The 217,779-nt window shown below is 50.8% G+C and overlaps 7 protein-coding genes across 7 annotated transcripts in view; 4 read left to right on the top strand and 3 right to left on the bottom strand.

The window, feature by feature from the left end:
• The first annotated feature begins 13,246 nt into the window (after positions 1–13,246).
• Positions 13,247–14,993, top strand: LOC105702346. Its single transcript, XM_012429844.1, has 3 exons — positions 13,247–13,547; positions 14,212–14,427; positions 14,489–14,993. The coding sequence occupies exons 1-3, from the start codon at positions 13,341–13,343 to the stop codon at positions 14,660–14,662; spliced, it is 597 nt and encodes a 198-aa protein (XP_012285267.1). The 5' UTR covers positions 13,247–13,340; the 3' UTR covers positions 14,663–14,993.
• Positions 14,994–18,706: 3,713 nt separating this feature from the next.
• On the bottom strand, positions 18,707–206,119 carry LOC105702433 (nephrin). The gene is made up of 14 exons (XM_012429999.2): positions 206,041–206,119; positions 131,753–131,882; positions 71,281–71,492; positions 58,510–58,620; positions 54,285–54,375; positions 54,035–54,147; positions 52,123–52,286; positions 46,358–46,502; positions 44,046–44,176; positions 35,817–35,976; positions 33,209–33,505; positions 30,782–31,102; positions 21,781–22,011; positions 18,707–21,236 (listed from the first exon to the last, which is right to left on the bottom strand). The coding sequence occupies exons 1-14, from the start codon at positions 206,117–206,119 to the stop codon at positions 20,944–20,946; spliced, it is 2,478 nt and encodes an 825-aa protein (XP_012285422.1). The 3' UTR covers positions 18,707–20,943.
• On the top strand, positions 149,957–161,309 carry LOC105702434 (glucose dehydrogenase [FAD, quinone]-like). Its single transcript, XM_012430001.2, has 9 exons — positions 149,957–150,162; positions 152,852–153,070; positions 158,545–158,673; positions 158,762–158,958; positions 159,046–159,405; positions 159,476–159,941; positions 160,099–160,469; positions 160,553–160,647; positions 160,757–161,309. The coding sequence occupies exons 2-9, from the start codon at positions 152,863–152,865 to the stop codon at positions 160,836–160,838; spliced, it is 1,908 nt and encodes a 635-aa protein (XP_012285424.1). The 5' UTR covers positions 149,957–150,162; positions 152,852–152,862; the 3' UTR covers positions 160,839–161,309.
• On the top strand, positions 161,754–164,703 carry LOC105702435 (glucose dehydrogenase [FAD, quinone]). The gene is made up of 9 exons (XM_012430002.1): positions 161,754–161,872; positions 161,973–162,204; positions 162,290–162,418; positions 162,515–162,711; positions 162,857–162,951; positions 163,029–163,293; positions 163,459–163,927; positions 164,008–164,378; positions 164,448–164,703. Exons 1-9 carry the CDS (start codon positions 161,870–161,872, stop codon positions 164,559–164,561), a joined length of 1,875 nt encoding a protein of 624 aa, XP_012285425.1. The 5' UTR covers positions 161,754–161,869; the 3' UTR covers positions 164,562–164,703.
• Positions 206,120–208,312: 2,193 nt separating the features above from the next.
• Positions 208,313–212,410, bottom strand: LOC105702459 (protein NPC2 homolog). Its single transcript, XM_012430046.2, has 3 exons — positions 212,236–212,410; positions 209,033–209,337; positions 208,313–208,590 (listed from the first exon to the last, which is right to left on the bottom strand). The coding sequence occupies exons 1-3, from the start codon at positions 212,312–212,314 to the stop codon at positions 208,510–208,512; spliced, it is 465 nt and encodes a 154-aa protein (XP_012285469.1). The 5' UTR covers positions 212,315–212,410; the 3' UTR covers positions 208,313–208,509.
• A 2,161-nt stretch (positions 212,411–214,571) lies between these two features.
• Positions 214,572–215,980, top strand: LOC105702462 (RNA transcription, translation and transport factor protein). Its single transcript, XM_012430050.2, has 4 exons — positions 214,572–214,872; positions 214,951–215,172; positions 215,254–215,349; positions 215,422–215,980. Exons 1-4 carry the CDS (start codon positions 214,812–214,814, stop codon positions 215,784–215,786), a joined length of 744 nt encoding a protein of 247 aa, XP_012285473.1. The 5' UTR covers positions 214,572–214,811; the 3' UTR covers positions 215,787–215,980.
• LOC105702463 (AN1-type zinc finger protein 2A) overlaps positions 215,829–217,779 on the bottom strand; it is a 2,268-nt gene continuing 317 nt past the window's right edge. The window contains exons 1-2 of the mRNA XM_012430051.1: positions 217,700–217,779; positions 215,829–217,439 (exon numbers count right to left, since the gene is read on the bottom strand). The exon at positions 217,700–217,779 is cut by the window's right edge and continues 317 nt beyond it. Coding sequence (XP_012285474.1) covers positions 216,772–217,416 — 645 coding nt within the window. The 5' untranslated portion in view covers positions 217,417–217,439; positions 217,700–217,779 and the 3' untranslated portion in view covers positions 215,829–216,771. The remainder of the gene's footprint in view (positions 217,440–217,699) is intronic.

The following is a 217,779-nucleotide window of genomic DNA, read 5'->3' as shown; positions in this document are numbered from 1 at the left end:
TCATTTATAACCGGTAAAAGGCCGAGGGGAGAAAAATAAAGGGGCCGGTCGGGTAAAGGCGGCTCCAAGAGAAACGAGCGACTCGCCCTCTCGCCCTGCTCCTCGACATTAGTAACCTCGGACCTCCTTGAGCCGGGTCGAACTATTCGAGCACTTCGAGCCTCATTTACACGTCCATTGCTCGCCGCTAAACGCCCCACCTTTTAACCAACTTTCGTCCCGACCAATTGCCCCGAACTTTCGCCACGAAGAACGGCCACGGTTAAGCTCACCGGAGTATCGGAGGACGGAACCGATCCAAATGTTAGGACGACACACAGAGGCACGGTAACGCGTGCTAATGGAACCTGGTAATACCGTACCTCGTCCTGCAAATCCAAAGCAATGGATGATAATTACGTTAATTCCCCTTCTTGTCCCGGTAAGTATTTTAGCGGTGCAATTCCAGAAGCGAGTCAGAAAAGGGACTGGATCAGGACGTTCGTGGGGGATATTTCGTTGTCTCCGAGGAAAGGGAATCGACTAGGTCGGTTGTTACTTTCAGATAAGATCGAAGAGTAGGAAGATAAACGTCCGGAGGTTAGGGGTGCCAGGGGATTAAGTTAAATGAAAGTAAGCGGCGAAACTGCGGGACCGTGGGATTCGGGTCCAGGGGACGAAGTAAAACCGGAGATCGGGGGTTTCCGATAAGGGGGGTGTATTGAACTTTTTGTCGGGGGCACTATACTTTTATCAAGTAAGACCTTTTCCCCATTTGCGGTTAAGGGCCCGCCAGGAGTTCACGGGTCCACCCTCGGCTTTTTACGGCCGCGTCGTAACTCGCCGCGAGGCCGCCAGATAGCGGGCTCGTCGCGACAATAGCGGACCCGGTGAGGGCCTCACCTCGCGATTTTACTCGGCTTTTTCGCCGAGCCCGATGGCCCGACCTCGATAACGGCCATTCGGTCGGCAAGGCGGAGATGGCAAGAATTTATCGGCGCGGGATCGGTTCGAAATCACGACGGCAAACGGCCTGTACCGGCTCGCGGAAGGCTCATCTTAATCACCGATTCATCACCCGCCATTGCCCCGCGAGGCAATCGCGCGTGAACTTAACCAGATAGTCGATACAGCGTTACGTGTGGGACACGCAAGCTGGTCATTCGGCAAGGTAGTTCCCGGGTCTGTCGGTATTACGAATCCCGCCGGTTATTATCGGCTGACTTTTGGTATCAAGGGCCGGCGAGAGGGAGGGACGCGCCTACGGGGCGAATTGATACGGACGTTCCCGCTGACGTGGACGCTCCAGCCCGCAGCTCCGGTTACCGATAACGACCCTTAAATCATGCCTAATCGAGGTCCGCGGTCCTGCGTCATGCCAACGATGAATCACTCGATCAACCCGACTTGTCGCCCGGTATTCCTTTCCTCCCCTTTTCTATTCCTCCTTCGGCGCCTCGAGGAACTTTGGGAACCTCTCCTCCAACTCATCCAGCTATTAGGTGGAAGGGAAAAGTATTGTCGTCCTTCTCAACACGCACGCATCTAGAAAAAAGTGACAAAACTTTCCCTTCCACCTGATACGTCCTAACTAGCGCCCTCGCGGATTTCCCGCATGGGAGACCGCGCCCACTTATCAGTCCGTAAGTCTTTATCAGCGGACGATGGCAATCGATCCGGAGGGTTGTATCAACCCTTATCGCCTCCTCCAGGAGTAGTGCTCGTCGGCGCATCGAGGCGAGTCTTGCAGTCCTCGGCCCCGGAGACGCGAACGGGGGTGATGGACGACCTCGCCAGGGGGTATGCCCACGGACCATCCCCTAATGCCATCGTATGGAATGCCAGAAGCGCAAACGAGCCCCTCTTGTTAAGCGACGAGAGGAGAGGTTTACAATGCCGGATTCGATTCGAAATTGGGGTTGGTCCCGGCACGCCGCCGCACCCCCGACGGGGTGAGAAACTTCCTCTTTTCCGCGGAGGGATGCGTTGGCCCGTGAACCACCGATAACGCAGAATTATAGTCCGGCCACTGCCAACCCCTGCGACCACCCCCGCCGGGGGTGGTTCTGACGTGGCCGAGGTTTGCAGGGTGGTTACAGACCGAGTCGCACGCACGTCTTGCGAATTTCACCCTTCGCTGAAAATTTCACTTTTCCCCCTGGCTATCGTCTAGAAACCTGCGTTTCTACGTACCGTTCCTCGATTTTTTAACGGCGCGGGCTAGACTCGGAATTTTCATCGAAAACCCGAAATTTTCCCGGGGATTCAATCGTACCTTTGTTATAATAACGAGCGGGTGGGATTTCCAGGTAATTAAAAAATTTGGGGTTTTGAGGGGTCCGATGCTCAGTCGGTGCCCCACGAGAAACGCACCCAAATATGGGTTTAGTGTGTCCGTAATGAAATTTTTCGGAGATTTCTATCCTCCGGGGATTTTTTACGCACCTTGTAATTAGGGCTCCCGGATATATAGTTCAGGGTATTTTCTGTCGGTTTTCCTACACTTTCCGGGGAGTCGAAGCCCGCGGAGAAGATATTTTCGTTGAAAGTATGTACGGTATTCATATTAAACCGGCCGCAATGTTGTTCCGCGTTTTATGGAATTTGGGGTGAAATTAACTCCTGGGAGATCAGTTCATTAATGGTATTAAAAAAAAAATGGCGGGAGGGAGGCTGTACTTGGCCAATAATTTGATATTGATAAAACTGCCGAGGGAAATTTCATCTATGCGCCGGAATTATTGAAATAGGCTGAAATTGATTAAAAAGTTTAATAAAGAAAGTGGGCTACGGGTTTATTGGCAAAAGTTGCATCCTTCCTGGGGTAGAGGGGAATTTTCCCGACATGCGAGAAAACTCCTCCTGGAAAAGTTAGATCGAGCTTAAGCCGTGCGCTAAATCCACGCCATCGATCCGAGGCGACGATCGGTCAAATTGAAATTTAATCTTGGTTCTAATTTCGAGGGAGCAACCGGTGTATTATCGGCCGCGGGGAGACTTCCACTCGATGATTAAGTACGATCGATGGGTCGAGGCTGACTATTCTTATTTCATCGATGCGAGATACCCGGACAGGCCATTACCGAAGGGGGTTTCCAGCCCCGGTAATGCCTTCTACTTCGAAATCGGGTTAGCAGCCACCGATTTGATTTTTCCCGGATAACCTTAATGCCTGAATCATGCCTATCGATGCCCTGAAAAACTCCGGTACTTTAGTTGAATTTTCCCGCGTGTCGAGGACCGCAAGGAAGACCTGCCGTCTCGTGTCATAATTTATCAACGAATCCTTTCCCTCGCGTTGAAACCCTAGAGGCATGGAATAATTTCTAAATAATTGTAATCCTTGTCAAAATATCTTAAGCGACAGATTTGTTAGGATGTCTCGTGGATTTCACTTGAAGGTATAAAATAAATACCGATATTCCTACACGTAAATGATTAGGAATGATGGAAAGGGAAATTAAATAGTCGCGTCGATAAGAGGGTAAGAGAATACCGCGCATCGTTGCTGAAACGATTTCGTCGGGTCGTGAAGGGTTGGAAGGGACGTTTCCACCCCCTTTTCCCGGATTCGCCCGTTCCCCCAAACTCTTCCCTATTTCGATCGTCTCGGTCTAGTAACTCGATCGTTTCTCAGGCCTCTCCAATCTCGATCGACTTATGGAGCGCATCGGTCTCGAGTTTACGAGGGATCGGGGATGGCGAACGAGGGGTTCGAGATTCGAGGGCACTTAAGGTGTCTCGAGGGGCCAACTAGTGACCGACGTCCGGTGAACCACCGGTCCCCTTCGGGGACCGTCCTTATCATGCGGCGTCGCGGACCCGGGTTATTGCCATACCGTGTCGAACCAAGCTCGACGACACTTTGTCCCGATCCATCTCCGAGCGTGTCCGGAACACGACACGCTCGCCAACTTCCGGTAACCGAGAAACCCGCTGCTAACGCCGTTTGCCCGCGACCGGCAAAACCAGTGGCGGTACACCGGTACCTTTTTTTCCGATGGTAACAATGGTAAATGAATGAGAGTTACATTGTTATTTGGCAGAAAGCTCGGTGCCGGCGCCGGTTTTCTCGGTACCCGTGCAAACGTTCCGACGCAGCCAAAGCTCCCGAAAGGGATCACGGTATCCTTTTTTCGGTAAAAACGGCTCCTAAAAATGACCTCTTGAAACCCCGGGAAGAGTAATCCTGCGTCCTGTCGGCCCTTTCCGCGGGGGTCCTTGACAGCGCCGTCACTGGCAGGGGCGCGTTTACGTATGAAATCCTATCGCAACTATGAAATTCCTTCGGGATTATTCCCGGCGGTTCGGAGGGTCGAGAATCCCGCGAAAAATGGCCCTCCGTTTATTTTGCCGAGCCCCCGTCCTAACGTCGCGGCGCCGCCCGTCTTTTGCCCCTTTTGTGGAGGAAATTAAAATGTCGCGCTCCATTTGCCGGAGTCTACGTGCATTTACGTGCCTCGGATCGGTTTAGTGTACGCCGAAGGGACGGAGGAGGAGGTGCTTTACCCGCGTAGCTTTCGCCCGGGGGGTGGTGGGCGGTGGGTGGCGGTGGGTGGCGGGCGGCCCGCCTGAAAGGCCGAGTGTCGCTTTGATCATCGCTTACGTTTCGCGCGCGCATTCAAATGCGCGAGCGCATGCGCACCCTCGCATCCGCGTTAGTCTCTCCGGGGCCGTCGCTTTACGAGGACGACACTCCGCGTAGCGCACTCCAGCGCGCGTCATCGCGCGCACTCGCCCCCGCATTTTAATGCCTCCACTTGGAGCGCAGCAGAAGGATCCGCGGTGTTTTTATGCATCCCCCCGGGTAACTGCATAAAAATTGAAATCATTCCGCCGAGTGATGTCCCACACGTAGGGTAAAAGGCTTTCCCGTCAAGTGAACGGCGAGGCGCACCCCCGATTACCCGTTCCGCCCGAAAGGGGTGGAAAACCAGGTTCTCATTTTCGACCAAGCATTAATCGTCAGGTGCGCGCCTTTGAATATTAATTTTACAAATTTTAATTTTCGTCCCTTTAGAGGTCCCTTTAGGAGGCGGCGCAAAGGCAGTCGTCGTTTCGCCCCCGATACGCCCTATCAAGAGAGAAGAACGAAACGACGTGATAACGCGATCTCGCCGTCGATAAACCCATCCCTTCGCGAAATCCGATTGCCTCCGATTACGGGGTTATAACCAAGAGGCCCGCCGCTTTTGCGAGGCTCTTCCTCCTCCTCCCCCCGCACCCCTCCCCCCGTCCCGCCGATAAAGGGAAGTTGTCAGCGAGGATATCGAATAAATGTGGTCTTACCTACCCCTTTGTGTCGCGTCGCGGTGGAGCGCCGTTGGGCTTTGCTCTTGGCGTCGACTCGATTTCACGGTGGTAATTGCGTAACGTAAACGAATTTCCCTTAGGCGGATATCCCGGGAAGATGACACCGACAGTCGCATCGGCCCCGTGGACCGCCAAGACCACGGGTGCCGGTAAAATTGCTTTAATCGGGACGCAATTGTTCGCTTATCCACTTACAGAGATACAGGGGGCTGTCGGTGACGCCTTTTCTCCCGGCGTAATTTCATTGAGGTCTCCGAGCACCCCGGAAAATGCGATAACAGGGCGGGGGGCAGTTTTTAGGATCAGTACGTGGCACCGATTGCGTCGACTCCAATTGTCGCACGTCCTTTATACGTCAATTGTACTTACTACTAAAGAAAAAGCTCGCCACCGAAATCATTTCTTCTTAGGGGTCTGATGCCATAGACGCCACGTAACAATTTTAGAAAACCACCCCTGGGGAAAGGTATTGCTCACTTTTGTTTGCTACCGTAATTGAAAGGAAGTCATTTCGGCAAAAGTCTTCGAGGTCGAAAATGTTTCCCTGTGACTTTGAAAATCCGGTACCAGGTGCGAGAGTCGTGGAACGATCCGCCCTGTTCTCTGAACTTTCCCCCGCACCTGGGGGATAGTTTTAAATTATTCCATCCCCGGCGACGCGGCGATCTCGTTGTCGATATTTCACGTAGCCCCGGAAAAGCCATCCTGATCCCTGCCCCTCGAAAGGAAGAGATACTTCCACGGGGAATAATTTTCCACGCACTAGTATGGCGAGGTGTCTTCGTCTTAACGCGGGTAATATCGTTGAACCGATGAAAGGGGGTACATCGTGCGAAGCGTGAGAGGTTCTCAAGAGGAAACTTATTTAATTATTTCACCCTCTCACCTTGGCGCACCAAAGGGGTAGATAACCTAGGATGCTCAAAGAAGATTTTATCTCGCGTCTCCACTTAGATGCGTAAATAAGATCGGCCATTTGTGCACCTTAAAGGCCCGACTGCATACAGAGCGATTTTGTAAATCGGCGAAATCAACCCCTTTGATAAGACCTATCCTTACCGCAGGGGGGGAAACAGGCGAAGAATCGAAATACCCGGTAATCGCCGGTGGCTCATCCTGGATGAATCTTTTTTAATTGATTATCGACAGGAAATAAATATTCGGATACACGTGCTCACGGGGGTGCGGAGAGCGCAGGTGTCAGGGGTGGTTTAGCGATAGGATAGTTGGGATTTAGCGCGATTTCGCTTTCCCGCCTGGGTAATAATCCGAGGCCGCGGCGAAAGGGTAGTCTACCAGGGAGAGGATCGGGAGGGTGTCAATTAATACAAATAAAAGCCACCCCTTCGCTTCCGATCCTGCTAATATTATTTATCGACGATAGGGGGGCCCTCTCCTAGCGGCAGAAAATGGAAAGCTTAGCGGGAGCCCGCTATAATGAAATTAACAAATTACCCTGTTAACCACCCCTCCGGTGGATATAACCGAGCCAACCCTACCTCGCTTAATTCGCCGGAAATCGACTCCTCTTTTGTGTCACCCCCTCGAATATAATGTACGTCAGGAACAGCGAGCAAGGCAAGAGAAACGACCCCCGGGACAGAGGGTCCGATGTCCACCTACGTGTCGGCCCCCCAGAATTTCATTTCCGAGCATTTCATTCCAATAATTTGCGATCGCGAACATCCCGCTCCATTTAGCACTCCTGTTCCGCTCGCGGTTTTCTATTTGCCGTACTCTGCGTTCCGGGATTTTTCCCACGGGTATAACATGTAGAAATATACGACGAGCAAGAATGGAAATGGACCCAAATCGAAAAATGAGGTGTAAAGTAACACGTGTCCTATCAATGGGGCTTATGACTAGTGACAGGGTGAAAATAGTCCTTTGTAATATATACTGACGTGATAAATAATTATATTAACCCATGGAAGTATCGAGTCTCCATAAATATCATTTAACATCTGCTTTAAGGAGTCTTTGCAACATTTTCCCGTAAAGTTCCAGCCCCATCAATGGCGCAGCCAATTTAGCGTGCACTTATGCACGCTGCACCCCAACCCTGCGCCGGGGTGCGACCGTCGCGAGAGGGGCCGGGAGGGGTGAGCAATTAATTTTGGCGAAATTTTTGCGGATATACGAAATTTTCAATTATGAGCGTTTTGGCTGGCACCGGCGCGTTGGCCCACGCGGGGCGAGTCGGTCGGCGGGGGCGGGGGGTGGTTTTCAGGGCGCGGGACACAGGAGAGACAATGGTAGGCGGACAAAAGCATGATATACGGCGATCCCGGAGCAGTGGTATTAAAATCATATTTTTAACCCCCTCGACCCCTTCGGCTCGAGCACCCTCCACCCCGCGACGCACCGCAACCTCCGCCACCCCCGGGGGCACCCAACCACGCGCGACCCCCGCGACCCCCCGCGAATCGCCATAGCGAAACGGCAGGCCGGCTATGAATGTCTCCGCGCTTCCGATGGTGGCCGCGTTTAATTGGATTCGTTAGGGGTAATTTATACCGGCCCTACGGAAATCGGGGGTGCCGCCGCGGTAATTTACGGAAACCCCGAGAAATTTACGAAACGCGAGTTCTACCGAGGAAAAACTCACCCTCTATCGCCGCCGCGATTCTTTTTACCACCCCCCGAGGCGCCTACTTGGATATTCCACCCTCTTGGACTTTACCCCAATGAAAGATGGATTTTGCGAGCGCATAGATAACACTCATACGGTAATCGCAATAATCGGTGATTCTTTTAAGAATTTCTCAAGCCGAGGTGCGGGTGGTCGGGGTGTAATGGCTCGTTATTGGGGGTTGATCGATCGACGCCGATCCGATCTGCTGTGATCGTTCGAGCCTATGGGGTGTGGACGAGGGGGATGGTCTCGAGCCGGGCAACCCTCCGTTTAGACTTGATCGGAATAGATGGTAGGCCGACGATTCTTTCCCGAGGGGGTGGAAAAAATGAAGACGACCTTATCTTCCACCCCGTTCTGGCTCGTACCTTCTGCGAGGCTTCCGGGGATGGATGCGTGTCGCGAGGGGTTGTTCCGGCTAAGCGATATCAAAACATCGTTTATCTCGTCTCGGTAAAAGAGATCGATGGCGCCCACCAGGGGGAGAAACAGAGAAAAAGGGGTTGGGAGATGTGATGTGGAGGGAAAGGGGTAGTTCTCGGTCCGAGGTGCGCGTTGGTTTGGAATTCCGGGGAAAGTCGCCCCTCCGGAAACTTCTTGGGAGAAAATACGAACGTCGGTGACGTAGGTATTTAGAATAATCCTTCATACCGACGTCGAACTAATTTTTCTAGGTCTTTCACTTCACCTTAAATTCATAGATAGTTAAGTGTTTGCAAGTGCGCCCCGTACGCTATAGGATCCCTCGATCGCCCCGAGTCTTCATCCCCTCGGCTATCGAGCTATCCAGGGTTGTTATCCCGTCGCATCTCCTCGATCCAATCGAGCAGATACTGGACCGAAGATCCTTTTTACGAGGGTCCGCTTTCTCACCCCCCGGAACAAAAATTTCTTACGGGATAGCGTTAGGGGATGGAGCTCTGCCGAAGCGGCGGATCGAATAAAGAGTACTCGAATTACCCCTTTACCCCAGCCCCTGGGCCGGCGGGGGGTACTCTTGGAAAGAGCCACAAAAATCCTTCGTCTCTTCATCCCCATTTGTGCCTCCATTTCGATAGGTCGACAGACTTTACGATACGAGCCGGAATGGAGTTTCTTAGATACCGGGGAAAGAGAGGGACGAGGATGGGACGCTGGACCCACGAGAGGAAAGATTAACAGTGGACCTCCCTCCTCCTCAATTTCCCTATCTCACTACTCGGTCACGATAGTGCCCACCCTCGGAATTTTTATTCCGACGATTTACCTACGCCATTCGCGTTTTACTCTTCCCCCGAGCGTTATCACCGCGATCCACCAAGAAGGGTAGGAAGGGGTGGCTGATATCAACGAACCATCCCAGATTGTCGCAGTCGTCGCGGCTTAATTCAAAGGCTCGCAGGCTATTACGGGGTCGGCTGATAAAAGATTAACCGACCGATCGCGGCGTCGTCGAAGGGGCTAATCGCGGCATGAATAATGTGTCGCCCAATCGATCTCCGGTCCGGAGTTGGCAGAGTACATGTGGACGGCCAACAGGAGTTCTCCTCCCCCTGGGAGTGGCTCGGAGGAAATTCTAATCGGTCCTGCGGACTGCTCGGAAGCCGAGGACTTAATAACTCGGCGGGCCAGTCAGCCGCAGACGCGACTCGGACTTAGGCCGGGAGTTCAACTTAGATTACCGGGGCCCGCGGACCGATCGAAATTGTCGACTAATCCTAATTTACGGGAGCCCGACAAGTCATATCGATTGGAATTGCCTCGCGCTACCCCGACCGAGGTGATCGATCGAGTAATGACCGAACCCAGGGGATGCGCCGATATCGGGCTGGGAAAAATCCAAGGAAATAGAAGAAAAATTGATACGCGCCCTGCCTTCAAACCTTCCTCTTCGCCTTTAATTTTATACGTCAATAATTAACCGAGAGAAGTACTCACTGACTTCGAGGAAATTACTCAAGCAAATTATCGCAATATTAAGGCGATAGGAAAATTAATTTCCTATTCGTCCTTTTGTCAAAAGTCAATTACCATTAACACAGTTCGATGCTCATGAAAGTTTCAAATTATTCGGTTCGCCCTGTTAGGAGAAAAGTTTAATGAATATTTTGACGTTTCATATACAAATGTACATATACGGAATAACATGAAATTATTTGAAATCTAAGAAGGCCCCTTTCATGACACGCGAACTTACCCTAGGAGTAGTCTTACTTGAAAAAAAGGATATTCAAGGGAATTATCGCGTCATTATCGCGAATGCGCAATCGGCCTGATGACGCCTCGCAAAGTGGGGCGGAAAGGCATCATCGTTAAGGTCCTCCACCTCGACCTTATCGTTGCATATGGAATGGGCTGCGTGAGAGCCGTGATTACGGTGCGTTATAATCGACTCGTAGGTTGTAATCGTCGCGTCGATGATTATCTGGATCCTGATCGGGATTCCGGAGCGATTACCCGTTTCCTCGTGTACCGTCGAGCGGTGTATCGACAAATCGGTCAAGTAACGCGTTGAATTTCCCATCCGCCCCCTTATCACTCCGAGAATCATTAATTGTGCAATCATTAATTTCCTTCGCCGACTGGCGAGCTCTTTCCGGGCGGCTGCGCTAATCGAGTTATAATCGAAAGAATAATTATTTGATAATTAAGAGCGACTCTCTGGAAGGACCCAATCCTCGTCACTTTCCTCCACCCGGGGGAGAGATTTGAGAACCTCGTCAGCTTTCCTCGAGGAAGAGCAAGGGAAATTAATGATTCGACGGAAAGGGCGGCAGGGAGGCCGACGTTCTTTGCGTTACTCCGACTCGTAAGATTAGAGATCCGAGGTAAAGAGTGGACAGTAAAATTTCAACAAAGGAAATAACGCCTGCTGCCTTGGAAATCCAGAGTCCATGACTCGATAAAGGGTTAGGACGTAACGCCGGGTGGTATCGGAGAAAATCCCCCGCTCGGAAATTTCGATTTCTCGGGGCCTTATCCAAAGCGCCGGCTTCGAAATATCGGAATTGCAAATTTGAACAATCCAGGAGAATGGCTCCGGATTAATGCCGCGTTAGTCTACTTTGTTTGAACATCTCCAGGGTTCCTGGATCGATCTCTAGGTCCTGCAAGGATCCAAGGAAGCACCAGATCCTTTGATACAGTTCGCTAAAGGCGCCATATTTAGAAGCTCTTATAAAAACGACGACCTCTCTTCCCTCTTTCCCTTCGCTTTACCCCCTTTGAAGGCGTTTCTCCGAATGTGGGGCCGTTCTGGAAAAGGAGGAAGTTGGTTTTCCAGGGGGTGTTAAGCGAGAATAGGAATGGACGTTAAGGAGTGTACTGGGAGGAAATGCCGGCCTGGATAGGAGACCCGAGAAAGGGAGCGAGAAACCCGCGAAGATGGCCGAACGGAAACTAATTTTCACGATATTGGTTTTGCGAAATTGGTTATTGATGTTCTTTCGCAGCACTGCGCAAAGCCAGTAATGGCGCCGGAAGACGATTATTCGCCAGAGGCCGGCCTTTGGATATCCTTCGGGGGTGTCTGCAGGATATCCGGAAACCCCGCGGACCGACCGAACGGGAAATAATCAGCCTCGTATTTCGGATTCCCTAAACTCCTTTAAATTGGAGCCCTACAAATGCCCTATAAATTAAAATACACCATTTCGACCCTTGTTCCTAAAATATCAGAACTACATGGGTCATTGAGATTTTCAACAGATATTTTGGACATCTTCAAATGAAATCCACGGGACATCCTAAAAGAATCTATCGATTGAGACATCTACCCAGGATTACGGAAAAATGTTTAGAAATTATTCTGTCCTAGGTGCGTAATTATGTGCGATCGATCCAATTCGTTCGAGCCCGGGCGAGAGTCCATCCTCCACGGATTCGGTACGAATGGGCTCGCGACACGATTGACAAATATTTCGCCGTATCCCCGTTTATTTCCCCCTTTCCGCCTTTTTAGTCTCACCGGGGATGCTTTCCATCCCTGGAATAGTTGGCCTCCTGGACCCGGTCCAAAAATCCCCGCCGGGCGAGGGACGCTCGCGGCTGCGGGGATTTTTCCCCAGGAAGAATCGGTCATTTCTAGGGAGTCCTGCTTTCCGCATAAGGTTGGACGCACCCGCCGTAGAGAAAGGCTCCGTTTATTGCTCATGAAAGGGACGCGGCCATTATCCCGGGGTTTTTCGAGTCCTTCGACCCTCCCAAAGAGATTGGAAAAAATGAAAGCTCTTCGGCCATCCGTTCCTCGATGGGGAATGAAAATGCCGGCATCGATCTCGGACTCGACCGGTGGAGTTCCCGGTGTCGAGATTTTCGTCTCCTCCTAGAGGAACGAATCCTTTCCGGATATCCGATTAGCGCGCGTCTTTTCCACCTCTACGTCTCGGAATACTCCGGGCCTCGGCCTTTTTCCGGGTATAATTTAAGAATTTTCGCATTTGAGAGATCGGACGGACCTCGACCTCTCCATCCCTCCGGAGGTGTTGGGTGTCCATTAATAAGCATATACATCGACCCGGTGGTTCCTTGCGATAAAAGTGATGTATGTCCTTGGGGTGGATTTTCGTTCGCTACCAGTGACGGCTTGAAACCGTTTTAAAGTTCAAACCACAATTGTGATTTTTCTGACAACGTGACAAGCCGCGTACCTCCTAATTTAAGATTTTTTTTCGGAGGCACGTTTCTTGTTTCCATAAATTTGACGGGAATTTTTTCTGGAAAAGTTATGTCAAATCATTAGTCAAGGTTCGGCTTGTTCACGCTCGACGTGTATTCGCATACGTCACTTTGACCGAAGGAATCCCCGACTTGGGTATGGTGGAACTGATGCGGCGGACGAGGAGTTTTCACTATGAGAAATGTACGGACGTGCTGGATGCAAATTTTCCGAGTTTTTCCAATGGCGTTGATGAATAAGAAATCCGGGACCGGGGAAGCTGAGGTTCATCAAGTTCCCTCATTGCGTAATCTCACGTTCTTCATATAAAGCTGCTTTCGCGAACGAGCGTAGCGAAAAGAAGGTTCAAGATCATAAAAAAGAATATTACTGCACGTAAAATCACGTATAAAAATACCGGTAGCACTGACCTATATACTAACCGGATTACCTAATACCCTACAAAATGGCGTGTTTATTCTTATACTACTCGTGTTCGAATCCATGATACACATATCAGTGTGCGTACAATGAGACGGCAACGAAAGCCATGGAGCTCTCTTAAAAAAAAAAAAAAACGAAAGTTGGAAAAAAAAACAAAAACCGAACGAGACTTTTGACAGTCAGGAGTGAAATTTGCAGGGAGCACCGTTTCTAAATATGTGGCAATGACTTATTAAATTTTCAATTTTCAAATTTTCGGTTTCAATCCAGGGTCCATGCACAACATGACATTAGAGAGTTACACTTTTTATCCGTCAAGTCTAGTCAGAGACGATGAAGAGGGTAAATACTATAGCGCAGACGATTAATCTGTCAAAACCGAAAACTTGCATAAGGCCTGGTCAGGTTCAAAAGTTGGTTAGTACCGAAATCAAGGAACCGTGTCCACGTCCAAAAGAAGGAAAAGCCTACGAGCCTCCTAAACCAGTGACGATAAAACTCTGCACTCGCAAAGAGCTCCAGGGAACTTGCGCACCGAAGGTCAGTGCTAATTAAATAATAGTAAAATTGTCCTACCACAAATTCAAGATAAATATTTCTCCGAAGTGTCGGGGCTAATTAATATTCAGCCAGGAGGATTTGATATTGGCCAGCAAACACTTATCATAGATAACCGATGGTAGACATTACGTTCAGGTCGCGTCGCGTTCTTTATGAAGTACCTTTTGATCGATCGAGACGAAACATCGATTTTGGGGTCTTTTAATAGGGTGCCCTTTAAAGACAGTTTTGTCACGTTTTGGGTCCTTTGAGTACCTTCCGTGATCGAGCACTGTCAGCGAACGCGATCGTTTCAATCAGTCGGGAATTCAAATCAATGGAGGTCCTCACATTTGGCTGCAAATTGGCCGGGCAGACATCAAGCAGATGCAGCATGTATGACCCGAGTGCATGGGAGGGCGAGCTAATGGATCAGAGTCCTTCAAGTCCCTCGTAGACATTAGGGCCACGTTCTCACATAGCTCGCACTCCACCTGGAGTGCATTCTATAACACTTAAACCGGGTAGAAACGACATTACACGAAATACCTCGAGGAAGATTAACGCGTTACCGACAACCGCAGAGGGTGGAGGGAGGTCCCATTGGATGATCGATCGCTCGCAATGACGTTATGATTTTCTGAATGTGATTTTCCTCCTACAGCTCTGCGACTGCCCACAGAAACCGCCGCCGGAGACCAAATTACAGAAACTCTGTCGATGGTTGAATTTCGGACTGAAGTGCTCCGTTACCGGCGGCCTCGTTAATTGGACCTATTCCATAGGGTTATGGGGGAGCAGCGAGAAAACGGAGGACATATACAGGGGGATGATATCGGAATTACAGTCCATTAAGAAGCCTCCCGTCGAAACCGAGGAAGTAAGTGCTCCGAGGTGTGAAATTCAGTCAGGAGGGCCTATCGACGTATCCCTATCCACAGGATATGCCGAAACTGGACGGCATCATGAGAGGAATCTTCACAGGGTACAACCGAGTCGTCATGGGCGTCATTGGTCTGATGGTCGGAGTGCCGATGAAGATTCATGAGAAAATCTCGGACGTACTTTTCCCCTGCGACATGACGGAGAATATGGAGTACAAGGGAAAGCCTTGAAGAGATCCGTCCATCCTCTGGTCGAGGTTGAAAAATTACTTCAGAAGGAGTTAACCCATAAACTTTATCGTTAGCCAATCGCAAGCGGCCCCGTAAAGCTCGCAGCTTGTCGCTCCGCACAGGATCTGATTCTTCCAACGGCGGACATTAATTTCCCTCCTCCTGGGAGTGGAGGAAAGAATCCTGGAGCTTGTTCCTCTTCTCCGTGGGTCTCTCGCAAAATGCGAACAAATACTCACCTCGTCTATTTCTTTCAACACCCCAGGACCACCTTGAAATATCGCCCCACGGGTTTTATCCGCGAGTGGGGGCGCGAGTCAACTATTATTAATGCCGCCATGCATCAGGTTCCATGTTAATTTGTCAGTGTAAAATGGAACCTTCAACCGTGTCTCTCCTCGTGAAATACATGTCCTCGTTGCGGTACAATTTTATACTTGACAATGGAGAGAAGGAAATAATTAGGGACGTTGAATTACTTCCTTCGGGTCTTTGGGGGTACCGCGGCCATTTTGAAGAGGCTAAATAGGGCTAAATGGGGACGTTTGACTGACCGAGCTTGCACGACGAAGCGAATCAGTCCGGAATATTAATTAATGTTCGCAGTTGTCGGACGATCGCTCCTGAAAGGACGCGCCACTTTTTCCCTTGCTCTTTCGCGGGAGTTCGAAAGGATCGCCTCGTTCGGACTCGACAAATAATTCTCTCGGGTTGAGATGTACTTCTCTTCTGCTCTTTTAAATCCCGTCCCTTTGTTAACTTCTGCAAAACTGCTCGTTAAAGAAGCTGTCGAGATGGAGTGTTTCCTGCAGCTCGTAAACGGTGGGTTTACAAGGAGTCGCAGGTGTCTACCGTATTTTTTAATGTGGACTGTTTGTTTTCGGTATTCCGGATTTTTTTTTTCGAGGAGCATTGTTTAAAAAGGACGAACGCGTCGGGCTGGATGGGACGTGTCGGGGAGGGTGCTGTTCAAAATTCCGGGAGGGTTCCGTACATCCTTTTTTCCATGTAGCCAAAGGACTCTCCCGGGATGCCCACGGAGGTGCATCTTAAACAATTTTTACGACACTCTACCTAGGTATGGCCCACCAAAGAATTGTGTAGCTAGAATTTCATGTCGGCACGCTCGTCCTTTTTTATTTCCCTCCCCATGAATGTTGCATTTTTTGCCGAGGGAAAACCCGGCTAAGAGGGACGTTTTCATCAAAGAAATTGAACACTTTATGCCAGAAGTGCATCGTTTAAAGTCCGCGATAGGACAGGTGGAAAAAGCTAGCGTGGATAGGAATTCCTTTGTATTTTTCCCTCACCATTCGAGGGAAATCGACTTTTCCCTCCCCTGACCGCGAGTGGGGTTGATCTTTTCATCCCCCAAATCCCGGATCAGTTGTAGCGTCATACTTCGTTTCCCGGACTACCATTGGATTAGAAATTAGACGAAGACCGATCGGTTTTGGCTTTGGCCTCGATCGCGCATTTATTCGGTCGTGTCCGAAGGGGGTTCAAAAAAAAAGCTCCGGATTTTTGTCGCTCCTGCGCCGGAGGGAAATCGCGTGCCCGGCGAGCTTGCGATCCCCAATAAATCCTCGGATTACTCCTAACGACCCTGTAATGGTTTTCTCGCGGAGGGCTGCACCCTGAAGAGTAACCCTCGCCACTCGACTTGTATTTCCAGCCGAGCTTATTGGCGCGTAAAATTCGATCTTGCCCTAGGGAGTATAGGGCCAGAGCTTTCGAATCTGTCGCGATATTACCGATCGACCCCCGCGAACCTGGGGAAGCACTTACCTCTAATGAGGGAATGCACCGAGCCCTCCGAATTGTCTTTGACTTCAATTCATGGGTCGATTTCGGCTCCCACCCCTGACTCGCAAGTTCGTCAGACCTGAACACGCCTTTGACGGAGTTTGTCATGAGCCAAAATTTGCATATCAAATTAAAAATGATTATCAGTGCAGGATTTTATGATTTTCTGGGTATTTCTCTCCTCGCTGAGCGGAGCGGAAATCCCTGAGAGGGAAAATGAAAATCATACTCCCTCGCTGGAAAATGTGGGACAAGCGTTTTCTTCTTCTCCTCGATCCTCGGCGTGCTATGCAGGTTATTATTTATATTTCAGATTATGCCCTCGCGAGCACAAGGGTACCCTCACCCGAGGTTTTCGCGCTCGAGCTTAAATGACACCGAGCTCGAGGTGGAGCGCAGCTTTCCGGGGGTATTTAGAACTAATTAATCTCGATTCACGAGATGCTTCCGATTAATTAGCAGAAGCTCCTTTGAGGGTTCATTTGCTCTCAGGGGTGGAGGAAGACTCGCGGCAAGCGCCGAGTTCCCGGAGCTTTTTCATATTGTGCCCCGAAGAAGTTGGAGTCTGTGTTAAGGACTGGCTAAAAGAAGCCAGCGGTACTTAGGTTAGGAAATTCTCGGTAACTGGCAACTTAATATGCCTCCTTGAGTATCTTGTTAAAAAGGGCGAGTTGAATCGGAGGCAAGAGGGATCCTCGACTACTCCTCTCACTTGGCTTTCAATTAAAATTTCTATTAACTTTCATCTTCCGTCCCCTCAATTAAAGATGCCTCTCGGTGAGGTTTCAGTGTCCGTCCACCGAGCCAGTACCCACGCGGTCGTCATTTTCTTTTTTTTAACAACTTGTCCTTACGTTTCATAAGGCAATCCTCAGGACGCGGAGCATCTTTAGCGTCATGCACTTGTTCTTGTCAGAAATGGAGAAATTCCTATTTCTTCGAAAGTTCGTTATGTCCGTTTCTCCATCTTGGGAATTGCGTCCTTTGCGCAGTCAACAATGCGTTTCCGGCGATTATTAATCGACGTCTCGGGGTGCCGTAGTGGATCTTAGGAAGGCGAAAAGCTTTTTACGCGTTAACGGAACGGCCAGGGGCGTTTCATCAGGGCCGAGCTCGAATTCATTTGCGCGCTGACAAAGTAAAGGAAGAATGCCTTGAATTATTTCCGAGTTACTCGGAAGGCGAGAGCAGGGCGGGTTAATAGAGACGTGTCGGCGATGGACTTTTCGCGTTTCCGGAATTCGTTGCCCTCCGACGACCTCTTTACGGCCGAGATTCCTCGGGAAATTCACGGGGAAGATTAAAGTCTCGTAAATCGGCGGAGCGGGATGGAAGAGGCCAGATTTATTTCGGAGTCCAAGTACCAATTAATCCGGGCCCTTCGGAATCCATCCGGAGCCGGTGGTCCGGCTCTCCCGGGGCTCCATCGAGAATTCCGTCGATACAATTTCCTGTATCCGATGGCTCTACCCTGCACCCCGGAATCCAGATACCGAAGAGCTCCTCCCGATTGTTTTCCAAGTTCCCCTGGACCTGGGGAAGGAACGAGGCAGGAACTTCGACAAAGAGCGCGCTCTTCGGGGTGGCGGGGAACGCAGGCGCTCGGAAACTTTTCACAATGAACCTCGTTGCGCGATCTTACGGATATTTCCCTCTTTTTTCCTCTGACCGACCTCGCGAGAACCTCTCTCCCTGTCTCTCTCTCTCTCGCCGCCTTGGAAAAATCTCATCAAAAGGCCTCGTTAAGTAAGGGCTGAATTTTTCCGCAACCTTCCCTCCCTTTCCCGCGCCTCGAGAGAAGCACCCTTGACGCGTCCGTATCCCAAGGGAGGTACCGACGACAATTACAATCCCGACGAACCGTGTACACTTTGTACCGAGAACGGATCGTCCTTATTAATTTCCATCGCGTACTGGGGGAAAATGTAAGGAAATTTTTATCAGCGACACGAGACGCAAGTCTCTCCCCCAAGAGACGAATAGGGCTGATAAGACACCTCGAGGTATATCGTTAGAATGCATTATTACACTGTTAATAAAATAATTTTCCTCAGAGACTTACCCGAAGAAGAAACTCCGTACCGAGTCCTAAATCTGAAAACTGGATAGGTATCGAGTCCATTTAGGCACTTTGCATTTTCTTTCATTTTTCTTTCTTGGTCGCATAATACTTGGTGGAAGACAGTTAAACGATTTATTTAGATCGAAACTTTATATATTATATACATACGAGTCTGGGAATACGATATGGAGTTGAGATATGAAGGCGCCTATACAATGAGCTTAAGGTACGATGTCAATTGAATTTACACGGAATGTGCGTTGCACCAGATATGTACAAACATGTCGCCCCGTAGCCCCTCAACTCGCGAGGATGGAGTTTTTCGTTTTGGAAACATTTATTGGGGGGAAAAAAAAATTAAAAAAAAAGAAAATCATCTCCTCGAGGAGGAAGCGAGTGATCTTGATTTTCGGAATTTTCGCGAGCCTCTCTTAGAATAATCGCAGTACGCATCGCACGACTCATTTCTATCGATTGATTTCTTACGACAAGGTCTGATACGCTCGAAGGAAAGTCCGATACGGATATGTATGTACAGTGACACGACGACATAACTAACGGGCAACGAATTTCTTTTTACACCGAGATTTCGAGTCGATCCAGCACCTCCCGAATTTCCAAAAGCGATGTCATCGCGCGCTAATTAGACGTCCCCGGGCTTCGTCACCGAATTATTTATATTACACAATTAAACAGTCCGTCTAATCGTGCCTCCTCATTCTTAGGAATAGTGATTAGGTTCCTTCTCCCGAACCAAATTCCTCCAGTCCTACGAGAACACCGGAAGTCACTTATGATCTAGACGAGTAAGTGCCGGACGTTAGAAACAACTCGAGGGCAGATTTCCAAGCCGGAGGAATTCAATTACAGGGGACGACGACACTCTTGTAAAACGTGTATAAAAATCGACCCTCGTAATGGAAAGTGCTCGATTCGAAAATATAGATAGGGAAATTATTCCTTAGAATTTTTCACCTTATTTTCTTATATCGTCATTTTCGATTCTGCAAGATATTGGGTTTCGGGCTTTAGAACTCTAACGTTTCCTTCAGGCTCACGAGTAGACTTCGATATGATTAATTTTAATGGTCGTTCTTTCAAACAAAGCTGAGACGAAGGAGTGTTTCGACCTAAGAGAAATGTTTCGCGACTCCCCTCGGGTTCGATAAATCTGAATTTCGCTTAGCATCGAATTTAACTTTTTCATGATTTTCTCGATTTTTACCCAGGCCTTCGGGCAGAAATCCCATTTATTTTTTCCTTTGCGGCTCGTCCACCTATTATCAAGACTCGATAGCGGATGAGACATTTATGTACAGTTTCCATCTAGGACCTCACATATATATCTCTCATTGCTCGACCGTTTTTGAAATACGTTCAACCACGGTCGGATATACGATTGGCCTTCGTTTCTATATTTATAAATATTGTCTGGTACTTATCAACGCAGTAAAAAGTATAGAGATCCACCTCGCACTCTCGGCATCTGGAATTTCGTTAGTTTTCTTTCTAGTCACTTTCCCTGGAAGTACATTTCACCGTCTTTTGCGTAATTTCATAGAAACGTGGTTACCTGCTGCCTAAAGCGAAGAGATAGCGTCTCCCGCTGTTAAAAAAAAATCAGCCAAGATGGAGAACAACGGATTGCATTTTTTTTCATTGGCTCATCGACGGGACTGGCAGGAATTCGGAAGAAGGGAAACATCGAATCGGGTCTCGACCACGGCACGTAAAATTGCTCAATTCCTGAACTCCCCTCGAGATTACACGCGCAATGACTTCCGAGGTATGTGTAAAATCCCTTACCCTCGCGGCGATGTTTACAGAGGAGAAACTGGCAGGAAGTTCTCGACACGATTCCGGAAACATGAACGCGATACACAACTTGCCCAAGTATCATCCTCGGCACTACCTAAACACTCTATGGAAACTACGCGTACCGTGCGGCTTCAAGAGGCAGACCTCCCGGAGGTAGAAACTTCTCGTCATAAAGTTACAACAGGTCCCTAAAAATTAAAAAAAAAGGAAAAAAAAAGAGCCCAGCGGTTTCAATTCTTCCGAGCGTGCCCCGACCTCTTTGGATGTCCAGCCTCTGACAAATTCGAGGGTTCCTCTATCAGCCCCTTTCGATATGGATTTTCTCCCCTGCTCCCTCAAAATAAACACTGTCGAAATATTATAACAATTAGTGGCAGAAAATGGCCGCAGGTGAATTTCGACCAGATCTCGCGTGAACAGGTGGACCTCTTCGCTTTGCGCAGCAGTGGGATTTGAATATCGTGAAATTTCCCGTATCTTTCTTCTTCCTTTTCGGGAGGGATCGACTCCTGGGGGTCGAAGGGACCGCGGAAGTGCGCGAGGTTCGCGCGCGTCACTTCCGGAAGAATATCAGGAACTTCGGGAGAAGGGTCCTCTAGACGCAACTTTCCGGAAGCCTGTTGGCCATCAGACGCCGTTTGATAGCTTCACCGTCCAAGCACTCCCCTCCGACTATGACCGCCTGACCGCCGCCAACGACTACCCCTGTCACGGTGACACTTGGCAGCGAGGGGATGGTACTCCTCGAGGGTAGCCTCAGTTCCGTGGGTCTGCCCGTGAACTTGTGGCACAACTCGTCTATACTTGGGGTAGGTCCAGGGGTGACCCAGTGCGCCGGAGGGTACCCCCCGGGGTAGCTCGGGGGGCTGACCTCCACCATGTTTCCCTCTGGAAAAGAAAGCCAATAATTAATGCCCCACCACATTCCCGGCTCAACAGCCAAGGGTGTTTGTGGTTTAATTAATCAGCGTTACATGGATTGTATCCTCCTTAAAACGTGAAATAAAACCACCCCCTAAGGAAAAACATTTCATGTGGAATTTCATTCCCTTTCAAGCCTACCGACTAAATCGCACTTTGCAACCCACCACACCTCGTAACGGAAATTCCATTTAATCGGCTAATTTATTGGATTCATTAATCGACCTCCCACTGTCACGACTTACGCCCCGAAGTTCCTTTCTTCCCCTGAAAAGCGAAAATGTCGGATCGCCTGGTATACGTATCCGCAGGAGGAAGGCGCGGTTAGCCGCTATGAATCCTCTCGTGCTTTATGAGACTGGCGGTCCGAACTCCTGGGTTACGAGCTCGTTTTATGGCCGGTAATACCGTGTAAACTTACTGCCACTATATGGGAGTGAACGTTTAATAATCTACAAACTAGCAGCTGGAAGTGGTGAAATGATAAAGGCGCCTCGCCCGCGTTACCCACCGAATTTGTTCGGAATAACGTCCGGATCAATTTCCACGGTTTGTTGCGTGTTTTGCAAAGGATATTGTTGAGTCGGCAGTTCGCTGAGTTCGGCAGGCTTCTCGTGTCGTGGCTTCGAGGTCCGTTCCCTGCGTGCCCTGACGACTACCACCAGGACGATAAGAATCAGCGTTATCAAGGCGCCCACCACCACTCCGATAAGAGGAGAAAGAACGATTCCGGCATCCTGACCTATAAGTAAAAACCACTAGATAATCCCGAACGTAAACAGTATTGTCGAGGAACGTCACGGTTCACGAAGTACGATGATAAGGAATAGGGTTATCAGGGCACCGACGACAATTTCGATCGACGGAGAGGGGACGATTTGGACCGCGATGCTGTCGATTGAAATGTACAATAGTCTTTCGAATTCATATTTTCCCGTGATTCTCCCTATTTTATGGAGTACCCTTGGAGAAATGTCTAGGTACACGAAACATTAATCAGTGATAAAAGGGCGCCTCGCAGCAAAGATTGCAGTAAAGTAAGTCGACGAAAAAGCGGCGGCGCGCTTCCTTGGCTCCCATGTTAAGCCGGGCCGGAAAGCCGGGAGGACGTAAACACAATGCAGTACGCGTAAACCCGAAATATACCGAAATTCAAAGAAACCTTTCGACGCCTTTCTTCATAGCCGTCCATCTCCAGCATTATGGCGGTAATAATCAGCCCTAAAAAAGGGGCCTTTTTAGCCGGTCCCGGTGGCGCACCGCATTAACCGCGGCAGACCGGCAACAAAAAGCGCGGCTGTTTCCCACCCCCGCATCCCATGTGCCGGGGATGTAAATACATATTTTCTCCTCGGTTCCGCACCCCTAACCTAGCGGAAAAGAAACGCGGTGCATCCTTCAGCCGCGGGATTACCGGGGGGTTTATTTTTCGCGGCCGGCCGGGGGTGGTTCCGCATCTGGGGGTGGTTCTGGGTCGGCCGCAGGGTAAAGGGGCAGGATGGGGGGGGTGGAAGAGAGATGAACAAGTGTAAGGGATGATAGTGCGCGAGCGTGGGACTTGGCCTGCTGTTTTTGTCGGATAATTAACAAAACTGTTGTCTCGCAACGACCGTGCACCCCCTCGCGCCCCCGCGTCCTTTCCCGCCCCCTGGTCATGTGGCCCGGTGCACTGCACGGGTATGTGCACATAGGGTGTATAACAATGCTTGTATATATGCATGGGTATAGATGCTTCGGGGAATGTGCGTACAGAAGTACTTAGGGGTGCGCGGTGATCCGCAGGGGCGGGTAATGCTCGTAAAACCCGGGTTTAATCAGCCAACCCTCGCGCGACATCCCGTACTTGTTCCCTGTGTAACTGCGGAACCGGCTTTGGGATATTATGTATCGCCGAGGGTAAACCGGGCTCCCGTGTCACGTTTCGCTAAACGTATTTCGGTTTTTCTTCCCGACATTTTGCTCTTTCGACGGAAGGGGTGGGTTTTCAAAAGTCCCCGGCTTTGCAGCGGCCTAGCGTGATCCGCATCCCTATAGCGGGGCTGCGTCTCATTGCGATCGTAATGAAATTACTTGTTTGGGAATGTTTAGTGGGTCCTCAATTATCGAGGCGCCTGCCTCGACGGAATACGAATGTCCCCCGAGAGGGGTGCAAGGGGGTACGTACGTATGCATCCCCTGCGCCCCCTTGTCTCGACCGAAGTCGGGAGACCGGAAATTTTGGGGCAAAGTGGGCCAAGAAATGTGGGAGTTTCCCCGGCACCGTCGACGGAGACAGTCGATGCCTTAGGACCCCTAGGTACACGTAAGTGCACGTAAAGTACATAAGACGTCATCGGTCTTAGGGGTTGGTCCGGAATCGCGAAGCCTGGAACGCACTGCCCCGTAAAAGTTGGAATGGAACTTTAATCGAGTTCCACGAGGAGAAACGTCTGCTATAGGGTAGTAAAGGTAAATCGGATCCTTCTCGTTCTACCGATCGAGAGCACCCCTCGTGGCGTTAAAAGAGGGTGCAGGCGCCTTGCAGTCCTCTTCCGGAGTCTCTTCCCCGAGGAAGCTTTCTGGGCCAGCCGGTTAATTACTGAGTGTTCTGAATCGACGTCTTCTGGAAGGGTTTGTGGAGTGGGCGGCAAGGGGGCGGACGCCGGGGGTGGTTTACAGGTGGAGACTCGATTTACAAGTTAAAAGGGCCGAGACTACCCCGTCGATTGAATTTCCACCCTGCACACACAGGGATTTTAATAAATAAACGAATAAACTCTACCTCGTCGACGAGGGGTGGTTCGCGGGCTCAGGCGGCTCGGGGTGGAAAGGGTTCGGGGAGAGGAGGTGGAGGGCCTTGATTTAGATTCAGGAAACGCGTTTCGGGTCTTCCTTGATTGTAACGCAAGATAAATATCTTAGTTAATTCAGGCTTTCTTCGCTTCTCATCCTCTGCTACCCCTTCCGAGGGGTGGGGCGACGCCGGAGGAAATAGAATTTCTCGTCAAATATCTTCAGGCCGGTCGTTGTCGGTAAAATGGATCGCAGACAGGCACGGATTTACCGCGATGTAACATTGTTACGAAGTTTCGAAACGGCCCCTAAAAGCCAAGTACGGGGCTTTCCAAAATTTCACCCCGCCACTCTCCTTGAAGGCCGTTCATTTATCAATTATCAAATTTTTTGACATTTCGACGCGACGGGACATTTTTCCAATTAAAGTTGCGAACGACTACGTTGAAAGTGGTAGCAAGGGAACCAGAAAAAAAAATCAGGGTAGTCAAGATAATTATTTCAATCAAGAGGGAAACTGAAACGCTTTCGGCCGGACTCGTCGAACCGCGAGGAGATTTTTCCAGAGATTCCACCCTCTCACGGTGATGGATCGCTTCCAGCCTCCGATGGACTATTCGAAGACGCAAACGGCTATCCGAATATTCCGAAGTAGTCCTCCTTAGGTCAGCCATTAAGTCTAGATGGGAATACCTCCAGGGTGGAGGGAAGTCGGGTCCCAAGGGGTGCGCTTTTGGCGGTCGCTAAGTGACCCCAAGCTCGGCTCGGCGTCGTCGTAGAAGGGCAACTTCTCCTCACCTGGACTAATTCCAAACTAGTCCGAGCCATACCCGACTTAGGCTAACCAAGTTAGAACTACCCCTTTTCAATTAATCAATCGCCGAACCCCGGCCCGGACTCCCCTCCTCCGGTCGGTCGAACCATTCCTTTACAGGCCATTCCTATCCAAACTACCCTTCCAGGGCGAACTACCCTGGTGACCTTGTGGCGAGCTCGGCAAACATTTCCACCCCTCTCGGTAGTCGGGCAAAAAACGACTCAGCGAAATTTAATTCCGGCATGGGGCATCAAAGATGGCGGCCCGCCGACGGGGTGCTTTGTCGGAAATCGGGGGATGTTTTCCGATTTCAGAGGGCGGTCGGTGTATCGAGTACCACGCTAGTTATCTCCGGACTTCTGGGAAGTGAAGCAAACGATGAAGGTCCAGGGTGCGGGGGTGAAGCCGGGGGTGGTTCCACGGGGGATTGCTTAATTGCGGGCCGAGTGGCATCCATTGGGACGAGGTCCGACCGAGGACACAGTTTCGCGAGTTCGTCATCGATTGGCCTGGGGGGGGGGATCGAATCGAGGAGCAATTACCGCCGCAATCTCGACGTGTTGGGTCAGGGGTGCCGGGGGCGCGGGGACGGACGCCCCCGCCCCCGCGGGGTGGGGATTAACCGCGGATCTTAAGATTCTTGTCCATAATAACCGCTTATCAGAAATTGGCCGATTGTCGGACCGAAGGGACGAGGGAGGCTTAGAAGGGATGGCCTCTATCTCCATTACACCCCTTCAACTCCGGCACCTACGGGCCGGGCTCGGTCGTTATCATCCCCTTGTTATCTTCGCCCCCTACACGACGTCACTTCCCCTAATTTGCATTTCCGCGGGGCATGGTTATTCCCGAATTATCAGGGTGCTCTTATTGGCCGGGGGCTGGTCGGGGAAAAAAGCTGGACAAATTTTTGTTTTGAAAGTTCGATCGTGAGCCTATCAATGCCAAGCTTTTATCTTGGTTGGACTCGACGTGAATTCGGGCCGGGAATTTGAATTTCCCGCCACGTCCCGAGCACCTGCCCCCCGAGGAGAGGGAAATTCGGAAAGGCCAAGAAGGAACGGACGGGACTCGGGGGCAATTTGTTAGGTTGCCGGAAAGTCTCCGAGACTTCGGGTCCAATTTGTCCGAGGACAATCGCGCTCCCTCTTCGACCTCTTCCCTCGGCCCCGCGGGACCTCCTCGTCGGGGTGTATGCAAGACTGGCCGAGTGCCGAGAATTCCCCGATAGCCGGCAAAATGTCGCTGCTGCGGGGGCGGAAAGAACTGGAGAAATTCCCGGCAGCCCCGTCCAGGGGATGCCGGCGACATCGACGGGCCGCCATTTCGGATGAATTTCCCGCAATTAATCCGCAAGTTCGCCGGAATGTTTCGCGAAAGAGCGGATTCAATTTGCGCGCGGCGGCGCAATTACGTCGCGGAATTATACCGCGCGCAGGGAGTTTTTGCGCGAGAAGGGGGATTGGCCGAGTGCCGAGGGCTTCGATCGTCGGCGGCCCCCGCACCCCCGCAGGGCGAAGAGCGTTCGGGAAACTCCCTCATTATGCTCGGCCGCGTCCAGGGGTGGAAAAGAAAAGCGAAAGAAATCGAGAGGACCCCCTAAGGAAAGCGCGCCTCGCGCGCTTAAAAGCGTGCAAATCTGGAAATAACCGCGGCCGCTCGCGGGAATTTCCGCCCCCTCCCTCGGGGGTGGGTTTAACCGCTCCTCGGGGGGTGCAATTACTCCGTAATTACGCACCGCGGGCTCCGCACGCGCGGATGTGCGCGTAAGATTGGCCGCCTGCCCGGGGCGGCCGCGTCGATGGCGTTCCATCCTCGGGGAGGGTGTAACCCGCGAAACCCTCGGTCGCTCCTGATTAAGGGCGAACGACTGGGGGGAGGTTCGAGGAGGGAAGAGGGAAAAAGGGAAAACGGGGGGAAAGGAAAACAGAGGAGGCTAGATGTAGATTATGCTCGTATCGTTTGTCGAGCCGAGCGCGGCGGTGCAGTTTCGGGGGTTGAAGTCGCCCCCAACCCCTGTCCGGAGATTCCCACCCCGGCGGCTCCGTGCGCCTGGCAAGCACTCGTGATAAAAATGCAAGGGCGTTCTGTTTTGACAGAATTTCAAATGCAACCACTGTCAGTCGAGCTTTCGCCCACCCCGTCCCACAATCTGCGGGGGGTGGGACGTTTCGCAGACACGCGACACGGCCCGACGAGGGGGTCTCGGAGGGCCGGAGTTATTCCCGATTCCCGGGGTCGGGGTGGCTTTTTTGCAATTCAACGTCGCCAACCCTCTCCCCCGGGATCTCCGATTTATCGTTCCGTCACCCTTCGAGGCATCCTTTGACCCTGAAGAGTTAAAAGCAACGGGCGGTTTCAGCCCTCGAGCGACCCCCCCGGCGCGCGCCAGGGGGTGGTAAGAAAAATGAGGGGAGATTCCGGGAATCAAGGGAAATGTCCACCGTGGACCACCCCAACGGGGGGTGATACGCGCGTTAAGAGGACGTATCGTCGACATCCCTCATACAAAAGGGTTGTTTCTCGCGGCTCAGCTGGACCTCTCTTTTACGACTCTCCTCCAAGAGGGGGAATCCTTGCTAACGCGGTGGACCTTACTTTCCCTTTTACCTCGTGGCGTTATCCGCCACCTTGGGGGAAGGAAGTATGATCTCTCGACTCGGCCTCCCCGAGGAATCAATTCTCCTAAATCCGGGTCGTTTTCCCAGGAAGTATCACGGGCCATTTCGCGGGGATTAGCGTAAGACGCCGAGCATAAGGGAATCGACCTATCATTCGCTCCTCTAAGGCCGCGCCAGGATACGAGGCTTCCCATTGGCCGGATCCCTATTGCTCCCGCGGATCCGACTTTGCGGAAATGCCTTTAACGACTTGCCCCAGAGTTAGTTAATTGATGGCATCTATCTCTCCGCGAACCCCGGTATGGCCGCCGCTTAATTATTTCGGGTTAACTGACGTCATCGCCCCTCGGGGTCTTGATAACCCGCTATTGGTCAGGTGGGCGGTTAAGCCCAACGAGATTAAAACTCTACGCGTACCATAAGTTTCGCTTAAAAAGGTCTAAGAATCAGGGAAGAATTTTGACAATTTTCAAAATCCCGAGGTTACGATCGACGAGGGGTGTTCGATCGTATCCACGGGCATCTTTTCAGAGGCTTGTCGGAAGTTAGGGCGAGTTAAAAGATGGCGACTGATAGCAAGGTCGTGCGAATCGGGGAGGCTGTCTCGTTCGGGAGCGATCGGCGATGCTTTATCGAGCCGTGAGATATCTTTCCGTTTCGGTCCAACAGGGAGCACTACTGCTGATTGAACCGCCCCCGCCATCTCGGCCCGAAAAGAGTCTGAGCTCTCGTTCGTCGATCTCCGAGTAGAGCGGACCCGGCGACACGTAGTCCTGGGGAGAAGAAACGGCGAGGCCATGTCACGTTTGCCTCGGGGTCACGATCGAGCCCGGCTGGGGGGGTGGAGGGTGGTTTCATCGGTATCGCCCGATGGAAACGAGGCCTCTATCTCGGCTCGATATCTCGGATTATCGATCCCGGCCGCTCGATATGGGGCGGCCCGAAATCGGAAGCGATATGCCTGGTTTCCGCCGATTAATGGACTCCCGACTTCCGGGGCATTTCCACCCTTTTCCAGGGCTCGGCCACCCTGGGGTGGGCCGACTTACTGGAAATCGTTGACCCCAGGAAACCCTCCGAGGCATTAGAACTCTACGATTCGATCAGTCATTTCTGATCCTAAACTCGCAAAATAATAAATAATTACTTATTGGGACTGATATGGGTAGTGTCAACCCCCTTGATAGGTACGAGCCCCCTTAATGGCATTTCCGTATTCTTAGGAGATTGAAGGGGTGAGAAACTTGGGATTTAGTTGGGGTCCCTTTTTTCATGGGGAGGGCGTCCGGGGGTGTCTACCAATGGAGGAAGACATGGCAGATCAGCTGTCATATCGATGTAAACCATGGTTAAGGGCACAATAGAGCGTCGGTTATCTGCGACTCTGACGTACAACCCCGTTTCCCTGCCCGCTATAATATACCCTCTAAAGCGGCGTATTATTCCGACGGTTGGTTCTACCGGGGGATATTTATATTTATTTTTTTTTTCGCGAGCCTCTACGGGGGAGGTTGAGCCGGGGATCGCTGAAATACCGACCGGGGGAAATATCGATACCTCGAGGGGGTAGTTCCCAGAGAGGGCCCCGGGGGTGGAATCGAGGGCCGTGGGTCTAGTCGAGGCTTCACGACATTTCGCCCCGGGCTGGCCTGATAATATTGATAATAATAACAGCCAGCCGGATGAAAAAAGCCGCGCATGATAAAGGGCGCATTTTTGGAGACCGGGACCGGGGGTTGCGGAAAAATCGACACTCGTAATTAATGAATCCTCGGAGCCCCCCGAAGGGCGAACTAAGGCTAATGGCCGAGGCAAAAAGGGGTCCTTGATCCTGTCCTGGTGCCATCCTCGTCGTCCCGGTATCGGTCGACGACTGATGGATGGATCGCGTAACGATGATCGAGCACGGTGACGTCACGTGCGTAGATGCGATCGGAAAATCGTCTCGCTTATCGCGACGCTTATCACCGATTTCGATATCCGGTAATCCACTTGTTCGTGCCCGGGAATAGTTTTCGGTAATCAGCAGCCATTACTAAGCGGCTTATCTTGGGGATACATGGCAAGGGGTGTTCGGGTGCGTAATGAGCATGGTACCTTCGTCTCGAGGTATTGTCTTGGGAGGTGGTGATCCGTCTTGCTTACCACCTATCCCGTTGACACCACCCACGGCGTCGACCACCCCCTCGCTTCTTCGGGGGTGGCCGAGCTCTGCACCCGATTCGCAAGTGCTTTGCTTCCTCAACCAATAGGTCTTATCTCCAAGTGTCAACATTCATGAAGTTTAAGGTTAAATGAAACACCTGGAGAAATTTGATCGCCGTAGAAGTCCCATTGATTCGTGATTTTTTATCCCCTAATTGGCTGCAGAGACACCCTGCGCCATCTGTCATTTCAGTGCCAACTATATTTTTCTCCCCGAATCGACTTATTTGACGGAGGTTAGAGCTGAACTGACAAACACGATTCGAAGGTTCGGAAACAACTTGACGTCGAGTTTATTTAATCGACAAATTGATCATCCCCATCCCTGGCGTGTCCTCCCGTTTCTGATCACACGCTGTAACGTGTACACAAGGGGGATGATTTTCAATAGCGCGGGGTAACGATAATTACCTTAATTACCCAAATTACTGGGGAATTATTTCGCGCGAGGTTAGCATTGAACGAGTTATCATCGGCGATCGTTCCGTTTCTCGCTACAAATGGATTTCGAGTGGGAGACCCTTGATAAATAATTAACCGCGCGGTAGTCATCGAACCCGCCCCTATCGGATAATAACGATAAATAATTAAATGCAAACTGTATATTTCATATTAATCCCAACGTAATTGAGGTTTTACCGCAGACCCTAATGTGTTAACACATTGTCGGATGATCGTTTTTTTTTTATAACGTTACATGAGAATCCCCTCTGAATTTGTCATATCAGGAATGATTTAAATAGATCACTTCCGCGTGCGGATTTTTGCGGAAAATATTGCGTTTCGGCGGCAAGTGACCAGCGGGGAGATATCCTCTTATGAAATAGTAGGGAAGCCAGGTATTGCGAGGATTTAATTACCCCTCGATAAACAGCGAGTACTGCGCGGAATTCGACGACGCCGTTAAAGTATCATCCACGCGAGCGGTATCAGTGTCCGTAATTAATAAATGAACTCTCGTTAAAATATGCACCGTGCATACCGTGGAAATTGATAGGGGAAAAGAATGTCCCTTATCGAGAGTGCGGAAACCCGCACACGTCCGCGGTGGTTTTCCGCCGCGGCGGACGGGGATGGAAATTGACTGGTGCTCTCACCGGTTCGCTTTTCCGCGTCGCGGAAAGTGACTTCCCCGAGGATGACTTTGGAGCTCCGGCCTTTGGCATTGACGGCATACACGGCGACGTGCACCCCGGCGTCGACGGAGGCCTCCAGCCCGGAAAGGGCGAAAACGGGCTCGTCCTGTGACGTCACGTTGTAAAGAGGTTCGATGTCCGGGAGGAAATCCAAATCCCCGTGGTAGACCTCCAGGACGAACTTCTGGGGCAGCCCTCCATCGTACCCTGCCACGCACTTCACCTCCACGCTCGTGTACGTCTGATTGGCCAGGGTGCAATTGCGCACCGGGAATGGAGTTCCTGGAGGAAAAGTAATCCCAGAATGTAACGACCCCAAATCCCCGTAGGAACCCCGATTTCGATTACACGGTACCAAAAGCCTATCATTGTAGGCCTTAAATTCCGATTAAGAGTACAGGAGGATCATTAGAGAGCTTTGCTTACGAGGATCCAAAGCGGGGCTAAAGGTTTACTCGATATCTTTTCTCCTTCTTTTTTTTAAACAAAATTCGAAAACCACTTTTCAATCGATTTAACTCGTTAATGGATGGAAAGCGAGGGAGACGGCTGCAGGATGCGCGGATTCGAGGAAGAGGATATACCATCCGGGGAAATTGTATCCATTTTCGGGAATCGCGCGGCGTAACTCCATCACCGCCACCCCCGAGTTTGCGCGACCCGACGTTACACGTCACGTCGAGTATTAGCGATGGGAACAATTTTGCCAAATAATCTCAGCAGACCGTTCGGGCCGGCCATGGCTGGGGCGAGTTCGGGGAGAGGAGGGAAAATCTAGGGAAACGAGGGAAATTGTGAAACCCTAGAGCCGGGTCCGGGAAGCGAGATGAGATTTTCTGTTTTGATTCGTTCGTCGAGGTCGATATACGAGGAGAATGGACGCAGAGGAGGACGAGGGGACAGGTCGGGAAGAGGGAACCAGGAACCGGGAAGAGGGTGAGCTGCAAAACCGTGGCTTCGAGTCAACGTCGGGCCCGGAAAAACGCGTTTCCGACCGGCTGCGGAATTAACGCGGAATTAGCGAGGTGCCCTCGACGTTAGTTCCTCGCCGGGAAATTGTCCGGCTTTTTCCGCCGCCTCGCGTTTATATTCCGCCGCTTATTTACACGGCCGAGCGCGGCCGTCCTTTTATGCAAATAAATAAATTTATGCCCATCTACATATCCGACCGGCGCGTTTGCGCCGCGGATCCGGCTAATCCAATTAATCGAAGGATCGCCTTGCGGGAAAGTCCTTCGCGAAGGAGATCCTCGATTCCGAGGAGGATCCTGAGAAACTCCGAGACGGTTATCGAACCCCCGGTTGCTGCTCTTTCCGTTCCGCCGCGGATATTCCTGTTTATTCTGCTCGCCCGCTTATCCGTATCCGTCTCCTCGCGAGGTCCAGGATAAAATCCTTTACAATAATTCCGGAATATTTTGGGGAAGTTCTCCCCGTCTCTCCGGGAATCGGAGAGAGGAGAACCTCGAGGCTACTCGCTTTTGCACCTTTGGAGGGGTCTTTACCCATTTGCGTTTCATCGCTTCCCGACGATAAGCTTATCTTGCCATCCCATTTCCAAAGTGCCCATTCCGCGCTTTCCCCGATATCAAAGAAACCCCTTATCCCTACAGGACCTTATGTTTCTACGGTTTCCTCCATTCGATCCTGTATTTTGTATGGGTAATTGTTCGCGGTACCGTAATTGCTTTAGGTGTCGGATTCCTCTAATGGCAGCCCCGCCGAGTAACGAAATTCTCTCGCCGATCCGGGATCCCCTTCTTTCGATTGATTCTTCACCGCGGATCCAGATGGGGAGCAACTCCGGTCCAATTAGAAGTTTCCCATCGGCTTCGATCGACCGGGGGCGTGTAATACAGCCGCGTCTTATTTCCCCGACGACGTCGAGCATCGCTTCGGGGTACGCTCCCCGGGGGGTGAGACACTTCGAAAGGGGGTGGTTTTGAAACGAGGGGCGGCAAAGTTCTCGTTGTAATTTCGGCGCTGCCGTGGAGTCTGCCAGATCAAATGTTTGACTCGCCCGCGAAACGGAACGGAAGAGGAGGAGGGAACCCGAAGTACCGACTCGGAACACTCGGAACAGGAACGGAACCGGTCCGACGGATTTCCTCGACTAACCTCGGAGTTTCTCCGCTCCTCTGTCCGCTCTTCCTCCTGACGCTACTTCTCTTCCTTTCGCCTGGAAAATTCCGCGTCCCCTCAACTCGAGTCGATTATCATAAAATACATATCTGGAGGGATGCTTGTCACAACGGACCTTTAAAAAAAACTCGGTTTCTAATCTGGAATCATTTATTTCTCTAATCATTTTGATGCATCTGAGAGGGGAAATTCAAGGCAGATTGGGGAGCTAGTATTTAGTAAGAAGTAGTTATTGAAATTTCTTACTGGCTGCGACGAGCTGGAACATACACGGCCTCGTCTGGGTCCCCACGGCATTGTCCGCCCAGCAGGACAACGTCCCATAGTCCAATTCCGTACTCGGCGTGTACTTCAGGACACTGATACCTTCCGACGTAATCGAGAACCTCGAAGGTGCGACTTCCGAAGTTTCCCCGCTGTTATTGAATTTCCACCGAAAGGAAGAAGCCGGAGGATCGGCCTCGACTCTGCACTCGATGTCCAAGGACTCGCCTCTTGACGCCCCCACGACCACGATGCGATCGTCCTTGCAGACCGGAGCAACTGCAACGAGATAGGATCGTTAGTTAGCAACTAGATATTCAATTCCTTAAGAAAATGCCCTCATTCCTCGATTAACTTATCTCCCAGTCCTCCGGGAGGCGGACAACTTGGCGGAGCCTCATTGAAAGGAGTCCCTCCGCGAGATGGGAGAGGAACTTCCTGGTTCCTTTTCTTCCAGGATTCCTGCCCGACGAGCTTCTCGTTTTGCCGCGACCTCCTGAGATGCCGCATTTATTTATCCATTAGTGGCCAGGACTTGACGGGGAATTTCTTAGGGCAGTCCGGGAATAAGTCGTCCTCGCCGTCCCGAAGGATTCCATTAACCGGGCCGGATGTTTCGCGGTCTCCAGGGGATGTAACTTAACCGAGCTTCTGTCAGTTACGGTAGTTGAGGTAACTTCTGCAACTGGCTTAGCAGCCAATTCCACGACGATTGGCAGAGTGTAACAGGTGAATCCTCCGGTCGAGATTCTTCGAGGTACTCGCGATTGCATTACCGGGTCTCCAGGGTGTACCGAGGGAGACGGAGGAGGTGAGGGGCTCCTCTTTCGTCCTTGCTTCGACGTCCAATCGCGGTAAATATCGAGGCGACGGTGTCGACGTCGATATCGGCCCCGCCGTCTCGACGATGATATCGATGTCGGTCCGACCGCCCCGACGATTTGCCGCTACGGAAATTCTAATTGGACGTTACGACGTCGAGGAACTTCCTCTTTGTCTCTAAGGGGTGAAACCTTCCTCTTGCGGTTACGACGTAACGCCATTCGTTAGTCCCCGGGAACTCGATCCGTAGGGAAACTTTCGAGCTCCGAGACTTTTGGGACCGAATTAAGCGAAATCCAACCCCCCCTCGAAGCTTATGGGAAGAGCTTCCCTCAACTTTATTAATAATTTCATCAAACGACGTCAACCTCGTACGTGCAGGTAGAGCCCTCGAAATTCCGTTTTTCCCGTAGAAGCCTTTCTTTGACTTAAGTTTTGAGAAAGACTCGAGAAATACGTAATCACGATTTCTCGCAACATTATTTATTTCATAACCCTGTCGGGATAACTTTACGTTTCAATGTTAATTTTGCATAATGAGGTTTTATTGTTACCCTGGGATCGTCCCTTTCTGCTTGGTCGGTTCTCTTTCTGCACCGGAAATTCCCGTGAATTTACGATCGCGACTCCTGGTCGTCCTGTTAGTCCTAAGGGGCTCGGTCCGGATGCGCAGTAAATATTTCGTCCTTTCTTTTTTTCCCTTTTCCCGAAGATTGCACTCGGGCCACCGGGCGGATCGATTCCGGAGTAACGTTCGCATCGTATTCACACGGGGACATAAAAGCTCCTCGGGTGGAAGCCAATCGGGATTGGTAACATTCCTGTAAGAGCTGACCAAGTGTCGAGGGAAAGAACCGAAGAGAGTCCCCGGGCCTTTCCTTTCCAGGACACGTTTGCGTATTTTGTCGCGTCCACCATCTTCGATCAGCATCCTTGCCCCGCGTGACTTCACCGTGCAGATAGACAATGCCATTGAATCCGTGGTCGTTTTTCATCTTGCTAAATAAAAAGGTGGAGGGAATTGTCCTCAATTGAGGACAAGAGTAACGGAGCCTCTGCTTTAAAATCTACAAGAAGGTATCTCGACGAGGTGTTAAAATCGGAAAATCGTAAGGAAATTATTTCCCTGGCGTGCACGATAATTACCGTAAGGGGAGCTCAATATCGGGGTTACCTTCCCGAGACTGCGAACCTCTTTCGAGATGAATTCCCCGGAATGTGGGGGTTCCATTTTCAAATTTACGAGCCGAGCCGTCGGGCGAGCGGGGGCGTAGTATTTCAAAAATTGAGGGGAAGCACGACGGAGGACTGCGAAATGCGCGAAATAAAAAATTTCCGAGTATTCCCCAAGCCCCGAGAATTCGGATCGTAAAGACGCAGGATTCGGAAGAAGTTGTACTCCTTGAATATATCGAGGTGGAAGTGCTTTGTCTCTCCCTCTCGCCCTCTCCTTTTATTTGTCATCCCGCCCCGCGAATCGAGATTACGCTTGGGCCCCATAACTGGAAATTGAGTATAAAAGATGTAAGGGAGACTAAGTCCGCGTAAAATATTCAAAGAGCGAGTTATCCGCGAGGTTTTGCACGCGACTCCGCCGAGGAGATTGTCCTCTCAAAGGATCTCCTGGTACTCCTTCCTCCCCGGATTGTCTTTCCTTGCCTCTCGCGTCCGCCCGAATTTCCCTCCCGCTTCATTCGAGTCCCTTAAATTGGAATATTTTTTCCGCCGAAGGGGCAGGGTTTAACTTTCCCCAGGACGCGATACTCACATTTGACACGAAGAGGAAGCGGTTTGCTCCTGGTCTCGTTAAGGGGGTTCGTCACTGTACAAACGTAGAGACCGGCGCTGGTCCTGGTCACGCGTTGTAGGACGAGGCTTTGGTTCGACCAGATGATCTTCGCCGCGGTGTTGTGGGTCAGTACTTCGTCCTGCAACATAGAGCGAGAACGCTCCTTTAGTTTAATTATAAAATAGGATTTTGTACGAAATTTAAAGACCAGGAAGAGCCTGCTTGACAGCTGTACAAAGTGCAACATGTATATAGTGTCAGAGGCGATGCATGAATTTTATGAATTTTTTTAACACTGCATTTTTATAATGGACATACGTATGGGGTATCTTTTAAATGCACCGGATTATGCAGGGAAATTGAAAAGTACGTCTTTAGGCGGACCGGGTGGAGGAGCCGGATTTTGGTTGGGCAAGGGCGCGAGTAGTGCAGGGCGATCAGCCGCAGGGGCTGACCGTGCCGCAGACAAGGGGTAGTTTAATCAGACGGTAGACAGAAACGTCCGTCTATTCTTTGTCTTCGACAGACATTTCTCCGGGCGTTTTTTAAGCCCCTTCCCAGCATTTTCGCCTCGCGGAATTTCCCTCTTTCTCCGATTTCAGTATCTCGCCCCCTCTTTGTCGGCCCTTTATCTGGCTCCCCTCTTCGGCGTTATAGGAGCAGACCCACCCCATCGCTACTCTCGGCACCAACCTAACTTCCAAGGAATCTACCGGCTGATGCGCGAAGACAGCTCGAGGTCGATCCGAGAAATGAAATGGAACCATTCGGAATCTCGAGAAAGGGAAACCGCTCCATTGAACATTTTCCCCTCGGTTAGCTCGACCTCAGCCCAGCGTTTATGTACTCCCGCGATTCCGGGCTCCTAAATTGATAAGGGGGTAAATATTTCACCGATTGCCGACCGTTTCGAGAGTTCCTCTTCCTTCTCGAGATTCGAATCTCCGTCGTTCGTGTATTTAAGGTGAAGTGAAACCCCCCTCAAATCGGAATCGATTCGAGTAAGACACCTTTTTTTGAGGGTATTGGATCAGCGGATCATAATCCACGAATCAAGGAAATTTCACTTCGATTTCTATATAATTATTGCATGGAAAGGTGGAGAAAATCCGTTCGGAGAGGAGCACGTGTAATGGTAGAGTCAATTGATATAATTGTACACGTCTCATTTCGAAAGTAAAAGATGATGGATCGGTGGTCGGAAATGGTGAAGGAGAAGGCTCGATTTTTTGGAACAATAAGTCGAAGGCTATGTAGAGGAGAGACGGGATTTTCAAATCGGCGAAAAGGGGTGGAAAAATAAGAGGAGATGGCAGTGCCATCCCATGTTTCCGGCAATTAACGGTCTAACTCAATTAAACCAGATTGTAATCTATGTACCGTGTGGCCGAGTCGGGTGAGGCGGGTTAACGCGCTTAGCATAGGTTAAGCCCCGGTTAAATCCCGGGTTTACCTTCGATTACCTTGCGGTAAGAGGTAGGACTTGGGAAAGGCCAGGTTACACCCTGCGCAGCCCGCAGAGCTCACCTTCGACCCTCTAGGGTTCTTTCACCCCCCGTGGAAAATCTTTTTAGTTTTACGGTCCTCGCAAATCCGACTTTCGCCGGCTGGATAAATATCGACGTTACAGCTTGACCCTTTCGCCCCGGGGACTTTTGCCCCCCTGGGAGCACTTTCTTAACCTGGGAAACCATTTTGGGTTTACAACCCTAGGGAAGGTTCTTTACGATTCGTCACCCGCCTTTTTTATTACTCGTGTCATTATATTCCTGAGCTCGTGTCGCGGGGAGGAAAAAGCCATGCTTCGGATCCAGATGCTGACGTGGCTCCATGAAAAGGAACCCGATGACCGTATCCATCGCCTTTACTCAGAAAAAGGACGAAAAAGGAAAAGGAATTAGCTTTTTTACGGCGCCTCGAATTAGCTTCTTCTCGCTCCTCCTGGCTACTCCACGACGCTGGACGAGTAGAAGTTGCTGATTGCTCGGGCGAAGATCGGCATTTTCAGATTAGGAGCAGTTTTTGGGGGTAATTCTTGCGAAGGGAGGATTAATATATGTAGATTACTAAAGTTTTCTATTTACCCCCTTGCTTTTACCCCGGGGTAGGGCTGATTTCCGATGGATAACATCTCGCCCTCTTTCTCCCTTCTGTCCATCCAGCGTCTCGTCCCTTCGATTTATCTTCTTTATCCGTCCTTTATCCAATCTACTCTTCCACCTGCTGCACGCAACGATGTTCCGTCAGGTAGAAAATTCGTAACGCGCCCTGGTGCTGCAGTTTAAGCAGTTTCCGTTGTTTTATCGAGCGAACTTCCTCTTCCGTACGTGCAGACGCGCAAACACCGATGCTCCGTCTCTCTCTCTCTGTTCTGCCCGACTCGGCCCTACTTTCTCACTTTCTGTGTACCCGAGGTACATACGATACGGCCTTAAGGTGTCGGAGGTATCCTCATAAAATCAAATTTCTCTTTTAGAGCTCCTCGTCGAACCATCTCGGGAGGAATTGAGAATTTCACCCCGCGAAAGGAGTCCGCCATCCTTCGGACAAAATTCTCTCCTTCATCTAGGATAATCGAATTACCGGCTCCCTTTCCATTTTACCGCTTTATACAGCCGGTGTGTACAAGGTATCGCTTTAAGACGTGCGGAGTGCCCTCGTAAAATCAAGTCCCCTTTTCGCAGCTTTTTCGCGAGCGGTCCTTGGGAGAATTTCACCTCCTTCCTTGAGAAGCAGCTCGCCGTCATCGAAGGACGCCCCTTAAATATAGAGCCACGCTTGGAATAATTAATTTTATTGCCTGTTTAGGATCCATTTCCCTTTTTTCATTTTCTGGAGTACACACGGAGCCGCCTTAAAGCGACGAAAGTGTCCTCGTAAAATTGAGCCTCTCGTTTACACGGCTCCTGGAACGATCCTTGTAAGCCGTCTTGTAAAACTTGTCCCTGGAACCTGGAAATGTCGCCCTAAGAGAGGCTCCCGCATTTTTCTTTAATTTTTTAACGCTTTTATTTAGAAGGAATAGTTTGACTCTCCTGGACATTTTTTTCACGGTCTTATAAACGAAGAAAAATCCGAATTGGAACGTTGCCTTGGCTCAAAATGGCGATATAGGTATTCATTATCCTTCGTCCAGGATCAGGGATTTTGGTGGAAAGGGGTTTTGATATTAATCGTCCTTGGTGGGAAATTTCTATGCAACTTCAAGGCCTTACATGAAATAGGAGTTAACCATCGCGTCGGAACCATTGACTTGTCAAAGAAATCGTACGACGAAGCCTATGGCTCGATTCTAGATTTACGACGGGTCCAATGTTCGATTTCCCCGAAGTGCTGCAAAAGCTCATTTCTCCGTCCTTGGTTGAACACGCGGCTCAATAATTTCAAGGTGGGGATTTACGGCGATGAAAGACAAATGTGTTATCGATATTTCATTTACGCCTTCCGCAGTTTCTCTTCGGTCAAAAGCCTTCCGCTTTAATCGTCCTTCGACAAAGGGCTATCCTCGTGATTTTGACGACCCAATGCAGGATACCAGAATCCCTACGGTTCTCTGCGACATTTTTCTATATCTCTCATTTGACCTCTTCTCATTTTCGAACAAGTGTTTCGCCGGAGTATTGCACATTATTCGAGCCACGCGCGCGCTATCTCGATTTATCGCTGCACTCTTTTTCCCAGGAGTACTTTACCCGAGTTTTTCGATATTAACGGCGGGTTTCGTTAGAAGAAGGTGCTCACTCTTCCGGACTTTCCGGGCTTTACAAAAATTCCGGCGTATAGACAATCTTTTCAGGAGGTACGCCATTTTCTGGATGAATTGCCAGGAAGCTCTCATTACTGTACCATCTTAATTTAGCCGAAAAAAAAAAAAATGTGCGAAACCGTCCTTGTTTTTTTTATTAAGACAACTGCGTATGAAAAGCTCCGCCAAATTGTAAGCTCCGGATTCCGTAAAGCAAAAAGCTCCATTTGTTGGTAGGGATTTCAAGCATCGACCGTCCGAGACCCCGAGCAACAAATTAGGTGGCTCCGTGCATTCGATCGATCGATTATCCCATCCCTGTCGAGGTTTCCCATCGAACACATCCCCGCTTATTCGTCTTTCCCTCTCCTATCCAATCATCCGCTGGCCACGTCCATCGATCATCTAATCAAAACTGTTCCACTACGGATTCGAACATCCTCTGATCTTTCCCCGGAGATATCGTTATCAAATTCCGGGTATCGTAGTTATCACCGGTCTGGATACTGGATATTACCGAATAAAAAAATCATATTCCCGTGCATATCTCGATAAGAAATAATTCATCGCATTTAAAACTTCGATCGACTGCGATGCGCGATAAGGGGTTGAAATTCATCGATTCTGGAGCGTCGACTGATGATACGAAAATCGGAGAGGATCACCCTTTCATGCATAATAGGGCCAATATTTTGACGTGGGGAGTTCCTCAATTTTGAGACGAGAGGATCCGTCATAGATCCCTCCCTGATAAAGCTCTTCCGATGAAAAAAAAAAAAGCTCTGGCCGACGAAAGCACGAGGAGGTCTCGTTTCCGCGGGAGAGGCCGCGTGCCTTCTGTAGGGCCTCTCCGAAGAAAAGCAGCCCTTTCTGCAGGGGGTTTCCTCGCTGCCACCCTCCGGCGCAACCCTGAAGAGGTCCCAGGAACGCCGCGGATCTCGAGACCCGGAGGCAGCCTCCAGCTCAACGGGTAGCCGACCAAAAACGTCGAGGACGTCGAAGACCAAGGCGACCTCGCTCTTCAGACTTAAAAGAAGAACTTGAAACCGAGGCGCCGTTAAAGCCGACTCCCCCCGTCGACCTCTTCACCCCCTGGCCACTCCGGGACTTCTTTTCCACCCCCTGGGTGTGTCGTCGACGGGCCTCGGCCACTAGAGGAAGCCTACGCGATTTATCGCGGCATTTGTCCACGAAGCGTCGCGATGCCCACCACGAGGTCCTCTTTGGAAAATAATTCCAACCGGAAGACGGTGAAACATTATCCCACTTCCTGCAGGATGATCGACAAGGGGTGCGCCGACAAATTCTAAATTCCAAAAATTTTTCCTGGGTCTCATGGCGACGTCCAACCCCGAAGACGTCGTTGCCCATCAGTCCTGGTGAACGGCGCATCGCCTCCCTTTCGTTATCCCATATTTTGTAAAATATTCATAATCCTTGCTTTTTCCATGTTTCTCGTTGGCCTCGATCTGACCAGTTCGCTTGTTGTTTTTTTTTTTTTTTTAACGATTGCGGCGCTGGGGCAAAACGACCCATCGCGAACGCGGCAGAAATAAAAGGACCTGGGGTTGTCTTTTAACGTCACCGGCAGATCGTGCGGCGGTGAATTTACAGTGGCCGGTATTAAAGCGGGGCGTGGGGGCGAATAAAAAAGTCATATATGCAGGGAGGGAAGTTAGGTCTCCACATGTCAGCTATTAGATGGAATTTCCCGTCGGGCCTGGCGCTGCCGCGTGATCTTGCGGCAGGCGCGGCCGTGCCTCTGCGGAACGGCCGCGAACGTATCCGGAACAGTTATCACGGCGATAAAGTACGTGTTTGCGATATACAGTCATCTGGGCGCACCGGAAATAAAGAAGGATTTACGGAGCCACTTTTAGTGCGTTTACGGTAGGGCGGGCCTTTCCGGTAACGCTTTACGAGAATAACCCCGTCGACTGGTTGTTTTTTGAGAGATTAGAATAGAATGCGCCTCTCTAACTCGAAATTCGGATCATATTTATAAATTCCACTAGTAGGCCTTAAATGAGCTTTGAGACAATACACTTTCATATGTTGGAGGTATATAAATATATTTTCCTTTTTTTATATTTCTAGGACTGTCACTTCGAAATTGCACATCAAAAGTGGTGAGAAATTAGGACACTCTAGGCTTCGGAAAATTCGAACGGGAGATCGCGCGGAACTCCTTCCGCCGGCGGGGAAACTCTAAAAGTTTGCGGTCCGCCGGCGCGGGGTTCTCGGCCGAAAATTAAAGGGCGAATCTCTCGGGCGGCGGTTTTCGGGATAACGGGGGAAGGCTGTTTCCCTTTCCCCGTTGAAAAAGGGAAAACAGAAAAGAAGAAATTAACGCCTCCGAGGAAGCTCGAGTGCTTTCCCGGCGGAGCCTCGGCGAGCTCTCCCGGGGGGAAAGTTCGACGGCTCGTCGCTCGCAGACGAGTTCGCCGTTTTATGAAAATTTCGGTAAGGCCGGCCTCGGCTCGGAGGGAAATGGGAAACTTGGGGAAATTCGAGCCGTGTCTACGCTGGTCGGGGCGATGCGTCCATTCTTATTTTCGCTGCAGGAGGCGCTCCGTTGCACATGCAGCTGCTATGCGTCAACCCGCAACGTCTCGGCAGTCGCGGTTTCCTTTCAGGACTCTCGGTGCCTCCGGGTAATTTCCAGGCCTGCCCAAAAAAACCCAAGTGTGGGTTCCCCGGTGGAAGGTTTATTAAGAAATTTCCTCGGGAAACCTCCTTCCAGATTTTCCGCTCGACGATTTCTTCCGCCGCCCCGTTCCTCTAAATAAGAAAAAGGATAAGTAAAATGGCGCAGAGCCGTCACGGCGTGAAAATCAAACTTTTAGGTCAAAGACGAATTATTATTAGTCATTGTTCTCGGTTATTAGAAGAGGCGAAAGAGAGGTTCCTAGCATAAGGACGAAGAGAAGGGTGGGAAAAGTAAAATCCGCCCAGAAATCGTGGCTCTTTGTGAACGGGTTTAATTAATGAAATTGCTTAGGACGGCGAAAAGGACATACGTCCTCGAGGGAGGAAGGGGTCGCGATGGAGCCGAAGAGGGATATAGAGAGAGATAATATTCCAAGATGCATGGAAGGTCAGGAATTCCCTGGTAAGCGTCCCCGTGCAGGATATAGCCCGAGCCGGACGTTTAAAATTAAATCTAGGAGAGAAATAGAGCTCGGCGGTGGAATCTATCGCCAGCTCCGAAGGGGATGCTCAGAGGGGATGCTGCGATGCCGGAACGCGCGTTGGCTCCCTCCTGCCGAGGATAAAGTGGTTTCCTAACGCCGGCTAAATCTCCAGGGTGGAGGGTAAAGACGCACGAGAGGTCCGGACGGCGAGAGGTCCGCGGAATGAAGTCGGATCATATTTTTGAGATGCAATTTCGTCGGAAATTTCTTACGCGGCGGCAGCTGCTACCTATCCGCCGAGTCTGCAACATCCCTGCGGAGGTGCACCCCCGGAAGACACCCGGAGATGCAGGGTCTTGGAAAGAGAAACTGAAGTGCCCGAGGAGGGGGACCGAGGGATCGCAGGGGCCAAGGGGGTCATGGGGGGCCATGGGGAGGTTAATATACCGAGAACCCGAGAGCTTCCGGACGATGAAGAGCGCCGAAGTAAACGGCTAATGGCGAGACGGGGTCGTCTTGAGATTACGAAGGTACTCGGGGGATGATCCCCCCGAGAGAGGGGAGTCCTTCAATCGGCTCCGGCTCTGATCAGAGGAGATCATCCCAACTTCCTCGGGTACGGTGACAGAAATTAAATCCGAAACCGTCCGGGGGGTGCCAACCGTGCACCATCAAGCTCGCGGTGAAAAATTCCACCCCCGAGCCGAAATTTCTTGAAAATTTACCAACTCGGAAGAGAAGTCTTCCGTAGTAGAAATCAAAGATATCGATTGAGCTTTGAAATTTGACGGCAAGAGCTTTTTTTATTATTCAACATTTTTTTTCGAGAGATTGGACTCTTTATGTAGAGTGCGCTTTCGAGCGGGGAGGGCTTTAGAAAGGATCCACTAGAGAATCGTTTCCTTTGTCTTTGCTAGAACTCTTCGAAGACTTCGGAGTTCCAAGCAGATTGGGGATGGAACTTTTTGGAGCAGGGTGGATTTACGTGCACCCTTGTCAATTTAAACGAAGTAGAGATCGACGGCGGGGACGCGTTTGTATCACCGGGGATGGTAGAGTGCTCTGCTTCTCTTTTCGGTGTTTGGTCAACTTTACTTAAGAAGTATCGTAATCTTCTCTTCACCTTTGAAACTTTGTTGCTGAAAAACGGTCGGATATAGGAACGCACCGTGTAATAAATTTCTGTTGGGCCCAAAAATGTTATGGTACAAAATTTCGGCCAGAGTATATTAATTCAATAATCCGCTAGCTGGAAAAAGGTTGAGATAGAAGTAACGTCCATTTTGTGAACCTCTAATGAAGGCAGACAATACGGGAGAGAGAACTTACATTGTGAATCCAGACGAGCTTTGTCCAACGCGGATTAGATTGGATGTGACACTCAAAGTAAACGTCATCACCCTCTTTGATGTCTTCTGGACTCAAAGTTGATCCCAGTTTCAAAGACACTATTGGAGCATCTGCAAAGAAAAGAAGGCCGATCAACGGAGCGTCAATGATACGCTAAAGCGTAAAGAAAATAAAAAAAGCAAAAAGCATGCCTCTCAAGTCCGCATGAATAAATGTAGCCTCTTCATAGGTACCCGATTTATGACAAAAGCCTGTGCTCGGAACGACGTCAGAACACGACATACTTAAAGAAAATTCCCTGGGAATGGTATGATCTTTCCTATTTCAAAGAATCAAAGAAAATCATCTACCTCGAGCCTAAGTGGCACCAATTTCCATTCCAAGTTCCTATTTCATTTCTAAGTACCTAGTGTCTTCGTCCGTCCATTTCGAGCCATTACCCCGTTACCCCCAGCCTAATAGAAACCACCGGAAACTCGATATTTCCAATCAGACAAATCCCGGGAATTTCAGCAACGTCCGAGAACATCTATTTCCCATGATCGGCTGAATCATTCACTAGGGACTCGAAGCGGGTTCGAATGCTTGGTATCCAGATCGGTGATCGCATCCCCGACGAGCATATCCTCCCAAAATTGGTATCGGCCCCTCTCGGATCAAAAGTCCAAAGAGATCTCCGTTCCTTGGGACAACCGGCAGCCCTACGTCATGGTTTCCGTCGTCCTCTGGGGGGAAGACAACTCGTCTCATCCCTTTATTTTTCCTCGTTGGACCTGAGGGATGAAGGGTTTAGATACGGTTTATCGCCGAGCTCGTATCACCCCTCGTAGAATTTCATCAGGGTGATACCGGCTTAAGGCACGTCTGCCGGCCTCATCCCGCAGGACCATCGTGTCCTTTGCCGATGATGCAAGTATCCCGATCCCTTTTACTCCTCGTCCCGCCTCTCCCCTCATATCTCGCCTCGTTCACGTTCCCTGGACACGGAGCCGTCCATTTATGTCTTTGTCTCACTCCTCTCGGCTCCCTAGGACCATTCTTTCCCTTTCTCAGGCTCTTAGACGCTCCTCGTACCTCGTCCGTCCGAGGTCCTTCGGCCTCCGAGAGGACCCCGACTTTGAAGGTGGTGTAATTTCGAGGATCTGCGCTCGTCGGATCCCGACGTAATTGAATACGTGCCGTGACGTCATTTCCCGTATTCTGCACTTTTACCCTTTCGCTGCCAGAGGGGTGCCCTACGGGAAGGATGCTTCCTGGAAGTCGAGACTCTCGCGTCCACGAAGTGCTCCTCGGGTTAGGAAGGTCCTTCTCTTTTCCCTGGTTAGTTATTTTTGTGATAAAAAATACAGAACACATTCGTTCAGGCGCCTCGACATTTCCGGAGACTTCGATGCCGCGAGAGTTACGGGGGAAAATCGGTGCATCCGCAGTGTCCCCCCTGGGGATATTTTTTTTCCCTCGGTAAAGGGCTTTGGATTCCGGAGATTAAACGTCGTCGTGAAAACGGACTCTTTCTGGTCCTAAGCCGGCCGAGAGAAAGGTACAGTCGTAACATCCTCTGGAGTCAGGAGTGTAAACTTTACGAGGCCAGAATGAACGAGATTTCTGGATGAATTGCCGCTCTCCACTTCCTTCCTTCTTTTTTTCGCGGGAGTTCCTACGCCAGTTTCCGACGTGTGCACTTGAGTGCGTGTGCAGGTTCTATGTAAAAAAGGGAGGGAAAGGGGAAAAAAAACTGGCCGGAAGACTATTTAGGTTGAGTCTCCGTCCTTCCACGGAGCGAGATAGACATATGCGATTTCAGGATTAATCTCCGTATTTTCCCAGGGGTTCGGATGTCGTTTTCTCGGTCCCTCCAAAATGCCGCATATCCCCGGGAAAGCGTTTTGCCGCCCTATGCGTGGCAATAAATAAAGCAGCGCGAGGAAATGAATAAAAAATCGTCGTAAAAGGCCGACCGCTCGGGTGCGTCAACGCGAAGTTAAGCGGAGCCGCGTCCTCCATAAATACATAAAAAATTCGGAGAAAGAGCGCCGGGGGAGGTATGCAATCCGGAGAGGAGAGCCCTCCGGATTTGCTCTTTGCCTCGGTCCTTTCCTCCCTTTTCGGCGGCCGGTTGACATTTTTTATTGTCCCACTTTATGGCGAGCAGAAGGACCCACTCTCGATCCGAGCCGTTTATGTCCGCCGTCCTGTGTGTCCCTCGAAAAGGGAATGGAAAAAGGGCGGCCGCTCGTAAAAAAAGAAACCCCCGGAAAGGAGTGAAATACCTCCGTGGAAAAGTTACTCACATACGACGTCTATTATCCAGGACGTCTCTAAAGGGAGCCCCGGGAACACGGGATTTTCCGCCCTGCAGATCACCTTTTTACCGTCGTCCTCCACCGTGGGCAAGAACTTGGCTTTGCTTATGGTTCGATTGTCGGCCTTCTGCTCCTGGAACGGAAAAATGACCAATTACTAATCTCTCCTGTACTTCTCTTCGATATTCGATTCTGGCACGGCGGATATCTAAACTCCGGACGACATTGCTATCACCGTTCCAAGAGGCAGAGCCTCTTCCGACCTCTTAACAGGGAACTTTTCTCGTATTCCCTTTTAGAGGAATATAAGGTTATCGCGTCTAGATGACCACCTTCGTTTCGTTCCTTTTATCTCTTTTCTATATTCTGCTAGGGGCGAGGAATCGTAAATTCCCCGGAAAAATTTTATCCACCTCCGAATGTGCTTGCCACACATAAAAATTCCCGACTTAAGGGATGGGAGCCATAAAACAATTTTTAGTACATTCATTCACTTCGTAATTGGACTCTGATGTGAACGTTTCCTATCGAGACACCGCGATATATTCTTTTCGGAGGTATCTTCCTTTTTTTCCAAATTGTTTCTCTAATCCTTTTAAGGATTGCAATTCCCGCTCTTCGTCAAAGAGAAAATATGAAAGAACTACTGCAGCGTGCGACTCGAATTTACACGACGTGTCCGTAAATCGTTTTCCCTTAATTTGTGGAAATGCATCCAGTTTATGCTTTCTGTCATTTACCTGGCTCGCCAAATGTGCATAATCTCCCTTAAGGCGGTTCCCGTCTGCCATGTAAATGAAAACTGTATTTAAATGCAGCAGCCTGGGGAACGAGGTAAAGGCAATCTAAAGTTGCTCAGAATTGACTATTCATTTTAGTTTCGTCAAACAATATTCCATCGTAGTTGCATTTTCCCAGTTCACTGCACATTTAAAGCACGCCACGCCGACTTAAATGAAAGTTAAATGCCCGTAATTGATTTCGAAAAGGGATGAACTGACATTAACGTTCCTCTTTTATCTGTTAATATTTTTTATAAATTTATGCATTTCTCTTTTAGTTCATCTGAGCACTGTTTTCAACTTTCTATGGCATACTCGACACGCTGGATGCGAATAAACACCATTAGATTGTTTTTGTTGTCTCTTGTGTAAATGCAAATCGCGTATTCAAATAGTGTGGTTGGGGGCTGGAATATAACCGAGGCTGTGTGTGTCGTTTCACTCAACCGGAAGTTCCGGTTGTCACCTGGAATATCTTGTTAGGAACTTGGGAACCCATTTCCGAACAAGTGCGAAACAATTCGACAAAATGAATCATTTCCAATAAATGAAACGTCAATTTAACTGCATCGCGACCCGACTTCGTTCTACTGAACAAAAATATATCACGAGACGCCACGTGCGTGGTTAATCACAGAAAAAATTTATTTACAATCATTTTTTAACGTTTTCTCCTTAAGCAAAGTCATGACACTTCCGAGCGCGCTATTGAGGTTTGCTCGGTTAACTGCAAACAATGGTACGCGGGGTGTGAGGAAAGCTGCATTTCTTGAAGATCCTTAGAGAGGGCCGAGTCCTGAAAATAGCCCATAGAATACATCCCTTAGAGATAAGAGAAAATAAGGCTAGGTTATAATAACGAGCGACGTAAGGATCTGGCGAGTGTACAAGCTGTGGCGTAGGCGGGAGTTTCCTCCCTTTTCCCGGTTGCCCTCTATTTTAGCGGTTTTTCTTTCTCTTTCTCCCTTTCTCCTGGGAAACATTCGGAAGATAGGGGGCTGCAAGAGCGGAGGAAATTGCGAGAAAAACAAATTTCACTTCCAGCCCGGAGCCGACACGTTAAGTGATCGAAGGTGTTTACGCGACAGCTGGTGCACGTCTACGTCTTCGAGTCCTGAGACGGCTTTTATAAATCTCCGTCGTGCTTAAAGGGATGAAGACAAAGCAATGAAGAAAAATCCCCGGGATGTAAAGATGAGATCTCCCCACTATAGATATATCAACGAGGCACGGATTTCCTCCAACAGTTCAAAGAGCGACTTTACTCAAATTATCGTAAATTCGGTTTAATTATGTCTCTATCTTAAGTTCCGAGAGAAGCCGCGATTCTCGTTTCCTCCGGGTTTCCTCCGTAATCGGAAAGCTCCTTATCATTGATCAATCATCCCGGGGGCCGTAACAATTTCCACGTACGATCATCCGACCTTTGTCATTTACGAGGAAAAGGCATATTACGGGTGCACAGAGAGGACGTCTTATACACGGAGAAGGAAAATGGCGGAGGAGCGTCGAGGGAGATGAGATAGGGACGAGAATAGAACGGCGCTGGGGATGCAAAAGTAGTTCCCTCGAACCTGGGTGGATGGATATGGGATAATCAGGATGGTAATGCGGTAGAAATATTCTACGTGATCCTTCGGCTACAGGATCTGCTTATGTTAATATCTGTCCTCGCCCTATCAGCCTTTAACCCCGAAGTCTCACCTCCGGCCCGACCGAGGTTTCTTCGGCCTCCTCCACCTGCGAAAGTGCCGAGGGCGAGCGTCTCCGGCTAATATTTTATTATCTCGTACTTAAGAGATACTCCGACGGAATTTTAAAGAGGACCCTTCCCTCCACTATTTCGTGATAAGAGGAAAGCTCGTTCTCACCTCGAGTGGCGATAACGCGAGCGCGTGATTCCTGGAGGCTGAAGTGTAATATGGTTCCTCTTCCGTCTTCATTAAGGAGTTCCTCCATTGAGGAGGTATTTCCTATCTATTCGAGTTCTTAAAAAACATCCATGTAGCGAAATTCACGTTTGGACTTATAGAGAGAAAAAAAAAAGGAAAGAATCTAAGGAGCTGTTTCAAGAGAGGGAATTACGGATAAGTGGACGGGAAACGACGCAGGGGAAAGGAGAGATTTTCAAAGAAGGCAGACACGAGAGAGGAATGGGAAGCCGGGATGCTTTGAGCATAACTGCGCCCGGAAGTTGCAGCTATGATTCTGGATTATCGATAATGCGCACCCCTCAGGGCGGAGAAACCCCTAACTATCGCGACTCACGTCTGAACAGCGTTGGGTTATACCACTGCAGGGTAACTAGTGGAAGCTGCGAGCACCTAGCGAGACCGATCAAATGTTCCGAGCTACTTTGACTACCGTGAAAAATCATTTCATTTATTTCGATGTATCACCGCGACTTCGACTTAAAGGTATGAAACAAACTCCACGTGGTCCCACGGTGCCCTCTTACTACATATTAATATACATTCTACTCATGTATATATCACTTGACATCTCGATCAATGCAGTAAATTTGATGACAAGTAAATCTCAGTTTTAAATACATGATAAATACAAGGACGTAATTACCATTGACCACGTGGATACTTGTACAAAATGTTGAAATCACAAAAAAAAAAATCCTGTAAAAATGTGCAAATGATACTTAACGCATCGAAATGAATCTTTAATTGAATTGGACGATTATTTTCAGCAACGAAACACGGACGATTGATTTCGTCTGACATGAACAGGTCACAGGAAACCTGGTTTGGAACTAGTTCAAATATGTCCCTAGAGGAGGGGTCCACGTCCCAGAGAACGGTAATCCTAATGTGCTGTTAGGGTACATACATTACCGGGAATATCGAATATTCCCGCGGGGTTGCAATTGCGATTTTCGGGAGAAATCCCGTCGCGAGGCACGTTACATGTAAATCGACCTCTACATACAGCTAGTCAATGTTGACCAGAATCACGGTTTATTCGTAAAAATGTGTATTCATATTCCTGGCCGCGATTAAACACTCAAAATCGGCCGTAATCCGTAATTCAGCCGCGTCTCGTTAATCACGTCGAGTGCGTTTACCGGAATGGCGACGAAACAACTCGAGCCGGCGAATTAAGCGAACGAGGGGGCGATTAAGTGTAATGTCGCGTAAAACAAAGCGTGGAGAACATTTATTATATCGGGCGATCCGGAGAGGCCGGTATCGAGTGCAATACGGTGCATACGCTCGACTCGGTCGGATTTGATTGAAAACCATATAATGCGTTGAAATTCGAGGAAACCTGAACAAGCAGTGCGCGGCTCCCCGGCAGCTCGATAATTTCATTGAATCCCGTACCCCACCTCGAATCCACCCCGGGAGCCGATTTCCGTTAATTTTTCATTTACCCCCCAGGAAACCCGTCGATTCGTTCCTCCCCTTAGTCCATAGACGTGCGAGGACCTCGCCGAACAAATTGCGACGAATTACGGCTTGGAAATGACTTCTGCCCGAAATGTGAGAAACCTTGCACGTAAGGATGCACCCCAGGATTTCTATGCATCGCGGGGAAACTTGGCGGGAATTTCGAAAGCTTTCCCCGGGGTGGTTTTTCGCCTCCCCTCGTTTTCGGTTCAAGATGGCGCGCGTCTTCTGTTTAAGTCGGCTCCTTGTGCATTTAAGTCGACGGTAAAATTGGCGCGACGCGCGCTCTCAAAGGGGCGGCTCGGGGGTGGAAAATGGTGGATGGGGGCAATCCGAGAAATCGGATATTAAACCGCGTTGTCTAATTGGTAATTAGCGTGCCGCCCATGAAACATCTGCGGCCGACAGGTGGAATTACTTCGATTCAATTGCTCTCATTTCCACCCCCTCCCCAAGTTTTTCCGCGTATTCCGGTATTTTCCCCGGGCTGTCACCTCGTTGACGTTCCCCAGGGAGACGGTGCCTCCCCTTGAGAAAGCGAAAGGTATTTCATCCGCTTCTCTAAATTTATTTTTCACCCCCTCCCCCAGTTAGGCCGATGTGGCTTCCTCCTCCGTGTTTCCTTACGTTTATGTCATCCCCAATTTCGTAGGCGTCGAGGGTTCTCGTTACGACGCAAAGGGTGGAAAGTCAGGGAATAAGGGAAATTTACCGAGGCTTCCGGCCGTGGCGTTTAATTGGTAATCAGCATATCGTCGATAAAGATACCTGCGGACGACTGGTGCCATTATCATAATTCAATCGGCCTCATTTCCGCCCCTTGTTTTGCACTTAACCGCGGTACTCTCCTCACCCCCGTAGCACTCGTTGACGCAACGACCGGAACGGGGCGGCTAGTCTCCAATCATCCCCTACAGCTCTCCCCCAGGAATCGAAGGGCGGCACTCGAGCATTCCTAAAGCCTCCCTGGAGGAAAATCGGGGACGTCGGTAGTTACGGGTCCCTAGGGAGTTTCCCCCGTGTCCTATCGAACTTTCCTACGGAATATCGACGGTAGAAAGGGTTCGCCTCTCTCACCTATAATACTCCTCAGGGTTGCGCCGAATACGCCATCAGGATTTGGGCAGTGATGGAGTAATAAGAGAAATTCCCTCCAGGGTTCCGGAAATCGGGATTGCCCTTCGTGGTAGCTCCATCCAAAGGATGTAGTTCGAGGAACAGGAAAAAGTTTCGACTTCCTACCTCGACTTTACTCCTGGGAGCATTGAGAAACTCCCCGCCTTTCATACCGACATGTCTGTCAATGGATCCTTCATCCCTTATTCTCTTTGGAAAATATCCAGAAGGGGTAATAAATTTTCCCCGCCATGTGGTAAGACCTCAAGGGGAGGAATAATTTTTTCTCTCATTTTATACGTAATCGGGAATTTATGTTCCTTCATTCCTGGCAGATTGAGGAAAGTCTCTTAATGTGGCGGTGTAAATCTTCAATTAAGTCCTCCGCTGGTTGTTAACTTATTTTACCGGTTTTTAATTATATGTCTAAGGATGTCCACCCGGGTGTACTTACCTCTGTATGCATCATCGCCCTGTGTCCTTTGTACCATGTAATGACAGCAGAAGGTCTTGAACCCGTCGTCTCGCATTCGACGGTGTAATGTTTGCCAGCCAATAGAGACTTGCCGCCAAAACCCTGACCCTCAGGAGTCTTCATGGTGACGGTTAGGGGCCTCACTATAGCAGGAAAAAATCCCATAAATTTTATATTCAATCAATTCCTTCTGCACGGGAATCTAATTAGAAGTCTGGAAAGGAATAGAACACATCTCGATCAGAAAAGCCGAGTATTCCCGTAAATCTAAGTGAATAATGTCCTACCGCGTTCAGAATGTTAAGTTACGTTTCTCAGGATGTATCTTCATTAGACTAGAGAGCCATAAATCTAGCGGAAGCTTAGAGAAAGAAATCACACCCGTTTAATCCCGTAATCTCATCAATACATTGGCCCGCGCGGATAAAGTTTAAAGCTGAACATACTGCTCGGGCGTATTTAAGGTTAGGTGCCCCCAAGACCCGCGCTATATACTTCTAAACTTTTACTTTGCATAGTTCTACTCGGAACAACCGTAAAGTCTAAGGTCGAAAGTGTGCTCGAGTAGTCAGAAGTTTAGAGGCGAAGGAATCGTCCGACTGAACTTTAATTCCGAGTTCAAAGAATAACTGAAATATTTCATAGAAAATGAAGAAAAAAAAGAAAAGAAGGAACAATTCACGAGTAACCTTATTTATGGATAAGATGTATCCAGCGAGGGGACTTTCTTTCTCGGACAATCTTTCTGACGGTCGAAAGAAAAGAGCTTATACGCGTGAAAATAAAAAAGGCAGCCCGACATCGCCATCAATATTCGCCGGGGGATTTCGGGGCCGGAGCTTCCATTAACGATGATTTCCCCATTCCCTCCCAGTTCGGGATTCGATCCCGTCTAGTTTTTTCCCGATGCAACCCCGGGAAGCTTGTGTGCACTGGTCCAAAGTCGCGAGATGATCCCGTAATCAAAGGTCCGGGCGGCGGCCATGTTGGCGGCATTGCCGCTTCACGCACCCGCGGCCTTGGCGGTGGCTCCCCTGGCGGCCGCCGCGGCAACCCTAATAACAGCCGCCCTTCAATTTCGATGCGCTCCACGCGGAAAAATTGGCGGTGCGCACTAAAGTGCCAATATGGTGCGGGGGTAATGGAAGGATTTTTCGGCAAGGGATTCTCCATCCCGGGAGCCCGGTGGAATAAAAAATACAAAAATACCTTTCACGGTATACGCGTCGGAGTTTCTCCCCAACTGTGGCGCGGGCACATCGAGGTGGTTTTAATTCTCATGCGAGGCCTTTCTTTTTCCCTCCACCCTGTCCTTTTAATTTCCGCATCTTTTTTAATATTATCGCTTTTAATTATGCCTTTTCCCTGGTCACGAAAGATCTCCGTGAGGTCGAGTCGGACGTTCTCGATGGGGAGAGATTTTGACCTCCTCCCTTCTAGAAAAGTAGCTTAACTCGGCTGGGTAGATCGGGGAGTCGTATTAATTTCGGGGTCGGGTTAATTCGATGTAGATGCCGGGGATAGAGAGAAGGAGACGGGTCTAACGTGTTTCTTCCCCTTATCTTTCTTTAAGGGCGGTTTCCACGTTCACGGGGAGGTCGGTATACTTTGCTGGCTGTGGTGTTTCAGCGATTTTATCGCTAATGACGGGCGATAGGCTCGTCAGCCCTGATTTGTTAAGGTCTTGATAAGGGCTCGATATTACCCTTCCGTTGCAACCCTCGAGATGGCATCATAAGTCTACACTGGAATTTCCTCCCCCAGCTGCCTCCACGCTTCAATATGCAATCCTAACTCTCCATCCTCGTCATTATTACATATAATTCCGAGAAATCTCGCGAAAAAATGGCAAAAGGTAGAAAATCATTAGTCGAGATTGACTGTCACTTACAGTTAAGGTCCAGGAATAAGGATGTCTCCTTAGGGGCCACTAGATTCGTGTTCAGGGCCTGGCAAGTGACGTTGGATCCGAAGTCTGCTCGACTGATCGACTGCAGAGTCAATCTACAAAGAGAGTACCCATGAAAAAGGCGAACGGTTTTCGAATTTTCAATCTGCAGGGCGGCTAAGCCAAATTGAAAGCTCCGGAGCTTGCGAGAACGATGGTAAATCCCGGGAAAGCTTCGTTTCGGTCGCCTCACCTGTTTTCGATGACATCTCCCATGTTGTGCTCGGAATCCTGGTCCATGATCCTGCCGTTGATCAGCCATCTCACAATGGGCTCCGGATTTCCTGTGAAAACATATAAAACAATCATATTTTACGCCGATATTAATTTCCTGGTAAATCTTTCTAAAAGTCGCCCCGGAGGACGCCAGCGCGACTCCATTAGATAGGTATCCATCACGCGTAATCAGGCCTGCCTGGGTGATAACAGCGATAATGAGAAACAGTCATGAGATGAATGGGCTCGATTAATTAATCGATTAACCGAAGTCGGAAACGTAACGCGTACAGGGTCGCATTAAACTTTCAGCCCCTCGGCGAGGAAGTAGCTTTTGGACCCGAACGTTCAATGGCAGGTTGAAAGGTGGACATACATGTACCCTTCGTGCCATTAATTGGCCGTTGAAGGTATTTTCCAGCAGGAACTCGATCAAAGGACGCACGCATACAAAGGACCCTGCCATGTCCTATATGGCATGCCATGCCGTGCATAAGGAGGAAGTTAAAGATTGAGCGTTGATTAGGTCCAGAGCAATTTCCACTACCGTAGTTAATATTAATAAATACCCCTAGAAGAGGGCACTTGATAACTGAAATCGGTACTTAAGTACAGTAACAATTGATCCGATTGGCTCGACGGAGACTACAGGTGTCATCGCTTCTCCTGGCATAATCGTATTCCCACTTTTACCCAGATTGCAGAAAAAACGTATGGACTGATAATCCGCGGATATTCGGGGTCCGGCGGAATGGTCAGTGGGAAAATAAACGAAAGGAGCAAGGAAAACTAACGAGTTTGGCTTTCAGCAGGATTCGCTATTTTTCTATCTCTTTCTCTCTCTCCTTTTACGGAGGCGGTAGTTAGCAAAGGGCAGAGCGAGTAAACTGCGCCGGCAAAAGGGAACGAATGCAAGCTCCGCCGTCAATTCCCTCGTCCATTTTTGCCCCGGACTCGCGGTATTTTTCGAGGCTCCTATTATCCGCAGGAAGGCAAATTTGCCACAGCGGCGCATCGTCGGATTCTGAATAATGAACGGCGCGCCGGTTCGGATCGGCCGGGGAAAAAAATGGGAGGCGATAGAAATCGTTAAACAAAGTTGAACGGGGAGTGCCGCGCACGGCGTGCTCATAAATGAAGCCTGCGGGGAATTTTTGTCCGCGCATTCAAAGCGGCCGAGCCATCGGCTCTCTTCGATCCCGCCGAACAGAGAGAGGGAGGAAACCGGGACACGTGCGCAGGGATCTTCAATAATTCGTATTATGAAATTAGCCCAAAATCGGGAAGCGCGACCCGCCTGCAAACGGACTCTAACGAGCTCGAGTCTTCACGGCCTGGAAACGCTGGGATTTCCTTTAAACCTTTCCGTGCTGGATAACCCAGACAGTCTGATAAGCGTCTTCTCTAAACGGCACAGAGAAATGGAAAAATGATATCCCAGGGGATCTGAGTTCTCCTGCTATCAATTTGACCATTTGACACATTCAATGCCACGTGGCGGCCTACCCGCGATGAATATTTTTAAAGTACGCTTAACATGCAATTGCTTATATTTGTAAGGGTATTATCCTTCTTACGGCGTTATGACAGGGTAATAAACAAAATGGTAGACAATGTAATATTTATATTTGTAATGATTTTAAGAATGATCACATAGGTATTTTACCGAGGCTTGCGAGGATAATTTTCCGAACGAAAAAATGGTTACCTCATTTCGATGAGATATTAGCGATTCAATTTTCGGATCGACAGTTTTAATCCCGGTTTATTTCAAATTGTCAAAGGTTTCAGATGCCGAGGATCTGCGGAATTAAGTGGCGGTGGATGTTTCTATTTTCGCCGGCTTCTTTATTTCGCCTCGAAGCTTGTTAGACGTCTTCCGGAGGCGGTCGGGAAGATTTGTGCCCGGGACGGAAGTCCGCCTCTCCATGGCGGATTCTTCATTGCGTTTCATTGTTATTCACCGTGGTAGCCGCGGCGGAATCGCAATTTAATTTCCCGGATACACGGTTGCGACACTTAAAATTGCACGGCGATCTCCTCGAGAGGCGGAAGCGAGTGCGGCAGGTTCCCTTGGTTTAGGAAGACTTCCATTCGTTGTTATTCACGATGCTTCCCGGCCCAGATTGCATTTTAACCGGCGGGACCTTAATGTCAGCTTTTCCGCTTCTTACGCGAGACGGAAATTTTAAACGAGAAATCCAATACGACGGAGATCCCTCGGATTCGAACTTAATGAGATGATCTTACCTTCGGAGTCACCACTTTGACAAGTATTGCAGGAAAAGGAATACCTGCAAGGATATTTTTCCCTTCCTCCTCTCGAAGTATGCCAACACATAATTGTACTCTTCATCAACGGATGTAATTGCATTTGTTGGGACCAACAACGCCGATCGATTACGAAGGGACAACGCGAAGAGTACAAGGGAAATTGGGTAGAAGGGCGACTAGTCCGCGATAAAGTCGCTGACCTGAAGAAGAATGGGATTACGAGAGGATTAGACGAATAGAAGGAACGGACGGTTGACGGAAATCTAATAGTCCTGCGTCCGATCAAAAGACCCCGGAAAGGACGCTGGTTATCCTGGGGTAAGAATTAGCCTTAGGAGGAAGGACAAGTCGGAGCTAAGTTCGACTGGTGGTAGGAAGGAGCCCTTCTCAATCCCGGAAGATATCGCCGCTATCCGCGGATTAAAATCTGCACTTTAGTGTCGCAGATAGTGGAGGCCATTAGGCAGGGAGAGGTCCTGCGAGGAGTTGGAGCCGAGTAGTTAAAGTCAACGCCGGGAGCAGACCAAACCCTAAGTAGTAACGTAAACGAACGGTCGGGCTTGCGGATTGTGCAGTCCCCGCCGACTTTGTGAGCTTCGGACCTCTCGCTGGAGCCTAGGACGACTTGAATTTTGGAGTCCTCTCTAAACTGAGCCTTGTTAATGACTTTAGGGTCGGAATCGCGGGACGGAGGGTCCCCGAGGAAAAGCGGTTTGGGGTTAAAGCGAGTCCCGACCGAAAGCTGTGAACTTCGCCGGGGTGCTTTGGTACCAGGGGGAGGGTCGTCTTTTAATAAGTTTAATTTGATTTTTTAAACCAAATCGAGGATCCGGATTTTCTGGCATAACGTGCAGCGATCCCTCGCCGACGACTTTGTCGGAAAATCGAATTTCGGATTATCCCTGGCGCGCGTGGCGGTGCATCAGCAAGAATTCGGGATTCTACCCGGAGGAGCTTGCAAATGAGGAGAGTTTCCCGGTAGTTATAAACAGAAATTTGGATTAAGTTGCGGGAGTAAACGCCGAAACTACTCTGGCCCTTTTTGATGGCCTTCCCTCCGGATGTGGCCCTAATCTCGAAATCTCGAAAACCGGAGGAACCTTCCCGAGGACGCTCGTATCGAACCACTATGTCTGGTCGACCGCGGAACTTTTTACTTAGGCCGAGGCTTCCGATAAAAAGTTGTCTGATCTAATAACTGGCATCACCACTGGCGCCCAGCTTCTCATCCGAGTCGTAACTTTCTTCAATTTCGGAGGGAGCAGGAGGGCCGCATCCATGGGAGCACTTCGGGAAAATGGCGAAACCGCCGATTTCCTTGCTCCAGTTTTTACCGGGCATTCGCGAACTCCCAGCTCGGTGAAAATAAAATGTCCGGATATGAAGGCGACCGCGGAAGGGTCTTGATCTCCAGTAATGTTTTATTGCTCGTGAGAAATACCGCGTTTGCTAATAATTAGAAGCCCTAAAAACATTTCCACATAATTTATCTTAACGGGGAAACGAAGAAAGAAATGAATGCGCATGAGCTCTCCTTGTAATTAAATTAGGTGTACGGATTAATTGACCCTCTAGCCGTAATTTTGCCCCCGATTTAACCAACGACGGAGGCGAATTCCGGGCATTAAATCCCCAAAGTGAGAACACCCAACAAATTTGCGATTTTCTTCCACCTCCCGAGAATATTCATGAGGTCTTTCGCGGCCAACAAGGTCTCCCATGTAAATCTTGAAGAACTCGTCGCCTCGAAGTTGGTCGAGGCTCGCTTTAAGGTATTACAGGATACTTAGTGTTAACAACCAAAGATCACTTTTCTCCGCAAGTCGAGTGGAAACTCGCCGCTTGCCTTCGCGATCTCCCCAAAGTTGGAGGGCCGGTATTTCCTCGGTGACGATGATAATTTCCTAAATTAAAAAATCGGAACTTACCTCCCGTGACTCTGCACTTCAGGCTGAGGCTTTCGCCCTCCTTGTAGGGACCCGCGGTGCCGTTCAAGATGCCGCCCCAGTTGTCCAGGATGACGGGCTGCTCGGGAGGCACTGCAAGAAAGGAGGATAGGTGCTCGATTATACGGAAAAATTGCCGACTATCAAGCGATAAGGTTCCGAGCTCCCGGTCAATCGAGTCGCGGAATTGCGGGAAAATGTCACCTTCTTTCGAAACCGATTTAACCCCTCTCCACCCCGTCGCACCCCCGTCCAGGGTGCCGCCGCGTCGCGGAACTCTCGCTCGCGATCAAAGCCGAGGTCGGTGGACTTTTTTCCCCAGCTCGAGGAGAGCCGCCTTCAAAGTGCCGCGAACGTTTCGAGCTTGCGCCAACTGCGGGAAGGTTGGGGGATGAAAAAGCTCGGGCTTCCCTCCTCGACGTTCGAGCTTTTCGCGCCTCCGCATTGATTTACATATCTCCGCGCGGCGGTCCCGGGATTCCTTTGCCCCTCCTTTAGCCGGATCAAAGTACCGGAGCTTTTTTTACCGCGATCGCGAGTATGTTTCCTCGCATCCCGAGGAAAGGCCCAAAACGTCCAGTGCGGCCAATTTGCAGCGGCAGCCGAAAATTCGGCTTCAAAGCGGCGGCGCCGGAACGAGATCGATTTTTCATTGATGCTCGCCCGGCTTTATCGGGGCGCCTGAAAACGGTCGGTTCTTTCAAATCGGGCTGTCCAGTCTGCAGGTTTTGGCTCGATGGTCCAAATGAAATTCCAGGAATTGTCCTCTTTCTCTTTCGCTCCCCTCGTTTCCCCGTGGCGCGGCATTCATGTCGGAATTTTGGTCGTTTTGACGCCGAGTGGCGTCGAATGTCGTAATCGGTCGGGCAGCTTAATTAATAGGATCGTATCGAATTAACCTAGCGATCGGACGCAGTTTGCAGGAACGTTGCAAACAGCCCGTGGAAGCCCTCGAATGCCGATTCGTGCCGTTTCGACGGAAACCGAAATGCCACCTGGGATTTGCCTGGATTTTGGATCGACGATTCCATCTAACAGAAGCTGCCCGTTTAACCTCCCCCGTACGTCGACTCACGGTCGGTTCTTACCCAAATTCGATACCAGCCAGTGATCATCTTTCATTAATAATCCCATAGAATTTGAAGGAATAAAAATACCCATAATAGTCTAAGGGCAGAATTTCCCCCTAAGGAACTCGGTACGAGCGCGTATTTGGTGCGAAAGTTTGCGGCTGAAAATCCGGCTATGTGGAACCACCGAAAACAGAGAGTAAACTGGGGCAAAGAGAGGAAGAGCGGCGAGGTGCAGGTGTAATGGCAATTAGCACTCGTAATCAATGGGCCTCGCCCAGACCGCGGGGATAATTTCAGGGCCGAAATTTACGGGGATGCGATGGAGAGGCTTTTCGAAACGAGCCGGGCCAATTTTGATCGAGTTAATTTCAAGCCGCGCTTCCGGCTGCGAATCCGAGAACGGAAGGAGAGCGCTCGCGCCTCGATTGGTGGAGTTCGAGAGGGTTGGATCGATCGCGGATCAATCAGGGGATCCTATCGGGAAGGTCCGAGGGCGCGAGGCGCACATCAGGCGGACCGCTCCATCGGCGGGGAGAAAAGCGAAATGCTTCGCGATTAATTAATTCCCCGCATAATTCCTGCCTCGACCTATTTCGACAGTTCCGCGGCGGTAATTACAGGGCCAGAGTTCCGGGATAAAAATTTTTAATTGAGCCCCCCCGTTACTCCGGGCTGACGGAATTTGGGCTTACGTCGGGCGGCGGGTTTTTTGTTCGCCCCGCGTCCGCGGCGCATTCGGAAACGCGAATTACGAGCGTCGGGCGGTGTTACAAAATGAATTTAGCGAGGTTTAAAAAAAAATTCCCCCCGGCCCAGGGAAAGTTGTCCGCTGACGTCAGGAGCCGCGGCGCTTTGACGTCGCTTTCATGGAAACACTTTTAGCACGACACGTGGCACAGATTCCCGTTGAAAGCCTGAGAAAATGTACACGGGCTCTGAGGCGCGGACTGAATGCCGGAGCCTTCCCATTGGATAATGGCAAGCATTTCCAGCCGGGGCTGCATCCAATGACAATTTTGGAGAACGCCTCGCCGCCCCTCCATTGATTGGACCGAATCGGAGGAATCGACTTTGGGATTGAAAACTGTCCCAAGAACCCGACCGGCGAGGAGAAGGGCTCTAAAATTCCCCCTAGAGTACCCGGCACCTTTTCCAAATAGCCCCGGAGTCCCTCTTCCATTCCGGCCGCGGCCGAGCGTTTTCCGCAATTGGTCCCGATTAAAACAGATTCCAGTCGCGTCTATGTGAACCTGGAATCCAGTTCGAGGCATAAACCAAATTTCTGGAATTTTTTCATACTAAAGTCAGAGCGGTTTAAAGAGATCGTGGAAATTCGGATTTCTCGACTCCAATGGGATATCCGGTGTGAGGGGAATTTATTCGGTCGCGACCGAAAGCGCGCCGACGATTCCGCGGATTCGTCAAGCCTCCTCGCCCTTCTCGAAATTCCCTATGCCGCAAGAAGGGGAAAGGTGAGACAAATGGAAAATGGTCTGCCAGGGCGCGCGTTGATGCAGTCGCGGTGCAAGTAGTAGCGCGCGAACGAGGTCAGACAGGGAGAGGTGCATTATCGCGAGGGGTAAGTTACTCCCTCCAGGGCCGACAGTGCTTTACGATGCACTGGAATAGGAACCGAAATCGGAGGCACCGCAGTATACACCGAGTTTGCCCTGTACCTAATTGAGTTCCTTTGCAAACGACGTATCTCTGATCTCGGTACCCGGACTTACTTGGTTACCGAGCTCAAGGCAAAACGTGGCGCTTCGCGTGTTCCGGTACAGCTCATAATGCGTTTACACGACGGCCCGTTATCCCGAGGACGAGGAAAACATTTTCCAACACGGGGGGTACGTTCTAAACGTTCGTTTCCCGACATCCCCAGGATTTCGGGCTTCCCTGGCCAACAGGGAAATTTCCCCTCCCCTCTATCGCTACATCCTGGTGTATGCGCAGGGGATTTCAATAACCAGGTCGACGGATCTATGAGAGGGATGGAACTCGAAATAAAGCGCTTGTCCAAAGCGGTCGAGCTTAGGTCGCAGCCATATTGGATTTCCCTCGCGAGCTTCTTCGCCTTCCTCGACGACTTTCGTCGAGTACTTGTCCCACTAGGTGATTCAGTGAGCTTGCGATTGGGAACCACTGGGTGCAGTTTACAAGCTCACCGCATCGGATCGCGTCGGCTCCTCATCCCTGGGCGAGCATCCCGGCGTCGCGACGGCCGCACAGCCCGCGGGTAAAACGGTAATTGTTACCGGCGGAGTATCGCCCTGAAAGGGAGCGGCATTTTGAAAGCCGCACAGCGCCGAAGCTTGCAACAATTGGCACACTTCCTGGTGCACGCTCGCGGTACACGCGTCTGCAAGCTCCGCGTATAATGCCCGGAGACGTCGTCGGGACGCGGCCGCCGTCCCGCGGGAGAGGAAGCCCAGCTCCCAGGGGAGGGCCGAGAACAATCCTCCGCGAATGCGCCCCGAGAAAGCTTCGAAAGCTTTAATGAGCGGCTCTCCGGGGAAGTTCCGAGTTCGTCGCCGCGTAATTCACCGGGACTGAATTGATTATGTTTAAGGTAGACCTTCATTACGCATTCAAATGGGATTACGAGGCCCGGCGACCGAGTCAAGGGGTGCGTTCCGCCGCCCGGAGGGGACCGGGAAACTACGGAATCTCCTCCTCGAGGGATCTTTTTTTAAGCTTTCCTTGAAACGTAGCTGGATTGACATTGTGGATCGCTGGGATTATCCTACCGGAAGCGGTTTTTTTTTAAGTAGTCTTCCGGGTCGAACGACGGCACCACGTTGCGGAGCAGGGATCGAATTGTTCCGATTAAGCAACCCTTTCGCCTCTACGTACCCTCTTACTTCAACCCCTCTTAGGGGTCCTAGAGGCTTGTTCGCTTCCTGGGGCACGACGGAGAGGAAACGAGGGTAGAAGTTAACACGGCTTGTACGATTAATTATTCGGGTTAAGGGATACATTCATGAGGTTCAAGGGTTACAGGGTGAGACAGAGATCTAATCGATTACACGTATCAGGGTTACGCGTAGACGTTTAAGCTGTGATTAAAGTGAAACTTCTTATGGGTACGAAGGAAAGTGAAACTCTTTTTCACAGTACATCACTATTCACCTTCAGTTTTGTATTTCAGTACGAACAGAATTTTCGGGAATTTGTTTTATGTGAAAAATAGCCGGTACCTTTTTTTTCTTTAGAACACGTACATGTAGTTAATGTTTATCGGCGAATCGTCGCGATCGTGCCAAGGGAAGTTAAAACCAATTCCAGGAGATGCGCAAAAGTTAAACGTATAAACCGAACTTTCCACTTCGGTGCACCGTCACTGTCAATTTGCCAGGATCTGCAATTTATGGGAATGCTTTTTCGGAAGACCCTGGCGTGGAACTTTCAGCTCGAACTTTCAAATTGGCTAATGGAGAAGATAACGAGTGGAAATGAGTTCTCACGGAGAAAGTCGGGATTCCTGCACGACTGTTTATTCTTTAAATTTTCCCCTGAAAAGTAACTGACGATAACGTTCCTGAAAGAGGCCGACGCGATGTTAAAGCACATCTTTGGTACTCCTCGAAGTGCAAGTTCTTGACTTGTAAACCTCTCGAGAATAACGAAGAGCACCGGTTAAAGCAACGCGGATTCGTGCTTTTCTATCAAGGGACGATTTTCCACTCCGCTACCCTATTACAATTGTTAAAGGGAAATTATTGCACAATTCGCAATTGAAATTCCGGGCTTTCATCCGTCGCTGCAGTTCACGCCGTTGAGCTCTGTACAGTCTGAACTGGTATTCCATGCTCGGATGACGTCGATAAAATATCTTTTTAAAAATCCCGACTCACGTTTTTTGCCTTCTACGTAATCGTATAATTACACAATTTTCAATTGAAATTTCGAGCACTGGTACGTCGTTACATTCCATACCATTGAACTCTGCTGTCTGGACTTGTACTCACCTCTTGAGTGATGCCGATGCCACCAAAGTCATAACCTTATCATTTTTCACGTTCTTTCTAAGTAATGTACTTTGAGAGACTTTTGTCAGGCAATTTCCCATGCGACAGTAAATCTGGAGCAGTAAGTAGGCTCCGGGAACATGTAGCGCAGCGTAGCTTCAGTCAGCCAGCCCTACGATCGCGTAGCTAGCTACTTTGGTGCATTTCCTCCAGGTTTCTGCTCCGTATACGTGCATTCTCCTCGGTATAAGGAACAGCCCTGCTCTAGGGATGATTTGAATAAACCACCCCCCCACCTGCAGTCCTGCCTGTCCTCTGGAAGCTCCGAAAAGCTCCCTCGACATTTGCGGAGCACCACTTCGCGCGCTTCCGCAACGCGGAAAGCGTCGAAAGCGCTCCGAGACCTTCGCCTTCGAGACATCTCGTGTCTTCGACTCTAATCCCTCGGCTCGGGTACAGATTCTCCCGAAATCAAGGAATATTCATCCCACGGTAATGGCTCGATATTAATTCAAACGGAGTTATCGATTAACCCTGCCAGGTCCGGATATGAAGATGGACAGTCGCGTTGCGAAATGTAAAATTGCGTTTGATCGATTGGAATCAACGTCAAACGTGGAGTGGCATGTGATTTCGCGAAACCCCTACACATTTAACGTAGATTCGCCTCGCGGAGAAGAAAAGTCTGTAAAACGTATAGATTTTATCTGATAAAATAGGGACGGCTGATTTGATAAAGGTAGAAGGCAAAATTAATTACCGATATACATATTCGTAACGTGTCACGTTATTAAAATGTTAATATTAGAGTCTCCCTAAGTTCCTAAATAGTTCCTTTAATGGCGTATTCGTTTACATGCATGACGGAAGAAAAATTGAAAACTCCTTTGCAATCGAGGATGAATCATATTTATTATTTCCTATAGTTATCCTCGGTGCCGTGTCGACACATTCGTCCGTGGAAATAAATGATTCAGGATAACGATGACTCCAAGAGCGGTAGCCAAAACCGATAGTTCGGGAGAGTGACACGGAAGCCGAAGAAGAGTCGTATCAGGGGGAATCCGATAATCTTTTAGAGAAACGAGCAGAGCAGGTCCCTCCATTTCGTCGATTGCTCGGCAGGGCAGCTGCTTGTTAAATTTTTACGGTCATCAATTTTTCGCCCTCCCGGTCGGGTGCCACAAAGGCCCGGAAGACGTTTTGTCGGGGCTGGTTTGATGGGCTTCCGGTTTTTTTTTTGGCGGCCCTTCCTCCCTCGGCGGATGCTCGACGGTTTCTTTTCTCCTGTAGAGCCTCTCGTTCCCTTCGAGGTCTCTCGCTCGAAAAGTAAAATCTGTGCCGACCCCGTTCGCCTCGAAAATGTCCCCCAGGATGTCGTTAGTCCTCAATCAAGAACGTTATTGCGATACTCCTAGAAGGATCGCTCCAAAAGAAGGTATAGTATTCCAGATTCCCCATGCTACCTGGACGAGCTTCGGTAAGGAAGCTACATTTGCGACTACACGCCGAGACGAGAGGACGGATGAGTCCTCGATTCCGAATAGGAGGATAAATCCGAGAATTCGGATGAAAAACTGGCGGCGATCTCAATAAAGTGATCTTAAGGGAGAACGGCGGGGGGACGCAAAAGTTCCCCGTCATGAGATATGGATATAAATATTAAAATCTGCTCCAGAGGTAGACAGGCCCGGAATGGATCGCGAGACAGCGATTCTCAGTCTCTGAATTTACCCCAGACGATATCAATTTAAACTCTAAAAATAATTCCAGATTAATTAAACGAACTTCTAGGAATTGTTTCTGTTTTTCTTTTTTTTTTTTAATTCCCGGGGAAACATGGATTCTTCCGGGAGAGGGGATTCGAAGATTCCGAATGTAGGGCAGTGAGTTGAATGGACGCAGATAATGCGGAGACTGAGAATCGCTGAGGAAGAGTCGCAGCTAGGAGGTTGGGTCAACGAATGGCGCGGCAGTTTCGCAAGTAGGAAGGAACTTGTTAGATCAGACATATTAGAAAAATTGGATATATATTGAGGCACCAGGGCGTCGCGAAGGTTGGGAATTGATTGCGGCCTCGAGAACGCTGGCTGGGGTTGAATTTCTTCGATCTCGAGACCACAGGGGAAGTCTCGGCGGAAATGGATCGCGAAATCGCGGAAGGTCGTGTCGATATTTTATTTTGATCAATTATTCTCACGTTACTTCAGAAATTAATCGCCAATGCATATCCGGGGAGAGAGCCCTCACCGAGGCCGATTTCCTCTCCCGATTTCGATTAATCCGACCCGCGGCAAGCGGCGCCTCCACTATTTCTCATTGTTGACAATAACTTGGAGAACTTAAAGTCCCGGGCGAGATTATCATTCTTAAACTTGGACTATCCAGCCTTTATGCGGGGCTTCTTCCGAGTTTCGTCCGCCTCCTATCCCCAGCCTGGGTTGCGATTTTCCAAAGCTCTCTGTTTGTCCGCAATCGCAACTTTTCAACGAGTTGAAGTGGTACGCGTGGATGAGAGGATAATCTCTGTTGACATCTAGGATTTCCTGGAGAACCTCTCGGAACTGCTCCACTCATGGGTAACGCGACTTCCGGTGCACGAGCCGCGATAGAGGACGGATGCGGGGATGTTCGGATCTTTAGTTTCTCTCGGCATTGTTCGCGAGCTTCCCGCTGCAGTTTTCAATGGGGAGAGAGCCTAAGCCAACGTGGCAGGGATACCAAACTTTACGGCACCCTGTTGCCGCAGGACGGACACGCGTTATCACGCGATAACCCTCTAGGCCCTTCGAGAATGCTCAGCATTTTGAAGGGTTTTCGGGAGTCCCTCGCAAACGAGAATCGCGAGAGAAATTTTCCGCTGGAAAATCGCAAAGGGGATTACATCGCGCGGTGTCGGTCGTTTCGACCTGAATTCGTTGCCGAATTTCCAGGTCGGGGGCCTTTTCGTTTACTCGAGTCAACCCTAGATTTGGGGGTAAAAGGAGGGAATTATCCGCCATACGATGGATAGGGACGCGTCCCGGGGACAATCGAATGAATGCGCGTAGAATGGCCGGCAAGTGGGCCAGCGACAATTACGGTAAACACAATGTGCAGGCGTATAAAGCTCCGTGGACTACTCATAAGCGCGGAGGCAGGGTCCCCTCGAGAGGCAGGAGTTATTCGGGGATAAAGGCCGGGGATTTTTCAGGGCCATTTATGAAATCCGCTCTCCATTTTTCTCGGAGGGGGCTCTCTTTCAGGAGCGTCGCTGGAGGGGCCCTCCACCCGAGTCAGGGACGTCCTCGACCTCGTAGCTTCTCGGCGCCGGCGCGTCACATTTAGCCCGTCGTCGCGAAACAATTTATGAGAAGGTATACCGGGGGCGGCGATCGCGGCCGCGGAATTCTCGCGGTTTCCCTCGCGGTTTCCTCCCCAGGGTCGGCGGCGAGGCTTGAAACGGGCCCCTCGGAAAATCCTATCCCGGGCCTCCCGAGATCTCGAATTTATGTGCCCATAAATTCATAGGATTCTCCGGAGCGTTTTTCCGAACCGGCCGACCCGCCCCCGCGGCCCTTCCTCCCGCCTTTTTCCTCACGGTCAGTTTGCTACTTACATTAGCTCCCCGGCGGTCCCAGGCTGGATAAGTCCTGTCCGCCGCGCCGAAGGCCGCGCCGGGACGGGCCCGGTCAATTCCTTCCCCGCTCCCAGTCGCCGGCCGCGTGACGAGTCGACCGCGATGCGAAAGGGGAAACGAGGCTACGGTTTGTTGGCCAATGAGAACACGCCTTTTTACTCTCACCGGCCCCTCCCGACTTCCGCGTGGACCCGGGTCGACGACCTGCCCATTGTGACCTCGAGAGCCAAGGGGCGAAGACGGCGACCTCGAGCCTCCCGGCCCCGAACCGCGTCCTACGTTTTTTAACCCTCGCCGCGGCTTTCGCGCCTGTCCGGAAGAGCCAACCCGTGCGCGACTTCCGAGGGAAATATCTCCGCCCGAGATCGCGACCGGTCTCCTTTCCCGGCGCCGCCAAGTGGTACAAATGGCTTCGTTATTTCGCTACGGGCAAGCGTGGCCGTGTGCGATTCCTTTTTCCGGTGTGTTTAATTCACGCCCTCTTAGCCAGGAAAAAGAGTCATTTTCCTTCCCAGAGTAGCGTCCTCCGCTCCCAGAGAAGCCGAACGAGGTAATTGTCCGCGACCTCGCACGAGAGCGAATGCGCGCCTCCACCCTCCCCGCTTCCGAAGTTTCTCATCGGGGGTAACGCGAAAACTTGGCCGCGGTTTTCTTCAAATTCTTATTTCCTTTCTCGGCCGCGCGTTCCTTCCGCCGCGGCCCCGCGGGTGCGATCGGGAATTCCCTCACGTGCGTGGGCGACGGAGGGGGCCCTTTCGGGCCGTGGAAGAGAGAAAAATTAAGGCGGTACTGTGGGGCCACCGGGAAGACAATGTGCGCACATTTATGGACGAACACATAGACGCGGAACTAATTGCGCTGTATTTAATTAAGCCGCGGATTATTTCCTTAACGAGGGCAGACCTCCATTCTTCCTTCCTCCACTTGGCTTGGCTTGGGTTCGCTTCCATCTTTTCCGATTTTTCTTTTCTTTCCTTTCACCCCTTTCCCTCCCCCGGCGTGCTCTTCCCCCTTTGGGGCTTATTGCGAGTGGGAGAGAAATAGAGGGGAGGAAACTCGCAGCTGCAGCTGCGAGAGGAAGCTCTTATCCGCGCGGCCGTTGCGCGCGAGGTAAATTTATATCATGTCGATATTAATTCCCTCGGTGTTTTGGGATTATGAAAAAAAGAATTATTGCGTGTGTCGAATGAAACGGTACATAGGCGAGTTGGAAATGCCAGACGGGATATCTTTTCTTCTTGGACTGCCGGGAAGAAAATTCGTAGGTTATTTTTCTTGGATTTTTCCTTAAGTCCCTTCGTGGACGGAAGCTTTTTGGGGCAGGTCATGTCAGATCGCGAGGGCCGATATTCTTCAGGTTTTCCCGTCGCACGTATGAAAATTAGACGAGCCCCCCAGGAAGGGGGCCTTCCTCGACCTGGTGCATCTCCATCGATCTCCCCGAAGGAGAGTGCACGCGTGACTCCACCACCCGGAGGTTGCCTTTCTTTTAACTTCCCACGACGTCCCCGTTTTCATTTAAGACCGACGCCGGCGTCGCTTATCCCGAAAACAAGACGCGAGCGAGGGAACGCTTTTCCCCCAGATCCAATCCCGCGGTTTTCTGTGTACCGAGGATCTGGACCACGTACATCCACCCCAGGATGCGTCTGGTGTGCACGTACTCCTACCTATGCGTTCATGCTCCATGACAATATCACCGTGCCCGCGATTTCCCGAAATCCTACGACTTCTAGGGAATGGGGATGCGTGAGATTGCCTTGAAAGGAAAATCATGAAATTGCCGGAGGTAAAGGGTAGATTGGGACCTCGAACTCGGGTCAAACGCGTCTCTCTCTAGTTTTCGAAGTTCCAAACTTTCGGTGCATCGCCGAATACGCAGGTTACTCCTCTCGAGATCGCGCGATGTAACCTCTAGGTACGTTCTTTGCTATGCGGAAGGTATGATGAGGTTACAAGGAAAGACGTCCCGTTTCCCTGGAGGGTTCGCGATTCCATCGTTTTCCACGTACCCGAAAGTCTTCCATACGAGACATACCTATCTCTGGTCTGTAAAAATATTCTTACCTCTGCGATTCGGAGGAATCGTGCGATTCCTTAGAAAATGCCGTACGTGAGGTTGCCGAGGGGGGAATAAATCCGGAAGTCGTTCAGGCTGCGAAATAAAAATGGGATTTCGAATTTCGACGAAGGTCGAGATAAATGGATAGAAAATTCTCATTACTGGGAAATTAGGAGGAGTTAATCTCGGGTTAAGGTGAGTCATTGGGCGAGGTCGGTGGTGGAATCTTCGGGGATTTTTCGAATTTTAGGGGAAGGTAAGACCTCCTGCCGAGAGTGCACGCAATCTCTGGGTAAGGGTTGCGCGAAGTCAGCTAAGACGTTAAGGGCAAACGAGAAGTCGCGGCAAGGAAACTGTGTCGGAAAAGCAGCCGGAGAGGGATGTAATCTAGAAACTCTAGGAAACCAATCTCCCCTGATGAAAATACCGTCCTCATTCGGAGGCCCGCTACAGCCAATCTCTGGCTCCTTTTGGCGAGGCCGCAAATGCGTTTATCCCCCTCCACCACCAATTTCCTCTCGACGTCTCGCTCGTGCCCAAATCTGACGTGTCTTTGACGATAAGATTGGATCGGCATACTCTATGACCGGGGACACGTCCAGGACCACGTGGTTTCAAATTCATTTTTACTCGACCGTACCTGTACCCAGCTGCTCCCCACGATTAAAAATAATTAAGAAATAATTTCCTTTAACTTAGAAGTTCGATATCTAAGGCGCGGTGGAGGCGCGACTTTGACTCCAGGGCACCGATAACGAGACGCGAAGCGAAAAGCCGCCGAGAACGAGAGCTGGCCCAGGTGGCGGAAGATGGATTTCGGTATCGAGGATCGAAGGGAGGATTTCCGTCGGAATTCCAAGAGCGAATCTCATTCCCTGATCCCGGGGAAGGATTTCGATATCCCAGGCCCAGACACGTACGCGCGACTTCGCAAAGGCTTGTCCCGCAACGAATCCTGATTCGGAGATTCCTCTTCCGGGAAACGCATTGTCAATCGCTGCCAGAAATACACCCCTGATTATCCCTATCACCTAACGCGACGAACCTGGCGCGTTTCCTTCGCCCTCGTCCACCCCCCGGAAGATTTCATCGAAGATCCTCGTTCCCGTAAATCGGATTCCTACATTTTGAATTTCCAAGAAAAATCGGGAAAAACCACCCGACTCGCGCGTTAAATCCTGGAAATGGGCGAAACCACGGCAAAAATCGTCCCTCGCGGATTCCATTTGCATTAGATGTAAATCCCGCGATGGGTCCCTTTCCTCCGCGCTCGAGTCAAAGAGAGCGGATTACGCCGGTTAGAGGCAAAAAGCCTCTTCCTTGGGCTTTGAAAATTAAAGGTAATTCTGCTGCGAGCCTCGCGATATATGGGGTAGTGCACTCCCCTAGACGCGAGCAGTGGGCTTCTGGGCCACCCTCGCGAAAGGGCACTCTTATGGGAGGGGGGCCCACCAACCATGGCGGCACGTCTGCGATTGGCTCATGCATTTTTCAACGGTCCCCATTTGTTTGATCATACTGCTCTTCCCATGACGCGAGACCGCCGTTTCGACTTCCGGTCCGCTCTTGCACCCTGCATCTCGCGAGCCGTCCGAATGCATCGAATCCTCGATACCACGTATGCCCCGCGGAAGTGCAAGGATATTCAACAATTCGCTTCCTTTTCTTCGAGGTCCGACCTCGATTGCGACTGTTCGGACCTCACGATGCACCCGGGGTGCATCTTCCCTCGACGGAACTCCACCCTTGTCGAACAAATTGCACCCCTTTCTCGGGAGACGCTCGTTTCGTCTTCCGCATCCCTCGAAATTCTAGATCTCTACTTTCAAAGAATGTAAAGCGAGTTTTGGGGGAAAATTCCAAAGCTTCGTTTCTCCGTTGTCCGGTGATCCGTGAATCCCGACCTACGGTAAGGGTTCCCCAAGCGATAGAACTTTGATTGGTGGTAGTTGTCGCATTTGTTCTTCAAGTGTCAGGGTCATGTGGTATTATTCTCTAGTAATGCTTCGCAATTTATCATCATTTACTTACCGATCACTGTTAGGTTGTATTTGAAGCTACGGGTCTGCCCTTGCTTGAAATCCACCCTGCACCTGTAAATGGCGGCATCGTGCCTCCTGATGTCCTCCAGGACCAAGACCGCAGGCAAGTGGACGGTCGTCCTGAAGTAAGCTCTCCTTCCGAAAACCGAGGAATCGGACGAGTGAACCGCTTCGGAGAGTGGTCTGCCCCTAACGTCGATTCTGAAACGAAATATGAAACGGTCGATCAAATTTACCCCTCAGTGGGCATTAAAAAATGAATTTCGGGGAAATTCGCCGGGGCGGTCTCGATTGTTCGTTTTCCGGCTCATTGGTCCTGCGGAACGTCAATGAAAACATTCCACCGGTAATGAAACTGCGGGGCCGATTTGTAACCGGAGAATCGGCTGAAATTTACGGTTGAAATTTAACGTCGGATCAAAGGGTTGTTCGAGTTTCATATCCGTTCGCCGAAAGGGGGAGGCGACCCGGAAGCCGAAATGTCATTAACGACATAGGTACACGGTAAATATAATTATTATGCTACGTGATTGCGATTATTAATTGATTTATACGGCTTCGCGTGGGCAATATTTGGTTGATGCCCTCTCGCTTCAAATGCACAGCTCGCTTTAATGAGGACTCGAGGGCCTATTGAATTAGTTCACCGAGGCGGTAATTGGCGCCCGCTAATATTATCGGGTGTACTCCTGAATGATTATTTCAGGACTTTCAGGCCACGCACTTTCCAGGGAAGATGGCATCGGCGCCTGCATTGTTAACCCCGACCACATTGTTTAACAAGAACCACTTTTTTTCCTACCAACGATACTCTTTTAATATTCCACACTTTTGTGAAAATATTGACGGTAACTTCGGTCGATAACGTATATCAAGAACGGCAACATTTAGAGCAGTCGACGGTGTCAATTTCAATTGTGCAATTGAATCGTTTATTAACGTGTTCCGTTCGATTTGACTGTAATCTATTTCCCGGAAGCGACATTTGCGTTCTGTAAACCAGCCGATGTAATTACTTACGTAACGGGTATGTAATTCGGGGTATGACGTATGACATTCGTGATGTCGATAGAATCGATATGCGAAAGTAACGCGGAAACGATTCGCTATGCACGGGCCTGCAATTACTCGGAAAGTGATTCGACTCGAGAGGAAAGAAGAGAGGAATGGAAGGAAGAAGGAGAAGGCGAGAGAGGAAGAGCGAGACAGAGGGAAGTTAAAAGTTGGAAAAAGGGAGCCGGTTGACATAAATTCCCTCCAGGAAAGAGCTACCGAGTTGAAACGTTAAATATTCATAATTGGGAGAATCGCCCCCACGGGAGGAACTATTAAAGAGTATAAAGATGGAGGTTGTTCCAGATAAATGATAGGGCGAGAAAGCGAGAGAGACGGAGTAGACGAGTACAGGTGATCGCTTACGTTTCCGAATGTTCCCAATCCCGCGAGATGAAATTAAATTTAAAGCGATCCATAAGAGAGAATTAAACGAGTCGCTGAAAATGCCTAAAGAGAGGGAAGGGGTTGGAGAAAGAGAGCGACATATTTCTCGGCGGGGAGAAAGAGAGAGAAAGGAAGGGACTAAAGCTAACTTATTGTTGGATGAATCCAGCGGAATGGCGGGGAAGGAAAAAAAGGAAGGGAAACCGGAGCGAAGACGCAAGAAGAGGAAAACGCAGAGAAAGATGGATGGGACGAGGTGCGACGTCTCGGGGGCTGGGGGGGTGAAAAAAGAACATCGGAAAACTGAAATACCGTACCGAGTGTCTCGACAACTCGAGGAAACCTTCTCACGTGCAATTACCCGCCTCTCTTCCGGTCCCGGTAACTTGGAGCCTTCCGTTCCGCGAAATTCCGAGTTTGACGTAAACCAATGTAGAAAGAGCGAGCGAACCGCTTCCATGAATCGAACGCCAATCAGGTGGAGTACATACGAGTTTATTCAGTGGGCCGGCTATTTCTCGTATTAAAAAGTAAATGCAGGCCCACTGAATGCAATTCCCAAGGGTACGGCTCCATTATGCGTGTACAAATAATAGCCTAATGGCTTCCGGACTGATTACAACTATCTGGTAATTGATAACCCGGTTTTATTTATGATTTTTACCGGGCGGCGCCGTCGGGCGGCATCGGAGCTTTTATTGGTCTATAATAATTATTGGTAATGTCCATTGTTATCGCGCTCGTAAAACTCGGCTTTCCGATGCACCGCCGGAACGAGGGGACCGAAAATATTCGGCAGGGAGGAGGGGGGTAGGTACACGTACGCGGGAAATAATGGAAATACTTTGAGCTTTTCATGCGGCTCCTTTCCCGCGCATTTCCCTGCGTAATACTTCCTCATAGTGTCGGGGCACAATGGCGGCTGGCAATAAGGAAATACATCTCGCTCGATCGGCATTCCCAAGGATCCAGGATCCTCGGCCGTATAACCCTGGGGGTTCCGCGGGAAGGGTGCGCCTCCCGGGGGGAGAAGAAAGGGTAATATGGAATCGATGTCTGTTTTATGAAACGTTTTATCTCCCTCTGTAGTTCGCTTCCCAATATTTCACGCGATTCCCACCCTTCTCAATCTACATCGTAAAAATGATACACGCCCCGGGCGAAAGGGTGAATAACAGCCGAATAAATGTCTACCCTCATCTCGCGCTATGCGCCGAAAGCGCACTTACCCCTGAGTGCCGCTTTTCAGCCCCCTCCCCCTCGGCGGGCGGCGCAGTCTCCATTTTTATTGCCCACCTGAAATTATGGATCAATCGCGAGTCCAGGCCGGGCCCTTCGAAAACCCTCGACGACCATCCCTGCTCCCCTCTGGTTTCCGCCAAGGGGTCCGAGCCGACTAGCTCGCTTTTTCCGAAATTTCTCGCGAAGCGGATATTTAGGTCCGGGCATAAATGCGGGGTTTATTAAGGGAGGGTGGAGGCGCGACTTTGGCTTCGATGAATATTTCCTGGCCGGCGGGGCGGCGGCTATAGCTCAGCGGCTTTCGGTAGAAATAACGACATACAGTCAGACATATCGGGCCCGTGCACGTAGTCCTGGCTGACGCTATCATGACGTACTACTGCGGTCTGACTGCACGCGGAGCCGCGCCACTATTCCTCCTCCTCGACGTTCGGCTCCTCCACCCGAGCCCCCTTTTCTCCCATTGGCGCTCCTTGCCCTTCCGCCGATCCCTCGGAATTCCGAAATACGGGCAAGTGCGCAATACGCGACGAGGATATTAAATTAAAGTCCGTCCGTCGCCCCGGAAAATTGCCGGCAGCAAATTCAATCGAAAACCCCTCGACGGAAAAAAGGAACCACCCCGATGCAACCGGGACGCCGCCGAGGGGAGGGGTCTCGAGGAATCGGGAAATCAATTTTTCAAATTTTCATCACGCGAGGGTAGAGTTAACTGTCCTTGCGGGGATTTCCCACGAAGTATTTTCGGAGAATAATGAGAACCTGGTTATGGACGGAACTTCGGAAGGACTCCTCCGGGTGGAGGCTGAGCGAGATGCGGAGGGCCGGTATCGAATCGGGGCTCGATGTGCTTTAAAGGGTTCTCGAGGACGGTTATTCCGGGCAATTCCGATGTAAGAGATATTCCAGATTAAAGATTCTTCCGTGGGGTGCTATCCGGGGAACGAGATGATGCGAGGGGTTGTCCACTCAGGGAATCATGGATTTTAACTCTCGAAATCGCGCGGAACACAATTTCATGTCACTTTTTGCCGAAACGCATTGTCGTTCGTCGCGTGAAATTAAGAGGAATCGATTCACAAGAAAGGAAATCGTCTTCCACGAGTTTCGAGTGAACAGCCCCGCAGGGGTGACGTCTTCGGAAATTCAAAATGACCCGCGAGCTTTCGAGCTCGTACTTCCATTCCGAGGTAAATTAAAGCAGGCTTTCAAAGCGAAAGCCCGCCGGTCGGTTTTTCGAATTCGAGCCGCGCGTTCGGCTTTGAAAGCAAATTCCGGATTGGAGGATTGTCTTCGTCCGCGGCTACGCTCCAAAGGCATTAAACTCGTCCACGAGTTGCGCAACCTTTTTAAAGCAAATTTGAACGACCGAACCTCGGGCCCGAAGTCTCCGCAGCCTCAAAGAGGGGAGCTTAAATTACATGCATTTTTTAAAATTGAGTTCGTCGAACTTCTTCGCGTCCTACTTCCTCGGGAAGGTTTCGGCGGGCCGTCTACGTGGAGGCACTCGGCGCTTTACGGCTTTTTAATGGACTTCCGCGTCGCCCTCCACCCCGGACGTACGCGGGAACGCACTCGGTAATTCGGCGTCGATAGGAAAATTCAATATTTTCCGCGTAATAGACCCTAATGCCCGCGTAATTCGTTCCTCGAGGCAACGCTCGAATTTAGGGTTACTGCCCGCGAGCACGCCAGCTGCAGCACGCGTTACGTGCTAAAGCTCGGCGGGCGGAGCTTTTTTTCCCTCCTTTTTTCCGCACACACCGCAGGGCCGCGTTCGAAACCTCGGGGTGAAAGAGTCGTAAGCACTGAAACGGGACACATGTCGCGTGTCCCGGGAACTTTTGCGACTTTCTTCCCTTCTCGGAGGCCGCGAGAAAGCCAGCCCCGCTCGGAATTAAAGCGCAAGCTCGAAGACGAAGTAACCCAAATTCTCCCCCGGTGCTTTCGCGAGGACCTTAATGAGCGATCTCACTGCAATAATGCAGTCATTGTGGGAGAAATTCCCATTACCTCTCCATGGGCATCCGAATGCCCTGAGAAAAATCGGAGTAAATTCATAAAGAGACTACAATGTAACAAATGACTTTGCTCCAAATCTAAGTTCAATCAACTCGCTTATCAAGTTCGCCATATTTAACGTGGACAATGAGATGAATTTCCTCCCCTTTTTTGTCAGGGTGAGAAGTGACCGTGGTCGATGTTTTTAACCCCCGCGTTTCTCCAGAATAATTTCGCGGATAAAGTAGCGTCGAGGAAAAAAAAAAAAATTTGATAATTCGGAAGTAAAGCACCCTTTCGCCTTGGGGTTTCATTAAAATTTCGCTTTTTCGCGTTCGCCTCGAGTTTATGCCGGTGAATAAAGGGGCCATTAATAAGATCGGGCAGAAGTCCAAGTTTTTTTCAATTTCGGCTCGCACCCCCCGCGATCCTGCTTATCTCTCCTCTCCTTCCATTATCCCGCGGGTGGCGGCTCCTTTTCTCTCGTTTTTCGTTAATTTTTCTTTCGCGGCTTCCTCTCGCGGCACTGCTGGAGCATTGTTTTCACGGTTAAACATTGTTATGCAGATGGGACAGACGGCATTGTTGTTGGGATGTCAGCCAGCAACCCCCGGTCCCAGCCTCACCCCTCAGGGGTGCTCCCCTGATAATAGGATATTCTCATGATAATATTTGGCGATTATCTTCTTCCCTTTCGAAAATTCTACCCCGGAGATTCCCCTGCACGGAGACGGGGGGAACTTAACGAGTGGCGGTAATTAATCGTTTCCAATATGGCGGAAGCGTCGGGACATTACGCCACCACATTGCGAAGACATTTTTTTCAATTAAAAGAAATCCTCAGGGTTGAATCTTCCCCAGAACAGCAAAATAAAAAGACGCGGTATTTTTTAGCCCGCGAAGAAAAATACGAAATGATGCGATCGAAGCGCGAAATGAAGTACCACGACAGTAATGGTTGGCTTAGTTCGCGAGGAAAGTACCCGCGGCAGTTCCAGACTTTCAGGAACCAATAAAGGCAGCGGTATATCATCACCTGCGGTGTTTTATGCACATTACGGGCGTACGTATATCCGCATTTGCGGGTATAGCTTCCGGAAGTGGAGGGAAACGCCTTCTTACTGACTTTCAGGATATCTTCCTCGTCCGTTTCGCCCGGCGTGGTTAAACGCTCGAAATTACTCCCAGGATACAGAATGTAGCATAATTCCGCATAGGGAATGTCCTCGGAGTATATTAAAACCTACTTAAGCGAAAAGGCCCCTTTCGTTCCCGTTCCCATTTCCAGCATTCGCCCTGAGAGTTCCCTCGAATTCGACGAGTTACAAGCCGCCCCTTTTAGAGATGCTTAGGGTGAGCCGTCAAATGGGTAGCGGCAAAATCCAACATTAAGCTTAAAGCGCCGGATGAGGTTTGTAAAACGACTCTTCCACCCCTTCCGGAAATAGCTCTCGAGAAGAGCCGATTAATTCCTCTAAAAACAAGGAAAAATGTGGAAATTGGACGGATTTTCGGGGGGCCGATCTCAATTAGCCGGAAAAGTTGGAGCTACGCGGGAAGATCGCACTCCCGGTGGGTATTCACGAAGGGTCGCGATTTATCCCCTAGGAGATTAAGTTCGCACTAGTCGGAGCTTCAAAACACCCCGCGCACCTCAGGGAGAGCAATAGGTGAGAAAAGAGGGGGGAAAAAAAAACGGAAGGGGTAGCTGGCGCGAACGAGCGTTTGAATTCGGAGAAGGGAAAGCGCGAGGGTGAAAAGCGCCGTCGAGCTCCCAGGGGTGAAGTCCTAACAGCCCTTAAAAGCTCTGTTCGCCGCGCCGGGGCGAGAGGCGTTCCCGCGAGAAATTTACGCATAAGGGGTTAATCGAATCGGGCGAAGGGTAAAAAGGTCCGTATCCAAAAGGACGATATCCGTGTAAATCGTCCCCGGGGGTGGTTGACTGACCGGGGTGTTAAAATTCCGGCTGATGGAGAAATCTCGGCGGATCAGCCGGCAGGATGTAGTCCGTTTGTTCCCCGGGCTTTAAAGGACCGGCCGGCTCGCAAAATCGGATTCTCCGAAATTGCTGGCCGCTCCGGAAGAGGATCCGCTTCCGGAACCGAGCCCGAACAAATTCGTTTCCATGAGATTCAACTGCGGCCCCGAAACGAGATCGCCTTCGGGGATGCCCGCGAGGGCGGCAGAGGGGATGGCGCCACGCGGAGAGCAATTCCGCGGAGAGGCCGCGTCCTTTTCCGGTCCAGGAGCCGACCTTATTATGCCTCGAACAGGTGAATCCGAACCCCTCGGTCTGCCTGATGATGATCCCGCGGCCAGGACGCCTAATCGAGTCGACCTTACGGTCGTTATGGCAACCGAATATCCCTAGCCGGTCCAGCCTCGACGTCCTGCGCCTCCACCTGGACACCCCCCGGCCCCGACCTGGCCTCGTCATTGCCCGACACTCCAGCTGCAATATGCATCCGATGCACTCCGCACCCACCCGACCCTCCGAGCCCTGATTTAGGTCGAAGCCAAGCCGCTAACTGATTGAGACTGATTGACGCCCTGCCCGAATACCGGACAACCCTGGAGCCATTATTTACTGGACTCCCGGACAACGTTATAATCGCGGCCTGCCATTTCCCGGGACAAATACCGCGGGCCTAATCGACGAGCGACGATCGATCTGGACCGATCGAGGGAACCCGCAAAGATTCTTCACCCAACCATCGACCCAGGAAACGCCGACGGAGGACCGGCGACAAGGAACAAGGGGGATTTTTCGTAAATTCTTCTCGGTCAGGGCGTTACACCTCGGTATGCAAATCCGTCCATTTTTCCCGGCGGGAAGGGTTGGCAGCGGTCCTGCTTAAAAAATCGGTTTCATTTCCCCAACAAGGAGGGAAACGAGAACCGGGGTGGCCGTACGTTTTCCCGGCCTCCTGGCTCCTGGTAGAACCCGTTCCAAGGAGCCGCAGGAGGTCCTGCCGAATGGATCCGACCTCGAAGACGTCGATGTCGGTCGTCGTTTCGGCATCTTCAGCAACTAGTGGCCCGAATTTCTTGCCGTGTCTCGCGACCCGGGTCTTCGGGTCCACGAGGATACGACAGGGACGCTTCGTCCTGGCCGGGAGATCCGGCGTTCCGGTTGCAGGATCACGTCCCTATCGCCCTGTATCATCTTAATCCTGCGGCCAGCTATGCCCTTTCGCCGGGGCTTGGCCTTCCTCGTTTTCTCTCGGCCCAGGGTATACTTCCACTTCCGGGGCGAAGAGCCCCTTCTCCGGGGAAGCGGATCGACCGGGGACTTTATCCCCTTGAATTACGAGAGGACACGTTCTCACCCTTCCCCGGCCTCGCTGCCTCATCTTCCACCTTCGTGGTCTCGGTCGAGGTCCCGGTCGAGGTCCCGGTCGTGGTCCGCTCCTGGGAAGACCGCTGGACATGATCCAGCTCGCGGGGAAAGACCGGCCCGATGCTTCGGATAGTATTAAAACCCGCCGGACGTGAGCTTAGACTTTACTGACACCTCCACGCTTAAGAGCGCGCCTGGAGAGGACGGTCCTGGCATTCTGGATGGGAGGGATAAATTCCCAGGAGTCTGCAGGACCTGCTCTGATGAACGGACCGAGGCCAGCCAGGACCTCCGCCGCACGTACGCCGGGGAAGGTTTTCCTCCTTCTTCGACCTCTCGTCACTTCGCCTCCGGCATCGTCAGGGTTGGTCCCACGACGTCTTCGAGACTTCATGATCTTGACGGAAGGACGAATTAAACGATCTTTTCCTCCGACCATCCGAACGAACCTCTCTAAGGGAACGATTTTCGCTCGCAATTCGGAGACAATCGACGATCGCTCTATATCCCAGTTAAAACATCTTGGAAACAATTAGGTAAGCAGGAAATTAATTCCAGCCGGGGTGGGATCCATCCGCGGAGTGCAGGGACGAAGTACAAAGTACCGGCGCGGATCCCTAGGGGATTCATTAGATTCCCCGAGTTAACACCTTGTCAGTGGGGTGTCGACTGCGCTAGGTGACGTCACGTACGGGAGAGATGGCGGCGCAATCAGGCCGGGTAGTTCAGTCAGCCGGTAAAGCATTCCTCGCACAACTATCGGCCCGATTCGCAGGCTCCAGGGCTTCCCGAGGAGCCAATAGTAAATCGAGCCCGAGGAGCACGCTCCCGACGTCGTCGGCCACGGAGGAAGGTGCGGATTTAGTGTCCGCTGGCCTATAGGGTCGGTCCTGCTCGTTCTTTTCCAGGAGCCGGCCGGTCCCCACCCCCGACTCCCAGTTTTCCAACTTCGGATCCCTTCCGCACCCGCGACCCCGAGTCTCTCTCTCTGGATCTCGATTAAACGCCCCAGAAGCGTTCGACCTCCGACCCCTGGACGCGACACCCCCTAGACGCTGGCAGGACCGGAAATGGACCTTCCCCGCAGAAGTTGAAATTATAAAACCCTCTGGAAGGGCGACCCTTCGGGGGAGTCGAGATATCGACCGACTTCGAACTCCTGGGAAGGACCTCCGACCTCGGATCGAGTCACCCCGAGGCGATTGCCCCGCAGAAGTCCAAGCTGTAAAACTGGTCGATCGGCGGACTCTTGGTGGAAGTCGAAGTTCCTACAGGTTTCGAGTTCCCCGGGACAACCGGGAGACGCGATTAAGACGACTCGTTGAGCTCGTGCCGCCTCGTTAGGGCGAAGGATCAGAGGGGCGTCTTCAAAGGGCGGCGCCTCCCCTGGCGGTGACGGCGGTTTACCGGAATCATGAAATCGACGCCAGTGTCTGCCCTGGCCTATGGGGATGCGTCGTCGTTATTCGAGAACTAAGTTTACCCTCGACTACGTTAACTTGGTCCTTCGGTCACACACCGTCTCTCTTGTTGATCCTTTCCACCCCCGGGCGCGGCCCGTCTCGATGTATCTTTGGCGAAGTAATGGATCCCTGCGGGAGTTCACGCTAGCCCGGCTAGCGTGTTGATCAAAAGCGCCCCCAGGAACCCGGAAGAACTCTTCCCTTTGCAGAAAATCCCTTACAAAAAGGACATAAACTCGTTAGAGGCCGCGTTTCTAAATTAATGGGCACTCCTATTTAATCCATCAAAGCCGGCGGCGAAACGCGATGAGAATACCCCGCGAGGGGAAATTTATTCCCGAAGCTCGGCAGTCCATCCGCGGAGCTTAGTTAGGAGATTAAGGGAGAGAGCCCGGTGATAATTTTCATGGTGGCGAGTATTGCGCCAACTCGGCGAGGCCGAACTCTCGGGGACCACCCGGAATCTCTGTCGCCGACGAGACCCGGTGCATATTCATCGGGGGAATTTCAAGGAAAGGGAGGATAAGGGGCAGGTCAGCCGGCATAAGCAGACCGTAAAGCTCCGGCCGAGCTTCGCGCACTTGCGTTTACGTCTCCCGTAAACCACCGGGACGGATTCGGACGTGCAAACACATTCTCCGGGTTTACACCCCCGCTGGAGACAAGGCCGCTCCTGACGTTGCGTTTTCGCGCGAGATTCCCATCCGAATCCGTTCATCGCCAGTCTTTGACGTGGCGTTATCGCGTTAAAGCCTCGTCCCAGGATCCACTGGAGTGACACCCACGTACAGCTTTCAACGATCTACCTACCGCTCCTCTACAATGTACCTCGCACAATGTCGCTAACGCGTCCCGTTTATTCCCAGGCTTGGTCCGTCTCCGCGCAATTCTCATAAGTATGTAGTTTACCTTGTCCCCAAAGTCTCGTCATCCTCCGTCCCCTCCAATGTCTTGAATTGCGCAGGCAAAAAGACGGAGAAGACGTTTAGACAAAATTACACGTCCTTAGGGTCTCAAGAGGAGCGCGGTTATTTCCTGAAAATGAAAAAGTGTCGAGAGCGAGTCTTTTCAGTTATTTCAAAAAGTCGGCGCTGAAGTCGTCGAAACGCAGCTCGGGGAAAATGTCGGCAATTAAATGGCATTTAGGGTGTTACTCGTAAAGTTGATTAGCTTAGAAAAGAGTGGCGGCGAGTCTTACGGCGGAGCTTTAAAAGCGCCAAGGTGCGGGGGTGGGCAGAGCTCGGAGCGGAAAGCCAAACGATTCGAAATGCCGGGTGTCTGGTTTCGTCGGCTTTTCACCGCGAGCTTAATTCGCTTTCGGGCTTTCATTTCTTGGCGGAGACACGCGATACTTCGGGAAAGTTTAACATCGGTCGGCCGAGCTTTTCCCGGGTGCGGCTCCTTTTTCTCACGAACGAAAGCCACCGTCGAGGCTCGGCGCTCCTCCGGGAGCTGGGTAACCCGAGCTTAATTAGTTCGACGGTGCGAGTCCAACCTCGCGGGAATCTTAAAAGTAGGGCCGGAGGCTCGAGAGCTTGCGGGAGCTTTCTCGAGGCCGCGACTGCCTCACGTCTCGATGACTCGTCATCGTCGCGGCGGATCGTTAATTTGCATCCCGCCGTCGCGTTCCTTTCCTTCGGGTTTTATATTTTACCCCCGTCTGTGGGAATGACACCCTTAATCCAGAACAACTCCCCCCCGAAGGCAAAGCTTTCGTCATGAAATATTATTTCGGGGAAATTGGCAGCCTCGCGGGAACTTCTTATCCTCCTCTCTCCGGGGTACCTCAAACTTTGCTTAAACAAAACGAGCGAGAAGGGGGAAAAACAATTTACAAAGCTGCTCCACTTCCCGGGAAGTGCGTACAAGCCGCACTTTCCCTTAGTTTCGAGCTAAACCGCTAATTTCTTCCCTGAAATCGCCGTTTCCGACCCCGACCATCGCGCCTCTCTTTCTGCCAACTAGAGCTTCCAAGAAAGCTCATTAAGCTCCTGGTCGAAGATTTACTCCTTCTCCAGGGCCTTTCTCCCTCTCCGAGTCTCCCCTCGCGGGTTCGTACGCACGTCCGGAAGCTCGTTTGCGCTCCCACCCGCGAGCGCTTGCCACCCACCACCCACCGCCCACCGCCCGCCACCTTGCGAGCTTTTGCGGCCGCTCCCGGGTACGCGTATCGGTGCATAACAGGCGCTCGAGTTATACGTGCCCGATGCGGTAACGCGATCGGAACACAACGCCCTTGTTACCGTGCACCTCCGGTTTGCGTTAACAGCTTTGGTAAGGGTGGCGGTGATGCAGGGCGATCGCGGGAGGTAGTGGGCGGCGGTGGGTGGCAGTGGGTGGCGGCGGGCGCCGGTGAGTGGGGGCTCTCGCAGATCCAGGGGTGGGCAGCACTTTCGCGAAATTACGTAAGCGCTCCAGGAACCAATTTCGAGTGTCCCCTCGCTGTCGAAGCCCCGTAGAAAGTTCACGGTGGAGTGGGACCGGGGGTGGCAGGAGGCGGAAAAGAGAGGAAAATAGAGAAAGTAAGAAAGAAAAAGGCTCGGCGGGCGAGCTAAAGTCGTCGAAAGTGTCCATCTACCGGAGGACATGGCCACAATTTCTCTCTTTCTCCCCTTCTTCCTCCCCCCCTCTCTCTCAGTCACTCAATTTGTTCCACTCGCACATTTCTCTTCTTTCTTGCTCTATCTCGCGAGGGCGTGCGCAAGGCGAGGATTCCTTTTGGTCGCTTTTCGACAAAGTCGATAGTCGGATACGATAATGGTTATACGGGTCGGCTCGATGCTTACTTTCGATTACCCCTTTCGGCGATCCACCCCCTGTGACCGAGGAGCCGCGATTACGGCTTTGTTCGATCGTGCTCCCTGTTTCAACCTTTATTTCCCCGGTTTATTCCTTTACGTCCCCCGTAAGCAGACTCTCGACAAAGGGACGACCTCGAATCCGTGCTTTGACTTTCCCATCGGTTCTCCGTCTCTCGGGAGTTTTCGGATCGAAATCATTTCCTCGATCCGCTTCAGGGAAACTTTTCTCTCGAGGACATGGATTGAAAGAATACCGCGACTTACGCGTTGTATACTTTTTTTACGATTAAGTTTCCCCGATCTTTGGGATATGGGGAGGGGCAACAGGGAGGGAAATACAGTCCCGACGTTTCGCTGGAGCTTTTTGCCGAAAAGCTCCTATCAACGATGGGCGGTATTAATTTTCGAGAACCCGGTAACGGATAACGATTACCTATTATCTATCGTTGTTCCCATTCACACTTTTAATGACGTCCCTCCGGGACTCCCGTTCGACCAATTTATTCCGGGAATATTTCGACTCCTCCTCGCGCTGTTCCCTCCGCTATTGATCTCGCCGTGGTATTAATTTACGCCAACAAAACGGCGCGTCGCTGTGCTTTAGCGTTACTTTGATCCAAAAAATTCCTGACTATCAACCGCGTTCGCGTTTCCACTCGCCGGTACCTTCCTTCCGGGCTTTATTTTTCTTTTCGGCTTTTTGTCGAGCTCTTTGATTTTTCCAGTAATTAGTGGACCGCCGGTAGGTGTTTGTACAACCTGTCCTACATCCGCCGAATCGGCGGATCTCTACGTGTCAGTTATCAATTGCGGACCCCGTCCTTTTTCGATATCGCAACGCTCCTTTCCGATGGACCTTTTTCACCGCCTAAATCCCCTGAATGTGGCGGTCTCGAAACGTTATTTAGTTTTCCTTTTCATTTGGAAAACCACGTCGAGACAGTAGATGCTTCCCGTTGATAAAATTGAAATACAGTATTAAAATACCAAAATTTGACATTCAGGTAGACAGGTAGTTCTGTCTAGCTTTTTAGTCATTTTCGCCTCTGAGCTGGTGGGTGGGTGGGTGGGTGGTGAACCGTTGCGGGTGGACGAAGCGAGCTCGAGGAAATCGCGCCTCGTCCGGCACTTCGCCGCGCCGTGAGGAAGGTAAGAATGCATAATTCAGGTAATTCCCCGGGATCTTGCCGAAGCGGGTGGGTTCTGGATATTCCCTCAGGGAGTAGGGAATTCTTCCCGGGAGTATTTTGCTTCCTCTTGCTTGCTTTGCTCCGCACGTCTCGGCGGACAGCAAGCGGTGACCAGAGGTCCTCGGTGCGCGGGACCGAGGAAGACGGGAGGGGCAAAAAGAGGGACGAAAGAGCAGCCGGAGAGGCCGAGGAAGGAAGATGGACGCGAGGCAGAAATAAAGGAGATCCACTAGGTGGAAACACCAAGAGGAAAATGTCGGACGAGTCGACGATGCGCTCGGAAACCAGACGGACCCTGGACCCAGGACGTGCAATGCTGCACTGGACACTCGTCCCGCTCCTGCAAAAAGGAGCAGGGACCTCTCCGGAAGGAAGATGGATCGCCAAGGGCCCCCTCCCCCGGAGGAATTCGAGAGAAGATGAAACGAACTAACCGGAAAGAAAGAGGGTGGAAAATCAATTTGCAAGTTCCCGCCCCCCTCGTGCCGCTCATAAGCTGGCAACTTCGGAGACGTCAGGGAAAAAAGGAGAAACAAGGACGCGAGGGAACCTCGTTACAAACTTGGATTCCACCCCAGCCCCATCGATCTTAAAAGCAATAAAGTGCCTAAATAATATCGCGCGCTTTAATAGAGGCCGCCCCCCCTCGATTGGGCAAAAATGAGCGGCATGTCGGTAATCGTTCCAAAGTTACGATACGAGTAACTCGATTTAAAGGAAACTACGTGGCTCGGACCTAACGCGATCGTCGAGGGAGGTGCGTTGATCCAATTCAGCCTTCCAGGGTTCGATCGTTGCAACTAAACTGGAGCGATTCTTTCGACGAAGCATCGAGCGAGAAGTTCACTCCCTTTGCTGGAGAAGTGCTAACGATTCCTGCTGGTGGAACCACTCTTCGATCTAAAGACAATTATCCTCCCGCGTCCTGCCGCCCCCGTATAATTCATTTGGAACGAGTTATTCCAACTGAAGGGGTTATAAAATTGAAACTACCCCCGGAAGTAGCGGAAGGAAGTATCCCCTCGCCTTTGGGCGAGTGGGCAAGGGCGGGAGCAATGGACCTAACGATAGCAATAGTAATACCAATAATACTAAATAGTAGCAATTGGGGCAAAACAAGTCGAGAGGAACCGAGGTGGGTGATTCTCCAAAGGGTGAATCCGGCGGCGTTTAGTTTCGCGCGGGGTGGAAGAACGGGGTGGAGGGTCGGGGTGGGACGGGAGGTTGTAGAGCAGAATACAGGGAGTTGTAGTTAAGGGCACTGACGTAACTACTGCGGCTAATGAGGCATAAACAACGGGGGTGCGACTCGGTCGACCCCAACCCGCAACAACCCACAGCTGCCTCGACCACCCCCGCCCCATTCTAGCCGTCGACTATGGCCTGGTCACTGTTCCCCGTAAACTAATAATATCGGTAGCGCCCCGACGGGAAGCTCGGTCCTTTCGGGGTGGTCGGTACCCCCGGCGAATTTATTGGCACCTCCGGTGAACCGCTCCGACGCGCGCATCACCGGCTTATCACCGGCTGCAGCCACTCGGAAGAAGGGCTGCGTTTCGGGGTGCACCGGGGGCTCGACTGATAACCCGTCCAGCATTTAGGATCAGCCTCCCGCGACAAATAAGAAACCGCAAAGTCTTAAAATCGCCTTTATTCGTAAATACATTGTATCATCAACAGTCGAGCCATGGTCCATTTAGGTCTTCCGACAACTTCCGCCAAAGCGATTTGTCGATCCAAGCCATGTAATGAAAAATCACATTAAAGTACGTAATATGGCCTCGCATGTTCCGGGTTTACCTACCGGAGCTTACCGGGGAGGGAGACGGCACAGAGCGGCGCCCACGTCTTACCTGGTCGAGGGAGCTGCACCGACTGCGGGCGCGAAGCGCTTCTCCCGCTTGAGCGCGCGAGCGGGATTTCGCGAAAGCTCCTCTCCGCGAGCTTGGTAAGGATTCGACGGGGGCGGGATACGTAGTATCGGGATTCAACTCGGTATAATAGAGGTGCATGCCTTTGAGCACCCTCAAAGAAACGTCGAACGCCCCCCTCCGTTTCTCAGTCACCTAGTCCGAGGCGTTTAACGAAATTACTTTGAAAGGCGAAGAAGTAAGCTCGAGCACGCCCTCCGCGAGCTTTTGCCGCCCTCCCTCGGGCCCCTCTCGGAGCTCGCCCTCTTATTTCTGGATTCTCCCCTCCTGGCCCACTTCCGCCCCCGCTTTATCTGGCTCTATTTCTCGTTCAGCCCCGACTATTATCGCGGTCTCGGTGGCGTTAAAAACAACTCCCTTAAGCTCGTTAGGATTATATCTTCCTCGGCGGTCTCTTCTCGGCTTCGCGACAGGGATAAACAAAGTTCGTCTAATATGAATGCCCCATAATTATCCCACCCCCTGCCTCGGAGAGGGCTATCTCCGGAGTTGCGTTTACTTAGCGCCGTAAAAGGGCGCCGCTCCCGAGCGCCGAATAAAGTTCCGGCCGAGAGAGCTTGCGCGACATTTCCGCGCGAGATCTTAGCTGGGAGCTTGAATGAATTTCCTCGCCCCCCGCGTCGTTCGCGCCTTTCGGCCTCCCAAGGGGGAGGTAAGGGAAAGGGGGAGAGATCGGCAGGGATCTTATGCATGCACCTTCGCGGAAGCGCCTCGAAAGTGTCATGGGAATTTGCATGATGTCCTATCTTCCGCGGAAAACAATCCTGGTGGTGGTCCCGGTCTCTTCCAGGTCCCCGAAAAATTCCGAGGCGCGTAGACATTTTCTGCCTGAAATGGCCGGAAAAACACCCCGAGAATCGCGGTGGATGCCCAGGAGAGACTCGGGGGTTGTCGGAAGGGGTGCATACGTTAATCGCACCGGGACGACGTCATTGGGCGGCGTTATATCGACGCCGTGCGATATTGCCGCCATAACTGTATCGCAAACATTTCGTACAGTTCCCGGAGATATATTGCACCATTAGCACCTTGCTAGTCCGTTCGGATTATAACGTGCAATTACATGTGCGCGGCGATTACACCTAACCTAATGTCTCCGTGTCCAGAGAACCGGCCGTAAATTATCGAGCCCTAACCTCGAACGTGGATGCCGATTAATGACTCTTACAAAATTAATCCGAGGTCCCTGCATTAAATTTTTGAAATCGTTAGGTAGACTCTAATTGGAGAGGAAGTTTAATAAATATCTGGACTTCTCGATACGCGTTTGCGACACTTTCCTATCACCTTAACGAGCACTAGTCCGCATAGGATTGACATCTAGCACGGTGGGCATAAATTATGACTCCATGTAAATGTCGTCGTTTATATAGGGCCCTCGCGGCCGATCTGGCCGGGCCTATAAACGTCCCCGTGGAATTTCATTGGTCGTTAGAACGACGGTTACGAGGAGCTACCCCTCTAGACGCGAACCAATCGCGAGACCGCCTTAACGGCGCCGCGAGCGCCGCGACGCTTCGCGCGGCCGTGCGGATTCCGTCTTTATCGGAGCTCGAGACCGCGATTCTTCGTTACCGACCTGGAGACGAACCTGAGGGGGCGACGCCGGTTTTACCGACTCGAGTGGGGCCGGTCGACGTCCCGTAGGATGTCCTCCCCGGATGAATGGCTCGCTTCACCCCCGGCGGGGTGAAATTGTCCTCGATAATGGCGATAATTCGCTTTATCGAGGCTTACGAGGCTCCTCTTCCGCCTCGTTCGCGGTCTGATGACGCGGACGCTTTCGCCTCGTTTCACGAGGGGATGATCCTTTGGCTTTAAGGGATGCCGGCGCGGGGTTAATGCGCCCTCGGGGCTTCTCGTTCTGCCAGAAATTTCGGGGGTGTCGAGAGAACCTCCTTAGGCCAGGACGAGTTCCCGGGATAGGCGCCGGGATTTTCCGTATAGACACTCCCGGAGTTGGGAAATTATTAATCGACCTGGAATCGATATTTAGATGGCCCGTGATCGATGGGTTGTATGAATCGGGTTAGCGAGTATCGACGGACGCGGTGTCGGCAACTGGGATAAGGTGGAGGACGATTTGTCATCATTTTACCGAACCGTTCGTATTAAGTAAAATCCTGATTATTGATTGGTGGAAATTATTTAACACGTACATGATAATCTATGTTCCGGTTGTTGAGTCGGGTCGTTGTTGCGGCCTGGATGCGTCTTTCGGTTGTTTTTTTATAAGGTAGTCGTGTTTTACGGCGCAGCCGTAGGACGTCGGCGAGCCGTTGCGGAGTTAAAAAGCCGCGCAACGGCACTTATATCGTCATAAATTTCCGTCAGATATGTGTGCGCCCGTGTCAGACAACTCATTAGCGAGGTGACTCCATCTGCATAATGTAGGTGCAGTTATGTAACTGGATCTGACCCCCTTTTTCTTTCCAGACCTTGCCGTGCCGCCTTTACCTAGTTTGTACTCTTTCACTCCCGCATACATTAAACGACCGAACGCAAACTAAGTCGTTATCGGTCTTACGCGTCCTCGGCTCATAAGCCACGAGGTCTTAAATCATTTCTCACCGAGAACGCGGGTATTACCGAGATAATGTAAAATTGACACGTTCGATCACACCTCCCCGTACACATACTGCTCGAAATCAAAGTTGCGCACATCCGATTACCACATACATGGTTTATCATATCGCGACCATGTCTCGATAATGACAAGGTACTTTTAAACCAACCTCGAGCCACGACCTTATCACTCGGTATTCTAAACAATGCTAGCCTCTGAACTGCACGACTCTTTATCATTACCTTGGGATTTTGTTAACGAGGAAACTTTGATAAAAGCAGAAATTTCAAGATAAAAGGTCGCACTCAGATATAGGAGGTCCCATTGCACGAACGCCCCCTCCACCCTTCAAAAGTTTTACTTTAACAACCCTTCTAACCTTTCCCGCGGCTAAATGCAGTGATTACTTAAATTCCTCGTTCCACCAGCCATTCGAGTCATTAGATGCGCCTTTATTTCCGGCCTAATCGGAGAACTCTTTGGGCGGCGAACAAACTGGGGAGCGCGCCCACCCTTACCCCCTGGGGGTGCCGATCGCATCCTCGGGGGTGCGAACTTGGGCACCCTCTTCGGTCTCATTCGGGCTCCACGTCGATCCAGCCTCGACCTCGCCCCCAGGCCGGCACTTTCGTGCGACTAATCAGTAACTGAATGGAAATTAATTGCACTCCATTCGGTCTCTCATCGAGCCCTAATTCCATCTCTGTTGGTGCAGGCTCGGCAAACTTTCCCCGCGAGGGCTCTCTCGCCTTAATATCGATCCTGCAGGATCCAGGACGTCACGTGCCGCTGTACTGCCTCGTAAGGTAGGAGGACGACGGTGGAACGACGTGGCACGATTACGTGCGACTGCAATGGATGCTGAGTTTATTCCGCGACTTGGTTCTCCTCTTTCCCCCCCCGGTTCCGATTCCCCTCGACCGAGACATCCTTGATACGGAGGCGCGGGATTTTTCCCATTTTTTTCTCCCTTCCCTTTTGTCCTTTTGGGCTTATCAAAGAGCGCGACTTCGGCCTCTCCCGCGTGGAGAAAAAAGCTTCGTAAAATGTACCGATGTTATTATATTAATTAGGGACTGCTGATTATACTAACGTCACGGTGTATATTTTCTTACTCAAATCCGTAATGATTACAGGTTAATATTTATAACCATTCTGTAATGGTTACCCTTATACCTTAGTAAGGGGTGCGTACTGCAGCGTATGTAGGGTAGATAGGAGACAGTGATTTTTGGAAGGACTCGCAGTATATTCCTGTGCTTGGAAATGATTTCTCGCTTGGGATCCTTTACCGAAAAAATTCCCCCTCGTGAGTCTCCTTAATTGCAGAAGTCGGATGACTATGAACCATCTCTTCTACTCGACGGTGTTGTATTCTCTTTGGAGGCTGTCAGATTTCATTCCGCGGAATGAAACACGGCGGCGGCTTTGGACGCTCCAACCGGAGGAATACTCAAAGATTAGCGGGTAGAAATTAAAAGCGAAATACTGGGAGATAACTCCGGCGCTAAACTAGTCCGGGATCAGAGGTTTTATTACGACGTCGCGAGGTGAAAAATTACAAGTCTTTACTCCGGCCTGTAAAAGAAAATGGAGTAGCAGGGGAGGGTACTTCGAATGGAGGAGTTGGGCCCAAAGGGCGAAAAGAATAACGAGTCTACCTCGGTAATTAGAGAGAAATATTGCCGGGACGTGGCGTGTCGCATTTTCCGCACCTTTTCCGGGAGTTTTCGCGACGTCGCGAATTAGTCCGCCGCTTCAATCGGACCGCCTCGCAATTACTGACGGAATTCATCGACTTTAGCGCATTAATCTCGTTAGGACGCGGCCGGAAGAGGTAAGGACAGCGAAACACGAGCCGAGATAAAATCATAAGGACGAAGAGAGCGAACTGCCTTGAAGTACGGAATAGAGAGAGAAGAAACACCAACGCCGGTTTGTCGGGCTCATTTTCCCTCGGTAATGCACCTTTCGTAGGTAATTGCAAGGAAGCGACGTCAATGAACGGCAGAAGACACTCGTTTAAGAGAGGGCTTGAAATTATTAATATTCATAGATTTAATTGCCACGGCTAATACGTATTATTAGGAATATCTTGTGTTTCTCGTGAGATACTTGAAACATTGATCGTGTTTTTCTGCATAAAATCATTCCCACGCACGAAAGATGGCTAATCCCGTCTCGGGGGTGAACCAGAATTCGCAATTAACGAGGCCTTCGCCACATGGAAATTAATTATATCGGTAGCGATGAGAGGATTTCCCGATAATCCGGACTGTTTGAAAGAACAATGGAGTCTAGTGACATCTAACGAGTGCCCTCCACCGGGAACGAAGACCTCGATATTTTCAGTAGTCGCCCTGGCCGGGTCCAGAAGAGGGACCGCCACGTAAGAGCGTACTTGGCGCCCTATCTAGGTGGTGGAGTCGCCAAGAAAACCGGGCTTTACGTGGAAACGATAACTTATCGTTAAGTGGTATTGCAGGGACCTCGGTAGCGGGGCAGGGGGAGTCCTGGGGGCAGCGGGACCGAAGTACCGAAAAAGAGCGAGTCGTGCCAGGGGGTCGCGCTAAAACGGTCCTTTCGGCCAGCCAATGGCGAACGCATCGCTTTATTACCCGGGAGGGGGTGGTGGTCGTAAAGGAAAACAGATTTTTTCTTCCACCCCTCTCCGAAAAGCGGTCTCGAGGAGGACGATCCGCGAGAGGGTGGGAACCTCCTCGGGCGCAACCTCGTGGAAATTCTCGGGGGTGGATGAGGTTTGCCTTGGACCCGGGGCTGCTCCCCGGGCGCGGGGGTGGAATCTCCTTCGGCTTTCATTCGGCTTCCATCGTGAAAACGCCGCCGGAGGTGCAGGTTCGAGTGGTGCTCGTGGCCCAGAGGAGGAGGCCTCCGAAGGATCTTTCGATTCTGGAGGACCCGGGGCAAAGGGGGCAAAGGGGCTCCGAGGAGGCGACGAAAAGCTCCCGGGATCGTCGTCGGGGGTCTCGTTTCCGGGGGCGGCTTCCTGGGTGGAAACTCGAGCTTTTCGCGGCGTCTCCCCTAGACGAGTGCCGAACTTCGGGCGGAATAGAGAAACCTCGAAGGCTGCGATGGGTGCCACCCATCTGGTTAAGTTTCGAACGATTCCGCGCATCCAGCTCGAAGGAAGGTTTATAAATAATTTCACGCCACCATTTTATGTAAGCTTAAAGCTTCCTTCTCCTTTGAATAATTGTACAATAGCAATTTCGTCCGACTCGCGGCAGACCTCGCAAAATTCTTCCCTGGATCTCTACTCAGACCTCGAAAGCTTCTACGGGCATTTCTAGGAGTGGAGCCCGGGACCAGCGGTTTCGTCTCTTAAATTCATTTCACGCGTTATATTCTTTAATTAACGGCGATTTTTCCGCGGGCACATAATGCGGAGTCGTTAGACGATGCCGAGGGTAGATCCCGGTGGGGCGAGTCGACGTGCTCGTTTTGCGAAACGCTTAAACGAGGCACGTCGTTAAAAATTACGAGGAAAGGTAACCCCCTCTTGGCTGGTCTCGCATCTCGCTCCCTTGTCCGACATCCACCTTCCAGGGGTGCGGCACTCTTCTTTCGAGTGGGGCATGCGAGTGCCACCCCGTCACGGCGCGTTTCCAACGAGTCCGGCGAAGCACCCCGAAAGAGACCGCCAGGGAGGAAAAATCAGAAAAATGGAGCTACCCTCTGTCCTTGACATTTTCCTGCCCCCGAATCGATTCTCCCCCGGAAAAATGTCTTTTCGTAGGTATATAAAGCACAAATCTAGTGGCGGGCGAGAACCAGAATTACACGCATAAATCTCGCGTCTTAATCGAAAAATATCGATCTGAGACTTTGGGATGATGATCCTGGGAGGTTGGGGCGCAAGATAGTGGAGAGGGTGTCAGATTTATTGGGCTCCGGGTTGTTCGACCTCTATTAATATTAACGAGGCGCGTAATTCCCGACAAGAATTATCAAAGAGGAAGTGATCCTTCGGGGGTTGCGTTTCCATTACCCTTGATGGACGTTTGCGTGGGGTAAGTACGGGGTGGGGTAATGGTTAAGACAGAGGAAAAATTGATTATTCGGGACATATTACCCCCGCGGTCTGTTATCGTGAAAAAAAGGATAAATAAATTGCTTTCGCGTGACATTCACCACTCGCGAGGCCTCGGGGGGCTTGGCAACCCCCAATTTTACGCGAATCTCGCGACCTGACCGTTTCCATCGGTGATCCCAGGATTTGGGGAAATGTCGGGCACGAAGGGGTGGTTTCCTCTGGTTTGGGCCATTACTTGATCGCCGGGGCCGGATAAGGGAGCCAGGCCGATACGCGCCGGAAGGGTTGTTATTTCCTCTCAAATAAAAGCCGAGGGGGTCCTCCGACATTTAATTGCGTCCCGTTACGAAGGAACCCCCCGTGAAACGGACTCAAGGGGAAGGAACGACGAGCGGTCCTCCCTAGGTAGCTAGGGGATGAAAACCCAAGGAAAGTGGCCGAGATAGAGCGTGCAGTCGTTAAAAAAGGCAGTAAAACTTGGGCGATGTTAAACTAAGATAGACCACCCTTAGGTCTCCCAAAAGCCGGAACATGTCGATATTTATCGTGACACGGATTCCCTAGTCCCTTAAAAACGTCGACCAACCCTCGTCCGGGGGTCGCGAATCGACGCGACGGGGGATGACAAACGTTTCCGCATTCGATCTCCTTTGCCTCTATTTATTTTTAATTCCATCATACTTAGGGGCGAAAAATTCTGATAAATTCCAAGATGGGGTTTCAGGGAAAGAAATGCATTCCCCGATAATGGGGGTTGACCTCTCCCCTCGTTTCCGAGCACCCCTCGTTTACGGTTTTCCAGTACATTTCACCGAGCACATCCGTCAGGGATTTGATTTACGATTCGGACGCCCCTTGTGCTTCCACCCCTTCGAGCCACGAGGGTTTTACCTTTTCTCAAAACAGAGGGCGAGGTTTAAGATCCACGGGGTGAAACACCACTCCGAGGTTCGGGGAGACAAAATGACGAAGCGTGGAAAAATTTTCCGCACGGCCATGGCCGTAACGAAGCCTTAATTACCAGATCCGGGGATAAGGGTGGCGGGACAGGGTTCGGTCGGTAACGCGACATATAATCAGGGGATGTAATAACCCCGGGCTTCAAAGGGGATGGGCTGTCAACTGGCCTTAATAACCAGACGTTGAAAAGTAACAAGTCGGGTGGAAGCGTGTCATATCGGATGCGAGGATGTATTTCCACCCCCGTCGGTTTCCACCCCTCTGTGTCATTTCCTTCCGAGGGATGCATCTGGGTGTGCCGTTTGCGGCATGCAAATTACCGCGACACCTTTTTATCGGCCCAGGATGATTTTCTTCATTTATTTCCACGTATCGCGCAAATTTAATGAAATTTCCGAACGGGGGAGGCTTCGGTTATCCCTTGAACGCGTAATTCTCCGTTCCTTCAATGACCCACTACGTGCGTCACCCCTGACTCCTGTCAGCCCCGAGCTTTGCTCGACTTGAAATCCGAGATCGATTCCGGGTAAAAGTTTGGCAAAAACTTTCCGTAATTACCCCCAGGCACGAGTTTCTGAACACATTTATCTGGCACAGCGGTATTGAATTTGCTCGGGTTCAGGGGAGTTCATTTTTAAAGTACACGGGACACATCGAACGGGGCGAGTCCTTAAACAAATCCAGACAAAATTCCTTGGTTAATAACCTTTTGGTACATTATACCAAGTATTGCGGTAGAGTACCTCAAACGTTAAATTCGATACGTATACTAAAATATTCGGTATACTCGGTGAAATATTTTTTAACTTTATCGAAACGATTTAATCACGCACTTGGGTTGATCGAGGTATAAGCGAGGTTCGATCAAGCGAGCGTACTCAACGGAGACGGTATCAGAGGCGACCCAATCAACCGATTTTGTCCAATGAACTAAATTTATTTCCCTCGTGTGTGTGCCCACCAGAGACCGCAAAAAGCACACGTAACTCCGTAACTCCTCTCACATTTCGATTCCACGTCAGATCACCCACTGACCCGCCAGTGGAAGTTTGCCTCCCGTAGGTTCTTTTTCAAACTCCACCCCCACCGGGGAGTAAGCACCCACCCTAATGAAGCATAAAAGCTGGCCGCGAAAGCTCGGAGGGATCGAAAGACGTAATCTTATTTCGGAGGGAACTCTGCCGGGCTGTAGATCTCGGGGTTGGCATAATTGGATTTGAATTTGAGTTATACCCGATCCTCCCTCCACCACCCCCGCTGACCACTGGGGGCACGTTCACCCCCTGCCAGAACATAGACGCGTGGGGGTGCATATGTGCCTACACGGAGCGCACGTGATGCACGAGGGATGCACTCGAGGGTGCAGGGGGGTGTACACAGGGTGCAGACGGAACGCACGCGTGTGTGGGAAAACACGCACACAAGCACCTAAGGGTACACCCTATGGGTGGAGGCGGAGATCCGGGCGTTCGGGGGTGTACGTGCGTACAGAGACGTACACCCTGCCCACGTGGGGGCATACGCGTGGAAGCGTACTCGCGACCGCGGTACGTACACGCCCGTTAACTTTACAGCGCAATGCGGATCGTACCTCACACGTAATTCGTACCCCATACGTAATTCGCCGCGCTCGTATAAACGGTGTCCGCACACGAGCTCACGTAGACGCAATCGGTGCAAGTATTCCGCAAACGCGGAATACCCCTCGTATATACCGTCGCGTCGGCCGCAACGCGGAGAGATAAACGCGAGCGGAGATACGCCGATTCCGTTGCCGACGATCGTCGAACTATTTCATACTTAAGCTTCAGTGATTTCCTGAGTGATTAACTCTCCCCTCGGTCTCTCCCTCTTTCTCTCTCGAGTTTTCGTGCGCTTTGTCGGCATATGGGGGAGTCGCGGGGGGAACAAAAGCTGGCTGCTCTTATTGTTCGACACATATCGCGAGCTTGCACCGCGGCACGGGAGGTTTGATAAATCCGCAGATTGGCTGCAATTTTGGTTCTGTCCGCGGTATTACCATTCGCAGGGGTGGTTCGATTTCGAGAGGGGCGAGGGTGGCTCTCAAGAGTCCTCGGGGGCAGGTGTTTCGCAGTGTGGAGCTTAACGCATCGCTAATTAAACCCGATCGCTTTATGCGTTATCCTTCATTATTTTAAGCTGATTTTCGGGGAGAGAGGTATTCTTTAGAAGGGAGGATTGGATATCGAAATCCTCCAATTTGGGATTAGCCGCTTATTTTTTTTCCTCCTCGTTCCTGGGAATGCTCTCGGTCAGGTGCATTATGCAGGTGTAATGCTCCTTGCGGAGGCGACGAGATTTTTAATGCGGAGGTGCCGCAGGAAGCGAGATAAAGGGGAAAGGGGAAACCTCCCGGAAAGTGCGGGGGTGTTAAATCGGCAGTTGAGTCGGACGCGGGGGATGAAAAATGATTTTCTTCCCTCGGAAAGTGGATCGCTAAGGTCGCTACAAGGTTCCCCATTATAAGGGCCTTCGGTTCAAGCCCGGGTAGGATTGCTCCCTTTTAGTGATTTCTGGGAGAATTCGAAAGCCGCTTTACGGCCCAGAGGCCGGCCTCGATGGGGGGTCTCATCGGCGACTGTTTTCAGCCGCCTCTCTTTGATCTGGACGTTGCCATAAATTCCCATCCCGTCCGATGAAATATTCGGAAAGTGGACGGTAACTCGGGAGTGGGCGTCGATGTCCCGCAGGACGTCGGCGCGTCCTGTCGGCCCTCTCCTCCTCGAGTCCGGGACTCCGGATAATTCTATTTGCAGTCGCGAGGCGGATCTGGCCGAATTAATCAGCGATATTAAATTTCTCTTTAATTAGTTCCGGGCATCAAGTCTCGTCTCCGCAGGGCCGTAACTTCATCCTCGGCCTCCGGTCGAGAAGGCTCCGACGTATCCTGAATTTCAGCCACCTTAACGAGGCTTTTCATCTACTTGTCACCGAGCCTTCTCGAGGGTACGGGGGTGGCCGGGTGGCGGTAAGGATGACATTTCGCGAAAGCTCCGCTCTTAATTGCTCGTTCCCTCCTCCGGGAGAGCATCCCCCGAGTCCCGGGGGGGAATTTCGAATTCCCTGGCCCTTCGGGGCAGGACCCGCCCTCGCGGCTCCAAAGGTTCGGCTTTCAAAAGGGTGGCGCTCGAAAATGCCAGGGTTCCTTTCAACCAACGGGGGCCGAAATTCGACCTACATGCCCGTCGAAAGAGACGTCCGACTACGTGTTCACTCGAAACGGATAAAAAGAAATACCTTCTCGACCCCCCGAGGAAACATTTAGGAATTCTCGATCGCGTCGGGACTTCCTAAAAAAAAATTAACGTGCGTTATTCATCCTTGGCCCAGTTCACGGCTCCCCTCGCTGTCCCGAAAATATGAGAAAATATTTCCATAACCGCGGTCACGAGATGATAGCAAAGCATTCCTCCCGCGCATTCTTAGCGAGGCGACCGATATCCTCCACACGTCGCACTTTGCAGCTCGGGTGCACCCACGTCCGTACCTCGGTATCCTCTCCCCGAGGATCCCCAGGAAGCCTGGCTGTCTCTATCTCGGTCCTCGTCGTCTCATACATTTTCCAGAGAGTTCGCGCGGGTTTCCAGCTCCCCGACCGGGCGAGATGCCGAAATTTTCACGGCTTTTCCGCCCTCTCTTTCCGAACCGTGCAGTCGTACGACTTGAGGAAGAGACGGCGCCGGGCGTCGCGCGGAGGCGAACAAGATCCTGAATTATTTAAGGGAGTCGCGAGGTTACCGCTCGCTGGAGGACCGACTCGAAGAGACAAAGTGTGCCGTCGTAATGGCTTTGCGTAGTTTCGCTGCGGTAGTCGGACCTAAGTAGTGGGGTAACTTTAAGTAGGGTGTGCCCGGCATGGTCGGACGAGCCTCGAACCTCGAAGACGGGATACGCGATTCCGCACAGAGAAGACGGACAGGACTATCGAATGCATCATACATCGCACGCGTCTTCGCGGCAACCCCTAACGACCTCCCACCGAGGGGAGGCCCTCCCACTCTGTTATCTTTCCGGATGAATTTCCGAAAGTACATCATCTTATCAGTCCGGGATCCGGTGGAATAAAAATTCTCTCTGTACTTCGGTGAAATATGGAAAGTGTTTCTTCGCCCCTAGGCTTAAGGTGGGCACCCTGATATTTTTCCGGGGAGGGAAATTAATGTTCCAGGGTACCGATATGATGATGTCCTCGGGGTGGAGGGGCGAAGCGCTGCATTGCGAGCAACCCTCGAGGGAGGAAGACAGGATTCTCGTGTAGCGTCGCCAGGAGACCAAGGAAGCGTGGTTCGGGTTCGGAAGGACGGGGAAGGTGCAAAAGGTAGGATAGGGTGGAAAGTCCTGGTCGTAGGGGTAGAATGCGAGGTTAGACTAGGCCGACGACGAGCCTGAGTCTTTCGTTGGGGTAACGCACCGGTAACGCTAAATAGTATGTATCCAGATACGGTCGGACAGGGCTTCAAGGCGGAAGCCGTGATTACGGAGGTTCTCATACATCCTGGCCCCAAGATTGAGAAGTGCTGATTCGCGATAAGAGTTGACGCAGGCGAGAGGGTGGAAGGCGTAGATTTGCGGTAACGAAGAAGTAGGGACGAGGCAAAATATGTCGAGATTGGGGAGGTATGAATATGCATATCCCTGGGTATAGTGATACCGATATAATTATTCTTGCTTAAGGCGAAGTGAAACGCGTCGCGAAGTTTCACCGACGACGGTGTAAGAGACTCTTGGAAATACCTAGGTTATTTTCTTTTCCATTTTTTAATATAGTTTACCTTCCCGATATCGTTAGGGGACCGAGGATCCCTGTTTCACGCGGGACTGACGGAGGAAGGAAACTAGGGGGCGAAAAGTTAAAGAGGAGGTGCGCGTAGGTCAGGGAAGCGGATCGAGGGTTGAGGTAGGTCAGCGAGCGTCCGTCGAGGTCGGCCGGAGTTCTCGTCCCCGGCGTTTTTCCGGGAGCAAGCGCGAGATGGTAACTCGGGGACCTTCCTCGGGATTAACGTAGCGCGGGTGCCGAATAACTTTATCAGCGGGAAAACTCGCCGACGAGGGCGAAAGTGGCAGGGGAGCTCGGCCGGCCCCGGGCGTCGAGTCAGCTGACCGGACATTCCGGGACATTTCCCGCGGAATCTATTTTCATAACGAGAGGTCATTTTATCGCCGGGCCCCCGTTAACCCTCAACGACAAGGCAATTAAAGGGCAAACCCGGGGCGGCAAATACATCCACCCCGACGGCGAATTATGTCCCGATTTCCCGCAAAAGCCGGAACCACCGCTTGGTCGCCACATTTCGGTTAACGGGCCGAACTTCGCAAGGGTAGTTTTCAATTGCGCGGTTTTATCCCCACGTCGGAAATAAATTGGCACGCGGCGGGCAGGCTCGGGGGTGTATATCCCGCTTCATCCGCGAAATTAGGAGGCTGGAGTTTGGGTACGTTTGTTAAAATTAGTTAGGGAAGTTCGGCCGATAATGTGGCGATGAATGACGCCCCCGTGCAAGGAAGGAGGGCGCCGAGCACGGCCGGCAGGGCTGCAACGTAGGTGATAATATTCCGAGGCGAGGCTGCCAACTTGACGCGAAAATACGCGGCGGGCCCGCCTTTCCGCGGCAAGTTTCCTGATTAAAGCGTTAATTTGTAATTAAAGAGAGTAGACACGCCGCCGCCTCGCGGCGCCGCTCGAGCGTCTCGACGAGAGGAACGTCGGCGAGCCTTTCGCCCTTCGTCTGGAGTCTGCGTCAAAGTGGCGGATCTTAAAAAGCGATCAAGTCATTCCCAAAGTCAAACTGCAAAATCGAGACTCAATCGCGGTCTGCACTTAAACGTTGCTTCGCAACGACACGTAACACAACGTCGCTTGAACTTTTCGTCCCCATTTCAGAGTCGAAAGTCAGCTTCTTTCAGACTGGAAAATTTCCCCTAACGAGACCTGCTTCGAGGAACGTCGGACATGATGGATTCGCCACCCTTACGTAAGGTCGAGTCGAGTTTGCGCGTATCACGCGTTGGACATAAATCAAAGGCGGGCCAAAATCGACCGAAGAGAAGACCACGAAGAATGTATAAATTAGACTCTATGCGAGCACGTGCTAGACTCGATCTATGAGAAACTGGAAGACGAAACGATGGCGATTCCGATTTCTTTCGGCAGTTTGTCCCCACCACCGGGCCGACCCAGATCGCCGATTTATCGAGCGAAGTAGAAATTCATGACTACGAGGTCGCTTTATTTACTATTATTTCCCCTCGCCCCAACGAGAGGGGTGCAAGGCTTAAAAGGATTTTTCCTTATTTATTTCGCGTTTAAGGAAATTAATGATACCTTCTCTCCGAGGGAAAGGAATAAAGGTCGTCAGCTGGGGGGTATTATTTTGACGGAGGCCGTTTCCACCCTAGCGGGTCCGCGGAGGGTGAGGCTCGAGAATGGGGAAGAAACCCCAAACCGACGGCGAGGGTCGGGGGTGGTGTCTTCTAAAATTTAAGAAGCGCTTTGCAAAATGCAGCACCGCGTCGACGGGAAAGGGGACTTGCAAACGGGAGAGGGTGCAAGGAATGGGAGGTCCACGCACGAGGGGTGGAAAATGAAAGGGGCGAGGGTGGCCAAGATGGCGGTGCTCGGTCTCAGGGCGGGGAATGCCTGTAAACACGAGCCTGAATGCTCGGAAGACAGAGAGAGAGATTGATATGGAGAGAAAGGGAGAGAACGAAAGAGACAGGCTCCTCCACTAAATAGGTGCCGGTTTGTGCAAGTGCCTCCCTCCACCCCCATCCACCCCCTCTCGCGCTCCTCAGCATACAGCAAGATAGACCGAAACGGAACGAGACTAACAGGTCGGAATGTTTGTCTCCTACACATGCTTCAACGTGGAGTAATTGGGGAGAGCCAACGAGTGCGTCATCTCCCCCGTGTCGTTGCTCCATTCGTTGTACAAAAAAAGGGCTAACTCTACGGAATACGAAGCCGATAGGAATCCAATTACTTCCATTAGATTAGATCGCAATTTATACCAGTCGAATGATTAGGCCTTTTTCATTATTTACAACTAACGGGGGAGCGAAATCGGAACGAATGGGTAACTGGTTGTCGGCAGGGAAGACGTTGGCCCGAGGGGTGGTTTTTCTCGGGGCACTGAGGGAGCAACAAAAATGCAGTGGTTTCAATTTCCAGGGAGTTCGCTTGAACAAATATTCTTAGATAAAGAGACGGCGAGAGGGCACCAGGGGGAGGAGGAAGGGAAAAGGGGGAGGATTCAGTCAAGAATGGCTGCCGGTGGTGGAGTGCCGTAGGCACCGCAAGACGCGCTCGTATGGGTGGCCCAGGGAGGCAAAAATCCAATATTAAACCTACGGCCCTCCCTCCCTCGGCGAGTGCGCCAAGGAGCTAGACGGAGGACCACCTGGGAAATTATGCCTATCGCATTTCCCGAATTACGAGATTCAGGATAGTGTCTCCTGCACCCTCTCGCGCCGCTCTGAGACCCCGAACGAAGTCGCCTCCCGCGAAAGCAGAAAAATGTACGTACTCCGTAAATTTCGGATCCCACGGATACCTCTCGGAAAATCTCCACGAAATTTCGCCACGGGGGAGGAGAGGAAAAGAGTTACCGCCCTACGTTTCAGGCATCGACAACAAAACCTGCCCCCGATTCGGATGCACGAGCCAGCTCCCCCGGAGACCGGGTGGAAAGGGGAAATTACCAAATATTGAATAAAAAAACCCCTTTCCGATGCCTCTTCGAGTACACTTCGGTCTTGACTCGCCATCAGGGTGCTCAAAGAGGGATCCGGAAACTCGGGAAACCCGCGATTTGCGAAAGGAGAGCGGTGCGTGCACCTCGGCTCGCAAAGGGGGAGGAAATGACCGATCTCAGTACACGTCGACGTAACCTCGGGAGGAACTCGACGATCGTCGGGGGGTGGTGAGGGGGCGAGAGAAAGGGGGAGGGCTCCTTTCGAGGAGGAGCTTTTCAATTTCGCGGAAAGTCGAATCTCCTAGCACGGCGGCTTATCGGCGCTCGAATGCGAGGGGGTTGGTTTGATACCTCGATATACTTCCTTCGAGAGGGAGGGTGGCGTTCGATGAGGTCGCGCGAACCCTTTCCTTAATTCTTTCCGTTCAGCCCTGGTACGTCCTCGCTTTTTTAATTCCGTGCGTATCGGGACTCGAATCGAGTCCCGCCGACTTAATCCGGGATTAAACTCCCGGTTTAGGCGTCATTAAACCGGGACTAAAGGGCACTCGAATCTGCCACCGGGTTGACACGGGCGTCCTATATCGATTCACCCTTAAGCCCCGAGGGCGAGAGTCCCTGACTCCTCTTGTCCCATTCCAAGTACGGCTCCGGCCGGGCCTGACTAAACGCGGGCTTTACTACTGCCGCCGGTATCAGCCCCGAATATATCCCATCCCCCGAATATCCCGTTCGCCCGAACTTCCGGGGTATATTCCTCCAATTTCAAGAGTACCCGATCCCTCGGCGAACCTTGCCCGTGGCCGTGCCATTTCGCCCGAGGAAATTTTAAACCTTGCGTTCGACTGCGTATGTAGTCTTTGTTATATTAAGTCCCTTTATTATTAATCGCGTTAATCGTCAACTACGGCGCGTTTTCAGTACCCTCGTCCGTAATTTATTTTCGGAGATTCGTGCCTAAAGGCTCCGGCCAAACTTTGAATTACCTCTCGCCTCCCCGGAGGTGCCGAGCGGCAAGATAATTAATCAATCAAATTTGAACGTCAGGTGGAATTCTTCAATTAAGTCCCCCATACACCTCGTCTCGCAGACGAGCGAGCTTTAATTTCGAGCTTGCGATTTAATTTCGACGAATGGAGGGCGCGAGGAAGTTCCCTACCGAAGTTCCGCCGCCATCTCGGCACTTCACTCCGGATGAACACGGCGGAAGTACGTCGTACTTCGCGGTGGCACACCTCACGAAACGAAGCACGACACGAGTCGCGTCAGCCAGCACCTGCACTACTTCAACTTGGTTTACGAGCCAGCTACCGTGTTAATATTCGCCCCTGTCTTAATCTCTTTCATTTCCTCTTTCCTCCGCTCTCGCCTTTCTTTTCCCTTGCAATTAGAAATTACCGCCTAGATTAAACCGATTCCTTTGTCTTTCATTTTGCACACTTCATTCCATCAGCCGGCATTAAGTATTCGGAACGGGTAAGAGGACTCATCGTTAGAATAGCAAACGGCATTTCTGATCATCATCTAGAATATGATGTTCGGAGTGAATATAATTAAGCTCGACGTGTGGCGGCATGGGAAACGTTTCTGGTAAATCGCTGCTAAATCCCAATGGGGCCTTCGGTCACGATCGAGTGATTCGAATTCCTTGGAAATGGTTAAAAAATAAGGGAAAAAAAAAGGGGGAAAAGAATTGCCCGCAGGATCCCACCAGACGCACTTTACCGCTTTCGGGTCGCTTTTTCCGATTCATCGACGCCCTTCTTTGTCATCCCTCCCTGAGCAGCTCTTTTCACCCCTAAGAACGCTCTTTTTCCGGGCCCTCGGCGTCACTTGGCGTGGGAGGAAATGAAAGTCAAGCGACAATTGTCCGTTCGATCAAAACGGCCGTGGCAAAGTGGATCCATCTCGTTCCGACGTTCCAGAGCCGTTTCCAAAAGTTCCTCTGATCATTTATCATCGATTCCCGCCGGTCCCAATTTAGCTTTTAATCTCGGAAACAATTCCCGATGCTTTGTCGGGTGTTCGCAGGTTTTACGAAAGAAGTCGAAGGGGGATGTTCCGAAGGATTCGAGGACTCGAAGTTCGACCGCCGATTCCGTTCGATCGAAGAATCGGCCTTTAATTGGAAATATTAATTACCCCCCGATTCCGGGGAAATACCCAGGGAATTCTCCTCGGATTTCGATTATCGCCCGGCCGTGTCGCGATTCACCGAAGCACGAGGGGTAGTCGAAGTGCAAATGGATTTTTAAGGGGACGATCTGAAAGTTTCCCCACCCGCCCTGGGAGGGAGTTTCCTTCCCCTGGGAAAGGGGCTTCCGTTGTGGAAAGTCTACCGTGAATGGAAGTAATCGAAAGTAATCGAAAGGACGTACCAAATTAGGTTAGACCGAAGTTGGAGACCTTTCACGGAATCGCCGCTCTTTTTCCTCCTCCTTCCTCCTCGACACCTTTCACCTTCTCCGGAGTTTACAATTTAAAGCAATTTCGAAACCGAGGGAAAAGTCAACTACCTAAACCTCTTCTCCTTCCGGGCGTTTCGCGTGGCTGAAAAATGCCGGGAGTGAATCCATTTCAGTTTCTTTATTCTTCCTTCTTCCATCGACGACTTTACGCGCACTCCGGGATTTAAGAAGTTACCTCTCGGAGACGTAGGAATTTCATGGCGAGATGAACTTAATAGCCCGCGATATATGTCTCTAGGGTACAAGAAATAGTGCAAAGAATTAAGTGAACGAGTAATTTGGGGATAGCGGGAGGGGAAGCAATTGTTGCAGAGCGGAATAGAGGAGGAGGAGAAACTGCAGAAATAATCGATCGAGCCCTCGTCGGTGATTGAAGGTTTCGCGGAGCCAGGGAAAAGGCGATTCCTATCTATTGTCTTATCCTTCCGAATTTCCGGCCCGCGGTGCTACATCCGATACATAATGCATGGCGGCGCGATATTATTTCTCCTTCGACCGTATATATCACGCAAGGAAATTACAGGGACGGTTCAATAAGTAATAAATAACGCGTCGAACAAAATGGCGGGCACGGGGTTGCGAGGTCGTCCCGTAACCTGGACAGGAACGCCACCCTCTCCTTCGAAGGATCATCCCCTCTTATTGTTACGGAGATGATACATTGTATTCGCCTATATTCGCCCCTAACCTTCGGTCCCCAACCCTCGATGTCACCCCTCGTCGCCATTTCGTGGGGCTCCTTATCTCTGGCAATTTTCCCGAATTATGAAGAGAACGTCTTAATAAAGCCCACCAAAGAGGGAGCCAAAGAAATATATATATATATTTCTTTCCTTCGTAAGGGCAAAATAATTAGTTCATATCGAGACACTGGGTTCGTTAGGAATATCCCGGCTAGGCTTCTCTGCAGAAAAAGAAAAAAAAATTGATAACAAAAATTTTCGAATGAGACGGTGCGGGGGAGATGCACGGGGAATACGATCGCCTCGCTATAATGGGGTGTTGCATCTATATGACTTGTGATAACAGTCCAGGAGTTACTTTAGAGGCGAGCAGGAAATTTCGGTCGGCCGCAATTCGGTTATCGAGCTCGGAAAATCCTGAGCGTCTCTCCGTCCGTCCCCATCTCGGTACTCTGGCGTAGTTAATCCTAGATCCTCGTTGTAACAGTAATGATCGGTAAATACTTGGCGATTACGTAGTTGCACGCGCAATTACGCGATCGTATCGGCGAGACGCGTAAGTAAATAATAATCGCCCGCGGCGAAGCGTTCCGCCGGAATGCGAAAGTCTCTCGGGCGCGTTTCAAGCCCTCGAGTTGCTTTGCCTTAACGATTTTCCACAATTAAAGGTACATGCATATCGGAGTGCGGGAGGGAGTGCTAGAGCCGCACGTGGGAGTGCCGGTGATAAAGACCCACCTACACGGAGCCGAACCAGAGGCGGACAGCGATAATGGCACCCTGGCCTAGTTGTCCCATGGAGAAGGCGATACTCTTCCTCGGGGGAAGGAAAGGCCATAATCGGAGAAGAGGGTCGACGTAGACGGAGAACCCGGAAATTTCGGCGGCTGGGGTGGTAAATGCAAGATTGGACGACACCGGGAAGAAAAGTTCCCGCCAACCCTGCTCACCTGACATTTGCGACTCCGGTCGATAGTCCCGACAAGCCGCGGGTTCACGGGGAGGAAAATGGGAAACTCGAGGGCAAGCATTGGGGAAAATCTTGAACCGTACCCTCGGAGAGATTTGCGACGTTGGAGTAACATTACGCATACTTATATTGTTTCTTGTATATAACACACTTCACGTACTCCAGGCCACAGGTTGCACCCCTCTGTGTCAGATCAATGACGAATGCAGAATCCATTCGCGTCCCGATGTCCAACGAGACGTCATTGGACTCGGTTAGCGTCACCCCCAGTCCAGGATTCTCTGATTTAGTTCCCGGCAATTATCTACTTGACGTTGTCAAATTACACATCTCGGACTCGTACCCAATTCCTGAGTCTCGGAAACCCTTCTCGACCCTTAGGAGACGGGGTCTCGGGTGGCGTTTCGGATTCAATCCCCAGGAACGGCCAATTCACCTCGCAGGACCTTGCCCTAGCTCAGGGGCGTTTCCCGAGGGTCACGTAAATGGTTTAATTTAAACATGGGCTTGCAGGGTCGAAAATCGAGGCTTGAAAAATGATCCAGTCGGCAGGGCGACGAGGTAACGAGTTCACAGTCGAGCCACCCTCTATCCCCGATGCAACGTTCGATCACCGGCTTCTACCCCGTTTCTCCCCTGGTCTGCCCTGGTCCTTCCTGGACCTGGCTCGGTGCAACCCCTAATCTCACCGAGGACAAATCGCGCCCCGTAAATCTCGGCCGCGTTTACGGAATGCGGATTAAGCCTCCCGTTCGCCTCGAGAGCTCGGATCGGAGTTCGGCGTTAGTCAACTAGGTGAAAAATATCTGCAAAAGAGCCCTTGGTACCGTGCCACACGGCAGATAAGGGTGGAGGTCGGAAAACGAGAGATTGGACGCACCACTCGTAAGGGATGATCCATGAATCTCGCGTAAGGGTTTATTTTCGACTTCAAAATGGAACAATGGACGTTAACGCGTAAGGAAGGAACTCCACCCCTTCGCGTTGTCCTCTATCCCAGGGGGTGGATTTTTACGACCCCCGCGTTGAATTAGCTGCAGAGCAGCTTTGCGACGCGCCGGGGAAATTGAATAATTATCGCAAGGGGATCGTGTTATAAACAAAAAAGGAGTCCCCGGATGCGGAAAAGGGGCGGAAAGAAACGAGGGGGTTTCGGCACCGGAGGGGGCGGGAGACCTCATTTCCGGCGGCGTCGCGGCGTTTACGCTTTGCCGGATTTGGAACGCGCGTCTCGCATTGTGCGGAAGGCGCCTTATAAAAAGCGCTCTGCGTAATACCTCGTGCGGATACAATGGCCGGTATGGGGTGGACGCGCGCGTTACATTCATCCCTCGTTCGTTGCCTTTCCACTTTGTTAATTGGACCGCCACCCCTCGATACCACCCGATGCCGGAGATACTTGAGATGGGATGACGAGAATCTTCGTTATCGTGCAATGTCGCGGGCAATATCGCACGCAATATTCCAGCAAGTTATCGATGGCCCAGAGAATCGGAGTCTGGAAAATTTCATATTCGGGAAAATTGGGCAGAACTTATAATTATAATTACACGTGCAGTAATTGTCGTTATGCTTCCAAAAGCAGTTTTACCCGCGACATGTGCAACGGCTACAGCAATATTTCCCTGCGGTATGTTGGGGAGCCGAAAAATCCGTATTTAAAAATTCCAGATTGGATGACAGGTGCGGCGAAGAGGAGTAAAAGGGTAGGTCAGGGACTCGTGGTTCGTCAAATCGGGACGATTCCGCGGTATCGTCTTATCGGGGCGATTTCGGGTGCAGTCAATAGAGACGAGAGGAGTTCGTCTCGCTCGCGAGGCCAGGTCGATGCGGAATCGCGACGGAATCGCGGCGGAATCGGGCACAAAATGCCGCGGCTCTCTCTCGCTAATGAACCACGAAACGGCGGAACGTTCATAGAAAAGCTCTGAAAGCGGACTTTGGCTTTCCAGGCCGGCGGCCTCCCTCTCTTTCTCTCTCTCCGACATTTTGTGTCTCGCTTATTTATATATCGCCGGAAGAAGCCAGTGTGCGTATCGTGCCCATGTACAAGCACGTACACCCCCGCACACAGACTCGCTAGCTCCTATCCGCCCGCGGGAACTCGATCGAGTTCGCCTTGGAAGGGAGAAGGAGGGAAGACCGGACCGGAGGAAGGCGAAGAGAGAAAGGAACAATGCCGGACAAAACGTAGGAAAAAGCTCGCCGCCACTATCCGGCCCCGAGAATCGCCCCAATGGAAAGCATTCACGGGGACTCGGAGAGCTTTCTCGAGCGATGAATCGATATGTCGCGGTGGACACGCGATCCGGGAAAGATGTCCCCCCCGGCCATCTCCAAATTATCCGACCGAGGAAAGCTCCCATCCCGGCATTCCGCGGCCTCGATTTCTCGGGAAACGTTAGAAGCCGCGCTCCTGTTGCTCGACGTCTCGGGACTTTCCGGGAGGGTGGATATCCCGGACTCGCCCCCCTGATAAACTGCGAAACCTCGCCGCGGCCAACTCATCTAGGAAATTGAGCGCGCCCGGAATTGAATGCACCCGATGGGAAATTATTATCGCGAGCATAAATAGGGCAGCGCCAGGAGAGACGCCGCGGCTCGGCCGCATCGGGCATCCCCTCCGCAAGGGACGAGGCGCCCTTAATCGTTCCATCGCTATTACGATTCTCCGTTCGCTCGATTTCCCAGAGCCGTTTAAGTGCCCTTCTCCACTTTGCCCATTTTCATTTCGACCGGGATTTTGCTGGATCGACGCCGTCGGGGAGAATCGCTCGGCTGTCCTGTGGGAGGATTTTTCAGGGGGTGGAGGGTCGTCGCCCGGGTGGAATAAACGAGTCCTGGCCGAGTCGCGGACAACTACGTTCGACGTTTCCTCACCGAAGATTGCGAGCTCTCGTCGGGGGGTGTAAACACCTTGGGGCGACGTTTACAACGACGAGAGGGGAGTTCGTCAATTTCGGGGAGTGACGAGGCGGACGCGCGCATTCTCCCGACCCATGAATATGTAAACGAATTCTATACAGGGTTTCCCGTGGCTCGAAACGTCACGCGGCTTGCGGGCTCTCCGTTATTAGCCGACGAAAACGGAGCATGGAGACTGTCCTTAATTACTGGCGTATTTGCAGCCAACCCTCTTATGACGTCTCATCAATTAACCTTTCCGAGTGCGGCCCGATGAAGGGTGAAATTGACTCCGGAGCGAACTCCACTCCATTCGGTCGATCGAGATCGTCACCACTCGTTCCGGCTTGTACCCCGGTCGATTTTAATCGGATCGAATCGCGGAATCAGCGGTAAAGTGCGATTAAATGTGATAAAACGTGATAAAATGCGGGGAAACAGATTCCCAGCCGAAAATGGCCAGGGCTTCATCGCGCACTCGATTAGCGTCTTCCTCCGTATTCTGAGGAACACGCCCCGCCACCTTTGCAAAGTTAATATCAGGAGTGTTATTAAAAATTTAGCCATTCCGGCATCGTCCGTGCAATAAGCACGTCCACCTTCCAAAAAGAGGGCGCGACGAGGAACTCCGCATTAATGAAATTCCCCCTTGCGATTACGCGATCGTTAATTCGAGCTCGGAGAGCGCGTTAAGCTCCGGGATGCTTTTCTCGAAAGCGGCATCTTAAATCGGGGGTATCTCAAGTAAAGGATTCCGTGGAAGATTTTGGGGTCTCGAGAGAGAGAGAACGGTTTCTCCCCGGCCGTTTTCGAAATTCTACGTTTCGACGTTTTCCTCGCGGACTTTTTTCGACGAGTCACCGGTTTCCTTTTCCTCGGGACCCCATCCATTTCGGATGCGAAGAGGGGGTGGCTTACGAGAATCCCACCTAAGAGCTTTCGAATGCCTGAGAAAGGATGAACTACTTCCAGCGGACTCCTGGGACGGCCTGGGAGAAGATGTGGATTTTCATATTTGGCCCTGGTGGAAAGTTACCACATAAATTTCCCCCGGCATTGTCTGGAAGGTGCACGGGGAAATCTGGATTCCGAACTTTTTTCGCCCTCGATCGACCAAAAAAGCTCCGACTGCGAGGACACGGATTCGCTTGGTCAGTTCTTTCTCTTTTTTTTTTTTTTTCAAAAAACCCTCATCAGGAACAATTTTTCGCGAACAAGTAAGCAGCGATCATAACCTAGGGTTGAAAATTGATAACTTACAGTCGTGGTTAACCCTCTATGCCTTTTTTGTAATATCTCCTTCTGTTGGATATCAATTTCTAGTTGGACTTAATTCCCCGAATCGGGAGCTGCAATCTCGGCGAATGCAAATCTCGGTGCATATTGTACCTACTCATCCGCTTCCCGCCTTCTGCTTCATTCTTTTATTCCTCCCTCTAACTAAGTTATAAGCACTTGCCGCCTCCAAGTTTCCGCGCTTAATTAATACAACTTTTCTTTCCACTGTTCCCCTTGAGCGGTAGATCCAACGTGCGCTCCCGAGAAGCCGAGGTCCTCTACCGGACTAAACACCCGTTCCTTTCAACAAGTACGAATTGCAAGTTGCAAAGGAAATTGCAACTTTAAATAAATAAACCCTTAGGGGTTGCCCACTAATTCCGCGAAGTCTCGGCCAGACGGTTTATCGCGTCTTCGTTCTTTCCCGGTTCCTTCTATACCGTTGAAACTATCGGGAGGAAATTTATAGCTTTTTGGAAATTCTATCTGGTCGTCGAAACCGAAAATTCTGTCAAAAAGGGGGTTGTCGCGGGTCGCCGACGACACGTATATCCCGGGGAGTGAAAATTCGATGTAAAAAGGAAATAATTCATTCGGCGGGCTCGCATATCTGCATGGACACCGACAAGAGGAATTGCGGAAACTTTTGCGGACAGACAATGCGATGCAAAACGGGGATGGAACTTGGAACAATGGCGACCAAGGTGTGTCCGAGCCTTTTGATCCATGGCAGGGCGAAACTATACATTACAGGGACGGAATAGGGCTGTGCACGCGCGTGTATAGCGCACCCTAAGGTTGAGGGATGTTCCACGGATGTTGGAGATGTTAAGGCTAACTGCAGATTAGAGCTTGCGATCCCTTCTACCCCCTCGCGGGGAGGCTTTTTGACCTGGGTGCATTATTTCCATGCGGCTTCATCCTAACATCCAGCTAACCAAAGCCTGTAATTAGTCAGGACCGAAGATGATCAAAGCATCGATTAGAGCCTTTGCCTCCGCTCCGAGGAAGGATCGATTAGTCCCGAGACTGTTCCGCCAAACTCCCCGATAACTTAAACTCCGGTTAAAAGTAACCATTTCCAAACGCATCGGCCTTTTGAAGATGGGACCTCTCCGAGGTCTCTAAACAATGAAAAGTGCGTTTATTACCGCGATTCGGGTCTTGCTAACTATCGGGGCTATTTATTTTCCGGAGTGGACAACGATCAAACACTTTTCGAATGAAATACACGTGCTTTGGCTGCGCTTTTTGAGAATAAACTCCCTCGGCCAACGTACCAGTCATAATGCGTGTCCGAATGTTTGCCAACTGACGGTGGCAAACATTTCGTCGCGATGGCAGGGTAAATATTTCACTTGAAAAACGTTTTAACGAGTGATTGTCCCCTGCCGTTTGGGGGCGCGAGAAATTCCCGGAGCTTTTCGGGACCGTGCGGAGCTGCGTGACTTCCTCGGTAGTTTCCATTGTCTCCCCTGACAACAGGGCGATTAATTACTCCTTATTCTTCATTACCGACTCGGGATAATAAGAGCGAGGGTGTTACAGTTGGCGCGAGTGGGTTTCCGCTCGGCGAGGGAAATGGAGTTGCTCCTCTATTATGAACATTCTGTACAATTGGATGTAGTACTTCGCATTATTAAACACCTCGTTCAATTTAATCATTTACGATGCGTGTCGCGATATTGCGCCCCGTTGACAGTTTTGGACGTCACGGAGCGTCGGGGTAGGGGGGGCATCGACCACGTGGCCATTTGGACGCCAAGCGTCTCGAATGGCGCCGAACTCAAGAAGAGACGTCGATATTTCGGAAGCGTCCCCAGGTTAGGGGCTCAAAAAAATTAGTTTTCATGTAGCAATAAAGGAAAATGACGCGCTGGAAGGTAAAACACTTTTAGTCCTTTAACGTATTTTTGTCTGAATTAATAATTCACTTGTGTTAATCGGGATCCCCGATAGCCAGAAGCACGAGGACTTATTTAATTCTCAGCCGACCTCACCCTGAATTTATTAAAAGTTCCAGATCATGCTGCCGGAACAGACCAGCGGAAGGAAGACAAATAAAAAGATGCCTGGAATTAATATACATCGAGCGTCTTGTTAAAAGGCAAGGATAAAACAGTATCCCCCCCGCGAAGTCGCAGCGCGAAGGATTCAATGGGCTCCGATTTCAAGCCGTTCCCGTCGTATTATTAAAGTCTCATAAAGCTCATTCTCAAATAGCCAGTTTTAATTTCCGACCGGCGCGTGTTTTTTCCCCTTAAATATGATTTCGCTCCTCCGCGCTCTCTTCTCCTCGCTTTTTTCCATCCCCTTCCGCGATCTGATATTCGCGACCCTTTTTTGCGCCGTACCGCGTCGCCGGCGACGGCGTCGCGACGTCGAATGCAACTCCCGGCCTCTGGATTCCCTTTTTGCCCCCTATTTTCATTAAAAACAACGCTCGCTCGGCGTCCTTGCTTTCATTCGGCGTTACAGAGCTCACTCCGTGGATTGGCGCCAAAGAGCATAGACAATTAAATAAAGTGTTCCTTTGTCGTTCGCCGATATCAATTTAAGATGATCCTCCCCCGGATATATAATATCCAATCTCGCGGCATGGCGATGATTCCGGTCAACGGGTAGGCAAGCGAAAGCAAGAAAAAAGCCGCAGCTTCAGGCCGCATTATACCCTCGCATTTTTCACAGCCCAATTCATATTTTTAAAGAGCATATTTTATATCTTCCGGCTCGAGCAACACACGCGCGGTCGAACTTCGCTCTCGGGGCGCCCTATAAATAATTCTCGGCCCGATCGTTTTTTCTTTTTTTTTTCCCCCCGGCTCCGTCGAGTTAATTGTGTCATAAAATATTTCTTATCACTTATCGCACGCCGCGGTAAACATTGCACCGCGCCCGTGGCTCGGAATTAAACAATAAAATTGAAATTAAACCATTCACGGCGCAAGCCGCATTTTTGCCGCGCCGCGGTGGAAGTGACGCACCCCTCCGGCATCGGTCACCACGAAACGCCTTTTTTTCACAATAAGTCGGTACCGAGCCGGATTGAAAATAAAAAATTAACCATGGATTCGGTGCTCGATTCGAGTCCCATCGACTGTACTACCGCGGCGTTCATTGCGCGGGATTTCATACATTCTGGATCCACCCCACCCAGGGGGAGGGCAATAAGGTTCCTTGTGCCCTTTTTACGCACCGCGGGGTGAAGTACTCATCTCGTAAGTTAACGAGAGAGAGAGACCGGCAAGTTCGCATAACGCAGATGCACCTCCAGATCCGGGGGCGTAATACGCGCCCCGGCAGCAAATCAGAAAATAAAAGCACCGCGCAATGAAATGCATTATCCATAAAGTAGCGAGAAAGTGCGCGGCAGGGGCTGAGCTATTGCCTGTTTTGAATACGGCACCTTGCGGAGCTGCCACCCCCGCGAGGGGGTGGCGTCGCGCTAGTCGTACGCGCACGAGAGGGTGACTTTTTGCCGTACAGAGTTTGCGTTACGGGGAGGCGCCAAAGGAATATGCAATAAAATAGAGTCCTGACACCAGCGGCCATGAGCAGGCCGGGCTGTGGTGCAACTTTGCCCGATAGAGGAACCAGGCCCTCTCGCAACCCTCCGATCGATAATGCACCCTTCCCCGAGGCGCGATAAATTTGGGCCCCGGAATTTTTCGGGCGCGATATCGACGCGAGGGTATCTCCCTAAATCTTCCTCCGCGGAACTGAATTCGACGCCGAGAAATCCGAAGAATTTCCAAGGTACAACCCAGAGAATGTCGATAACGAGTGGTTGCGATGTTTAGCCCTAGAACTACCGGCGGATTTATTTTTTACCGTGGAATCAGTCATTTCGACTGTTCCGTAGTTCTAGGGTTGAAGAGCTAAAAAATTTCAGTGATCGATTAAACAGATTAATAATTGTTCTTAAGTGCGGCGTGCACGTCTCGGTGCGGTAAGAAGATCCACAAGAGCAACGTGACACGAAGAGGGGTTGGAAAGAGCCCGCGAAATGGAGAAGTCGGGGTGGGTCGGGATTTCCCTACTTAGGGTTGACCCACTCGCATTCACCCTACTCACGGGACTGCAACCTCCCCGGGGGGTGTGACAGGTTTTGGGGGGTGGTTCGCCAGGGGACGAGGATCGGATTATATCCGGACCAATTCTACTGAAACATACATGTCGGTTCGGCATCGCCGGGAAGTTGTGCTCGCGGCGGGGGCGGTTTAAAGTTTAACAATCCGAGCGGTGGTCTCATGAATATTTCAGGGTGTTCCGATACAGGAAATAGGAACACCCGACGAGGGGATGCGCGAGGACGAGCGCAGGAGGGTGGCTTTGGATAAGCGTCGGCGATCCTGCAGCCAATTCGGGCACACCCGTCCTCGCCGTGAGCAATGGCCACTGAAAGGGTTGTACTGAATTTTTTACCCCCACTAAATGTCATCAGTCCGGATTTCCTGGGGATCGAGTTAACGCGACGTTCGACGATCTCCTTTAAACGCGTTAGGAGAGAACGAGGGAGGAAACAATTGAAAGATTAATTACTCCTAGATGATTGTACGTTTCATTTCGCGGCGGAGCGAAATCGTATCATTTTTATCTGCCGTAGCGAGATTAACCTTTGTTACAATCGCGCGTACATCGTTTTTGCGGCTCGTGTAGTATCGATTTTCCCGGGCCGAGTGTATTATTCGACCCGTGGAGACAAAATGCGGTAATTAATGTAAATCGGTGAATATACGGTCAGAGGAGCGCGTAATGGAAATTAAGCAACTTTTTATCGCCAGTGATTTTGTTTTATTCCATTCCTATGGGGGGTTGCAATTATGGTGAATGCCTCGGTGCTCTCTTCAATTACGTCACGCTCGCTCGAGGTTTCCCTCGTGAAAATCATTTCGCGTTTAAACATGGAAGGCGAAAAAATTGCCGGATAAATCCCGATGGAATGAGTGTTCCGGGAAATAACAGGATTTGAAATACATGAATTGGGAGTCGGGAAACGAAGTCGAAAGCTGTCCTTTGAATCGACCGCGCATCGAGAGGGGGGTACAGTGGGTGGCGTTGAACAATAACGAAATGCCGGCCTTTTCGAGAAGTCCCAACCGCGCTTTCAAGTCCGGTGGTTTAAAAGCTCCTAAAAGTTTCTCCTAACCACGGGATTAAACGTTTCGGCAACAAAGAATAATGACTTTTTGAAAATGTCGGGCCAGTACTTTTTCCTCAACCCCCGTGCCTGCGTTTTACGCAGAAACGACGCGTCGCGTTACACCAATTTCGGCGTCGGCGTAAAAAACCTCAATGGCGTTACCCGCGTGCTTGCGCGATCCGCGGCCGAGGGGGCATAAACGTCGGTACTCGTTTCAAAGCGCGCACCTCCCCTCGGCGGCGTCCTCCGGTTTCGCATCCTATGCATATGCACGAGTCGTAGCATCAAAAGGCTTTATACTACCCGAAACGCAATTATCGATTAACCGTCAGTGCGGCATCGCTCGCGAGAGACATCTTCCGGAGTTGGAATCGGATTTTGAAGTTGGCCGACTTCGCGGGACGCCCGATTGCATCGCAGTCGTGCTCGAGAGGAACATCCGGGGAGATTCGCCAAACTACGGCCCTCTCCCCCTTACAAAGAGACCCCCGAGCAATAAACATAAACAATGGGTGCGTGATAATACGGCCGGCCGTTAACGCGAATACAGAGAGGAATTTCCAGGGCGAAACGCTCCGCGGAGGAAAGCTCGAAAGCTCGTAATAGCCGGTGGCAGTCGCGGCTCTCTTTCGCCGCGGAAGTGCGGTACAGGGGTGCAGGTGGAGGGAGGAATGGGGATGAAGAAGGGCGGGAGGGGGCACTGGGTAGGCGGTGGGGGAAGAATCGGGCACAGGGTGGTGCGGAGCGCCGGAGGACCGGCAAGGAGCGAGCACCACCGACATAATGGAGGCACCCTTACGCGCGAACACCGAGGAGGACACCCCCACGGCGGACACCGGGGGCTCGGCGGGGCGGCATTTATGCAAATTCGTGCATGTGCTAACCGGAAGTTCCTAATTCAATTCGGTACTGCGTATACGCGGGCTACTTAACAGGGCCGCACTGTCGCTTTGTACAATTTTCCCCGCCTCCCCCTTTCGCGGCTCGCACCCTAGGCCGGGATTTCTCTCCCTTGCGGCTTTTCCACGCATCCTTTTCATCCCTCTCCTTGAAGCGTATTTCACGGGATACCTTCTCCTCCGGGGCACTCCCGTCTGCTCGTTTTTCTTCCTCTATCTCCCTCCCGTTCGCCTCTCGCCCTCTCTTTCCGCCCTTCTTGGGTTTTGAGTTCCGGGTTTATTTTCACCCCCCTCGCGCCCTCGTCCTGCGAGGGATGTATTCCTCCGCTTCCTCCCCGAGTCCCCTGGAGTTCGGTCGCCCCGTCTCTGTCTCCTTCTCTCTTTGTCTCCCGTTTCTGCCGGACCGGGTCGACGCGACTCCTCCTCTCCTCGGCTTCTCCCCCGACATCCCGGAGAGCGCCCCTTTTTTGCTCCCCCTAGAATTAGGTTCCTCGGGGCGTTTTGCGTTTGTTTAAAGGATTTGCGCGGCCGAGATATAATTGCGCGAGGTAAATAGCTGGGCCGGGGTAAAAGTGGACTGCAGGTGCCGCGTAATTCGCGTAATGTTCGCCCTCGTCCGAGTCCCCGAAGAGGGCTTGTATTTTTATTATTAACATCTTTTTTTCCACCCGGAGAGGAGACTACTACGGCGCGGGAATTCCCCGGGATTACCCTGTGCTCCACCTATGGGGTCGTGTCCTGGACGAAGTATTCACCGCCGACGTTTCGCCGCTGCGGAGGGAATTTTGTTCGGAAGAGGCCGCTCAAAATTCCGCAAATTGCGCGAATTGCGGATTCGGGAGACTTATCGTGCGCGTCGAGTTTGCAAAGCCATTAGAGTTTTCCTTTTAATCACCTCGGTGGTAGTTTTTGTCAAATTAACCCCCCTTCGGGGAGAGGGAGGACTGGAAGGGCCTCCGCGGAGGCTGATCCACTTTGCAGCCGAAAACATGAACGTTTTACCGGGCGTAAGATGAATTCTGGAGAATTAATGCTCGAAGAGGGCTGCGCGGATCGCGGGCTCGAGGACCTTAATGCGCACCCCTTGTAATAAGGATAATACCGGGGATGGGGGCGGCTTTACGATTAGCAGACTCCGGAGCACAGTCTGGACCACTCTTCTTCATCTCGTTTCCACCTCCGTGCCCGACCCCCTCTTTCTTTCCCTCTCTCCTGCTAATATCTTTTGCAGATTTTCCGTCTCCACCCGTCCTCGCCCTTGCATCCCACCATCTTCCCTCCTAGTTCTTTCCCCTTTCCTTTTCTCGCCTCCCTCGGTCCGTCCAATTTTTCTTTTTCCCTCCAAATTCTCCTCTTCCGTCCTCGCGCGCCCCTCCCCCTGTGCCCCCTTTCTCCTCATTTGCGCCTCTTAATTTCCACCATTCCGCTCTAATCTAATGCCTTCTTCTTTTCCTTTTCTTTTACCCTCCCGGTATAACTCTCACCCCCCCCCTTCTTCCACTTTATGCGTCTCTGCCCGTTCCCCCGATTCGTATTTCTTCTCCACTCCCGTAAGCATCGAAGGGTGGGAGAACAAATCGCAGGCGACTGATCGCTCGTCCGTCATCGCGTCCTAGGGAGAAATGTTTTCCTCCCCCTCCCCGCGGGGTGGATCCCACCCCCGCTCTTTCTTTTTTGCAAACCACCCTCAACGCATCTATAATACTTTTATATTGGAACCTATATGGTCGCCCTATAAATCTATCAATTCCCTTTCAGCGCTTTCGTCCAAAGGGGATGTTTTGTCCGGCGCGACGGGGTGGCCGTTTCTCCCGCGAGATCCGCTCGGCCGAAATCAATTTTTTTCACCGGCCACCCCGCTGGACGAGCAATCCATCTCGGTGGCGCTTCGTCCATTTTCGAGTCGATCCGCACTCTGACTAATGGGATTAGTTTCGTGGACCGGCTCGCGAATGTTCTGGCGGTGCTTAAAATCAGTGCCGAATGACCTCCCTGTGCGCCGGTCATCCCAAATTTCCATTCACCCCGTTAACGCCACCCCTGCTGTGCGCGGACGCGATCGCGATACTCCGCATCGATCCGGCTTCGATCCGGCTTCGCGACGGATTTGCGAGAATTTCATTGAATGAATTTCATAATGTCGTACTGAATCTTCGACCTGTACATGATGGTGGGGATTCCTTTTTCGAGGGATTTGCGTTCACGGTATTCCTTTTGAAGAGCCCCAGTTTTATCGGGGACGGGAATACTACGTGGGTATATGTTCATACATGTTTTTTTTTTTACGACAGGGACGTTCATACGTTATCGTTTTACGAATGCGGCGCCCGAAGTCGCGCGGGAAATCGCGCGTGAATTTCCCCGCCCTGTACGGATTCGATTATTCTATACAGTGTTTTCGATACACGGGTAATGGTAGGATATGAATATGATACTTTCGCCTCCGTTTTCCAATTTTTCCCTCGATTTAGCTGCGCTTTACGTTATTCCGGCCAATTGCACTTGCCCCGATGCGGTCGGGTGACAGCAGTTGCCTCACCGAAATTGTTAGTCGCGCAGCTTTCAGCTGCGTGACAAAAAAAAAAAGAGAGAAAATAGTGCGATTCGGAAACATCCCCCAAATTTCACCCCTATCTCCTCTTTGGGTTTGACGTTCCTGTAACTACATCGGGATTAGCCAAATACTGTTCCATTTGTTACTTTACATGGAGACGAATGTAGAGCATGGTTCACTGGACGTTAACAATTATTTACAGGTAGGACTTTCTCGTCTGAAATTTTCCTTCCCTCTGGCTTAGAGGAGCTCGACGAGGGAGATGGCCACGTAGGAGGTCCAATCTCAGCCTCCACTCGCCACGGTAGCGACGTCGGTTTCCTGAGGTGCATGGCTCAAAAAGACCCTCGTCCGAGGAAATTAAGATCAAAGCGAGTGCCCTGACTGGGAGGTAAAGGGTTAGGCGACTCTTCTGGGCGGTCGAGAAGGGACGAGAAAGGGGTAGTTCCATTCTGCACGCATTGCTCCCGGGGAACTTTCGGGACCCTAGGAAGTGGCGTGAAAGGGTTAAATCTTGTTTGCCAGCCAGACTTAACGATGCGCGTACCCTGAAGTAGTCCCTATCGGGAATCTTAGGACCTTAGAAGCAAATTTCCATGATTTCGGAGTTTGTTATATTTTTTTGAACTGTTTCTTTAAATACTCTCTCATGGAATGGTATCATCAATCCATTGCATAGTACTCGGTTGGGCAATATTTTAATCGGGAGAAAACGAGGAGGAGGTTTTCGAGGGAAAGACGGAGTCAATTTGTCGGGAGCTTCGTAAAATTCGAAAGCGGTAACGTTAGCTCGCCATATTGGTTAGTTTATGAAGGAAGGAGGAAGGAAGGGATAGACGTTATCGGAGAATGAGCACCGTTGCCGGACGAACGGAGCGCTCTCGGGATATCCTGCAATAAAACTGAATGAGCTTATACGCGAGGGGAGCCGCAAGGTGGAGAAAGAGCAAGCTAGAGATATAGGGAAAGGCTCCAGAGGAAAGAAGAAACTAGGTTAGAGAGGGCGACATTGGAAATAATAACCGCAGGGACGACGCCACGAATCAACGCGAGGGTGATGACTTTAACACAGCCTGGATCAGCTGATCAGTCTTTCTGACGTCAAAGTAGTACTAATCTCCAAAGACAGGACGGAGCAAAATAAAGCTTGATTAAAATATTAACGGGGCAATTGCCCGCTGTCAATAAGATAAAATCATCCGTAGATCGAATAACTTGACGTAGAAATAAATGTCGATTTCTCATAGGAGCACATTGTAAAAGGAGGGGTGCGGTCGGGCACTTCCGGAAACAGGGAGTGAATTTATTATCAGCAACGAAACGGGATTTTTTTTCTTGTCTCCCCGCCGGTGATGCATCGGCGCGGAAGATCGAATGAAATTCCCTTCCTTTTTTCGATTTTCGGGCCGATGTATCGTAGGCGAATCGAATTCCTGTTAATTGCGGAAACGGAAACCTAACCCCAGACCGAGCCGTTCTTTCGGGGCGAAATAAGCAATGCCGGCGGAGCTTGGAATGGATGCGTCGGTCCGGTAATTCTTTGCATTAAGTGCAGGCGATTAATCGGGCCGAATCCTTCACGAACGGGCGCCCCCAATAACGGGCCAAATTGTTATTTACTCGGCGAATGTGCGGCTTGAAATATTCCCCCTATAAAGCATCAGGGCTGACCGGTCGAAAAGTAAACGTCCCCCGATACGTTTGCCTTCGTAAATACGGGCGAATGCCTGCACCCCGTGCACTCTGTGCACCTGCATAAACGTGAGCCCGTCCATGCCGCAGGTGCGACCTGCGCAACCGTATCTCAACATCGGCGACAATTGCGTACTTGCGAGATCGGCTGCGAATGGGTGCAAAGCGAGGAGGCGAACGAGGGATCAAAGAAGAGGTGCAAAACGAAAAGGTGCGACCTAGTCGGCTGAATTTTTTTTTTCCCTTCCCTTTCATTTCATTCGGATGAATGCTTTTCGATTCTTCGGCGTTTCGAGGGAAGGTACGAAGGGACGAGAGCCGGGGACGAAATATCAAAGGGGTCGAGGAAGTCGATCGGAAGACAAAGATTTCCCGAAGGGTCGCTTTTTGCGCCTGGAGGGCCCGAGTGGCCCGCGAAGAGAAGGACGATAATGCAGGAATGATTGTAGGAAAAAAGGAAGTCAAGGGAGTCGAGGCATCGGGTATCGATCGGTCATCCCTCGGTCGAGGGGGTCGAAAAAAAGATCGGGCCCGGACAAAGGGTCGTCGGGACTCGAGGGTGCATCCTCTCCCTTGCACTTTCTTTATTCTCGAGCGGTATCCGGGAAGGGCCCGATCGGTAATATGGAGGGTCCTCTTTTTTCCTCCGCCATTTCTCGTCCACCCTTTCGAACAAAAGAAGTCGAGCGGCTCGATTTAAATGGAGATGGACGGCAGCGATTTCGCTCCAACCCCTCGGACGTTCCACCCTCTTCGCAGTGTTTATTCCCCAGCACTATAAACGTTCTTTTACTGCGACTCGTAGAACAGCGGTCGTGCAACAAATCCCGTTCCTCAAAAGACAGTTATTTTCCATAGGTACGACCGAGGCAGTTGCATGGCGCGTGAAAAAATGCTTTGTACTTATTGCCGTGAAAAACGTTTACGCGGCCCGGCCCGAAGGGCGTACGAACGGGGAGGCAACGGAGGACTGCGGAAAGTGGGCGTTCGAGCATTTGGGATTTATTTACACCCGCGAACACGGCTCTGAATTTTCCCGAGCCATTGACCGTTCAAGTTTCCATCCCACAAAAAGTAGACACCTTCGCACCTGCCCGGCAAACCGGCGGGATCGGAATTTCAACGTGTTTTCAGATTTTTCAATTACTCCAGTCTACTCCATTTTCCGGGGACTTTTACTTTTATTTCTATTAAAATCCAATAACTGCTACAATGCCCTGGTGGCCGCCGCTCAGGCGGACTCGGAACTTCCGGATGTGCTTTCACGAAAATCTACGAATATCCCCTCCTCCGGATGGCGGAAAAAAAAAAAAGGTTTTTTAATGAAATCTTCGCGGACCAAATAGAGGACCGCGGAATTTTATGTCACGTAGAAATAGCTCCTATCGCAATTATAGTCGTCGCCGGATTTGCTTTACATGGGGTACACGAAACGTGGCAAATCGCCTCGTGGGAATGACGAAAATGATGACGCGTGGAATTTAATGATCTGAGGGGGACGGATTTAATTCCGTACTGCGAGTTTACTCGTGTTTCCTGTAATAAGCGAGCCGCAGAGCTGATACGCGGTATCAGGCCGAGAGGTGCCGCGCGGCGCGAGAAAGCATCCGTCGTATTAGCGGAAACGGCGGGCAACCTCGGGAAACTTGCACGTTAACATCGGTTCCCGTTCCCGTGACAAATGCAACGCACCACCGCAGAGCTGTCAACCCCTTAATTAATTCTGGCCCGGGGAGATACGTAAGTGCGGTCGCGATTCCACCCCTAAGATCACCGCAGTCCAATTTTCCCCGCGTCTGCTCGCGATGTCCTGCCCTCCCGGGGATGACGAGAAGCCGGAGGTGCTCCGGCTAACGCGCATCCCCTCCGAAGGAGCTTTCGTCGGAGGATCCGTCGCTCATTAATTAAGGGTAACCACCCTCGGCGACGTCTGGAGGCGACCGGACGGCCGCGCGAGCTTTCGAGTTAAGCGAACCGCGAGGGAGATTTTCCGCGGACAGGACCCCCTGACGCGGAATTTTCCAAATAAGGAAACCGCGATAGTTACTTTGAGCCGCTAACGAACCCGACTGATATCTCTGGCTAAAATATCATCCAGTCGATCCGAGACGGAAGAGAGAATCCGATAAGTCAGGACTAAACATCTCGAACGTCTTCGACCCGAGATTACCTAACCGCAGATTAAAGTAAACATCCAAGTTGACCCCGGGTTAAAAACTTAAATGTTAACGATCCTTAATAAAAGTCATTAAGGATTAATATCAAATTGGATGCCATTGGAGTGAATTTCTAATCAGTGCCTGATCAAAGCGTCTATTCGAAGACCGCTTCGACTTTCGGCGATGTCAGGCCAGTTTTCAGCATTTTTCCACGCGGGATAAGATAGATAAGGTCGGTGGGAGCGAGGTCGAGGTCGATACTACCTTCGGTGGTATCTAGGTGGTTTGTTGCAAGAATGATCGATCGAACCATTGTGTCGGGCAAGTGGCGTTCATATTCGAGATTAAGGAGGCTGTTTCGAATTACGTTATCTTCGGGGTTGTTCCTTGAAGGGAGCGCGCTCGGGGTCGTAAGTTCCGCCGCAGTGGGGTGTACGTGCAGGGTATCGCGGGTGCACTCTCGTCAATTTGTTCCCTCCCAGGACTGGGTTAATGTGCGGCACGCCTCGCGTAATCTAGGATCATCACCCTAGATATTTTCGACACGTCGAAGGTTTACCGTACGCGAGGCGATCTAAGACCCTGGATCGAGGCCAAAGGGATCCACGAATCTAGGTATGTCTAGTGCAACGCATCCGTTGTAATTATTAATTATATTATTATTATAATATTTCATTTGAGCTCGTACTCGTTTCTGGGCTTAGTGAACAAACTGTAGCAGAGCAATGAGATTTGCTCACGAGATGCAGATCGGTTCGGTCGTTCGAGGGTGGACACGATCATGGGGTATCAGGGATCGTGATCGATCCGTAAAGGGTACGGACCGATCGGTGGAGGGGTGCGTCGCCCTATGGGCGTCGGGGTGCATAATCGGCCGCGTCCCGCTTCCGGAAGGGGCGGTGCGTCCGCGAACGAGTCGGTAGTCGCGATTGCGTACACGCGGGTACACCCGGGGTCGCGACAATTATTTATGGCGTACACGGTACGGAGAGCGCGGCGGGAAAGCACCCTCGAATCGATGGTGGTACACGTGTAGGCGTGTACGCCGTGTCGAGCCACTTCACCGCGACAGGGATGGAAATAGGGGTGGAACACCGACCAATCCCGGGGAAACGTCAGAAAGTATTTATGGGGATACACGGGGGCACCCTTTGACCGAGGGCAGGCATTCTGCAGAGAGTCGGCATTCCCTGAATTTTCCGCACGTTACGTGCGTCCGAGTCGGCGGTACTGGTCACGCGACCAAAGGAATGGACCCCTGCAACGACAACCTTTCACGTTAAGTGGACGAACTACACTAACGCTCTGTAATTACCATTTGTTATCTAATTTATTCCCCACCGGTTCGCGAGATCCGCGAGTTAATACGCCCCCGAGCACCAGGAAACGAACGAGCACGAATCGAGCCCTGGAACTTTTGACAAATCCATAGCTGTCGGGATTCTCATGCGCGCCCCAGAAGTCCAGGACTCTCAGGGGGTTCTACTTGAAGTCAATGCGAGATATTAATTAATAAGGGGGCGTATTGGATCGGCAGGCTGGTGTCTGGATTGAAGTTTATCGTGAACGGGACGTTTGGGGGCCCGAGACCCGGGTGCAAGGGGATGCATCGACATCCTCGAGGGTTCCGGGGTACCGTATACGTGGCCACTCGCACTTACCACCCCCGGGTGTCATTCCGCGTGACTTTGGCAACGCGTTCGGCGTTATGCTCCGGGCTTTTGGGTTTGTTGGAGAGGTCGGCCGACCCCTCTTTAAGCTCTCCGGAAAGTTTCGGGTGGACCTCCCGGGACGCACGGGTGAAAGGTGCATAAATTCCCCCGACCTGACACACGGCCAACTACGTCGCCTGAATATCCCTCTGATGTCGGTGGATCGAGTTACGTCGTCGCTCGTCCATTTTCTCCTTTCGCTCATTAGCCGAGACGTGGCGGAGGAGGACCTTGCATCTTCGGCTCTCCTCGGGTATATTTTACCCGCTGATGCAGAGGTCCCACCCTAGTCTCAATTATGAACACCTTTCGCGTGCAGATTTTCGGAAACGTATTTATTTTTCGGGTATCATATCAGTCTCGACGTTTATCTCCGTTTTTAAGATTTCGGCTACCTTCCGGTCCAACACGGGACATTTTCCTCCCTTTTTTACGACTTTCCTTGGCCACGGTAAGCTAATTTCCTTCAAAATGTCGCTCAGAAAATTCTGCACAACTTAATTTCAACAAGTGTTGAAAATGTCCACCTTTTGGTCATACCCGAGCCTTCAAGCGTTTTAAGAGCAAACTTTGTATGGGAACTTCTTCCCCCGGTAATAACCCTTTTATGTTTCGACGCTAAGAAGTTTCGCCATCTCGATAGGATGTAAGCGGTACAGAGCTTTATCTTTAATTAGGGGTTTCATTAAAACATATGGGGTACCGATTAACGATTTCGGATCCGAAAGTGCATCGCCTCTGGAGAAGATTCATGGCTCCCCGGAGGGTGAAGAATTTCCGGAAGTATGCATTTAAAAAGAGGTGAGCAAGATGGCGACCTCGCGTGGGAAACGCAAGGCGAGGATTCCCGGGTCCCTCGGGACCGGGGTTCCGGGATGCACCTAACTCCTTCCGGGAGCTCGACCTGGTGCGGCGTTCGAGGCGAACCTCTCTTGCGATTCGCGTTTCGAAATAACGACGTCGGCCGCCAGCCGCGAGTGGAGGAGGTTAGACTTTAGGTCGTGTAGGTACAGAAAGGGCGCCCGGAAGAAGGTCGTACCCTGAAGAGAATTGCGCATGCACCTCCGACGGTTACCGGTCGCAACGGCGAGGGAACGAGCTTTTTCGAAGCCCTGTGCAAGGAACGCAGTAAAACCTTTACGACCGACCTACAAACCGTTCCGCCGGCGAACCTACCGCCACCTTACGATCGTGCTCGCCGCCGCCATGACACCTCTCCGCGTCCTGCAACACGCGGATTCCGCAGACGCGGGGCGGAGCTTTACGTCAAGGGTACACCGGGGGATGGACCGATTTCGAGACCGACATTTCTCATGGGAGGAAAAGTAACGATAATCGCCCGCCACTCCACCGGGTCGATCGATCCTGCCCGCGGTATAGCACCAAAGATAATGCAAAACTAGGAATTTATTTCGATTTTGGAGAGACGAAATGTACATTGGGATGTGAAATATACGCTCGTAATTCCTGGTAATTGCTTAGGAGTGGATAATTATCGATGGAAATGAGTTAGAATCTCCCATTACGTTTAAGGGGTGCGTTGGCCGATGAAGATCCTCAGAGCGATCGATGAAGTTCGATCGCGAGGGTTCGAAGAAAATCCGATTTTTATTCAGGGAGTCCTCCGGAAGCTTTCGAAGCCGGGAAGCAGCGGCGCCCGGAAGTGCATCGGGCGATCGGAATTGCGGAATAATTCTATAATCTTTTCCGGCCGAGACGGCCGTCGGGGGTGGTTTTCATGGGTGGAGGGCCCGGAGTCCAGGAATTCGCACGCCACGGTTACCAACCCCCAATGGCCACCCCCTGCTTGATTATGGATGGGGGTTAGCCGTAGTTACCGCTTATTTACCATGTAATGCAAAGGGTTTCCTACGTCAGGACTGCCGCGGGAAAGCGAACGCCGCTGATTTATGAGAGTTACAATGGAGATGAGGATTCCCCGAGATGCGTGGACTTGCAATTCCCACGTTCTACGTCTAAATTCGTTTACGTTCGTGCCTCTTCTATCTGGAAATTTGTGAGGACGATCGTCCAATTCGTTTCGACAAAATTTCCTAGTCAAGAAAGAAAGACGCCGATGAAGGGGTGACCGACAAATGATCACCCCCACTTTTCCCATTCCATCCAATTTCGCGGTAAAATGTTCGACCGTAAGTTACCATTTTCATTTTCCCTTGAATTCAAATGAAGGGAGATCTCCGAGGGATTAGGGGAAATATAACCGGTGTAAAACTAAGTTGGGGTAAGTTTCCACGGTACTCATCGTTAGGGGTGACAGTTTTGGTTCGTGCTCCGATCGCGTGCCTCGGGGGAGGGTTTTCGGAGACAAATAAAAGCAAAGCCATACATCACGTGGTGCCAACCCCGAGTCCGAGATCAACCCCGAGGGCATGCAAGGGAGTTAACCCCGCGGCTTCCGGGGCCCCTGGGACAATTTCACCCCGTAATCCAGCCCTGACCTCGACAATCCCCGAAGAGGCCACCCTGCCGGCCGGCGCGGTTTTCTCCGTCCTCCCTCGGGAGAAAGCCACCCCTGGGGGAACTCTTCCGTCGTTTGCCGACCTCTTCGCCTCGTTGCACTTCGCCTCTTCCGGCAAGAGCGTGCAAACGCTCATCTTGCCATTTTTTTCCCCGATCCTCCAGAAAAGTAGCGACCGTCTCAATTTTCTCATTCTAATGACGAATCATTCAAAAGATATCCCGGAAGACATCGACGCGACGTTAGAAGTGAAACTTCCGAGTCGAAGAGAAATACTAAATATTGTCCGTTATTTCTTATTATTCTTCATGCAAAATGCCCTTACGCGTTTGGTACTGCTTATTTTTCTCATACACTGAAATGGAGAAACGTTGCAATGATTTCAGACGTCGTTTCATATAAGATATTGTAAAAGGGAAGAGAGATAAAGGTAAAGATCGAGTGGCAAATTTCGTTATCGCGTTCCGACTCCTCCACCAAACCGCAGGCCTAACTGGAATTTCCGCAGTTAAATAAAATCCCTAACCCGCTCCCTTTTAGTCCCAGGACTCCGAGTTTATCGCGCGTCGTCCTTATTACGGCTTTGCTCGGCGTCGGGACGCTGGGTGAGGGGCAGGGGCCAAGAAAGGAAGCGTCTAAAAGAGCGCCGTCAAATTTATGGGATCGTTCGATTATATTTCATGCGGATTCGCCAGTCAGCCTTGGTAATGTCATGTCGGTGTTATCGCAAACCTGCCAACGACGGCGTTCCTCCTGGATCCGGGCGTCGCGACGAAGGCGTCGGCCCGAAGAAACGACGGGGGGATCCGCGGAACCCCGCGACCCCATCAACTCCCTTTATTGTCCATAAAACGAAGAAAAAAAGGAGTAAACTTGGAAATTATCGCCGCGCCCATCCGCAACGTGGCACGACGAGAGACAAAAGCCACCACGTGGGTAATTAAAGAAAATGATAAAAAATGAAATTTAAAGAAAAATCGTCGATTCCTTAGTTCCTCCACATGGTGGAGTTTATGGGAAATTAATAACACATTGGATTCGGTTTCCGCCTCTTGGGGATCATTTTCCTCGGAAAAATGGAGGACCGCGACTTCTGGTCTAAGAGCGTCGTAAAACTCCAGTTAAAGTAATAAACGTAAAATATTAACGTTACCACCATATCCCCGTATGTCGCGCATAAAATTGAAGGCTCTAAAAGGGGGAAAATTCGTCCACCCTTATCTTCAGGAGTTTTCCACGGAATGGAGCCAAATGAGTAATCCGACGAAACAATATCCGTAATCACGAAGGACCGGCGACCAGTTTCCCAATTAACGTTAGATTGTAAACATTTCATTTTATGGCAATTTGGTCTGTAGCGTTAAATAATTATGCAAGATATCGTAACAACGGATTCGCCTCCGATACGATCGGCTCTTTCGAAATCCATACCCGGCTTTGAGTGATTTACCACGCGGAGTAATCTCGTTTTCAAATGACCTGTAAAATTCGGCCTTGTAATTGTTATCGAGTTTCCGTGTCCCCGTGTCATGTAGGGAGCACTCGGGTGTAAAATTGCACGCAATTACATGCGTGCACCCCTTCTGCCCGGACGGCGGCGTGTTTAGGGCACTCGAGCGAGCCGGGGGTACACGCGCGTGCATGCGTGTGCGAAGATCGCGCGTTGCACGCCGTGGTATAAATGTTTGATAACACGAGACGATAGAATGCGATGTGTCGGTGTAGGGAGTAGAAGAGGCGGGTTTCGTGGCATAGCCAGGGTGCCCCTTCCTTCGCATGGTATGTTATAATTAGGGATCCTTCTCCTGCACGCAACACCTTCACGTGTTCCCCGTATTCGGATATTTCCCCGGCTAATGAGACCGCCGAGGTGTCGAAGTTGGGGGAATACCCGCCGGAGTGGAATTACGCGAAACCCTTTCTCGGGATAAATATATTTCATTGAACTCCCGTCGGGGGTTCGAACCTTCGCAAAAGGGCCCTTCTGCGAAAGATTCGCCAGTTCTTGTTTAAGATCTTTCTCCGATATACATGTATAAGTGATCGTCGAGGGAGTGGAGTACTTCCCGAGAAGTTCCCCGTCCGAGGGAGACGTGCGGGATGATTGGACAAACTTTCCGCAGGGGGCCCGTTCGAATATAAAATGGTAATAAGGGATCCGGCAGAAATGGCGGCGGCTCAAAGGGAGGAAGGGCTGAAATTGATATCGATTAAAATTCGTCTGCAATCGAGAGCCGTGGTAAGTTCATTATCCGGAAGGAGGTGCGAGAGAGAGAGAGGTGCGGGGAAAAAGCGGAGGACGATCGGGCGAACACCTTTAATTATTTCCTTTAATAAAGCGGGAATATTCAGCATGGACGACAGTTTCCCAGGAGACTACCTTCGCCGGCCGAGACACTCCTCGTCGATAATGCGGCAAGGCAGGCTCGCCGAGCGGTTATCAATTATCCCCCGATAAAGCTGGCTCCGCGAATCTCGGAAACATCGAGCGGACGCCCGATTGAAATTTATTGACACGCCATAATTACATGCCACATGCCTGTTCGTAGCTCAGCCTCGGGCTCCATTTGACGCCCGAGGGTGCGAGAATCTGCCCACTCGGATTTTTCATTCACCTCGTCGAAACGTCATCGTTGTCGTCGGGATGCATTTCCCTCGGGGAAAAAAAACAAAAAAAAAAGAAACCGCTGCTCCCTTTCGCACCCTTTATTTTTAACTTCCCACGAGCATATTTTCACGTACGCACATTACAGTAATAGTAACGTAAATTGTACCTACATGTGGAACCTATGTTGCGTTACGCTTTGCAAAGCCACGAGCAATGGTTACATCGTAACCGTGGACTGTGTTGCTTGGGAAATTTCTGCCCTACGTTTGGGACCTTATTTTCTCGCTGGGGGTGTTATCGACAGAGAGGAAAGAAAGGGACTGGCAAAACGGAGTAATTGAATTCGAAAGATTCCAGAGTCGTAACGTCGCCTCGCGCGTGTTGGTGCTTTATCGCCCCGCTTCTCTCTCTCTGCGGTTTTCGTGCGTGTAAACCCGTAAAAAAGCGAACGAGTCGGCGAACAAAAGCCGCTCGTACGCGCGACCCGAGTGTTTCGCGATTTTCCCGATTTTCCCGATTTTCGCCCCGGGAAAACTACCGAACAACCCTCGAACGCGACACCCCTCTGCCCCACCTGGACCTCCACCAGCGACACCTCCGGTATCGCTCGGAAGCTCTGCCGTCGGCCCGGAAGTTTAATTGCGAAAGTTCGCCGATTGCAAATTACAGTGGGAAGACGGAAAGGGACCAGGCACACGAAGCGATATCGAGGGAGGAGAAAAAAAAAACAAAAAAATTGGAAAATATCGCAAAGACGCGCCCACCATTGCGGGAAATCCTTCCATCGCGTCGCAGCGATCGATGCGGTAATGAAAGAGTCGCCGGCATTATCGATTACAAATCGAGATCCGATACCGGAGATATGACTCTTTCGTTAACCCACGTTGTTCGTTATCAATTATCTTGCATCATTAATGGCGGCCCGAACTCATTACCTTGCTGATATCAATGTATCGGTACTTCGAGCACTATCGCGAACAAAGTCGGGAACAGCGGCACTCGATATGCAAACCAGGCAAATGTATTCTGGGACTAGAACACCATTTCCACGCGCGAATTCGTGTAAAAATATTCAAATCTATGAATAAAACAGCTAGATGAAAAATAAATGCATGTCTTCATTATCTATTTACGCTTGAAAGAAATTACAGTAATTAAATCGATTAATTAATTCTCTTCCGAGCGGTGTATGGATGTCCGATTAAAAGGACCTCGAATGAAGGGTTGATTATCGCTTCTCCTTGACGCTTGCAAATTAATTGTTTAAGCTCAACGGGAATGAAACGTTGAATTAGCTCGGCGGGCAATTAATTAAATCCAGAGAATGCCGACAAACGGTTACCGACTTCCGAATTCGTTCGGCGCCGACCGGACGTGGCGATAGAATTTCGCATCTCGCCTCGGCCGCTTCCGGTTCCGGTCCCGGTGACAAGACCCACAGGGGTGGAATGCATAAAGGAATTTCATGGCGGAAGTGCAAGTAGCGACGAGAGCACGCGGTGACGTTTAATATCGTCCAGTTCCTGGTCCCCAGTTTCTCCCGACGGGGGACAAACGGCTTTTTGGGAGTTACCGATGGATTTTACCGTGCATCACGGTGCAACCCCGAGGATTCCAGGAGGCACTAGCCGCCTCTCCCATCCTCTCCGAGAGCGAAACTCGAAACACCGAGCGCTAATTATTTGGCAACCCTCCGCCGGCAGTAATTCGGGAAAAACGAACGCGTAACGGGCTATGAGATACCCCGGAATTAAATGACCGCCTCGAGCGGGTATCTCGTTAAGAAGCATACATATCGAGTCTAAATTTGAATTTAAGAAACGTTTACCGGCTCTCATTTAACTTGCAGAGCGCCGCGCCAGCCATTAGTACGAACGGATCGTTTAATTCGTTAATTACTTTTCAGGGTAACGCTGGAACGAGTGTCTCTTTATTCCGCGGAATATCGTTTCTTCCCCCGTGGAGATTATATACCCGGGGCATAATTGGAGGATTGAAATTTGATTGAAATCATGAATTTTAAATAGGGCACCTGTCTTGGGCGAAGGACTCTTCGGGATACAAGGGTAGGTCTTCGGTGGACGTGCGGAAGGGTTAACGTTACGGGGCTGTAAAGCCTCTATTGTTCGTTCTACTAATTTCTCTTCCCAGGGGGGTTTAATCCTTGAAAGACGGTGTGTATCGATGGGTAGTTGAAGAAAAGTGGGCTTACGTGTAGAGCGATGCACCCGCCTCGTCCTTGAACCAGAAAACCATGGAGAGCGTGTCGTTCCTACCCGAGGAGATGTCACAGGGTAGTTCGACGGTTGCGCCCTCCACCGCGCTGACGTTGACCAATGGAACTGGAAGAGAAAGGATGATCGTTAAAAGCTGCTTCAATGGTTATCCAGCTAGTCTAGAAGCTTTTAATATGGACACTTGATAAGAGCGAGATCGGAGTGCCGTCATGTATAGATCGAGATGGCTCCGGAAGGAAGCGAAACGAGGGGAAGTCTCCGGAGCTGAACGAGAAAGTCCAATTCCTTGGCGGATCCCTAGGCGAGCCATTTCGAGAAAACGAAATTCCCTTCAATCGCTTCCACTACTTCCTCCAGGATTCGAAAGAAGCTCCGAGTCGCGGGATGACCGGACCCTGGTTTGCACCCTTGCGTAACGCCCCGCGTCATTGGACGGATATCCGGCGAATGTCTCTCGGAGACAGAAAGGAAGGAAATCCCGACGGGTTTCCAGGACCCATGAATCCGGCGAAGGATCTCCGGAAAGTTCTCCTCTTTAAGGGGACGATTCCTTTCGCGGAAAGGTCTGCGAAGTAGAAGCAGCGCTTCGGAGGAACTCCATCGGTTGATTCCTTTTATTTTTTTCCTCTTTGGTTTCCTCTTTTTGTTTTTGCGACAAAGGACTCTTTGTCGCAAAAACGTCAGATCTAATGGGCACTCGTTTGGATTCCGTTTTTTCCCCTGGCGTAATGGTCCCGTACCTCGGCATGCAACAAGCATCGGCGTCGCGACGCTCAAACTTTCATGACGCGCGGCCCGCTGCACTTTTCGCGCGGCGACAGGAAAGCTCAAAAAGGAACGCAAGAAAGCGGAAAACAAAGTTAACCGCCGGAGGGAGTTGTGCTCCTCGACGCTCCGAATTATATCCGAGGTTACGCGGCGGGTTTTCGCGTACCTACATAAAACCATTAGCGTGTGTACTGCGCGACAAGCGTACCGGTGCCATGGGTAATGAACTCGGAAATCCGGAACGCCGTGTTGCGCGGATCCATGGTTAAGTTTCTTGCATCCGGAGGGCTAGAGATACATCTCAGTGATCCGTTCATAGAGTGACGCTCTTTGAGACACGAAAGGAAAATCTCTATCGGTGCAGTTTCAGACACATGGTTCGGTGCAATCTGAATCGAGGTACCTTCACGTGCAAGTGCGTACCGTATTGCAAGGAAAGGCACCGTAGTGGATTGACGAAAATGACGAGAGAAAACTGGTTAAAATGATTTTCCAGCTTGATTGTCTAATCGTTCCATTAGGAACTTCTCTACCGGGTAATTATTGCTTTCAGATGGTTGGACAATTAAAACCCAATAGTGGTATTCCAGCGCCCCGGTTACGGTGTTTCGAGGCAAACTTTCGCCTTTGAGAATATTTCTGTTTGGCCACACCCGCTATTCCTCGAGGTTAATTTACATGAAATTCGGTGTGGCGATTAAAGCTTTACCCGCAAGCGACGAGGATGAATTAACCCCTAGGAGTTGCACGCTATTAAGTGCGGCCAGGTGGATAGTTGCTTCATTATTTAAGGCCGGTTAAGTGGACTTTACTCTGGTCTCGATCGACCCTTCTCCGGAAACATCGTCCCGGCATCGAACAGTTTGTCAAACGCGTACCACCCTTACCGATATTTCCCAGAAATTACGGAAATTTTATTAACCTCCAGTGGGAGTCCGCACCCGATTTACAGGACCAATTTCCGAGCAACACAGCGCAACACATATCGTTGCGGTACCTCTTCAATCGCGAAGCTTTTACCTTTCACCCTCGACTTGGGGGTCGGAAATAGAAAATTGTTAAGTGCCCTCGGTAGATGTGCCACCTGGACGGTTCGAGGTTCGTAAACTTCCGGATTTGGAGACCCCCTCGTGGGCGCGTTAGGCGGGCCCAAATTTCCTCCTATGCAAATCCAAAGGACTAGCGCAGGATCTTGAACGGCATTTTCAGCGGCGTAAAATCCCCGGCCTCGTCTTAGGGGTTAAACGAAGCCGAGGGACTTTATTGCGTATTTACATATTTCCCGGAGACGGTGCCCGAGACTCAGCGGCTTTGAGCGTCTCATATAAAGACGTCTCCCGGGTGAGCAAGGCAGGCGACATTTCTACCGCCTCCAGCGACACTTTGTACTTGTCGCCATATTCTGCGAGCCCGCCTTTGAGTTTTCATAATAAAGATTCTGAGCCGATCCCGCGTCTGGTCGGGCAGAAACTAAGTCGCCTTGCTCTTCGGGTCCTTCCCTTGGGCTGACTTTGATATATAATAAATAAACGCGGGGTCGACTGCCCCTTCTATGACGCGGAAGAGGATCTATCAATTTTTTTTTGTCGTCGTTTGCATCCTGGGAGTATAAACCAGGAAGGTAAAAAACGTAAGAAATGAATGTTGGGAAAGAGGCTCTACCCCTAAAATCGCAGTGGTCGATAGAGATCGATTACCTCGACGCCTCTTATCATCCGCATGCGCAAAAGTGTAATTCGCCCGATTTCAACATAACCATTCCAGGGAAACGGGGAGTAGATAAAGAACAACCCGGACGGAAGTGGCAGGATCCTTCGCGGGGGGGCCAAAGGGGAAGACATTGGATTTGGGGCCCCATTATTGTCCAGGGCAGCGTCAGGGCGTTTGGGCTGGAAACGGTCTCGGGGGTGTGGGGGATGTAAGGGGTGTAACACAGAATGTATTGTGTACCGGTCGCGTGACAGTGAGTTACGGCCAACCGGAAGGGAGGACGCGACCACTTCCTGTTGTAATATAGTTTGCGTACAATGGTACCGACAATGGCCGAAGGGCGACGCGGCTCCTTTGACGACGCAGGACGTCGCGACGTTGCCTTCGGCCCCCAGATCAAAGTGCCGTCTAAACGGTCCAGGGCGCCCGGCTCGAGCCGTCTCCGACCGTTAACTCGACATGTGGGATTGTAGGTCGACGATTCCGCCATTTTGGCCCACCCTCGAGGCGACCTCCTCCGTTTCCCTCGATGTATCCACGGCTGACACTTTTCCTACTCGAATGGAGGAAAGTGGGAAAAACGCGCCGGTCGTGGAAAGTGCACGGACCGCGTCCAAGTGTAACGTGTTAATGTAAAGAAACGTTGATGGAGGTCTTACGATTTTTTTCTCCCCCTTCTTTCCCTCGTCCGACGCTTTTTACCGGCAGCCCCAGAACGACCTTTTTAGCACCCTCGTAAGGAAAGAAATGTTACGCGGTAGAAATGTACGTGCTCTGTACAAATGTACGTGTTCTACATTAGCGCGGAATTATTAAAAATGATAAAAAAAAATTGTTTAGTGCGTATTCCCCGTGCGTCAGGTACATTGCGACGGGCGGGGATTCGCCACGTCGCGACCGATTTTAGGAAGTAAAAGTAATTGACGCGTACTCGGCAAAATCGGCCTCGCTTAAATACTTTCGAGTTAGAGAGCGTAAATTCCCTTCGTGCACCCGGCAACCTCGGGTTCCGGCCGGTAAACATTAAAGACTCCTCCTTCGTCGGCTGTAAACCCATTTCTTGCCCCACTGGCGCGGCAATGTCCGACATTTAACTTCTTTTTCCAAAGTTCCAACGACGATTCTTTCGATTCTTCCCCAAGACCCCTCGGTACCCTCGCGCCCCCCATTTCGCATTTCGCCACCCACCCTTTGAAAATTGACAAACGCTCGAAAAGTCCCTAAAAAATTCGGCGTGCTTATCCAAAACGTTGGGCAACGAGAGAATCAATTCTTGAGGAACTTTTTGACACGCCGAGGTAATATGCCGCGAGGGATTTCCTTGTTTGGGAAAATTCCCAATGAGACTCGCGGATTTAAGGCAGATGGGCGTGGATGCGATTACCAGGTGTCAAAGCCGCGTGATTTTGGGGATTAACCCGGGAACTCGAGCAGCTCGAAGCGGAGTTTGCATCTCGTCCATCCCGCGGATTGAGCATGTTCCGGCAAATAGTCGGACTAATTAAAATCCCGAATAATTGACGGAGGGCCGATTGCCGGTCATTAATTCAACGGGCAGAAGTAGCGACGTCGTTATTCGGACTCCGCGGAACGAGCAAACACCCCGCGGGGTGTTTGGTCCAGTGATTGGCGTCTCTGAAAGAGAATGCAATCGTTCTTTAAACTGCTCGTTTTGCCCTCGAAATCGGGATTAACGAAAGTACTGCCCATTCAATTAGCGCCGTTACCTCGCGTTCCAAGATCGATTGGCTGACGCGGTTCCCGGATCGCGTTTCGTTAAAGAAAGAAACCGATAACAACTTAAATGATATACACGATACAGCATAAAACCATCATTCATTTATTCCGTTTATATTATTCTGCGGAAATCAACGACAAAATAAGGTAACTATGAAAGCAGACTCCTCTTAGTGAGGTACTCCTTACTAAAAGGACTACTTTCACGACTCCATCCGGTTTCACTTCATCCGGGAGTCTTCCCCAAGCTGGAAAACTCGCTCGATAATTAACACCGACTATCGGTACATCCGTCACCGGGAGTTCGTTTAATTGTCGGGAATTCTCTCTCTGGAAATAATTGCTTGTCTGGGCCCGAGAGACGGCAACGTTAGGTGGAGTACTTAGTTTTTCCCGGTACGTAATCACGCTCGCGAGCCGATGATTTTGCAGCTGCATATCTGCAAGTGCGCTATCGGATTTGTCCCGTAAAACCGATCGTACGAGTGACTCGGAGCCTTACACGCGCCGTGTCAGCCGATATGCTTTTTTATTAATGAAAAATCCAATTATCTTACGAGCGCGCTCTCGGTGCGACAATGCCGGCAATTCCGCCTGAAATACGCGAGGCCATTACCAAAAAAACGGCCTAGGGGAAAGTGGGCCACAGTGAATTACGATTCATGGTGAACAGATCGCTATTGTAAGCATTCTAATCTACGGTGAAATTCGAGATAAAAAGCATAATCATAAACCCTTCCCGCGGAGCGGACTGGCCGGGAATATATTTCCACCCTTTTTGTTACGCCGCCTTGTGTCCCATTGTATTAAACGGTAACGAGTACTCGAGTTGCACCTAGTGATAATCACCCAATGCTAATCTTACGAGTCGCGGCATGGCAATCACGCACCCTCGTTACCTGTAATCGAATGATAAATCTAATTCCCGTCATTACCCCGGAAAGAATCGCCTTGCATGGAAATAAGGTTACGTCAAACTCGACTCGTTAATTGTAAAAACGTTTATTAATCGACACTCCACGCTGAATTATAAAATCGAAGGTTTCGACAAATAATTCCCTCCCTTGACTTTCTTCGAACAGCTTCATTGTCATACGTCAGTACTCGATGCCAGTGATTGGGACGAATGTCGATTTTCGACGTAGAAATTAATTACGCCCTCGTCCTTTTGACAAACGCTTAAATTACCCCAGTACGTAGTCTGGCGGGAAAAAGTCCTGAAATACAAATTTTATTTTTGCGGTTCAGGACCTTTTGGGATTTTCGGTGTATGTCGCTCCCGATGCGAGCCATTTACCTCGGTGCGATGCATGGGCCAAGGTGCACGCCGCGTCGGGCGTCTCACCGCGGCCGCGGCCGAGCCGCGTGAAATATTGGTTAGCATAAACGCGCCGGTATTAGGGTAGATAACACAAATTATCGTACAACCACTTCGGCGTGGCGTACACTCGTAAACCAAGTCGCAGGCTCCCCGGCGGGTAATTTCGCGCGAATGTCGCACTAAAAGCTCCGAAGTCGCCGTTACAGGATATAATCAGGCCGAACGCCAGCGGAGCGTCGCGATGTCGGCGCTTCAGATAAGGCTTATCACTGGCGCCTGCCAGACTCGCCTTTCGTCATCGAAGGAACCCCTACCGACCGGCGCGATTAAACCGGCTAAAAATGCTTCTTACCAAGACATGAACATGCGTTAACGATAAAGTACCTTCGAATATTCCGAAGAATTGTCAATTGTAATCAATTGATTAGCTTCTTAACGAAGGAAGTCAAGGTTGAAGAAAAATTAGGTCTTCTGGGGAACGAGTATGAGTCATGCTGGTTTTCATTTACGAGGTCGTTGATCCTTCCCCCGAGGACGTCGCACCTCGAGTGCGCGGCACTCCCTATCAGTACCTGATATACATACCTCGGGACGTTCATTCGACATATGCAAAGCAAGCTTACAAGAAAACCAGGTCTTACCCGAGGAAGGAAAAGCGCGGGTTTAGGTATGTTAACCGGTCAGTTCTCGAGTTTCTCCCCGTATCATCTGAACGTGTCGAGAAAAAAGTCATGAACCGTATCAAAAATCCGCCTTCGAGGAAGGCCGGAGACCTGAGTGCGTCGGGGTCATACAAAGCGCGGCGCGTCGACGTACCGAGGATGAAAAACCAATCGGAATCTCGCGACCAAAAATGCACTTCAAATTCGCGATCGGAGAATTTTCTCATATCCTTATCTTATACCCTCGCCTGGTCCCGTTTCCTGGTTCCTCCTCTCCGAGGTGGACGAAGAAGGGAGCGCGAGGGAAAGACGGACCTCCGGCTGGGCGGAAACGCGCGCGATCTCTCGAACCCGTATTCCGGTAATTTCACTGCATACTGTTCGGATAGAAAGTAATCTCTACGTCGCGGAGTTCGCTTTCGCGAAGGAAAGCGTGAAGGATCGGCTTTTCCGCGGGGATCGCTGCGATCCCTGCGCATGCGCGGTCGTAACGCCCACGTGACTGCCGAGAGAAGGGAGAATCGACTCATTCGCTTTGCGACCTTGACCGAGGTAAGTTGCTCGGATCGCAATTGCCGGGAGATCAAGAATGTCAATACCACTCTCGGATCGTTTCCGATCAACGATCAATCCAGAGCCTGGTGAAGTGCACTGACTGGTAATAATGATTAATCAATACGTATTTCGATGAAGTGCCTTGAAAAGTTATCGTAAATGGTCATTTGGGATATCGTTTAAGTGATAATAATTTTTATATATTTATTTAAGGCGATCGATTGTTCGAACTCGGGGGCGGTTCGGGTCCATCGGGGAACGTCACGATCCCTACCTTATTGGTGGAGGAGGATTCCGTAACGCCGGGACGAGTGCGGATCCGGGGCGGCAAAACCGTTCGAATCGTGCGCATCGGTTAAGTCGAGAATGATCGCCTCTAATTTCTCTCGGACGGCTAGCAACGGAAGGGCAAGAAACTTCCTAATGCTTTCAACATGCTCCCCCGTGCCAGGGGATATTAGCGCCGTCCGTGGGGCGCTTTTTGGCCGGCTTCCTCATCCCGGGGGATTTTTACGCTCCTCGCCGGCGGCCAATCGATTCGCACTTAATGGCACGTTCGTGTCGCCTCATACTGGAAAATGAATTAAAGTGTCCCCGCAAGAAGCGATACCGCGCGCAAAAGCGCGACTCCGCGGCCCGATTAATGAGGCTCCCCTGGATCCAGGGGGCGACCGAAGCTTCACCTACGACACCTCCGTCGCTTCCGTTCGGTCCTAATTACCCCTACGATATTCATTAGTCTCGGAGGCTAGTTAATTCCCCGTAGAATATCCCAAGTCCGTTAAGGGAGGAGAATTAAAGCGCGATCATTTACGCAAATTCGGGGGTGGAAATCGCAGCGAGCGTCGAGCTTCTAAATAATGGGCCGGTGTCGAGATCGGGAAAGATTCGGAAAAGTTCCCTGGAGGTAGGGAAAAAAAAAAAGCTTCATTTGGGGAGATTCCACGCCGTGGCGGAGCTTCCAGTTGGGACGGAAATGGCGGCAAAGCGGCACCGCCGGCAAACTTTCGCCCAAGTCCCGCAATCTGGAATCGGGTGGAGTTCGCGGACTTGGCCGAGTGAAAAATTGCTTCCGGCAAGTTTTGCGGTTGTTCGGGATCCATTAGGCGGCTCAACAAGTACCTAGCTGCTAAGAAATTCCGAGCCTGACGCTCGCGGAGAAGGACATCGATGAGGGGGCAATATGGCGCCCGAATTTGATTACCGTCCTCGTCGTTCCTGTCAACGCCAACGCCGAAGGCGGATTATCAACGCGTCCGCGGAGAACTGCTCATTTTTCCCGACCCCGAGATTTTCGGTTTACCGGTTTTATTCTTATCCCTTCCATTGCACGAAACTACGCGTCTCGAGTGTAGGAAAAGTGCAACGCCTTTCAGCCGATAAAGGCACACTTGGATGGTGAACTGACCTAGGGGCACATTTGATAACGACCATTTTTACATTTTCTCCCCGAATTTTCGAATCGCCTTGGTAATAAAAATTTTAATCGGCTCCCAATACATGATCGAACGGTCGCGACAAAGAGTAAACCACATGCAGTCGAGTGCAACGAAATGGCTGCAACGATCGGTCACGTAGTTACGACGATTACGTCTCTCCGAGCGATTACGCCGATAATTTTCGGAATAACCTCAGCCACATAAATCGCTCTTGTTATTTGTAGCGAAGCAAAACGAGCGCGGGAAGTGTCGCCATTACACCGTATCCTTGCGGGGAAAATGCATGTGCGCTCTTGGGTAATGAACGCGCGGTAATGGTTTCATTTATCCCAGGATCAACGAGCGCCCGTTCCTGATTTCATTTATCCCAAAATCGATGTCCCCGATCTGAAGAGAAATCCTTCCGAAGGAGCCGGGAAAATTGGGGAAATTCAACGTTACGTGGTAAGTCCTCCACGCATAATTGAATTTCCCTTTAAACAAAACAAATTCTCGAGGAGTCCCAGCCTTCGTCCTGCGAGTCGTTAAGAGCATAACTCGCTCTCGTAAAAACACGCATCCGGGTAACGAGCGATGCACCGAGTTTTACATAACGAGGCACCGGACATACCTCGTCCCTCCATCTTGTTTAACAGAGCCTGCGTGAAATTCCCCGTCCGTGTACTCGGTTTCGAGGAACGAATCCCTATATTTTACCAGCTGCACCGCTTCCAATAATTCTCCCACGTATTCCGAGAGATCAAGTGGCAATTTGTAGGTAAGTTGCCGCTGCTCATCTGGGAGTATTACAGTGAGCTCGTTCCCGGAGCAGCGGCAACGGCCTAGCAAGATGAGAAACCCTTTGGGGAATCGATCACCGACCTATCGTTTGCGACCAGCGGACCATTCCCTGAACGACCTCGCATTTTTCCATTTCTTTTACAAGGGGCGCGCATCGGTTATTAAGCAAGGAGCGTAATTTCGTGGTCCTTAGCCGCGGAGTCGGGGAGCGTCCTGGGTGTGGTAGCTCGGCTCCGGGATCAAAAAGCTCGGCTCCGGGATAACAAGGGAAACCTTCGCGAATAAGGCGGAAGAATCCTGAATGTCCGAGTACCGAGCTCGTAATTAGAGGGCAGCTGGGCTCGGACGACGTCGAGGCGGAGCGAATTACCCTCGGCGAGCATTCAGCGGTTCCTGCGAGTAAGGCTAAAGTAGTTGAAGCGAAGTAGAAGTCCGGCCCCGGTTGGCCCGGTTACCCGGCGGGACTTTTGATCTCGGCAGGATTGAAAACCTCCCCAGCTTTTGAGGTGACCTCCTCGAGGTCCTCCGGATTTCTCCTTTTCCCCGGCTCCGCGGGGGCCATAATTCCCGCGAGGTCGCTCCCGGGAAACGGCGGACCCTCCCAAAGGCACTTCCGCACCTTCCGGCCCGGTCCGACGCACTCGGACCTATTTTCGACAATGACTACCACTACTCCCATCGAAGCCCAATCGATAGCCTCCCACCGAAAAGGTGGCAATTCGCGTTTCAATCCTTCGGGAAAATCCCGCCCGAGAAACGTCCGACTCTCCTGAAGACCTTCTTCGGGGCTTTACGAGCGACGAATGCGAGGGGATAATTGTCCGTCATTTGATCCTAGTTATACCTGATGATTCCGGTATAACTAAACCGAGGTAATTAATGGCACACTCGGAATGGAAATGCAAGTCCGCGAGTCGGTGAGAAATGGACTCGTTAGTCTCCCGGCTTTCGAACGAGGACGGAAGTAGTTTGACAATTCGTTGAGTAGAAAGTGGAGGAGGGTTCACCGTAGTGTCAACGATACGCCAGGCTCACAATTAGCGTTAATATCAGTGCGCTGACGTGGCAGTGAAACGTGGGACCGAATGTCAGGACGCGCAAGTACCCGGAACCTGGACGACCGTGGATGCGGTTTTCATTTCCCGCGTAACGTCGTTCCTCGATCTATTTCTGCTCGCGTTCAGGACCGGGACCGACAACTTCACCTGCCCGCCGGAAAATCGCGTTACTTGCGACAAACTGAATTTACATCGCCGCTCTGGTTAACGTCCTCGTCATCCCGAGGTCCACTTTCGAGGGATGCGTTCAGAGACCACGTCTTTGGGTGGTGGATCCGCCTCCTGGGATTCTTTGTCGAGTTCCCGGTCTCGCATCTCGCCTCTCTCCTCCCCCTTGTCTATTTTGCCCCGGTGGGAACCTATATTACCGAGGAGGCGCCACTTCCGGCACGGCCGCAAGAAGCTTCTTTCAAGCTCTGAAATGGAATTCGTAATACCGAAATTCCTGCGGACGTCCCGCAAGCCGGTGGTGACAAAGGTTATCGCCGTCAACGGGTACCCACCGGCAAAGACGGAAAACGGAACTCCAAAGAGATACTCGATTCCGGAAGGAGCAGGATTGGTTCCGGGGAGCCTGCGGGGAATCCCAGGAACTCGGGACCCCCTTCGATCCGCTTCGTCCTTGCCGAGGGGGATAACTTCCCCGGAAACCGCGAAGACAGAAGCCGGCGAGATGAAATTCCATTCCTTGGTCACTGGGTCATCCGAATTAGAGATATCGATCCCCTCCAGGCAGATCCCCGCGCTCTAACCGATGACCCGCTGCATCTGCATTTCCTCCAGGAGTTTCAAGAGGGGACCGGACTTTCGGAACTCTGATTGCAGATGTTGCTTGATATTCAAATCCAAGGGATTGTGGAATCCGGCAATAAAGATCTATTTGCAAACTTTCTTATTACCTTTCGCGGGACGTCAAGAGTTTCCCAGTCAAAGGTGACTCTTACCTTTCAGACCGGATGCCGACGAATTGGTCGCTGCTTTATTAGCTTACGAGAGAACCGAGGTGTACGGTGCAGTTGCTATTATTTTTCTACGATATTGGCTCGCGTTCTTTCTAGTCACAGCCAGCTGGATTAATTAAGGCTCAACTGGAGCATTGGAAAATAAATATAAACTGACCTCCCGGGTACGCGGTGGAAAGTTTCACTCGCCGAAATGGTCATAGAGGAGGAATCAAAGAGCGGAAGAATTGGCTGCATCGTGGCCATTGGCGCCATTAGAGTCGCTTGCTAGGGCTCGCTTGTAAATTTGAATTCCAACCACTCAGACTCGGAGAGGGTGGGATTCGAGTGCTGAATACATTCTGGCCGACATGTGTGAAGGACTCAAGAGGTGCATAGGGTCGGATCCACTCCACCGGTAATTGCATTCCGGAAGTTGGAATCGGCGTGGGATCGATCGCAACTCCGTCCGCCTGGAAGATCGATTTGCAATTTTTTATCAGAAACCACCCCTACCACCGAAGAGACCGATTTTGAGGGATAACGGGGAACGACGGAAATAAATCCGCGTCTCCCGAACAGATAAGGCGACTCACCGCACGGAATAGGTCCCAAAAGGTGTGATAAAAAATGGCTAATTCCCCGGGAGTGTTCCAATTGGCCCAATCGGATAGCGAGGGCTCTTTGAGATTCGATCCGGAGATCCTCCGAGGAGATCCGGCGAAGCGCCATTCGAGAGATAGCGAGAGGCTCGTAAGTTACCTTCCGAGCCCCTCAGGGTTTTCGAGATTTGCTCCGAGATACCTCCGAGAGATTCTTACTCCCGTAAACTTCTCTCCGCCGCCTCCTGACCCCATCCGGAAACCTGGGATTATCCTACTTTCGACCTTAACCTCGAAGACACGTCCCGGTTGATTTATCTCGAGCGGAAAGGGAGCATCTCGCGTGTCGTCCAAAGCGTTCCATTTTACTTCCCCAGTCTTCGTCTTCTCCTGGAGCGACCCTTACCGCGATCTCCGTAGAGGAATTTAAATCGAGTACAACCACGTCTCTTCCTCCGTTGCATAAGCAAGACGCTCCGCCTCGGAGACGACATCCAGGTACCCTAAATACCCTCTCGGCATCGATGCCCAGAACTACCGGAAGAGCCAATTCGACGGTCCGTTTCCCCAGGAAGGGGAGGCCGGGGAAACAAAACGGGATCTCTTCGAGCCCTCTTCAACCTCGTGAAATCGATTCTCGAGCTTTCCGGCTTTCGAGTCTTGAAAGCTTTCGAAGCTTTCGACTCGTTACGGGATGCCCGTCGCGGAGGATCAATCGAAATGCTTTCGGCCGATTCTTGCCACCAGGTGAGGCTCGCCGGAGTGACACTTTAGCCGGTACTTAAGGCGAAGTCGAGTCGTATCGTCCCCGGGTGGCGGGACGCAACATAAAGCGGGAAAATATGATCTCGAGCACGGTATCCGTGTCCGTTGAATATTTCAGTGCAGCTCCGGTGCCAGACCGTGCTCGGTCTACTGTACGCGTTGTTCGCGAATGGCGGCTCCGATGCACGTCTCGAGCCCCGGGGTATACAAGGAAGTACACTTAAAGCGCCGAACCACCGCGAGGAGTATCTTACAAATCTTCCCGAAGAAGATATCTCCTCGTCCTCTTCTTCGGCCGCCAGCTGCGAGAGGTCTCGAAAGCTTCGAGGACCCTCGGGTCTTCGGGCCTCGACCTCGATTCGACCTCTTCTCGACCTCTTCTCGACCTCTCCTCAACCTCTCGATGTCGCGTCGCATCTGCCGGCCGCCTTTCCGCTCTTCGACTCCAAGAGTGACGTTTTCTTCGGCCACGTGGTCGATGGACACTTCCAGGAGGAGGAAAGGAATCGACGGTCTCGGGATCGAAGGGAGTCCCGACTTGGTTGACCTGACCAGCACCCAAACGAGGTTCCTGAGGGTCTCCGGGCCTATGTCCTCTGTCGTGCGGATGGGGCTTTAAGGAAGTTTTAACTTCCACTTCCGGCGGTTTCGGAGTTAAACGACCTCGTCGCGTCGTGCCGCGACGTCCTCCCTTTGACTTCCCGCGAGACCGGTCCGTCCGCGTTGCCGTCCTGACTTTGCCGGATTTCCCTCGTTAATCCAGCTGGAAGTCTTGCCGGAGTTTCCGGAAGAAACCCGAAGACGAGTTCGAGGGGCCTCTTCGAGGATGTTTCGCCTCCCCCGCGCCTCGGTGATGACGGAGGACGACGAGGAGACCGTGGGAATTGCGCGAAGTCGGGAATTAGCCGAGATTTTCAGCAACTCCGGGAAAGGGAGGCGGCACCGTCATCGGGGAAACTTCCACCGAGGAATCCTGCAAACATTTGCCGATTACTTGCCCCGGCTAACGAAGGGTGCCGCCACTCGTTTCTGGCCGGAAAGTACGAGATAAGAAATGGAAAGTAAACGAATGGAAAATAGGAAACCAAACCCACGGACGGGTTGGAGAGAGATTCCTTCGACGGCGTCGCGCGTCGGCATGACTAAGGACGAGGGGACATGACTAATCGTAAGAATTGGCCAAGATTTGCAGGACCCTCTACCAGGGGAAGCGGTATCGTCGTCCGTGACACTTTTCCCACGAAAATCCCGGGAAAAATCCTGAAATGATCTCGCGAATTAGGAGTCGCGCCATCCGTTTCTAGGCCGAGGCGGGATCTAATGAAATAAATTTTAAATCACTGCCGCGGGAGGACGATTAATCCATGTTGGGAGCAGGTGCTCATAAAAGCTCCCTGTAAAAATGAATAATGACTTAACGGGAGAGTCGGAGGAAAACAGAATATCCGAGGTAGATTAGTCGACGCGTTATAAGCGTCGTTAAGCTGAACCGAACGCGAAAAGGCGTATCCTAATCATCGGTGGGCAATAAAATCTCCTTAGGATTAAAAAAGGGAATGCAATTTCGATTCACCAAGGATCTCGGTTTTCCTGGCTTTCGCGATGTAAGAAGCGTCGTAAAATTCTATTACACAATACCATCCGCGATAATGAGATATTCTCGGAGACGTCGTTAACATTTTCCTTCACTTAGCTTGTATAAATAATTTTAATTCGCGCGTCTTCGGTCGTTAAGAGAATTTTCAATTTTCACCACTAAATGAAAGAACTCCTGACAAATATATTACATGAGCAATCGTTTATGAAAACGTGTCATCGGAGAATCCCAGAGCCCATACGCAACACCATTTCTTCCTATACGGCGGGCCGATCGTTATCAGCCTATCACGACCTCGCGAATCGAATTCGCGGCGATTCGAATAGAATTCCGGAAACTCGGAGGGTCTCGTGAGATTTCCCAGGAAGCCCCCTTATCGACCAAGACCGAGATAGGGAAGGCGAAGGAATACGTGAGGCCATCGGTAACGAGGTCACGTGAATCGTGACGTTCGATTGCATCGAGACACGATTCTCTCTTTCTCCCCCGTGATCGATTACTGGCACGACAATGACTCGCAAGGAAAGGTTATCGTTTTACGTCGAGTCGATTTTTCTCCTTTCCCCTCCTTGGAACTCGCGCCGAGATTAAACCCCGCTCGACGACCAATTCGATCTGCTCGATATTTCCCATCTAATTACGATCCGTCCTTAATGCGACACCGTGCCTCGTCCTGCGAGCCGTGACTTCAAAGTTCGAAGGAAAGCTCTAAACGATGTATTTCAATTAGAGGAAAATTAAGGATAACCAAAGCTTATCGATTGCAGGCCTGGAATATTACTCTACGTTTACAGAGGGTGAGATTACAGCATTCGCGACATTGATATGTAACGCGTTTCAAGTGAATTTACGAAGGATTTTCCTCTTCCATGTCAGATCTCTACTACGGTAATAAAAGATAATCCTCTCGCGCATATCGTACGATACGATTCAACAAATGATTTTTATCTGTGTACATCCTTAACGCAAATGATCCTATCCCATTGTTTCATTGACTCGGAAATGCATTATTGATCAATTAATGTTTGATCATAGCGATGAAGACATAAATTATTTGAGTATTAGTCAACCAGGATTAAACGTTAATCTCCGTTTCCAATGTGCTGTGGTTACATGATTAGGTATATATTTATTGAAATTCATGAAAAAAAAAAATATATATAGAGTGGAACAAATTTAACTCCCTGGTACGCGCGTTTTGCCCGTTTCTCTGAACTTTTCATCTCCACTGATAGCATTTATCTCCCGAGCTGGTGCATCCTGCGGATGCGTCAGCATCTCAAGACGTATGTAAATGCAGCGATACGATCGCATCGTCGGCTAGGAAATTCAGTACTACTTCGTCATCGTTGACAGTACGTAAGTCGCTTCTTCCGTCCGTTTATTCCCTCTCCGATATGCCGGAACCAAGGGTCATCGAAGCCCCGACAATCATGATGGAAATCACGAAGAAATCGGAATTACCGAAGATGCAACGCGGGAGAAGTAATCTTAGACAATGGACCGATCAATTGGAATTACCAAAGATGAGAAACATGACGCGTTATCTGTCAAAGGAGGCCAATTTCGATAAAGTCGATGCCGGAGCTCCCGGAAGAGGGGAAGAGAAGGCGACTGGAAAAAGGGATAAATTTGGGAAAAGGAAGAAAAAGTCGACGTTCCTTTGCCAGGAGAGACTCGGAGAGATAGTTCGGTTAGTCCATCGAGATAAGGTCCTTCGATGACAGGGCCTCTTCGGCAGAGAGGAAGAAGAGAGATCCTACCCTGGTTAGCCCCGAGGAGAAGAGCTCGAGGATAAAAGGCCAAGTGGTACGAGGCACTTTAAGGGAAACCGGTAAAGACAATACCTCTTTACGGCCCCGAAGAGCCGCTGAAGCCTCCCTACCTCTTCATCGTCTTCCTCGGCTTCTTCTTCTGTCTTTTAGATACAGGGTCCACCCACCTTCCCCGAGGTATACGCGTTAAAGGCGTATCGAGCGGAAGCCAGGGGATTCTAGTTCGCTGAAATCCTACAAGGTGCATCCCTCTTCCAGGGATCAAAAGAAAAGACGAAAGCAACCGTAAAGAAATGAGGAATTCCTCGAGATTCCTCTCGGCATGCTCCATTTTTTCTCGACCGAGCCCGATCGGCGTTCGCGTCTTCTTGCATTATTCAAAGTAACACCGTGCGACCTCTTCCGAGGTACGTTTAGTAAAAAATGAATTTTCCACGAGTCTTCGCATCCTTCCCTACCCACGTAAGGAGGCGGAGGTGGTTTCCGCTCCCGCGGTGATCATTTCATTTCCCGAGCCCGTTCTCTCGAAAACTTTCGATATCGCTCGACTCGACGTGTCCCGATCGAGCGCGAAAGGGTGAATTGAAACGTGACATCGCGCCAGAGTGGATAATTATAATAAAAAGAGAGGGACAATGGAGGCGAGAGAGTTTGGCCGAGAAGAGTCGTTTCCGGGGCTAAGAGGAAAAAGGTGGCACGCACAAAGCGCGGTTCGGATCCTCGTAATATCCCCGCTTCCGGGGCAAATGAAAGTCGGGCTTTTTCTCGTCGAAACATAAAAAAGGAATTTATTAGAGGCCCTCGTTGCGAGGCCGTAGCTCCCGAGAGCGGAGTTGCCCCGGCCGCCGATGTCAACCGGAAAAAAGCCGGAAGTTCCATTGTCGCTCGGCATACCATTTCCCGCGAAATATGATTTTGCTCGGTCGACTGACCCCATAATAGGAACGCTATAATGGCGGGGCCCATTACGATCGCGGACATCCATTTTACACGTGTATGAGGTAACGAGTGCCGAGCCGCTCGGTTTCGGCTCCTGCTTTTCCGAGCGCACTCCAGCGATTCTACCAATTCATAGATTAATCCATAATAATCCATTCATTAATGCTCCCACGCATTAATATAATAACACAGTAATCATGCAGGAGCATACAATCGAAGATAATATCGAGGCTTCATTTCCCTGGGTATTTCTTTACTTTCAATTATTCATTCGGTACGGTAGTTTAAGTTGTTCATTGTGGGCAATTCAATCTACTTATCGCGAACAATGACTTACTTTGGTAGAACCTTCGCCGATCATTGAACACTTCGATCGATTCGGCATCCGTTTTTCTTATCGCGCCGTGGATAGGGAACATTTCTTAGCGACAAACTGCCTTTTGTCGTGTGGTGACTCGGCGCACCGTCGATATTTCTTTTGCACGGTAATTGAACAAAATACACCGAGTCGCTTTTCCGTCGATAGGTTGACGGGGAAAAAATCCGGGGGTCGGGTTAGACCAAGTAAATCACACAATGCGATTCGGGTAAAAATCCAGGGAAATGCGCGAGCGATCCAAGCGGGGTGGAAATTGTTCTATTATTCGCATAAATAAACGAGAGAGCGACCGCGGAGCATCAATTATGCACGCGTACCAAATCGAGCGACGAGGGGTTGTTATATTCCCAGCAGCGAGTCGCGCATCTCGAGCACAACGTCGTGAAAAATTCAAGACATTGAATTAATTAAACCAAACTTTGTCACGTAAATCTCGTGGGGGAGTGTTTATACTGCAGCCGAATCGAGGACAATCGTTGGGGCGATATATCGCTCTCGATCGATCTCCGATCGATCGGCGAATCCGGCATGGCGCGAGTCGCGCTGGCAACCATCGGCGATGCAACAATAATTCCGCATATAATGCAATTGGTAACGATAATTTCGGTAATGGTCGGTTTCGGTGTGTCGGGGCATTATTCCGTCGCGGTGCCGGCACTCGGGCATATCCGTAATCATCAATAGGCACAGGCAGAATTCTAGCGCGTGCCGATCGTTAATTGGCTGCGGTCAATCGATCGAAGACATTTCCCCCAATCAGAAATTCCCTCTCCCCGACAAAGGGAGCTCTCCTTTGAAACCGCCCCAACAGCGAGGGAAAGTAACCGGGGCGAAATGAAATGCAACCTCCCGTCCTATCGGGTATCGATATTTGTAAATTCAAGCGTTCCCATTAATTTCCCATATCTTTCCCGTGATAAGGATTTTTCCGGAATTACCATCGGATTTCTCCGACGGAGGAGCGCGTGACGCTCGCGGGAATTACCGGCATAAGAAAACCCGGCCGGAGATGAGTATTAGAAAAATTTTCTCGGAGAGAAAAAATCTGATCCACGCGAATTCCGCTTAACGTATCGACGCGGGGGTGGAATTCGAGATAAGTGGGGGACGAATTATAAAGTCGGATACGCCGGTGAGAGGTGCGACAGTGAAGCGAGTCGGTCCGAGAGCGACTTTCCGCGATCTAGCTCCTTTCGTTCGGCGCGGCTAGGTCTCGGCATTCGTTCTACCTCGAGTACCAAGTGAACCGATTAAAGAGACCGGGAAATTCGACCGGATCGCCGCGAGTGCCGCAACGAGGTGGTCCCGATAACGCGTAGGCGCAAAACCACCGAAAAAGAAGCGCGACGAGCTATCGGTAAATACCAATCCATTGGAAAAAGTTTAAAAGAGAGACACCCAACACCGACACAGAACCCACCCTTGATAACTTCTCTGAACGAGAGGGAGTGATTAAATCGATCAACTTTCCGTGGAATTTCAGAATTCCACGTAGAAGGGGTTTAATAGGAGAAAATTCATCCCGATTACCACCGATGACGTTTAATCGTCACTGGGGCGGTGGGAAATAACCGAATGACGACCCGCGACATACCGGAGCATGGTTGAATCAAGGGGGGTGATTTTCCCCTGGGGCCGGTACATCGATCGATCGAAAATCGGTCCCGGGTGCGCGGATTAATTTTTAAACAATCGAGTGGAGCTTAATTCTTCGATCTAATAAGTCTTTCGTCGAGTGGAATTTTTTGCGGAATTCCCGAGGGCGAATTCGTAATTGGCGATCGTTTCAGTCGCGCGGAACGTAATGACATTTCCTCGGATAAATGGAATTCCCTCCCCGCGTCCACGTGGGAACATTTCGGCGTGTCGATTCGCCGCGACGTCGTGCGTCGCGACGCCTCAAACGGAGCGATTCGCGGCACGCGAAGCACGTGGGACGCACGCTTTTACCGCCCATGGCGGTGTGTTCATTAACGCGGAGTATTTACACCGGAAGAGACCCTCCGCGACTTCGTTTCACCCGTGAATGCTACAAATGCAACGACCTCTCGGAAGGGTTATCTTTCGCCACCTTGAGACAATTCCCTAACGCGAGAAAATTGACGGACTGACCTCGGTACGGATGATAGATCAAGTTTAATGAACATTTCGAATCGGTTTGGAATGTCACACTTTTCTATAGGAGGAACTCAGCTCTAGAATCGCTTTGTCGAGAATCGTGCGACTCGCGGAGGAAGAGTCACGTGGGGAAGTAATTCGGTTTTCGCTTCGTTCTCCGTATGCGCGTTAAATAGAGTAATTCTCTGCACGCAGTGCGCGGGATCGCTCAAATTCACCGGCCATGGCGGTGCGTTCATTAACGCGGAGAGTTTACATCGGATGCGGAAGCGGCGATTTCGCTCCTGGTAGCACTGAGTATTTTACCCCTCTGATTTTCCGAACCATCCCCCGGCATCCCCCGATAGCGTTGTGATAAGCGAGAGCCTTTAAATTCACGTCTTTCGGTGAGGCGGGATTTTCCCCAATTTTCTTTCCCTTCTCGGCATATCGAGCGACCCTGTGCAACACTCGGACACATTTACCTTTTCCGCCCAGGGCGTTCCGCTCGTTAATGCGAGGGTCATCACTCGCGGAAGTGAATCTCGCGACTTCGTCCGGTAATTTGCCCGGTACACTTTCCGCAGGCTCCGTTCCGTTTACCGTCGAAAAACGCCTCTCTCCGCGTGCGGAGAATCGGGCTATTGGAAAAATTTCCGGGAATAATTGGATAGGACGAGGATGCAATTAGTCGCCGCGCCGCATTTACCCGAAAATCCCGTGCGACACGCGTGACCGTCAAATACGCCGGGTTTAATTATTTCCGACTCAATTAATTTTAACCTACACCTTTTGTAGACGAGCGAACTGCCGAAAGAGCTTCGTTTTTAAAAACCGAGCCGTAGAGAACGACCCCGCTCGCGTTACTTGCGCGGAGGGAATTGTTTGAAAAGTTATTTTCAAAGTGTGGAGAGAAAGAAAAGTCCCGACAATGTCGAACCCTTAAACGCGTTTCCTGAGCCGTAAAGTGTGAACGATAATTACGAAATCACTGTACCGCAATGTCATATCTGTAGAACTTATCGCTCCTTTAGGTGGCACTTTAGATAACAACTGTTCGGTACGCTATAAAGTGATCGCCAGTACGCTTAGACCGTTGGAAAAATTTTTCTGCCAAGACAAGTAGTATATCCGATATATCCTACCTAGGCGCCATGAAGAAATCCCTAGATAGGAAATTAAAATCTCCGCAGTTACGGTTCGGTGGGATCGATCCGAAGTCTCGTCAAGGCCCTAGGAAATCTCCCCATAAAAAAGCCGACCGACCTCAAGACGGGCCAATTCCCGCACTGCAGTAAAATCCCGATACGCCCCATCAATTGGCCGCCATTCAATCGGTCTGGAACGCGAGCTCGCATAGCAAACTAACCTGGGCTCCGACAATCGGCGGGAAATCTCGGCCGAAGAAATCGAAAGAAATCGAAGTCGTTCGACCTCGACCGGGGATTTTGACACGGCCCTGACTCCTGCCGATCGGCGGATTTCCATTGCCGAAACGCGGGAGTTCCGCAACTGCGGGGAAATGTGCGCATTGCGAGGAGCTCCCACGTCCACGTGATCGATGAAAGTCCAGCTCGGTACCCGGGTGTGCGCCTGTTTACCTGCTCCATGCACCTGTACAGGTGCTCCGGTTGATGCATGCGTGTACTCACGTGCGCCTAGTTATCCGCTTCCCGTGCCCGTGTGCACCTAGTTATCTCCTCCAGCACCCGTCTAGATGTACCAATGCGTGTCCACGTGCGTTCGCCTACGTGCACCTGTACGTTTCCACCGACACATGCCTACACACGCGTGTGCGGCTAAGACCTCCTCGTGGACGGAGAACGCTCGCGATGGATGATAGGCTCCCGGTGCAGCTAATCTGCAGCCTATCAACCCGTTCCGCTCAGGAATCGGATTTCCTGGTTTCACCGGACGCACTTATCGTTGCCGATCGTCATTGATTTCAGTATATCCAGCCATGTCGTACACGCCGACCTTCGTCTCGGAGTGCGCCGAGCCCTTCCTGGGACCGAGCCTGGCCCGGACCTGTCCAGGTTCCCAGTTCCTCCTCTTCATGACCCTCCTGGACACCTTCATTCGCGGCAAGCAGCCAATCGCCCAGCTTTGCGAAAGGGTTGCCCCCGTCAATCCCGCGGAATTCTATTACGACTTTATCGTCATAGGTGGTAAGTAAGGGACGACTATAGATCGATTTTTTTCTTATCAATTTGAGCCTCTGGGTGAAGAAACGCACTGATCTCAATGCACTGATTTTTATCGCTTTGCTATTTTATTACGTTTACAGGAGCTTTCTATTACGAGGTAAACGCGATAACGTCCATGTCTTTGTTTACGAGTAGATTTCTTAGTTATGGACCGTGGGTTTATATCTACTCTCGGGATAATGGCGATGCTTATCGAACTACGTGTAGCAATGAGTTGCACTAGTTACTAGAAACACGTAACTTATAATACATTCTGTGCTGTCCTTTTACTAGTTATTAGGCCCGTTAGTCGACATAATTATGACTCGATGAAATGAATTAATTAATCAAAGGGTTGAAACTTTAGGCAAAATGGACATTCCCCGAGGGAACAAAATCCATCTTTCTTCTTTCTGCAAGACGATCTCGTTTTTCGTGATTTCTGCTATTACTTGATATACGATAAAAGGCAAAATAAATAAATAGAGACTTGTCACAGATGGCGCCTTTCACTTGACGGAGAAAAAGGAACAGGGACGGACCACTGAACCGTCAGTTTATAATCAGCGTTTCCCGAATAAAAAAAAAAAAGTGAAATCCCTATCTAAAGCGGGAGAAATGTTTCGCACGACGAAAAAGAAACGCAGTCTCTTCCTAGAGCAAACGGTGGCGCCGATTCGTGTTATAATTCCGCATATAATGGCACACTGCAAAAGGGGCTCGACGAGGTCTTAGAAAGTGCAAGGTTTTTGCACTGGCACGTAGGAAATGCAACTCCTAGATGGGGACTGCTCTAGGACGTGATCAAGTAAACTCGATTCCCTTTGGAAGTGATCTCTCTAATGAACGCGTTTCTCGTGGTCGAACCTTTTCCTCATTAACTCCCGAGTAATTCCCCAGAGACGGCTCGACGAGTTAGGCAGATGTTTATTTATGAGAGAAAACATTCGCGTCATAATGGTGCTTCAGGCTCGATGAATTTCTTAAGTGGCGCGGAATATCGCGTGAGGGTCGGATTATGAACCCTGCATAATTCATGACTCGCGGAATGATCGTCATTTGACGTGACCCTTTCATTCGGACGAGCGTTGCTTCGAGGACTCCTCGAAGACCAACGTCGTGAAACCTTGGAAATGAAAAGCCGGGATTTTTGTAAACATTTTCCCGAGCCTAAAAAAGCACGCTTTGTTCAAACACGGAACAGCTGTCTGGTGGATTTCTTTTCCCGTCTCTTCGGTCCCATTTCTTTCGTCTTTAAACCGACTGACCGCATTTTCTCGGAGCCGCTAAAACGACCATGACCGATGCAGAAAATGACGTTCTCAGCTCTTAATCGATTTCGCTGATTCGCAATCAACTCCCGAGGCTTCATCGCCGGGGCTGGGTTTTTCTTCAACGTCGCCATGGACATTTTCCTTAAGTTATAAATTAAACCATGAATTCCGTCGCGGAAAAAATCCTAGGACGTAAAGATATCGTGGCGAACGTCGGATAACGATTGACGAGGGGTTCCTTCACATTTTCGGCGGAAGCGCGATGTCCGAAACGGCGCGTTTCTAATTGGCCGTGATCACCGCCCTTAGCTCGTTGGGTGGTGAAATGGATCCGTGGGGGCTCCCCGACCTGGGTCAACTCCCCGGAGGATCTACGGCTGGCGAAGCCGATCGAATCAGCCGTAAGAAAATCGTAAAGAAGCGAATCGGATCAGTTAGAGGCAATTACGGTCAGGGTGAAGCCGGGGGTACCCGGTTCCCCGGATGTCCTCGGGATGTCCCCGAGATATCCTCGGGATATCCTCGGGAGCGGAACCTAAGGATCCGTTCGAGAGAGGAAAAAAAAAAGAAAAAACATTCAGGAGTCCCGGGTCTTTACGAGGAGTTTTAACGACCTCTTCGGAGGAGCATCGATCGATATCCGGCGATCGCGATCGGTCATTCGATCCGCTTAAATCCATTCCGCAAATATATAGAGGCTCGCTCGAATCTGGTCGACGTTTATGCCAGGGTTAAACCGAATTATCGCGAGGACAATTGTTATTCGTTGATTATCGGTCCGAGCCGACGGAGCTCGCGCGTTGCCTCGCGCACCCGCGATATTAATACAAACTATTATTTATTCGGCCGACTTCACGGGACCATCGTGCCATTAAATTAATTCCGTTTGCCTGGTGCGCGTGCCTGTTCACCCACCGGGACGTCACCTGGACCGGATATCTCCGACTGTCCCGTGCGTTATCAGGGACGTGAGCATCGGGGTGGACGGCTCGTCATTCTCCCAAATCACCCTCTTTTATTCGACTGGAATATTTGAAAACGGATCGAAGGCTCATCAACCCCTTTTCGCAAGAATCGGTTTGGCATCGCCTAAACTCAAATCCATGGAAGGAAAAATCCAGTTAAATGAACAATCTTGCGATCAGCCCTTTCATTGATAAAGAACTGAAATGCATCTTACGGTGAAATTGGCCGGTCTTCCGCACTACGAAGCGTTATAGAAAACGTCTCTCCCTCTCTCTAAATTCATTCGCGAAAACTTCCCAGGAGAAGCTCCGCGAGGGGTCTCTCGGCTTTCCGGAGTTTCGAATTCCGTATTTGCTAAAGATTCGAGCTCCCGGCGATTAGAGCGCGCACTTCGTCGGGAACTCTCCGAAGGATTCCGTCTCGCGCGAGATGAAATTCGAGATTCGGGGAAAGGGGGAGCCGCGAAAGAGAACGCGAACGGAATTATAGGAAATGGAGAAAGACAGAGATTACGCATCTCGCGATCCGAAGCCGAAGTTGGGGAGGGAAGTTGCCGAGGTACAACTTCATTTGTGCGTCCTCGAGTAGCTCCGGGCCGTTTAAAGTTTCGGGGATTTCTCCGGGAATGTCTGGAACACCCCCGACCAGGGGGAGTCCTGGGGGTGGTTCCGCGTATCTGGCAAAGAACTATGCGCCTTTTCGAGCATCCGCCCAACTTCTGCCTCCCCTCGCGATTCCCTCGGGATTTTCATCGGTGAGGTCGCGGGCTCGAGGAGCCAACTTTCCGGGAATTCGATCCATCCGGCACGTACCCATGGTTCAATTAACCTTAGAAATCCCGATTTCACGAAATCCCGTAGATCGGAAAGTAGCAGAAACTTCAGGGTGTCCGGGACCCCTCGTCGGCTCTCTCTTTTAACCCTTTACTTACGAAACGCCACCATAGCCGCCCCCTTCATTCCCACGTGTTCGAAGCGACAAATTAATATCGTATTAATATAAAATAATAACACTCCACGTCCGATTCCGCCGTAGTTAAAGGGTTAAGGTGATATGAAAGGGTCATTCCATACATATCAATGCGTGAAAATGTTTATGAAATTTTCCTCCAAACTGGGTGCACCGAATCATCTGAAACTTCAACCCTGCTCGGGATTCTTAAAATCGAATGCTCTGGTTAATTAATCTCGGGGATCATTGAAAGATATTTAATCGCTTAGATAAGCTAAACCAGGGCAAGTTGGATTAATTCGTAGCCGGCCTAATATGCATAACGTGTATGGGCCTCGCCGGGTAAAGTGGTGCACCGGTGTCGAAGTACCGTCCAGGATGGGAGTCTTGAAATTGGCCGTAACAACGGCAGTAGCGTAAGTAAATAAGGGAACGGGCCAAGTAGCTGCCAAGAAAATAACTGCCGTCCACTTTATAGGTAATTGAAGCCGGGTACGTATCGTAAGACGTTAGAAACCTTTATGGAGGAACGTTCACTTTGAACGGCGACGTTTTAGAGCTTGAACCGACGAATCTGCACGCATCGCGTCGAATGCAGATCGAAAAGAAAGGTCTGGATAAGCCGATAAGGAAGGAAGAAAAATCAAGAGACAAGGAATATCGAGAGTACTCCGAGTGGAGGCAAGACGTTCCCTGGGGAGTCCTCGAAGGATTCCTAAGGGTAATTGGCAACCGGGTTTTCTAGGTGCACGATAATTGCCGGGTACTATTACGCAAGACCTCTTAGGAGCATTGTCGTTCGTGCACGACTGTTTTTACCTCGTTACATCGTTATGGAACCACAACGGAACTTGGAGAAAAAAGAAAAGGGTATACTTGAATGGCGGAATGAAAAATCCGAAGCTCGACTCTAGCGCAAATGGATTTAGCAAAGTTGGCTCGAAGGATTTCGGAAATTTGGTATGGCATGACGCGAAGCAATAGGTCGAGGGTGCAATTACGGTTTGTAGCACTTTGCTAGTGCCCGGGCGTCTTTAAAATAATTTTCTTCCCCCGGGCCGATTTTATCGTGCGTTTCTCCATGCAAGTGGGAAATTTTTCCGCATTTGCATGGCGAAACGTGCCAGACGCGGCGCAAGATTTTTTGCATAATCTCTATGCAGTTCTGAAGTGCTTAGAATTCCAGTAATTTTTACGACCCATTGCTTACCGCGCGTTCGGTTCCGCATTAATATCGAGGGGCGGAGGAAACTGGTGGAAAGGGAAAAAACGTTGGCGATTCAGCCCGAGAATGGATGTTACTCGGTAAAGTGGACGGGAATGAATTTTAAAGGGCCTAGCGTGGATTTATACGGTTTTTATTATGAGATGGATAGGACGAAAATGGCCGTAAAAGTTGTTCGGAACATGATACAGGGATATGGACCTCAGGGAAATAAGAGTTCTAGATTTATGCCGCGTTCATCATCAAACATTGATTCGGAGAGATTAAAATTGCTGCTTTTATGATTTCGCTGCCGAGAGGAAGGGTTCCCATTTTTTGTATCTTTTCTTTAATGCGCGGAAACCGCGTCGTTACCAATTTCGCTGCGACTGCTATCGCGGGGATGTCGGAAGTGGCCGACTGCATCTCCACTGTCGACGATATCGGATACATTTTTTATTGGGTCCCCTTCCGGCGGATTACCGGGAGGGATCGCTTCGATATTTTCGAGTCCTGTGATCGGGATGATTGGATACTCGAAACTCGAAGGACGTCGTCGTAGACGCGCATCGAAAAGGGAATAATAATGGCCCACCCTGGCCTCGACCCTCTAATTTCCCCGACACGCTTCGTCGATCTGAAACGCCGACTAATTTGCCGGACGACCTTTTCGCTTAACCGAAGTGCAGGCCCCGTGCACCGAGGGCGCACTTGTTTTTTTTTTTGCACCCAGCAATTAAACGCGCGCGCGATATTAAAGGGGCGGCCTCTCTCGTTCGACTGAAGGTTGCCGGTGATAATGAGAAAGAGATTTCCCGGTAATAAAATCGATCGCCATCAGGCTCTCGGGATTTTCCGTGATCCACTTCCACGGAAGTCCACATCCCAATCGAGTTGGGATGAATCTTCCTAGGATGGATCTTCCGGTGGTGAAAAATGTCTGGGTACTATTTGTTCATTCCCTCCTCCTTCGGCAATGGTGCGAAGCTGTTTCTTCTTTTCTCATCCGGAGTCTCTATGGAGTGTGTTATCAATTGCATGAGATTTTTTTTCGCACCTAGGTGGATCGGCCGGTGCAGTGGTTGCATCCAGATTGAGTGACATACCGGAGTGGAAAGTCTTACTCCTAGAGGCGGGTCCGGACGAACCGCCGGGTGCGGATGTGCCCAGTATGGTAGCCATGTTTCTAGGTAAGTTTCCAATTACCGCCCTGGCACGGTGAAAATCCATCGGAGGGGTTTCCGGTTTCGTCCTTTGACGCTCGCGATGATTGGACAGGGACTGAAATCGACTGGCAGTACAGGACGAGCAACGAGAACAACGCTTGCCTCTCCACTTCCGGTTCCTGCAGCTGGCCCAGAGGGAAGAATCTGGGGGGTTCCTCGGTGCACAACGGGATGATGTATATTCGGGGCCATCCCAAGGACTACGACAACTGGGCCGCCCTTGGGAACACCGGATGGTCCTGGCGAGATGTGAGACTCCACGTTTTCCATCCATGGGCATTAGATTGCCATGTTGGGTGTATTTGAAAGGCAGGATTTGATCACACACCCTCTTAGGTGCTGCCCTACTTCATGTGTTCCGAAGACAACAGCGAGATCGGAAGAGTAGGGAACAGGTACCACTCGACAGGTGGACCGCTTACGGTGGAGAGATTCCCTTGGCAGCCCGCTCTTGCAGCTGATGTTCTCGCTGCAGCTGCAGAGAGGGGATACGGCATCTCGGAGGATCTCAACGGAGAGATGTTCACTGGGTTCACCGTTGCTCAAACCAATAGCAGAGCCGGTGTCAGAGTCAGCAGTGCCACGGCGTTCCTCAGACCGGTGAGGAACCGACCGAATCTCCACGTCGCCCTAAACGCCACCGCGACGAAGATCATGGTGCAGAACATGAAAGCAGTCGGCGTTCAATACGTTCAGGTAGAACTTGCAGGTGCAACGATACTCTCGGGAAAGGTTAGTCCCTTCCTAAACGAGCCACTGATTTCAGGGTGGAGAAATGAGGATGGCCAGGGCGACGAAAGAAGTCGTTGTTTCCGGTGGAGCCGTCAACTCTGCCCAGCTCCTTTTGCTCTCGGGAATCGGGCCCAAGGACCACCTCAGGGCAGTGAACGTCCCGTTGGTGAAGGATCTCCCGGGAGTAGGTGAGAACCTACACAATCACGTGTCCTACACGGTCTCCTGGACCATCGATCAGCCAAACGAGTACGACCTCAACTGGGCGGCCGCCATGGAGTACGTCAACTTCCAGAGGGGACCGATGGCATCGACGGGAATGTCCCAGGTGACCGGGATCGTGCCCTCCAGGTTCACCACTCCTGACCACCCTGACATTCAGATATTCTTCGGGGGGTATCAAGCCGCCTGCGCAACTACCGGCGAAGTTGGTGCTCTTCAGGATAACGGAAGACGAAGTATCAGCGCCTCGCCGACCAATCTTCATCCTCGCAGCAAAGGTAAAACTGGGAATAAAGGTCCCTTTGCGCTGCCCCCGCTGGTCATACCGGAAGGCTGGGCGAAATTAGTTCGGATTCGAGTTGGATCGATATTACTCCGGTAAAGCTATCGAGCGCTCGTCCGGAGAGTTGGTAATTCCCAAAGTTCGAATTTCAGGCAGACTTCGTCTTATGAGCAACGATCCCATGGCACCTCCGATGATCTGGGGCAACTATCTGTCGGATCCTCAGGACGTGGCCATACTGGTGGAAGGGATCCAGGTTGCCCTGTCTCTGTCCAACACTAGCGCCCTGGCCAAGTACAACATGATGCTCGGGAACGCTCCTCTGCCGGCTTGTGCCCAACTACCGTTTCTTAGTGTGGAATACTGGAGCTGCGCCGTTCGCCAGGATACAGGACCCGAGAACCATCAAGCTGGCTCCTGCAAAATGGGTCCTGCCAGCGACCCAATGGCCGTGGTGGATCCCGAACTACGAGTTCACGGAATTCGAGGCCTCCGAGTAGCCGACACCTCGATCATGCCTCAGGTGAGTTAGACCTGCATTAGCGTTCCACGTTAGCGCTAAGAAGATGGAAGGGACATTTTCCTGAAGTGAGAATGATTCTTTAGGTGACCTCAGGGAACACAGCGGCCCCGGCGATGATGATCGGCGAGAGAGCTGCCGCGTTCATCAAGCGCGACTGGGGAGCCGGTAGCACACAATGGTACGGGAAAACGTCGATCTTTTGGAAGACAGGTTGACATCAATCGACCGTCTTCGTCGATGCGAGGGAAGCCCGATTTCATCATCAGCAAATTTCCCATTTTTATTAGTTTGCCCACGACCTTCTTTACCTGGCTGGACTTTCTGCTCTGGAGGATTCGGTACCTCCTTTGGAAGTTAGGCGCATGGTGAGGCACGCGGACCTCCCTATGAAAGGATCGTGAATCCTAGCGATCGAGGCAGAGGCTTCCTGCAGGAATCACGAATCTCGGAGCCAAGAGGAGAGGATCGTTCGAGGTTCCGACCTCGAGATCGGAGGCGTCCCTGTGTCTAGGACCAAGCCAAAGGGAGAAAACCAAAGAGAAGACCGGCACTCGGTGTCGGCCCCAAAGACGAGTCCCTAAGAAACAGCGAGGGGGTCAGGGAACCTACCGACGAGACATTCCCGAACGTCAATCAAAATGAAGTTAAGGCTATACGAATAAGCGTAGAGCACCGGAGAACTCGGAGCACCTTGTGCCCCTGTGCGACGAGACCAAAGATGTCACCGGCAAAGATCGGTCAGAGCATGGGCAAGCTCCGACCCCGATCTTTCCTGGGATTACCAATCAAAATGTAGCTAAAATATATTCTGGTCTGTAGAATAAATCCGCGGGAAACTTTCCTGATGTAAACGGTATTCGGTACCAAAGACGTAGGACGTAATCACGGAAGAAACTCGAGCTGTCGGGCTCCCAAGATGTTTCTTGCGATTGTCTACCGACACGTCGGCGAAATAAACTGTGGAGCAGCCATCAGGCAAACCTTTAATTATCCTGCCGCGTATCGCACGATGCGTGGCAATTCCGTATCAGTTGTTATCAGGTCGCCAAGTATTCGGTTAGTTTATAAATGACAGGTCCGCGATATTATGGTATCAATATGATTTACAAGTCTAGTCCGCGAAACGTGATTTATGGCCGACGATGAGACTTCGTTATCTGGGAGGCTCATCCAAGAAGCCGTCTTCACTCGGCGGCTAATGCCGGGCACAGTATTATCAACGAGTGCATATGCATAAGCCTTCACTTCAATGTTATCTAGATAATACTCCATATTTCCATAAGTATTGCCTGAATTCTGTTTATATAAAGTAGCCGGGCGGAACACCTCACACACTCAGTAGTCAGTTCGGGACACCCAGGCGGTGTGCTTCTGGCTGGACGAAAACATAGTTGGTGAACATGGTGAGTGGCACTAGAGACACTTTGTCATCCGATAGAGAAACATTGCTAGAAATTACAGAATCGACCCCCACAATTGATTTTCCCATCTATTTGAAACCAGGACTCGGCATATACGCTGAACACGTGCAACGTCCGGTCGGAAGCCCTAACCTGCACCAGACCTTTCCTAGGAGGTCCGCAGCTGACGGATGTCTGTCCTGGAACTAGGTGCACTTTGTTTCTGACCCTGCTGAACACTCTAGTTGACATCCATCCTAAAATAGCTGATCCATGCGGACGCGTCGAGCCGGTCAAGACGCCGAACCTGCGATATGATTTTGTGGTGATCGGAGGTGAGGGCCGTACTATGTACTTCTGATAATCCCAGTTATCCCAAATCATCGGAATCATTGGTTTCCTTGTGGTCCCACAAATCAGGAGGCAATGCAGGTGCAGCGATAGCGGGAAGGTTGAGCGAGGTACCCGAATGGAACGTTCTGCTGTTGGAAGCTGGGCCTGACGAGCCAGCAGGAGCTGAGATTCCCAGCAACTTGCAAGCTTTCCTGGGTATTGATTAATTGTTCCGACTAAGATGTGTCGGAGGAGATTGGCGCATAGAACTATTTAGGGATAACAGAACTGAAAGATTGATTTGAATGACAGATACCGAGTTGGATTGGAAGTACAAGACCTCCAACGAAACGAAAGCGTGCCAAGCTACAGGTGGAGTTTGCTCCTGGCCACGGGGAAAGAATTTAGGTGGATGCACGGTTCATCATGGAATGGCCTACCATCGTGGAAATTCTCAGGATTACAAAAGATGGGTGACCATGGGCAACTGGGGGTGGTCCTGGAACGATGTAAGACGATAGGCTATCGAACGGTGCAAGTTATAGCCCGAACTATTGACTGCGAACTAATACCTTGATTATGTTTTAAACAATCTATCTTTACACCTTATCGGCTGATACATTAGAAATGATTGATATATAAGTCCCCTTCAAGGTGTTCCCGTACTTTTTACTTTCCGAGGATAACCGAGAGATCAACAGGGTTGGGAGTGCGTATCACTCCACCGGAGGGCCTCTGCCCGTAGAAAGGTATTTGCTTTCTTCTGAAAATAATGCTTTTTGATCCCGTTCAGGGTATTTATTTCTGAGTTGCATCCCCGTATAAGATTCCCTTGGCAGCCGGACTTCGCATGGGATATCCTGGAGGCTGGGAAAGAGAAAGGATACAAAGCGCCGGAAGACCTCATTGGAGATGAAATCACTGGATTCACGGTGGCTCAGACCATTAGCAAGAACGGTGTCAGAGTCAGCAGTGCGGCTTCTTATCTCAGGCCTAATAGATTCCGACCAAACCTCCACGTAGCTTTAAATGCCACCGCTACCAAGATACTATTCACCGAGAAGAAGGCCACCGGTGTCCAATTCCGCATGGTGAGAATGCTTTCCCTTTTGCTATCATCGCTTAATCCCTACTTGTTCCGATCTAGATCTGCCGTTGCGAGTACTCTATTTTTTGAATTCATCCATGAAAATAATTATTTCCGTTTCCCTTAAGACCATTGGAATGGTTCTAGAATGCGAATCTTATTCCCTTAGAACGGATTGCTGCGGACGGTCCGGGTTCGTCGCGAGATCGTATTATCAGGAGGTTCGGTGAACTCTCCCCAGTTGTTGCTGCTCTCCGGAGTAGGCCCAGCCGATGACCTCAAGGCCTTGAAGATCCCAGTGATTCAAGATTTGCCAGGAGTCGGTGAAAACCTTCACAACCATGTCTCTTATGCCCTGGATTTCACCCTAAACGAGCCCACGGAACGCGACCTGACATCGCCCGTTGCCGACCAGTATTTGCACAATCAAACCGGACCCATGTCATCCACGGGGCTGGCCCAAGTCACCGGAGTCTTGGCGTCCAACTATACCTCCCCGGATGACCCCGACTTACAGTTCTACTTTGCTGGCTATCAAGCAGCCTGTCCCGGCAATCCAGGAATCTCTGACATTCACTCTTACGATGGCAAGAGAACGGTCAGATTCACTGCCGTAAACATTCATCCCAAGAGCAGAGGTAAGCCGAACGGTGGATTAATTAGTTCTCCCTAATTTATAATACCGATCGACGTCACCGAAGAACCCACTTTTCGTCAGGATTCATTAAACTGGCCAGCAAGAATCCTCTGGAGCCCCCGTACATCCAGAGCAACGATCTCGTAGATCCTAGAGACGTCCAGGTGCTGATAGATGGACTTAACATAATCCTTTCATTGGCCAATACCACCGTCATGGCAAAGCGAGGCATTAAACTGGCGACGATCCCTCTGCAACAATGCTCCAATTACGAATTCCCCAGCGACGAGTATTTCAATTGCGCCGTTCACCAAGACACGCGTACCGAGAACCATCAATCTGGATCCTGCAAAATGGGACCATCCTCCGACCCCATGGCCGTGGTGGATCCTGAACTCAAGGTCCATGGTGTGAGCGGACTCCGAGTTGCCGATGCATCGATCATGCCTCAGGTACAACCTCGCTCTGTGCTTCATATAACAGAGGGCATCTAATTTTCTCCCTCTGTACCGAAATTTCAGGTCGTCTCTGGAAATCCTTCGGCTCCTATCACCATGATTGGAGAGAGGGCCGCGGACTTTATCAAGAAAGAATACGGAATACCGACCGCGCTTTCTGAGAACCAGGATCGCTAAGATGAGCTGCTCTTGATAATCATGTTTTAACGATAACACAACCAACTTCGTGTTAAAGATTTGATGCCGCCCTGGCGAGTTGAAGGACCTCTTCCTCCCACTAAGATGTGTATGCATAAATAAAAAACATGATAACTATAAATTGGACTTTGCTTGGAAATGAAACCTACCGGCGATCGATGATCGAATGGCAATCGCTATGGCTCAATGGAGACCATTCATGTCTCTGGTTCCACTGGAATGAATCCTAGACCAGACGCTAGGAGAGTCAATTAATGACGTCCGCAGGGTACATCGAGGTCTGCTAGTAAAACCCGATCGAAAAACAAATGTCGCCGCAGAAGATGATTAAATACCGCCTAACTCGACTGGCCCGATGAAGAGCACAACTTTCCGCCAATCCTTGATTTTTAGTACTCTTGTTCACGATCCAGAAAATTGGGGGTTAGAGAAAAAGAAGGGTGAAGTTCCTGAAATTGTCTTCTGTTGTAGTGTTTTCGCATCGTCTCTCTGGACCTCGACTAACCGAGTCTTCTCGTTGCGTTTCTTGTCGGGAGCAGCGTAATAACGAGGCTTTACTAGATAATCACTTCCAGCAGACCTCTGTAAAAATGTTACGCTTCGCGGAGCATATAAGAGACGATGAAAGCGAAGTTTCGATAAAAATCGAGAGAACAGGAAGTCCTGCAGGTACGAGGTCGTGGCCTATTAAACGAGATCGAGATATGCAATCTGGACCTTGCGTAATTCGAGTCTTCTCATTAATCTCATCCTACGAGAGACGCGATAACGCGACCTGGGTCGCAAGGAATATTTCTATTACCGGCATATTGGATCCCTTTGTAGCCAACTACGCGAACGGAGTGAATTTAAGACCAGAGAAAGAGAAAAGTCGAATACACGGGGAGGACAAAGAACCCACTTAAGGTACCTTGGTCTTGCTTATTAATGTAGGAAAAGGTAAGGAAAAAGGACTCGCTGAAGCAAAAGTGGGGAAATTTGTTGGAATTTGTGCGAATACCGCCCGGTAAACGCGAAGTCGTTTCAAAGGTATAACCAAAGAAGATAAGAAATTACTTACAGATTAAATAAATGAAATATCAAATAAACCACAAGTCTAGGAAGAAAATTGACAACCGTGGAAACGTTTAGTCATTTCTTACAATTAGTTTGATAATAACAAAGCGGAGTTAGACACGTACGATACGTACATGTGAATTCTCCGATTGAACCCTCGATTCTCGACAGTGAGATAATCTGACTTTTCTTATATTTCTACCCTTCGCGTTTCTTTCGTTTCGAGAACGTCTTTTCTTTCTCAGCTGCTTTTTTTCATGATCTTATCTATCTGGTTCCTTTTATAAGGCGAAAGTAGCTGCGACAGGTACATACAGTTTCGCAACCGCGTTCTCCTTCAACCCTAAACAAAATGCCTGGTGGTAGGCCTAGTTTGAGTATGTCCACACATCCCTTGGTATCTCCGGATCTAAAGATGGTAGCATCCCTGTTCCACGTGGTTTTCCCTTAAAATCCTTCCCCAGACCTCCCCTCACCCTGGACAAGCTGAAACAGCTCTGCTATAAATAATATCTCTTCTGGATTAACGTTTGAAAATATGAAAAGAACCGCGGAGGGGAAAACCGACCAAGAGGTTTCCACGGTTATTTAGGTCTGCCTAGGAGATTCTGGTTTGTATATTTTCTGTTCTCGGCCCGACATAATAACGAGAAACGCTCGAAATAATTGTTTCCAGCAGACCTCAGTGGAGATGCTTCGCTTCGCGAAGCGTAAAAGAGAATTCTAATGCGGGGGAGTAATGGGCCTCGAAGCGGACCAAGATTGCCGAAGGCGGAAATTTTATTTGCCCGGATGCAATTACCCGCTCAGCCGAAAGAAATATTTATATTACTGGCATATTGGATCTCTTTGTAAGCAGCCACGCGATAAAAGCAAATGCGAGGCGGGAAGGAGGAGGCCGAGGGAAACGAGCGCAACGAGACGCACAAAGAGACGATTTCTGACATCCTTCGTCCCGACTGTTATCCTAACTCGCACTCTGGGATCACGTCGCCAACAACCTAGATTAGATTAAACGAGAAAAAACTTGAAATCCCTGGCGACATAAGTTCCCCGGCATCGAGGTCTCCGGCTGAGCTCTATTCGGAAGAATCCACGTTGTCTTCCAATATCCCGATTAACGTTCTCCATGCCTGACCGAAATGTCAAACGCTAGTCGATGATCGATTTAATCGAATGGACCGTCGCCTAGGGCCTAGTGATAACACCACCCACCACCCCGGGTATCCCTAGGATGTCCCGCGAGGGACTTTCGCAGTCGGGGTCCTACCGGGGATGACGAGATAAACAAATTATAAATAAAACATCGAACACCGAGGACTTGTACTCGGGCCAGGGCCGTAACGACGGCTTTGAATTTCATGAGGGGTCGAATAAACTCGGCGAGAGGAGGGTGCGGGGGTGTTCGGTGTTCCTGTGAGATGTTTGGCTTTATTTGTCCTCGGCGCAAGTTCGAGCACCCCCGGCCCGGAACTTTGAATTGTAATTCCTGAGAGGACTTAACCAGACATGCCTGACTTGAGATCATCAACGAGGGAGCCTTCCCGCCCGTTTAGTTCGACTCCTCTCGGAGGAATTGGAGATTTCGGAGAGGCCTATTAAAAATGGAAATCCGAACGACGTCCCGTTCCGGGTCGTCGGGTTATCCGGGAGGCCTCGTCCTCGGACATTTTTCTATCCTTCGGAAGCTAGGGTGGCGTACCACGTGCATGGGAACGAGGAGTCAAAACGAAGGAGGCCCCCGATCCCTGCTAGACCTCCGGGATGAAGATTTTATGAGGGTGGTTCTTCCTCGAGGGAGTGGCGGCGAAGAAATAAATCCTGCCTCGGAATGCTCCTCTGGCGGCACATATCCTGGCTCGATAGGACTCGTAGGCTTAATGCCAGAATTTCGCTTCTCCGGCCGTTCCCGAAGAAGAGGGACCTCGTTCGCCTCGTAAATAATGCGAGGACCCCGAGAAAGCCGTACAGTTATCTAAGTTGGTACCACTTGCCGAACTCCTTTTTTACGTCTTGGACCGTCTTCCCCTGCGGAACGTATACGGAATGGTTGTCGCGGCTGAACTTTCCAGGGGAGAAAGACGGGACCTGGAGAACTTTCCCGGACTTCTCGAGACTCCCCTTAGAACGAACTCGGTCAAGTTTGTCGACGCGACGAGGTGCTTCCATCGGCCACCTTCGGAATTCGGAAATTCTTACGAAGGATCGACCGTTCGGTTACCTCGAAATCCCTTTATCACGACTTCTGGAGGATCTTAACTCTCGGCGCGATTCATCTATCCCTCGATTTCCCGAAATTTTCAATTTTCACAATGGGACGTAATTATGCACGTTACTCCAATTTTCGTTTCGCGTCTCGATTCGGACCTACGTCTGCATCCTGGATGCCTCTGGTCCACTTCAAAAGTCCACATCATATATTAAAACCGATCGCGTTCGAACACGGGCGTACACAAATGGGATTAGGTCCATGTCCTCGTTTCCCATTTCGGCCGGCGAGGAAAAACTGTCAACGATGGGGAGGGGTGAAAATAAAAAAAAAAAGGAAGAAAAAGAGGGAAAAAATCCGGGGAAATCAGAGGAGCCAGCGGCGCGGCCCCGCGAATCTCGCGAGCGGGACCTGCGCCGGCAGAACCGATCCGATTTTTGCGATCGATCGGAGGCTCGGTTATTGTTGACTCCCCGAATCGGAATAACATATCCCCGCGTCCTCCCCAGCCCCCACCCAGCGGGGCCTCCTCGTTGAGCTTTTCCCTCTCCGATAAATATTTTCTCTGCAGGACGAGAGCGGAGCTTATGAAACGCTCGCGCGTGGGATGGCCGGGATTTTTGTCTTTTTTCTTTTTTTTTCTTTTTTTTCTCGGCGAAGGGAGGGAAATTAAAGCGAACGGCCGTCCGGGATTAAACGGCGCGCACCGAGGCCGTTCGAGGGAAAAAGACGCGTCGCGATTTTCTTCGCGATGAAAGGGCCTCGCTCGCGGTAAAATAGGCCGAGATTTGCCGCGATCTCGAGGATCGATTCGCTTCCGGGCGAAGGGAGGGAAAAACCGGCGGTCGGGGCCTTGCCTCCCGCGATCGCCGATAGAAATCGCTTCCCTCTCGGCACTGCCTGATATACTGGAAATTGGATTTCGTGGGAGGTATTACCGGCGCGCGCAGCCCAGGGGGCTCGGAAGTGAGGAATTTTCTCCTTGCTTTTCCCTTCCGGGGCTCCCCTTCTTTTTTTAACCCCCTAGGAAACTCCGTCTAGCACCGTCGCGTGGTGCTTCGACGACTCGTTTGCCAATCGGGCTGCTCGATCCGCAGACGCCGGTCTCGGCGTCCCTTTAAACGCGAAGTACGGAAACGCCTCCTGGGGAGAAGGGAATATTTTTCGAGAATCCCTTCTCCTCCCCAGGGACGAAATCTGAGGGACCTCAAATCGCTCGTTGGGCGGACGGAAGTATGTAAAAGCCGCCTCAAATCAAGACGAGAAGGGAAAGAGGGCCTGGAGGGCGGCTCGGGGACGGCCGGCGACGATAGGGATAAGGCATCGAGTACTCGCTAATTGATAGTAATGAAACTGACGCCGCATCATCGAGTGCGGCTAGCCGATCGGACCGCGGCCTCGAGTCTCCCGTCGCCGGGATATTAAACCGAGCCCGCCCTTCCCTTCGCAGCTTTGACGGATTATCGAAATCCGATTGGCCGAGTACCCAATTAACCCGCGAGTCATTGCGGCCAGTAATTGCGTCCGATAGGATCTCAGAATATATTAATTTACGGCATCCTCGGCCCCCTCGGTCCTATCGAGCCTTCGCCGACAGCGAGTGTATCATCTCCACCACGAATTTGGCGCGTTAACTCGCGTCATTTTTTCCTCCCCTACGTACGAGTGCTCGCGTGTACGTACATTTTTCGAACGTTCATCCATCACATCCGGCACCCCCGACCGGGCGCACACGGCTCGGTACGTCGCTCGATAAGGCAGGAAATTGTTCCGTTTCGCGGTGCGGCGCACCTGTCATTCGCACCGCCACACAGCTCGTGCCGTGTGTCGAGACTCGATCGGAAAGATTTTCCGGAAAAACGCGGAAACACTCTCCCCCGGAAGGAGATATGCCGCGCGCACAACGCGGAAGCCTACGGAACATCCGTCGAGACTCGACGGCGATAACGTCGATCGATAACGTTTACGGACCATTGCAGCCGCAGCTCCGCAAAAGCGCGGAGGGCCCGGATGGGTATGATTGAAAAGAATAAATGTCTAGGACGAAATTGGAGTGCCATCATTGGCCTCGGACTGAAGCTCCCTCCAAAGGGATCGGACGCTCCGCGTCGGCGTGCAGAAACACCCCCCGAGCGCCGACGTTCTTCCGAATGATAAATGAAATCATTTTTTTCGCTTCATCCCGAAGAAATGTTTGCCCTCCCACTTTCCACCCCCGGGGATTTCTATCTCTCTGTCGGCGACCAAATACACCGGATTGTTTGTTTGCGACTACAATATACATACCCCGAAACGTAGAACAGGGCGGCTGCCGTTCTCCCACGGTAGGGATGCGTATGCAGTAAATGAGACAGAGACGGAGAGCGAGGGTGGGCAAAAGAGAGATGAAGGGGAACGGAGGACCGTCGCGACTCCGGTTACATTAGCGACCCTTTTATCCCTCTCGCTTCTCCCTGTCCAGGCATTACGTGTAATTAGTATAATTAAAGCGGCGGCTCGAACGGACGACGGATACCCAAAGAAGCGGCGCCGTTAGAGAGGCGCCCAATATCGACGGTGCAATAATTGACCCAGTTTGTAGAGCGGTTTAATGGCCAGGGCAGACCGCGTTTGTTTACGCGGACGATGAATTTCAGAATTGTCGGTTTTGATTGCGCGCCAAGAAAATGCCCGCGTAAAGGGACACCGCGTGGCGAACGCAATTAACGGATGGATCAGGTGGGAATAGGAGATACGGACCTCGCAATTCGTACTGAAGTATGAAGTGTACTTGTACTAGGGTATATAAGAAGTACTCCATTCTCGCTCTATCTTCCTCTCATTTTTTTTTTCCGTATATCCTACGTCTACGGTAGGTCTACGCTAGTGCAAGTTAAGGCCGCTCGCCAGATATGTTAACCAATCACGGAGTAGTATTTAATAGAAATGTCCGACGAGCCGAGGCATTGCGTGCCATAAACGCGACCGATATCGGCAGTGCAATAATTTAACCACTTTGTGCAACGGCTTAACAGCTTCGGGTAAACCGCGTTTGTGTGTCTCGACGATGAATCTCCCGGTGGCCGGTTAAATATCGCGTTGAGAAAATCGACGTATGTCCAGTAAATACTGCCTGTCATAAGGTAATTACCTCTGCGGGGATAAATTATACAATCCCGGGCCATGTTTACCGCGTTTCGATATCCAGCAGGTAACCCCCAAACCGTGGCGTTTCTTTCATCTAACGTTTACAAAAATCCTCGGCAAGGTAATTATTAATATAATTAATTGGATTTTCGGTGCATCGTCGCCTCTTTCAGGGGATGAGAAATCAGCGAAAGGGTGTCTTGGGTCAGACGAAGGGGTAAACTCGACAAATCATGCGATCCGCACGCACCCGCGTATGGATTCTCCCACCAGACCCGGTAATGCCAATCGGCATGGCGAATACGTAAATATTGTCCCGCTCCGTAAATCGCAAAAACAACAGCCTCGTCAAGCCGGGATTTATGCATCGCGGTTCCAGCCCTCCCCCGCGGCCCCGAATTCCGCCCCCGCGTGCCGACCCTAGCTGCGTCTGGCACTTCCGCTTCCGGTATCACCAAATGTTCACATATGCGTAAACGCGAGCACTCTCTTTCTCCCTCTTTTTCCAGGACGCGCTCGACGGAGTCCCGTCAAATCCACGGGATCCGGCCAGTCCGGGAAATTCGGACGTGCGTAACTTCGCGTACGGCCGGATGTTAAATCGGGGGATGATGTCGCTCGTAATCCCGCTTTAAATTTCGCTACCCTGGAGGGGCGACGCCCGGGGCATCCCCCGCCCCGACGATGCAAAGAAATAACTCGGGAGATTGCCCATTGCTAACGAATTCCCCGTTCCTTTTTTTCTTTCTTTTCTTTCCCCCCCGCGAGATTGATATTCCGGACGTGAATAACGTCGCGTATGATGGCTCGTTAAATCGAGGATGATGTCAATCGCGGTACCGATTTAAATCTCTACGTCGGAGGGGTCGTCCAAGGAAAGTGCTTTCTCGTTCCACTCGGGATGGAAGGAACTCGGAAGACTTCCCCCTGGAATAATGGAATTTATTCCTTTTCGCGTTTTACCTTCTCGTTTTTATTTTTCCTCGAAAGTGCATATAGTATTTTATTATTTTCAATCGAGAATTGATTGCGGGCGAAGTGACCGATTAAACGTCGATATCAAATCGGAGGGTTGCTTTGGAAGCAGAGGGTACTCGATGCACATCCCTTCGGGACCCTGTCTCGAGGAACCTCCGGCGAGACCAATCAGCTGATTGCCCGATACGTTGCTTTCTCGTATTTGTTAAAAAAAAAAAAAACAGTTGGCGAGGATAACTCCGATGTAATCTCGTGGCTATGTGGGTACTACCGGTGGGTTTGGCATTTTTTATTTTTCATCCAGGTTTAAGGGAATTCAATTGACAGCGGACGCGAGGATATGCGCGTGAAACGTTGTCTATTATTCGTGTACCCGTGCACGGAGATATATGAACAATCGACTGTTTAACGAGATCCCCTTGATAGCGGATTCGAACGGGCGTAACTTTTGTATACGAGGGAGTATCAAATCGAGGGGCGATGCAGGTCGTAATCCCGTATTAAATTTTGTTTTACAGCGAAGGGATGATTTTGACAGGGCGAGAAATTTCCGCACTACCGCTTTGAAAGGTCTCGAAACCTGCGGTAGAATCAATCGGGCTTTTTTCGCAATAAAGGCTCATAGGTATTTATCAACCCCGTAGGGACGTAAACTCGATCCCGCTTCCCTTTCATTTGCTAGGAAAAACGCAACGAAATTTAGTTAAGCCCGGAGAAAAAAAGATTCGCGGTACCGAATGGATCGGGCAAGGATCGAAGGGTAACGAACGAGGGGGTGACTCTTCACGCATCGGACACGAGTCCACCCCGAAATTTGTTCGTCATTTTGCCACCCCTAGGAGCCGGCCGTCGGTTAAAGGTCCCGAGTTCTGGCCGGAAGACAAAAGACCTCCGCCATTGCGCTTAATTTGGTCTTTTCGGCCGGCACTCGTGGGTCGAGGGGATGCTGCCGGGGTTGCCACTTTCAGAGGGCGAATAGGCGGCGTTAGGGGTGGAAGAGGGTCCGACGCCGCGGCTCGAGCCCGCTTTATTTATTTTCCCAACGTTTCCACCCTCGCCGTTTTTTTCCCCCGGAGCTCCCGACACCGGCGCCTGGGTGCCGTGTCGCGCCCTCCGCTCCGGGATTGTTTTTCGAGGGTTGTTTCGAGAGGAGCCGCCCCTGCCGGCGAGCAAAGCAAACGATCCCCCGGGAGAGGGAAAAGGGCGAAAAATTCGGCGGGAACGGAGCCGGCTCGAATCCCAGGATTTAACTCTTTACACCTCGATACCGGACGGACAACCGAGCCGCGGGGTGGTGATTAAGGGATTAAAGGGAACACCGAGAGGTAATCGCGTTCCCGAGAACTTTACGGACTCCACCCTAGCTTTTACCCCGACCCATCTCGACTCTCGCCGTCTCGCTCGCCAAACTTTCGACTCATTTGCTTACCATTCACTCCCGTTAATCTCGCTTTTAAACGTTGCTCTCCTCCCTCCGGTCTCTCGACACCCCCTCTATTTTTTTCTCCTTCAACCCCCGAGTGCTCCGAGTCAAGAGATTTTTTTACTTGAATTTCTCTGATACTTTCAAAGTTCGACGTGCCCCTCGCGTCAAATGCCACCTTCCCGGGGGAGATGTCCTCAAGAGGTGGACGCGTGATAAGAGGTACCGAAAGGGGATGTCGAACCGAATTAAGCGACAGTTCCGGGACACCGAGTCCCATAAAACCTATTACCCAATTTCCCAGACGACCGGGAGTACTTCTACTCCCATCGTTCTTGTCATCGGGCATTCCGAAGATGTAACGAGAAACGCTTCTTCGTTAAACCGGCTTATCGGAAGTTCCCGCGTGGAGGTAACGATTCCCTTTATGGTTCTCAAGGATCGCGGGCGTTCCTGGTCTTCGATCGTGACCGTCTCCGGTTGCCGAGCATCCCCTTTCAAAGTCGGAAGCATTCCGCGGAGCCACGTCGGGAACGTCGACTTCGATCCCTTTCCGACACAGCTTTGCCAGCCGAGACCTTCGACCCATAACGCGAACCGTCTCGTCCTATCCCACCTTGAAAACGAAAGATTCCAGCATCCGTCCCGGAAATTCTCACCTCGTGCGCCATAACGCCACTCAACGAATCCCAATCTAATTTTTAACGCCACCTCCGCAGAAATTCCGAACCTTTGCCTATCTTCAGACATCTCTAGTGGATGCCGCAGTCGTCTCAATATCATACCCACAGTCAGACTGGGACAGAACGTGATCGACAGGATTTTTCTTCGAGGATTTAAGACGTCTCCCAAAAGAACATAAATATTTAATAAATTCTGGAAGAAGCTCATTTTTAATATTTAATTATTAGGGACAATTCAGAGGCGATCTCGAAGTTGGGAGTACCGAATGGACGGCAGTCTTGTCTTATCGTACGGGGGTGTCCGATCGGTGGCGGGTTCCAGTTCCGTCGTGGGTGCGAATGACTAGCCATCCGGAGAAGTAGACGAGGCCAGATGAGGCAGAAACTAGGGACCCTATCTCGCGTCGGTACGATGTCGGCAGTAGTGCCCTCCAGGTAAGCATGGCGGCCACGCGGGGTGAAGAGCCACGGAGGGGTGGTTTAACAAGCGATGCTATCAACCCAGATGAATGCCACCCACCTCCGACCCACGGCGCCCCCACACCCCGGAGCCGATTGTATCTTACAACCCCCGGCTGTCCAGGATTCGACCCGGAAGAGAAGCCCCTTCTGCAAGAAGTGCCTCGGCGGGGAAACCGCGAGGAAATTCTACCGGCAATTAGAGATCGACTAATGGCCCGGATATATCGAGCCGTTCGACCCTTTTCGAGCTTCTCGACGTCCGATAGGTCTGAAATGCAAATAGTTCTTTTGCCCACGAGGCGGGAAGTCCTGACGTTTCCGCGACGGCTAACAAATGTTGAGATTTTAATCGACCGAATAGAGATACGGATAATCTGGCGATTCGAGATTAACTTTTTAACTACGGTTATCGGAATTAACGCTAAGTGAGGCATTCGTTAGAAGGAAGCTTTTTCTACTTATTTCGCGGTATAACATTTGTTTCTAAGCCCCTTCGTTAGAAGACGACTCCACTTCCTTCTTCCGTCTTTGGATCATTCCTAGAGGCAACTACCCCTCTCGGAACGGTACTTAAAAATACGATATATCCTGATTTATTCACCAGCAGCTGCTCCGAGCTCATTCCCGGGGGAGTTATTCTCATCGGAGTAATGATTATATTCCTTTTCAAAAGACTGATAAGAAATACTAAAGAAACTCGCTATCGCGGGAGTGATTCTTTATCGAAATCCCCGTCTCCGCGAATCCGATACTCCATAAATGCCTCGCCGTAAGGAGCTTGCATTCGTCAGCCTCATTTCGTCCTCGAATTATCGAGCTTTCCGATTCGACATGGCCGCCGAGTCCTTAGATGTATCCATATTCGTCGATCTCGCCCTTTAAACCCCGACTTTTGTAACGAGTTCGATCTGATTCCGGGGACCGGAAGGGGACAGAGGCCGGTAACGATTTTTTCCGTCCATCCCTTCTCATATATCCGCCACCAACCCCGTCCGCTGACCTCAAGCTGCAGTGTTAACCAAGCCCATTAATCTCGGCTCTTCCTGAAGTTTCTCGTTTCGGAGTGCAACCCGTGCCGCTTGGTAATTAAAGCGTGAATAAATAAGGCGGACGCGCAAATCCTACGCCGACTGGCCGCCATCTTCCGATCCACCCCTTACCACCCACTGCCACCCACTGATTACCACCCACCGACGGTGCAATTGTAAAACTGATAAACGACACTTCCAGGGCTAATCACTCCGGGAAAAAAATGAAAAATTTATGGAATACCATGTTTGACCGGGATATGATCTCAGGATTAATTACCGCAGCAACTTGGGATTTCAAAGCTCGGCTCTCTTGTCGGAACTATGTGCGAGTGTTATTTTAACGGCTAACGTAAATACGCCCCCGTAGAAACGGTACGCCATTCCGGGGATGAAGTTCTAAGGGAGGGATGGGAGATTAAATTATCAAGGGGAAGAGGAAATTGTGAGGTTTAATTAAATATAGACTTCGGGATGCTATCGCTGATTGAAAAGTCATTTCAATGGAGTTTAATCTACTCCAAGCGAGCGATTTGAATCTTTCAGCCAGCCCGTCAAGCTCTGTTGACCGAAGTCATGGAAACTCCAGGGAAAGGTGTTACACCAGTCGCGATCTCGAGATTCCGTGTTTCGGTACTTTGCGAGGAGGTCCAAAGGAGAGGACAGCTTTCCTGGGAAATGAGTTTCCCAGGTAGTACATCTTGGTTATTCGGCAAGTGCGCTCCAAGGATCTACGCGAGCTAACGAGGTCCTCTTGAGACCGGTCCGAGGGAATCTCTCTCAAAAGGAGGACAAGATCGATGAAAACGCCAACACGAACGGTCCTTCGAAATCTCCTTTATTTAGGGATCTCCCCCATACCCTCGTACTTGGTAACGAGGTCGCTGCATAATTGAGAGAGATCTTTAATTAAATCCCGTTCTGTCGAACGCCGCGACGGATCGGAGATCTCCCACCCATTACCGGGGAATTTACATACGGGAATTAATTCCCAAAAGATGAAAAAAATGAAAAAGGTGCTTACCGAGGAAAATTCAAGGTTTAAAGTGTTAATCGATTTTCACCGGGATTTTCCTAACGATAGGCAACGACGATATCGGAAACGAGGGCGATAGGGAGAAGTCACCGACGTAACGCGACACAGCATCGGTACGGATGTCGCGTGACGAGCTTCATTTTACGAGGAAGTTCCACCCGTCGCCCTTAATGCGTGGATTTACCGGCAAGAGCTTCGAGATCGCGCGGTTCGCAGCGTCAAGAAAGCTGCCGAGGTGCTATGACCTCACGAACCCGACTAATCTGAGCTATCACTCGCCTCGAAGAGCGGACGAGCTTTGCCCCCCCCCTGGCGTGTTTGTTCCAAGTATTTAGAGGGCATTTCCGCCACTTCGGGAGGAGCCTCGGCAACTTCTCCCGCAAGACCAGACATATCCCAGAAACTTGCGCCACTCTTCGCGGTAACCGACAGAAAAGCGACGACCCCTCCGATTAAAAGTTAGGTCCCCGACGCTACTTACCTTCAGCGTCCACATTGACCACTTCGGTACGAGCGTCGACTATAGTCGACAGCCGTGATATGAACGCACAGAGCCGAGCGTCGACTTTAGTCGACGGCCGTGATATGAACCCGCCGATCGAACGAAGTGGTTAAACGTCTAAATTTCATCCCTCGGATATTTATACGAAACGGAAGCAAAATTCGTGGTTTCGATCGGCCTTAAATTCTGGCGTAAAAAAAAAATACACCGTGGCAACAAAGTCCGAACGGAGTCGATTACTTGACGCACGTACACGCAGGCCATTAATTTTCTACGTCACATATCACGCGGACGAACCAAACGACGAGGAAATTAAAAGCGAAATTTTCCCGGCCCGGCACGTATCTCCTCCATGCGTGATACGCCCGCGGAGGGGGAGGGACCGAGCAGTGCAATTATACCGCCGCGCCAACCCCGGAAAAGAGTAAATAAACGGGAATTCCATTTAATGCGAGGTACTTCAATCCCAGAAAGAAATCCAATTCGGCATCGAATATTCCCGTCGATTTTTAGAAATACTCCCGATAGTTAGGGGGGTTCAAATCATCCCCGCGTTCCGATCGCCACCCTCCCACCTCCTCTTCGCGTGATAAGCCCTATCCTGTCTTTCCCGTTCACTCTAGTTAACTGACCCAATGATTTTTCATCGTATCGTAATCTCGCAATTTCACCACTGATGATGAATCAAAAAAGCAGCCCCTTTCGCGGGGGGTTGATTCCTCTCGTCCCCCCAATTATCAATTGCACGTCGTATCGCATCGTGATAGCATATCGCGGTCGGCCAAGTACGAACAGGGGCTCGTCTCTTATCTGGGTGTCCAGCCGATACGCGAGGGTGATACGACCACGATCTGCCCAAAGTTGGCACACGGTCGCGAAACATCAAACACGCGATACGTGATACGCGCACGGTCAATATTATCACGTATCCATAACAATGAGACATAATTAATCGCGAGGTCTTGTCGTTTAAAGGGATGTCGATAACTTTGAAGGCAAAACCATGAAACTTTCTTCGAGCAATGAATAGCTTAGCTGCACATCGGGGGGCAACCCGAATGTATCGTATCACGGCATCGGGCGATCAGCTGATCGCCACGTGGCGATCAGCTGATATCCAAGGCGATCACTGCGGGACCCTAGACCACCATGGCTTATCGGGACCCCGTGAGTCCGTCGAGCCGACGACTGCGATCGGCAATTAAGCTCGTTACTCGTTACCGGCGATTACACGTGCAAACGGGGTCGGTCCCTTTCCTCCACCCACGGGGTTTTCTTGCTCTCCTTCGTCCAGGCAATCCGGCGTCCGGGAGGAGTCGGCCGTTCTACAAATTGGCCATGTTACCGCGCCAGCAATTACCGAGCGGAGCCGCCGGCAGGAAACGGTTTTACCGGCCGTTCCAATAATGCAAAAAGCGAGTAAGCCGTGGCATAAGCAGGGCCGTAAATATTCCCGCGGAGACGGGGTGCGGAGGCCGCGGGGACTGCGGCGGAATGGTCGCGGAAAAAAGACGCGGTAGCGGAGGCCCGGACGAAAGTCGAGGAGAAATGCCAAGAGGGGCTCGCGGAGTCCTCGAGGGGTGATCTATGTATCAAGGGGGTGGGCTCGTTTCGTAGGAAGAGTTCGCCGGGTTAAAAGAGGAAGGGTTGTAATGCCGGTTATTAAGAGTAATGACCGCCGACCGGGAGGGTAGATACTGGCCCCCGTGCATATTCATGGAGGCAAGTGAATTCGGCCAATATCTTCCCCGGGGGGGTGGTGGACCCCCCCAAGACGGAAACAAATGACATTTTGATATCCTCCGATGCGCGGATGAAAACCGCCCCTGGCTGAGGGATTGCGGAATTCAAGGGCGGTGCTGGGGAGGAGATCGTGCCGTATCATCGACGTTATCTCCCTTTCCGCAAAAGGGTACCCTGGGATTACGCGAAAAACTGTGACAATTCTTTTCGTGGAGCCGCAAAGGTCGCGGTGGATCACCTTATCACGGGCCGATAACGATACGAACTATAACGAGATAGCGAAAGAACTATAAACCGTCCAGGCATTCCCGTAATCCCCTCGTAATCCCGCAGGACGGTTCCGGTAGATCGTATCGAGGGTCGCAACGCACCGATTTGCGCGGTACACGGTAGAGGGTGCTCGGTGCTTCGTACCGACTACGTGCGCCATTACGCATTGATGTACGCCGAAACAAGAGGGAAGCGTTCTCGCGACTGGAAATTTCTCCCGTTAAAAAAAAAAAATCCGCGAACTCGTCCAAAAGCGTCCGTTAACAAAAATTGACGTCTAACCGCGGAGGGAAAAATTTTCTTTCAATTCCTGATCGCTGCTATCGCAATAAACAACCCTCCCCAGGGTGAATGGTGGTTTCGCAAAAGGCTACGGTTTATACGATAAGGGCTTCCATTAGGTTCCGAGGGATGAAGCTTTATCTCGAAGTTCCTCGGTTGTAATATCTCGCCGTAAGGGGATGTACCTCTTACGTGTAAAGAGCACCGCCAGAGGAATCGGGGAGAATGCACGGAAAAGTACGATCCTCGTGGAACTACCCGGGAAAACTCTTCGAGTCGTCGGCCGAGGAGAGGAAGGGCAGAAATTTCCTTTTTTCCCCTCGGCGAGGAGGTCGGCGATGAATTTCATTCCGGGATAAAAGTGCCGTTAACGACGTCGGCCGCAACGGAATCGGAGGTGGGTCCCGGGGTCGGGAATTATGACATTTATTGTCGAGGTTTATGGGTTCCTGGGAGAGCCGGAGACGCGGTAGCGAGGAACGCGAGCGGCTCGCGAGCGGATTTGTTCCAAGATCCGCAACGCGAGCCGCAATTGACTCGGCGCGGCCGGCCTGCGGCACTTATTCCGCGACTTTACGAGTTTCACTTCGAGCGAAGCTCCGACTGAAAGTAGTTATACCCTCGGACTGGGCTCCGGGGCTCTTCCTCGAGCCCCTTGTTTTTTAACGACACTTTCAAGACAGCGTAATCAAGTCCTCTCGACTTAATATCAATTTTAAAGGCGTCGCCGAGGAATTAATTGGACATTTTACGATCCGAGGAGCGATTCACTGGAAAATCGGTGAAAAGGATTTCCTTCCTTGGGAATCGATTGCCTTTGATTTCATATGATAAAGAACAATGCGATCGCGGTAACAAGTGATAACTTTAAATCTTATCACGTGAAAAAAGGAAAAAACCGGGCTACATGCGTTTTTTTGACTCGACGATCACTCGTACATGAACGCGAAAGCATGACCGTCGTGATCTGTGTTATCAACCGATCGCGCAATTTGGCGAGTCGGGTTCACACCCGGCAGCCGTGCCTCCGGTGCTCTTCCGAGCTGTAATTTTCTCGGCATACAGTGCGATGCATGTACTCGAAATATGTACGCAGGTGGACGCGGAAATAAGAGGCGAAGGGAGGAGGTAGGTGGGATGAGATATGCATGCAAACAAGAGAGGGAAGACACGGGAGACACGTGCGGACGCGAGAGCATGTACTGCAAAGTACGTGTGAGAACATCGCGCGCGAGGGAGTGACACGTAGAGGGTAGGAAGAGAGGGCGGAAGAAGGGGAGCCAAGCCCCCCGCGCATGCGCCACTCCAAAGCAGAGATTAATATCCCCGTAATTCGTTGGGCAAATATTTATTTCGTGTTTAATTAATCGTTAGCTTTTAATGGCCCGCCATATTTCCTGGGCTGTTTGGCCTCTGGTTGGAAACTGCGGCTATTATAATAGGATTTATAGTCGGAATACCATTAGGAGTTGCGCCCGCTTTTATCGACGGCGCCGGAACCGACCGCGGACGCCCCGATCCCCTCTCTGGTTTTCCGCCAATTTCGCGCAAACCCTCCGATTTATCGCGACGATACCGTCCTCGCTCCTCAAGCCGCGTTTGCGGCCAACGAGATGTCCCTACGCGAGTCGAAACGCCCGTCCGGAAATGTCGCGCGACCGCGTCGCGTGGCGATTCGGGCTGCGGTGGATGGGCGAATGGACAGGGAACGTTATCCCTCGGTTTTGCGCCAACTATCGCCGCGAATGTCCTCGTGGAGAGCGGTGGAGGTGGATAAGCGATCTGCGAGAAAGCTCGCAAAAACGCATCGCGGGGCGATACGAGCCGCAGAGGGTGACGATGGGTGGTCGAGTCGGATGGACGGCATTAGTGGGTGGTTCCGCACCAGCTATTGCACCGACCAGGAGGAACACGAGGAGAGGTACATGAGTGGATTGGTCAGAAATTCCCCTGGAAATGGTCCGCGCGGTCGTTCTAGTTGCAGGACAGAGGAGGAAGAGATGCGGTCGTACTCGACGTCCACCCCTGGTGCTCTCTTCTTTGCAAAGTCTTTATACGACCGGCACCGCGGATAAGCGAAACGACCGAAAATTCTCTGGAAACGGGCCACGCGGTGACATGGACTCGAACTCGATGGTCCCCCTTCCTTCTTGCACCGGTACCGACCTCGTGATACCGCTGGCAGAGGCCCCGTCGGGTACCGGGAACTTCCTTAATTTCCGAAAATTCAATTAACCCCGGCAAAAGTAAGTACACCCCGGCAAAACCACGGTGACGTAACTACTTTTCCAGGCTTCGAAAAACCCGCGGACAGGGGGAATTGGGAATCCGAGCTCGGCGATTGGACCTAACTTCCCGTTTCGTTGGGCCCAATTTGAAAGGATCTCGATCGAGATGCGACAATCCCTCGGTTATTATTCTTCTACGGCAGTGATAAAGAGTGGACAGAGATCGTACGTTGGAATGGCTCGGGGATGGACGTCGGTCAGGGGGTGGAGGCAAGTGGTCGGACAGGACGGTCTCTGTTACTAACTTATATCTTCACCCAGTGGCAATATTAGTGCGGCGGTATTAGGGGGGTCCGCCAGTAGTAGTGGTTACCGTCGAAGCCGCGCGGCCGGCTGACCATGGTCACGCTAGCACTACTAATTGCATGTCCGACCAAAGTATATCACCTACTCCCGCCACCCCCATTCCGCCCACCGCTGGATTCGCTAGTTCCGTATCCAGTGCTGCTTTCTCTCTCCCCCTACGCGCCGCTCCCCGTACTTATCTCCCTCTCTCTCCACGAGCTTTCCCCTCTTCCTATCTTCCTCCCCGAAAGCTCCCTTTCCCTTTCCCCTGGTCTCTTCCAATGCCTGCTTTCCTTCGTATATCTCTGGATGCGCGAGGCGTCCGTAACTTCGGACTGCATTGCTTTATTCGCGAACGCTCCGATTAGATTCACGTACCTCGGAGCTTGCGGGAATCAAGTTGAGCTTTCTCGGGGGTTTTCGCTAAACCAAAACCAAGTATAGAGGGGCGGTTCGCCTACTCCCTGGACTCCGCCAACGTCGATACCGGCATTTCACCCCCCATGGTACTTCCCTAATTTCCAAAAAGGAAAGGAAGAAAAATCATTGTATAGATTGCGATTCAGCGAAAGAATTCTTAATTCGACCTGGTGGAGGAAAGACCAACCCTTACGACGGAGAAACATCCTCCGTTTTTAAACGCGCACAAGTACGAGCAAGAGAGGCTATTTCGTTGAAATCTTTGCTATTAACCGAGGGGAAGAAATTCTAAGGGCGAGTTTCCCTTCCAGTGACCTTAGCGGAAATAAAATGCAGAAAATGTCCGAGGTAAACGCAGTCGCTCGCGGCGGGGAAGTTTCCTCCGAGTGATCGCGAAAACGGCCAGAGGTCCGAGGTCGCCGGCCAACTTTCGGCTCTCGGGGCGAAAAGGAACGCCATCGGGTAGCGGGGGTGAAACTTTCGAGAGTCGATAATAATTTTGGAACGGCCCGGGGCGAGCCGACGCCGGTCCCGGGACCCGAGATTCGCGCGACCGGGTGCGAGGAAATTAGAGCAAAAGAGAGCAAAAGAGAGCAAAATCGGAACCGAGAGCGTCACTCGCGGGGCTCTCGGCCGCTTTATTAATGGCTCGCAACCCCCAAATAACACGAAATTCTGTCCAAGCTCTGTTATTTCGTGCACAATGGCCCCTCGTTCACGGTGGAGGGGAGTACTCAAAGGGATAAAATTCGACAAAGATTGGCCGACGGGGTTCGGTCGGATCATGAAAAAAAGAGGGGCAGCGCGGGCAGGCGATTCGATACGAGTCAATTACTCGAATGAGTAGCGCTCGGGCGCTAATTGAGCGGAAACGATGATTTATACGATCTCCGCGAGGGATTAGGCAACGATAACACCTACCGCGTGATTAACGAGTCCGTTAATTCCTTCGAGCCTGTCGCGATCGGCTACGGATGCGATCGTTACTCGACGGGCCCGGCGCGTATATCAATTCGCCGATATATCGATCCCGGTGATATACCGCCAAAGGGGCCAGCGCTCCCTTAGGTACCCCTCCCCATATTTACACCTCAAGTATTTACTTCGAACGTAGGAACGCGTATATTCGGCTCTGAAAGCGGTGCTAAGTCTTCCCGAAGTGGAACGGGAATGACTTCCCGTGGAAAATTAATGAACAATAGGTTACGACGGGTGATTAATAACAACGAATTCGGGACCGGTAGAAAATAAGACAACGCTCGAATTACCGCGAAACGTGTAAATAAAAGAAACAAAGGTGGAGTTTTCCCCCGACCGAGGCATTAGGGGCGGGTGTGTATTTTTTTTCCCGAAAAAAAAAGAGAGAGTCCTCCACCTGGACCCATCAACATGCAAAACTCGTTCCGCATCGAATGCCCGGCAACCGCCTACCCCCGAAATCGTCCGAAGGGGGTATATCGGCCTCGATTTTTCCCGAGAATTACCCGGGTAAAAGGAACCCCTAGAATTTTCAATCCCCGCGGCCGCTCGCCCCGGTTCCCGCTTCCCGGCCCCGCGGATCGCCGACACCGGCAGAAAAGCCGATGAAAAAAATGGCGTCGTTGACCCCTTTCGGAGTCGCGGCCGGTGATGGAGGGCTGGAGCTGGGGTGGAGGGAGCTCGCCGGGGAGATATTTCAGCGGCGGCTGTCAATCAAACAATTGGTACGGCCGCGTCGATGGCTGCGGAGGTTTTGCGGAATTACAACGATCGGCCGAAGGGATCGGGATCGATCGATCGCTAGCGGGGGTTGGGATCGGATCGCGGGGGCGTAAAAAGCCGGGCGGTGCGTTGTAATTGAGTTGTCCCCGTGTTCGAGGGGGGTGCGCGTTGCGCATCCCCAAACCGAGGGGTGGCGCAGGTGCGGTGCGCGGGGCCGCGGTCGTGCGCGTTTAACGCGTTTATGGAATTTGTTTGTACCGACCGAGCGACCGGGGGTGTATAACGGACGCGGTTAATCATACGTTTAATTTATGCCGATTACCGGCCGCCCCGGCGATTCGGCAAAGTGCATCCACGCCGCGTCCACCCGCGCGCGCGCCCCGCGTCTGTCTCGATATCCACCGATAACCCCCGCGGATCCATCGGGGAAAATTACTGCCCGGTGAGCGTGGACGCCGCGGCGGAAAAACGCTGCGTTATCCCTCGCGAGCCGATACCTCCTCGAGATCGGAGGAAGGAAAAGTCGCGCGAGACAAGAGGCCGGTCCGTAATCCGTTCCTCCCTTCCTTGGACCCCAATGTCGAAACTTACCCTTAAGCTCTCCCCTTGACGAGGACCAAAGGCTGACTCCAATCTAAAGGCTTACATCGGAAAGGTTTCCGCGTTTCGGTGGATGCCCTGTCTCACCCAATTTACCTCGCCTCGCGGCTGATCGGCGTAAGACGCGAATGCCCACATAGAAGGGACACCAGGAGGCGCGTGACCGATCATCTCGCGCCCTCCAGGACCTAGCTGACCGAATTCCAGATCGACGGCGACCAAGACCGACCTCGGAACTTCCGGGGCAAACTTCGTTGGGAGGTCCTAGAAGTTAACGGGATGATTGGTCGCGCCGAACCAGGACCTCCGGTTGACGAGGTGGCCGCGCGTACAAACACGCGGCCTCTTCGCGCCGGCAAACTTCCGCCGAGGGGGAGGAACTCTCTCCGTCTCTTTCCCGGCGCGGCCGAGGGCGCGAGAGGGAGGGAGATCGACTCTAACTCGCGAGTAGTAATGGGAGTAGTAACGCGGAGTAAGAGGAAAGTGAGGTTAAACGGGATACCGCTCGACACTCTCTCGGCCCGCGCAGGATAATTGGGCTTTGCTCGCCGCCCCCGCCCCGCAACCCTTTACTTCCGACACTCGCTCCTCTGCTCGAAGAGGGGGACGGGGGTTTCGGCAAAGTTACTTCCGGCGAGCGGGCCGCACGAGAGAAGGAAGCGGGGACCGACCCCTCTTCCGGTGCAGACCCGTGCACCCCTCGACTTTACGTTCCTGAGTCCCAATTTTCGGAAAGAGCCCGCGAAACGCGTCTTTGAGTAGGACCGAGTTTTCGAAAAAAAAAAAAAAAAGAAAATGGAAGATGAAAGTAGCGGAAAAACGGAAAGTAAGCGAAGCTGAAAAAGGTGATCCGCCGATGCAGCAACGCCGCAAAGGAGCCGAGAGAAGAGGGAAGGAGAAAGACGCGAGAATGAGGGAAAGCCTCGCAATGTAATTGAAAGGCGAGCCCTGGGGGAGGGCACCCCGCGGGTCTCGGTGCCGGGGGTGCATTCGAGAAAAAAAAGCCGATCCTCGAGTAAGCCCGGGCCTTAGGAGAGCTCTTCCGTTTAGTATCGTCACTCCTGGGCCTCTTTTCCGAGGCTCCGGCATCTTGCACTTCTCCCCTTCCCTCTCTCCCTCCTTTATTAATAAACTCGAACGGCTCCTTTTTCCTCGGCGTAACAATCTGCGCGAAACAACCCTCGTTTACAGCCGTGATTCCAGGTCGGTCCTTACGGCCCTGTAAACGCGGGAGGGCGATGCGAGGGCTCGAAAGAACGCGGATAACCCGGAGTGATGGCGCCGAGAGACTTCCCGCGAATATCCCCTTAATGTCCAAGGTGGCCCATTGAATTTCAATCTCGGGCCAGCCGAAGCTCAAACGAACCTCGAACGACGAGGAAAAGGAATTCGGAAGATACGTGCAACCCTTATCAACGCGGATGCACCGAGAAGCAGCACACAAGGTGGATGTTCGGAACGGGTCCGATCATTGAACGATTATCTAGCCCCCGTGGAGAGCCGATTCCCTTCCTCTCGCTCGTTAGGAAAGTTTCCCTGGGTAATTTTTAATTACTTGTTAAGAAAGGATCCCCCGCAGCCCCGACGAGAGGGAGCTCGACGACGGATCAACCCCGGTTAGATGAAGCGAGCAAAAACTCGACTCAGCCCCTTAGCTGCTTCGAAGGAGCTCGTAAACTCCGCGGGAATCTCGAGGTCCTCGCACGAGTCAATTCCACCCTCCGGAGGGGAGAAAAAAAAATCCGAGCCTTCCCCGAGGGGATGATTCCCTACCCCTTCGAGGCTCGGCGATTCGCGCCGGTGCTCGATTGGATGCGATCAACGGCGATTCGTTGGCAAACGATGAATCCGAGCCCCTCCGAGAGGGTTAACGCCGAGTAGAAAAATCCCTCGCGATGTAGAGTTGCGCAGAGATATCGACAAAGAATTATCCGAATTCTATCAACATCTCTTCCGCTGCAAATCGCGTAATGGATTCGCCGATTCCTCGGAAAGCTCATTATCCCTTGACCGTCCCGACATTAGAGTCCTATCGGGGTAAACCAGGCATTTCAACCCCTGCGAAAGTCTCCGAAATTGCGTCCACGACAAAGTCACAAAATTTATTTTTCTCTACCTTAATATTTTCTGCTCATTACGTGCTAATTGAAAAAAAAAGAATGGGGAAAAAAAAAGATTAGGGAGGCACTTCGATTCTGGAAGTCGTGCGTAATTCATTCGGCGACGGCGACGACGGGCTTCGGCCTCGCGTGTCTCGATATTTACGTGCTTCTTATCCGCAAGCCCTTCCGGGTGCTCGGGCCACCCTCTCGAGTTCAGCACCCCCCGGCTCGCACGAGCGCGGACTAGGTGTACGAGTACGTACCCCCACGTGGTACCTACGTACCCTAGGTACATACCATGCTCGACAGATACGGCACGAGGACGCAGTCAGCGTGCCGACCGATGAATATACAACGAATGCGGTATTAGCAAGTGAAATACCGCCGACGGGGCTCCAGACTTGCCCGGGGGGGGGGGGGGGGGAGGGGGTCGAAGCGGCAAGAAGGGCTTGTCGGTAAAACGCATTATCCAGCCCTTCCGGGGCTACCCCTTGTCTAAACGAGACCATGGACGATGCACCCTCTGCTAACCTGTTGGCCTGCTCGTGCACCCTTCTCCTTATTGACGTATTAATCCCGCGGAATTATGAATGGCCGGTGCACCCGGAGTCACGTGACCCTAAGCAACTCGACACCGCTCGATGCACGTGGACACATCGACTATTTTTTTTTTTCTCTACTCCCCAGGGTTCGTTGAAATGCTCGATGTAATTTCTTCAGCCGTGCATGCAGTAACGTCTCACTGGAATAAGGTGGAACGATATTCCGCATAACGTATGGATGTAGGGTGCCCCAGGGGTGGAGGAAAACCGCGATAAGAGCGTTAGTTAAGCATTGTTTGCTCGGAGGAATATCCTTCTTTTCCAGGGGAAATTCTTCCTACTTCTGACCCTGGCGGAACTGGGTAGAGATACCGAGAAGGGATTCTGATAAAAGTTACCCGAGGAATGCGTTCCCTTAAAGGGGAATTAAATTCCTAGCCTCCTTCGGGGCTCGAAAGAAGGAGGGATGGAGTGGCGGGGAAAAGGGAAGACGTCGTACGAGCGAGATCTGCCTTGGAACTTTCTTACGGGAGACGTTAAGGGTAGATTGCCGAAGGCCCCGAAAGTGTTGGAGGTTCCCTCGATGATTCTCGGCCATCTCCTTCGCCGATCGGCATTTCTAATTCAGAATTCAAATTGAAATCTTGTGACGCTTTCAATGGCAGGGGACAAAGAATCCGGAGCTGCCGCTTTTGAGCGGATCCGCTCAAAGCAGTCATTTGGCAGATTGGTGGAGAAAATCGAAATCAATCTCCGAAAGAGAGAAGGGGACACGGGAAGTCTTTCCCTTTTCAATTTAAAGGTCTTTGAAGTTATGAAAATGGTTCACCATCGGTGACAAAGTTCCGAGCTCTTTTCACGTGAACTCGGTCAGGAGCAGTTGCGAGATTAATCGGCGCTTCGGAGATACGCTTCCAGGGGATGAGGCCGGTGATGCCAGGGCGAAACGCCGCGAAATGTATTCCCGTTTTTGCGAAAGCGAAAGCGGTTGTGTGGCCGAGACAAAGACGAAGATGCACCCACGAGCGGGGGTGTTAATCAGGGCGCCTTCACCCTCTTTCCGGCTTCTGTCGCGTCACTTTTTAGGGTGGAACACAACACCAGGGGGGGGCTGGCTAAGAAAAGCGGATGCGAATTTCTACAAGGCTGCTTAAGGGAAGAAAAACCGCCGGAATGGCACGATCGCGCCACCCTTGTCGGATAACGCAAAACTTTAGGACCAGATTTATCCAGGCTGAGTGTAACATTTGTTCCGCCAGGAAAGCGATATCCTGAAGAGACAAAGATCTCCTCTAAGGCGTCAGAGAAGGTGGAATCCAATTCCAGCCGCACAATCTCATGCGATTAATTTTCAGCGAGTGAAAAAAAAAGATAATTCACTATCAGTAATATCGATAGTAGAAAATCGGGGAATGTCGGATGTTCGAGGTTAATCGAAAGGTACGAGAAGGCAAATAAACATTCCGGGGAGGAAATTAATTTTTCTATTTCGCCCAGCGAAATGGAGAGATAGCTTGTCACCGCGAGGGGTGTCAAGAGGACCGTTAATCCACCCCATCATTAATAATATTCCCCAGCCGCTCGGCCGTCGCGTTTTTCAGAGTGGAAAAAGTGGACAGCCACCCCCGAGGCGTGCATCCCCCTCGAAATGGAAAATCCCTGAAGGAAGGTTCGATAACGCTCGTAAAAGAAGGCAAGGGTGGATAACCCTTCCTGCCCTTCCGACAGGTCGGCGGATGCCGCGATATTCCGAGCGAATTCCCCAAAGTGCGAATTCCATCCCCCGATCAATTCCTTCCTGCCTCCCGCGGACGCGACCCGGAAGGGGTTGCGAGGCACCCTATAGCGCGGTCTACCGGGGAGGTTCTCCACCGTTAATTCGATAACTGCTTCTACCGTGCATTATCACAGGTAGAAACCCGAGGCAGGGAGTCTAAAGACCCCTTCTCGTTCCCACCCCTTCTAGCCCGCCCTCTTTTCACTCTACCGAAACCTCCTACTCCGCCACCCCCGGCCTGAGCAAACCCCCCTAATAACAGTTAATACTTATCCGACCGCAATGGCGGTCATTACGATTTAAGCGTTATCGGACGGTAACGAGAGCGGGGAGAGTACCGGCCACTAGAGCGAAATAATGAAACGTCCATCCGAGGATTTACAGGCCCTAGGAAATGATCGCGGAAGGCAGCTGACTCGAGGAAATATTGCTCTCGGGGTGGCTCGCTCATTTTTTTTTCTTCCCCCTCCAGGTAATTTCACTGCTCTCTACCGATCCGACATTACGAGAGCCCGTTAAGCCAGTTACGATGTCTCTTGTCAGCCTTTCCCAGCCCCTTCGCCACAGGGTGCGAGCCCCTGGCTAAGCCCACCTGCGGAGTCGCAATGGATGGCAAGAAAAAGAAAAAAAAAGGAAAACCAAGAGGGCAACAAGGAGAAAGAGTTGATATGAAACAGAGGGTGGACGGGGTCGAGGGGTGCGGGGATAATGACCCAGCAGCGTTCCGAAAGGGAATTCCCGAGCAGGCCGGCCTACCGGCGCGGAATTCATCCCCCGTGGAAGCCCTCCACCTTAAAGTACGCCACTCCCGCGGCACGAGTTAAAGGGATTACTCCGCAACGGGAGGCGAGGCGTCCCACCACGCGCTACATCCTTCGAGAAGTTAATGGGTCATCCGTCCATCGCATTAAGAGCATTTCGGGCTCCGGTAATGGAAAAGGGTAGTGAACTTCCGATCCGTAGTGGCCGACCGAAGAGGGTGGAATTAAGCCCTCGGACCACCCTCCCCGACGGCGGGCTCGCCTCCATGGCTTCTCCTTGTCTTTCGCTTCTCCTCGTCCTCTGCTTAGACATACCCCTTACCCTTGAGCCCTCAAAGCCCGAGAAAATATCCGCGTTAGCTTTTACAAGGGGCCACGTATCTTCCCTTAAAGAAAGAGATCGCCTCCCCTACGTCCAAACGGGGTTCCTCGAGGGGATTCCCATCGGAAGGATCGTCGATCATCCGTCCGTCGCCTTGCACAGATTAGGAGGTCTTAAAGCCTCCGAGGAAATATCGGGGTAACCTCAGAAGTGCAGCCGACGGTCAACCGGCGGAGAATTAACCCCCCCGATTCCCGCCACCCCCGTCGAGGTTCAACATCTCGGCCGTCACTGTCGTCTGCACGGCATCTCATTATTCTTCGGGTCGTTGACGTCCGCGAGCTCCCTGGAGACGGTCCACCGTTTCGAGAGCCTCCACCTCGAGTTCCCGGAGACCCTTACCCTCCCGCCGACGGGGTGCAGATATTAAGTTCTTACGCAAGCCCGACTTTATAGATATATATATATATAGCGGGGTCGAAGTTAAGAAACTCGGGAACTCAGCATCTTCGCCACCCCCAACACCACATAACTTCGGCGCATATTCGGCGAATGGAGGGAGAGAGAGAGAGAGAGAGCCGGAGGGAGGGTCGCGCCATATCCAATATTATCGAACGAGTCGAAGGGGAGGACGGGGGGTGGTGCTGCGGCTCTACAAAGTGGAGCCAGCTACGGGTTTGGATGTGCAGACGAAGGTGCATATCCCTCGGGGAGTGGGGCCGCAATCTCGCAGTTTGACTCGGGTGTGCGCGTCATGTTTAAGCGGCAATTTTGGCATCCGAGAGCCCCATCCCCGAGCCCGACCAAACTGCACCCCCAGACTCCAGGACCCAACCTTTTGGGGAACCTTATGTCCCCGAGCGTTGCTTCGACGCCTGCCACTGACAGATAGGACCACCTTCCGCCTCCTTTCCCACCCACTAGCCGCCCCGCGAATCCACCCCCGCGGCTTTCGCATTCGCACACTTATTGTCCTTCGCCACTTCGATGGGATTCGAATCCCTCGAACCGATCCCTTCAGAATTGGGACGCGCGATCCGAATGGCGACCTCGAAGAGTCGACGTCCACGGGAAACGATCTCCGATCAAGATCGCCCCCAGAATGGATCCGGCCCCCGTTTCCTGCCAATTAATCGCACTCCGACCCTTGCACTAGCTGTCAGTTAATTTAGTTACTCGAGTGAGACTTCCGACGACACGATAATTTTTTTTTTCCCCTATCTAAGACTCCATAACATCTCATAATTCACTTCAGCTTAGAAGTTTCACTTCCTGTGGGCGTTTGGCGAACCGGCAATTTTTCTTTATCACGCCGAGTAGATGTTCAAAATTGTTGGATTTTATTTCAAGAAGGCTCGCTAGAGTCCGCTTTATAGGGGATAGTTTTTACTCCGGGCACGAGGTCGAGGAAGCTATACCCCGGTTTCGCAATATCGGTCCAGGAGGTGACGGAAGAGGCGAGAGCTTAACGAGAGCACGATCGAAAAATGGATAAAAAGTATCCACAGCCGCGGGATTTTAACACGAGTTCCCGCGAGTAATCTCGTTACAGGCCACGGTAATAATAGGTTAGCGCGGTAAGCGCAATTAAATGTGTATTACGTTTTTATACCAACGCGTCGGCGACGAGTGCAATTACGAGCGGCGTCGGGGGCGACTTGGAAACGAGACCCGTTGGACCCGATCGTGCATTCGTTTCGAGGCGTCCTCGACTCCGCCGTAACAAGGGGACAAAACGAAACGGCGTATGCACCTGTTCTTAGAAAAATTGCGCCGCAGAGTACTTAGCCCTGATTCTTACGATCGGAGTCAATGCGCGTTTCGATGAGAACGGCACGAGGAGCACCTCCGCCACATTTGTCCGCAAGTTTCTGCCGCGTCCGGCGAAGACGCATGGCCGGGTGTAGGGCGGTTAAACGCGGCGGAAAAATTCGCCAAGGTGGAGGAGCCCGCCGCCGGGTCGAGCATTCTTTTTCGGAAGAGTAACGACGCCAACGATAATGACGAATGGTCCCACGAGGGTGAGAACGTATGATAGCGGGGACATTTTCGACGTCCGGAGATCGATCAGCGAGCAGGGGTGGATATCAGGGGTTACGGCCCCCTCGGAGGGTTAAGTGGCGTCTAATGGCGGCGAGGGTGGCTCCTAAGATTCGGTTTTTTTTTTCTTCTTTTTTTCGGAAGGGAGCCGACGACGGCTGCGGAAAGGACGCCCTCGTAAGGTGAGAAGAGCGGAAGTGCGAGGACGCGAGGGGGGGGTTCCCTCGCGGACCCTCCGGAGGCTGCATCTGACTCGAAGGCACGCCCTCCCCTGGTACACTTACACGGATAAAGCGCCAACCCCTCTGCCCCAGGAGCTTTTTCGCCCCCGGCCCCGACGGCCGGCTCGATCTTCGCCGAGCATTTGCTTTTTATTTCTATTCCACACCCTCGAGCTCGTTTCCGGTTTTCGCTGATACAGAAGACCGATAGCTCGAGGAGACCGGCACCGGCCCCTCCTCCGGGCCGAGTCACATTTTCCGATATTCCGAGGGAATTTCACTCGCCGCCTCGGTAGCCACCCCTTCTAGGGCGCGCTTTACGTTTCCTCCCCTTCCGGCACACTTTTTCCCCGTACAAGAAATCCCCGATCACCGATCGCGCCTTCGTTCGATCCCTCGTTCCGATAATTCTGTTCCTCCAATACCGCACGATTCCTTAACCTTAAACGTTGCTTTCCCGGAAGCTTTTCTCGAAGTGTCCGTCGTTCCTCGTTCTAGCCTCTCGGCAATGGCGAACGACGATCTTAATTTTTTTGTTTACAACCCCTTAAGTACGCCTGCCGTTAATAGCTTTTGCGTAACAAAAGCGACGCCGCTTTCTTTCATTGGATGCGCCGTGTAACGAGATTCCTTATTACGGTCGATCATGAACGGCTTAGCAGCCTTAGAGGGACGCCAGGCTCTCGGTGCTCTCCAGACGCTAATAATAATTTCTTTCACGATGCCTTCTCATCTTAGTCAACTACTATATTAACGACATAATTCCTGGAGAGGCCTCCGTCATTAAATGAAAGCACGCGCGGGGTGAGCGTTAATTAAAACTTGGGATATTAATTCAGCCTTTGACGTTCCATCCAAGGGAAGGAACCGGACGTACGGAGGTGGCCAACATCTCGGGGTTTGTCATTCGCACCTTCCCTCGTAATTAATAACTCTTCGAAGGCTATATCAGGGACGGAGAGGAAATCTTGCGAGCGATTAATCGTCGGGCGGCTTCGAAAGGAAAAAATTTGGAAAAACGGAAAAAAAAAAAGACGTCGCCTCCGGGTCGGGGGACATAAAGGGGCGCAATCAGAGGACTTTTCGACAATTCGCGGCCGGGAGAACCGGCGGTGCGAAATCGTCGGCGGCGGATTGACGGGGCCGCGGAAGGAAAAAAAACGCGTCCGTCATCGGGGGGGGCCAGGGCAAATCCATTCGCAGGACTCGTTGACGTGACGTCGGCACGCATTCCGGTGACTAATTTCAAACGCAGCTACCGCCCCGGGAAACGGCCAACGTCACACATCCGCCCCCGTCGGAGGCCCATGACGTCGGATCGGAGGATTTCCGGGGAGAGCGATGACGGCCGGTGGAAATCGCGCGGATTTTCAAAATGACGGCGAGGCCGTGATACGGGTGATAAGCGGAGGAACTGCGGCTGTACCCCCCGTGGCTCCCCAAACACCCCCGATGCCGGACAATCGGTTGCGATTGCGCCTGTTCCGGGAGGATTGCTGGCTTTCGAATGTGGACCGATGACGATAGACGTCGTTAGAACGCACAAAGGGATTAATCCTATTAAAAAGAACCGCGGATCTAAAAAGAAACGGGCGGTGCACAAAGTGGGATGTTAAACGAGGGAACCGCAGATACCACCTTACGCCCAAGGGGTTCACTCGAAATCCCTAGAAATCATCGAAATGCACAATTTTAAGGGTGATCGTGTCACTTGTTGCCGAATCACATTTTATCATACGAAATTAAAGGCAACTAGTCCTCAATGGAGGAAATCCTATTCGCTGATTTCACAACGAATGGGTTAAAGGACAAGTTCCAAAGTGTTACCGATTTTTCAAACTATCCGATATATGGTGGGAGGAATTACGAGGGCATTCCCGAGCTCCGAATCCCTCGGGACTCGCTCGTCATGCAATCGGTTCCGTTTGGGTCGAATCCTTGGAGTGACGAACGAGGGGGGAGAGAGAGGAAGGGACGGAGAGTGCTCGCCCTGACGAGGTAGTCAATGAGCGAAGAGGTGGATAGACACGTAGAATTATGCCGGGCACGGATATTACGTCGCATTAATTGCAAATTGAGTGCTCGGGGGCTACACATACGTAGGAGTTGCCAACCAGGTCTAACCTAATTCCCCGCGATCGGGAGAACGTTCGGAGGTGCAAATGACGGGGTTCCCCAAGTGTTGGGTTTCAGAATTGGCCCCGATGACGTTACGTGAATCAAAAGCGTCGTTTCAATTCGGCAAATCGCGCTGTACGGATGAATTTTACGGATGAATTTATTGTAATGATGATATGACTTGCGTTTAGGGCCTGGGCTACGTGAATGGGAAAATCGAGATAGATAGAGAGAGAGGCTAGGGAGTTTATCAGACTTAAGCGAAACCTAAGAATCAAAGTCACTCATAGTTACACCTGCGAGGATCTCGAACATCATTTCACCAATTTCTTTGCGATACATGGTATAAAGAAATTATTAAGTCTCATCTGGATATCCATTTACCACCCTGGCAGAGATTTTGAATAATTAAAACGACGGCCAGAGCTATGGGTTTTCGGTTTAAGGAATGCAAATGCGAGTCACAGCCCCGTCCCCAAAGTCCCTAGAAATTCGTCTGCATTAAACAGGAGTGCACTCGCGATAGCGGCGGAACCCAAGGACCGAACAAACAGAGCACCGGGTCCCGCGACGAGGGGAGCTCGTTCCAAGAGGTGAACCGACGCGGACAATTGTCCCCGCCGTGGGTAGGGCTCATCGAATTATTCCGCGAATCGAATCATCGGGAGCCATCGGTGCGTTAAGCGTCACCAATCGGACTTAACGCGCCCGTTTGCGAAGAGGGAACCGGGGTGACGGCTAACGAGTTTCCTAGAGGCATACCGAGCCGCCACCCTCGTCGACCAGAGGCGACCCAAAATCCAGGAATCGAGGTCGGCGTCGAAAATCAGGCGTCTTCGATATTCCCTTCGTTAAACGGTCGGAGTACCCTGCGGAGTAGCGACCCACGTGGTCGCGCCACGTGGACGCGGTTCATCTTCGGGAAGGCGCGAGTCGCGCATTCGACGACCGGCAGCGGTTTCGATTCGAGCCGAATTCAATTTCCGAGGAGTTGCCGTGCAATTTCGGAAAGCACCGCCAGAAGAGAAGGAGAGAGAGAGAGGAATCGCGCGGCACACGGCATCGCTCGGACAGGGGCGTTTATTGGCCATGTAGTAGAAGTCGTCCGGCCTCACTTTGCGGGAGCAAAGCCGAGCGCGCGGTCGGGGAATTTGTTAAAGCGCGGACGCGCGCGGCCGGTGGCGCATAAATTAGTGGCGAAAAGTTAATTGGACCGGACACTGGGTCGTGCCCACAGCGGTGCAAGTTACAACCGGGTGCCCCGCAATTCCTGGCAATTCCTGGCAATTCCTGGCAATTCCTCGCCCCTACCCCGGGTGCCCCTTTGCGCCGAAACTGCGTACCGCTTCGTTGGACCTCCCCGGAATTATCGGTCGCCGACAATCGGGCTCGCTGGTTCCTCCTGGAAATTTCTAATTATCGTCAAATCCGAAACCAGCGGCCCGATAATGCGCGGTCGCGAAACCGCGACCCGGGGGCCCGAGTCTCTCGACTCCCGAATTGGCCCACCCCCGGGGGCAGTTCGCCGTTTACCGTCCGATCCCGCAAGGTGTAACTACCGGAAAGTACCGCGGGCCCTCGCATCCGCTTGAACCTCTTAATCAATTTCATCGGGTTCTACCCGACACCCCCTCGGAATTTATTAATCCACCCTCCCCCGGGACCCGCCGTTAGTTACCCCCGTTCGACTCGGCCGAGCCGGGGGTCCATTCGGAATTTGCGAAAAATCTCGCGAATCCGATCCGATCCGGAGTTACGACTCTTATCGCGGTGCTCGCGCGAATTCGACCGGGTCGAAAAGCGGCCCTTCTCGACGCGTCGAAGGATTCCCCTGGTCCAGGACCTTGCCAAGTCCGCCCTCGCCCCCGCCGGGGCAACGGGGTGCTTTTTAATTCGGACCGGCCACGTGGTTTAATAAAAGCGCCCTCGCAATAAGTCGCAAAGAGGAAAAGCCAAGTACGACTGGGTAAGAGGCGCGGGGCGGGGCACGGTCACTTACATATCTCACCGGAACGCTCTTGGCTATTTAATTAATGAACACCCGGTGGAATGCACGTTGCGCCCCGGATACCCCCGTCGTCCGGGGGGTGCATCCCGCCTTAATAATAATAACGGCGGCAACGGCGCCGGCGTCGGCCTCGGGATCGTCGGTGGCGTCGGCAGCGGTAACGAAGCTAAGAAAAACACCGAGCCTTCATTACGCCGCTCGTATAACGCGCCCCCGCACCCTCCGACCCCCCTGGCCCCCGGCATCCCCCGGCACCCCCAGGTACCCCCCAGCATCCCCGGTCCAGGAAGCAGCCAATTTCACGCCCGAGCCGGTCGCAACACTCGCCGGGCCGGCGCTCCTCGAGGGGGCGACCGCCCCATCGAATCCCCCTGACCGCCCACGAGGAATCCGCTGCGGTTGCCCCGCAGCCCTCAAGACCCGGAAGCGTCCCTGAGCGCGACTTCGCCCCGCGAAATTTCTCCCCGATGGGGACCGACCTTAAGAGGGTCTCGTTACAGATTGTTTATTGCCGCCGTTATATGCCACCGTGCAAGTAGCAAAGGGTGGACGCGCGCCCCCCTCGTTATGAGAAATAGATAGAAAGAGGTAGAAAGCTCATGGTACAAAAAGCGTCTCGTTCCTTCGGAGACGAATGGCTCCAAAGTGGAGGCTGGCCCCAGATTCTTTACGAGAGGCCGCGGAACGAATCGCGGACCTCGTGAAAATTCTCTTCCCTCCCGGCCGTAAAGTAATATCCGGAATAATCGGACGTTAATGTCCCTCGGTACCTCCGAGCTTTATGTAATCCGGAAAAGATTTCCGCAAGGCGTTGGTTACGGCCCCCCGGGTCTTAGGTTCGTCCCCGGACGAATGCTTTATGCGTCGGAAAGGGCGGCAAGGGGTAGAGAAACGGAAATTCAGAGGACGAGGCGCCTCGTCCTGGCGCTTTTTCTTCTAGATTTAACAGCCGTCTTTAAGAACCCTTTAATAGACGTAAGGGTCATTGTAATAGTATCGCTGCTTCCAATGGGGTCGAGAAAATCTTAATCGTACCCGCGAATCGATAACCGGAACCTCGATATCACGGGAGGAAAAACAATGCAAGGGGCTCACGTATCCGGACGCGAGTGAGTAATTTCGGAACGACGGAAACCTCCCCTTCTGTAATCACTGCCCGCCAAGGCGAGTTCGGGCCAACCGAAGGGTCGTCACGCACGGCACACAGGGCACGCGCACGCACGCGAATAGTTTACGCAGACTCCCCCCCGATCCTCCGCAATCCTCCCGAGGGTGGTTGCGTACACGAACAATTTCCAGGAGGAGATTTTATTTGCAAGCAATCATCCTCCCTCGGAGGCCCGAGGGCTTTACGAGGGTTCGCGGAGGACCAGGACGCGTCGTATCGCTCCCTCCGGGCCGCCGAAGGAGAGCCGCGAGGGGCTCCCAAAGTCCCCCCCGGGAACCTCCTAATTCCTCGGAAATTCCCCGGAAGTGCGGTGAGAAATTTCGCGGTATCTCCGCGGGAAATTCCACGGGCAGGCTCTCGAAGCGGTCGACCGCGGGAATTCCGCGGAGACGGCGCGGATAAAATCGGCAAGTGGGCCGAGGCGAGACGCCCGAACGCCCGTTTAAGGAACCCCGGTCCCGGATGAAATATTCATCGGGGATGCAACCCCGACGGGGAGGCTCGATCGGGGGTCGCCTCCGCGGACGACGCGAAAGTCGGGCCGCAGCTGCGGAACGTCCCGGAGACGCGCCACCCGGGACACGTCCGCGCCTCGTACATACGTGGCCGGATAAATATGTATTGGGGAGTACAACGGGGACTTTCCGCGGCGGGGGAAGACGCCCGATTCGGCATTCAAAGGAGCATCCACCGCGCAAAAGGAAGGTGCGCGCCCGTGCGGACGAAAGGACCGCACTCTCGAGCCGGCCCGGAATACTCGCGTCGGGCAGAAATTCTCCGCGATCGGTCTTTCGCACTTTTTATTCGGAAACGACTAAACTCCCCTCGGATCCCGAAGATGCGAAGAAAAGGATCCGAAGATCAAGACGGAAAGATACCCGGGTGCACGTCGAGAAGTCGAGGGCGTTCGCCCGGGGAACCTCCGGCTGCTCCCCCGAGCTCTCATCCCCGGGGCGGGGAAACAAAAGTGGCCCGAGAGCCGGAGACATCAGCTGGGGAACGGGCCAGGAACTAAGCCACTCGACGTCGGACGAAATGATCTACATCCGAAATCCGGATAATTCCCGGCGATCCAGGATATCCCGAGTGTCGGCCCTCTCGAGCGCGCCGGGATGCACCTCGCGAGTCGAGCGATGCCGTTGCAACCCGGGGGAGAGGCGGCAAGGAGAAGGCGCATTCGACGTCGCCCTCGCCGTCGGGACGCCCTTGTCCCCCGCCCCCTTTTCCTCCCGTCCACCGCCGGTACAACGACCTAATACGATTATCCACCCTCGCGGAGCGCGACCTCTTTCATCCCCTTTCACGGTCCAGCGAGCCCCGCGCGGCGCGAATATATATGTATATATGTATACATATACACGTACATATGTGTATATATATACATGCCCGCGGAGGAAAGGCGAGCGGAAATTTTCATCGGCACGCATCGATACGCCGCTTTCAGTCGCGCTTTCGCCGCGGTTCCCGGATCCGGAGGACCTTATCCTGCAGACTGTTACGGGAGATGAGGAGAATTTCTTCCATGTTCACATTATAAAGTTCGGTACACATCCCCTAATAAAAATTAATATGCACAGTCCGGTCTGGTCCTCGATCAGCTGTAGCGCCGCCATAAATCCGAGGAAAGAGAGTCCTCGGTCGATCCGAGGACTCGTTCAGATTTTAAGGGCGTGTGTCTTGAGGGGGGATTAGGCGCGAAGGGATGATGGAATATAGCTACCGATCGTACCCTGCGAGGACGGATCAGCGAGAGCCCTCCCCGTATATCGGGGGTGATATATAGGCATCGTAAATAATCCGCCTAATAACACCTTCTCCATCAGCATCGTAGGATTTATCGAGGCTGGGTTCGTCAAACCGTGAAATTTCACTCAGTCTCGCGAATAATTCAGCCCCGCAAGATCCGCAGGATCCTCCCCCGGCGAGCGGAGAAGCCGCGCTTCCGGAAGCCAAATGCGCCCCTGCGAGCGGTACCGAGATCCGCGGCGATCTCCCCAAGGGTCCCTTCGGATGGAGTTCCGGATGCGCCGTTAATTACTGGTTACCGCTACCTCCACACCCGAGGTCGGCTAGCTGTGCCATAAATATTGCCATTACCTCCCCGGCGATATCGACGCGGGGGCCATCCCTAACGCGCGTTTCACGTCTGGCCGACGATAAACGCGAATCACCCGCGAAGAAAACGCGAACCTCGCCGTCCGCCTTCCCGAGCAACCCCCGATTAAATCGGAAACGACGCGCGCAACCGCGTATTTCCACGGTAATTAAAGTGGCATTTTTTTTCAACAACTGGAGAGAGAGAGGGAGAGAGTAACGACGAGAGGCGCTCGTAAATCAGGTGGAGGGTATTTTTCGAGGGACTGGCCCCGGTCGAAAATCGTGACGGCCGGCACCGACGGTAAATCCAGTCGCGGGGGGTTGCACATTTTTAGGGGACGACGGATATTTTACCGGCGATAATGGAAACGGACCAGCAATAATGGCCGGAAGTAATTGCCGCGGCTCGGCGTTACCGGGACGGTGCGCGAACTCGATCCGCATTTCCAATAGTAACTAATGGGCGGTGAGGCCGGATCGCTGATTGAAAAGAGAGGTGAAAATGGGAAGAAAGGGGAAAAGCCCGCTCCCGGAGGGATGAAATCCCAAAGTTCCAGAGCCACGGGACCGACGCGGCGGCGGAGACGCCCAGGGGGAAGAGGACGCGCAACCCCCGATAATTTCCGAGCCCGTGGGTGCGTCTCTTCGACCCTCGGCGCACCCGCGTAACTGCCCTTGGCCAAGAGACAATGAATAATTACCGGGACCGAAGCGTAAACCCGTGCGTCCCTTTACGGGTACTTTTCATTACACCCCTCGCTCGTCCGCGTCGCACCCTTTTGCGCCCTCGGCCGCGACCGCGGGTGCCTCCCCGCGCCGAGGGGAGGAATAAAGGACCCGGACCCGTCGTCGCCTCGCGCTTCCATAATTGCAAACAATTACCCCGAACGGCGTCGAGGGGGCTAATTGAGAGCCGGGCGAAAAATAGGGGATGAAGAAGAGGCACCACCTGAAATTCTGCCCACGCCCGCGGTAAAGAGTCCGCGAAAGTGTGGACCGCTCCCGAGAAATCGGGTTATTCCGGAGGGGTGCGGAATGAATATCGCGCCGCGGTTACGCATCCGGAACGCGCGCGAGGATACCCCGCCGTCCCCGGACGACGGCCCGGGTTGACGTCCCCGGTCGACGTCCGCGTCGTCAAATTCCGGATTTTGGTGGGTGCTCCTGCCCACCCTGGGACAATGGCCCTCCTACGCGAAGCGCCATTATCCGGCTGGCGCGCGCATACGACAAGCGCATGAATTATGCAGTGTAATGTAGACGGATATGCGCGACGGGGGATGGGACGGTCGGGGACGCGTGTCGATAAGGTAGACCGCGAATCGGCACGGAAGCTTTGCCAGAGGGACCATTCGATTAAGGGGGTGGACCTCGTTCCTCGGCCTATATCTCGACGGGGAACCTCAACCCCATCCCCTCGCCCCCGAAGATTTCAGCCCCGTTGAAACGTTTTTCTTTTTTTTTTTTCCTTCCCATAAGGAGAAATGCAGATTAAATCTTTTTTTCCAAAATTAATAAATGGGAGCGGGGACCAGCGGAGAAATACTCCGCTCGAGGGGAGTCAGAGCCAAAGGACGCGGTTCTTGAAATTGGTAGCGATTTAACTTATTAATAGCGTCGAGCATGATACCACCTCGGTAGGTCAGAGGTAAACACGAAACGTGGGTTTGCGTCGTATTAAATATACACAGGCTAAATGTAGACCCAAAGGTTGCGTAAAATGTTAAGCTGGAGCAAGGTGTACTTCTAATAGCGCAAGATATAGAACAAGGAAATTACAGGGGTTAAAAATTATTTCCGCGTCCTGAAAGGACGCCTTATAGCGTGCGGAGCATTTCAGGGGGCGACCACTCGCGGTCCATAAGTTAACGCTATTGATACGGTAATCGCGACTGTGATCCGCGGCATCTATCCGATAATAATACCCATAACCAGCGGACAGATCTCCGAATTGCCGAAAACGCGGGCGTTAATTTGAAATTAACTCGGTCCGCGTTGCGCAACCGCCTTCGGGATCTGCCGCGGGATTATACCGAGCGCGGAATCCCCGTCGCGGTTCGCGCGCAAATTGCCGAGAGTATCATTCGCGCCAACTCCCCGGGCACATCCGCCGGGATTTCGCCCGTCCCATTCCGCTCCCCTTCCGGTAGCTCTTCCGCTCCGGGACGCTCGCGATTCCATTTATACCCCGGGCCGCGCGGCCGATACAGACCGCGTTCGATAAAAGATAAAAAGAAAAGACGCCCGGTGATGCGTCTTCTTCTTGCCGACCGTGGAAGGCGGTTCCGGAGCCTGGTCGCGGAGAACCCGGGGGGTAGAGGGCGATGCAACTCTTCCGGAAAGGCTCCTTAAAGGGAGACCGAAAAAAGCCGTCGCGGATGTTCCGCGAAACGAACCGTCGAAACAAAGGGACGCCGAGAGGGGGCCGAACTTAAAGAGAAGCCGAATCGCGAAGGGGAGAGAGAGGGGAAACATGTCCCGGTAAACTTTCCACGTAAGAGGAACGGAAGGAGAAGTGCGGGGACGGTCGAGGGGGAAAAAGAAAACACTCTCGGGGGAGGGAGAAAAAATTTTGGAACCGCACCAAGAAAGGGAGGCAGAGATACAGGACGGGACGAAAGGTACTTGACACGGTTAAAGGCCCGCCTTTCTCCGATGACTCCCGCTGGATTTTACGCGGCCAAGAAAATGGGCTTCCTCGGGTTTCCGCCGATTTTTCACGATATACTCGTGAAAAAGTGCTTAGGAGAAATAGAGATCTCTAAGTGTCAATTTTTTCCATCGACAAACTTCGGTAGAACTGTCGCGGAAACGATTCAGAAGGCGAGGGAAAAGAACCTGACGTTAAGTTGTCGGACCCTGAATCGTTTCGCTGACAGTTATAAGACATCCCGTTTATAACTGTCTGCCCGGCAAGATCGGCCTCTAAAAGCCACCGCCATGCATCCCGGAAAAATCGAGCATCTCCCGTCTCTGCCTGCTCTTCCTTCGATTTCTCTCCACCTCGCGCCGTTTCCAGGATGCTCCGAGGAATATTGGATTCGACGTCCGCAGGAGAAACGATACTTCCTAACCTGTATCTCCTTTCGGCACGTTTTCATTCCATATCCCCTTCTTCGGCATGTATCGCCGTGTCGTTTCCCTCTTTTTCCATCGCGAAATATCTCAAATTGTCCGCAGATTTTAAATCAATTTCAGCCCATGCTCCAGAAGTAATGTTTCAATAAAGATGGGAGATAAAGATAGGAGAATAGGAAGAAAGAATTCACGGGACGTAAGATTCCACTTTTGGCGACTGAAACAGGCCGACGAAGGCACGTTTCTAAAATTGCATGAAAAAAGAAATTGGAATTCTGTTCAAGGAAAAGGAAGAGAGAAGACGAAAGGGGGTTCGATGGAATATGGCAGCGAAAAGGGTAAAAAATGATACCACTCGACACCTGAACCGTGGAGGGTGGAGGACCAAGAGAAGAAAATGTTGGTCCAAGATGCATGCGAAGACGCAGCAAGAGCTCGGCATATTCGATAGAGACTAAGTAAGCCGAGGTAGGTGTTATTCCTCTCCTCTGAGTCCGGACTTATTGTCCTAACGGACGATCACCCTATCCCAGAGAAACCCACATTCCGTTAAAATACGTTCCTCCGATCTTCCCTTCTCGCCTCGAGAGGGAGGAAAGAGCGATTCCCCATGGGATGGTGAGAAAACGCGAATTCGTCCTCTTCAGAGGGAGAGGAGGCACCAACCGTGAAGAGTGTTGCCACAAGACGCCTGCAAACCACCGAACAGCAGTCAACCCCGATCGAGCTGAACTTGGAATTGTCTTTAATAAGTCTAATACGAATCGTCTGAAATAATGATATGAAAAATTGGAAACGAAGCCTAGTTAAAGAGGGAATTCTTAGGTAACCCGAATCGGCTTTGGTGCAAGGCGTCCACGAGAGCGTCACGACGTGTCTCGAGGTATCAGAGGAGAGCCAAGTAGACCGAGGTCGACGAAGCTCGGTTCCTGGGAGTCCTGTCCCGCACCTTGGCTCGAGCCGAAGGACCCCACGTCCCGCGAACGTGTCCCAACTTCTTGCCGTCCACCGGGGCCCTTGTTATCCCGAGAGAAGCGAGCTTCCCCTTAAGTTTCCGAACTGCGGAAACGAGCCTCGACCATTGCGAGCCCCTCGCCGCCTTCTCACCTCGACCCTTTTAATACGCATGCAATAAAAGAGCCTCCAACTTTGCGGAGCACTACACGTGCTCGGACGCGTGCTCTTCCTCGGGTCCGACAGCAAGCAGGAGTCGTTTGTTTTAATTAAATGGACTATATAAACATGAAAGAAACAATAAAAATGAAAGATTGTCGATTAAATTTATTTCATTACTTTTGAAAGTAACCCACCCGCTTTGAGCATACCCCCCCTAGCTCTCGAATCTACCCCAAAAAATCCGAGATTACAAAGTGCCGCGACCTCGATAGAAAGATCCGTATACGTTGGATTCAGCGAAAGCATATATTTTTAATACTCCTCAGAAGGAATTCAAGCTGCGCTCGTATAAACTCGAAAACCCAACATGTATCGAGAACCCGCAAAAGTCTGAACAACTTATATGGCAGCGGTGCACATATGTACCCCCAGCTCGCGAATCCGTGCATCGCACAATGCGGCGTTCCATAATAGGCATCGAATGCCGAGTCCGCGGTCGAACTTTACCCTCCTCTCCGAAATTCGCCGTGGATTTTTTCCCAAAGATAAATCTCGGTATAACCGAAATAACGTTATTACCGGCAAAAGACCTCAATAACCGAGTACCATCGATCCTATAAAAAGCCGCAGAGACTTCCGCTTCTCCCCAGAGAAGGCGATCCTCTCGGAGACACTTTTACTTAAATTGGCAAGCCTATTTCCACGACGAGCTCGAACCCGATTTGATCTCCCGCAAAATCGAGGTCTAAGAACCGATCAATTTGCACCCTATCCTCGGAGTTAACCGCGTCCATGATTTAGCGATAGAAGTCAAATCCGTGATAATGGCGGGACCGATATACCGTCCGGGTGGTTGGCCCCGGCGTTTATCGTAAAGCGTTAATCTCCGGGGCCCGGCAGTTCCTGGGTAAGAGGAGGCTCGGGGGTAAAAACCGTCCGAATGTCGCGGAAATCTCGCCAGGGGAAATAGCGAGAAGCCCGGCCCCCGTGTCGGCGGGAGGGTAAAAATAATTGGAAGGTCCCGGATTTGCGAGCCGGGAGATAACGAAGCCGGGGTACGCGACGCCGCTCGCGGGTCTTCCGGGTGTCCTCCACCTGGAGGGAATCCCCGTGGCTCGCGCTCCCATCCCGGAAGGTGGGGACCGCCCTGGTCGCGAATAGCCCCGGATACTTCTAGATGGGCATCCCCGGATGGCCCCGGATATCCTAGAGGCGTCCTGGCGCGAGCTCACGTCTGCCAGGGGCCAGGGCTCGCTCGTGAAATTTTATGCCGCAATAGCGCCCGCCAGCGGCCCGGTAAACGCGTAACCGCATCCGCCTGCGTTTTCGATATCCGAACCTCGATAGCACGGCTCCAAGATGGCCGCGATTCCATTCAATTATCGTTTCACCGAACGAACCACGTGAACGTAATATGCGTAGAGCGTTAAACGGGGGGCCAGCTCGCGGGATTGATATCGTCGGTCGCGCGGTTTTTTTCTTTTCTTTTTTTTTTTCCGTGACGTTCCCCCGTCGAACGAGAAGCGCGACATCCGCGTCCCTCCTGGACGTCCTGGCCGTGCGGTTTTTACCCGTGACAGGGGCCGAGCTTGGTCCATTACAGTGTCCGGACAAGAGCCGGACGTCGGCAAATAGTTAACCCTTGCGGATCCAAGTGCGGTATTTGAGGATAGCCGCGTAAAGCTTTGCCTCGACCCCTCCTTACCGAATCCCGCTCTCCGTTCGCAACTCCCAAACTATACAGCAAAATCTGTGCTCTAAAACACACCCAAAGGAAAAAAAAAATATCATCAGAAAACAAGACCTCAAGCGTTAAACGTCAAAAGCCGCGATAACGCATGAGACAAAACTTTCGGAATCTAATCGAATAATGGTAGGAACGATTCCGGGACCCCCGCCTTGGCGAGGAGGTCCCCGAGCTCGCTTGGTCTAATTGGCTGCGTCGGGGATGAATGATTCACCCTGTCCCGGAGCGTCGACCTCGAGAGGAATCGCTAATTAGTCGGCAGTACTCACCGAATTTCTCCGGGTTGTCGAGACTGGCGACGCGGGCGACGGCCTCGATCAGTCCCAGAATCAGCGCCGTGATCCGCATGTTTCCTCCTTTCCTCGTACTCTTCCGTCGTGGCGCCTCCACTCGGTGAGCCGAATCCCGCGGGGTTCCTCACGGGTTGCACATGTATCCCGAGGCGGTCGCGGGGGTGGACAGACCCGAGCTCGCTATAGCTCTATTAACGGCGGCCAATTAACGCTTGCTAATTAGGGGACCGGATCGGGTCCTTCGATTCGAGAAGCTCTATCAAGGTCGGCTTCCCCCTATCCTCGAGCGGGGGTCTTAATTTCTCCCCACCTCGCGGTAATTGTCCGCGCAATTAGAAAACGTCTTCAGGGTCGATGTCTCTGATCGTCCTCGTCTCGTCGATAGCCGAGATTTTTTTACGTTGCGAGGTAAATAATATCCGCTTTGTCCGGCCGAGTGCCGACCTCGCCACTGGTCGAGGGGTCTCCTCGAGTCCCAAAATGGCGGCACCTCGGAGCCTCGAAAATTCCTATTCTTCTCGGTGAGGTCGGAGAGGTCGTTTCCGCTCTCCCGCGGCCGAGTCCGCGGAATGGGTCCCTCGCGCTGATTAATCGGCAATATTAAGGCGCCCTTCCTCCTGCGGGTGGCGACCCCCGGATGGCCCTCGCGATTCCGCCTCGAACCGGCATCGGCCGCGGCGGGGGCCTTCCCTCGGCTTCCTCGAGCCCCTCCTGGCGCCAAGTGCCCCGAAGAAATTAAAGTGCTCCAATTAAAGCCCGCTCAAGGTGGTCTCGGCGGCCGCGGCTCCGCGGGTGCGATCCGCTCTTCCTCTTGCCCTCGCGCCACCACCAGCAGCCCCCCTCGGCCCCCATCGCTGTCCACTCGCGGCAACTTCACCCCCGAGACCCTCGACCTCTTCTCTCACTCCACGGGGTCTTCCCGGCGGCCGATCGCCGCCATCTTGCCCGACGATCTCTCCCCGGCAGGGTTTCCTCGCCTTCGTGGTTCTCCGCGCGTTTAGGCGGGGAGAGTAGAATCAGTCCTCTCTAAAGTCCATCGACCTCTTCCGCGCGAGGGGTAACATCTCTTTCTCACTTTCGCCCCCTCTTCCGGGCCCTTATGGGGTGCGCGGTCTTCTCGCCCATGGTTTCACGATCACTCGGGAAGTGCTATCTCCTAGGGCGGTCACGTGGACCAGGACGCGGTTCGGTCTTTCCTTTTTATCTCCCTAAGGATTATTCGATCCCGCGAGACGCTTACGCGGCACTACCGGTCGACGCGTTTCCACTTTTCGACGGTGTCGAGACGGAGAGTTCGCGACGTCGCGAGGGGGCGCGACGGAACCACCCCGTGACGTCGTGCGCGGCCGACGGCGGACGGCGTACTGGCGCAAAGAGCCGCCCGCCGTGGCAGCGCCGCCAGACCTACGCGCAGCCCTCGGCCAATCGCAGGGCCGACCGACACCGGAACGGACGAATACCGTCCGAGGTGTCTGCGTCTCTTGCGTACCGGAGCTTCTCTTCGACCAGGAGATTATATAACTATTAAATTAGACCTGCAAAGAGTAAACAATACCCCGGTAACTCGACTGGTCTCGCGTGAGAGAGCGCCACGTGTCGCCGACCCCGACCAATCAAAATCAATGACGAACCGGGACCGAGGGTATATGTATGAATAAAGTGTAATCGAAAAGTTACTAGGTGAACATCCAAATAGTTCTCCCTTGGAGCGAGCAATTTGTTCTTGTCGTTTACATAGGTCATTACATTGGGGATTTTTTGATTGCGGTAAATGGAATTTCAATGAGTCCGCTCCGTGCTACGGTTAATTGGTAACCCAGAATGGTGTCGTTGGTTTTTTTTTTTTTTCCGGGTAAACGGGAGTTTACGTAGTAACTGGACCCTGGCCCTATGTACTCGTGAGATCGCGTGTACGTTGGTTGTTTCTGAAGTCCCTGGAGTGATCGATTGTCTTACGGGCTAGATAGGGCCGGTTCGCCGCGGTGTTAGAGGACTTAACATCGAGGTTAGACCCCGTCGCTCGGTAATGAGAGGAGGCAAACGATTTTGCGGAAAAGAAAGGAGATCGATTTTTCGGCCGCATGAGCCGAGGAACGAAAAGAATCGTCACTACGTCCGAGAAAAATTCCACCTCGATTTTTATAATTGTTCGGATTAATCGTTATCAAATGTTGACTCATCGCCAAATGACAGTACCGATTCGGAAATTCGGAATAGGAAATTCCGTTTGGAAATTTCATCGCAATGCTTGAAAATTACAAAATCTTTTATTCTATAATGTACAGTGCATGCGGCTGTTCCTCTAATAAAAATGACGCTTCCGTCGTTTCTTCATCGGCTCTTTCCTTAATTGTGAAGACATCTCGAATTTCAAGATCTCCAAATCCTCTGGAATGATATTCCCAAACTGGCATCTGAATATTCTTCGACGTCCCACCTCGATGATTATGTGATTTTTGCCGGCACTTCGAAGCAAGTGATCGGATTATCATTTTCTGTCAGGGCCCAGTAAACCACGGGTGAAACCTGCAATAGATTTTCCTTGTTATCACCGCGCTTGATAGCACATTCAACGTCACAAGGGTCAGCAATAACCCTCACTGAGCTTTCCGCTTACATCGCAGCAGTCACCGGTTACCGACATGCAAAACACGTTTTAACAATAATACGATTTACGTGACGATAACGGAAAGTCTGTCAAAATACACGGGGCGTTGAATGTGACAAAATCCCTGTCATGTTCAATGCAGCAGCGTAAACAATTGAAACAATCCTCGCATCATATTTGCATCTTTAAACGTACTTTGAAAAATTCTTATCCATGACCATGGATCGGCATCCCGATTTAATGAAATTTTTCAAAGTGTCAACAAACCCACTTGAAGTTACACGACAATTACTTCGGATAAAAGCCACCTTTTCGATTTTTATAAATCATCCAGTCGTAGGAAAACAACCGGGGGAGTACCTTTGGATAAATTTCCAGAACCGGGAATTCTCTCTTGTAGTGATATTCGGTGCCTTTCTTCAGGGGGCAACCAGCTGGGGTGCCATCCAGGTTGAAGACGTTGCCGCAAGCGTCGGTTCCGTCTACGCCGACGAAAGGCAATGGGAGTCCCAAAATAGTAGCGTGCACCGAAGTCCTCAAGTTTTGTACGTCATGGTCTGGCACAAATTTTTGTTCGACAAGAACGCTTGTTTTGCGACGCAAGATGCACGGTGGAGCGCTACATCCGGAGATCTGGACCGCGTCGGTGTCATCATATCGCCTCCCTGAAACGATCGAACTCCAGTCAATTACATTTCCCCCGTAAATCGAGTAGTTACGGGAAGAGGTCAGCCAAATTACAAAGGTATCACCGTACTTCGGCTCATTCGAAATCATCTCAGGACTCGAATTTTGATGGCATTATCATATATCCATAAAGTATTTAATTCCTTACTGCCGATCAATTTCCATAATTCACGGCGTTATATTGTACCCGTGAATTTTCCGGTGACTGTTAATACATCATTAATGCCTGAGGGTATTGCGAAAATTTGTTTATACCGCAACTGATCCAAATATGATATTCTCCCGTAATAATTCAATGTATGATGCACGTTGTTATGACATTCCGTTGACAAAGCAGCGTGCAATTATGTCGAAGTGTAGGTTAATTACCATTCTGCACCCGCTGGTTTTCAATGGAAATAACATCTTACGAAGACTCGAATTGGTCGGTAAACGATAAGCGGACATTTCATTGCACAACTCGGGAGTTGGTTGTCAGAAAAAAAATGAAGGCCAATGTCAAGAAGTACGACGTCGACGAGTTTTCGTCATGCGATGTGAAAAACATTGAACTTTGCTCGGTAATCACATAATCACAAGGTACCGACAAGTAACACCTACGTGTACGTACAAACCAGTTCATGACAACAACTCGATAATTGCAAAATCAGGATTTCTTATAAAGTTTCGTATCTCATTATAAAAAAAAAGTCATTACAAAGGCACATCAAGATGATTTAGTCAGACATTAAAATATTCAAGCACCTGGTGGAATTGCTTATTTAACTAGGCGATCGCAATTGTTGGATAATTCGACAACGACTCTATTGTAACAATCGTAAAAAGAATCTCGCGGTTCCTCTCGGAGTGCAGATTCGCGCTTTCCGCGTCGTGTATCCGTGCACGAGGAGCTCGTTTTCCCGTTTCCCCGGTTTCCCGTTTTCCCAGGCGATGCCCGGTTCTCGGAAAATTGCGCGGTAAAGTCTCCGACGACCGTAAAGTGTTCCAAGAGTTACGAGATCGCGGAAATTGCCGAGAAGGCTTTGCCGATCGTTGGGTCGTTTTGCCTAATTCACTATGTGACTTGCGTCTTCCTGCAAAATGTCACCTCGATATCTCTTTCCCTCCGCATTTCCCTATCGACTATCGTCGCGTATCGTCAGGGAAACAATAGACTTCGACAACTGCATTTAATAAGTCGGAATAATTTTCCTTCCGGAATACGTTTAAAAGCTTCGCGTGGGAAGTCCTCAGTCCGTGTCAGGATATGTACCGAGAAGTTTTCAAATTGTTGAGTAACGTGTACACACGTCTCACGTCCATAGTCCGTTGACTCTTGGAATGCCATAAAGTCGAGCCGAAGGAAAACATTAAGAGAGCGGCCGAATAGTTGCGATATTGTAATCTCCACTCGTCACGTAGGCATTTCCAAGACGGCCAATTAAAGGATGACAAAAGGACTTTCGATCTAAGATCCGGAGCTTTTGGGAGAATAGTAGGCAAAAGAGAATCCTGCCAAGGAAGAAAATTTCGTTCCGCCGAAAATTCCTTTGGCGACCCTTGCGCACGTTATCTCGACTCATCCTTCTCAAGAAGGAGCACAATTGAAGCGACGTTGAATAATCCCGTTTCCGATATTCCCGAATGCTCGTCTCGGTGAGCGAAGGTGCACGATAAGTACTAATTAACGGGTTACTAATAAACGACGGGAACTCGTTTGGGTCAGGGCGCAGCAAGTACAGCCGAGGAGCACGAAGGAAGGAAATCCCGAGGCCAGCACGCGATGGTACGAATTCTCCAGTCATGAATTAACCAAGAGCTCAACCGCCGGATTAACTTGATTTTCAAGTTAATTCGGAGCTTAACGGGCGAAGGAGACCTGTCTCGCCAATTTTTGATATCATTACCCCGTCCATTGCCAGATTTCATAAAACATATGTATACATAACACCGAGCGCAAAAACACACGTGTCCAACAAATTAAACACAAAATGGGGCCGATCATTCGTTCAATTCGATTTTTCGAATTTACGCTGAACTCGCGGAGGGTAATAAAATTGTCTAATTTCCTCAGAGAGGAATGATTATAATTCCATGATAAATAAAGGGCCGCCAGTCGAGGTGTAGCAACCGTATATGGCAAACTATCGATTTCGAAACTCGGACGTGTATTCCTCGGACGCGCAAGCGATAGTTGGGCATGCAACTCGATTTCCATGAAAGTGCAGCAACGCGTGGTAGTACACGATGCAGTTGCACGTTAGTATGAGCAGTCCCGAATCGACGCCACGGAGAGAAGACTGGAGTTTAAGAAGAGATACGGTTGACTCCGATTGTACGCCTTCAACGCTTCAAAATATTCCTGGTGAAATAGGAACAATCAAGGGCAAGTGAAACGCAACGATCGTGCTTAAAATCGTCGAAGCCAATCGAGCTACAAATAAACAATTTTACTAATATTTAAACATTTCTTATTAGAACTGTTATCGGGGGGCTCGATCATTTATGTACGGACTGATAAGGAAATCTTAGAGTTAGGGCCACGACTCGTCGGATCGACCATTAAAGGAAGGTCGACCAGTTTCCTTCGACGGAGCTGATTTTCAAGGACACGCTGGTGAGCGGTAAGTTTTCACCATAGTCGCTTCGTTACTTTTCAGAAATTTCTATCCACTCGGAGAGTGGTCCGAATGCAAAATGCAGGATCGCGCATCAAAAAAGAAAAAAAAAACACCCAATTCCGAAAGAAGATTACAAAACGATCGACGCCGGTGCATCGAGAGCAGGGTTCCCTTTTCGTTGCGAGTCACGAGTAACGATACGTTACGAGTCATCGGTAATTTGACTACCACTTGGCGGAAGGACGCAGAATTTTTGTAAAGCTCGACGATACACACCGGTACCACATTGGTTGACCTGAGTAGCAGCTGCCAGGGCGAGAAAGGCCGCGAAAACGACGAGCGTTTCCCTCAGCATCTCGGAGAAAGTCTGATCAACTGCAGGAGCGATGCACCGATCGTGTCCGATCGGTTCCAAGTCCAACTCCACACTGTGCCGCACTGACGACCGGTTGAGCCAGCACCCGGGAATGTTCACTTTTAAACGTGCCACACCCGGTAGATTCACGATGTCCTCGAAGAGGGAGAAACCCGACAGATATCATTACAAAACTAGTCTTCGACGTCGAGTAGTGGTTTTGCCAAGCTGGAACGATTAACCGCTCATTTGCATTGACCGATACCATTGTACCTCACGTTGCAAAATTTCCTAGGAAATTCAGCAACCATCCGAGTTCGGAATTATCTAAAACCTGCACAGAGAAAGATATTATTGTACTCATTGCACATGCTCGCGGGTGAAATTCTTGTCGATGAGATACAACAACCTCCTTCCGCATTTACCACATAAAAATCATCTAAAATATCCCGAACGAAGTCGAGGCAATTTTTCACTTTTCAATCGTTATCATCGCGGTACTTTCTGGCACATACTTACATTCGGGCATGAAACGGTAGGAAGTATTTATAAGCGACCTTGGAGCGAACTGCAGGACGAAATCCGTCGCAGACCGGGACACGGAAAACAAATCGCGCTCCTGCGAAGAATAATAAATTCCCTTGGAGGACTCGGTACGGAATACTTAATTACTTCCACGTAATGGCTAAGTGAAGTCAAACTTTACCTTGAACCATGAGACAACCCTCCTGCACCTTTGTCCCGTGTATAGAGATACATATACGGGATGGAAGCTGTAATTGAATAGGAACTGATGAACAATTAAGGTCGATTCATCCTATCCAACATGTCGATTCAACAAACACTATTTACACTATACGCATATATGAGACGGGGTGAACGAATCCACTGAAACGCATGTAAGAATATTTTGTCGAATTAAGAGATCCGCTGGCATTACAGATATGTATATTTTTTTAATAATCCTTGCCATTTATAAAGGAAAACCTTGAGAACTTCCAGAAGTCATTGTACTCGTTCCCATCGTCATTACCGCCATTGTAATTGTCATTGAGACTATGAGAATCTCAACGTTTGCCCTCGAGAGTTAAAATGGCGGAATCAAGGAAGCGACATGGCCGCGACGCGCAAAGAATAATATTCAGGAGAAAGATTCATCCGGAGATATAACGAGGCAGGTGATCGTTATTAAGAGTACTTCTTTTATTCCATTTTAACTTCAAGGGCAGAATATTATCATCGTTGTGATTCGAACAGTGTTTGGCCAGTCACCGAGGTCACGTACACCGCGCGTCGTACGAAAATAGAAAGGAACTCAAAGGAACAAACGAACAAAGGTTCTTCCTTCCAAAGTCCGCATGTAAGGAAAGTGAGCGTAATAATTGACAATGCTATTATCCGCTGGATGCGTTTACCTTCCTTATCGAGACTTGCGACAGTCGAGTACTCTCGCACGTGAACGAGTCATTTGAAGATTCAACTAAATAAATATAATTTTTATAATTTATATTAGAATCGGGTATAATTTCGATTTATATTCCTCGTGGGAAATAAAGATTCGGTGTAAAAAGTGACATCGCTAGTGTCGGGTAGCCCCGCATTTTTTTTTTTTTTGGATTAGTCAAGGAGAAACGGTGACATCGAGGTGGCACGGGTACGTTCCTCGGCAAACGCCGAGAGGAATGACCGAACAGTGGATCACCTTAATTTCCGGCACTTTGTTCCCGTGCACATGGAAGTCCGTTTAATTTCCGCGGGGGCTTGCAGCTGCAGGGCAATCGGGATCGAGAGCCGAGAAAAATGTGCATTTCCACTCTTGTTCGCCACGTGGGACAAAGGTGAAACAAAGGAGTCACGAACCGTGCAAGCGTGACAACGTTGAACGTCGCTGACGTCACGGGCCTCGAATCGGCGACCTTTCTACTTGTGATCCTCATTTTATTATGCTTTCCTAATCGCCTTGAGAATGTCATCAACCGGGAACTTTATCGCATATACGTATATTGACTGTATCTGCTGATATAAATAAAATGTCTAAAATATATAAATTATCATCCTAACCCAAGGGGAAGAAAATGATAGGTACGGTTACGGGAATTGGCACTGGCTCTCTTTCGCACTGATCCTGTAAGTGCGAAAGAGATAGATATAATCTGCGATCGTGGTGCCAACTAGTGGATGGTGGAGTAAGTCTCGAACGTCGGAATTCATGGCTCGAGCTCCGTCCATATATTCTTATGTCCATGGTTTTGCGAATTGCAGGTCGGATTTGTGTTAGTGAAAGCATTTGTAAAACGTTAAATGTAAATACTAACTCGTAGTCACTGTACGAAAGCATGTATTTATAAACAACTTTAGTAAAATTTCGAATTACATCGAGATAATTTTTGCTTAATTCAACATCACATCTAAAAATCACAATCGATATATTCTATTTAACTAGTATTAGTAATTGTATATTTAATTTAATACTTAGAATTATAATCTTATAGTAAGAATGTTTAAACGAAAATTAAAGGCACTAGATTACATGGATTGGGACAAAGTGAATGGAAATGGTATTTTCAAATCATATAATAATTTCTAACCTCGAAATATTAGGAATTAACGTAGTATTAAAAAGTAATGCTTTTCAGATCCTGAGCATTTTCGTAAACTGGTTGTATGGCTGGAAGATCAGAAGATACGCAACTACAAAATAGAGGACAGGGAATGTTTGCGCAACATTCAATCCGAAGATTGGATTAAAGTTTTTCAGGACTATTGTAATAATGTGGCATGTCCAATTGTTTCTTCTCCTCTGGACCAACTGGAATGGTTGATTGGGCTTGCTATTAGATTAGAATATGAAGATGATCGTAAGGAGTCGATATGTATATATTTTATTTTATACCTATTATTATTCTTCGACTACAATGGCCTTATTTGTTGTAATACAGATAAGAAATATCAAGAAGTGACAATTGAAAAAGTAAAGGAGAAGTCAACTGTAGTTCCGAGTGTTAAGTCCACTAATCCGTTAGACAATTTGAACTGTATGTACCGATAAACCTATTACTTAGAATTAAGATACTTAAGAACTTTCAATAATTGAATTTGTATCACAGTTTACAGTGAAGACTTTAAAAGTGGTGTGAATGCAATTGCAAAAATACTTAAAGTGCCACAACATCCTAATCATCTAATTACTTTGGAGGCTTGCAGCAAAGTAGTATGCAAAAGGTTAAATCCAAATGCAATACAGAATCCAAACACAGTTGTTATTAAAGGAACTCCATTTCCCATCGGTGATGTTGATTTAGGTTTTAACATGGGTGATCCAGTTTTGAACAATGCAGCTAAGGTTCTTCGGTTGTTATATATTCATGATTTGAGAGAGTTACAGACTAAAATTAATGAAGCAATTGTTAGTGTTCAAAATATTACTGCCAATCCTAAAACTGATACTAAACTTGGAAAGGTTGGATTTTAAATATTTCATTAGGATTTTCAAGTATTTTTTGTTAAGTCAATGTCCATTTATAATGTATATTTACAAAGCAGATAAAGTGAGTTACATTAGAAATTACATTTTTTATTAATAAATACGTCAGGAATGTACATATAAGTTATTATTAAAAAGTGTAGATGTAAAGTAAAAAGTAAAGATGAAAGAATTAATTATCACCAAACTGTCTAATGAATTACAAAAGAACCTACAAAGCTTTTATTGTACTTGATATGATATGTAAGAAGACCAAAGATAAATCTTTGATATTTATAAAAACTGGATATATGTACCAAGTTTTGAAGCATTAATAAGTTCTTTCATTTCCAAGGTACAATACAATCATAATACAATACACTTTCCATGTAGCTATCTGCATAACTAATAGACAAAAATGGGCTTACTAAATATATAATGTACAAACATTTTACGATATAAAATTGCTTAATTATGTAATTATTGTTTGTCAGTACACCAAAATCGTTATGATTTAATAGCATGTATCAGTAGTAATTGACGATGTAAGCAAATTCTGCCCAATATAAACATATTAATTAACAAACTACCTAAAGATATACTTGAAAATCTAGACAAATCTTGTTCGTCCAAACGGACCATTATTATTTCGGACACTTTTTGCTGATGCTCCATACACTTAGAACAATAAACAATGATCTTTACATCTATATACGAGATAAATTGTCCTATTAAGGCACTCTACGTTGACACTGCCTATACAGTGCTCTTTCATTTTTATTAATTTCAGATGTCAAAGCAATTTCAGAAACTAGATTTGTGCTAACATTAAATGTTTTTTTTTTTAGTTTATCATGAATATGAAGATAAAAATTTTACAAGCACCAACTCTATATCTATAAAGTAGAAGAAATTCAGTTCATTGTGCTTAATAATAAATAGGAAGAATGTGAAACAGCTTCTGACAAGTTCAAAAATATCCTCAAGAAAGAAGTTAAGAAAGCCTGCATCTATCTCGACTTCCTGAAGGTACCGGTTGTAATTCTTGTCTTCGAGTTCTGTCTTCATCTTGCAACGATGCTTGTAAAGCCCTAGCCAAAGCTTCGTCTTCGCTTATCGTTCCCTGAAGGTTCCTAAAGGTTCTTGCATTATCGGTATTATTAGGTTGCCTTTTGATTTTAGATTGTCTGTTTAAAGCTTCTGTCCTTTTCAATCTGATCGTTTCATCCTTTCCTTCACAACCATGATCTGTAGGATGTCTATGCTTTAGACAGAAGTTCTGTCCACAGTCACTGCATCTTACTGGAACTATTTCTTTGATTTTGCAACCTTTCGTAGAACATTTATTAATGAACACTTTCCGACGAGTCTTCCCAAAATCTGATTTACAATCATTATCCATGTGCAAATTTACAGCCAAATCTGGTGGATCTCCTCGTTTTGAAGGAACTGGAGCATTGCACAGAGGACAAACAGGTATTTGTACATCCTTCTTGTATGCACTAGGACAGGAGTGATTTATATACGATATATGATCGGTACAAAAAATTCCTTCACAGGCGTCACATTTCAATGATAAAAAGTCCAAGCGATTACAAGTGCTTTCAGAACAATGTGCACCCAAATCTGGAAACTCCATGTCTCCATATAATTGAGAATACTCTGCGAAAAATGAAATTTCTTTTACTTAAAGAAAGATTGTACTTTACGCCTCTAGGTCGAACGAAATAACAATATGCTTACATGTATTTAAAATATATACCTAGATTCTTACAATATGAACTCTTAAACCATACCATCCCTTAGGGATACCTTTTTGTAAGGGGTCATTTCCAAGGTATACGAATATTATGAGTTTAAGAGTCAATCTCAAAATTCTGAAGAAAAAAATCATTTCCGTAATATTCAATGTAACAACTCACCTTAGTAACTTTTTAGTACCTTATCCAAAGAACTTTGAATCGGCCAAACTTAAATACTCAAAACTGCACATTTTTTTTAA

Source organism: Orussus abietinus, unplaced genomic scaffold, assembly GCF_000612105.2.
Source record: "Orussus abietinus isolate OABI.00-Male unplaced genomic scaffold, Oabi_2.0 scaffold17, whole genome shotgun sequence".
NCBI classification, from domain to species: domain Eukaryota; kingdom Metazoa; phylum Arthropoda; class Insecta; order Hymenoptera; family Orussidae; genus Orussus; species Orussus abietinus.
This window is presented reverse-complemented; position numbering and strand designations above follow the sequence as displayed.

What these genes read in the sequence shown, in the direction of transcription:
- LOC105702346 (XM_012429844.1), top strand. Translation starts at nt 13,341, where the DNA reads ATGAAGAGGGTAAATACTATAGCGCAGACGATTAATCTGTCAAAACCG. An exon ending in AGGGAACTTGCGCACCGAAG is followed by an intron (nt 13,548 to 14,211) that starts GTCAGTGCTAAT and finishes TTCCTCCTACAG; the next exon opens with CTCTGCGACTGCCCACAGAA. An exon ending in CTCCCGTCGAAACCGAGGAA is followed by an intron (nt 14,428 to 14,488) that starts GTAAGTGCTCCG and finishes CCCTATCCACAG; the next exon opens with GATATGCCGAAACTGGACGG.
- LOC105702434 (XM_012430001.2), top strand. Translation starts at nt 152,863, where the DNA reads ATGTCGTACACGCCGACCTTCGTCTCGGAGTGCGCCGAGCCCTTCCTG. An exon ending in TCTTCATCCTCGCAGCAAAG is followed by an intron (nt 159,942 to 160,098) that starts GTAAAACTGGGA and finishes TTCGAATTTCAG; the next exon opens with GCAGACTTCGTCTTATGAGC. An exon ending in GGAGCCGGTAGCACACAATG is followed by an intron (nt 160,648 to 160,756) that starts GTACGGGAAAAC and finishes CATTTTTATTAG; the next exon opens with TTTGCCCACGACCTTCTTTA.
- LOC105702435 (XM_012430002.1), top strand. An exon ending in GGGCCTCTGCCCGTAGAAAG is followed by an intron (nt 162,952 to 163,028) that starts GTATTTGCTTTC and finishes TCCCCGTATAAG; the next exon opens with ATTCCCTTGGCAGCCGGACT. An exon ending in CATTCATCCCAAGAGCAGAG is followed by an intron (nt 163,928 to 164,007) that starts GTAAGCCGAACG and finishes ACTTTTCGTCAG; the next exon opens with GATTCATTAAACTGGCCAGC.
- LOC105702433 (XM_012429999.2), bottom strand. Translation starts at nt 206,119, where the DNA reads ATGCGGATCACGGCGCTGATTCTGGGACTGATCGAGGCCGTCGCCCGC. An exon ending in GGAGATGTCATCGAAAACAG is followed by an intron (nt 54,148 to 54,284) that starts GTGAGGCGACCG and finishes CTCTCTTTGTAG; the next exon opens with ATTGACTCTGCAGTCGATCA. An exon ending in AGCTCGTCTGGATTCACAAT is followed by an intron (nt 35,977 to 44,045) that starts GTAAGTTCTCTC and finishes TCTATGTTGCAG; the next exon opens with GACGAAGTACTGACCCACAA.
- LOC105702459 (XM_012430046.2), bottom strand. Translation starts at nt 212,314, where the DNA reads ATGCTGAGGGAAACGCTCGTCGTTTTCGCGGCCTTTCTCGCCCTGGCA. An exon ending in GGTCAACCAATGTGGTACCG is followed by an intron (nt 209,338 to 212,235) that starts GTGTGTATCGTC and finishes CGATCGTTTCAG; the next exon opens with GGAGGCGATATGATGACACC. An exon ending in TTCTGGAAATTTATCCAAAG is followed by an intron (nt 208,591 to 209,032) that starts GTACTCCCCCGG and finishes AATCTATTGCAG; the next exon opens with GTTTCACCCGTGGTTTACTG.
- LOC105702462 (XM_012430050.2), top strand. Translation starts at nt 214,812, where the DNA reads ATGTTTAAACGAAAATTAAAGGCACTAGATTACATGGATTGGGACAAA. An exon ending in GGACAAAGTGAATGGAAATG is followed by an intron (nt 214,873 to 214,950) that starts GTATTTTCAAAT and finishes AATGCTTTTCAG; the next exon opens with ATCCTGAGCATTTTCGTAAA. An exon ending in TCCGTTAGACAATTTGAACT is followed by an intron (nt 215,350 to 215,421) that starts GTATGTACCGAT and finishes TTTGTATCACAG; the next exon opens with TTTACAGTGAAGACTTTAAA.